This window comes from Lygodium microphyllum, chromosome 30, assembly GCF_053477565.2.
Source record: "Lygodium microphyllum isolate KBCC chromosome 30, Lygodium_microphyllum_v1.1.10, whole genome shotgun sequence".
In the NCBI taxonomy this organism is placed as follows: domain Eukaryota; kingdom Viridiplantae; phylum Streptophyta; class Polypodiopsida; order Schizaeales; family Lygodiaceae; genus Lygodium; species Lygodium microphyllum.
In genome coordinates this window covers 59,604,523-59,882,057 of record NC_141164.1, presented here as the reverse complement: position 1 = coordinate 59,882,057, position 277,535 = coordinate 59,604,523, and the positions used below count along the sequence as shown (strand labels likewise).

The 277,535-nt window shown below is 41.5% G+C and overlaps 3 protein-coding genes and 3 pseudogenes across 5 annotated transcripts; 3 read left to right on the top strand and 3 right to left on the bottom strand.

Annotated features, from left to right (window-relative positions):
• Nucleotides 1-22,537: 22,537 nt before the first annotated feature.
• Nucleotides 22,538-30,259, bottom strand: LOC148009898 (uncharacterized). The gene is made up of 3 exons (XM_087672842.1): nt 30,125-30,259; nt 27,500-27,551; nt 22,538-22,999 (listed from the first exon to the last, which is right to left on the bottom strand). Exons 1-3 carry the CDS (start codon nt 30,257-30,259, stop codon nt 22,854-22,856), a joined length of 333 nt encoding a protein of 110 aa, XP_087528968.1. The 3' UTR covers nt 22,538-22,853.
• Nucleotides 30,260-45,301: 15,042 nt separating this feature from the next.
• CPI1 (cyclopropyl isomerase) lies at nt 45,302-205,254 on the top strand. 2 transcript variants are annotated; one of them, XM_087672765.1, is made up of 10 exons: nt 45,302-45,459; nt 90,948-91,081; nt 91,166-91,249; nt 94,635-94,676; nt 94,763-94,873; nt 109,245-109,439; nt 153,403-153,500; nt 163,079-163,394; nt 163,575-163,748; nt 205,117-205,254. In XM_087672765.1, exons 1-10 carry the CDS (start codon nt 45,366-45,368, stop codon nt 205,123-205,125), a joined length of 1,257 nt encoding a protein of 418 aa, XP_087528891.1. In that variant the 5' UTR covers nt 45,302-45,365; the 3' UTR covers nt 205,126-205,254. The 2 variants fall into 2 exon arrangements, with proteins under 2 accessions (XP_087528891.1, XP_087528893.1); XM_087672767.1 differs by lacking the exon at nt 109,245-109,439.
• LOC148009897 (uncharacterized) lies at nt 51,091-67,794 on the top strand (annotated as a pseudogene).
• Nucleotides 68,045-68,812, bottom strand: LOC148009896 (uncharacterized; annotated as a pseudogene).
• On the top strand, nt 159,037-162,578 carry LOC148009895 (uncharacterized; annotated as a pseudogene).
• Nucleotides 205,255-237,543: 32,289 nt separating the features above from the next.
• LOC148009893 (protein RETICULATA-RELATED 1, chloroplastic-like) lies at nt 237,544-257,224 on the bottom strand. 2 transcript variants are annotated; one of them, XM_087672440.1, is made up of 7 exons: nt 255,937-256,028; nt 255,834-255,850; nt 255,630-255,738; nt 248,287-248,356; nt 240,361-240,440; nt 240,169-240,236; nt 237,544-238,480 (listed from the first exon to the last, which is right to left on the bottom strand). In XM_087672440.1, the coding sequence occupies exons 1-7, from the start codon at nt 256,011-256,013 to the stop codon at nt 238,287-238,289; spliced, it is 615 nt and encodes a 204-aa protein (XP_087528566.1). In that variant the 5' UTR covers nt 256,014-256,028; the 3' UTR covers nt 237,544-238,286. The 2 variants fall into 2 exon arrangements, with proteins under 2 accessions (XP_087528566.1, XP_087528564.1); XM_087672438.1 differs by lacking the exon at nt 255,937-256,028 and adding exons at nt 256,031-256,129; nt 256,337-257,224 and having other exon boundaries at nt 237,553-238,480; nt 255,630-255,850.
• Nucleotides 257,225-277,535: the final 20,311 nt, after the last annotated feature.

Sequence of the window (277,535 nt, the reverse complement as noted above, 5' to 3'; positions counted from 1 at the left end):
TATACCTCTTTGCAAGAAAATGTGGATTTCTTAATGACTAGTCAAATGAGTAAAGCTGAGGATTTAGCATTAGAAAAAGGCACTCGTGATCTTCACAAAGAGATGACCAAAGCAACGAATTTGTTAGAAGGCCAAAAAGAAGCCATTTCTTTGATGATAGATAAGTTAGTTGCTACTAAAGATGTTCAAGCCTCCTTGGCACACACGAGCGTGATTCTGCCCTATCTAAGATGGTGGTTTTAGCTTTTAAGCTAGGTACTTATGAGGGTGAGTTATAGCACTCCAAAGAAATTGGTATAGCACAATAGAAATGTAAAGTAATTGAATTCTTTGTTCCTCCCTCTGCTCTTGTAGTCTCATCTATTCAATCTTCCACATAGGAACTAGAAAGCCTAATGCAGCAAGCCAACTTAAGTTATGCTCTTTCTACTAAGGTGGACCATATTCAGCAGTAGCATATTGATTATTTGCATCAAGACTTCCTTCACTTTGTTGATCTTGTATCACCTCCCCCTACCTTTTGGATTAAATACCAATAGTAGAAGTTTGCCATGTATATGTCTCTTAGCACTATAGCACTAGAAGAGGGGTGGCATAACCTTTGGTCTACTAATTTACTAAAATCAGTATTTGATCATGCTATTGATGATCTAGTTTGCCATGAGACACAATTATTGTCATTCATGTATATCACAAGAGACTTAGAGCTTCCTAGTGAGGAGGATAGCAATCTTTATGTGGGGGATGCTATCCTACAAGCAACCATGTATGTTCATTCAGTGGAGCTTACACTACAAGATATAGACCTTATAGCGACGTTTAAAGCGACGAAAATTCAAACAACAAAATTTGCCCCCGTCGTCGCAAAAAGCGTCGTTATTGACGACGCCATAGAATCGTCGCTATAACCGTCGCTATATGCGTCGCTACGCATATAGCGACGGTTACAGAGAATTTGCGACGCTGATAGCGACGGCAATAGCGACGCATACAGTAAATTTGCGACGCAAATAGCGACGGTAACAGAGAAAAAAAAAATTGTGGCAGGGCAGCAAGCTGCCCTGCCACATATAGCACTGTGTGCTGTATGAGAGCCATACAAAATAGTTTCTGCACTGCTTCATACAAAGCGTTTGCAAACAAAAAGAATGTATACTGAAATCATAAAACTGATGGATGAAATAAATACATGATATCGCATAAAATGCGATTGGTACAATCATAAAACAATATCACTAATACATAGAAAATGTCTACATAGATCGGGCGACTAAAAACTAAAGGTATGTGAGCTCTAAGGATCCAAGGGCGAGCTACAAATCGTCGTCCCCCGAAAGCTCTTCCCGCTGTAAAGGAGCATCAAACGGATTCTGCAGAAAAAGAAACAACATATCAATCCACCATACAATAATGCATTCAAATATCTCATGGTAACTACGGACAAGAAAGATGAGTGACTTACTGGGCCGCCGCGTCTATACAATCGGTCGATCAATGATCTGAGACCGTGCCTCTCCGCATATCAAGTCTCAAGGCCTTGCGGATAGCGATTTGTAATGGAGTGCTGCAAAGAAAACAAAATGCTAACTGTTAGAAACATGATTGTCAGTACAAAGAATATCTCAAAAAAACAAATAAGCAAAACAAAAGAGAATCTTACAAAGTCCTCCAAATATGTCCTGTGGCCGCCACTCCCAAGATGATGTATCGATCCGGCCTCGATTCGTGCCCTCGCCGCCTCCCGCTGCTGACTCCAACGTCCTGGCAAATTTGTAGCCTCCTCCCTCAGTTGGTGCCAGTCGTCTGCATCTAACCACTTGGGCTTTGGAGCCCCACTCTTGATTGCCTTGCGTGCGTCGGATCGTCTATGTGACATATATGCACGCATGCAATCCATCATCCAGCCCGTAGAGAATCTATCCACTGCGGCTGGCACCGGGAACTCCTCGTGCAAGGATGCTACTATGTACTCCTTGCTCCCCTCCGGTATGTTCCTCCAATGATCCAGGACGTTGTGCCGAAAAACTTGTTGGCACAACTCCCTCATGCGAGCCATCACCCTCCTCCCCTCATCATTCATGATGATGGCTCCTGACCTGCCATCCACTAGGTATCCATAATCCCTAGGAGTGTGCCTTGTATGGGCCCTTTCCCATCTCCGTCCACGCTCCTGGGCATATCCAGGAGATCCCTGAACATCCGGTGTACCGACGGGGATACCCTCTCTCGGAGTGCCACACAAAGGGGTGCCGCCAGAGGGTGTGCCACCAAAAGGAGTGCCACCAGAGGGGGTGCCACCAAAAGGAGTGCCACCAAAAGGCGTGACATCTGCCGACGGCTGCGCAAAAGCCGGAGTAACTGGAGTGGACGTCCCCACAGGTGTGACAAATCCTGGCGGTGACCGAGCTCCAGCTGAACGACGAGACGGAGACACCGCGTCCGTGTCTCCACAGCAGCACCCCCCTGATCCTCCTGCAGTCGCAATCCCTCCCTCTGGCCCAAGTCGCGAGCGTCGAGATCGTCTACTTGAAGCTGAAGCATCTGATCGCGCCGAAGCTGATCTAGCAGAGCGTCCTAACGAAGAACGAGACAGCTCCTGATCTGCTATCTCTCTGAATCTCGCGAGCTGATCTGGAGACATACGTGCCATCATCTCCTGAAACTCCTCATCGCTCATCCCTCGACTCATCCTGAAAATGTCGATACCTGCACAGATAAAAAATAATGTTAGAATAATCAATTTAAACTATACAAAGCACATTAATAAAATCATTTTTGAAAAATCCCTCTTAAAATGCATATCTTATCTACCTTTATGGAAGATCTAAACAACGAATTGGATAATACAATTCTCCAAGAATGAAGAACCTATGGTCCCATGTTAATCTCCTGACACAACTCTGCATACGCTGGAAGGTCGATAGACATGTCACCACAAAACAACGAGTCTGTCTCGTTCTCAAAAAATTCTACGACTTCTGTATTTCCATCATTGTTAGCCGATGCAGGCTCCAAGCTTGCGGTGGCCTCCACCCCTTGTAATTTCGATCCCTCTATTTGCATATTTTCTTCATCTATGCCTGGAACATCGCTTTGATCGTATACTCTCGCACCTCGAGGAGTTGAAGGTATAACATACCACCATCGAGGTTGTCGGGGATTTGGATAGAAGATTACATGTTCACAAACACTTACAAACCGTCTTCAAACCATTGTGGCATAAACCATGTCGTATTACAATTAGCAAGCAAATGCCTAGTTGCACCTGTTCACAATGGGCCGGCAACACAAAGGTGTCGCGCAAATCCATCCATTTTTTTTCGGAATCTATTTCGAGAAATCCAGATGGACCTCGTCGAACTGTTGCGCCAGCTCCTCCAAGTACCACTTTGAACCACTGCACGTCGAATATTATCATGGAGAAGCTACGGTAATCCACCGTAATAATACTTTGCAAATTCCCAAAATACTCCATCTCATCCACAACCGTGTTCGGATCCATTGCTCGTCGCCGGCTCTCTTGCTCAAACCTTGCCATGACACCACAGTCCATTGTGGAGCGCATTTTGTCAATACGCTCCACCTGAAAATGCCGTCCGCGCGACCACGCTGCACTATATATTTTGTACTGCACATTGAAACACTCAAATTAGATGTAGCAAGAAAATTTAGATACGACACATTCTAAACCCCTCATTACCTTTGGACTACATCCCCTCGAGAACTCCCACTCCTCCATTGAGACCTCTGTCCCTTCACTGGATGTTGCGGTCAAGGCTCCATGCAACCATCGTGTTGACATAAACCGCGGCATCTCCTCCATGCCTTCGGGATATCGAATCGGTCGGTGACACGTACTACGTCGGAATTCGGCTCGTGCTTCCTCTCGATCTTGCCTTGCAATCTGGTACTTGGCGAGCCACGTCTCCATGGAGGCATGGTGCAACATACAAAAGCGATTCACCTTCTCTTCCATTGAGGCATCCATTCTTTTTTCTACCCCATTTCCAACCACCACATCTCCAGTCAGCCTGTCATCGTCCTTCAACGTCCATAGCATTTCATTGTCTGGTTCCACCGTTGGTAGCCATTGTGAGATATGCACTAACGCCTCTGACACCAACCAACCTTCCGCCATGCTACCTTCCGGACGAGCTCGTTGTCGCACAAAGCCTTTCAGGGCTTTCATGAAGCGCTCCAGGAAGAACATCCATCGCGTATGGACAGGTCCAGCAATCTCCACTTCATCCACAAGATGCACAAGAAGGTGAACTTGTATCGTGAGCATGCTAGTGGGAAGGTATTTCTCAAAGAGATAGACCGTCTCAACTGCTCCCCGCCTTGCGGATTCAATAGAGGACGTCTTAATCTCTTTCTGTGAGATCCATTGCACCAAAGTCGATAGCTTGTAAATGGCCCCGCGAATTTCTGGAGTTAGGCATCCCGCGATCGCGATCGGTAGGACAAACTGCCAAAAATGAGAAAGCATTAAGAATAATGGTCACTTTTCAAATTTCAAAATGTCCACGCTAATTAAAATCCATTATGTTCACAAACCTGACATATCTTATGCCAATCATGGGATTTTAGCCCAGAAATCTAGTCATCTTTAGAAAATGCGGACCTGAGAGAACGCATCATACCCGTCGGAGTGCGGATAGACTTGATTACTTGCTTCACAATGCGCTCTTCTTTGGTAGACAAAACCCAGGGAGCGCGAGGAAGCTGCACTCCCCCTTCAGCACTCGACTGCGGCCAAAGCGCCTCCATCTTACCTACCTCCTTTAAATCCATTCATGCCCCTATAGTGTCTCTCTTTCCTGTGATGTGGTCCCATAGCAAGCTGCCCACATTTTTGAAAATATGCATGGGATCCAACAAGTGGTTGACCTGTAAGTGGGTCCAATATGGCAACTCGTAGAAAACTGAGAACCGCCGCATTCCATTTGGATGTGAATCTGGGTTTACCATTTTCAGCTCGTACCAGCTTGCAGCGTTCATACGTGCTGGAGGTCGTCCAAGAAAACCTTCCCTGAGTTCATGATCCTCCGGCAAGAAAGCGGCGTGTCCTTGATATACCATCTTCTTCATGGTTCGTGACCTTCGAGAGTCTAACTGTGGCCCACACAATGGACATGCATGATAACCTGAGGTAACGAGACCTGCAAGGCGATCCACGACCTAGTGAATACTTGATTGAATGAAATAAAATATAGATATTACCGGCGAGAACAAAGGTCTGCTCACCTGAGCACTCTCCCAATCCCGGAAAGTCATGCATCGTCCACATGAGAATGGCTCGAATGTTGGCTGATCGCCGACCATCGCGTCTGCTCATATCTTGCACCGTGACCCCCTCCTCCCACAAAATCTTAAGCTCATCGACTAATGGACGAAGATACACGTCCATATTTTTTACTTTGTAGCGGCCCGGGATGAGCAAGCTAAGGATGAGATGTCCTTTCTTCGTAGAAAGCCATGGAGGAATGTTGTAGTTGACAAGCACTATAGGCCACACACTGTAAGAAGTCGAGCGCAGACCGAATGGGTTCACACCATCCATGGCGAGACCGAGCCGAAGATTCCTTGGCTCTCGCGCAAAGCCTGGGAAGGTAGAGTCAATGTGGCTCCATGCGCGCGAATCTGCTGATATTCGTTGAACTCCATCCGTGGACCTATTCTGCAAATGCCACGTTGTCAAGCTTGCCATGGCAGACGTGCGAAACATGTGGTTTATGCGGGGGATGAGCGGAAAGTGTCTGAGGACTTTTTGAGGGATGGTTTGCCCTTGCAAGTCCTGTCGATACCTGTGAGCACCACACTTTGGGCATGTCTCCATACTCTCATATTCATCTCGAAACAATATGCAGTCGTTGATACATGCATGGATGTTATTGTAGTCCATGCCAAGCTTCCGTAAAACATGTCGCGCATCATCACGAGACTCAGGCATGGTGTTTGCAGGTGGCAATATATGATATTTCAATAACCTGAAAAAATCATAAAACACCTTGAAAAATCTATCCATGTTTGCAATAATACTGTTTTTTAAAAAAAACAATGAAGTCTGTGTGCAAGGTACCTGAATAACTCAGTCACACTCGTATCGCTCCAACCGTATTTTGCTTGCACACTTAAGAGTGCAAGCAATGTCTTCAACCGAGATACTCGGCACCCATCATATAATGGTATGGATGCTTCCTCTCTGAGCGGGTCAGATGTCTCAACATCCATGGGAATCAATGCATCGATCATTGCCTCCATCTCAGGCTCCAAGATTGTAGGCAAGTCGGGAAGGTTGTCTGTCTCCTCTGGCATTGACGGTATAGATGGGCCTTGCGAGTGGTCGATTGGCTCCTGCAATCCATCCATCGCACGTCCACGAACTCTTCTAATTGGCCGCAAAGGGTGCACTCCCCCTTGGGTCGAGACATCACCCCCCTGGATACAAAATTTACCAACAAGACCCAATCTTATTGTGTATGGTTTTCAATTAGCTTGAGAGTACAATGTATGAAAAATGCTAACTTCAAATTACCGTTTGCTGAAAGTCTGCAATCGCCTGATCAATGATCTCAGATTGAAACTCGCCAAATCGTCGTACGTGTTCTATAGACAATCGGCGTTTTCGTCTAATTGCCAACTTGCATTGAGAGCAAGGACATGGGACACGCTGATTAAGATACGACTCGCGGTCTTGAACAATAGGACCTTCTTCGTTTGCCATCTTATCTACATTACAGCAAACAAGGCTTAAATGGATAGCTTTATGGAGATGTACGTCAAGTTGCAAGTTGACCATAAACCTTGCATTGTATATAGTAGTCGAGAGATTTTCCGATGTTATATCTCGGCCTTGTATCATGCTCAACGATTTGTTTGTCCCGGTAGATAATTTTTTGTTATATCTCGGCTTTGAGTATAAGTAATCCATTTTAAAATTAATGCGTGCCATCTATGAAATTTTATAACTATAGTAATAAAATTTATTTCAATCAATTCTACTCATAGTCATAAGACCTTAGAGAAATTATCCTATACTCAATTTAAGGGTTTCTTTTTCTATAACAATAATTTTGGGTTCATTTTGATGAAGTACGTGGCCGTATGCAAAGCACATTGCATACCATTATCAATACGTATATTATCTTAAATTTTCTTCCCTTCCCTCTCCCTCTCTTTCTCTCCCTCTCCCTCTCTTCCTCTCTTTCTCTCACCCTCACCCTCTCCCTCTCCCTCTCGTTCTCTTTCTCTCCCTCTCTCATTTCCTCCCTCCCCCTCCCTCTCCCTCTCCCTCCCTCTTTCTCCCTCTCCCTCTCCCTCTCCCTCTCCCTCTCCCTCCCTCATTTCCTTCCCCTCCCCCTCTCTCTCCCTCTTCCTCTCCCTCTCCCTCTCCTTCTCATTTTTTCCCTCTCCCTCTCTATCTCTCTTTCTCTCTCATTTCCTAAACAAGCAAAAAATAAAGTGATTTAAACATCCTCCAAGCAAAAGGGAGAGGGAGAGATACAATGCACTCTCCCTCTCTTTCTCTTTCTATCCCTCTCTCATTTCCTTTCCCTTCCTCTCCCTCTCACTCTCTTTCTCTCTCATTTCCTCTCCTAAACAAGTAAAAAATAAAGTGATTCAAACATTAAACAAGCAAAAGGGAGAGGGAGGGAGAGAGAGAATGCACTCTCCCTCCTTCTCCCTCTCTTTCTCTTTCTCTCCCTCTCCTATTTCCTCCCCCTCCCTCTCCCTCTCCCTCTATTTCTCTTTCTCTTTCTTTCCCTCTCCCTCTCCCTCTCCCTCTCCCTCTCCCTCTCTCTTACTCTCTCGTTTCCTCTCCTAAACAAGCAAAGAAGAAAGTAATTTAAACATTAAACAAGCAAAAGGGAGAGAGAGAGAATGCACTCTCCCTCTCTTTCTCTCCCTCTCCCTCTCTTTCTCTCCCTCTCTCTCCCTCTCCCTCTCCTTCTCTTTCATTTCCTCTCCTAAACAAACAAAAGAGAACGATTTAAACCTTCAACAAGTAAAAGAAAGAGAGAGGGAGACTCACCAATGAGATATGGCGAGCGTGGGCGGCTTCTCTTTGCAATGAGGGCTCCTCCTCTCCTTCACGAACAACGACGGTGGCGGTGGCGGCGGCGGCGACGGCGGCAAGTCTCTTCCTCCTCTTCTCCCACAAAGCCTTGGCTCTCTCCCTCGCTCTCTCCCTCGCTCTCGCTCTCAAAAGGCGAAGAAAACAAAATGAAAACGGCGCTCTGGTTTCGGCCGCGCTTTTTTTCCATGTGGCGTCGCAATTGGCGTCGCTATATGCGTCGCTATTTGCGACGCAAATAGCGACGCATAAAATGCGACGCAAATAGCGACACATATAGCGACGCCTATAGCGACGCCGACATCCGCCGTCGCTAATCGGCGTCGCTATTGCCCCATTCCCTTGTAGTGTTAGCCTTTCACATGGATTGTAGACCTATGTCCAGAAGACTTCATGGTGTAAAGGTTATGCTTGGCATCCACCTTTTAGAGGAGGATATGCTGGTTCACCATCAAAGGGGTAGAGTAAAATTTTTAAATTAGATTTCCAACCCTTACACTCACAAGCCCTTTCTTACATTACAAAACATCTTTTATTCACAAATATTTTCTTTCAAGCCTTTATCTATCGATCTCTATATTTATTCGATTGAATCGGTTGATCTCCTTTCTTATCTGAAGATTGCTCAATGCCTTCTTGTTTATATCTCCCTTCTTAATACTAATCCTAATTTCATTCCTATGCTTACTTTTCACCATGCATTCTCTCCTTATATCCCTATATTTACCCCTTGCCCATTTATCACTAAACCTACTGTTACGCCTATTCCTTCTAATCCTCCTATTGCTCAGCCTATTCCATCTAGTTTTTCTATCAAATCTCTTCAAAAAAAAATCTTTTCCTCATTTTCTGGCATCGTTATCGCTTAATATTTTCACTTTCTATGATTTATCATATCTCCATCTCCATTGTTTGATTGTGATTTCCTTATCTCGGCCTTCTAATTATATAAACCTTCATCCACCATCAGCCATGGATAAACAGAGGATTTGGCATTGTATACTCCGTCATCGATAGTGGACTTTACAAGATTCTTTAACTGGACCTATTTTTAATTGGCATGTTATTTTAGGATTATGGGAGACTTCTTATGCATGTTCACATTCCTATCTTTTGTCTACTCAACTCAAAAGATATTTATGTGAGGTTGGTTGTTCACTTTTGTTGGTATTTAGCTTTTATGCATTAGTAGTCGCACCTAAATACAAGGAAGTCTATCCCTCCTCTTCTCATCAATCTTGATGAGGATGTATGAGGAGCTAAGGTGGATGTGTTGTACTATTTTGCTTAAGCTTTTCTTACTAGGTTTGTTGTCTTAGCAGAAAGGATGTGCTTTCTCCAATTTCTTCATAATGTTCCTATCTATTTTGTGGATGAGAGTAGATCATTGGAGAGATTAAAGCTTAATATGCAATTTAAAAAGAAATATATTCATCCTCACAAGCAAGTGGATTAGCTTTCTGATGTAACTTCATTTTTAATGAAAACCTTCTTTTTGCTCTCCATTTTTGGGGGCATATGCAATTTAGACTATATTATCTCGTGAATGTGAGTTCAATGTTTTGTGGATGTTTTGTCTATGCAAACTATGTATGCATATGTGAGTTATCATTATCATGAGGAGATGAAGTTAGAGTTGAAGATGATCAAAGGTGAATGTTGATTGAAGATAAAGCTATGGATTTGGTGTGCAGTTGAGAAAGAAAAGCTATTATATCCTTTAATAGTTTGTTGAATTATCTTTTACTAAGTTAACGGATTGGTTAATATTGGGTTATGTTATTCCTTTCTTCACATATTTGTTCAATCTCAAGTTAAATTGTAGCTTGGATGGAACTAGAGCTTATGGATTGAAGTCGATGACTGGAGTGATTGGTTTTTTAAAGGTTTTATTCTTCTAGTTTCAAGATTGGGAGGATTCTCCCTTAGTGAATCATGGGGATATGTTTGAGTGTTGAAATGATTATATTTTTAGCTATCTTTTCTTGGATTTAGTTGATTTTTATTTAGATTTAAGATATGAATGATTGATTTTTGGATATTTTGAAAGTGTTTTGGAGTGTGTTGGATATTTTGAGTAGGTTTGAGAAACTCGTGATGGTTCTTGATTGACTTATGATGTACTGTTTGGTTCTATGGTATGTCTATTTGGTTTTCATGGGCCTGTTTTGATCTGTTTTCTTTTTGTTTGAGAGGTTATGATTGTGAATGAGTAGTTTGGAGAATGATGGGGAATGAGTTGGATGGTTTTAGTTTAAACTGAATGATTTTTGTACTTCCTGTTGAGCTTCTGCAGATCTTCTGTATGCTTCTGTGAGTGTTCTGTTTGATGAATGTTTAGCTTGGGGGAGTTTTCTAATTTTAAAAGTGGAATAATATTAACTCAAAAGAGTTTGAAGAAGCAAAGAAAGTAGATATTGAAGACTTGAAGTGAAGATTGAAGTAATAGTGACAGCAGTGAGCCTTGAGAGGTTACTACAATGTCCCTAGTGTCTCTTCATATCAAATATACCTCTTGGGAGATGTATCCACGACCAAGACAAGGGAGATGTATCCACGACCGAGACAGGGATTCTTGAGTGTGGTTCTTTTTTATTCTCATATACTATCAAGAGAGAGCATGTGTGTGAGAGATAGTGTATGAGAGATAGTCAATGTCTATTGAAGAAACATTGTATCTACATGAGATTGAGAGAAAGACTATGAAGATGATGAAATATGAATACTATGTGATGAATTCCATTCAAAGTTGATCATGTCTATGTGTTCCTTTAGTTCTTTGATGGTTTCTATGATGAATATGTTAAATTTTTTTTGTGATAAATCTGTGGGAGGCTTATTATATGATGCTTTGTACAAAGTTCATTTGTTCCTAGTGTTCTTTTTTCTTCTTGTGGTTTCTAGAGAATAAACGATATGCTTGTTTATGGGATAAGATAGATTTTCTTACAGTAGTTTTTCTGTTTTCTTGGTGTTTCTCTTGGGGCTCCACTCAGTGTTGGCTTCTTGATTTTGGTACTTCCTTTCATATTTCCTTGCATTGCCATTTGTTTCATAACTACCATCCTATTATGGGTCACTTAGATAGGGAAATGACACTGCATTAGACATAGTTGGAATAGGTGATGTTAGTACTGGTGTGTTGTTTGTGATTCATGACGTATGCCATGTCCTAGCTTTGACAAAAAGTCTTATTTAAAATGCACAATTGGATGATGATAGGTACCATGTATCCTTTGGTAATTCCTCATGGAAGATCATGTGTGGTAGCCTTGTTGTTGTTAGAGGTGCAAAGGCTAGTAGCCTTTACCCTTTGCTTGTTTTTGGGTCTATTGACCATGTAGTGGCCTTGAGTCATCTTTTGCATGTATCTTTTTGTCATCCTCGCCTTGGGGACATGTCTTTGAAATGAATAAAAGTAATGGCCCATTTGCTGCCCTTGGATTATTCTTGTTTCAATTCATGTGATCGTTATCTTTATGGTAGGCAAACTCATAATTCACATTAGAAGTTTGGTTCTATGTGTGTGGGTGAGCCTTTGGCTCTTGTGCATTCAGATGTTTGTGGCCCTATGCCATATTAGTCCTTGGATAGCATGTTCATTGATGATTTTTTGCATAAGGTTTAGGCATGTCCTATTATGTAGAAATCATATGTTTTTCCTACATTTCAATGCTTTCTTGCTATGGTCGAGAGCCAGTTTGAGTATAGGCTGAAATGCTTATAGTCTGACAATGGGGATGATTATGTCTCGAAGGTTTTTGAGTAGCAATGTAATGAGAGGGGTACTAAGTGCCAATTGACTGCCCCATACACCCCACCCCAAAATGGTATTGCAAAGAACATAAATAGGGCTCATGATAGTCTCTATAGTATGCTTAGTCAGGTAGGTTTATCGTAACATTTTTGCACTGAGGCAGTTACTATTGCTCTCATCAATAGATTCCTATGCACTACTCTTGGTGGTATAGTTTCAGAGGAGGTATGGTTTGGTTAAACTCTCTCATATGCACACTTGTGAGTCTTTGGATGTGAGCCTTTTTGCCATATTTCCAAAGACAAGCACAATAAATTAGATCCAACGTCCGTCAAATATATCTTACTTGGATATGGGGACACAAGTGAGACAAGCTATTGTCTTTGGGATCTACAAGCTTAGAAGATTATTAGTAGTCTCATGATATTATCTTTCATGAGGATAGGATGCATATGAGACCAAAGTAAGTGATAGAGATATGCAAGGTAATATTTCAAGGGGGAGCCTTCGATCATAGTACAACTAGCCCAATGAGACAATATGCTACAATTGTTGATGATGTAGTAGCCTTAGATTTGCCTATTGTGCAAGATCATGATGTTTGATAGAAAGGGCATGCCATATAAGCCCTCAAGAAAATTTCAGGCGCTCTGCTAGAGCTTCACATCCTCATGATCGCTATGAGCTATCTATGGATTATGTCATTGTGACAAACTCTACCGAGCCACATACCTATGAGGAGGCTATGTACAAAGGTGATTCTTACTATTGGAAGAAGGATATGTTGTTTGAGTTTGATTCACTATAGAAGAACAGTACTGAGACTTGACTTCCTTGCTTGATGGAAAGCATGCATTGCATTGCGATTGAATGTACAAGTTGAAGAGTACCTTGGACACCCTAAGCTAGCATATAAGGCCATATTGGATGTTAAGGGCTTTAAGCAAGAAAAGGGAATTGATTTTGATGAGATCTTATCTCATGATGTTAAGATGGATATCCTATGTTTGGTCTTAGTCTTGGTTGCTCAATTGGATTTGGATCTTTATTATATGGATGTTAAGACAACTTTCTTATATGGGGACCTGTATGAGGACATTTATATGCAATAGTCTAAGGGTTGGAGAAAGGCAAGGAATACCTAGTGTAAAAATTGAAGAAGAGTCTTTATGGACTTAAGCATGCTCCTAAGGAGTGGTACCATAAGTTTGATACTTTCATGCATCCGTAAGGGTGTTCCCACAGTGATATGAATTTGTATTTATACATGAAGAAGGGATATGATGCTAGCCTTATTATTTTGGTGCTTCATGTTGATGATATGCTTATAGTTGGAAGTGCTCGTTGCTAAACCGAATGCCTTAAAGACTCAACTCAAGAAGAGCTTTGAGATTAATGACATGGGACAAGCTTCACACATACTTGGTATACGCATTACGCGCAATCGCTCTAAGGGACTTCTCTACTTATCCTAGAAGAAGTACATATGCAAAGCACTAAAGCAATTTCATATGCAGGATGGTAAGCCTATTAGATGTTCTTTACCTTCTCATGTAAAGGTTAGTTAGGCTAATAGTTTACAATTAGATTATGAGAGGATTGAGGTGGCCAAGGTTCCGTATGCACCTAGAATGGGCAGTTTGATGTATGCCATGATAGCCATTCGTCCTGACATTACATTTGCAATGGGAGTTGTGGCATGCTATATGGCTACACCTGGAAGGTAGCATTCGAACACCATGAAGGGTATTATGAGATACCTTAAAGGCACTATAGATATATGCATTTGCTATGGTAGCCAAGATATAGGAGTCATGGGTTACACTGACTCAGATTATGTAGGACATGGCAAGAAGTTTATATTTGGGTATGTCTTTACCTATGCTCGAGATACTATCTCTTGTATACCTAGGGTATAGAAATGCAGGGCCTTATCTACTACCAAGGTTAAGTACATTGTAGCCATTGAGGCTTGCAAGGAGGCTCTATGGTTAGGCCATCTGATTGCAGCTCTTGGTATGACTATGATTCCTACACTGTATTAAGATTCATTGAGTACCATTAAGTTGGCATGTAATCATTGATCCCTTATAAGAAGACAAAGCACATCAAGGTGCACTATCATGTCATCAAAGAGGTGGTAGAGGACAAGTTCATTGAGCTTGTCAAGATCCTTATGGATACGAATCCCAGAGATCTACTTAGTAAGAGTCTCCCAATGGAACGATATGCCTTCCTTAGGAGATTGATGGGCATAGGATGAGATAATGTCTTTCCTCATCTGTTGTACTCTACATACATGATGTGCTTTTCTCTTTTTATTTTACTCCTCAAGGGACATTTTCCCTTTAAGTGGAAGGTTATTGGGGATCAAAGGATGCATGTGCCTAGCTGCCTAAATTTACTTGTACACATACCCAGACGCTTGTACACTATAGGTAGCAGACACCCATCACTATCACTTTTAGTGACAAGTAGAATAAGGAAATGCAAGCCACACATTGTGACTACTAGAGTTCCCACACACTGATCTCTCTCCTCTCGCTTGAACCGCCATAGCTCTTGCTCTCTTCTTGGTTCCACCTTTTGTTCACCTTTTAGGGTAGCCCATTTCATGTAGTGCTTCATATAGTGCCCCACCTAGACCACCCAATGGACCTCTTGATGGCCCTCACAAGCTCTACTATGCTAGGTGAAGCACCTCTTCCACCTCCACCTCCCACTAGTCAATATAAATGACTACCTACCTTGCCAACTAATTATAAAACAAATATCCACTATGCTGACCAATCAAAATTAACCACATCACTAATACACCCTTAAATGTAAATATATACCTTCTCTATCTAATAAATGTGGTTAATTATTACCAACTTCCCTTCCTACTAAGTCCATCTCCTCTGTAGACGGATGGTTTCCACTCATCCTGCCTATTCTAACATAGGGAATGAGATATTTGCATGTGGAGTTCGTATTGTGAGGTACTAGAGTTGTAACCCTCAATGGCATAATATCCCTATAAAGGTAGATAAATGCCATGTTCCAATGGTGAGATCCTTTTCTCCTTAATAACATTATAAACTAAGTAGAGCATTTACTACTTACCATTTGTAGTGTTGTAATCTCCTACTCATGACAATGTAAGATTGTGCTACACACACACACACACATGCATGCATGCATATATAGAGAGAGAGAGAGAGATCAAGACAAATTGGGATCTTTATCTGCTCCACCATAATATCCCCCGTCTTCCTCCTCTTCCCCATTCTCCATACCTTTTGCTATTAGAACATTGCTCCCTCAACAAAATTTCAAGAATGATCTTTGTATCTTTCAAATTGGATCATGTTTAATTCATTAGCGGCATAAAAAAGGAGCATTGATGTGCTAGCACATGGTGGCCAAGGAAATAATAAGGACATTGCTTTGGGAAAGTGTCTTTATTTTCGAATGAGTATGCTTTTGTATATCTTTTATTTTATATTATGGACAAATGGAAATTACATTTGGGATGACACATAAGAAACCTATAAGCTATTCATCCTAGCTACTATTCATTAGTGTGAATTTCCGATTATGTAGAAAAGATGGGATTTTAGTCTCAAATATGTTGATAAGGGTATTAGTTTGCATATTGATTTAATAAATGCAAGCTATTTGAATACATTTTCCATAATTTTGGACCTTTCTTACAATTGGATTGTATTAATCACCAGATTTAAATGTTTTTATGGGTATGATGATACATCCTTATGATAAGATCAACCATCATTATCATAATGATGCTTTTTTTTCTAAAGAGTAGCCTTGTATGTACAAGTTTTGATTGAAATCAAAGTTGTAGTATAATACAGAGTCAAAACTCTGAATATGTTTAAATGATGTACCTCCAAGTGTGGAAACAATATACTTGAAGGGAAGCATCTTTATGCTCACATGGGAAAATAAATTGAGATGTCTATGATAATAATAGGAAGTTACAAACATCTAAATTGTGTCACTTTCAAAACCTTTTAGACATACAAATTGATACTTTTGCAAACTTCATGTAATAGTATGGTTTATGGCTCCTTGTAGTTTCTACTTTTCCTAAGGTTAAGTTTGTGATGATTTTGAATTACATATCCTTTGTAACATATTTGAGTGCTACGATGTCATTTGGGTGTTTAGATTGAGTTATGTATATTTTGCAAATTTCAACCATCCCTTTTTGTCGTGCGCATGCAAAATTGGATATCCTTTGTGACATGTTTGAGTGTCATGATGTCATCTAGGTATTTACATCAAGCTATGTATGTTTTGCAAATTGCAAGCATCCTTTATATGATTTTATATAAAGTTATAAACATGCATGTGTGTATATAAAGTCTTAATGGTTCAAAATATCATGTGCGCTTAGTATTGTAATATTATGCATCATGTGTTTATATTCATCAAAACCAATATCTTCAACCCTTGTTATGGCTTTAAAATAAAGGCTAAATGTATGTTAAATTTTCATTTGCAAAAGTTGATCGTATATGTAAGTAAACAAACTTTCTAGCTAAAAAAGGCCTCCCTCATTGTGTGTCTATGTGCATGGGTGTGTGTACATACACATGCAAACTCCAAAATGTAACTATCTTAAATAGTGAAACATTATGGCTATATAACACATGTATGCAAACATGTTGAGCACATGGATCTAATGAATTCAAATTACATGTTCTTGACCCCATGCATACTTCACACCACAAATAATCTGATACTAGTGTTCCATGCATGCTTCACACGTGTGGAACGCTAGGCCGCTTCGCACGCAAAGCGGTGAGTGAAGTTTCCATGCTATCGCATGACAATTTCACTCAATATTCCATTTTTCCTCTTTCTCTCTCCTCTTTCCCCTCCCCATTTCCAAGATGTTTTATTTCTCTCTCTCTCTCTCTCTCTCTCTCTCTCTCTCTCTCTCTCTCTCTCTCTCTCTCTCTCTCTCTCTCATTATAAAATAGAGAATGCTAGATATACATACAATCTGACCTATACACAACCATAAGAAGACGTGCTTGCGTCTCTCTCTCTCTCTCTCTCTCTCTCTCTCTCTCTCTCTCTCTCTCTCTCTCTCTCTCTCTCTCTCTCTCTCTCTCTCTCTCTCTCTCTCTCTCTCTCTCATTATAAAATAGAGAATGCTAGATATACCTACAATCTAACCTATACACAACCGTAAGAAGACATGTGCTTGCGCTCTCTCTCTCTCTCTCTCTCTCTCTCTCTCTCTCTCTCTCTCTCTCTCTCTCTCTCTCTCTCTCTCTCTCCCCCCTAGTTCTCTCTATAAATCCTCTTTCTCTCTCTCTCTCCATCTCTGCCTTTTGTTTTATTTTAGTTTCCCTCCTCTCTCTCTCTCTCTCTCTCTCTCTCTCACATCAAACTCAAATCTAAAAGTAGTTTATAAAATTTGAAATACAGAATGCTAGTCATAGAAACAATCTCTTCTATGCACCGCACTTACAAACTTTCCTCTCTACACAAATGTAAGAAATCACATGCTTTCTTCACACGATATTTAGAAACAACAATGTTATACTGAAATGGGTCATAATTGAAACAAAGACCAAGCACCACAAAAAGAATTTCAACAATGGACAGAGTATGTCCCTGTGACTTATTGATTGTCATAGCGAATGCTAACCAAATGGGAAACTGCCTCCATTTCATAGTAAATGGCAATTATGTATCATTGGAAATAAAAGTAATCTGGGAAATAAAAACTTATTCACCCACACTTGCCCCTATTATTATCTTAGCGTCTATCACTTTCCTATTGAAAGCCCTACATATCAACCGCATACCATTACACATATCCCTTCCTGGGTTTAGGTTTCTAAGAAGAATAATAGGTGCATTTATCTTCAACAATAATAAATGAGGAGGAAATCCACCTCCAAGGTCTAATGTATTTAAATACTCAATAGAATACGAAAATGACTCATCCGTCTCTGCAACTCCCTTGCATTACTTGCAATCATGATCATTCAAAGTAGCCACCTCTATATAATGAGGCAAGTATAGCCCACTCACTAAAATACATTGTGTAGTCACCCACATTGGATACGTTACTGTAGACACTACCAATCAAGGTTTCAATAGACTGCTCTTTCAACGGCATGCTAGGAAAAACACACAACTTATCACAGTTTTTAGTAATACCCACTCCATCCCCTATTCCTTGAATCCAACAAATGGATCCATTGTCCACCACACTACTAGTTGTCAACACTCACATATTCCCAGATAGCCTTAGTAACCCTTATGTGATGCCACAAATGAGAGTAACACAATGTAACATTAATAATATCCTCACGTGTTCCCTTTACTACAATTAGCAAGACCTACCTAAAATCCCCTCCAAATAAAACAACCTTTCCACCAAATGGCTTATCACAACTCACAACATCTCTCAAAGTTCTATCAACCACTTCAAAGCCATATTGATGGGTCATAGGAGCCTCATCCCGTAAAATAAGGCTCGACTATCTCAATAACTGAGCAAGGTCACTTTGAACATGAATATTACAGGTGGATCGATTGTTTAATTCTACTAAGATTTTAAACCATGAGTTGTATGACTACCTAGTAGAAGCAAGGCAGCAATGCCACATGATACTGTTGCCAGTGCTATACGGCCACCATTGTGCACCTTTGCAACATGAAAGTCTTCCCAAATCCACGAAGACCATCCAATAAGAATATATCCCCACTATTTGAGTCAACAATATCCATAACTACATGAAAGGCAATTCCTTGTCTCTCATTCGACATTCCCTCCATGGATTTAAAACCCCTACATTGTTCCAATGTGTTGTATGCATATTCATCTTGCAAAAAGGGGTTAGCATGCATTTGAGAGTTTGGTTAATGAGGTTCAAGAAACCCATCAAAATTAGAGAGGCTTTGTCCTATATGGTGTAAAAGATCTTATATATGTAACAAAGCCATGTTAGATGCCTCATGATGTAGAACACCAAGAGAGGCATGCATGTGTTGTAGCTACAATCTATACATGATATCCTCTATCATTGGTACCAAAAATCTTTCCCATAGATCTCCAGGTCGAGCTGGCTCAGAGAAGACCAAAATTGCAATAAAAAAAGTACGGAGTTGAGCACCATCTTGCACACAAGCAGCTTCTTCCAAGCACACAATATATTCATCATCACTCTCCAAAATACCCATTGCAATGCAATCATACCTAAAAGTATCATAGATCACATTATCAATAGTATGTAGATCTTCAAAAGAAGTATAACCCCAACACTCTGTTAAAAGCATCGGCAAATAGTAGAGCTCACCACAAGTAGGCACCACAAAATGCATCCGACCACATGTATTCCCATGCTTCCTCTTAATCCACATCTTATGTTATGCATTCCACACTTAGTATACCAGAAAGTCCTGATAGTGAATAGTCCTAGCCTCTAGATGAATGTGATTGCACACAAACCATTCAGTAAAAGTAGTTTTTTGGAGAGCTTCATTTTGCACAATATTCGATATACTATCTATATCTCGAAACACCACATAATTCTCACCAGACAAGTGCATTTGCAAACGTTGTATATCAAGCTTTTCATCGTGTTATGTATAATCATAGATCTACCAACATACCTCAGAGGTAGAAACATATCGTGCATCCAAATAACTTTGAATCTCGTCCACCTCATGAACATTGCCATCATTCCGTGCTCAATCAACCCCAACAGAAAATTTGACGATTGCACAGCCATGCCCCTTATACACATACTTATACAAATACTTAACAACCGCTACCGTCAAGCACACATCCACATTTACGTGTGCATTGTATTTCTTACTCAAGTAAGGATTATATGGAATAACCCATCGATTATCAATAACATTATCATTTATGATCACAGAGTTTCCATCGTCTCATCTTCAATAGATGGAATAGCTAGAACTGTCAACTGTTGTCATGCCCACCAATTTTCTTGGGTAGTATTTTTTACATCTAACATTTTCCATGCATGGACTCTTGGGGTTCAACCCTCGCAAGGGCCATGAATGTTGCATTTTGAAATTGTCTCAAATGAGGCTGGAAACTTAACTCTATTTAGCAACTCAGCACAAACCAATCTATCATAGTGACATGCTTCAGAAGGTTTAAAAGACCGCTCTAAATTTAGCAAAGTATGAGAATGCCGCAGCCCTCTCTTTTGGAATTCAATCACAGTAATGTAGCTCGCAACCTTTCCAAAGAGGTTCTTCTGCAACAATGTGTATATTAAATCAACATGCTTTTTATGAAACACGTGAGAAAAAACAAATCCGAACAGTCATAAGCACTCTGTCCAAGCAACAAAGCATTAGTTATGTCCAACCACTTTGGATTGCATGTCATTGTTATAAAAAGATCAAGTTTTCCCTTGCATTGCACTATAGCCATGGCATTCGGATATAGTGGATACATGTGTCTTGGCCCACCTGTGAATGTCGACAATAAAACTATCCTCTTGCCAACAAAGGCACCAATAATCTGCACTAGCCCATTATCGTTTGCCCCCACCATGTCTGCCAAGCCTTTGTAGGCCTCCGATTGCAACACTGACTGATTTTGGTGACACCAAGTTAACATGAACTGCTCTACACTACAATAAGCATCAACAATAAACGGTTGCAATAGTCAACCACTGCACACCATGCACATCTCAGTATCCTCGTGCACCTAAAGACGAAATGCATAAAATTGTGTTTGGGTAACACAATTATTATTGGACAATTCATATATATTAACAAGAACACTGACATTATTATAGGGAACCTTTATATGCCAACCATCATCTCTCATATGAAAAAGGGGGACATATTGATAGCCTCCAATTTTGCCACCAAAAAGGCTAAAAGGATGTGGCTTGACATCGACAAATCTTTCATGCTATCCAAAATTATATACTATACGCATGTTCATTGTACTCTATTGTCGCACACATTTATGTTTGTAAATGCTTGGTTTGAAGCTATAAAAGCCATTGCATATGTCTTCTATATTTAAAAACCTTAGGCAATTTGCCCAAAAATGCATACAACACATAAGGCCTTCAACCTTTGCTTTTGTATGGTCAAATATTTTATTTAATAAAGGTTCAAAAGGGTGCAACAGGGGTTCTTGGGAAAAAGTGGTTGGGGAGATTGGATCACGGCAGATTGTGGTGTCTCTTTAACTTCCTTCTTCTCCTCTTTTCCAAACTCTCTTTGTCCATCCTCCTTATTGTTCTACCTTTATGTAGAAAACTATGGATCTTGTGTATGTAGAGGAAGAGGAGAAGCCACATGATCTCATCTCTTGATCAGTGTGGGATTGTCTTGAGTCTTTTGTGTGTGTGTATTTTCAGTGTAAGAGGGGTGTGTTTGCAGGTTTCATGGTGAGGAGTAAAGCTCCTAGCATATACTTAGATGCTCGGTACCCTAGTTTTGTGCTTCTTGGTATGTTGGGTGAGAGTCAATTACATATCACATTAGCATATATGCTCTATGCAAGTTTGAAATAGCAACACATCGCCCACCCCGAGTGTAAACATGAATATCCCGACGATCAAGAGTATTCTTGCCACCCTACCTTGGCATGATATCTACAACCTCAGTTGCTGCAGGAAAAAAGCATTGTTTGTCGATTCTTTGAACACCAAAAATGCTCATTCTTAGTTCTTGCATGGGATTATTTTACAGCTGCATACCCACAAACCTAAAAGCTTGTGCATATATGTTGTGTCAATGCATCATACACTGAAGCTCCCCTAGTAAATCTGGTAATAAATCACGCATAACCCCCAACCAATTAAACAACTCATGCTCGATATCATAAACATAGAGTTGTGCAAATCTTGGCCTTTCTTGACATTGCATGTCAGGAATTAGAGTACCTATATGGTGATGAATAGAGCCATACGCTCTAAAGGTATAACCATTCCCGATAATAGGCAACTCATCAACATTAGCTCTGAGTAATATAAACACAAGAGCACTATTATATGCATGTATATTATTTTTAAATATCCTACTTCGAGGGTGTATATCATGCAACAAATCGTGCAATGGCTATGGTGGACATTACAATGGTGACAACATTACTTTTCCATTTCGACAACAATGCTTTCTAAACAAAATCGACCCTTGCACCCAAGTCTTACACATCTACAACTTAACAAAATACCTCTCACATAGTTTAAAAAGACTCCCCATGGAATGCACATCCAACTCTTGAAATAGCAATACAATTGTTGCTAGACGAACATCTGTTTGCAGGCAAAGTATGTACAATGGAGCACAATCCACCATTTTGGGGATAAAAAATAGCAATATTATGAACACATGACTTGTTAAAACTATGGAATTTTCCACATTGTGGTGATTCCCAATGTCACAACCATTTGTTAATATTAAAATATTAGTCATAACACGATCAACATGCATCATAGCCAAATCTATATCAACATGATATTCAACTAGCTCATTATCCCCATTTACAATTTTAACATGGCAAGACACACTCTCAGAAACCATTTCACTATGATTTTTCCCATTTTTGTAGTTAGACATCGAAACATTATTAACATGTGACTCAATAATCACATGATTAAGGCCATTGCAACCATTTGTTGATGGCAAAGCATTCATCAAATCCACGCCAAACTATTGTTGAGCTAGTTCATTGTCACCACTTGAAATCTCAATGTGAAAATGCATACTCTGAACATTATGCATCCTTCAGTGGCATTCCCTAATGGTTCTATCGTGACTTGAAATCCCTCTCTAAGAGTTAAATGTCAAAACATTATTAACACATGACTCACCAATCGCATGATTCTCTACATCCATGTGATGTCGGGTACTGCAACCAACCGATGATGGAAAAGCATTAGCCCAGGTCTATACCAAATTGTTATTGGCCTAGTTCATGACAACCACTTGGAATCTCTTGATGAAAAGGTAGGTTTTCAACATCCCTATGAATGGGTCTGCCATGATCTAAAATCCCTTTCCAAGCCTTGAGCCTAGCAATCTATCATCGCTCATACCTTGTGGAGGTAAGCACACCCCTACAAACACGCAACACATAGTCTTTGCCAGTTGCTCAATGAGAGTATCCCATATTGATTGGATGGCCATAAAATCTGTTATCAACACATTCCATCGAAGGAATGGCTTAACATATACATACATGCACATTAAATATTAAATATTAAATATCAAGATACACAATACCAAGTCAATGTGTTTGAGTTAATTCTTGCAACCCAATCAATGTATCTAACTATAAAGATGTTGAGCTCACCCATGAGAGAGAGAGAGAGAGAGAGAGAGAGAAAGAAAGAGAGAGAGCCTTTTTTGTGAGATAGAGAATTTAGTTATAAACACATGCACAATTGATCTATTCCAAGTAACAAGCAAAACAAAGTAAACATACAACCACAGAAACTATTATCAACACATTTTGTCAAAGGCATGGTTTGATTTCAAAGTCAAATGTATTGCATATATTCGAATATCAAATATAGAATATCAAATGTAAATATATGAACCATCATTGGATTATCAAAATCAATCCATGCAAACCTAAAGAAAGAGACATCACATTGTACATAATCAATATATTTTACTCAAATATGCTTTGTCATATCAAAAGCATTGCACATCTTAGCACATTCCATGTAGGCTTCGCAAAAAAGAAGCATATATTATCGCAAAAAGTACTAGCTCAAGGACCTTAAAATATGCAAGAAAATTCGAACTTATAAGTTCCACCCTAAGCAATTCCTTCTCCTTAGTTGCGACCATTCATCTAATGACTCAATTGTTGCAGCAAGGCATTAAACCTACTAATATTCATTTGAAACAACAAGAACGGCAACCGATGACCACTCTGGCAAATCATAGGCTCGCGGTCATCTCAAGCCCCCAAAACGATGCCCATATATCATTCACTAGTAGATTCATTAACCTACTTGTCTCAGAAATAATTGTCGAAAGTGCCCTTACTTCACCACCCAAATCAGTTGACACTTGCTGAAGAGCAGTCTGTGTGTACTTTGTCTCACACACAGCACCATACAAACCTTTAGCATGTTCGTTTACTCCATTGAGTACATGGCAAGTGCATGATTAACACATGCACATAAACCTGTATACATTTCCATCAACTCATTCATCTTGGCCTCAAGATTTTTAAAGTCTAAAGAACTTGAAGTAGTCCTCGCATTTCTTCAAATCTTTATGGTTCTTCTACATTTAGCAACATGCATTCCTTGTTCCCTTGCCACCTCTTTCATTTTTTGCACGTTCATTCCATTAGAGCCCATATGTTGGCTACAATGAAATATATGAATGATCATAAAAAATACACATAGCACTTTGATGTAAGCACAATTAAAGCAACTATCTTCCATATCCATGCGAATAACTCCGTGTTTAATTCTACTAAATCCATTACATTCAATGGAGTTGAAAGCACTATGTCGGGAATATCTCCCATGCTTTGCTTTGTTCCATGACTACACCAAACTTTAAAGAGAATATAAGAGTCACACAACAAAATCTCAAAGCTATTCAAGACATAAGCAACAGACACATTTGCAACCACAAACCCTAAATGCATAAAAGAATGCACATATGGCTATGCACGAGTGCCACGCACACATGGCACCCACTAAAGGCCAGCCAAACATTGCCTAAAGGCCCTGTCAATGGATGTTCATTCATCTACATTTACACATTCTTGAGAGAAAAGAATGTTTTCTATACAGAAAGGTGTCTCAAGTCTCAAAATACTTATTGGTGCCAATCCCATAGGTCTTACAATAACTTACAAACTCACAATAATGAAGACAGAACCTACTAACCTAACTACCCAATCAACCAAATGCACATATGGCTATGCACGAGTGCCATACACACATAGCACCCACTAAAGGCCAATCAAACATTGCCTAAAAAGACCCTGACAGTGGGTGTTCATTCATCTACATTTGCATATTCATAAGAGAAAAGAACGTTTCCTATGCGAAAAGGTGCCTTGAGTCTCAAAGTACTTATTGGTGCCAATCCCACATGTCTTACAATAACTTACCAACTTACAATAATGAAGACAAAACCTGCTAACCTAACTACCCAATCAACCAGTCCACTAACTAACCAACCAACTGAGAGAGAGAAAGAGAGAGAGAGAGAGAGAGAAGAAAAAGAAGAAAAACACAGAGAAGAATGAGAGAGAGAGAGTGTGTGTGTGTGTGTGTGAGAGAGAGAAGAATAATAATAATGAGAGAGAGTGTGTGTATGTGTGTCTAAGCTTCAACCATTCTATGTATCTAATCTAATCTAAGTTACGAAAGCATTTTAGCAAAATTGTATAGTAATTGAGAGAGAGGCAGAGAGAAATAGGGACTATTAAAATGGTTTTAAAATAGCTTTATAATTGCAAGAGACAGATAATGTATTTTAAAATGGAGATTTCCATCAAACAACTCATTTAAGAAGTCTTGTAGGGATTACATGTACCAAGTAAACCATGGCAAAGAAGCATGGATTAACATTGCCAAAAACCTATTATGATAAACTTTCAAAAAAGCAAGCCGCATATCAAGGGCAATGTTCTTCAATTTAAGAAGATGAGCCTGCACGATGATTCATCTGCGTCAACATTGCTGAAAATCTATTATGATAAACTTTCAAAGAAGTAAATTGCACATCAAGAGCAATATTCTCCGGTGCAACCAAGCTCTTGTTCCTGTGAGCAATTAACTCACATACTCCATCCTCTATACGACCCGCCCTATTAAGAAGGTCTTTAAACTTCTCTTCTTGATCATCCAAAGATCTAGCGTACGGCCACCAATTTTTCTGTATATGTTCATAAATGTCACTTATATAACCTCTAATCTCTTGTAACTTGCCCTGTATCATTACTTTATCGGCAAGGTGCCCTTCGTATTTCTCTTTCAACATTCTCTCAATCCATTGTAGATGGTCACCAATGTTCTCACAAAGAGAAATCAAAGTTTTTTTATGCCGAAACAATGACTTCACTTGCTTTTCAATCCCATCTAAGTGACGAATGAACCTTAAGAAACCAACGAAACCATCATGCCTTCCAACATGCTTGAGTGCACGACAAATCTCCTTCTTTCTTGTGACCTCCTTCATTTTATGTACATTCATTTGCATGTTAGGAGTGCAGTGTGCAATATCTTCTGCAGATATATTCTTATTTGCTACAGAAGCCTCCATATTGAACAAAAAGCATGCATTAACCTTGAGGGATATATAAAATATTCTCAATTTTTAGAAATAGTGAAAATTCCTAGATCTAATATCAGCAAAGTTCAACTAACCCTCTCTCTCTCTCTCTCTCTCTCTACACCTAACCAACCTACTCTCTCTCTCTCCCTCTCTACCTAACTAACCAACTAATGTAACTAACATAACTAATCTACTTTGTCTCTCTTCCTCACTACCTAACTAACCAACTAATGTAACCAACATAACTAATCTACTTTGTCTCTCTCTAACCAACTAATCAACATAACCAACCTACTCTCCCTCTCTCTCTCTAACTAACTAACTAGCTAACTAATGCAACCAACATAAGTAACCTACTCTCTCTCTCTCTCTCTCTCTCTCTCTCTCTCTCTCTCTCTCTCTCTCTAACTAACTAACTTACAAAGAAGAATGAGAGAGAGATGCATACAACAAAGGAGAGAGAGAAAGAGGGAGGGAGAGAGCGGAGAGAGAGAGAAGAAGAGAGAGGGCGATGAGAGAGAGAGAGAGAGAGAGAGAGAGAGAAGAGAAAACCTACTAATAGCTAACCAACTAACTAATATCATATCTCTCTCTCTCTCAAATAACCACCTAACTAACTAACCTACCAACCAATAAACACAAACTAACATCATAAAACCAACCAACTAATAACTAACTAACCCATGAACTAACTAACTAACCAACTAAGACAAAGAAAGAGAGAGAGAGAAACACAGCGAGGGATAGAGAGAGAGAGAGAGAGAAGAAGAACCTAACTATCCAACCAACCAACCTACTAACTAACTAACCAACCGAGAGAGAGAGAGAGAGAGAGAGAGAGAGAAGAAGATGAAGAAAAAGAGAGAGGGTGGGAGAGAGAGAGAAACCTATTTACAATATTGACACTAACATAAAAATAACTTATTAACTTACAATAACTTACCAACTAACTAACTAAGAAAAAGAAAGAGAGAGAGAGAGAGAAAGATAGAAGAAGAAGAACACAAAGAAGGATGAGAAAGATAGAGAGAGACGACTGGGGAGAGAGAGAGAGAGAGAAGAGAAAACGTACTAATAGCTAACCAACTAACTAATATCATATATATATATATATATATATATATATATATATATATCAATAACCACCTCACTAACTAACCTACAAACTAACTAACTAACCAACTAAGAGAGAGAGAGAGAGAGAGAGAGAGAAGAAGAAGAAGAAGAAGAATGAGAGAGAGAAACACGATGGGGGACAGAGAGAGAGAAGAGAGAATCTAACTATCCAACCAACCACTAACCTACCGACTAAGTAACCAACACAGAGAGAGAAGAATAAAAAAAGAAGGATGAGAGAGAGAGAGAGAGAGATCACCAACCCGAATAATAGTCGTAAAAATTTGGCCAAGCAACCAATCTTCGCAAACAAAACTGCACAAAGCAAACCAGAATACCAATAAATTAAACTACACCAAGCAAAACAACCTATACAAACTTCCTAACTTACTAACATAAGAAACAAATAACTACTAACCAAACAAACTAAAATAGACAAACAATAAATTAGAATAAATAAACTATCTAATCAACCAATAAACTAAAATAAAAAATTAAACTAACTCTAAACGTCTATATCTTACTAACTAATAACATAGGAAACCTACTAACCTACAAACTTAAGTAATTTAAAATAAACCATATAATCAATAATCTATCAATTAATAAACTACAATAAAAATTTTAAATAACCCTAAACTATATCTATAAATAAAAATTTCAAATAACTAATACCATAAAAAACTTACTAACTGTAAATAATTGAAGTAAAAAAGCAATTTAAATAATACAAACCTACTAACTTTCTAACATACGAAACAAACAACTAAAATAACACATGCTCTCTCTCTCTCTCTCTCTCTCTCTCTCTCTCTCTCTCTCTCTCTCTCTCTCTCTCTCTCTCTCTCTCTCTCTAAACAATAAATTAAAATAAGTAAACTATCTAATCAATCAACAAACTAAAATAAAAAATTAAACTAACCCTAAACAATATCTTACCAACTAATAACATAGGAAACTTACTAACCTACTAAATTACTAATCAATCCTCAATCAATAAACTAAAATAAATTAAAATAGATAAATTATCTAATCAATAATCTAACAATCAATAAACTACAACAAAAAATTAAACTAAAGTAAAAAATAATAAATTAAAATATCTAAAAAATGATATAATCGATCAATAAATTAAAATAAAAAAATTTAAGTAACCCTAAATGTCTATATCTTACTAACTAATAACATAAGAAACTTACTAACCTACTAACTTAAATAATTTAAAATAAGCTTACTAACCTATTATCTAATCAATAATCTATCAATCAATAAACTACAACTAAAAATTATAATAAAGTAGACAAATAATAAATTAAAATAAGTAAATTATCTAATCAATCAATAAACTAAAATAAAAAATTAAACTAACCCTATACGTCTATATCTTACTAACTAATAACATAGGAACCTATTAACTTAAATAATTTAAAATAAACTATCTAATTAATAATCTATCAATAAATAAACTATAAAAAAATGTTAAACTAACCCTAAAGTATATCTATAAATCTATAAATAAAAAATAAAATAACTAATAACATAAGAAACTAACTAAGTGCAAATAATTAATGTAAAAGAACAATTTAAATAATACAAATCTACTAACTTAGTAACATAAGAAACAAACAACTAAAGAATACATGCGTGTCTCTCTCTCTCTCTCTCTCTCTCTCTCTCTCTCTCTCTCTCTCTCTCTCAATAATAAATTAAAATAAATAAACTATCTAATCAATAATCTATCAATCAATAAAATACAATAAAATTTTAAAATAACTAATAACATAATCGACTAACTTAATAACATAACATAGGAAATCGACTAACTTACTAACATAAGAAATAGACAACTAAAATAACACATGCTCTCTCTCTCTCTCTCTCTCTCTCTCTCTCTCTCTCTCTCTCTCTCTCTCGTAAAATAATAAGTAAGTAACTAAACTATCTAACTAACTAACTAAACAAACTAAAGTAAACAATCTTACTAATCAATTGATAAAATTAAAAATTAAAATAACTAATAACATAAGAAACTTACTTTAGTTAGATAGTAACATAAAAAACTGACTAACTTACATAACATAGGAAATCAAATAACTTACTAACATAAGAAACAAACAACTAAAATAACACATGCTCTCTCTCTCTTTGTATCTATCTATCTAAAGTAAAATAATAAGTAAGTAACTAAACCAACTAATTAAACAAACATAATCTTACTAACCAATTGATAAAAAATCAAACTAACCAATTGATAAAAACACACAAAATTAACAATACAAAAAAGAAATCGAAGATTTAAAAGGGTTCAACAACCTATTTTTTAAATCCGTTCCTATGAGAGAAAGAGACACCATCATCGTAGGACCAAGCGAACCTCCCTCAACCCCCTCCACCATCCTTCTCTGAAATAGAGAGAGAGAGAGAGAGAGAGAGAGAGAGAGAGAGGGCCTCTCTGAGAGAAATGACTATAGTTTATGACGTCACAAGGAGGAGAGAGATGATGACTTCAGAGAGGAGAGACATAGGTAGGTACGAACATAGGCAAAGAGTGATGCAGGCAGAGGGAGATGCCGTGCGACACGCAATCAGAGAGGGAGACGATTGACGCATCAAGAGGGAGATGCCGTGTGACACACAGGCATAGAGGGATTGTTGCACACATAGGCAAGGAGGGAGACCTGCGACATTACGCAAGTAGACAGAGGGACACCGTGTGACATTGCGGAGTGTCTCTGTGACCTACAGAGAGGGAGCGACCGGCAAAAAGGGAGACAACCTGCGACCAATGACATAAGCAGACGACTTACAGAGAGGGAGTGAGGCGACCTGTAGGCAAGTACACATGGAGAGAGGGAGACAACCTGCGACCTAGAGAGAGAGAAACTCACTTGTTGCTGCTTGGGAGCGATGAAAAGATTGCTGCTATTGCCTGGAGTTGAGCTGCCTCTAAGTGGGAGCAGCAAAGTGAGAGAGAGAGAGAGAGAGAGAGAGAAAGAGAGGAGGAGGAGGAGGAAAGAGACCATGTATAGAAGCACAACTTTCTAATCAACCCAATCATGAGCAATCAAAGTGAGAGAGAGAGAGACTCGAGAGCAAGATGAGGAAAGAGATCAAGTACAAAAGCACAACCTTCCAATCATAGGCACAACTTCCCAATTGAGCAATCAATGAGCTCCTTCCTTTGGTTTAGGAGATAGGTTCGGGAGCTCCTTGGTGTTTCAACACCTCCCGAACTCGCAACTCACATAATAAAGTAGTATAGATGTGTAGGTATTATACATGCACAAATCACAAATCTCTTCTTTGAAAACTTCATAAGGACAACCAAGAATAAACAAACATGTGCATGAATCTACCAAATTTAAGTATCTAATCAATATGGCAAATCAATAAGAAGAAATGCTTCATTTGTCCGTTATGTCTATAATTCACAGATTTGGACAATGATTCCAATCGTGCAAAGTGCGATTAGCGAGCTTGGCTGGGGTTAGGCGAGGACCTAGTGTTCACTATAAGGGTGGTTACACACCTAAGTGCGGCCGCCCAAGCTATCAAGATCCGGCCAATAAGAAGGCCGGATCTTCGAACATGGGCGCCCCCCTCATACACACTAGGGGCGCCCGGCATCTCCCCCGAAAGGGGGTCTTCAATGCTCCCCCCGTCCCCTTTCAGCGTTCCGCAGGGCGGGGGAGCTCCCCTGTCTGGTTTTGTCCTGTGGACTCGACAGGCTCTCTGATTAGCTCCTCTGTTTGTTGATATGTGGGCTCCAGGACAGAGGGCTTCCCTATGTACATGCCCGTTGCTACAGAGGCCAATAGAAAGGCATGCAGGATGCTTCTACCTCTTCTATTGCCCATTTCTCCACCTCCTGTGAAGCATCTCTGGCCGCCAGGCTCTCTCTCTATTTTCTGCCCACATGAGTGGGCTCCAGGTAGGATGCTTCTCTCTGTGGCCGTTGCTACACAGGGAGCCGTTGCTACACAGGATGCTTCCCTGTGTTGCCCATTTCTCCACATGTATAAATGTCATGCCAGGGGTTGCCATGCATTCGTGTTCATCTCTCTGTGTTCTTCTGGATTCATCATCCCTCTCTTCGCATGAAAATATACACATCGTGAAGGCGGGAAGGCATCTTTGATGATCATGCATCCAGCCAGGTCTCTCTCTGTTCCAGAAACCGGTTTAGGGTTTAATCATGGCCAATTGGTTGCATGTAATTTGCAGGCTTCACAGGTGATTCGCAAGCTTCAATGGAGGTCTTTATCAGAGCCCTGAATCGGAGGCGGAGGTCTTTATCAAAGCTGTGAATCGCAGGCTTCACAAGTATGCTCTCTCTCTCTCTCTCTCTCTCTCTCTTTGATTGATCTAGTAATGTTTTATAAACCATCGAATGTTGGGGAATTGTATCAAGAGAGTGATTTTGTTCTTTCTCAAAAGCTTCATACAACTTGTAAATGACCTCTCTCTCTCTCTCTCTCTCTCTCTCTCTCTCTCTCTCTCTCTCTCTCTCTCTCTCTCTCTCTCTCTCTCTCTCTCTCTCTCTCTCTCTCTCTCTCTCTCTCTCTCTCTCTCTTTGATTGACCTAGTAATGTTTTATAAACCATCGAATGTTGAGGAATTGTATCAAGAGAGTGATTTTGTTCTTTCTCAAAAGCTTCATACAGCTTGTAAATGACCTCTCTCTCTCTCTCTCTCTCTCTCTCTCTCTCTCTCTCTCTCTCTCTCTCTCTCTCTCTCTCTCTCTCTCTCTCTCTCTCTCTCTCTCTCTCTCTCTCTCTCTCTCTCTCTCTCTCTCTCTCTCTCTCTCTCTCGTGTAGGAAATAGAATATACACAACATAAATTTGGATCTTGTAGTTGTTTGAAAATAATGGTATGCTAGTGTGGGTTCCTGCCATTACCTGTAATTATTGAATCCTGTGTGTGCACAAGTGCTGGAATCTGAATCTCTAAAATGCATCAACAAGTGATTTATGTGAACTATTATGGAATCTCTATGATTGACAAACATCATACTTATCACCATCAAGTATAGGAGAATCATGCGATCTTAGATATAAATACAACATTGAGACATAGAAATCATTCCAATGCTGAAGCAAAAGGAAAAAATTACAACTGACTAGGGGGACTACTGAGTTAATGAGAGAGGTATAGATGGCATGCACACTATAACATGAGATAGCAATGTAGAGGTCCCAATTTCTGATGCATATGAGTGAGCTATTCATCTCAAGCATGAAGCACAATTGTCTAATTCAAAGAGTATGAGATTGCATAATTTATGAGGAAAGAACCAGACTAGCTGCTAAAGCAAATCATTGCAGGAATAAGAAGTCAAGCTCTGAAAAGATAGTGCCATTCAGCTGGATACAATAAGTGATTCTATTGATTATGATTGACTGGTGTGATTGTACCTTGTGTGTGCCCCAAGTGTGTTCCTAAGTGTGCACTTGTGTGGTGGTCTCCATCATGTTTGCTGTCCCAACTCATGGCCCCGCTGATCACTGCAATCTTTGCCCAGTTTTTGACCTTAACTGATCAGTTTGCAGCAAGTGTTGATCAGTCAAAAACATTAATTGGGCTGTGTTTTGATATCGTTTCTTGCATGTTGTGCATGCATAGTGCTACATTTCTGGGTCTGGTTAGTTCATGCAAGTCATTTTTCCATCATTTGCATGCCTAGCTGCCTGTGTTTCAAGCCTGCAACATTTCAGAATGGAGTGGAAGTGCTTGTAAAAAGTGACCTAGAGATTGTCACAAAATTTCTTCACATTTTTCTAGCTCTCAAAACAGTCCCAAAAAGAACTATTTCAATAAAAATGATATTCCGAAACTTTGGTAGTAAAATTGGCTCTGAAGGTTCTATAAACTGCAATCATTGTCATTGCCACTTTCATCCCTTATAATTTCCACATTAGTGTCAACTCTCCATCACCAACCCTATCAGTTGCTGTCACTGTCATATAATGCTGTGTTTTCATCTCCTACAGTCATCTACATCTGTGATTTCAACTGACTAGGGGGACTACTGAGTTAATGAGAGAGGTATAGATGGCCTGCACACTATAACATGAGATAGCAATGTAGAGGTCCCAAATTCTGATACATATGAGTGAGCTATTCATCTCAAGCATGAAGCACAATTGTCTAATTCAAAGAGTACGAGATTGTGTAATTTATGTAGAGTTTGACCAATCTTTCAGCACCAACGTCTTTGGAACACCACAAAATCTTGAAATTTTTTGAGTGGACCCTCATTACAACTGTTGTTCTACCAATTAATTTATTTAATTGTATTTGTAGGAATGTATTATTGTAAATTTTGAGTATGCTAAACTCTTGCTAGGTGGTCTAGTTTCAATGACTTAGATTTTATTGGAGGGTTTTTGTTTGCTTAACGGTGTTTCATCGTTGCAGTGAATCCTTTCTTAGTTCCTCTATATATGTTTGGGATCTATTACAGGTTGACAATGGCTAAAACTTCTTGTCTATACATACATTCCATCGTTTTGTTTGAATCAATGTATCTGTATAACATTTCCTTATCTTTATTGTTCTTTAACCATATTGTTTTCTAATTGTAAGATAAATTGCAATGTAATTGGAGTTATCCTATGGTTGTCACCTTACTATCAATTATTGATATGTAAATAATAAAAATGGATCAATTATGTAAAGAACAATAAACCTATTTGTCCATTCACATATTGCAAATGATGGATCAATTTTCATGCGTAAGGTGGAGCTCGATGGATTCTCAAGAGAGCACTCCCATGGAGGAGTTTCATCAGTTCGTGTCTCAAATGAGCCAAGATGCAATATGCAATAATGACTTCATGTACTTTTCGAGCCAAAATGTGGGTGTTCTAAACCACATGCCAAGCCACACTGCCGTTGGCAATATCCCTGTAAATGTGTTTCCAAACCGTCCTCCTTTGATTAATCCCCGTCCTCCTCAATTTGTACCGTTCCAACGATCAAGACAATTAAGTATAGAGAGACCCACAATAGTACACAATAATGTAATTCTTCGTCCAGTTGCACATAGTCCTCAACATGGTCCCTTGGCACCACGACAACAAGAACCACGAGCAATAAGTTATTGTGATGCCAACCAGGACACGTGTGAAGAGGTTGACTTGGTTTAGGCTCAAGAACCAATAGTGCCATATTCCGAGAATGCCAACAAACAACATCCACGACAAACATCATCGGAGTTTGATGCTCCTAAACCTCCTAAACCAAAGAGGGTGCGGAAAGGAAAGAATCAGAATGATGGTCCTGAGACACAAGATCATTCAATAGCCACAAAAAAACTGTTTGCGCAATGGAAGGATGCATGGACAGTACAACTCATTCACATCCGAGGATCCATGAGTGTGAAGTTCTCAAAGCCACTGAAGCAAGGAGTGGATATATGGTCCAAGGTTGCCACCCAGCTAGCATCGCTATTTCCAGAGTTCGACAAAGATGGTGAGGCATGCAGAAAACGTTGGGGATGCGTTTATGAGTCATATAGAAAGGATAAGGCCCACAATGCCATATCAGGTAATGATCGCAGGATCATTTGTCAGTGGTATGATATTGTGGATGAATATATGTGGAATCGTGCCAATGTTGTTAGCGATGCACATGCCTCGTCTGTTGGTGGGTTGTCTTCATCAGAAGACAACAATACATCAGTCTCCAATGATCAGGGTGACCACACCCAAGAAGACATTGGCTCCAATGAGCCTTCGAAGATCATGCATGATCAAACAACCAACCAAGGAGCACGCAATAAAAAGGGTAGAAAGATAGAGGAGTCTCTCAGTGACATGGCTAGCACCGCCCTGTTAGCCAACCAAAAATCAAACCTAGAGGAAAAAAAAACATTTGAAGGGCGCAAGCTCGTTATCATGGATGCACTTGCCTCCTCAGTGTCTGGTCTATTAGATGTAATCAAAAGTCTTAAAAAGGAATGATGAATTCAAATGTAGATGAATTTGGAACTTAAAAAAAAATAAGTTTTTTATTCTACCTTTACATCTCTCTTCAATTGTCTCATAAAGTTTGGTCAAATCTTTTGATAGGTGAATGGACAACGAAAGTCTTTTGATAATGTGTGTCATCGGTGTTATAGTCGCTGTCATAAACATTTCAACTATTGTTGAGTGATTTGGATGACGAGGACGATGACAGCATGCTATTGCATACTTTGATGGAGTGCATGGCTCGAGGTTACGTTGCACGTCGAGCCAGGATAGGTCAGCGAAGGCATGATCGACAGTCATGTTGGGCCTATCCAAAACCACAAACTTTTATGGAGCAGGGTGATGCCAGGAGGCATATTCCACGGTGGATTCCGTGAGGTTTTACGGTGGATTCCGTAAACTTAGATGACCAGGGCTCATACACAAAGAGGATTCTTTGTGCGAGAAGTTAATGGGGACGCCTGTCCTTTTCGGGCGTTTCATTAATTTAGTGTATACATGGTTGATTCCATAGCGGGTGATTCCGCAAAATGCATATTAAATTAATAAACGTTTATGAGTTTAGAGTGCGCACTCGTAATAAATTAAGGTTAGGATTTATTTCTAACCAGTTGATTTATTTATGTAGCTGAAGACTGCTAGGTATTCACTTTTGTCGGTTTAATTGTATTATTTTACTAACGATTGTGAATGCTTTAGTTGATGTGTAGAGATAGCAGTAGTGGCGGAGGAAAGCATTGGAGTCTAGCGAGTATTCGACCTTTGGATTATATTTTGATAGGCGCCACGCCTATATTTTGTTATGTCTATTGAGACATTGATTATTGATTATTATTTTGTATTTGCCTATGCGCACGGATATGTTATTTCTATTTGGACATTGAGATTGGGCATGCCAGACTCTATGGGCACCGTCCATTAGCTTTATTTCCTATTTTTGTAGAAAGCAAACTCAAAAGCTAAAAGCTTGTCATATTTTTGTAAATTGGGCTATTATTGAGCATGAAGATGGAAATATACATAAAATACATGCTTTGTGAAGCGCTCACACAAGGCATGGGGGAGATTGAACCCAATTTGTCTCTTGCTTCTTGTCGTTCATACTTTTACATTGTTTTTTGTGCAAAAAGGTAGAGTTCATTGTTCTTGGGGACCTTCCGGGATTCACCACGTGAGCATTCTGCGTCCGATTTGCGCACCAGTGGTATCAGAGCGGAGCTGAGATCAAGAGCTTCCAATCGCTACCAATCTCGGGCGAAGGTGGAGCTCCAGGAACAAACGGGCTCTACAGTCAATTTCATCGCGAACCATCGATACAAACAGACTTCTGGCGATCAAGAACCCCTGTTTCTATTGTCAGATCGTGAAGGACCAGGCTCTGCAGGCAGAGGACCACGCATTCATCTCCTTCATCAAGTCGTTGAACAACAGAGATAAGCTTTCTTCATATTCAAGTAAATTACTTCATCAAGGCTTAATCTTAAGCTTAGAAGCTTTAAAACAAGCTTGAAGCTCCATAAATTTTAATCGAGATATCAGAAGATGCTTTCGAAATTTTCGCGCGGCCAAAAAACGCCCCCTCCCCCCCGAAAATCAGACACCATCTACTTCATTTAGCTTACTAAGCTTAAGCTTAATCTCCTTAAGTCAAAGCTAAATCATTGCAGTCACACAGGGCAAACAAGTCCATAAACTTCAGGTCCTGCACCTCAGAAGTCAAGTTCAGCAAGTCAATTGGAATCAAGTTCTGTAAGTTTTGCAAGTCTGCAACTCTGTAAGTCAGCTAAGTCTGCAACTCTGCAAGTCAGACTCGTCAACTGGAGTCAGAACTGACTAGTGCTTAAAACTCCTAGAAGACTTGTTCCTATGCAAAAACTCTGAACTGGAAAGTTATTCGTGGCAAGGTGTTCTACCTATCTATAGGTCCGCTGAAGTATTTTCAGCAAACGAAGACAAAAATATTGCAGATTTTTTGAAAATAGACAAAGAAACATTCAAAAATACATAGCCTTGTAACCCCGAATTTGAGCTATGCTCATCCCGCTAACCTGATTTTGAGTGAGAAAGGTTTATTGGATTTTACAGGATGACGACCCCACATATGGATGATCCTATGACTGAAGACGACCTACCTGAGCCTACCATGGAACAAAAGCTGGATCTAATCATGCTACAATTGGAAGAAGAGCGAAGGGCTAGGCAAGCATTGCAAGCGCAATTAACAAAACTACAAAGAGCGTCCACCGACAAAGAAGAACCACAAGCTGAAGATTTGATTCGACGTATCATCGACGCCACTCTTGAAGCACAAACCATTCTCAAGGAATCCAAGATAAGTAAACGAAGTTTCAAATTTCGCACTTTCAATGGCATACGAGAAGGAAAGATTGTTTTATCATTCATTAGCCAGTTTGATGACTATTTCCATGAGGAAACTTATCCAGAAAAAGATAAAATCAAGTGTGTTACTAATCATCTGATAGACAGAGCATCACTATGGTGGACTGTAGTACGCAAGAGCATAGAGTGTCCTGCTACTTGGGAAGATTTCAAGAAGAAGTTCATGCAGAATTTCCTTCCACCGCAATTTCATGAGAAGGCTATCAAGCAATGGGATTTACTTCAACAACGCGATCGTGAGCCTATTCCATAGTATACATAGCGTTTTTGGAATGCACTCCTACAGCTACGCATGCTTGAAGACGTACCAGAGACGACACATAAGCGGAAGTATATGTCTGGACTTCTTGGACATTACTACGCTGAAGTGAACATGTTCAAGCATGCTACCCTTGAAGACGCCATCTCACTAGCTCACGACACTGAAGATAAGCTACGCGGAAGAGACCGATGACCACAGCAATTCCAAGCCAATGGTAATTATGGATCTAAACAATTCAATTCCAATTTTAGAAGGTTTAATCCAGGTCGTTTCTCATCACCATCTTTCCGCAAGAATTGGGCTAAACCACCTGCATTACCATCCACTGTCAATCCAAATCCTAAGCCTATCCCACAAGCAAATCCAAATGTACCCAGACTTCCAGCCATTGCAAATAATGTAACCAAAGCAAAGCCAATAGTATGCTATAAGTGTCACCAGCCAGGGCATCTCGCAGCAAATTGTCATTCAAAGAAGCCACCAGCACATATCAACTATCTTGGAGCCATGGACGAAGACGAGCATGAGGATATGCCAGATTTTACTGAAGATGAGGATGATCCTACTACTACTTCCGACACTTTACCAGGTATGCCTACTCCACATTCATTGTTGACTATGAAATGTATGGTACATGGAAAGGAAAGAACTATCTTGCATGATGACGGTAGTATCATGACTTTATTTCAGCAAAATTGGTAAAGGAATTGAAATTGCATACAGTACCTACGCATTATCGCATAAAAGCTGCATTTTTAGGCACTAGGTATAATGGCACACAAGAAGTACAAGATTTAGAAATTCAAATTGGTTCATATATTGAAAGAAGAAATTTCTTAGTTGTTCCATTACAATCAAGCGACATTATTTTAGGAATGCCTTGAAGACACCAGCATAATCCAAATATAGATTATTCCACACACACAATGAATATTAATTTTCAAGGAAAATCTATTACATTATATGGTATGCATGCATCTAGTATTTTTCCACTGCTTTCGCATACTCAAGCAAAACGTGCACTACGCAAGAATACTAAATCATATCTCATTTGGGTGAATGAATTGCACGCAAAGGAAAATCATATGCACCCTAGGCATAAGGAATTTCTTGCATATTTTAAGGACTGTTTTGTAGAAGACCTACCACCAGGTTTACCACCTTCACGTCTAGAAGACCATAAGATTGATTTAATTCCTGGCACATAACCACCTTGTAAAGCACCATATAGACACAATCAAATAGAGCAAAAAGAAATCCAAAGTCAAGTTGAAGAATTACTAAATAGAGGCTTAATTCGACCTAGCAGTTGTCCATTCAGTGCACCTGTACTCTTAGTCAAGAAAAAGAATAATACCTATCGTATGTGTATTGACTACCGAGCATTAAATAAGATCACTGTAAAGAATAGGTATCCTATACCTAGAGTTGATGACCTTATGGACAAACTGCAAGGATCTTCTATATTTAGTAAAATTGACCTTAAGTCTGGATATCATCAGGTGAGGCTAGATAGATCCGACATATTTAAGACCGCATTCAGGACACAGTTTGGCCATTACGAATTCTTAGTCATGCCATTCGGATTAACTAATGCACCTGCTACTTTCAGTAGAATGATGAACAGTATCTTTCTGAAATATCAGTATTGTGTGATTGTTTTCTTTGATGATATTTTGGTGTTTAGTCAAAGTGAAAAAGAGCATTATGAGCATTTATCATTAGTTTTTCAATTACTGAAAGAAAATCAATTGTTTGCAAATCCTGAAAAGAGTGAATTCTTTAAGACAGAAATAGAATATTTAGGTCATATTGTATCAAAAGAAGGAATTAAAGTTGATCCTAAGAGAATTGATGCAATATTGCATTGGCCTGTTCCTAAAAATGTGCATGAATTACGCTCATTCCTTGGTCTTGCTAGTTTTTATAGGAAGTTTGTACGTAATTTTTCATTACTTGCTTTACCATTAACAAAACTTCTTAAGAAAGGAATTGTTTATCAATGGACTGAAAATCAGCAGAAATCCTTTGATTTACTGAAACGTGCATTAACTAATGCCCCTGTTCTACAATTGCCTGACTTTAATAGACTATTCTTTCTAGTTGTGACCGATGCTAGCGAATCAGGAATAGGAGCCGTACTAATGCAAGACAATCATCCAATAGCATATTCTAGTTCTAAGCTGAAACCCTCTAAGCTCAAATATTCCCCTTATGATAAAGAACTATTAGCAGTTGTACAAGCATTAAAACAGTGGAAGCACTATTTAATGGGTTCAGAATTCATGATAAAGACTGACCAGCAAAGCATTAGACATCTACTTAGCCAACCCCAAATTTCTGACCGTCATATCAAATGGGCTTCATTCATTCAAAGTTTTCATCTTATCGTTCAATACCAACCTGGAAAAGAAAATGTAGTTGCTGATGCATTGAGTAGAAGACCTGCAATTCATAATATTTCCATCATATCTTTTGATTCTTTGATTGCTATGAAAGATACATATCACCAGGATATTACTTTTCATTCTGATTGGCAAAAATTAGTTCAAAATAATTTCATTCCTGTTGATTCATTGTCATATAATGATGGATTTATGTTTTTTGAAAAGAAACTGTGTGTTACTATTCCATTCCGATCTTTTGTTTTGAATGAAATTCATTGTCCCCCATATCAAGGTCATAGAGGTATCATATCTACATTACGCATGTTAACTGAAGATTTTTATTGGCTGCATATGGATGCAGATGTATCTAATTTCGTTTCTGAATGTTTGAATTATCAAAGAATAAAGAGACATCATGGTAAACAGTATGGATTATTAATGCCTTTGTCTATTCCATCTAAACCTTGGGAACATATTTCTATGGATTTCATTATTGGTTTACCAAATACTAAATCTAATCATGACATGATTTGGACAATTGTAGATAGATTTAGTAAGCAAGCATATTTCATTGCATGTAAGAAAACTTTAACAACATCACAAGCAGCACAATTATTTTTGAAAACTGTTTTTACTAACCATGGATTGCCAAAAGTAATTATTTCCGATTGAAGTTTCTAGATTTTGTAATAATTTTTGGATTACACTGTTTGCAAATCTAGGCACAAAGATTGATTTCTCATCTGCATTTCATCCAGAAACAAATGGACAAACAGAAGCCACAAATAGCACCATTCTAGATCTTTTTCGTGCATATACTATCTCTAAACCTCAGACATGGGATACTCATTTGCATTTATTACAGTTTGCATATAATAATACACCGCACACATCTACAAAGAAATCACATTTTGAAGTCATTTATGGATATAGATTATCTACACCTGTTGCATCTTTGTCTAATAGAATTCAGAGTGCTGATGATATTGCTACTATGCATAATAGTATTTTTGATGAGGTTAAGGATATGATTGCTAAAGCCCAACAATCATATACCAAACAAGCCAACAAGAAAAGACAAGCTATGAATTTCAAAGTTGATGATTATGTTTGGCTTAGAATAGAAAAGCGTAGACTACAAAGTGTAGATAGACACCCAGTTGTCAATTTAGCTCCTAGATTCTATGGACCATTTAGAATCATTCATAAGATTAATGATAATGCATTCAAGTTAGAATTACCATCTCATTGGAAAATTCACAATACATTCCACATTAGTTTATTACGACCATTTAGAGGCCAATTACTTATCCACCCTGTTTATGAAAACCCACCTTTATTAGAGGAAGAGACTGAAATACTTGAACCAGAAGCCATCATAGACACTGACTACATGACCACTAGAACTGGCCGAAGGTATTCTAGATATCTAGTAAAATTTAAGAACCATCCTGTAGAAGAAGCACAATGGATGCACGCTAGAGACTTAAATGCTTTCCCCACTTTGTTAGCTCCACATTGAGCTAATAGCAATTGAGGTCAATTGCTATCCCACCCCGGGGGTATGATGCCAGGAGGCATATTCTACGGTGGATTCCGTGAGGTTTTACGGTGGATTCCGTAAACTTAGATGACCAGGGCTCATACACAAAGAGGATTCTTTGTGCGAGAAGTTAATGGGGACGCCTGTCCTTTTCGGGCGTTTCATTAATTTAGTGTGTACATGGGTGATTCCATAGCGGGTGATTCCGCAAAATGCATATTAAATTAATAAACGTTTATGAGTTTAGAGTGCGCACTCGTAATAAATTAAGGTTAGGATTTATTTCTAACCAGTTGATTTATTTATGTAGCTGAAGACAGCTAGGTATTCACTTTTGTCGGTTTAATTGTATTATTTTACTAACGATTGTGAATGCTTCAGTTGATGTGTAGAGATAGCAGTAGTGGCGGAGGAAAGCATTGGAGTCTAGCGAGTATTCGACCTTTGGATTATATTTTGATAGGCACCACGCCTATATTTTGTTATGTCTATTGAGACATTGATTATTGATTATTATTTTGTATGCGCCTATGCGTACGGATATGTTATTTCTATTTGGACATTGAGATTGGGCGTGCTAGACTCTATGGGCACCGTCCATTAGCTTTATTTCCTATTTTTGTAGAAAGCAAACTCAAAAGCTAAAAGCTTATCATATTTTTGTAAATTGGGCTATTATTGAGCATGAAGATGGAAATATACATAAAATACATGCTTTGTGAAGCGCTCACACAAGGCATGGGGGAGATTGAACCCAATTTGTCTTTTGCTTCTTGTCGTTCATACTTTTACATTGTTTTTTGTGCAAAAAGGTAGAGTTCATTGTTCTTGAGGACCTTCCGGGATTCACCACGTGAGCATTCTGCGTTCGATCTGCGCACCACAGGGGCTTCTGGGGAGTTATACAAACCGAATGTTTAAAAGCAGGTTACGAGTTAGCAGGAGTACATTTGAATATCTCATCGCGAAATTAACACCACAAATGCGATGCAAGAATACGAACTATAGAAGGGCAGTACCTGTGGAGAAGCAGGTATGTGTGGCTCTGCATCGCTTGGTGAGCGGCTCAAGTTTGGGACTAATAGCCGATTTGTACGGAGTCTCAACTTTGTTTACACAGCTGGCTGTTTTGGACTTTTGCGATGCACTGGGTGCTTTTGGATTGCATGGTATGTATGTAAAGTGACCAATGCCACAACAAATGCAAAAATATGCTGTGTATTTCAAGCCCTTCACGGCATACCGTATGTTATTGGTGTAGTAGATGGTAGTCATATACCCATCATTGCCCCAAGGGAGAACCACGAAGATTATTTTAATAGGAAGGGCTTTCACTCTATTATTCTACAAATAAGCGTGGCAGCCAATTGTGTTGTTTGGGACTATGACGTTGGTTGGGCAGGTTCTATGCACGATTGGAATGTTTTTCAATGTTCAAACTTAGGAAAACGATGCACAAACAAAGCTCTGGGACAATACTGTCTACTAGGCGATTGTGCTTATCCTGCACGCTTTTGGATGCTTCCTCATTTCAAGGGCAGTAAGGATGGGCTATCTTCGGAACGTTATTATTGGAATTACATACAATCAAGTACTCGTATACCAGTTGAAAGGGCATTTGGCATCCTTAAAGCGCGATTTCATATATTGTTAAAGAGATGTGACATGCTTTTATAAAATGTCCCAAAGATGGTGGCAACATGCATTGTTCTACATAATATATGCATTGTGCATGGATATGGTTTTAATGATGCATAGATACATGAAGCGACTGCAGAACTTGATAGAGAAAGTAGTGCGGCTCATCAAGACATGGACCAACAAAATAGTTTGAGGAATGGATTAGCAAAGGTTGCTATGCTAACTAACACAGGTACCACACAAGCAATACAAAGAGCTCAAGCAGCGGAGCCAATACAAGAGGCAATCCATCTTGGGGGGGGGGGGTATCTCGAAGAGACAACATTGCTCGAGCCATGTATCGAGAGAGGGAGAGCGCAAATGTGAGAACGATCTTTGGTGATTCTGACTCTGCGGAGGAGATGGATGACGAAGACAACGGTGAGTAAACACATTCTGACTCTGCCTATTGTTTAGCCCATACTGTTAAGCACAATCACATCCAAGTAAGTAATTTTCAGTCATCCTTGCATCTGCAGCGCAGGTGGAAAGGTGGAAAGAGAGGTGGTGTGCTAAAAAGAATTCCCTCTTTCCACCTTTCTGCAAAGAGCTCGGTAGAGCCATGCCTCAACAACATGGTGAAGGGGTTCAACTTCCCTGCTCTCTTGGAAGTGAACGAGCTTCTAAAAAGCAAAATTTGGTCAACAGCAATTAGAGGAGGTGGAGCTAGGTGTTTCCCCTTCTATGTAATTTTACATCCATTGCATTGGATGTTATTCGAAGGAGCACAAAGCTTTCATTATAATTTGAGAAGCAAAAGTAAAGCTCTCACCTCACTCTGATTCAAGATGTTATCTGAAGGAGCACAAAGCTACAATATGTCAAGGCACACAATTTTCTGGTTTATGGTTTGTAATTTGTGATATATCTGCTATAAGGACAGTTGATGCACATCTATTGTTGATAATCGCCCGGTAATGTAAATTTAATGTTGTGTTGTCCCCAACTAGTATGCTTGATTTCATTTTTCTGGTACTCAAAGATAAATGATTTATTGTGTTTTGGTATCTGTCAACTATTGTGGCCTCACATCTAGTGTGTGCCAGGAAATCACAGAAATTGCAGCAACAGCAACTCTCTTTGCAACAACAGCAACTTTGTTTGCAACAAAATACTCCATCACTGCTTCAACATTAAGCGCAATCACATCCAAGTAAGTAATTTTTAGTCATCATTGCATGATTTTTCTAAGTTTTCAGTCATCCTTGCATCTGCAGCGCAGGTGGAAAGGTGGAAAGAGGGGTGGCGTGCTAAATTTTTTTTCTCTCTTTCCACCTTTTCGCATAGAGCTCGGTAGAGCCATGCCTCAACAACATGGTGAAGGGGTTCAACTCCCCTGCTCTCTTGGAAGTGAATGAGCTTCCAAAAACATGCATAGTAGTCACCATAGAAACAAATATATTGGCACAAAAAGCAACGAGGCAATAAGGTCATATTCTTGGAGTTCTTTGGTAGGAAAAACTTTAGATTCATGCTTTTAGTTTTATTGGTGACTTTTTTTAAAGGTTTATTAGTTGATTTAAAGTGTTTAATCAAGTATTCTAAAAATAATTATTATGAGAATGGTGATCAACATCCGTAACGTCCCTTCATTTACATGCGATTTAGGAAGTATCCGATACGTAGATGGTCGTTGGTGTGTAAACGATTGTGGACGGAAGATAGACAGACATTTATTGATAATAAAAAGTGTTCACTGCCCAGTGTGTAAGCAGGTGGCGGACAAGTGACCACCCAAGTCAACTTTTTCTGTGCCCACAAACTGGGCACAGATTGGGCGAGCAATGGCGGTGCGTAACCACCCTAAGTTTTTGACATTGTGGCCCTTCTAACCTAGCAATGTCCATTATAATGCATCGATGAGCCTATGATTGCGAGGTGCAATGGCTAATCAAGCCCCCATTCAGAACCATTACCTCAGGAGACGAAAGGCTTCGTCTTCTTTGTCGTACTCCGCCAAGACAAACAAATCTACTGGTACTTCTCTTTCTCCATCGCCTTCGCTCTGAATCTTTTGAACGATCTCATTCGTTCCTGCACGCCTGGGCTTCATCCCCCGGGGCCTTTCCAGATCTCTACCTTCATTTTGCGATTCTTTCTTCTTTATCGTTGCCTCATCTTAATTGCATCTCCGTTTCTATCACTTCCTTCAGCTGTGTCTGTACAGCAGGCCCGCGCAAAGGTCTAATTAAGGTAGCTGTTCGTAAATGTCTATTTTCAGCAAAGCCAATCCCAAGCACCCCATGAGATTAGCTCCATTTTGCAGCTTGTGTAAGACACTTCAGTTCTTTGCTTACAGATTTGCATTTTCAGCATTTGGTTGGCACTGTGGCCTTCCTGTCTGTCCCCGCCCCAACATCAAGCGGACAAACGACAACTTGGAGATTTGAAAGGGATTCATCAAACTAGTCTTGATGGTTGATGATCAATGGCAAGATTCACGTCCCATGCAAAAAAATCTCGATAACTTGTGTACCACAACCTTGCGGTAAATCAAGCTGTCGGATGAACGTGCAGCAAGGAAGCAAAGAGATGAAACTGTTGTATTCATAGAGAACTGAACAGAAGCTGTTGGGTGACTGTAGCTTGGTGGCTGTAGTTAATGCAGCCGCATGCACAAAAAGTTGATCGCTAGTTCCTCCTAGTGTGGGCGTAGCTTGGGCATGATAAAAAGCTGAAATGCACTAAACTAGATAGCTGGCAGCTAGTGTGAAGACACACAAAAATTGACAATTGAAATGCAGACTAATGCAAGGGCTGGAAACAGTGAGAGCTCTACCACCTCTATCAAGCTCATAACCAAGAGACAATCAACATGAAGTAATATAGGCTAATATTTCCTCTCAAATCTTGGGGAGTGTTTAAAGGCCCAACAACCTCTCGTGATATAGCATAGTGTTGAGCTAAAAATGCATTAGCTTTACTTAAACAACCCTAAAATATTTTTAATTAAGTAAGAAACTTTGTTTATTTAAAAATAAACGTGTTCCTAGAGAGTGTTTGTATCCCATAAGCACAAACCTACTTGGGAGGGCCCAAACTTTCTACAAATAGAGATGCTGCCCTCCAGTCAACCTTAATCTCGTTTTCGCAGAGTTCAAGTATCTTAGCTTGCTGCCTACACCTTGGATACGGAGAACATTGTAGTTCAAGCTAGCCATTGCTGTCTACAATAGTTTGGTGCCTATTTTCAACCTACCATATACTGTTTGGAGCTGATTACAATATATTGATTGCTACTGCCGGTTTTTCTTGCGTTATCTTTCTCTCTCTTGCAGCTTGCATTTGCTGATTTCTCTCTCTTGCAGCCAACACTTTTGGTCTTTCTTTCTTCTCACTTGTATTTTTAATCACTCTTTTCACTTGCGTTTTTATTATTTCTCTCTCTTGCATTGTCGTCTGTATCAGATCCAGCTTTCCTTGGCTATGTTTATTGGAGTTCGACATTCGGAGGCTGCTTTGTTGCAATTCAGGATTTGTTCAAAGTACAATATACTCTCCAGCTCATTACCCTTGTCCTAATCCTTGAGATATAAGAGTTTGAGGTACAATATTCATTCACTGCATAGAGTATTTGTTGCATGAGCATTGCATATTTAATAATCATATTACTGCATTCATTCTCTATGTTCATTGTCTTTGAGTTGCTCTAATCCTAACTGTGCTTTTCTATCAGTCTATGCTTTGTCGTTTTGTATTATTTGTGTTTCTATGTTAGGATATGTTTTCACAATGTATCAAAGCAGAGATCTTTGAGAGAAACCTAGGCCTTGATTTGAAAGCTCTATACAAGAAGTAGGAACCATAGAAGGGTAGATGACTTCGAACACTACTTCTGTATCACTTCTCCATCTGAGCTAAATCCATTGAGGAATGAGTCGGAGTGGATCTCACAACTTGCTTCATAAGCTCCCGACATGGCTGAACAGACATTGGACTACCATGGAGTTCCACGACCTTACGAGATCACTACAGTGAAGTACAACTTTATTTTAATGTATAGAGCTTAGCAGCAGATAGAATGTAAGTTTGAATTTTACCCTTCAGATTTGGTGCACCGATTTACTGGCCATGTAAGAAGGGTGGAATCTCCACTTAGGACTGACCATCCGCAAGTGGAAACTAGCATAGAGTACACTCCATTGCCTTCATACTTATCCTCTCTGATGCCGAGTATGTCTACCATTTTAAATTCTGTTAATGATGATTTCCCTTCTCCTATTGATACAAATAGATTTCATGATGGACGTATCTTTGGTATATGAGTAATGAGAAAGACATATATTTTTTTATGAACTCAAGACTAGGTAAGCAGTTGTGAATACTCCTTTCCCTTAATTTCCCTCAAATAATTTTATTTTCAAATGTTAAAATGAAGTAGGTGCATCTTTATTACAATCATTTCAATTTAATGCATTTAATGGACAAAAGGAATCCACATTATTTTCCATATCTACACCTATCATAAATCCATTTAATCTCCCTCCCATCCCACTCTCTTATTCCGTTGCCACATTCTTTCAGCTTCCATTAAGTGCACCGCATGTTGCATCTTATGTAGGATCGCACGTGTTTTCATTCACCACACCGGGGGGTATTCAAACTTAGGCATAGTTGTTAGGACCTTATCTCTTCCTTAGTTGGATGATACGATACCTGTCTTGCTATAGACATCTTATGCATATTGCGTAGCATGTGTAAATTGGAGTGACAATAAATTAGTCGCTCCAATTGTCATGTGCTAAGCTTATTATGAATTTTGGTGTGCACGAGGGAATAGACAGACCAATTCCTCTCACATACATTCGACGAATAATTCTAAATTATGTGAAGAAAATGTAAGTTTAAACTTTAAACTTGTAAGTTGTAGGTTGTGACTAGAATTAAATGAAAAAAGAGGAGATTTTCAAACTTGTGTAAGAATACGTAAGGCCACTCTTTGGAGGCGGGACAATTGGTAGCGAAATGCTCCCACAAAAAAAAGGGCTTTACCAACGATTCTCACTTCCAACATATGGTAGTTGCGAAAGCGGTGCCTCTTTGATCGTTATAATTGATGAGTTCTTGGAGAAAGGCACCATGGTGCTTTTTTGCTAAAGCCTTTGGAAGAAATGCATCACCATTGGCAAGGACATTGGTATCCATGAAGAGAGAGTTTTTTGAAGGCGGAATGCAAGAGTGCCGCAAATCCATGTATAGGTCGATTCATCCACTCTCATATTTTCTTTGTTAAAAAGAAAATATCATCTCTTTTAGGGGTGGTATCCAAGATATCACTACAATAGGTGTAAGATGATGGAGATTTAGAGGTGAAATTTAAAAGGAAAGAGAGTGAGACAATATGAATTTTAGAGTTTAAAACTAAAAAGAAGCATGAATCATTAAAAAAAAAGAAATAAAAACAATACCATGAAGAAAAAGCCTTCCCATCCAAGATGGTCGATAATTGTATTTCCTCCATTGCATTCGCCATAAGATGATAGAGGAGGCCAATAGTAGCCATTTCCATGTCTATCATGTGAAAACACCTTGTAGATGGGAGTGACGGGACAATGACAATGTCTCTCACATCTATCCAAAATTCCTCCTTTAAGCAAAGCCTTTGAATGGCCTTTACTTTCACTTGGCTTGATGTGGATTCTCTTTCAAGCCACTCCTTAAACTCATCTGACACTATCGTTTTTTATAGCTTATTACGAATGTCATAGAGACACTCGAGGAGAAGCCACATGACCGCAAATCGAGTCTTTGAGGGCTTATTCAACTCGAAGTCCGAGTATGAGCGATAAATCGCAAGAAGTTAGACCTTGGAGTTGACAAAGCCAACGATTGTGCAACCATCATTAACAATTCTCACCACCAACTTCATCTTGTCTATATCTTCCATAAGAAGATCTAGATAATGTGTAGCGCATGGTGCTCATACTATGGATGGAAACTCGGTCTCAAGTTTTCGCCCCATAGATGCACAATTCGAGGTGTTGTCCATGACAACTTGCACCACATTTTGTGGCTCAACATACAAGATTATACGCGATGAAATTAAAATAAATTTAGGAGGTTAAAAGAAAAGAGAGATTACAAAATAATGGATTCAAAAGCATTACCTCAATGATGGCTTGTTGTATGTGTCGATACATGGACGAGCCTTTGGTTTTCCTTTTCCTTGTTCCTGCATCCACCGCTCGTAGGAAGTACGTGCCAAGTGGACAAGAGACGAGGATGTTGATGATCCCCTTTTTTTTGCGGTCACTCCATCCATTGGATAGGATAGACCATCCATACTTTGCCCAACTAGCATGCACAGGCTCAAGGGGCTTGTCAATCCTCTCTCTCTCATTGAGTTTCTTGGTACGCATGTCATTGTATGTGACACTGTACCATTCCTTGCATGGACCAATGGCGGCAATGGCTTTCACCATCTGGTTCCATCGATCCACTTTGAGAATATGGAAAGAGAGATTGCACTCAATTATGGTGTGAGCAATCTCTATTTCCGCTTGCCTTTGCCTCTTCTTGAGAAAGAAGAGAGGACCGGAAACTTGTCCCGTTGCTTGGGCAAGAGTGGCTTGTCTCTTGGGCATAGGTGCACTACTTGAATGTCTTTTTCTAGATGGGATAGAAGAGGCTCCTCCAACGGAGGAAATCGAGACAATTAGAGAGGGATGGTCTTCCGCATCCAAGACCTCGTGATCGGGAGAGATCACCTCCTCACTTACCCTTGAAAGGCCTTTGCGTTGCTTCAATGGCAAGTATTTCCGATGACGAGCTTCATAGACATCATTGGGAGTATTAGGGCATGGTGTGGCCTCCACTTCTAATTTGCAAAGGTGGATGAGAAGGTGAGTGACGGATGAGATTTGGAGCTTTGGGCAATACTTACATTGCTACTTGTAAGTGTTGGATTTCTCCTTTACTAGTTCGAAGTGGGCACAATGCAAGCGAAAGGCCTTATGGAGGGGGGGGTGCCATTGATGATGTATAGAGAGAGCCTAGAGGGTCATGGGTGGAGGGTGAGATGATTGGAGTGGAAAGGATAGAGAGCTTGAGGGAGTAGAGAGAGGCTAGAGCTTGATGGAGGAGGAGGTTGTAAGGGTTGAGAGGTTAAGGGAGGAGAGAGCTTGAGAGAGTAGGATGGATGGAGAGCTTGAAAGGAGTAGGAGGGGTGGAGAACTTGAAAGGATGAATGAGATGGTGAGGAGAGGGGAGATTTTTATAGAAAGGGAGAGTGCTTTGGGGTTTAGGGTTGTGGAGAGAGAGAGAGAGAGAGAGAGAGAGAGAGAGAGAGAGAGAGATTTTCAAATTCTGAAATTTGAATGGTGGCCCATCATCCATGGGAGAGGATGATTGCATTGTGCCATTGTGTGTATATGAGAGAGAGATGGATGAAATTTGAATCATGAGAGGGAGGGAAGGAGAGAGAGTTTTTAAATTTGTTAGTTTAAAACTTTAATATTTAATCTTTTCTCTTGAGTCTTTGTGTGAGAGAAAAAAAAGTGACCGTTTGTTGGCCGCAAGCGTACGGGTAACGGTCGACCGTCGAACAGGGTGCGGTCGGTCGACTCGTGTGGAGAACAGACCAGACGGGTCCATCGGACGGGACCGGACATGACAGATGAGGCTGGATGGTTCGGACGAGTTGACCCAACAGTCGAATGTGGACAACCTTGCCTATGGGGTTTTGTTGGCTGCAAGCGTACAGGTAATGGTCGATTGTTGAATAGGGTGCAGTCGGGCGACTCGGGTGGGGAAGAGACTAGATGGGTCCGGATGGGACCAGACATGACAGACGAGATTGGACGACTCGGATGAGTTGACCCATCAGTTGAACGTGGATAACCCTGCCTATGGGGTTTTGTGCAGGGGTTGGAACACCCAATCCTGTATTTGTTCCATACAAGGTCATCCACTCATGGAAGGCTAGGAATGCCTCTGCGATTGTTGAACTGATGTAGGGCTTATTGCCTGAGTTTCATTCTCAGCTTCAACATTTTGACTTAGTGTCAGAGTGATGGGCACACTTGACTAGCCGCTATATGGCTCGGGATAGGACCCGTCGAATAAGTCTTGATCATAAGCTTCAGAACTTCAAAAACTCTGGCCGAGATAACTTTAAAGTCAAGTTGGCTGAGTATCGGCATCTCCTTGCCGAATTATCCATTACAAGGACTCCTAAGTTCTCTGACAATTAGATCACATTGTTTGTTAACAAGCTGCCGTGTAAATACTTCAATTTTGTGGAGCAAGCGTTTTCTCTGTCCAATTTATCCACATTCTATGAATTTGAGTGTCAGCTATTGCATTATGCACCGTTGTTCGATTGGTTTCATATGAATAATTCCTCAAAGAGGGCTCTTGTTGCTCATTCTCAGAAGGAGCACCAAGGGAAGGGTAAATAAAATCAAACTTCAAATCAAAATCAAAATCAAAATAAAAAACAAAATCAAGCAAGGGAATCACAAGGAAACTCCTAGTCTCAACTTAAACCCAGGTGGTAGAATGTACCTACGAAGAATAGGTATTGTCAACATTGCAAAAGGTTGGCTATTTTAACGACGAGTATTGATCAATGGTATAAGACACATCACCAAAATCCAAGTTACAGACCCTTGCCTCTCAATCAGGCAACCCCCATCAGGGGAGGTAGGGTGATGGCAAGGGGCAGTGGAAAGGTCAAATACACAATGCCACCTCTCAGCTATCTTAGTCAACAATGTTCTTAACTTCAGAGGGCTTGCTTGACTGGTTTATAGAGGCCCACATCATCTTTGTAGAGACATCCGTTGCAAGTCTCATCCACATTTGTGAGTTGCCTCTCCCAACGTGGTTACTGCAGAGGCCTACTTGTCACAGCCGAGCACATTAGTACCTGTTTGGATTGTGGACAGTGGAGCTATATATCACACGACTTCTATAGAGGACATATTCCATACCTGAGCCCTTGCAGTAGGGCGGATCCGCATAGGAAACAACTCCTCGATTAAGATCTAGGCTCAAGGTTGCGTCAGTTTTGCCTTTAATAAGGGTCCGGATCTAGCTTCATTGGACAATGTATACTATGTTCCTGAGCTTGGGATGAACTTTTTATCTGTTCAGTAGCTTTGCTGGTTGGGGCGAGCAATTATTTTTACGGCCCTCACAATCGAGGTCCTTGACTCTCAGATTGGTTTAGTGATTGCTCACGGTGAGGCATAGCCTTATGGCCTATACCGCATGACTCATTTTCTTACCTAACTGATAGCCAACATAGCTTCTAGGCATTAGTCACATCTCGAGAGCCTATGAACAATGAGCGTCTTTGGCATTTTTGCCTAGGGTATTTTGGCTATGACTCTCTTTATTAGTTTTCTTGCTGCGAGATGGTTGAGGGCCTTCCTTGCTTGAAGCTAGCTCGAGATGTTTGTAAAGCATATCAGCTCGGGAAGCTGCACTGTACCTCGTTTCCTCAGCAATCTACACATAGAGATAAGGCACCTCTTAGATTGATTCACGTCGATCTTTGTGGGCCAACATCCATTGCTGCCTTGAACGGTGCGTTGTACTTACTTTTGATAGTGGATAATCATTCGAGATACATGTGGGTGTCATGAGGACGTGAAAATTTGATGCTTTGCTTATGTTTAATTGACATTTGATTAAAGGATTAATCAAATGTGCAATTAAAAGATGCACATGTGTTGCACATGTGAGGTGCAAGCTACTTTCTCACAGTTGAAGACCGAAGGACCATGTGAAAAAGATGGGTGTTAAAGGCAAAAGTTGTAACAAGTTACACTTGTTAGATTCTAGGTGAATTTTGGTGTCAGTTTGCTCCTAGGATCATTAATTGGCCATTAAGTGTCAGTGGTGACACTAGGGACTAGGCATTAATTAATGGATTAATGCTTGTCCAAGGGTCAATTAATGCATGGGATCACTTTGGGTTGCAAATGGCCTAGCCAATTAATTTTTGGATGGGCAAGGTCAATCTTCTAGGCATGGATTAAGGGCTGAATTAATTTTCAGAATTAATTAATTCTGAAAATTAATTAAATGGCTGGAAATTGCTGAAAATGGATTAAGAAAGCTGCCACTTAGCAAAACTTTTCCATGCAAGTGGGGGAAAGGCTAAATAGGGCTGAAGGGAGAGGGAAATCTCGTTTTTTCATTTTGGAGCTGTTGGAAAGAGGTGTTGGACTGTTGCTGCCAGCTTTTGGGGCCAATTCCCAGCCATTGGAGACCATTTTGGTGATGGAGATTGCATATTCTTGACCTTGGGAAGTTGACAATTGCTACTGATGCACTTTCTCCTGAAGATCACAGTCTCTGATGCTCCTATTGTTTCTCTCATCTCCTTCAACCTATGCTTAGCCATTCTCAGCAATTCTCAGCCATTCGGAGGAGATCTCAGCCATTTTTGGTGGGCTGATCTGTAATTTCTGCAGTAAACCCTAATTCACAGCAGAAATTAGGGTTTAGCAGCCACCTTGGGATCCGTGCCAGAGATTGAAGGCTCAAGGGATTGAAATTAGCAGTTGATAATTGAAGGTTATCAAGGGATTTCAAGAGCCAGCCCATTCCGAATTGATTTGGGGCAGCATTTGGCCAGCCAAGGGTCAAATTGGAGAAGAAGTCCTGGGTGAAACAAGGGGCAAATGACCTAAAAGGCTTGCTGAACATTTATGACAGCAAGAGCAATTGGTTAGCAGGAGGAGATTGAAGAATCTCAAGTTGTACTCCTTCCAATTGAATGAAAGCTAAAGAAATACCGCAAGGGACGCCAATTTTGGGGCCAACAGGGTGTCTACTGTCCAAGAATGTTATGGTAAAGTGTGTATTTCATTTTATGTGCATTTATTTATTGTTGTAATTAGCTCTTAAATCAGGTTATCACCACCCATTCCAAGAAGGAAGGCTGGTTTCATGGTTCCATTGCTGGGATACTTCAAATCTCTTGATTTGGTGGGCCCGAGGCACCTGATTGCAAGCCAAAGCTTTGTGCTAGTGCTAATTTTTGTGCTCAGCTGAGAAATTACAGCAACATGTCTTCATACAGTGAGATGGAATCAAGCAGAGTGATGATGCCTCTCAGTATAGACATTCTCATGGGAATGAAGAAAATGAAATGCCTAATCTTAGATAAGGCTCTCATGATGGACAACAAGTTGAAAATGTTGCTGTTGGGCAAGATACAGGGCCTTCAAGCCGTCATGAGGTAGATGACCAGCAAAGTGAAGAGGAATTTGATGACCAGTTCAAGAATTGGATGAGGACAGCAGCAAATCTCTTTGCTGAATTGGCAAAGGATTCTCAGTTCACCCGATTTTTGAATGCTTTGAAGAAGGATAGCAAGGGCAAGGAGATTCTCAGTTCACCTAATACTCTAAGATTCGAAAGGCAACCACTTTCTTGAAGGGGAATGCATTGCAGTGGTGATCCACGCTCTTGATGCAAGGTAGAGCACTGTCAACATGGGTACAATTCAAGCAAATGTTTGCATTGAATTGGTTGACTAGTACCCTTGAGGTGGATATCATGACAGCTTGGAACAAGCTTGATGCTATGGAATGCAAGAATTTAGAGCAATACAATAATAAGTTTTGGGATGCATTGCTGCTCATCACTTCTTATCGTGCCATACCCCTTCATGAGCAGGTGGAAAAATATGTATGTGGGTTGCCCAAAGGAATCAGGGATTTTAACATAAAATCCACCGTGTCTAGCATGTCTCAGCTCATAGAGACTGCTGCTACAGCCGATGCTTTGCTGCGTGGAAAGGATTCGGGCTTCCAAGAGAGCGGGGAGAAGTCGAATAAAAAGTTGTTTAAGGCTGAGAAAAGGGGCATATCTGAAAACCAGCTTGAAAAGAGGCCAAAACAGCAAAGAAAGGGCTCGAAAACATTGGCATAACGTAGGGAATTGATGGCTGCAAATAAATGCTTTGTTTGTGAACAAGAGGGTCATATTGCAAAGAACTGTCCCAATAGGCAGCAAGCTGTAAAATCAGAAATCAGGGAGATCCTAAGGGTAAAAGGCCCAAAACATCAGTGGGATTGGTGCCCGATGTTGTTAGTGATCAACCCAATGATGATGCTACTGAGTTGTGCAGAGCATGGGGCAAAATTAGGGATCAACATGCATTGATTTTCTTTGATAATGGTGCACGAGCCAACTTCATCTCTACTGACATGGCAGCCCGTCTAGGCATCAAAGTTGATGAGATGGGAGCCATGGGGGAAGTTGGAATGGTATGTAAGGGTCATACAGAACCTGTCATACCACTCATTGGAAAGCTTCGGTTGCACATACAGGGATATGTGGACAGTGAAGAGTTTTACATTGCTCCACTTGAGGGTTGTGATGTGTTGCTTGGTATGCCATGGTGCCACCGTATGCATGTAGTGATTGATTCATATGCAAAAGAGATCACTATTCAACACAAGGGAAAGACACTCACACTTGATGTAAAGTTGAAAGGGGAATCTGTCCCTGTTGTATCTGCAGCTGCTATTTCTAAGGTAATGAAAAATCATCTTTCAGCGTATTTAGTTTTTGCTAAGGATAAGGATGATAGTGAGAATGTTGGGAATATGTCTAAATTAGAGAATGATCGCATGTCATTTCTGAAAATGTATGCTGATTGCTTCCCTCAGTCACTTCCAGGGCAGCTACCACCTGAAAAGCCCGAAGATCATGGCATAGACCTTATCCCTGGAAGTAGCCCTCCTAATAAGCCACCCTATAGAGTCAGTGCAGCCCAATAGGAGGAGATTATGAGTCAGGTAAATGAGCTGTTAGAAAAAGGGCTGATTCAGCCCAGCTCATCTTCTTTTTGTTCTCTAGTGCCTTTGGTGTAGAAAAAGGATGGTTCATGGCGTATGTGCATTGACTATCGTGCTTTGAACAAGATCACGATAAAGAACCGCTTTCCGATCCCTTGGATCGATGATGTTATGGATAGATTGCAAGGAGTAGCAATATTCAGCCGTATAGATTTGAAAAGTGGGTATCATCAGATACGCATTAGATCGGAGGATGTGCCTAAGACAGCTTTTAGGACATCTTTTGGGTTATATGAATTTCTTGTCATGCCTTTTGGACTTACGAATGCTCTTGCCACTTTTAATCGGATGATGGATCGCATCTTTTGGCCACATAGAGCATTTGTGGGTACTTTCTTTGATGACATGATTGTCTATTCAAAGAATGAGACGGAGCATAGAAAGCACTTGGACATTGTTTTCAATGAGCTACGAAAGCATGGATTGGTTATCAATGACAAGAAGAGTGAATTCTTTTTGCATGAAATCCACTTCTTAGGAAAGTTTTGCCACCTCAGAGTGGATTAAGAATGGCTGAGATCTCAAAATTTTCTCTCTCTACAGCATTCTCTCATCTCCTTCCACCTATGCTCAGCCATTCTCAGCAATTCTCAACCATTCGGAGGAGATCTCAGCCATTTTTGGTGGGCTGATCTGTAATTTCTGTAGTAAACTCTAATTCACAGCAAAAATTAGGGTTTAGCAGCCACCTTGGGATCTGTGCCAGAGATTGAAGGCTCAAGGGATTGAAATCAGCAGCTGATAATTGAACTCTACAGCATTCTCTCATCTCCTTCAGCCTATGCTGAGCCATTCTCAGCAATTCTCAACCATTCAGAGGAGATCTCAGCCATTTTTGGTGGGCTGATCTGTAATTTCTGCAGTAAATCCTAATTCACAGCAAAAATTAGGGTTTAGCAAGCCACCTTGGGATCTGTGCCAGAGATTGAAGGCTCAAGGGACTGAAATCAGCAGCTGATAATTGAAGGTTATCAAGGGATTTTAGGAGCCAGCCCATCCCGAATCGATTTGGGGCAGCATTTGGCCAGCCAAGGGTCAAATTGGAGAAGAAGTCCTGGGTGAAACAAGGGGCAAATGACCTAAAAGGCTTGCTGGACATTTATGACAGCAAGAGCAATTGGTTAGCAGGAGGAGATTAAAGAATCTCAAGTTGTACTCTTCCAATTGAATGAAAGCTAAAGAAATACTGCAAGGGGTGCCAATTTTGGGGCCAACAGGGTGTCTACTGTCCAAGAATGTTATGGTAAAGTGCGTATTTCATTTTATGTGCATTTATTTATTGTTGTAATTAACTCTTAAATCAGGTTATCACCACCCATTTCAAGAAGGAAGGCTGGTTTCAGTGGGTGTACTTCCTCAAGCATAAGTCGGATGCTTTCACATATTTCTTTTCTTGGGTGTTTTTGGTTCATGACCAGACAAGTCGTCGTGTTGGTTGCATGAGGAGTGATAGCGGTGGTGAATTCATCTCTTACGAGTTTTCTGAGTTTTTACAGCAATATGGCATCTCTCGCCAGCTCATCTCTATCAACTCTCCCTCTCCGAATGGAGTCGTAGAGTGTAGAAACCGGACAATCATTAGAATGGCATGCTCTATATTGTTCACAATAGAGCTCCCTCAACGCCTTTGGGTTAAGATTGTTAATACTGCGGTGTATATTCTCAACTAGTGCTCGATTGTGGCTCTTCCTCTTTAAAAGACCTCATATGAGGCATTCTTTGGCTCTAGGCCTGTCATATCCCACCTCAGAGTCTATGAGTGTCATGCATATAGACACACTTGATGATAAAATAGGGAAACTTCTTTGGTTAATTCATACTAGGCCTAACTTAGCTTATTCAGTTAGCATTGTTAGTCAGTATTTCACAGTACCTAGGATGTCACATTGGATTGCCTGTCTTCGTGTGTTGCGGTATGTACGGTGTACTTATTCTTATAGCCTCACTTACGGTTTTGGTTTATGTTTATAGGGATACACTGATTTTGATTGGGTAGGAGATTCTGACACTCGGCGTTTTCATAGCGGCTATCTCTTCACCTTGGGCATGGCTCTCATTTCTTGGTCTAGCCATAAGCAAGAGATAGTGGCGGCTTCTACGACCAAGACTGAGTATAGGGCTCTCTTCGATGGCACCATTGAGACCATCTACCTGAGAAGCTTACCGAGAGCGCTTCACTTCCCTTGTGACTCTCCCACCGTTGTCTACTGCGACAACTAGAGTGCCATTGTTCTTGCAAACAATCTGATCATCACACCACGGACATGGCATGTGGGAGTCCACTTCCAGTTTTTCAGAGAGTAGGTTAAGCTAGACACTATTTACGTAGCGTTCGTGCCTTCATTAGACAAATTTGCGTACATTTTGACCAAAGCGATTAATCAGATGGTTCTTCAGTACCTTCTACCTAGGATTAGCTTGGATACACTCTTCCCTACTTTTTTAGATTGACGGGGAGATGGTGCTTCCCTCTTGCTTTTCCTTCCGGTTTGAGAGGGGGCGGCTACTTCTCTTGATAGTGACAATAATGATGCTTATATTTTTTAGACATTCATTCATTCATTTATTTTTTTGTATTGTACTTATAGACATTTGTAACTTCATCTGCACTGCTAGGATGACATGATTGTAAAAAGACACTTGGATAAGTGAACAATTTCCTTGCAAGGACACTATCCAAGTGCCATCGTTACATTTCATTTTGCGTAAGCATGACATCTTGCATCTCCCTTTGCATTATCCCATGTATTGGCATTCTGTTCATGTAAACATACATCTGCGCGTATTTATCCATTTTCAGTCTTTTGGAGTGGTCGACTCTGGATCCACCATATTCGTGGCATTGCACATGGCAGTCTTCGAGGCAGTTTTCGCTAGCTTGCTTGCTTGCTTTGCTTTGCTTGCTTTACATATTTGCTATATTTGTGTCACCCATACCTCAGTTATTTTTCTTCTTCACCAACACCTAGTAATGGTAGGGATAGTATGCTTGTTTTGTGAAGGTCTTGGGTTTGACCATCCCTTGTCACTCTTCCATTTGGGGCATGATACTAATAGGACGAACCCTGATTTGAAATCCTCAATGTTAAATCTATCAAAATTACAAAGCCCTAAAAAAGAAAAGTCCATAGTTGATTCCATCTGTCTTTGTAGGACTTGGTAGGCCACTGGGCAGCCGACATGCATCCTTTGACTGATGCCCTGGCCTCTCTAGGGTGATTAATTGGGCTCCCTTGGTAAGATTACCATCGCCTTTGTAGTCTTAGTAGGCCATTGGGCAGCTGATGTGCTCTCTTTGTTCAATGCTCTAGCTACTTTGGGGTGAGATGCCTTGGGATAAAAGATAAAGAAAAAAACGCTTGGTTGGCCTACTTCTCATGGCACCGTTGTTGTGCTTGAGAGGGGGTGTTGAGTTAAAAATGCATTAGCTTCACTTACATAGTCTCAAATTATGCTTAATTAAGGAATAAACCTATTTATTTAAAAAGGAATACTTTCCTAGAGAGTGTATATATCCTAAGAGTATAAATTCACTTGGGAGGGCCTAGACTTTCTATAAATAGGTATGTTGCCCTCCATTCAGCCTGAATCTAGTTTTTGCAAATTTTAGGTATTTCAGCTTGCTGCTCACACCCTGAACATGGAGAATATTGCGGTCCAAGCTGGCCATTGCTGTCTATAACAATCTAGGGCCTGTTTCTAGCCTACCACACACTGTTCGGAGCTGATTTTAGCATGCTGACTGCTGTTGCTCGTTTTTCTGCGTTTTTAGTCTTTCTCTATCCTGCAGCAGCCAATGTTTTTAGTATTTTTCTCTCCTTGCGTTTTTGGTCTTTCTCTCTCATACAGTGTCGTTTGCATCAGATCTAGCCTTCCTTGACTGCGTTTGTTGGTGTTCGACATTTGGAGGCTGTCTTGCTGTGATTTGGGATCCGTTCGGAGTACGACACACTCTCCAACTCATTGCCCTTGCCCTAATCCTAGAGATACAGGGGTTCGAGGTACAATATTCATTCATTGCATAGTGTGTTTGCTGCATGAACATTGTATATTCAATAATCATATCACTTCATTCATTGTCTATGAGTTATCCTAACCCTAACTGTGTTTTTTTATTAGTCTATGCTTTGTCGTACAGTGTTATTTGTGTTTGTGTGTTAGGGTATTTCTTCACACATAGATGCTTGAGACAAAGGCTTGGTAAAGAGATTTGTTGCATTATTGTCCGCAAAATAGTAGACCATTGCGAACTCGAAATCCACAATCTACTATTGAACATAATGGTGCTAGACCTCTATGTATTTTGTACAAGAATGAAACACTGGGTTCTTCACCAAAGCTAGGGCACTCTTATTATCCAGTATGCTCTATGGATCTTGCTTGGGGAAAGCCAATCTGCACCAACCTTTGGTGGAGCTAACTTGTCTCTAGAGCAGGAGAGCAAAGGGCACAATACTTAAGCCTTTGTAGAAGATAGAAGATCTTTCCAAGGTACATTGCTTCTTGTTGCCGCATAAGATAGCTTTTAATCCAATGGAGAAAGCAAAGTGTATAGTGGAGCATTGAGTGCCAATATCTCTAGTCCAATTTGAGTCACTCCAACGTGCTAGAGTGGCTTCCTTTGTGTATATGATGCTATAGGATCTCGTCCCTTGTAAATAGTGCAAGATGTGCAAAGAGGCCCTCTAGTGAGCCTACAAAGAGGGCGTCATGTAAGAAGACCAAAGTGCCATCATAGAGAAGATATTCGACCTTGTGTAAATGAGCCAAATCAATAAGCCAACAAGGTGTGTGTAATGAGTGGTATCTGAAAGGGGACCACTTGCAATAGATGACTTGGAATCTTGGTCCATGGAGCATGAAATGGGCTTACATTGATCCATATCAAATTCCAAGAGAATCTTGGAGATGTACTTGTCCTAAGATATGAAAGTGTAGAAGATTGTTGTAATAGATTTCACAACACAAGAGAAAAGAGGAAATAGAAGAAAACAAAAGAAGACTAGAAGGGGAGAATGGAGAGATGTACTCATGAAATGGAAACCATATGCCAAACATGAGACGGTCGCATACAATAGTGAGATATTGGTTGCGTAGGCATTGCCGTTGGCTCCCTCTCTCCAATAAGACCTGCATTGGGAATTTGCAAGTGATGAATGACTTGAGGAGGGAGCTCCAAATAAAAATGCTTAAAATAATGTTATAAAATGATTAGGTCCAAACTAGCATCATGCATAACTCGGCCAACAAAATAAATGGCCAAAACCATTATAAAAATGACAATAAAAAATACCTAAATGATCTACATTGCCAAGCCCACTAAACCACATCCATAGACTCACTCATGAGTTGATTAATCGGCTAACACCCTCTCTTAGATCATGGGCGATCTGATATGATACAATGATACAATGATAATGAGTCATCATAGTCCACACAACAAAGACCACTAAAATGAACCATGGATACCTAAGCAATGGTTGATCAAGCCACCATTGAGGTGCCTCGGAGAGAACCCTAATGTCAATGTCTATTGTACTAGGCCTTTAAAATAGAGAAGAATCATAACAGCTCTTTATGTTTGTCAAACAATGACTCATAGTAGCATGTGTGATCATCCTGTCAAAAATGCCTATGCGCATACGCGACCATGAATTCCCCACCTTTGGCCAGATTGCCAAAGTATCCCCTCATGTGAGCTCGGATGAGGAGCTAATTCCATTCTATGTTAAGTAACAACCCATTATGAATCTTGAAGTTAATCCCAACTCCAAGATTTCAAAACTTGCAAGACTATAGTCAACGAGGAAGGAAAGCCCTCTCTGGATCCTTTGCACCTCTATACTTGTTTTGATGAGGCTCTCGTGCCCCACCTCACCACCTTCTCACACTCCCTCTCTGGCACTAGAGGCGTGAGGGATGTTAGCTTCATTTGTACTGGAATGCAATAGAAGAAGAGGCGGTCAAGCCCTTTCCCCCCATATGAAGAAGAGGATCCCTTCCGCGCCTTAGCCTTCGTCTTGGCTCGGAGGATCTGAGTCAAAGTTGGAGTTGGAGGATGACTCGACAAAGGAGTCCATATCTTGCTTCTTCTTCTTCTTCTTCTTCCTCAGACCTGATAACTCCTTACAATCCTTGTGCAAATGTCACTTTTGACCATAGTGATAGCACTAGGCCTTTGACTTCGTCTTGTGACCCCTCTCAAAAGTTGCAAATGTCTCATTAGAGCCATCATATTGAGATGGAGGCCTCCCTTGTAACCTCAATGATGCCTTGTTCTCAAGTAGCATTGAGGACATATGGGTAAAGCTCATTGGCATCGATGATCTCTGGGCTTGGAAAGCATTGGCCACTCCATCAGAGCCTTTGGAAGTGCAGACTGCAGATACTGAAGCTGATCCTATACTTGTGTAACACGAAGTAAGAAAACTAAATAGCATCCTTCAGCTCGAATTTCATCTGCTAGAGCTGCCCATAGAGGGTAATTGTATGCATGGTTGAGCGAGCTTCATACGACATCTGAAGCTTCTCCCATATCACTAAAACTGTCCTCCAAGGGGTGACTATTGGTAGAACCTCTTTAGAGATATGTTGGAGAAGAGCAAAATACGCATAGGCATCATCAGAATCCCATGTAAGCATAGCTTCCTCATGGTTGATAAGGTCCCAATCATCTGGAAGAGGAATGGGACGTTGAGGTCACTCAATAGCTCTAGAAACTATGTACCATAATGGCTTCTGCACAAACCATGCTTTCATAACAGCATTCCATGTAAGACAGTCAAGTCCATGAAGTTTATCATTTGTAGAAAAGCAGGGAGGTGCCATTTGGAGAGGATTGGAAGAGAATATAAAGAATAGAGAGGGAGACTACAACCAAACACAACACGAACTGCATAGATGTTGAGTTTACACAAGTGTTAATAGAAGCTGATCATTAAATGACTGCAAAATCTGAGATAATTAGGGTGAAAACAGTCAAAAAGCACTGTCAGAAGGCTGAAATCATTGTTGCCCAGCCTGCACAAGCATTAATTTCACAAAACACAGCAGCTGTAGACCAAATCTAGACAGACACAGCATTAAATGCAGTCATCAGCATTAAGTTAATGCAAAAAAAAAACATAGGCAGCTGTAATAAAATGTAGGCATCAAGGGCTGTAAATCAGGCTGATTTGCAGCAGCGACAGGTTGTCTGGGCTGCAGCAGGCAGTAGGAGCTGATCAGTTGCAAAACAGTGTGAGGGCATGTGATCATGGATTCCATGCCTTCGGTCAGACTACTGAAGTGTCCCCTCACGTGAACTTAGACTAGGAGCCAAGCTTGCTCTATATCAAACAGCCCATCATGAACTTGGATATCAATCCCAACTCTAGGATTTTCAAAACATGTTAGGCTTCAATACATGTGAAAAGCCACACTCTTCATCCAGTGCACCTGCATATCAATGAGACTAAGATACCCCATCACCACCACCCTTATGCTCTCTCTCTTTGGCACTAGAGAGTTGTGAGGGATGAAAGGATTACTAGGGCTAGAAGGTGGAAGAGGAGGCCTTTATAGCGTTTCTCTTCATTGCAGAAGAGGAGCCCTTCATAGCTTGGCTTGTGCCTTGGCCGACGGGTCAAAGTCGGAATATGAATTTGGAGATTATGATGACTCGTCAAAAGACTCCTTAACCTTCTTCTTCTTCTTCTCCCGCTCCTTTGGTAGTGCTGCTAGTTCCTTGTGATCCTTTCAGAGATGGTTTCTTGCCACAATGATAATATTTTGCCTTTGTCTTCTTTTGCTTGTCACATCTCTTTGAGAGTGTGCAAAGGAAGAAGAACATGAACACAAAGAGAGAAGGGAAGAGAAAGATAGTGAAAGAAGAAAATGAAATTGATAAATCTGAACTGAACTTGAAAAGAAAGTTGAATACAATGTGGGTTGATGAGTGCACAGAGAGAGAAGGGAAGAGAAAGACAACGAAAGAAGAAAATGAAAATGATAAATCTGAACTGAACTCGAAAAGAAAGTTGAATACAATGTCAGTTGATGAGTGCATGCACGCAGCCCAAAGCATTAGTGAGGGCACTGGATTAGATGGCAGCATCGAAAGATGGAGGATAGTCTTGAATGTTGGAGTGTGATATAAACTTGAAAAGTTGAATGTTGGCCAACCAGTGGGAGATGGCTATACATAGCCATAGCTTGCCAAAACTAGTTGGCTGCTGATTAGGCATGAACATAGCCATAACTTGCCAAAACTAGTTGGCTGCTGATTAGGCATGCCAAAAACTTGGCTAATCTACCATAAAATAATGAAATAATGCAATTGCCATCACAGAATGCTGGTTGCCTAAAAAAATAAGGTGTGGATGCACCCTCTAGCCATGGAAAAGGAAATGCAAGGCTGGAAATAAACCTCAGACATGTTGGAAATGGAGAGAGAGAGAGAGAGAGAGAGAGAGAGAGAGAGAGAGAGAGAGAGAGAGAGAAAAGAAAAGAAAAGAAAAGAAAGAAAGAAAGAAAGAAATATTAACGTCTACATAAGGCCAATGTGCCCTATGAGACAAAATCCAGAGTACATCCATGTCTAATGTCATCTCATCAGTTAGGTAAAGATAACATTACAAATAAGTGGGTGGCCTATGGAACAATACTGAAAATAACTATACGATGGGACTATACTAGGGTTGAACCATGTGTAGTGTTGTTCCATCGATAGAAAAGAAAAGGAAAGGAAAGGAGAACGAGATCTGATAGAACCATGTACAAAAGTGTGGTGGAGACTATGGTTGTAGCTGATCTCAAGATCTGCACATGATCTTAGCTATAATGCGGTCCCTAGCTGCTGCTTCACTGATATGCTTGGTGGTGAGTCTTCGGTGTGTCGTGATAATTGCTCTAATCCGATTGTGGTGTGGCCTCCTCGGACTTGGTCCTGGTAGATGGGGTCGTTGTGCTCGACGAAGGGAAATGGCTCTATCCAATGTGACTCCAGGGTGTGGCCTGTAAGGTGTCTCGCGGGGTGGCTCTGTCTCTACTAGGCTGGTAGTGTCAGTAGGGTCGGCTCTGTAGAAGAAGTCTATCATTGCTCTTTGTGTGTGTCCCTCTGGGACTTGGGTGAGCTGGCCTCCTGTCTTGTAGTAGTGTAGTTTAGCGGCTCTCGAGTTCGAGGAGAAAAAGACCTAGGCATCTCTGGTCCTTGTACTCCATGATGGGACGAAGGGGTCTAAATCCATCATGAAAGAGGTAGTGGTACCGTCCTCGTATGTCATTTGCCCATTTGCTTGTCTCCATTTGAAGCCTATGTGAGGAGGTGACTATGCTAGGTTATTTGTCCATTTGCTTGTCTCCATTTGAAGCCTATGTGAGGAGGTGTGAATCTGTCCGATAGCAACCCGTACGCTATGGGAGAGATGGGTGTCCATATATGCTGGCCGAATAGTGAAAACGTGATCAGAGAGACACAATAAATGACTCCTGTAGAACTCCATCCTCGATCCTAGAGAGAGTGGTGGATGGATCCATATCCTTGCAATCTCAATTCTCAAGATATTAGCTCTGATCACTTGGTTCAACTCTGATCGACTGAGAGAAAGTGTAGGGCAGTCAAGGCTATAATCCAAAGGTGGAAGATGGCGGTCAATATCCAAACCATATAGGCTCATCCAAATAGCCATATGTGAAAACCAACAGTTCTTCTCGCCTCCTTTTGCTAGTTGTCTAGACGAGGTTAGTGCTAATCTAGAGTATCTATAGCGTGGAAGTTTCCATAGTTTGTGTCAAAAGGTCACTGCCCTGAAGAGTGCATTCGTAACTATAGGTGTTGCCCCTAGCTCTGCTCTGACAATGGGATGTGGGGTGAAGGGCTTACTCCTAATCATGTGTGCTATCATCATGATCAATGGCCTTTCCATACTATCCCAACCATCATAATAATCCCTCTCCACTTCAATCTGATTAGTGAGTGGGTTAAGACGCTTGTGGTACAAGCTTCAACCCCATACCTCTGCTCCATATAGTAATGTAGGTGTGACTAGGGTGTCAAACAACCAGAGAGAGAGAGAGAGAGAGAGAGAGAGAGAGAGAGAGAGAGAGAGAGAGTCCCCGTGCTTGGAATGAGAAGATTGACTCCTTTCTCTAGGAGCAATTGGGGTATTGGTGTTCCACAATTGACCCCCAGCTTTATGTTTATGCCTCAGGTGGAGGTCGTGTGTTGTTTGTCCTTTATGTGGACGACTTGATTGTGATAGGTGGCCATACTTAGATGGTTGAGCAGATGAAGGCAGCACTTCATGAGAAGTTTAAGATGACGGATATGGGACTTCTTCACTTCTTTCTAGGTTATGAGATCTATCAGACTCCGAGGGGGATCTTTATTTCCCAGCAGTGGTATGTACAGGAGCTCTTGACTCCGTGTGAGATGGAGGGATACAAGTCTCTTATGACTCCTATGGACCCAAATTGGAAGGCTACGGCTCATTCCGGTTCTCATTTGGCGGATGCTATCCGTTATAAGACATTGGTTGGCTCCTTGATCTGGCTTCTTGATACTCGTGTTGACCTATGCTATGCTGAAGGTGTGCTGGACGGGTTCATGAGTGAATCCAAGATGGTGCAGTGGCAGGTTGCTCAGAGGACTTTGCTGTTCCTACGGGGGACTTTTGATATTGGGATCTATTATCTAGTTGGTACAGGTGCTATAGACTTGGTCCTTATTGGATGGAGTGATTCAGATTGGATTGGCGATGTGGATCATTGGAGGTCCACGACAGGTTATTGCTTTACCTTGGGTGATGGTGCTATTTCATGGAGCAGCAAGAAGCAACCCACGGTTGCCCTATCTTTGATTGAGGTGGAGTATCGGGATGTGTCTTCTACTACATGTGAGATAGTGTGCTTCTTTGTAGGCTCTTGGAGGAGCCTAGCTGTCCATAGAGAGGTTCTACTGTTCTACAGTGCGACAATGAGAGTTGCATTGCCTTGGCTAGGAATCTTGTGTTTCATGCTCAGATAAAGCATATTGAGATTTAGTACAATTTCATTCTGGAGAAGATTCTAGATGAGACTGTTTCCGTGGTCTATTGCAAGACAGAGGACAATCTTGTAGACTTGTTTACCAAGGTGCTTCCTTAGGCTTTACTTTGATAGCACTCTAGATCCCTTAGCCTTCTACCGTGTCCAGGATCTGAGAGGGGGTATTAGAGCTGGACATTCCTCGGGGCCCGGACAAGTAGTAAGCACAACAGGTATCCCGGGCAGCGATTGGTTCAGGAGTGCCATGTGGCAGTTGCCACGTGTCAGGCAGATTGCAGATTGCAGATTGCAGGTTGGACAGCTGGTCGGCCAGTTTGCTAACTAGTCGGCTGTAGCCGACCTACTATTTCTGGGTCTTTTTGGCTGGCCTGTTTATTGGCCTCGGTTTTTGCAATCTTCTTCAGTTGTGCTCCTAGTTTTCAGGCGGGAGATTGTGGAGACTGCCGTTGGGGCTGATGGAGATTGAGATCTTCGAGGTGGAGACATACGCATACATTCTTTCTACACCCATGTATATTTCTGCATCCCTATACAACATTCTTCACTGCCTATTTTTTGTGTTTCACTCTCTTTCTCTCTCTCTCTTCTCTCTCTGTTCACTCTTTGTCTTGATCATTTGCTTCCGCATTGCTTCACTTTGACACTGTGTGTGTGGTCACTATCTAGAAGAAATCGGTTAGTTGTGACTGACGGCCCCCTCTCTATGTAGTGTCAGCCTATAGTAGTGATGTGTGGAGCCTCTGAATCTCGACTAGCAACTGGCCCAGGTGGTGCCAGTGTGGGGACTTCGTGACTAGTTTAAGGGAGGTGTCTCTTGCAAATAGTAGGGGGTACCTAGCTTGGATTGTACTATAGGGTCTACATCTGCAAATTTAGTGCTCCTCCCTTTCCACCTCCTCTTGGCATAGTTTGCAAATCCACTCAACTTGGGCAATGTGGGCTGCCCTTCCAATCTCAATGTCAAGCTAGTGAGAGGATACCCTGATTTGGCCAATGGCTACTCGTCTCTCATGTGGCATGTATACATCTAGGTATCTAGGTCTCTTAATGAAGCCATCTGCTGTAGTCTTCATGAAGTGGCCTTTGTAGTATGACATCTTTGGGGAAAGGGATTGCTTGGGTGAAGTCCATGTATGCTGTATGTACAATTGGTAAAGGTCTTGCTGCATGACCAAGTTCCTCTTTGTATGGGAGAGGTGTATGAAGGGGGAGTTAGGGTCATATTGAAAGGGGGGGAGATGGTCCATGTGGATCCCATATCTTGTAAGCCGCTGAATGACTTGTGCATACCATGAAGTCTCCTGTCTTGCCTTAGCTAGTTGCCTAGAGACCTTGAAGGCTCTCCTAGGTAGCCTATTTGGGTGCATGTTACGTACTCTGTGTATGAAGCGGATAGCATGAAAAAGGGACTCCATCATCATGGGGGGTACAACAAACTTGACTTTGATAATCTCATGTGGTACCGATGGTTTGCGATGGATCATCCGTAATAGCATGATGATTTGTGGTCTCTTGATTTGTATCCATAGGTATGTAGCCAGGATAGGGGTCCAAATAGGTGCACTATACATCATGGTTGGTGTGACTAGTGTGTCAAATAGCCACCTTTGTATGTGAGGCTCCTAGAAGTGTGTAGTGGCAATGTCTCTCCATCGTGGCCAATGCTACGCATCCTTGTGTGAATTGGTCTCTACTCTGCTGCTCTCTCTCACTCTCTCTGTCTCTCTGTGCATAACGAACACTGACTATCTCGATCTTCGTGCCTCCTGATCATTACAAACTGGTATCAAAGCGGGCAAGAGACAACTTAGGTGTTGTAGGACTCCTAGGTGGACTTGACGAGTAGCACTCGACAGTCAACAAGCGAGCAGGAGTTGTCACAGGCGAGCAGGAGTTGTCACAGGCGAGTAGGAGTTGTCACAGGTGAGCAGGTTGTGAGGCATCGTGGACAGTTGTAGGCATCGTGGATAGTCGATAGGTGCCATGTGAGGCTCCAGCAAGGAGATGGGACTAGCGGGGCATTGATCACGTAACGGGACTGGAGGCGAGCTGATGGACAGCACCTGCAAGGCAGTTGACTTGTGCAGAAACGTGAGGGGCAGCAGCTGACGGGTGAGCGAGCTAATGGATGGCGCTTATAAGGTAGTTGATGTCAAAAGATGACGTACCAGCGAGAATAGGGTTTGCGGGGAGGAACACGGAGTGAACTCGGCAAACATGGAGAAGAGAAGAGAAGAGAAAAGAAACTCTGATGAATGGAAGGATAAAGTTCTGAATCATGGAGTGAATGTGATACAAGGGAACAAGGGTGCCGTAGCACAAGGAAGATGATGATGACAGCCATAAACCACAAACCGCAATGTTCTCTTAAAGGGGTGTGAGGGTAGTGGAGAGGCTGGAGAGAAGAGGTGATGGAATGAATGAATTAGCCGTGAGGAATGAATGAGAGAGTGGCCTATAAATAGGCATAGTCAGTCTAGGATGGCGCCCGTTTTTGGGGCTGCAAACCCTAAACGCAAAACGCAGAAACGTAAAAAATGCAAACTGCAGGTGAAGGGTGAAGGGTTTCTCAACACCCCCTCTCAGGCCAAAAAAGGGGAACAAGAGAAGAGAGATGGAGATGCAATGCGTATGCAGCAGGTGCCACTTGGACAGTGTCCCTTGTGGGGAAATTGTTCACTTGCCCAAGTGCCCTAGTACAAAGATGAGGAAAACATGCAATGCATAGGAGGAATGTCGGACTTTGTGTGGTATTGAGAACCATGAGATGCTCGTACTCGATCTTGGGAGGTGGCTCTATGATGACCAAGTGACCAAGGCAAGAAGAGAAGAGGAGGAAGAAGATGTAGAGGATCCCTAAGATCCAAGATTTCCACCGGAAAGGGGAACCTGTAGTAAAGACCAGTAGATAGAGTGAAATGGAGAACCCGAAACACAACCTTGGGAGAGAAGCTACTAGCTCCGTGCATCCATGCTGGAAGGAATACGAAGGCCTCGTCACCAAGTTGCAGCTGAACCTCCGAGGTCTCGATCTAGGTGGTACCTGAAGATCCTGGGTATCAGTAGAAGAGATGACTGGTCGAAGACAGCCACCCCAAGAAAGTAGAGGATGGGTGAAGAACTTCATGTGGAGTAGGTTCCCCCTCTGAGGTGGAAGGTGGAGGGGCCTCCCGTTGAAGTCGAAGAAGTAGATGCCCCCTCTGAGGGCAAAGAAATAACATCCTCCTCTGAAGTAGATAGGGAATCCAAAAACTCATGGATCACGGACTTTGAAATGTCTGATGACGAACGAAGTGCCACTGGTCGTGCCAAAGAAGGTATCTGGGGTGCCAAAGAGCTCCTAGAGGTAGCCTCTCGAACCTAAGTAGTTAAGGGTAGGGAAGGGTGGGGCTCAGAATGAGCAAGAGGTGGGCAACAGTCGCCGTCTCTTAGTGGAGCAGACTGGGTAGTTGAAGAAGAGGAAGGAGTCGAGCAGTCACTGTCTCTCGAAGGAGCGGACTGATGAGGAGACGGTATCAAACAATCACTGTCTCTCGATGGATTGGACTGTAGAACCGCGGGCCGTGGTAGCCACTGTACCTGAAAATAGGTGGGAGAAGACTGCTGCGGGTATTGCGATGATCTCCAGGAGGTCATAGCGCCAATTGATCCTCCATGTGCTCGAAAGGACTTAGTGCGCATCGGATGCGTCTTATTGCCTTGAGCATAGGACTCTGATAGCCAATGTAAAACGATCTCTGTGGCCCAGAAAGGAGAGGTGGCACAAGGAGTGCCTGGTGGAAGACGCATGTACTCTGGGGGGTGGGGAGCAAGGGTTGAAGTCAGCAAGCATTGGTGGTGTGTCCGGTGATGCCACAGTAGGAGCACCCAGTAGTTTGGTCATCTATTGGTAAAGAAGCCATGGATACCAGTGTGCCTTGCTGAAGAAGGAAAAGGTTAGCCACCATCAACCACGAACCGCAATGTTCGCCTCAAGGGGTGTGAGGGCAGTGTGAAGCACGAACCGCAATGCCTGCCTTAAGGGGTGGGAGGGTTGGAAGTGAGCTACTAGTGGGAGGAGGATGTGACCAGTAGTAAGAGGTTGCAACCAGTAGAAAAACACAGGTGAGGAGAGAGAAAGACTAAAAACGCAGGCAGGACAACGTGCAGGGAGAGAGAAAGACTAAAAATGTAGGCAGTAGGTGAGAGAAAGACTATAAATGCATTCTTTCTAAAAACGCAGGCAGGACAGCTTGTAGGATAGAGAAAGACTAAAAACGCAGGCAGGACAGTCTGCAGGAGAGAGAAAGACTAAAAATGCAAGCAGTAGGACTGTGATGACGTGGCAGGCTGTACGGCAGCAGGTCTGCATAGGAACAACAGTTGCCTGGCTGGAATTAGCTCCAAACTGCGTGAAGAGGGCTGGAAATCAGGCGCCAACTGATGGAGACAGTAATGGACAGCTTTGGCTGAGATGTCCTCCGCGAACCGGATGTGGGTAGCAAGCTAAAACACCTGAAATCTGCAAAAATGAGATTTTGATGCAACGGAAGAAGAAGAGAAGTGGATGCCGAACCCACCACCGGTCTTTGCCTTCACTGGAGTGGAGGATCTTCGCTGCTAGGTGAGTAGATTCAGCTCTGATACTATGTCAAAAGATGACGTACCAGCGAGACAGTAGGGTTTGTGGGGAGGAACACGGAGTGAACTCGGCAAACATGCACAAGAGAAGAGAAGAGAGAAGAAACTCTGATGAATGGAAGGATGAAGTTCTGAATCATGGAGTGAATGTGATACAAGAGAACAAGGGTGCCGTAGCACAAGGAAGATGATGCTGATAGCCACGAACCACGAACCGCAATGTCCTCCTGAAGGGGTGTGAGGGTAGTGGAGAGGCTGGCGAGAAGAGGTGACAGACTGAATGAATCAGCCATGAGGAATGAATGAGAGAGTGGCCTATAAATAGGCATAGTCAGTCTAGGATGGCGCCCCTTTTTGGGGCTGCAAACCCTAAACGTAAAACGTAGAAACGTAAAAAATGCAAACTGCAGGTGAAGGGTTTCTCGACAGTTGACTTGTGCAGAAACGTGACGGACGGTGCTTGCAAGGCAGTTGACTTGTGCAGAAACGTGATTGGCAGGAGCTGATGGGTGAGTGAGCTGACGGACGGCGCTTGCAAGGCAATTGACTTGTGCAAAAACGTGACGGGCAGCAACTGACGGGTGACCAGCGAACAGGACGACTTCAGCAGGCGACTAGCGGGCGGCAGTTTGGCAGGCGTGACAGGTCATGGACCTAAATGGCCATTGACCCGAAATTCTTCTCCTTTTTTTTTCCAAAAATTTTGAGTTTGCTTTTATCTCCTCTCCTCCGGGTGTTCGCGCGCGTAAGCATAGTGTGCAAATCTGTGCAGGTTTAGCCTAGAAACTTGGGGCTTTTCTCGGATTTGCGGACCTTAATGTAGAACTAGACAATTTGACTCAGAAATTGCAAAGTTGGTGCACATTTGCTAGGGAATTTTGGGGCTTTTCACATTTTAGTGAAATTCTTTCGATTTCATTGAAATTAGTGCACATAGGACTTGGAAAATTTGGGGATTTATCTAGATTTGGTGCGAGCAAGACACAATAGTGACATCTGTCTTAGAAATTGCAGGAATTTGTGACATTTTGTCCCCGACATTTGGGGCTTTTCATGTACATGCAAAATTGGGCTGAAATTTACTCAATTTCTTGACATTGATGCACATTGGACCTCGTGCAATTTGGGGCTTTTGCAGTTTGGGCAAAAATTTGTGCACCATTTGGTCATTTTATGTACTTGCAGGGCTCAATTCCATGCAATTTGGACATCCAACACTTGGAAAGTTTAGGGGTTTTGCTGAAATTACTCTATTTTGGCAAAATTGGCCTGTTCTATGCATGACAGCGAAAATGCAGATGTGTGGTTGATGCTTTGAGCACAAAAATTTTGCAGTTTTTTTTTGACCGTGCGTGTCAAATTTTATGCCAGTGGGTACATGTACAACAGAAATTGCAGCTAAATTTTGGGATTTCTCATGTAATGTGATGTATATGCCCTTGGAACAGCTGTAATCAGTTGTGGAATGCTATAGCACATGGTTTGGTGCTTCTGAAAATTTAATTACAGATCTGAAATCTCTGCTTCTACGTGGTCATTTATTGCTGGTTGGTACTTGTTTGTACCTTGGTCACTTGTGTGACAGTTTGGGCCTGCATTCGCTGAATTTTTGGTCACATTTGGGTTGAAAATCATGGCTGGCAGCAATGACAGCAGTAATCTCATGCACATAAAGAAGCTTGAAGGAGCACATAACTTTGCAATTTGGCAAAACCAGTGCTACAATATCCTGTTGCAAAAGAAGCAAGCAAAGCCGATTAAAACCAAAGGAACAAAGCCCACAGACATGGAATAGGAAGATTGGGATGGGTTAAATGAGCTTGCATGCTCAACCATTGAGCTATCGATCTCTGATGCCTTGTTGTTTAATATTGAAGGTTTGGATTTTGCATATGCTATGTGGACTCAACTGGAAGAACTGTATGCACAGAAAAGTGCCGCAAGCAAAGTGTATTGGTTGAAAAAGCTTATGGATTTGCGTATGAAAGAGGGTACAACAATGTCTACTCACTTGAGTGAGTTTAACTCCATTTTCAGCCAGCTGGTTGCCTTGAAGTTTTTGATTGATGAAGAATTTAAGGCTACGTTCTTGCTTTGCACTCTTCGAGAGAGTTGGGATACATTTAGGACTGCTATGAGCAATTTCAATGCGATTCTTTTGTATGCTGATGTAGAGAGTGCTCTACTCATGGAACAAATGAATCGGCAGAACTTAGGAGATCGTCCAGGGCTACTAGACAACTTGATAGATTTGTTCTTGGTGCAAACAATGTGGCTGATTATGTCATGTTGATAGACTGTGGTGAATCGTCTTGCTTCAAGGAAGCAATGGATAGACAGGACGGCAAGAAATGATATAAAGCCATGTTGTCAGAGATGGAATTTCTTGAGAAAAATGGCACTTGGGACTTGGTGCAGTTGCCTAAAGAGCAAAAAACACTTCCATGTAAATGGGTTTACAAGATGCAGGTCACTTTTGGTTCCTCACCAAAGTACAAAGCAAGAATAGTTGCGAAGGGGTACAAGCAGGAACATGGAATTGACTTTGATGAGATTTTCTCTCCTGTAGTCAAGATGACTACATTGAGAATCATTTTGGGCTTAGATGTAGCTAAAGATATGGAGCTCATATAGATGGATGTAAAGACTGCATTCTTACATTGTGATCTGCATGAAGACATATATATGCATCAACTTCAAGGTTTTGTGGAAAAAGGGAAAGAGAAGATGATATATAAACTCAAAAGGAGCTTGTATGGACTGAAACAAGCACCAAGAGAATGGTATCATAAGTTTGATACATTCATGCAATCTCAAGGTTTCCATAGAAGTCAAGTGGATCACTACTTGTACACTAAGAAGGCAGGAGATGGCAGCCTGATTATCTTGGTTTTGTATGTTGATGACATGCTGATTGCTGGCAGGGACTCATGCCTTAAACTCACTGAATCAAAGTCTTCATAGCAGCTTTGACATGAAGGATCTTGGTGATGCAAATCACATTCTTGGCATGCGAATACTCAGAGATAGATCAAAAGGATTGCTCTATCTATCTCAACAACAGTATACCTCCAAGATTTTGCAGCATTTCAATAAAACAATTGGTGTTCCATTACCTTCATATGTGAAACTCAGTGCAGAGGACATCTCTACATCTGATGATGAGAAGGCTGAAATGGCCAAGATACCATATGCTTTAGTTGTTGGCAGTTTGATGTATGCTATGGTTGCTACACATCCTGACATTGCCTTTGTAGTGGGAGTGGTTAGCAGATACATGGTAAACCCTGGAAAAAAGCATTGGGAAGCAGTGAAAGGCATTATGAGATACCTCAAAGGCACAAAGGAGTTGTGCATCTGCTTTGGAAAGCATAGGTATCTGTTGTTGGCTTTACGGATGCAGACTATGTTGGTCATGCGGATTGTAGAAAGTCCACTTCTGGGTATGTGTTTACTTTCACAGGAGGAGCTGTCTCTTGGATCTCCAGACTACAAAAGTGTGTTGCATTGTCTACTACAAAGGCAGAGTATGTGGCTGCCACTGAGGCATGCAAGGAGGCTTTATGGCTTTCACGTTTGGTGGGAGAGCTTGGCATTACAGAGTTACTTGTTCTCCATTGTGATAGTCAGAGTGCTATCATGCTAGCACGGAATCCCGTCTTTCATGCGAAGACGAAGCAGGTGAAGTACTACTTCATTAGAGATATACTTGACAACAAGAGCATTGAGCTTGTCAAAGTGCATACAGATGATAATCTTGCAGACCTTCTCATGAAGGGTTTTCTAGTAGAGCGGTTTGCTTATTGCCAACAGATGATGGGAGTTGGATAGATATATGTAATTCAGCTTTGTACATACCTAGACTTAGCTGGTTCTTTTCTCCTCTTAAGGCACATTGCCTTTAGGTGGGAGGTTGTTGGGAATAAAGGCCCTCGTGCCTTTTAATGTGCTCGGGTGTGAACACACCCTTAGCACTTGTACTTACATATATATATATCTATCTAAAAACCTAAAGAGGTACACTTGTCATTGCATCCAAAAATCGTACACACTCTCTACTTTGCTCTCTCTTACTCTCTCTATCTCTCTGTGGGTAACGAACAATGACTGTCTCGATCTTCGTGCCTCTTGGTCACTATACCAATGAGATCTCTAGTGTCTACAGCCTTTGCAGTAGCCTATCTCATGGAATTGTATCAAAGGCTTTACGAAAATCCACAAACTAGTAGTAAAGTCTCTTTTTTCTCATTTGCACTTGCTCAATCATGCTCCTCAAGGTGAAAATGTGGTCTTGTGTAGAGAATCCTTGTTTGAAGCCAGCCAGTCCTATTGCTCTCAATCTCCCTCTCGTTGCATATGCAGTGAGCTTTGCCTCAATTGCTACTTCCTATATCCTTGTCAATGTGTTGCCCATGATGGTTCTGTAGTTATTAGGATTTAGGGAGGTCTCCAGAATTGTGGGTGGACATGATGGTATTCATAGTCCACTCATTTGGGAAGACTTCTGCTAGGGCCCTATTGAACATAAAAGTAAGGAGAGCCAAAATGTCAATTGCATAAATAGAGTGCTCATCTTGTATATGTGTGGGATCGGTTGATTGTCCATGCTATAGGCATTCTATTGTTCTCCTCACCATATCATGTGTGAAGGTGGATGTGGTGTGGTGAGGCACCGGTGGGTGAGGAATCAGTGGTTGGTGTGGTACATTGTATAGTCCCTCTGCATATAAGTGCCATGTCTTTGGGTCATTGATGGATGTGGGGTGGCGTGGCTCTCATAACTTGCGCTATGCTGTGGTTACATCTTTGCTTATGAACAAATGGTATAGATCCCAATATTATGCCTTCTCATATGCTCGTCAGTTATGACGAGTCAAGATCTGCATCTACTTGTGGGCCACACACACACACACACACACACACACACACACACACACAGAAGGTGAGAGAGTGTGCAATGGAGTGCGAGATCGAGGCGCGAGCTGCAGAGCTGAGAGTTAGAGAAAGTGAACGCAGAGATAGGTGTACCAGATCGTGATGGTACACAAAGAATAAAAGAATGTATTTATATGTTAGGGTACAATAAGGATGTGTTCACACCCGTATGACTATATATACATGGAGTCAAAGGGACTTTATATGTATTTATATGTTAGGGTACAATAAGGGTGTGTTCACACCCGTATGACTATATATACATGGAGTCAAAGGGACTTTACACCCAACAACCTCCCACTTAACGGCTCGAAGTGGTACCTTTAAGCTAAACAACTTTCACTAAACGAATGCAATGCTCATGTTGAGCCTTTACAAGACACTTAGTGAGAACATTTGCAAGGTTGTCTTGGGTTTTGACCTTAGTCAGTGTGACAAGACCATCATCCAAGACCTGTCGAATGAAGTGATACCGAATATCTATGTGTTTGGTACGTGTATGGAACATGGCATTCTTAGCTAGACATACTGCACTCTGGCTATCACAACCAAGCATTGGAGTATGTGAAGAAAGACCAAATCCTTGACCAGATGGACAAGCCAAATAGCTTCCTTAGAAGCTTCAGTGGCTGAAATATATTCAGCTTTTGTAGTACTCAGTGCCACAATTTTCTACAATCTCGAACCCCAAGAGATAGCCCCACCAGCCAAAGTAACAACATACGCACTGGTAGCTTTCCTAGTATCAAGATCTCCTGCCATGTCCGAATCACAAAATCCCTGTAACTCTAGTGTACCCTTTCCATAGCATATACACTTTTCTTGTGTACCTTTCAAGTATCTGAAGATACATTTCACTGCTTCCCAATGTGGCTTGCTAGGGTTAGACATGAATCTACTAACAACTCCCACTGTATGAGCAATGTCAGGGCGAGTTGCAACCATGGCATACATCAAAGATCCATAAGCTGATGCATAAGGTATACCCTTCATGGCACTAGTAGTTGCATCATCCTTAGGGCAATCAGATTTGGTAAGCTTTGTATGTGGCGGTAAAGGCACATCAAGAGGCTTAGCATCAGCCATATTAAACCTGTCAAGTACTTTGCTGATGTACTTGTCCTGTGAGAGAAATAACAAACGCTGACCTGTGTCTCTTTTAATGCACATGTCCAAAATGTGTTCAGTTGCTCCCAAATCTTTCATGGAGAAGGCTGAACTCAGTTGCCTTTTAAGAGCATTTGAAGTACTCTTATGCTGTCCTGCAATCAACATGTCATCCACATATAAAACCAGCACAATAAGGCTTCCATCATCAGCCTTTTTAGTGTATAAGCAGTGATTTGCATGACTGCGTTTAAATCCATGGCTGAACATAAAGGTATCAAATTTTTTGTACCATTGTCTAGGGGCTTGTTTCAGCCCATATAAGTTGCGTTTCAGCTTACAAACCAAATGCTCTTTCTTAGAATAACAAATCCTTCTGGCTGCTTCATGTACAACTCTTCATCCAAGTCACCATGAAGAAAAGCAATCTTTACATCCATTTGATCCAACTCTAAATCCAAGAATGCAGTGAGAGCAAACAAAACATGGAGCGTAGTCATCTTCACCAATGGTGAAAAGACCTCCTGGAAGTCTATGCCTTCCTTCTGTGTATAGCCCTTAGCAACCAACCATGCTTTGTACTTGGGCTTCCCATCAATACATTTCACTTTGTAAACCCATTTATTAGGAATAGCTTTCCTATCCTTGGGCAAAGGTACAAGCTCCCATGTGTTATTTGCATATAGAGATTTCATCTCTTCCTGCATAGCAAGTACCCACTTTCTCTTGTTTTCACATGACTATGCCTCTTTAAATGTTAGAGGCTCACTCTCATCAGTCAACAAAATGCAATCCAAATATGGCTGAAACCTCTGTGGCTGCCTTCTGACACGTGTAGACCTTCTTATCCAATGATTTGTATTATCAGGTAGTGGGCTTACATCCTGAGGAATTTGCACACCATCACCAGGTGGCTGATTTTCAGCATTTTCTTGCTGCTGTAATCTGTTTTCAACATATTCTTCTTGCTGTTCTATTTCATCTTTTGCATCTATTTGCTGTCCATGATCTTCTGGGTGTAGCACAATAGGTTGCTGCTCATTTTCAGCATCAAAAGGGATAGAACTTTCAGCCAATGGCTACTGAATGGGTGGCTGTTCATGCTGAAATTTGACCTTGTTTTTGTCCATATCACCATGTGTAGCATTTTTCAGCAACTTTGCCTCATTAAATACGTCTCGGTTGCATACTATCTTCCTGCCTTGAGGAAGCCAAACTCTATAACCCATCTCTTCCTCATCTTCATATCCCATGAAGATGCCCTTGATGGATTTCATGTCTAGTTTGGTCCTCTATTCTACAGATACATGCACAAAGGCATCACAACCAAAGATACGCAAATGGTCAGATGAAGCAGGTTTGCTAGACCAAGCCTCTTCAGGAATGCCATTTTCCAATGCACGATTGGGAGAGCGATTGCATACATGAACTACAGTTTTAAGAGCCTCTCCCCAAAGCTGCTGCGGGAGTTTAGCTGTTGATAGCATGTATCTGACTCTCTCACAAAGTGTGCGATTATATCTTTTAGCCATGCCGTTTAATGTAGGATTTTAAGGGGCTGTCAACTCTCTCTTAATGCCATGCATCTCACAAAACTTGTTAAATTCATTTGAGACATACTTACCCCTATTATTTGTTTTTATGGCTTTCGACTTAAGCCCTTTCTGTGTGGTAACAAATGCATGAAACTTTTTAAAAGCATCCAATACTTCCTTTTTGCTCTTAAGTATATAGACCCATGACTTTCTATTGAAATCATCAATGAAAGTAACAAAGTACCGTGCATCCCCATACGAATTAACAGGTATAGTGCACACATCAAAGTGTACCAAGTCAAGAGCATTAGACTTCTTAATGACACTAGAGTAATAAGGAGGCTTCACATGTTTTCCATGTAAGCAATCATTACAAAATTCAAGGCCAGAGCCGTTTACATCAAATCTTCCTAAAGAGGAGAGAACCTGAAGGCCTTTTTGGCTCATATGACTAAGTCTTTTATGCCAAAGCTCCATCTGTGAATGGACTTCAGCAACAGCCAAGAACTTGCCATGTAATGCTTTACAATGCAAGTAATATAAAGTTCCCCTTTTGCTGCCTTTAACAATCAACATAGAGCCCTTATGGACCTTCCAAGATCCACTACCAAAGGTAGTAAAATACCCTTTAGCATCAAGCTACCCAATTGCTAGCAGACTTTTCTTTATGCCAGGTACAAATTTGACATTCTGCAAAATCAACTCTTGGCCATTTTCAAGGGCCAAGTGAATGGCGCCAACACCCTCTATCTCATATGTATAGTTATTACCCAAGTAAACCTTGCCTAGGCAACCTGTAGTGTATTCAAAAAATGACCCCAAAGAGGGGGTAACATGAAAAGAGGCACCACTGTCCACTATCCATGATTATGAGACAGCCCATCATGAGCTGAAAGTAAGGCATCAATTACCTTCTTTTTGGTGATGTGCATATCACCTGCTGCTACCATAATATTTGCATCATTACATGAGGCTACAACAAGTATTTCTTCAGTGTTAGGAAGCTCTTCAATGACCACACTAGATGTAATATTTGCCTTTGCAACTTCTTTTGAGGAAGAGCTGTCATCATATTTCTTATCATCCTTATTTTTCTTACCATGCTGTTTCTCTCTTTCTTGCTCTTTCTTGAAGTACCGACAATCAGGCTTTTTATGCTCTTTACGCCCACACTGATAGCATGTGACATCCTACTGTTTGCCCTTACTTTTGCTTTTGCTTTTCCCTTTACTGGTTGCGTTACTCCTCTTTTCAGATCTGCCTCTTACATGGTAAGCCGAGTCACTGCTTTCACTACTAGACTTTCTTCTAATTTTTTCATTTAGGATTGAACCTCTAACACCATCAAAAGTCAAAGCGGGGTTGTTGCTAAGTGATACAACCAAAGATTCCCAGCTGTCAGGCAAAGTCATCAATAAGAAAATAACTTTCAATTTATCATCGAAAGCTGCCAAACTAGAGTCCTGCAACTAACTCAAAACCCCTGTGAAAGCACTCAAATGCTCAGATGCTGACTTAGACTCATCCAACTCCATGCTCACAAGTTTACGCATAAGATGCACTTGATTCACATGAGTTGTATGAAACAGGAGTTGTATTTTCATAAGTGTCATTAAGCTTTTTCCATATAGCATAACTTGTATCAAGACGCTTGATGCTTGTAAGTACATCATCAGACACTGCCATCTTAATGTGTGCAATGGCCTTCTTGTTAAGTCTTGCCCAATCCACATCTATCATAGCTGCAAGCTTAGTCTTCAAGAGAGCATCTTCACAGTCCTTGAGAAACAAAATGCCTTGCATCCTATCCTTCCACAAGTCAAAGCCAGTGCCATCAAACCTCTTGATTTCAATGAGGGATTTAGTGGCACTGCTGCTAGAAGCATTTGCAGCCATTTTTCAGCAATACACCAGAAATTCTATGCTGCAATTTATGACAGCAAAAATGAGCTGAATATTCAGCTGATTTCAGCCCAAATTTTCAGCAAATAATAGCAAGATTCAGTCCAGGTATATGTACAGCAGTAGAACGAATGACTTTCAGCAGCATGACTGCAATTTCAGCATACATTAAATGCATACATCACTTCCAGGTAACTCCCACTTCAGCAATATCACCAAAAATACATTTGCAACAATCCCAAATCTGCAAATGATCACTAAGACTGTTGCAACATGAATAATCAGCAATACATCAACTCAATGGGAGTATACCTATGTGCTTGTATCAACTTCTAATACACAAAACACCAAGAAATCTTAGCAATTTCTCCAAAATCACACAAGTGGGAGATAAAAATGCTCAAATCACTCTGCTTATGGCAGCAAGATTGCTTCGGCAATATTCCCAAAGTGCATTTTACGCATCAACTTTGCCAAAATCCACAGATTTCAGCAAAAGCCCCAAAATTTCACTATCAAATCTGCCCCAATTGCATTAACACATGTTTCTGAGAGCATAAAACAGACAAATTTAGCAAAATTCCACAAAATTTTACAAAAGCCCCAAAATTTCCGGGTCCAAGTGTGCACAAATGTCAGCCAATCTAACTCAACTGAACAAAATTTCACCAATAGAGCAAACGTCCCAAATTTTATGGGTCCAATGTTGAGAGATTTCACTCAAATGAGCAAAATTTCAAATCCCCAATTCAAACGTCACAATGTTTGCAATTTTTGACGTAGATGCCTCAATTATGCATGAACAACACTCAATCTGAAAAGCCCCAAATTTTCGGACCTAAATCTGTACAAATTTGTGCACTATGCTTGTGTGTGTGAACACCCGGAAGAGAGCAAATGAAATAACCTAAAATTTCTGATAAAAAAATGGGGTCGTTGACTTGCCCGGCCGTCCAGCCCCGCGTGCCAAACGTGCGACTCGTCAATTGCGTGGCCTAGAACCCCACCGACGCTTGTTGCCCGTTTGTCGACTAGGCTTGTTTCCTGTCGATTGTCACGAAGCTGTCGCTGGTCACTCAGCAATCTCGTCGACTACCTGCGTCACGACTATCTGCTCTTGCCTGTGTTGGTTGTTAGTCCACCCTTGCTTGGTCGCCCAACTGCTCGCTCAACCTGCACGCCATACGTTTTGCTGCGTTTGCCTGTTGCCCAATGGTCACACACTCAGCAGCTTGCCAATCACCCTGACTGGTGCTTGACTGACCTTCTGCTTCCTCAAGTTGTTCACGAGCTGCCTTTGATCTCGGGAAGCGTGCACTCTGTCCTTTGATACCACTTTGAAGGGGACAGAGTGCACAATGGAGTGCGAGATCAGGGCGCAAGCAGCAGAGCTGAGAGTTAGAGAAAGTGAACACAGAGATAGGTGTACCAGATGGTGATGGTACACAAAGAATAAAATAATGTATTTATATGTTAGGGTACAGTAAGGGTGTGTTCACACCCGTATGACTATATATACACGGAGACGAAGGGACTTTACACCCAAGACACACATACAGAGAACGAACACAAGACAATGAGTCGGAGTGGGCAGCAGTCCCACACTCAAAAGATGCAAGTATCCTAATGATAGTGTGACGAGGATGTGAAATTCTATTGCTTTGCTTAGCATTTGATTAAAAGTTAATCAAATGTGCAAATGTGACTTGCACATGTAAGGTGCACGTCAATTATTTCATAGTGTGGGACCTAGGACCCCAAGACCTAGTTAGTGGCAAAGGCAAAAGTTGCAATAAGTCATGCGTGATAGGTACTAGGTGGTACTTGGTGTTAGATTTGGGCCTAGACCAATTTATTGGCCACTAATATGAGTGGTGAAAATTTAGGCATAAGACCCTGTATCAACTCAACTATGGCAATGGTGTTTTTGCTCTCTAAGAGCAAATTGTCTCTCATATGAGAACTAACGGGGGTAAGGTTGGGGTTGCTGCCCCTAAACAAGTTCCCGAAAGCTTTGGGAAAGCTTATCACATAACCAAGTGTTAAGGTTAAACCCATTGACATGAGTCTTATCCATAAATGCATGGTTGGTTGATGCAAATGGATGGATGGCCTGTGAAATCAGCTTGCCTTCTTGGTAAGGGTGTTGATTGACCTGATTTAAATCAAATTACAGCAAGCATAAAATATACCAAATTGGAAATGCACACTTTACCATTTAATCTTTGGTAGCTGACACCCAATTGGCTCTAACAACTGGCACTTCTTGCAGTATTTCTTTATCTCTTCCCCCTACTATTTAGGCGATTTGTCGTTGGTGGCTTTCAGCTTGTGTGTACTCGATTGCTGCCTGCGTTTTCAAACAAGCAACCTGCGCCTAGATTCCAGCTTGCAACTGTCAGTTTGCTGCATTAAATGCTCAACCAGCCTGCATGTTTGGTTTTCTGTCCCTAACCATGGCTAGCGATTGCCGATTTTTTGTACAGGCCGTTTTTACGGTTTTTGGCAGTATTGCCCTTTGTTTCTGATCAGATTTTTGGTTGCACTACATGTGAACTCTCATCTTGTGAAGTCTTTGCTATTGGTTTGGTTGCATTTCCTCTCTGTATATTCTCTATCCTCTCTCTTCTCTTCTTTTCCTCTTCTAATGGCTTCTCTGCGCACTTCTATAGATGATAAGTTACATGGACCTGGATATCTTACAAGAAGTGTTGTGATGAAAGCATGGTTTGTGCAAAAGCAGATTTGGTACATTGTGAGGAAAGCCTGGTTTGTGCAAAAGCAGATTTGGTACATTGTATGTGGAGCTATTCCTTGGCCTCAGTGTCCTTTTCCTCTTCCTGAACATTTTGAAGAGGACAATCATGAGGAAGCTTTGCTTACATGGGATTCGGACAAGACACATGCCTGTTCTGCACTGCTTCAGTGTATTTTTAAAGTTCTACCAATAGTTACCTCTTGTAGGACATAATCTCGAAGTATGGTCAAAGCTTCAGATGTTGTATGAGGCACCTTTTCCCATGCATGCTGTGATCCTTTATGGATAGCTTTAGTAGATGACTTTTGAGCCGAAGGAAACCATTTAGTCTTTTTTGCTCCGTGTTACACAGGTACAGGACTATCTTCGACACATGTAATTTGCCCTTCTAGAGGCATATCTAGTGTGAATGATACTTTACAAGTTTCCCCCAGAGTTTAACAGCTTCGGAGAGGGGTGACAGGAAGAAGTTGAAGGCCCAGTGTTATCATTGTGGTAAGAAGGGACTGCAAGGAGTTAGCAACCTCATAGAAGAAGAAGGAGAAGAATAATAAGTAGGATGTGGACTCCTCTTATGAGTCCTCTTCCTTAATCTTTGACTCCTATCCTTTAGCCAAGGGAAAGTCCAAGGTGAGGTAGGGATCCACTTCTCCAGACTGAGAGAAGGGCTTGATTGCCCCTTCCTTTACTGCTTTCTAGTCTACGAGATGTGGTCATCCCTCACGACTCTCTAGTGCTAGAGAGGGAGTGTGAGAGGGTGATGAGATGGGGCAATTGAGCCTCATCTATATAGGTATATAAGTGCATAGGTTCCAGAGAGGGGCGTCCTTGACACATTGACCCAAGTTTGGCAGGATCAAATTTTGGAGCTGGGATTGATATCTAGGTTCATGATGAGCTGGTTATTTAATAGAGAATAAATTGGCTCCTGGTCCGCCAAGCTCACACATTGGCCGTCTTGGTCAAAGGCGGGGAATCCATGGTCACATATGTCTAGAGGCATTTTTGATAGGATGGTCTTATATGCTACAGGCAAGACATTGTTGGCGGATGGAAAGATCTGGTATGACTTTTCTCCATTTTAGGAGTTCGTACGATTGACATCTACATCATGTTCTCTCCACACCTTGTTGGTGGGTTGATCACCTAGTACTTGGGTATCCATGGTTCTACTCTGGTGGTTCTTTGTTGTTTGGACTATGATTAGCCTTTATCGTTGTATCATTGTATTGTATCAGATCACCCATAATCCGAGAGAGGGTGTTAGCAGTCCGGACAGCGTATGTGTGAGTTTGCCGGGCATGACTGTGTTATTTAGGCATTTTATTATGGTTATTATGATGCTTATTTGGGGCATTTTATGCTGGCTGGTTGGCTGGCCAGACTGCCCCTATTTGGGCATTATATTCTTCTTTATATGCCCAGCTCCCTCCTCATTGAGTCACATCATCACCTACAGGTTCTGTGGAGAGAGGGAGCCAGAGCCAGTGCCTTGGAGCAAGAAACTCACTATTGTAAGACGATACTTTGAACTTAACCAACTCGATCAATTATCACCATGAGAGAGAGAGAGAGAGAGAGAGAGAGAGAGAGAGAGAGAGAGAGGAGTTGGCACCATATTGAGAGGAAATCGGCCCCTTCCACTTTACAGGAATTTATTGAAACATACCATAGGCACCGAGTGCTTGAACCATATACAAAAGGGCTAATATGTTGCAATTCTGAAAATTAGGGTTTTGAAATCCTAATTTCTGCAAACTTCCAATAATAAGTTGATTTTCTTTTTTAGTGTTTGGTTTAGACTAAGTCGAAAGTATTTTTTGGATGATAGATAAATAAGAGAAAACAAAGCATGTGGTTGAAATTCTAGTATGAGAGCTTATTTCAAATGAAGAGAGAGACCTCCAATATATAGATATGGGCTTAGGTGCTCAAAAATGAAAAGTAGAGGTTATAAATGACAAGTGTAGGAAAATTTGTTTCATCAAAATGACATGCTCTATTCTGGATGCTATATGTCACTTTCTAGAGAAAAAAGCTTCTAAACCTTCTACTCAAAATATCTCAAATGGTTAAGAATTAGAGATAGTTGCTAAAGACAAAGTTGTTCTTTGCAAAATTTCGGAGCCTTTAATGCGAGCAAAATTTCCATTTTAGTAACTTCCAAAATTAGTAACCTTCTAAATTTTAGGAGTCATCAAATTTGGATTCTGGAGAGCTTAATTATATAGGTTTATTGGTTCATGGTTTGTTTCTTGGCTTCTAGTCAATGTGACTATCTGAATGTAAAAGTTTTAGTCATCTAAGATTTTTGGTCAATTTGATTGCTCAACTAAATTTTTAATTTCTCTTGGGCATCTTGTTAATGATGACCCAAGTATAATTATAGGGCATTCTAGCCATTGGCCACTCTTAAATAGAACGATGAACATTTAATCATATTTTGAAACACTCAAATAATGCAAGTTGCCTTTCAAAACACTTGAGCATCAAATTAATTTGAATCATTGAGCCAATATGTCTTGGTAGCAATTGATATACAAAAGGTCAGTTACAATTGGGGTTACTAAGGTCTCACTGTCTGGGAAAATAAGGTGGGGCTTGAGACGTGTGGATGGGATACCTGTGCGTACAAGTCCCTATGGATGGTTGGGTTAGGGGGATAAATCCCCATCATTCGTGCATCTCCACCACCTAGATGTACAAAAGTAGAGGATCTAAAGGGATAAGATGTATCTATATTTGAAGCTCCCCCTAGTGTGGTGTGTGGTTGGGCGGGACTAGAAATTGTGGTGTAAATGGAAGTTTATTTTTAGGATATTGAAAATTTGATGATGATGTTTGAAATGATGATGCACCAACTTTATTTTCACTTTAAGAATAAAATTTGGAGGAGGAAAATTTAAGTTTTTCTGATTCGCACCTCCTTTTGTGTTTATAAAAAAGTATTTGTCCTCTTTAAGCCTTAGACTACTATGAATTGAGTAAAGAGTATCTTCTTGAATATCACCATTAACTTGCAAGGAAGTAGAAACATAAGCAATGGAAATAAAAGTAAACACTTGTGAATAAAGGTTTGTACTTTATGTTTGTCTTTGCAATAGGGCAAGTCACATCTGGAGTTTTTGTCCTTACTATGGAATCGGTAGATCTGTTTGCAGAATCTAAAGGTGAATAAATAATGTTATCTTCCAGTTGTTGACTTGATGCACGAGAATCAAATCATACTCGGTCCATGAGATCTCATATTGTTTGTCAAAATATGCGATGATGCAGAGAGATAGTAGGGTTTGTGGGGAGAAACATAGTGTATATGGCAAACACTGAGAGAGAAGAGAAACTTAGAAACACGAGAACAAGATGATGAAGCATTGAATCATACTATGAGAAGGAAAGTTGATACAATAGAGCTGAAGCTTAAAAGATCATTGCATTGTTCTATCTGAATCAGGCGGTAGCACTTGTGGGGAAGTTTGCATAGTGAAGGGAGCGAAATGCAATCCTTTGGGCAGTGGGCTATTGAAGTAACCACTGGAAGGTGAAGGACAGCCGTGGAGGGAGCGAAGCTCAATCCTTTGATGCCATCAGGATGATGACCGAAACAAAAAATAATTAAAGAGACCTAAACATGATTAAAGCGTTCGGACCTTAAACGCCATTAATTATGTTGATTATTTACTTGAATATTATCGTGAATATAATGACTTTAAGCATCAAAGTTTATGTGGCAGCCCCTTTTTCAACATACAATGAGTCATTTCCATGAGAGTGCGATTCTTCCTTTCAGCAACTCCATTTTGCTCAAGAGTCATTCTAACAGTGGCTTGATGCATAATGCCATGATCTAACGAATATGTCTCAAATGCACAAGACATGTATTTCCCCTCCTCTATCTGTGCGACATGTCTATACTTTCAAACCATTTTCAACCTTAAGATTTGCGTCCAGATTTTTACAATGCATGAATACATCAGATTTAACCTTTAGCCCATACACCCATGTATACCTAGAGTAGTCATCAATAAATGTAACAAAGGAAAGATGATCCCAAGCTTATGTGTCCTCATGGAATCACAAACATCAAAGTGAAAAAGCTGCTCTTTTCAAACAGCATGAACAGCATCAAAGGACTGCGGTTTGCTCCCTTGACAGCTGGCTTTCACCTTCCAATGATTACTTCGATAACCCATTGCTCAGAGGATTGCATTTCACTCCCTTTGCTGTGCAGATTTCCCATAGGTGCTGCAGCTTGATTCATATAGGACAGTGTAGTTATCTTTTGAGCTTCGACTCTGTTGTATTAGCTTTTCTTCTCAAAGCATGATTTAGTGCATCATTACCACATTCTTCTTGTGTTTTTGAGTTTCTCTTCTCTCTTAGTATTTGTTATACACACACTGTTTTTCTCCCTGCAAACCCGATTGTCTCTCTACATTGTCACTGATTTTGATAGGGTATCAGAGTATACCTGCTATTTTTGACATGGTATCAGAGTGCAGGAACTTAGAGAGCTAAAGACTCTGTTCATTAGAGAAAGCAAAGATAGGTTGTGGGTTCAATATCATCTACTAATTTTCCCCTTCATTTCCACTGGATCACCATAGCTAAAGACCCTGTTCATTAGAGAACACAAAGATAGGTTGCGGGTTCAATATCATCTACTAATTTTCCCCTTCATTTCCGTTGGATCACCAAAAGAGAGAGATACCTTTCTCTTCCTCTCCCACCCCTCCTCCCTTTTATAGGTTGACATTCCGATGCTATGGCTTCTCCACAGGTAGATGGATAGGACCACTGGGTGCTCCTCTTCCGGCATCACTAGCACCCCACGAATGCTTGCTGCAATGGACCTTTGCTCCCTATCCCATTGGAGTATATGCGTCTACCCTTAGGCACTCGTACTCTTTATAGAGGATTTGCATGGAAGTTGAAGCCATTGTTAGCCAAAACACATGCTATAATAATGATTGAAAAATTCTTTTCTGCAATTGGTTTGATGGTAATGTTGTTATTGAACCAGATCTTCAAAAGTCTAAGGATGGCAATTGTGTCCCCAAAAAGCCATCTATTGGGAGTGAAGGCTAGAAGGTTCCTAGGCTTTCATGGGAGACTTGATAAGATAAACTCTAGGAATGGTGGCTCAACTATTAGATATAATCAATGAAGGTCTCTACATAACACACTTAAAAATCATGTTGATAATGAACAAGCTTGGAATAGAAAAGCCAATGTTTGGGAAACACTAGATAAACTAGATAAAGTATTCTTCTATTGTGATAAAACTAAATGGAATGATTCTTACAACTCTGTTCAGTCATTCTTCACCACCTTCTTTAGTCACCACCACCACTTTCCTTCTCTCACCAGCCCCTTCCCCTGCTTCCATACCCCTTTAGAAGGACATTGCAGCTCATGGCTTGTGGCTGCCTTCACCCTTTCTCTTTTGCTTCAGGCTCCTTGTTCCATCATCAGGCCTTGTGTTTGGAGCATTTTCCACTTGACCTCACCATCCTTTCCTTGGTGTCAACACCCTTCTCCTTCGAGCTCCACCTTCACTTGCATTTTTTAGTTAGGAGGTCTTCTCCTTGCTTGGCATCATCATCTCCATCTTGGCTTCAGCATCCTAGCCTTTAGCAACAGCCTACATCATTGAGCGTTAGTGATTTCATCACTCATCTATCACAGGGGCTGTTGGGACTTGTGTTTTTGTAGCCTCGCTCCTCCTCCATCACTTCACTCATTTGTCACACAAGCTGCTGGGACTTGCATTTTGGCAGCCTGGCTCATCCTCCATCATCTGGTGTCATCATTATCCACTTGGTGTTAGCATTTGGGCTGCTCTCTCTGCGTTTGAAAGCTCCGATACACTGGGATTTGCATTTTGCTGCCCATGTCACTCCCTAACATTAGAGGACTGCGGTTTGCTCCCTCGAGAGTTGGTGATCATCTTCCAAATCTCCGACAACATCAAAGGACTGTGGTCCATTGCTCCCTTGGACAGCTGTCTTTCACCTTCCAGTGATTACTTCGATAGCCCACTACCCGGAGGACTGTGTTTTGCTCCCTTCACTGTGCAGATTTCCCATAGGTGCTGCAGCCTGATTCATATAGGACAGTGCAGTTATCTTTTGAGCTTCGGCTCTATTGTATCAGCTTTTCTTCTCATAGCATGATTCATGCATCGTCACCGTGTTCTTCTTGTGTTTCTGAGTTTCTCTTCTCTCTCAGTGTTTGCCGTACACACTCAATGTTTCTCGCTGCAAACCCTACTGTCTCTTTGCATTGTTAGTGATTTTGGCATGGTATGAGAGCATACCTATTATTTTTGACAGTGAGGCTATAGGGTCGGAACATATCTCTACTTCAAAGATGCAGACAGAGTTCATTCACACACTCAGATGTGGATGGGAGAGATTGCATGAGCAAGAGGTTAGAGGCCTGTCTATATACCTGGAGTATAGCAAAAGTTTTCATATAGGGAGTCTATGTGCTTTAGGAGTTTAGCACCTCTTTTCATTGAGGGACTCCTCTTAGGAATTTGGCATTATAGGCCACTAGAGTGGACTAATCGTAACCACACACCCCCATCCCCCACCACCCAACAAACTTTTAAATTTTATGTACATTGCACTTTTTAGATTTTATTGATAATTTTCATAGAGGTGCCTTTTAAAATGGGTTATCTTCTCAGTTTAAAAAAGTAATTCTCTTTATTTGTGAAGTCTGAATCTTCACCTACTAATCACCTATGCTTTACTGCAGCATCAGAAATAAAAGAGAGTTTATGGCTTGCTCCAACTTTAAGCAAGAGATGGGGGGAACTGTTTTTCCTGGCATACACTCCCTTTTGGCTAACATTATGCCTTGGCATTGTTGTACCATACCGCCTATATGAGGTTTGCAACATTCTTCTTGCTTTTAATCATTTTTGTCCTGAATTAGAATGAGGCGTTGATCTACAATTTATTTGTGCAATCTAGAGGTTTGCAGAGCTGGAATACTTGATCATTGGCCTTATCTCAGCATTACCTTCATTTATTTTACCATTTTTCTTAGTTGGAAAGGTATGTAAACATAAAACTTCTATTCACCCTTTTAGTATGTGACATTAGTCATTCACTGAGCACAATATGATTGTTTTTATACCCAATGACCCATGTTTTTTGTTATATTTGTTAGTTTAGCAACTTATCATAACAGGATATTGTCTCTCCCATTAGACTTGATAATGCATATTTGCTTTTGGTCTTTGTTTTTACCCATCACAATGTGATGCATAACTAGGATAAATATCACATACTTTCTCAGATGTCAAGTTCAGGTCATGCATGAGTTGCTACAACACATGGCTGGTTGAAATATGATAGACCCACTTAAAGCTGACCAACTATCAGTGTAGGTGAGGTACTGAGCTTGCCCATGTGCTCAATTAATCCACAGTATAGCACAGCTGAACATGTTACATTTCTGCATAAGACTGTTGGATCCAAGAGATGACAAAAAAAAATAAATGCTAGAAGGGTTTGAGTCTTGAAGGATGGAGAAAGACAGGTGCATACTTTTTTGATAATGTGGAGAAAGGAGAATGACTGTATACTAGGCCCTTGTTTATAAGGCCAAGATCATAACTATTAGCTTGAGGTTTATTTAATGCACCAAACTGTCCTCGTATTGTTTCAGATATAGTCCAAGAATGGTGCGAGATATAGTCCACGGCTATAAGGGGGCTGTTTCAGGTATAGTCCAAGGCCATAAGGCGCCCACTCACACACAAATAATAAACATGGGGAGAGATGAATATGTACAATGCAACTGATCAACTTGTAGTACAATTGATGTGTGTGTACAAGGCAATGATGTAACATTGCTTGAGGTGCATCAAATGTTTAATGCACCAAAATGTGTTTGTATTATGTAAGATAGTCCAAGTACTGTGTGAGATACTGTCTGAGGCTATAAGGTGTCCACTCACAGTCTACTTACACTTCAAATCAGGAGAGAAACGAATGTGAGCAATGAAGTGCACAACTGACTGACTGATAGTACAATTGATATGTGTGACACAAGTGATTGATATAAGTAGGTAATGGCGAAAAGCTGCTTGAGGTGCATCAAACGTGCATGAAAGTGTGTAAAGCTGTGGTGTACTTAGGACAAAAGATGGGCATGCCCAAAATGGAGCTGGACACAATCTCAGCACCCCCTGACAATGACATTTTGGGAACAAAACGAAGATGGGCCAATTCAAATGAAGCTATAGGGATACGTCTGAGAGTATAAAAAGGAATGAGGTGTAAGGAACAGCCTCCTCTAGTATGAGAATTGTTCACTGAAGAATGCAGCACAAAAGGAGAGAGGATAAGCACCCCCTTTCAAAAGGTGTGGTAGGTGTGTGCAATGTCAAATTGACATTGAAGAAACTCAAAGCTGGTCCTCAAATCTGGAAACTGAAAACGTAGCTCTATATTGATCTGGATCTTCAACTCTCCTTAACTTTGGTAACTTTGTCAGAAAGGAAAAGTAGTGGCCCTCTATAATGTCTGGAAAATCAAGCTTGGCTATGTTTGGAAATTCTACAGAATGATTGGAAAATAATGCGCCAAAACCGTGGTACCACTGTATGGGACTCAGATGGCCTTCTTATGGACTTGGAAGCAGACGGCTCCTTTGAGAAGTGCCCTTTTGGATGGAAATGACCTCTTTTGGAGGTGCGAATGTCTCCTTGTGAGATCAAATTGCCGTCTTGACAAACCATCCTTTTGAAATCCTATAAACTTGTAGTATCATCTGAGCGCCCTATGAAAATCTCCCTGCTGTGAATCTCCCTCCTGTGAGACTGCAGTATCCCCTCAAAGTACTAATCCTTCAATCTCTGCAGTCTTTGAACCAAGAAATACATTCTCCATACCTTGCAGGAGGTGGTCAGAATGAGGCAACACAGAAGTGAAGGAACAAGATTGATGAGCATAGAGACAAAACATCAACATGAAGTATAAGTGCAAATAACACAAGGTACACGAACTGGAATCGATTAGTGTGCAACCTAACAAAGAGACAATAGCCATAGTGAAGAGGAGCAACAAGTGTAGCCTCCAATCCATGCTAAGGACAACAGCTCTCGTGTTCAAGGTCTTCACAATTAAGAGCCAAAATACAAGTGTAGAAGCGTGGAGCCAGGGATAGGTTTATAGAGGCCAAGCTCAAGTGAGCACTTGAGGAGGGCCTAGGATAGGTTTATTTAGGCAAAATTCAAGTGAGCACCAATTTGAACACAGAGGAGGGGCTAACAAGGCTCCGAACACACTCTCTAAACTCAAAGATGATCAGCAATGGGAAAGATAGGAAACAAGATGCACCATGGCGCATGGCTGGAAGGTCTGCTGCCATGGCACCTTGGTGGCTTGTGGCTTGACATTGCAAAATCACAGCCTTTCTAAGATCTAATAATAGCACAGGCAGAGATTGTTGGGTGCTGATTGCTGTCCTGTTGCCCTGGCTCTCCATTCTAGAAGATAACATTGGAAAACTGGTAAATGCTAAGGTTGCAGCAGGTTTGATGTTGAAAACTGCTCTGATACCAAGGGTCACCTGCTGCCCACATGAGCATGCCATGAACTGGTTGAGATGACTTAGTGGTTGCATGGCAAGGGAAGAGGCTAAGAGAGTGGAAAGAAAAGGTTGATGGCCAAATTTATTGATATTGATCTGGAACCACTCACATGTGCAACTATGTAAGTGCCTGATATAGGTGACTAAATTATTGATTTTGAGAACTCATTGACCGACCGAGGACCAAGAGTAGTAATGCTCTTGAGAGTTTTTGTATTTAACACCTTGTAAGACAAAGGATTGAAGTAGTTTTACAAGTTTCCCAAATCCTTATAACCAACATTTTGATTTAAAATCACTGTCTACAGCCATTTGGATGTCCAAAACTTTGAAGTTTGGCCAAACCAATAGTCCATGAACCTTTCTTACGAGACTTTTGCTCCTGTGATTGTTGGAACTGTTTGGTGATGATAATGAGAAGAAGATGATAAAGATGAAGAGGAAAAATAAGAAAAATGGGCTGGAAAAGGAAGAATGAAGAAGTCAAAGGAGAAGGGGGAGGGCGAGGAGTAGGAGTACATATGCACCATGTGTGGATGTCATGAATCAGCAGTCCCTTTTACCTATACAAGACACAGATGTATGACTTTTTGGCCAGTCATTGTGCAGACGTAGTCAGCCTAATAAGCTGCGTTATTTTGTGCAACCAGTTTCTCAGCTTGCAATGAAACTAAGATGCCTAGCCTCAGAATTGGGCTTCTTCATGATAACCCTTTGCAACTTCCTCTCATTTCCTGTTTCCACCTCATTTACTTCTTATGTTTATTGCTTCCTCAAGTCTGTAAATTTGTCCCTGTTTCTTCTATACTTTAACTCTGACTTCTGGCTCTTCATTTCCAGGGGGATGTTGGCAAGCAATGGTGGAAACGTTATTGGTTAAAAGTAAGCAATTGAAAACCCAAAACTTGTATACACTTGAGCAATACATTGGATGTCTTAACCTTGACTATGAGTATTGTGTGTGACAGGCCTCATTGTGGATCATTATATTTAGTTATGTGGGAAACTTCTTCTGGACACACTACTTTTTCACTGTCCTGGGAGCCAACTACACTTTTCCATCTTACAAGTTCAACAATGTACCAATTCTAAGCATTAATATTTACTCTTTTTTTCTAGATGCTGTTGTTATGTACTAGTTATTAGTTTTCCCATTTCTTGAGTAGCAAGTCCATACAATGCAACAAACAATCTATTGCTGTAAACATGCTATGTGCTTTCTCTCAAGTAGTCTCATGGGTAACTCTACTTATTCGAAGTAGATTTTTTCTACCATATTTTTTCTACCATGTGAGGATACCTGAAACCAGCCTTCCTTCAAGGAGGGGTGGTAATAACCTGATTATAACTTAATTACAGCAAGCAATAATTAATGAAATGCTGAAACACAAACATTTACCAATCAATCTTGGACATTGGACACCCTGTTGGCCCCCAAAATTGGCACCCCTTTTTGTATGTATTTTTCTTTAGTTGCAATTGAATTCGAGTATAATGGGATTCCTTCAATCCCCTTTGCAAGCCAAAAGCCCCTTCCTGCCAATAATGATGAGCAAGTCTTCAAATTGATTTGCCCCTTGATTTGCTAGGGAAATTGGCCTTCACCAACTCCTTGGAAAATGAAATTTGCCCTAGATTTGAATGTTGACTGGTTCCTTACTTGAATCTTGCTGAGAATTAATTCTCAGACTTGAAAACTCAAGTCTTGAGGCTCCAATCTCTTGGCACACTTGCCAAGGTTGTTGTCAAACCCTAATTTTTATTGTAAATTAGGGTTTACAATATAGAAAAATATAATTTCTCAGCCTCCAGGGATTAGAATGTTGAGATTTTGGAGCAAGGTTGGAAAATGCCTGGAGAATGAGAGAGAAGGCTAAATAGAGAGAAAATTTAGACTTCCATCTCGTGAGAAAATGAAAAAAATCAGATGTTGCCTTGCCTAGACAACCATGAAAGCTGTCTTCATTGATGGAACACATCAAATATGATGTTTGTTTGGTTGAAATAGCCCTCAAACTGCTGTCATCTATTGCTGTAGTCTCTTCAAGGCATGTTACCAACTCCCGGAGGGTCTCTTGCTGGCTAGAAATGACTTGTCAATTGTTGTAGTATCTATGGCGGCCTTCTCTCTATTTCTCTCAGCTTGCACAAGGCTGGAATGAAACCCCCCTCCCTCCCCCTCCCCTCTCTCTCCTTAAAATTTTTGGAAATTAATATAATAATTATTTTAGTGCTAAAGAAATTAGTTTGACTAGCTAAAATTAAATTGACTAGGCCAATTCATCTCCCAAGTATTCTTGAGTTTTCTTTAGCCCTTGGATTCGCATTAAGTACCATTAAATGCCAAATCCCTAGTATCACCAACCAAATGAGACTTATGGCTAATAAAATATCTTAGGCCAATCTCTGGTACCAGATACTAACCTAGTATCTATGTAACATTACTTAAGAAAACTTTTGCCTTTGACATCCATTGATTTCCTCGGGTTCTTGGCTTAGGATATGAAATAATCTCTATTGCACTTCACATATGTAATACATATTTAAATATTTGATTAAAAATTAATCCAAATGTTAAGTAAAGTAAACAAAATTTCATGTCCTTGTGACAATTCCATAGAGTGTTAAACTTAGGGTAAAGTTTTCTCATGCAAAAAATGGGATTGCCTAACTATGTAGATGTGTTGACTTTGTTGTTGTGCTTATGCTAACTGCTTGAATCAGCTCAAGATCATGCATGCTATAGTGGGTTAACCATGCATAGTTTGTTGCATTCCTAAAAAATTCCAAGGCAAATTGGGTTTCAGGCTCTGCACATTGTGGTATTTGCCTTGAATATCTTAATATATTGTACATTAACAGACGTAATGCTCCTTTGTCTTTGTCTCTCTATCACAAAGTCTGCACATGTGGTCCTTTGCCTCCATACCCTCCCATGTAACTATTTAAATCCTTAGATGATGCATTGAGATATGAATTTGTCCAATAGCTGTATGTAACTTGTGTGGCAATTGAGTGTCCATATAGCTTGATTGGATGATGAAACCATCCTTAGAGAGTTGAAGGAAATGGCTCTAGTAGTATGCTATCCTTGTGCCATGTGGTGAAAGGGGTCTAATCCAAGTTCCCTCTATATGTAGTCTCAATATCTTTGCTTTGATCACATGGTTGAGCTCTAACTGGCTAAGCTTGACTATAGGGCAGTCCAAGTTATAATCATAGGGGGGTAATTTGTCAATATGCAAACCATGCAAACTCATCAATATACCCATTTGATTATACCAACAACGTCTATCATCCTTTGTCAAGAGGTGTGAAGATTAAGCAAATGCTAGCCGTGGGTATCTATTTTGAGGGAGCTTCCATAATTTATATAAAAAAGTCACTACTTGGAATAGGGCTCAACCACCATAGGTACTGCTCCTCCTCCTCCCCCCCCTCCCCCCCAAATCTCTGCTTTGATGACCTTGTGTGGGATTGAGCTCTTGGCTTGTATCATTTGTGATATCATCACGACTAGCGGTTACTCCATATATTTCCATCCATCATAAAACTCCCTCTTTGGTCCATCATAATTTGTCAAAATTTATCAGTGGTTGTGTCCTTGCATGATAGATGCTTGGGTTCCAAATGGCTACCCGATAGAGGGGTGTGGATATAAGGAATGTATCAAAGAGCCACAATTTGGTGCATTTTTCATGGAACTGCATATGTGCACATTGTCTCTCCAATGCACCCCATCATGCATATGCTTGTGCTAGTCAAGCCTTTGATAACTCTCTCCAATAAAATTATGGCTCTTTGAAAGCAGCTTCTAGGTATATATACTATTTGACAAACTCCACTAGCTCTCCATAAAAATTAACTAATACTCGGATCTTGTCACCCAAGTGGTTGAGGTGTTGAATGCCGTAACCTTGGTTTTCTCAAAGGTTCACCCTAAGGTCTCTATCTTTGCATAAAGCTAATAATGCATCTAAATGTCTATGTAGTCTAGCCTAGCTAAATTCGCTTCAACCCCTCCCTCTCTATCAATATAATCTGGGATCTCATCTATATAGAGCCCAAACAAGGTGGGTGAGGTTGGGCATCCTTGTTTCACTATGATAATGTTGCTGGCTGAATTTGAGAGAACTGCTAGGGCCCCTACTTTGCTTATCACTGTCTTGTATAAAGCATAGATTGTCCATCGTAGCTTCTTGGGGACACCAATATGTTGTACCCTCCTCATGAGTTTTGCTCAAGGCACCATATCAAATGCCTCACAGAAATTCACAGAATAATAGTATATTTTTTCTTACGTGCTCGGCCTTTCTAAAAAATGGTCCTTAGTGTGAAAATATGGTTTAGTGAGGTGTATCCATGCTTGAAACTAGCTGGACTTGCCATTCTTAATGCCATGTATCTCACCCTAGTTGCTCACGGCTTGCTCCACAATAGATCCATATATTTTAGCTAGCATGTGGCCAATCATAATGGTCTTGTAATTACTAGGTACCATAGGGTCTTTGCTCTTAAAGAGTGGTACCATTGTATGGCTTGATTGGTTAGTTGAAAATCCCTTAACAAATTGCTCTATTGAAAATATGAGTCAACCTTGTTGCTAGGATATCGCAAGCATGTTCAAAGTGCTTTGCAACTAAACCAACACGATCATGAGCCGTCGCATTCTTTAATCTCCATTTAGCATGTTTCACTCTAGTTGCTCAAGGCTTGCTCCACAATAGATCCATACGTTTAGCTAGCATGTGGCCAATCATAATGGTCATATAATTACTAGGTACCATAGGATCTCAGCCCTTAAAGAGCAGTACAATTGTATGGATTGACTAGCTAGTTGAAAATCCCTTAACAAATTGCTCTATTGAAAATATGAGCCAACCTTGTTGCTAGTATATCACAAGCATGTGCAAAGTGCTTTGCGAATAAACCAACACAACTATGAGTTGTCCCATTCTTTAATCTCCATTTAGCATGTTTCACTCTCTTTTCTATGAGAGAGAGAGAGAGAGAGAGAGAGAGAGAGAGTATATTAACGTCTCTGAAAGGCCAATGTGGCCTATGAGACCAAAGCAGTACATACAATGATGGTGTGTTTCTTATCTAGAACGAGAAAAAAGATGAAAAACATGCCTATAAGACTGAAAAGGAAATGAAATATGAAATGAAATGAAATAGTGTCCCATAAAAGGGAAACATGTCAGTGATCTGAAAGTGAGAGTAGAGAAAGGAAAACTCTCCATCAATGATATGTCTGTTCTCTAGGGAGGTGTATCTCTACATAGCTGAGGCGTCTTGGCATCTGTCTCCTGTGGCGCTCAATGATGGCTTTAATTTGTCTGTGGTGTGGATGTCTAGGCCTTTGTCCGGGTGGACGTGGGCGCCTAGACCGGCTAAGTGCCACTGCTCTATCCAAAGGGACACCTACAGAAGATGAGGTCCAATGATGATATACTCCTGTAGGCTGTGTGGCAGTAGTAGTGGTATCTGCCATACTCTGTCGTGTATCCATGAAAAAGTCAGTGACTGCTCTCTGTCTATGTGAGCCGAGCTGTGGGTGCCTCCTACTCCGTAGAATTGTTGCTCTGTGCCTCTGGAGCTCCAAGAGGAAAAATCCCAAGCATCTCTGATCCTCATACTGCATGATCCGTCTCAGGGGTCCAAAACCCTCTCGAAACAGACAGTGGTATCTATCTCGTGTGTCGTAATATACAGTGCATCGGCAGATGTAGTGTTCCTCTGTCTCTGGCTCTCTGTCGCATAGTGGGCATATGCGTTCTTCTGTCTGTATACCCTCCCATCTGCCTGTCTCAATCCTCAGGTGGTGGGATGAGGTGCGGATCTGACCAATAACTGTGCGTAGTCCATGAGGCAGCTGTGTGTCCATGTAATTGGGTCGGGTGATGAAACCATCCTCAGATACCTGGAGGAAGTGGGTCTGGTAGTGTGTCATCCTCGTGCCATGGGGCGAGGGGGGTCGGATCCAGGTCTTCTCCGTATCTAACTTCAGTATGTCTGCTCTGATCACATGGTTTAGCTCTGATCGGCTTAGGTCAAGTGTAGGGCAATCCAGGCTATAGTCAAAGGGGGGTAGTCTGTCAATCTGCAGACCATGTAGACACATCCATGTACTCATCTGAGCATACCAACAGTGTCTGTCACCGTCTGCTGCTAGTTGTCTAGAAGAGGCCAGGGCTAGCCGTGGGTATCTATCTTGGGGGAGCTCCCATAGTCTATGTATGAAAGTCACTGCCTGAACCAAGGCCTCAGCCACCATGGGTGATGCCCCCAACTCAGCTCTGATAATCTCATGTGGGGTCGAGCTCTTCGCTCGTATCATGCGTGAGATCATCATGACCAGTGGTCTTTCCATGTGCTCCCATCCATCATAGTATTCCTTCTCTGGTCCATCCTGGTCTCCCAAAGGCTGTCTCCTCGTGTGAAACAGACTCGGACCCCAAATAGCTGCCCCATATAGGAGTGTGGGTGTAACCAAGGTGTCAAAAAGCCACAGCTTGGTGCGCGGCTCATGAAATTGTATGTGAGCACATTGCCTCTCCAATGCCCCTAAGGCTGCATATACTTTTGCCAAACGAGCCTTTGATGTCTCTCTCCAAGAGAACTGTGGTCCCTTCAATGTGACCCCCAAATAAACATACTGCCTAACCATCTCCACTGGCTCTCCGTCAAAAGTAAACTGGTGCTCAGCTCTTGTCACCCAAGCAGGTGAAGTGTTAAATACCATAACTTAAGTTTTCCCAAGGTTCACCTTAAGATCTCTATCTCTGCAAAAAGCTGATAATGCATCCAAGTGTCTATTTAGTCCCTCAGGTGAGTCAGATATAAGTACAATATCATCGGCATAAAGCAGTAATGGTATCAGCACTCCAGCTAGGCTGGCTCCGGCCCCACCCGTCCTATCCACATATTCTGAAATTTCATCTATATACAGCCCAAAAAGTGTCGGTGAAAGTGGACAGCCTTGTTTCACCCCAATGGTGCTATTGACTGTATCTGAGATGCCCTCAGGTGTTCGTACTTTGCCTGTCACTGTCTCATATAGGGCATAGATACTCCACTGTATCTCTACGGGCACATCAATGTTTTGCATTCTTTTCATGAGTCTAGCACGTGGCACTGTGTCAAAGGCCTTGCGAAAGTCCACAAAACAGCAATAGATCTTTTTCTTGAATGCCTTGCCTTCCTCAATGATTGCCCTCAACGTAAAGATATGGTCTAGAGTTGTATATCCCCTCCTGAAGCCAGCCTGGCCTTTTGACCTCAGGCCATGCATCTCGGCCCATTCACTCAACGCTTGTTCCACGATAGAGCCATATATCTTGGCCAGCATGTGTCCAATCATGATAGTTCGGTAGTTACTAGGTAGCGCGGGGCTCCACTCTTAAAGAGTGGCACAATAATATGGTCTGACCAACAGGTTGGAAATCCCTCACAAACTGCCCTATTAAAGATGTGAGCCAGCGTTGGTGCCAGAATATCACAGGCATGCGTGAAGTGTTCAGCCACTAAACCCTCATGGTCTTGGGCTCTTCCATTTTTCAGCTTCCATATGGCATTCCTCACTTTTTTTTCTGTGAAAAATCTGCAATTTGCTGGTCTTGAGGTTGAGGGGAGTGGCATAGGCTCTTGGCGAGGGATATCATAGAGTGTGCAAGCATATCCATGCCAATCATCCGGTCTAGTAATTTGTAGGGGTGGCTGGCTCTCATGCATCTTTTTCCATGCTCTCTTGCTGTCCTGCCCCAAGAACATGGAATACATTTCTGTTTCTAGTCTGCTCAGGTATTCCTGTTTCTTTTTGCGTACCAACCGTCTGAAGAGTGTTCGAGCATGCTTATGGGTGCATATACCAAGTGCCAGCTCTCGCTGAAAACGTGCTCGTGTCTCTCTGCACTCATCATCATACCAGCCATTCTGTGGAGCATTACCTCGTGGAGGTTTATCTGACGGTGTAGTGTGTGGGAAAGTGTATGCTGCTGAAGTGTGTATTATCTCGGCCAACTGTCTTGTAAACTCATCCAGAGAGGCCTGTGTGTCTAGCTCCCTCAATGCATCTCGCACAGTAATGCTGTATATGTGTGAGGTCGCTTCCACAAAATCATAGCGTGGTAATTTTGGTATATGTGACTGTGCTTCATGTATATGCCCATATTGCATTGTGAAGGCTAGAATAGCATGGTCTGCTACTAATCCAATTGGTCTGTCTGAGATTTCAAAACTTTTTATGTCAGGTAGCAAGTTGGGTGATCCAATCAAATAGTCCACTGTGCTTGACTCCTTGTTATTCCAACATGTGAAGCCATTAGATCTTGGCCACTGTGGTAGCCCGTTAAGGATGGCCAAACCATGTGCACTTCCCAGTGCCAGTAGGTGTGTTCCATATTCTGTTCTCTCTCTATCTTGGGCTGATCTAACTAATCCCACTTCATCTAATGCAATATCTCTGAACATCTCATCACTAGTGTCAAAGAAAGCAGATTGGTTGTTTCTTGTGTGTGCATTAAAGTCTCCTGCTAGTAGAACATCCCCAATTCTCATGTATCCCATTATGTCCTCATATAGTGGTGTATACGGGGATGCCTCTTTAGGGGCAAACTTAGAGTACGCAGGGGGAAAATAGCATATGGCAATATACATGTCGCGAGTTCTGCTTGTACGTAACCTGATCCACATGTATCTTGCCTCTACATCTCTATGTACCACTTGGACTGTATCTCGGAGCTCTTCTCTAAATAGAATTGCCACACCTCCTGATCCCCTCGTCCCTCCAGGCCGTCTAGGCTGAGGGCGATATACACTTTCCCATCTATACCCATATACATCAGGTAAACGACTGTCTTTACATTAATGTGTCTCAGTATACATAGCAATGTCTATACCTTTAAAAGTATCCTCAAAATAACCTACATCTGTCTTAAGGGAGCCATTGCAATTCCACAGTGTGAACTTCAGGGTCTCATAGGCCGCGCACCGTCATGCCGTCCTTTTCTCTGTGATGATGACTCTTCCATCTCTGTATACAGCCCATTTACCTGCTTTCCGTGCCTCTAGAACATGTGGCATATTTTCCCTCCTGTGGGCTAACTGGGCTGGGGTGAGGTCTTTATCTAGGTAGATCTTTTCTCCTTTGAGAGCGATCCTCTTAGAGAGGAAGGCTCTCTTCTTTTCCAGGTCTCCAAACTTCAAGATGAGGACTTTTGTTTTTGTGTCAGCCTTCCCGACTCGCCAAGCCCCAATGATGGGTACATTTGTAGCTCCAATTTTGGTGGCAAGAGCTGCAGCATCTTCAATTGGGGAGCTTTTCTCATCTAGTCCAACCACTCTTACGTGGAGTGCGCGTACCCGCCTTTTTGCCTCTTCTTCCAAGGTGGCATTCATGACTTCCACTTTGTTGCCATGCATTCCTTTGTTCTTTTTTGCCACATCTATCCATTCTGCATTTTCTTTGACGGTATTCTCAACATTCTCCATTTTCTTTTGGGTGCCTTCCACCACACTTGCATAGGTGTGCATGTCCTTTTTTAAAATATCCATTTCTTTTTGTAGTTCCGGTGTGGTTTGTGGTTCCTTTTGTGTGTCCAGTTTCTTTTTGCATTCGTCTAGTTCTTCTTGTAGATTAGAGATCAATGAGTCTTTCTCTGCCATGCGTGCATCCAAAGTTTGTTGCATCTCCTTTTTTAGTTCTTCCATCATTTCAGCTCGAACCTGCTCTTGTATGTCCTTTTCCATTTCCTTCCTCATGGTACATATTTCAGCACGGAGTATGGTCAGCATCTCCTCATATAGTGTTTCATTAATTTTGCGGGAAAATGTCTTCCCATATCTACTCGACCCTGGAGAGACATTCCAATCTTGGGTTTTACGCCCATAGGTTTTGTATCTCGTGTTCTTTGGCGGTGTATGAAACATTGTCTCCATGGTTGGTTTTGTGATTCCTTCATTGTCAGTTTCTTCCATTGTAATTATAGTATGCGCTATAGCATAAAACTGTTTACAGTCTGGGTAGAGTAGTAAACCAGTGACATAAACTATCACTCTAGCATGAACTAGAGACAGTATATCATAGACTGTCAATGTGACTGCATCATAAGATATGACTGTAGCATGAGATGTTAATGTGCGTCAGTCTGAGATTACGCAGGTTTCCAGTCCACACAGCATGCAAGGTTCACATCAGTCTGAGTACATTTGCAATCTCAGTGCATTCACAGCGTCTGCATTCATGTCAGTCTAAGAGAGTGTCTGCAATCTGGGAGAGTGTATGCATACGTCACTGCTGCCACGATACATTCACAGTGTCTGCATTCATGTCAGTTTGCATTCATGTCAGTCTGAGAGAGTGTCTGCATTCGTCACTGCTGCCACAGTACATTCACCCAGGACACAGCAGACAAGCCAGCATTCATGTCATTCTAAGTACATTCGTGTCCTGCAGGACAGTGGTTGTCTCCCTGTGTAGAGACGTGACCTTGCAGAGCAGCTCCTTCGGGTCAGCACTCACGACAGTCCTGCCAAACTATTGTCACGACAGTCCCGCTAGACGTGACCTTGCAGAGCAGCTCCTTCGGGTCAGCACTCACGACACGTCCGTCACGCTAGGCACGACTCTTCACGCCAGCATCCCGTCGATCACGCCAGCATCTCGTCACGCCAGCATCCCGTCGTCACACCAGCATTCCGTCACACCAGAGAGCCACTAGAGAGAGAGAGAGAGAGAAAGCTCTTTTACGAAAAAAAAGAGAGAGAGAAAGCCACAGTGCAGGAATTATTTTCGGGATCTTCTTGGTTCTTCTTCGTCGCCTTCTGACCAGGTTACGTATGCACGTTTAGTTTTCTATGATCTGGTCCGCCATCAGGTTTCACTTGATATGCGAGCTACCTTGGAGGCAGATATTTGTGAGGAGGAGGTTGTGGATGTTTTGTTACATCTGCCCAAGGATAAAAGCCCTGGCTGGGATGGCCTCACCAATGAATTCTTTGAGTGCTCGGCTACGCAACTGGTGAAGCCATTGGTGGCTATGTTTCAGCAGGTCTGGGAAACAGGGGTCATGCCTTCCTCATGGAAAGAAGGCCTTATCAAATTGCTTCCAAAGGTTCCTTCGCCGTCAATATTGCAACAGTGGAGACCAATTTCATTGATGGGCTCGATGTATAAAATCTTTTCCAAAGTCCTGGCGAATAGGCTCCACAAGCACCTTCCAGCTATTGTGCATCCTCTTCAATATGGTTTCATTAAGGGACGCAACATTCTGGATAATATTTTAAATGTGCAAATGGCCATTGACTATGCAAGGCACTCTAGCCAGGAAGTGGTATTGATTCAGTTGGATCTGGAAAAGGCCTTTGACTATTTAGATTGGTCTTTCATTGCTGAACTTATGTCCGCTATGGGTTTTGGGGCGTGGATGTCCCGATTGATCTACACAATTAGTGCTGAGGCTTCTTCGCGTGTTATGCTCAATGGTGGGGTTACAGAGCCATTTCTCCTTGCACGTGCAGTGAGACAGGGTTGCCCTTTGAGTCCTCTCTTCTTTGCCTTGGCGACTCACCCGGTTCTTTCAATGTTATCTTCAATGGCAGTTTCTGATCAGTTGGCCGGTTTGTCTCTTCCTATGGGGCAGCAATTCATTAGCCAATCTTTGGCTGATGATAGCTTTATGATTTTGCGTGCAGACAAGGACAACATTCGCAAGGCATTAGATGTTTGGACACTCTTTGGTCATGCTTCGGGTCTTCGCATCAATGCCTTCAAATCAGCCATTCTCAGCTGCACGGAGTCGGATTTACAGTCCTTGGGTTGGCAGGGTCAGGTTGTTCCCCGTGGCTCTATTGTCAGGCATCTCGGGTACCCGTTGGGGGTTGATGTTCGGCCAAAGCAGCTACTGGAGTGGATTTCACAGAAACTGGCCACTAAGTTTCTGTATTGGAAGTCTCAAGCGTGGCCCTTTCATGTCCGCCTCAAAGTGGCGCAAACAATTATGCTGCCAATGCTCACATATTTCTTACCCTTGCTACCTTGGACTCCTACTACTTTGAAGGCTCTCACGCGCCCTATTTGTTTCATGTTATGGAAGAAGGATTCCTTGCATGCAGGTATCTCCTGGATTTCGTGGTTGCATACATGTACCCCCAAACGCTTGGGTGGTGGGGCTATTTTGGATGCTGAAACTCATATGCTGGCCCTTCGTTGGTCACTTTTTCATGCTATGTGCGTGGATCATCACCCGTGGACCATTATAGCCCATCATTTTCTGGAGGACAGCGGGCTTTGACATGGCAATACACAAATTCGGGCCTCCTGGTGGCATGTCCTTAATGCAGACTCTAGGTTTTCCAGCCCCGCCTCCTCTCTATTATTACATTTGTTCGGCTCCTGGAAAGCGGTGCTCCAAGAGGCGAGCTGGTATCCAGCGGAGGACCGCTTGCATGCTAACTCCTTTCAACTGGAATTGTTGGCAGTATCAAGATTACTTTCGTGGGAAGACAAACATGAGCTTCGACCAAAATTTAACCGCATGGCCCGTCTGGGGGTGACTTCCGTTGCGGACGCCACCCTTGCCAGTCGTAATGTCTTCGCATCGTTTCGTACGGCCAGGAGACTTTTCAGAATCCCGTGTGGCTACCATGACTTATGGGAGCAGCTTTTGCTGGTACTTCAGGTCAGGCAACCTTTTCCTGCCCTTGAGGTGGATTGTCCTTGGCAGGACTGGGACCTTGCCGGCCGGTTGAGTCTGGAAAAGGCCTCTGCTAATCAGGTGTATCATCTTTTGATGAAAGATCATCAATGGCTGGCTGTTAAAGCTAATTCTGTATGGGGTTTGCGGAAATCTCAGTCATGGTGGAAGGCAACGGTGATGGAGAGCTGGTTGAATAAGACATCGTTTAAATGCAAGGTCTTTCTTTGGCGGGTGATGATTGGTGGTCTTCCTCTTGCCTCAGCCCTCTCCAAGCGTCGAATCTCGAATGGAAATTGCTTCTTCTGTACTACTACTGTGGAATCGGCCTGGCATCGATTTATTTCTTGCCCGCTAGCCAAGAGGATCTGGTCGCTCTTGTCACAGGTTTGGCGTATAGGGGTGGGGTCCTCGCTCACCCCGTTCGATTGGGTTTTTGTGCGACCAAAATACCCCACACGGCCACAGTTGCATATGAAGATCTTGTTTCACTTCTTCAGATTCTAGGGATGCTGGCACAATTGGACCACTCGGAATGCCTTTCTTTTTGATTCCGCCTCTAATGTTCTGAAATACATTGCCCGGCTTAAAGTTCTCTTGCATTGGCAGATAGATCTCATTCGACACTCAGACTTGCTCCCTCGGGAGGACTTGCTTACTTGGCATATGGCAATTTCCTCTGCGTCTTTGCCATCGCTTGTGTAACTTTTGTGTGGCTTAGTACAGGGATCTTACACATCGGCTTAGAGCCCTCGTGTATCTTGTAATCATGAAAACTTGTACTCTTTTTTCGTAATTAATACAATTACCTTTTACGAAAAAAAAAAGAGAGAGAGAGAGCCATATCCTGCACCTATTCCTGATCGTCCTTGGCACAATTGGGATCTTGTTGGCCATCTTAACCTTCAAAAGGCTTCAGCCAATCAGGTACCATCTCATGATTAAGGATCATCATTGGTTGGTCACTGAAGCCAATGCGATTTGGGGCATGCATAAATCTAAGGCTTGGTTGAAGATGGCTGTGATGGAGGGATTGTTGAACAAGACACCTTTTAAATGCAAGGTTTTTCTTTGGCAAGTGACCATTGGTGGATTGCCCCTTGCTTCGGCTCTTTCAAAGTGCCGAATATCATATGGTTACTGCTTTTTCTTAAGACTAATGTGGAGTCCTCATGTCATAGATTTATTTCTTGCCATTTAGCAGGGAAATCTGGACTCCCTTGTCAGATATTTGGAGATTGTGGCTGGCCCATTGTTGCACCCCTTTGGGATTTTTGCCAGGCCAAAATATTCCACCTTGGTGTAGCCGCATATGGAGATTATGTTTCACTTTCTCAGATTTTGGGGTTGTTGGCATGATTAGGTCACCCGGAATGCTTTCGTCTTTGATTATATTGCGGGTGTCCAAGGATATATTGCCGGAATCAAGGGTCTTCAGTGTGGGCAGTTAGATCTACATGCTAATCTTTTCTCTAGGGAGGATTTTGTTCCTTGACATATTGCAATCTCTTTTGCTTCTTTGCTGTGAATTTATACCTCTTCCACAATTTGACTTTTGTACTCATTGTGTGACTTGATATAATGTAACTACTCATTACGGAGAGAGAGAGAGAGAGAGAGAGAGAGAGAGAGAGAGAGAGAGGGCTCTTGCATTGGCAGCTAGATCTCATCAGGCACTCTGACTTGCTCCCTCGGGAGGATTTGTATTCCTGGCATTTGGCAATTGCCTCTGGGTCCTTGCCATGATTGGTGTAACCTTTTAGTACCCTAGTCCGGGGATTTCCCACACGTTGGCCTACGGCCCTCGTGTCTCTTGTACTCGTGTAATCATGTAATCTTGTACTTTTTTCGTAATTAATACAATTACCTTTTACGAAAAAAAAAAAAAAGAGAGAGAGAGAGGGGATCCTCATGCTTTGCATGGATGGATGTCTTCCCACATACATGATAAATTTATGTATTGGAAGTATCAAGGTTGGCCTCTGCCTGTGCCATTAAAAGTTGCCCGAACAATCATGATCAGCATGGTTTCATGTTTTTTTTACAATTTCTTCCATGGATCCAAAAGTCCTTGCATGAGCTGGTGTAGCCTATCTGCTGCTTGCTATGGAAAAGACAAGCAACCCGAATGGGCCAAGTGTGGGTATTGTGGCAACATGTAATTACACCAAAACCGTTGGGACACACACATTTTATTATTATGTGGGAAATCCCAAGTGGCATGAAAAGCTACTGTTAAATACAGAGGTAGAAAAAGTACAAAATTTACTTACTTCAGTTACCAAGGCTTAACATGTAAAAACCAAAGCACACTTTTAATCTATCTGTAACAGTAGGCAAAAAGTTGTCTCTATGATATGATGCGTTCACATAAGACTGACTTTAGAGGTAAATAGACCATATAAGTCAGAGCAGCCAACCAGGGGTCATTAAATTTAGTTCTTGATTTTGTCCTCTTTTAAAATTTTGTTAGATAAATAATGGATGGGGGTTCAAATTTTTTTCCACTATTGCTCTTTATGTATGATATTGTAAATAAATTGTTAATCTTGGATTTGAGAAGAGCAGGAAGATGCCGTTCTCAATAAACCTGTTCTTCCTCAGGTGCAAAAATAGCGCATAATTTGGTTGAATAGAATCCATAATAGTGCAGCTAGCAGAAACAGAGTATCTTATGAGTTTGACTGGTTTTGGGGTGAAAGTGCCCATAGAAGTGCATTTGCTTCTTTGATATGTTTATTCAATGGAAATTCAGGTACCATGGACCACTTTTTTGCTCACACATTCTTGTTTCCTCTTCTATCACATGGTATCTAATATTATGACAAGGCGGCTAAGACATGCACTAGATAATGTCCCGTACAAGATAGTCCGATTCAGTGTGGAAGCGTTGTTTGTGCTTGCTCTATCATATGTGACTGCATTGTCTGAAGCATGGGCTATATCCGAGGTAAGGCCTGTTCCTTATTTTGACAGAGGTGCATGTTTTATGCGCATGTTTGCTGCAGTAACAGTCTTTTATTTTTAACTACAGAACGATCTAGTTTGTAGAAGTGAGCACTTGATTGTCAATGTATTAGTCCATTCTGTGCTTTTTTGTTTCAGAGTAATGTGCTTACACCATCCTTCACTAGCTTTAGGAAATATTGTTTTGTGGATGCATGTCTTTATTACTTCCAAGCAATTTAGTCCTGTGGACTCGCAGTTTACCTTTTCTTTGTGTCTGTTTTGTTGTGTAATACAGAAAACTTGTTCATAATCATGTTTTAAGTCTTGCAAACTTGAAGTTGGGTTTTTTATATAGTTTAAGAAAAATGTTTAGTTCATTGACTTCATATCCGTGGAGGTCTGCGGATTGCCTTGCCAACAGTCAGTTCTGAGTGTTATTTCATGAGCTAATGATAACTTGGACTATCACGAGTCAAAGGTGCCTCTCTCTCTTTTTGACAGAAACTTTACAAAGACGACATTCATATTTCCTTTACATAGAGCACACTAAATATAGCAATGGCTAGATTGGGCAATAACAAGGTGTCATGCTGGCATTTTTCCATGAGGGTGAACTCGATAAACCTGAAAAAAACCTTCAAAACATGAGCTTTAGTTTTAGAGAATTCAAAAGATACAACTCATTCATTGAATTAACAAGTTGGCATATTTTCTGTTGGCAAGAAAAAGACCGACCAATTATTTTACTCAAGAAATAAGCGACACTACAAGGGCTTGATACCATTGCTAGAGCTAAACATGACAAAATAAAAGGCTCAACAATGGTGGGACAAAATGCTAATGGTTATAGAGTCTACATCCAACATTATTTTGTTTGATAACATGATTGAAGCTACTTTGCCACCAGTCAGCATGTTTTCGCGTGCATCCTACCACCCCCGCTTCCCTTGCAATACTGCTGCTCCTTCCCCACCTATATTTCTATCCATTTGACTTTTCCCCACACTTTGCTGGCTGCACACTATTGTGCTGTCTACATTCCTTACCTCATTACTCCTTGCTAGCCCCCTCTCTTGCTCTTGCAGTTCTTTACTTCTCTTCCAAGGTTCGTCTTGTTCCAAGGTTGCATTGTGTGTGTGTATAGAAAAGATCATACCATGCATTCATTTTGTACAATTACGTACGAAAATTTCAGGTGATCTTTAAATTTTGGAAGGTCCCTAAATTTTAGGAGCCTTAGATTGGCCTAGAAATGCTAGCTCTAAAAACTAGGGACGACAGTCGAAAAATAGTATGTTTTGTGTTCTAGTAGTACTTACTAGATTTGGCTATTTCTATTCTCAAGATTCTTGAGCCCAAAGAGGAAGGTCATGGAGAAGAGATAGTGTTAGGAAACTTGTCATAGAAACTTCTAAGTTTGCTACCACTTGTCACATCTCATGACATGTGGTTGAAGACTTGACTTTTCCTTTTTGCACTCTCTCTCTCCTTTCTCTTATAAAGAGAGCTCGTTTTTTCTCATTCTACATTAGTTTTCTTGGCTGTAAATTGTTTTACAGTAGTTGACGGTAGTCTAAAGTTGGTCCCATCTATCTACATCATCATTCTCTTCTCCACTATTGAATACCCCTATATTCGCTCTTCTTTTGTTAGTGTTTTATACGACAACAAACTTGTAAATTCATTACAACTTCTCTTTCTCAAGCTTTGTTTTCATCTCAAGAAAAGGAAGCAAGACATATCGATGTATTACTGATCAACAATGGTAAAAGGTTGATTTTTCCTCTTTCTACTCTTGTCTTGTAAAGAAATCAGTTATTTTATTGCATGGTAAACGATGCATATGTATATGTATAGCTTTACATAATCTTGTGAGAGTGAGAATTACTTTTCCTCATTCTCAGGTTGATTGTAATTGAGCTATTTCCTAGAGACTTGGATTGGGCAGAAATACATTCCTTCGAAGGGGGTGCCCATCTTCAAGCCTCAATCTTGTCTCCATTACTTTTACATTTTCATGGTTGTAAGTTTTTAAATAATTGTTATATTCAACATTAAGTATTTATTTTTTTCATTTTTTGAAATATCAAGCCTTGAAAACAAATGAATATTATAATTATTGAGCATAATGTATTGCTCGAGACCTTTATAAAAGTGGATACTTTTGAAACTCCTAGTCCATTGGCCTCAACTACCTCGGGCTCAATCATGACTATTGGAAGCAAAAGGTCGAAGAGGCAAGCTTGTTCACAAGAAGCTACAAGTGATATCTCCAATCCTTTGTCTTTCCTTGAAGAAAGGTAAAGAAATGCAGAGATAACGATTGTACACACTATCACTGAGTGCAATCTCCTATTTCATTTTTTTTGCGCAAATCAGTGGAAAAGAATGGTCAAAGCTTGATGAGAAGAGGGAGGGAATCAAGAAATCTAGCTTTTTCACAAGCTGTATATGGTACCTTTGGTCCTTTGTCTTTCCTTGAAGAGAGGCAAGGAAATGTAGAGATAGAGATTATATGCACCATCATTAAGTGCAATCTCCTATTTCATTTTCTTTGCGTAGATCTATGGAAAAGAATGGTCAAAGCTATTGTCCTAGTTGATCCATGTGAGGGGTGATACACGGTCCATGCAATGGGTAGTGTTGAGCTAAAACGCGCTTTTTAGTTGATTAGCATTCTTAAACAACCCCAAAACACACTTAATTAATGAAAAACCCTAAAAAGGGGAGCAGTTCGAGAGAGTTTCAGTGGTTCCCTAGAAACCCTAATTCTTTGGGGCACCCCTCAACATTTATAAATAGACAGGCTGCCTCCATTCAGCCCATCTCGTTTTTGTAGATTGCAATCATTAGCACACATCACACGTGGCGGTCCAACCCTTCCACTGCTGCCTCTCTCTCTCCATCAGCCCTTGCAGTGCCCTGGCGCCTTCCTCCAAGTTGTTGCCCACTATCTGGTACCCTCCTACCTACTGCATTTGGCCCTATTCCTCATTGCTAGCACCTCCACCTTCATCTGCACCCTGCGTTTGCACCTTTTGGCTGTAGGCGAAAGTTGGCAGTTGCCCTCCTCCATTAGGTGACCTTGTGCTGTTGGTTTGGAGCTCTCCATCACCTGGCGGCAACTAGAAACCATCTTTCTCCACCTGGTAGCTGCGTTTATAGCCTTCTACTGGCGTTTTCATAATTAGGCATCATCCTCTGCAGTTGCCTACACTTTGGTGATCAGCATTTGGTGTTCTTCCTCTCTGTTCACAGTTTGACTGGTGGTCACAGGCTCCGGATCCATCTACGGTGGATGTCACTCTCCGACACACTACTCTGCCCATGAGTATCTGTATACTCATTCATTCATTTGCAGTATTCATTCGCTTCAGAGTCGTGTTTCTCTCTCCCTTCTTCTGTTTGTGTTTGAATTTTGAGTTTTGCATTTAGGGTTCGAGTCTTGCTTTATGTGTCTATGTTTGTCTCTTTGTGTTTCTGTCGTGGTCGTACACTCTGTGTTTCCTTAGTGAAAACCCTAGCAGTTTTCTTTACATGGTATCGGAGCTGGTGCTCTTGTAAAGAGCATCTTGCGGATATTATGGAGAGTTAGTCTTTGTGCGAGGCACACAATATGACTCGTAACCGAATTACAATGTCTCAGACACCTTCTTCTCCAGATCCTACGATGTCCTATCAGGCTTCTCCATCAATGGAGGCCCTGAGATGGCATTATAGACTGGGTGAGGAGGACGACACTCCACTTTCATCTTCACCTTCTATTTCTACTCCTATTCTAGATTTCACTAACATGATAGAGGAGGACTTTGAGGAGTACTATCGCAATAAGTACGGTAATGTTTACACCCTTTCTACTAGTTTTACTACCACCTTTGGACCGGTTGGTGAGGCTGGCCACCTCTTCGATCATGGAGGATATACGGGATTCAAAACATTTGGCTATCCATCTTCATCATCTCAGCCAGGTCCAATGTGAGGTTTGTACAATCCTTTTGAGTTGTATGAATCAAAACCCTTGCCTATTTCTTCTTTTGAGATGCATGATCCAGATGGCTTTGCGTATGTGAACTTCAATAGAGGGGGCTCACAAAGCAGATGGAATTCAGCTACATCTATGACTTCTGTTTCATTTGACCATGTAATACATACTTCTCACTTCCCTCCCATCCCACCTTCTTCTATATCACACCTTGATCATCTCTCATCATCTTTCCAAGATCTCGGATTACACTCCACATCTGCTTCACACACACTAGGGGTTGGATCATCCATCTCCATTCCTAGCACCTTTTCATTCTCTACCCCATTGTCTACCTCTTTGCACCATGGTACTTCGTTAGGGGGAATGCTATCCTTTAACACAGTGCCTCTCACCTTTCCGCAAATGAGCACATCCATAGCACTTGGGATGACTGTGATGGGCATTCCCCTCACTATCCCTAGATTCACATCTCACATGACCACTCAGATACATGGGTTTCCACTCTCCTTGGGTTACACCTACGCAAGGTTTTCCATCTTCTGCTCCACATGTTTCCATCCCACCTTCACCATGGGGTACTCATACGACTACCATGCCCATGTCTAGTTAGCCCATCCCTACCTATGGATCCACCTTGCACACTACCCACATGCTTGGTGGGCACTTTGGGGCCCATTCCCAAGTGCAATCCACTCTCCCATCTTAACCCCATTACACTTTTTTACACTACCCATCTCTGAGCACTGCCACTCCTATTGCAACAGCCAAGAATGCCTTCACAGATAAAACTCGTTTTAACGGGACGAATTTCACCATTTGGTCGATTTTCATGCAGCAAGTGCTCGAGTCTCAGGGTCTTTGGAACCTCGTCATTGGTCTAGAGCCTATGCCGCTAGCTCACCTTGACTACATCCGTCAATGGAGAGCCTGCAATGCCACCGTCAATGTTGAGCTGATGTAGGGATTGCTTCCCGAGTTTCACTCTCAGTTACAGTACTTTCCGCTCGCGTTAGAGCATTGGAGTCACCTTCTCGATCCCTATACGGCCCGAGATCGTACTCCACGCATAAATCTCAACTTTGAGCTTCAACAGTTCTCTATTAAGGAAGGGGATGATTTGAAAGTTGAGCTGGCTAAATATAGGCGGTTACTCGTTGAGTTTGTCGCTACTGGCTCCCCAAAGTTAGACGACGATTAGGTTACGTTCTTCTTGAAAAGTTGCCTGAAAAGTACTTCAGTTTCATTCAACACATCATCTCACAGTCTCGATTGCTAACCTTCTACGAGTTTGAGTGTCAGTTCTTGCGTTACCCGAGGTTGTATGATCAAGTCCACAAGAAATCCTCATCACAGCCTTATTTAGAGGAGAGGGGGTTGGTTGCCTCTTCTTTAGGAGGGAAAACGAACAGTGGCAAGAACTCGCAAGATGTGAAGGCAAGCCAATCAAAGGGTGACTCTTCTTCCTCGGATAGACCAAAGAATCTAGACCTATTTGGTAGCAACTCCCTAAGAAAAACCGGTTTTGTACACACTGCTAGAGAGTAAGCCATGTGGATGAGGAGTGTCGCTCCAAGGCCCAAGGTCTTCCGCCTAAAAAGCCTCAGCAGATTGTTGCGACTGCATAGTCCAATGGGGCTACGCCTTCCGCTCTTGCTTCATCTACTCCTTCAGCACCCGTTGTTGTTGCTGGACATGTGACTTGAGCATGTCCTCAGCAGATAGTCTCTTTCACTACCCTTGAGGGACTGGCTGATTGGTCTGCAGGTTCCGATCACGTTGCACTTCATGCATCCATCTCACCTTCCTCTCCACCTCATCAGGCGTTCCCTTGGTAGAGCCTTGCTACTGGACGTACTCGATGGTGGACACCTTCTCAAACTAGCATGTCTCTAGGTCCTTTAGGATACCCTAGGTAAGTCTAGCATCCATTTTTCGCACTCTTAGAGTCAGGACCATAGGATTCATAGTCCTTAACTTTTCCATTCTTAAGACTTCCACTGCATTTCCTCATACACATACACATTCATTGCATTGTCTTTTCAATTAGATTTTCTCTCTGTTATGTTTTCCTTTGGAGCATCTCACCACTGACCTTTGTGTTTGCAGATTTTCATCTCTTTTGCAGGGTTTTGTCTTTCCGTGTCGAGCTTGCAGATTGCTTTGTCCTACCTGGGCTAGAGACGAGGGGATACGCACTGTTCCTTTCATGGTTTCATCATCCTAGGAGTGCTTGTTCTTCTTCCAGGATGAAGGTTTCCCCTCTCGAGGCGGATCATGCAACATCTCTCTTGATGCTATCATAGTGGCGACTTTTACCTTGCTTTTCCAATGGGGTGCTTCATCCACTTCATCTTCTTCCATTTCTTATGGTTCATCGGTACCCCACGAAGATATGAGGCTTCTCTTCCTTCTTTGGTATCTACATCTAGGTTGAGAGGGGCTTCCTACCCTTCTTTGTATTCTATAGGCTTTAGCACTTTGTCTTCGACATCAGCTTCTCCCCTTGTTGTACCTTTCCCTTTGCATTGCATGATCTCATCTCATCATCTTTGTACTAGGGCTCTTGAGCAAGTGAACAATTTTCCCATGAGGGACACTGTCCAAGTGGCACCTGCTACATGAGCATTCTTCAGCATGTACCATACTTTGCATCTCATTGTGCAGAGCACCACTTAAGGGGAATCGGGATCCTAAGCTATTTTCATTAGTGGCTGTTGACACCACACCTGTCAGAGTGCAGCGGTGCGGAAGTGTAGGATTGAGAGAGAGAGAACGCAGAGAGAGAAGAGAGAGAAAGAGACAGTGGAAGATGAAGATCTGCTGTATAAAGTGTGCTGAATACAAAGATATGCAGATATATACACGGGCGTAGTGCGCTGGACTGCGTGTCTCCACCTCAATGATGCAACCTGCTGTTCACCTCGAAGTCCGCTGCAGTCTGCACTGTCTCCTGTCTGAAATCTGCGAACAGAGACGGAATCTGCGCGTGTCACCGGTCTGTAATCTGCGAGCAGAGAAGTGTAGGAGACTGCTGGGAATGTCGGCTATTTATAGCCAGAAACTGCCAGGAAATAGGGCGCTAGAAATGCCCAGTCGGCTGCATTAAATGCAGCCGACTGCCTGCAGTGGGTCGGACTGCCACGTGGCAGTCCGACTGTGCAGTCCGATTGCACACTGTCCGACTGCACCAGGCTGTGATCTCTAACACCCCCTCTCAGAGCCTGGACAGGGCAGAAGCCTGAGGGATCTGGAATGTCTCCGAAGTAGAGCCTGGGGAAGTGCCTTCGTAAACAAATCCGCAAGATTGTCCTCTGTCTTGCAGTACTCCATAGTGATGGTCTCATCCAGAAGCTTTTCTCGGATGAAGTGGTACTGGATCTCTATGTGCTTCATCCGGGCATGAAAAACAGGGTTCCGTGCCAAGGCAATGCAACTCTCATTGTCACATTGCAGCAAAGTAGGACGAGTCTGGAGGCACCCAAGCTCCTCCAATAATCTCCAAAGCCACACAGCCTCACATGTGGTGCAAGACGCGGCCCGATACTCCGCCTCAGTAGACGAAAGGGCTACTGTGGGCTGCTTCTTGCTACTCCATGAGATAACACCTGTACCCAAGGTAAAACAGTAACCTGTAGTAGACCGCCTGTGGTCCACAACACCGGCCCAATCCGAGTCGCTCCAACCTGCAAGTACAATATCTGAACCATTTGTCCCTGCGGGGTAATGAATCCCTAAATCAGACGTCCCCCTCAAATACCGAAGTATCCTCTGAGCAGCCTGCCAATGCACCGTCTTAGGTTCACTCATGAACCCTGCCAAGAGCCCAACAACAAAACATAGATTAACCCTCGTGTTAAGAAGCCAAATCAAGGACCCAATCAACTGACGATAGCGGGAAGCATCCGCCAAAGGAGAAGCTGAATGGGAAGTGGCCTGCCAGTTCGGATCCATAGGAGTAGAAAGGGCCCGACAATCCTCCATCTCAAAAGGCACCAAGAGCTCCTGTACATATCTCTGTTGAGAGATAAAGATCCCCCTCTGAGACTGATAAATCTCATGGCCCAAAAAGAAATGGAGTAGACCAAGTCCGTCATCTCGAACGTCCGATGTAAAGCTGACTTCGTCTCTTGGACCTGCTGTGCATCATCACCTGTGACAATCAAATCATCAACATATAAGACAAAAAGCACACAACCATCCTCGGAAGTGTGAACATAAAGCTGCGGATCGGCCTTGGAACGCCGATATCCCAACTGAGATTGGAGGAACGAATCAATCTTCTCGTGCCATGCACGCGGAGCCTGCTTGAGGCCATACAAGGCCTTCTTCAACCTGTAGACTTTTCCATCTGAAGATCCAAAACCAGGAGGCTGCTCAACATAGATCTCCTTCTTTAAATCACCATTGAGGAAGGCCGACTTCACATCCAACTGGTAAACAGGCCATCTCCTATGACCAGCCAAAGCAAGAACAACTCTAATGGTCGCCATACGAGCTGTGGGGGCAAAAGTATCATGACAGTCAATCCCTGGGCGCTGTGCAAAACCTTTAACAACAAGGCGAGCCTTGTGCTTATTCAAAGAACCGTCGCTAAGGTATTTGGTCTTGAAGACCCACTTGACGCCAATCACCTTCTTATTCGGGGGGCGGGGCACAAGTGACCAAGTGTCATTCCTCTCAATAGCCTCCAACTCGGCTTCCATAGCTTTCTTCCATGGTGCGGACTGTAAAGCCTCCTTCACGGAGGTGGGCTCTCGATCCTGTATAACATGGGTCATCAAACAATAGTTGGAGCAAACAAGCTCCGTAGAATGTGCCTGGTGCCTCCGTGACCGCCGCGGACCATCCTGTGGTCCCCACTCCTCAGGAACCCCCTCGATCCCTGAATCATGGAGTGTGTCACGGGCCCAATGAGGAGGGGGCCGAACCTCCCCTCGTCTGTCTCCATCAGCAGAAGACTCTGGAATATCCATCGGTGGTAACTCCTCTGAGGTGATCGGTGGTGCAGTAGACTCTGTGTCAGAAACAGAATCATAATCAAAAGGCACGGGCTCCAGTGGAACTGTAGAAGGAGCCCAACTCTCCCCTGGATCTCCAAGAACAGGATGCTTCTCACCAGTTGATGTAGCCGGAACCTCCACAAACCGCACATCACGGCTAGTGTGCACATCCCGCTTGACGGGATCATACAGTCAGTAGCCTTGGGACTAGGAGCTGTAGCCAACAAATACCTATTTTCTGGAAGTTGCTGCAAATTTATCACGATGAGTCTTGGGAATGTGAACATAGGCATCACACCCAAAGACCCGAAAGTAAGAAACATCTGGCTTCGTCCCAAAATAAGCCTCAAACGGGGTCATCCCTTCCACGGCCGAAGTAGGGGATCGATTAAGGATGTGGACTGCAGTAGCCACAGCCTCGGCCCACAGATGCTGAGGGGTCTGTCGGTGCTCCATCATGGTGCGCACCATCTCGATCACACTGCGGTTCTTCCGTTCAAGAATGCCATTTTCTTGAGGAGTATTGGTATTGGCAAACTCCTGGTGAATTCCTTTATCTGCACAAAACCGAGCAAACTCATTAGAAACAAATTCACCGCCCTTGTCGGATCGCAAGGTCTTCAACTTCCGGCCCGATCGGTTCTCCTCAAAGAGAAGCCAATCCTTGAAGTGTGAGAAAGCTTTTGACTTTAATGCCAAAAAATAGGTCCATGTCATCCTGCTGTAGTCATCCACGATGAGCATGAAGTACGAGCTACCACGCAAGGACTCATTTCTCATAGGGCCACATAGATCCGTAGATACAAGCTCCATCGGTGAAGTAGACCGCCGCGAAGCTGTGTGGGGAATGGCATCCCTATGCTGTTTCCCCCGAATGCAGGAGACACATGGCTGCTGGCTCACTACTATATCGGGCAATCCTCGAACAAGCTGTCCACGTGACACCCTCTGAAGATAATCATAGTTCAGGTGACCAAACCGAGCATGCCATAACTCTGACTGTGACTGAGAGGTAAGAAGAAGAGTAGAGAGGGCGGTGGAAGACTTCAGTTTGTAAATGCCGTTCTCCTCATATCCGTATGAGAGAACCTTCCTTGATCCACGATCAAGGACTCGCACCGTAGTATTGTCAAACTCCACCAAAAGGCCAAGGGAGCAAATCTTATGAACTGAAAGGAGATGGTATCCTAAGCCTGGTACATGCAAAACCTCTGAGGTATGGGTACCACCTCGTCCATTGGGAATAAGCTGCATCTTACCCCGACCTGCAATTGATACTGAAGAGCTGTCTCCAATGAGAATCTGCCCAAGCGAGGGTCGCAATTGGGCAACACCATCTGATGAAGGAGTCATGTGCCGTGAGGCACCACTATCAACGATCCACTCTCGAGCCTGGGGAGCTGTCGTCGCAGCATCAGAAGCATTCGGTGAAGCGTCCTCAATGACAGCTAGATGAAGAAATGCAACTGATGAGGGTGCAACCACTGCTCCAGAATCCTTGGTGTCCTTCTTGTCTTTGTCAGGGCAATCCTTCTTCCAATGGCCAGTCTTTCCACAAATATGGCATGTGGAGTCTTTGTCCTTGTCCTTCTCCTTGTCCTTCTTGGACTTGTTATCCCCCTTTTTCTTCTTTTGGTCCTTCCCCTTCTTCTGAGAGGCTTGACCTGTCAGCGCCTCCGACTTGGAAGCATTCTATCCCTTTAACTGTTCCTCTTGGTCCAAGATCATAGGAACCAACTCTTCCCACCGAAGAGTAGACTCTCGCCCCGAAGCAATAAGGGCAGAGTAAAATGTACCGAATCGTGGCGGCAACTGGGACAAAAGTGTGATCGCTATGTCTTCGGAGGAAATCGGCTTCCCCGCATTCTGAACCTGCATCTGAAGCTGCCTTAGCTTGTTAATGTGCTCCCGCAGCGAAGAAGACTTATTTACGGACAAGGTCCACATCTGTACCTCCAAAGAAACCCGCTTCATAAGGGTCATCCGATTGTACATCTGATCAAGCTCCAGCCATATCTCCCGAGCCACCATCAAGTGCTCGATGTGAGCAATCACGGCGGTTGTAGTACATGATAGAAAGAGAAAGGAAGGAATCCTGGCATTTAGTTTGTCCCAATGAGATTGGGCCTTGGCCAGCTCCGCACGAGCATCGGAAGAGAGTTTGGACTCATCTCTTACCGAGGGCCGGTCGATCTCCTCCTGGACAAGCTCCGCCAAATCATAGGACTCAAGGATGGCCAACATCATGACGTGCCAAATGCGGTAGTTGTTGCCGTCGAGCTTCTGATCTGCAGGAAGAGCCGGTAAGACAGGCACCTTCCGGTCCATAATCGACTGGAACTCCAAGTCAATCTCTGTAGACATCTTCACCTGTAATGCCTTCACAAACACAAAAGTAGCCCCCTCTGACTGGGAAAACTCAGCCTGGAAAGGCTCTTCCGCATCCTGAATTTTCTTCACCCGCCGGAGGCGATGAAAAAGCAAAACCTGCACTTGTAGGCTGAAAACTCAAACTTCCTCCGCGTCAAACAGCAGTAAACAGTAGCAAATCCACCACTTAGACTCCTTTCCTGCGCACCCACACTCGTTTCAGCCTTGTTCCAAGGCGCAGCCCTCCTGTCTGCCCTTAAACGCAAAAAACTCAAATTTGTGTCGCGATGGAAACTCCTCTTCAGGTTGATTCTGCGCTCAGTCAGCCCTCTAACACTGCTCTGATACCATGTCAGAGTGCAGCGGTGCGGAAGCGTAGGACTGAGAGAGAGAGAACGCAGAGAGAGAAGAGAGAGAAAGAGGCAGTGGAAGATGAAGATCTGCTGTATAAAGTGTGCTGAATACAAAGATATGCAGATATATACACGGGCACAGTGTGCTGGACTGCGTGTCTCCACCTCAACGATGCAACCTGTTGTTCACCTCGAAGTCCGCTGGAGTTTGCACTGTCTCCTGTCTGAAATCTGCGAACAGAGATGGAATTTGCGCGTCACCGGTCTGTAATCTGCGAGCAGAGAAGTGTAGGAGACTGCTGGGAATGTCGGCTATTTATAGCCAGAAACTGCTAGGAAATAGGGCGCTAGAAATGCCCAAATGCAGCCGACTGCCTGCAGTGGGTTGGACTGCCACGTGGCAGTCCGACTGTGCAATCCGACTGCACACTGTCCGACTGCACCAGGCTGTGATCTCTAACAACACCATCATACTTCATCACATGGATACCTCATCATTTTTTCTCCTTGTCATCGACACCCTCGAGTGGATGGGTAAGCTTGTACTACACTTTTCAGCTGATTAGCATTTTTAAGCAACCCCAAAACACACATAATTAATGAAAAACCCTAAAAAGAGAAGCAGTCCAAGAGAGTTTCAGTGGTTCCCTAAAAACCCTAATTCTTTGGGGTACCCTTCAACATCTATAAATAGACATGCTGCCCCCGTCTAGCCCTTCTTGTTTTGCAAATTGTAGCCATCAGCACACACACACGTGGCGGTCCAGCCCTTCCACTACTGCCTCTCTCTCTCCATCAGCCCTTGCAGTTCCCTGGCGCTTTCCTCCAAGCTGTTGCCCACTGTTTGGCGCCCTCCTACCTACTGCGTTTGGCCCTATTCCTCATCGCCAGCACCTGGACCTTCATTTGCACCCTGTGTTTGCAGCTTTTGGCTATAGGCGACAGTTGGCAACCCTCCTCCTCCATTCAATGCTGTATACATACTTCTTGATTATGTATTGAGCTTTGTTTCTCTTTGCTCAATCAGTTGTGTATTTGATAGATTATTTTACTTGAACTTGAGATCTCTTATATACACGATGTCTATGCCTATGAGATGTATCGGTTATTGACTTCCTTGAGTTTATGACAAACTTTAGTACCGGTTGTATACCTATTCACTACTAGTTGCTTTTACATGTTCTGGTTGTTACCTGGATATTCTTGGTAGTAGGAGCTTCATCTTTTGTGATTATTTGCTCACAATGGTCTTGGTCATATTGCTGCATTTATATTAGTAGTGCTGTAATTACAATTTTCAGCATTGTCTTGGAGAGCAGACATTGTACTTTGGCAGATTATTTCTTGTACTTGGTGGACAACTCTTTACTTTGGTTTTCCCTCTTGTTTTGGCCTTGTTTTGGTTTTGTTTTGGGGCTGATTTGCAGTCATTCATAGTAGCTCATTCTCTTGGATTTTGCACTAGTATAATGTCATTTTGGTTGGGTCTTCGAACAATACTACTATTTTCAATAGTGAAAAGCTTAATGACACTAATCTTTCCTATTGGAAGATATAAGTATGGAAGATATTGGTCCAAAAGAAGTAGGTTAGGCCGTTGAAAACCAAGAGTGTAAAGCTCGAAGGCATAGACCAGGATGATTGGGGATGAGTTGAACGAGCTATGTAAATCCACCCTTATATTGTCATTGTCTAAACATGTTAATTTTAATGTTGTGGCACTTCAGGATAATGCTTGGCAGTTGTGGGAAAAGACACAATCTTTATGACAAGCAAAGTCCTTTTTCATAGATGTATTGATTGAAACAACTTATGGATCTTGGTATGAAGGAAGGGACTAGTGTGTCCGTCCATTTGAATGAATTTCATTCGATTTTTAGCTAGTTAACCTCGTAGGGCATTGACTTTAAGGATAATCTTCCTCCCTTGTTCTTGCTTGTGATACTTCTCGAGTCATGGGACACTTTTTGTACTGCTATGTGTACTAATATGTCTAAGGATGGCTTAAAACTCGAGGATGTTGAGGATATTTTACTCACAGAGGAAGTAAATAGAAAGAATGTGGATGCAGCTCCTAATTCTCATGCATTGACTATTAGGGGTAGAGATGATGGTAAGAGTGGTAATGATCGCCGTGGTAGAGACTCACAAAAGTTTCAGTCTCGAGGACAGTCTCGCAATAAGTCCCATGGTTGTAAGGCTTCTTTAACATGTCATTATTGTGGATAGCAAGGTCATATTCGGTCGTAGTGCCATAAGATACGCGATGATAAGCGCAAAGAGAATGGCAAAGATAAAGTGCAGAAAAAGTCTGATGAAGGCACCATCGTCCCTAGTAAGTCCATTGTGAAGATTAAAGAGATAAATGTAGTGCAGTCTGAGTCAAATGATGAGTATATCTTAGCAGCTTCCTCTCTTGATGCTTTTCAGTTGACAGATGCTTCGTCTACATATTCTCAGTAATGGTTGCTTGATTTAGGGGCTTCTTTTCATGTTATCTCCCCATAGGGATTGGTTTTAGTCATGTCGCAAAATGACAGGTTCTATTAGACTGGCATTGGATATTATAGGCATTGGGGATGTATGGCTGCAATTTTCTTCTAGTAGCTCTTTACTTTGCATAATATACATCAAGTACTAGCTTTGCTAAAAGCCTTCCATTTACTGGACAATTGGATAATGTAGGCTATTATGTATTTTTTGGTAATTCCATATGGAAAACTAGTTGTGGGAATCTTACTTTTGTTGAAGTTGCTAAGGCTAGCGGCCTCTATCCTTTACTTGTATTTGAATCCCTTGACCATGTTTTGACTATGACTTACATACTACATGTATCTTCATGTCATCATTGCCTTAGACACTTGTTCTTACAGAAAATGACAATACTTATCGTTTGCAGTATCTTTTGTATCTTGAAAACAAATGTTTTGATTCTTGCTACCATTGTCTTTATGGCAAGCAGACACGTAGTCCTCATAAGAATTCTGACATAATGTGCATTGGTGAGCCTTTGGTTCTTGTGCGTTCTGATGTATGTGGTCCCATGCCCTGTGAGTCATTGGGTGGTACAAATTACTTTGTTACGTTATGGATGATTATTTGCATAAGATATGGACATATCCTATTAAGCAAAAATCGGGTATCTTATCTATCTTTGAGCATGACTCGCTCTTGTTGAGAACTAGTCTGGGTATAGGCTGAAATGTGTAAGGTCTGACAATGGGGGTAAATGTCTCTAAGGCATTCGAGCAATTTTGCGCTGAGAGGAATATGAAGTGTCAGTTGATTACCCCCCCTATATCCCACCCCATAATGGTATTGTTGAGTGCATGAATAAGACTATTCAAGAAAGAGTCCGAAGTATGCTTAGTTAGGCAGGCTTACCAAACATGTTTGGGTTGAGATAGTTACTACCAAAGTATATTTGATAAATAGATCCCCATGCATTGCTATTGGTTGTCAAGTTACAGAAGAGTTATGCTCTAATAAACCTCCCTTATATGTGCATCTTAGAGTCTTTGGATGTGAGGCTTTTTGCCATATACCCAACGACAAATACAATAAGCTGGATCCTAAGTCTGTGAAATGCATCTTTCTTGGTTATGGTGATGTAGGTGAGATGGGCTATCGCCTATGGGATCTGTAGGCTTGGAAGGTCATTCGAAGCCATGATATAGTTTTCTATGAGGAAAACATACATAAACAGCCTGAGTAGGGTAGTTAAGGTATACATGGTGATTTTTCATTAGAAGCCTCTTATTACCGTACAGCCAATTAGACAACTTGTAGATGATGTTTTAGTGGCACATGATCATGATTTTGGACAAGATGTATAGGCCACACAACCTGTTACTAGAGATAGACATTAATCTGATAAGTTTACACCATCTAGGGACTATGTTATGGTGATATAGCTGGTGAGTCTCTTATTTATGAGGAGGCCATGCATAGAGGTAATAGCCATTCTTGGGAAAGGACCATGCAATTTGAGTTTAATTCACTGCAAAAAAACCATATATGGGATTTGATTCCTTTGCCTTGTGGAAAGTATGCATTGCCATGCAAGTGGGTGTACAAGTTGAAGAGTATCCTTGGACGCTCCAAGCCAACATACAAGGCTAGCTTGGTTGCTAAGGTTTTTCAATAGGAGCATGGTGTTGACTTTGATGAAGTCTTTTCTTCTGTAGTTAAGATGATTATTGTATGATTGATTTGGCCTTGGTTGCGTAGTTAGATTTGGACCTTTATCAGATGGATGTGAAATTGGCTTTTTTGCATGGGGACTTGCATGAGGATATCTATATATAGTAGCTTAAGGGCTTTATGGAAAAGAGTAGGGAACACCTAGTGTGCAAGTGAAGAAAGAGCCTTTATGGCCTTGAGTAGACATCTAGGGAATGGTACCATAAGTTCGATGATTTTATGCATTCACAGGAATATTCTTGTAGTGATATGGATCCATGTTTATACACGAAGAAGGCTTGTGATGGTAGTCTTATTATCTTGGTTCTTTATATTGATGATATATTGTTTGCTAGGAGAGCTCGTGATGAATTGGATACTCTAAAGAGTGAGCTTAAGAACTTTGAGATGAGGATATGGGGAGGCCTCATATATTCTTGCTATACGCATTACGCGTAATCCCTGTAAGGGTCTTCTTTACTTGTCATAAAAAGCGTATATATAGAAGGTGCTTGAGTGATTTCATATATAGGATGTTAAGCCTAGTGAGTGTCCTTGACCTTTCCAAGTGAAGGTCAGTCAAGCTGATTGTCCCTAGTGAGATGAGTAGAAGGCTAAGATGGTCAAGTTTCCTTATACATCCACAATGGGCAGTTTGATGTATACCATGATAGCCACTCGCCTTGACATAGCATTTGCAGTGGGAGTTGTGGTATGCAATATGTTTACACTTGGCCAGTGACATTGGGATGCCATGAAGGGTATCATGAGGTACCTGAAAGTTACTATAAATATATGTATTTGCTATGGTGGCTAGAATACTATAGTCGTGGGTTACAATAACTTCAACTATGAAGGACATGTAGATAGTAGATAGTCCACCTCTGGATATATATTTACGTTTGTTGGAGGTGCTGTTTCTTGGATGTCCAGGTGCAAAAATACACAGTCTTATCTATTATTGAGGTATAATATATTGCAGCCACTAAGGTCTGCAAGGAGGCCCTATGGTTAGGTCGTCTGGTGGTAGACCTTGATATTATTGTTACTCCTACACTGCATTCGGATTTTATAACTACTATTCAATTGGCCAAGAATCCAATCTTCCATGTGAAGATAAAGCACATTGAGGTGGGCTATCACTTCATCCGAGAGGTGGTAGAAGACAAGTCTGTTGAGCTTTTCAAGATCTCAACCAATGCGAATCTTACAGATTTTCTCACGAAAAGTCTCTCAACGGAACATTTTGCCTTCCTTAGGAATATAATGGGCATAGGATGAGATGACGTCTATTCCTCATTCTATTGTACTTTATGTATATTTATAATTGTCACTTTTTGTTGTTCTCTCCTCACTAGAGGCACATTTGCCTTTACGTGGAAGGTGGTTGGGGGTAAATGTGCTTGTGTCTACCTTGCCTTGTATTTACAAAACCCCCCCCCCCCGTGACCACATATCTGTACACTATAGGTGGCAGGCACCCATCATTATCACTTTATTCATTATTCTTTCACCGACCATTGAACAAGGGAAGGCTAGTCACACATAGTGATTATTGGAATTCCCATATCTTGAGTCTCTGTCTCTTGCTCTCTTGCTCCATCCTCCATAGCTCGCATCTCTCTTGCTTCTGCTTGCTGGTTCTTCCACTTGGGCATCAACATCCTTATTCACATTATATAGCTAGTTCAATCTCCTCCTTTGGCAATGATAATATGAGAAGAGAGGACCATAGCTCCTCTTTTTCCTATAGCATCAACATGATGGTGAGAGGGGATGCTTTCTCGTGTTTACATTGAGGGTATTGGTTTTGTCTTCTATTGTCTTTGACATTGAGATGCTTTTCTATTGCACTATTTATTGTAAAATGGTGCTCGGGCAAGTGGGATTGCCTTGTGTAGGCATTGCTCAAGTGAAACCTTGTGCGAGAGTGCACAATGAAAGCTGAAGCATAAACCAAAGCAAATGAACACTGAAAAGATTGAACAATGAAAGAAAAAATTAGAGAACTCAGAGATGAGAAGAATGACAATGGAATCCATCATATAAGGCATGAGAAGAGAGTACAATACCTATCAATACACATCCTTCAATGACAAGGAGAGTGTTTCGTGTCTCTCCCTCCAATCTCTATGAAGGATGGTGATGAGTGATAGCTAATTTAAGGCTATGCATAGGCAAGGAGTGGAGCCATAAATGAGCAGGTCGGCGAGCAGTACGTTGTACCTGTATAACAAGGCATTTGGGATTGAAATTGCCACGCTTGTGAGAAATACGCTGCCAAAACTAAGCCAGCTGCCCAGGAAATACATTGCCCAAGACAACCATCCATACAATTACATCATCAATCTAATAATATGTACAAAGTAACAACCTCTCTCAAATCATAGGTAATAAACACAATAACATATGCAATGATTACAAGACCATAATACATACAATAATAATGACAATAGATAAACTATGGATACCCTAGCCTCGAGTGATTAGGCCATTGCTTAGAGGTGCCTTAGAGAAGACACTAGCATCGATATTGGTTATATATGAACCCTAGTCAAAGTTTCGAAATAATGATGTCTCTTTGCATGTTACATATCCATGGATTCCTCGATTTCAACCATCCTACTAAAGGGATTCCCCATGTGAGAATTGAGTAGGAGCAAAAGCCACCTTGTTGTTGAACAATCCCATCATGAATTGGACATGTCAACTTTAGGACTTGAAACTTGCTAGATAAGTGATACATATAGAAAGCCAAGGTTAGGGAACCATCGCATCGTAGATGCGAGTGAGGCATGGATGCTCCACTACTATCACCCTCTTAGGCATCCTCTCTACTCTAGGGAATGTAAAGAAACGGTAGGGTTTGGAAGGAGATGCACAGAGTGTACAACAAACAATGTGACAAAGAAACTCACAAACACAGAAGAAGAAGAAGAGTAAAGAATGATAATCATGGAATTGTGCTGAATGAATCAAGTTGATACAATGGATTAAAGCTGAGAGATGACCATGCTTTTGTGGTTGATTTGGCTGATCGGGCAGCAATATGTGGAAGGAATTTGCACTATGAAGGAAGCGAAAGGCAGTCCTTTGGGCAGAGAAGTGATGAAGGACAACAGCAAAGGGAGTGAAATGTAGTGCTTAGGTGCTATTTGTAGCAAAGGCAAGACTTCAAGATGAAGGTGAGGCTCTTTAGAAGGTGGTTGTGAGCTGGGCCGCTACTAGAGGCAGCAAATGCAGGGTGCTGACGATAAGACATGGCAAATCTGCAGCAAATGCAGCCAGTTCTAGGGTGACCAAGTGGCTAGAAGCAGAGAAATCAGGTGGCCAAGTTGAGGCTGTAATCGATAGGGAACGGATAGCCGATGGTGAGGAAAATGCAAGTAGGCAGCAACCTCTAACAAGGCGGCAAGGTGGGGGGTAGCCAACTAACTTGGCAACACCTTCAAATGGTGTGGGTAGCAACAAACAACTCCAAAAGGCAGCACGAGCCTCTCTTGCTGTCGTGAGGATATGTATTTTTGAAACCTCACTTAACATGTGGATTTATTTTTAATCACATGGTTAAGTAAATGTTGCAGATATGAGGTGTAATTGGGGTTAGAGTAAATTTACGATCCTAGGACCCTAGAAATCACGGGGTGTCAAAGACAAAGGTTGCTATAAGTTATGTTGCACAGGTACTTGGTGGTATCTGGTGCTAGTTGTTGGCCTAGGTCATTCATTTGGCCATAAGTTGTTAGTTGGTGACACTAGAGAAGTGGCGTTCAATGATACTTGAGACCAATTTGATGGTCAAATATGGCATAGAGATACCCGAGAATGGAAGTTGCCTAGCCAATTTAATTATTGGCCAGTCAGATTATTTTTCAAGGCATCGAAATAATTATTAGATTAGTTTTTAGTATTTAAAGATTGAAAACTAATATTTCATTATGGACAATGCTAAAAGACCTTTTGGAAAGGTTGCCACTTATCAAAAATGCCCATGCAAGATTGAAAAACGTCTTTAGAGGCTGGAGAGGGGCACTTTAGTATATTCAGCCTATAAGAGAGAGGGAGGAGATGCCGCTGGTCTGATTTGCAGTCATTGGAGGACCTTTTGAGGGAGCTAGGGGCAGGAGAAGACCAATCAATAGTAGGTGATAGCATCTATAGGGTGTTGAGACAGGGCAGTAACACTAAATGACTAATTTTCTTAAGTTCTTTGCATTTACAAGCTATTGAGACAGGGTAGCAACAGTAGATGAGCGATTTTCTTCAATTCTTTTGCAAAGAAAGTTTGAATTTTCTCTCTCCTGGCATTCTCTCTCATCTCCTGGCCTTTCTACAGCCTTGCTCTAAAGATTACAGCATTGATATCACCAAAGGCTAAGAAATTTCAGATTTCTTTAAACCCTAATTCACAACAGAAATCAGGGTTTAGCAGTAACCTCGGGAAGCATGTCAGAAATTGGAAGCTCCAAGACTTGGATTCAACAGGGATGCAGCTGTTTTCAGTCAAATTCAAGTGGAGAGACCAGTGATTCGGTGAATTTAAGGCATTTTCCATCTCCATCAAAGCGGGTGAAGGCCAATTGATTGCTCGAATCAAGGGGAAAATCAGATTGAAGACTTGCTAGTCATTTTAGACAGTAAGGGGAGTTGGAATATTGAAAGGAATTGGGAGAATCCTATTGTACGTCATCCTTTTGTTCAATTAAGTTAAAGAGATACTGAAAGGAATGCCGGTTTTGGAGCCAATAGGATGTCCATTGTCCAAGATTGTAAGTTATTTTGCATTTCTTAGTTTTGTAATAGACGTTACTATTGTAACTAAGTTGTAATTAGGGAATTACCACCCATCCACAGAAGGAAGGTTGGTTTCACCCGCTGGGAGTATCTACCTAGGCGTTGGAGAGGTATAGGAGATCAACAATCTATGATGAGGGAGATTGGTTGAAGAATGAGGTCTAGAGTAATGAATGCCCATGCCCTATTTATAGACACATGAGTCACTAAAGTGCTTAGGGTTGTGCCCAAGTACTGATAAATGATAGAAATAAAGCCATTTTGGGGTTGTAAATGGAAATCTAATTAGGAATTAATAAAGTTAATGGCTTGGATTTCTCAACAACCTCCTTTTAGGCCCAAAAAGGTTTCCTAGGAGGAGTGAGAGAGAGATTTGCTACTCATTAATCGAAGTATTTCTCCTAAAGAAAATCTATAAAGAAGAATAATAGACATGATGAGCTTCTGGTGTCCAAACAGTAGACACGATGATCTTGGGAGAGAAGCCACTAGCTTTGTGTCTCCATACTGGTAAGAATATGAAGGCTTAACCACCAAGTCATGTTTGAAACATTCAAGGCCTCGAATTAGGTAGAACACGTAGATCTCAGGTATCAATAGGCGAGATGGCAATGGGAGACTAGTTAAAGAATGAGGTCTAGAGTGATGAATGCCTATATCCTATTTATGGGCCCATGAATCATTGAAGTGTCTAGGGTGTCGCCTTGACTCTCTCGGGTGGCGCCTAGACACTAATAAATGATACAAGTGAAGCCTTTTTGGGGCTGTAAATGGAAACCTACATAGAAATTAATAAAAGTTAATGACTTAGATTTCTCAACAGGAAACACATGAGGGGTCATAGGGCACTAGTGCAAGAAAATGAATTTTGTGGTTACAACAACCTTAATTGCCAAATCAGAATAGCATTCAAAGTTAGATGAGGATGAAGGATTAAAGCCACCCTTGCGCTTTGCCTCATTGTACTTGAAAGTCTCTAGTTTAATGCAATCCTTCCAAAGAGGCCTCTTCTTATGATGAAGGTAGCACTTCCCCTTCTTGTCTCCTCTCTCTCTAGCTGTAAATAATATCAAATAGCTAGCATGAGATGGCAATCTTCTTGAAATCTAAGAGTAGACTCATGCTTTAGCAACATGAATAGCAATCACACATCTAATGGTAGTCATCTTGGATGTAGGAGCAAATGTCTCCTCATAGTCAATGCCCTTTTTATGAGCATGTTCCTTTGCAACCAGCCTTGCCTTGTATCTATCAATAGACCCATAAGATTTCCTTTTCAGCTTGTAAACCCAATGCGTGCCAATAGCCTTTTTACCAGAAGTCAAGTCAACAAGACTCCAAGTGCTATTTTGCTCAATAGAGTGCATCCATCACTCATGGCTTGCACCCAATGCATATCCTATTGTGCATCCTCAAAACATGTAGGCTCATCTTCATCCAAAAGAGTACTAGCAAAAGCATATGCTTCCTCATAATCAATAAGATGGCCTGTATCAACAAAATGTGCCCCTCCTACATTTCTAGCATTGGAACGTGTATGTTGAGGCAAAGGAGCATCCATACGACTCTTTTTAAGAGTTTGTAACAACCACCTAGGGACTGTTTTGACTGTATGTATAGCAGCCCTTTTTTGCACAATTGTGTCATCCACTACCCTAGGAGAAATTGGATCAGCTAGAGGCTGATTTTGGGTGAGTTGGCATTTCAAATTGATCATGGAAATAGGTTGCATTTTTGCAAAAATGACATCTCTACTGACAAAAACTTTTTTTGTGTATGGATCATACAACCGATAGCCTTTGCTTTCCAAACTGTAGCCAATAAAAAGGCATTTTATGGCCTTGTCATCTAGCTTGCCACGAAGCTCCTTCGGCAGGTGCATAGGTTATGCATCCAAACACCCAAAAGTTGTCAACCTTTGGTTTCTTTCGATGGCAAGCCTTAAAAGATGTTATAGTCTTTAGTGCCTTTGTTGGTGCATGATTCAAGACATGATTAGCATACTGAAGTCTCTCTAGCCAAAACTTACGTTGTAGTCGTTTGCTCTTAAGCATACATCTAGTCATTTCCATGAGGGTCCAATTCTTTCTTTTAGCAATGCCATTCTATTGAGGGGTCATCCTCATAGTGGCCTAATGTGTGATACTTATTTCAAGTAGAAAACCAATTTTTGCCTCAAGCTTAGCAACCAAATGTTTATGCATGAGCACATCAGATTTTTCTTTCAGCCCATACACCCAAGTATACCGTGAGTAGTCATCATTAGAAGTGACAAAATAGAGATAACCCTCCACGTGCTCGTGTCCTCATGGGACCAAATACATCAGAGCGTATCAATTGCAATTTTCGGACAGCATGTATGGCACCATCCTTTTTGAAAGCTAACCTATGCATTTTACCCAAGATACATTCTTCAGATGCATGAGGAGGTGGGGTCTCCATAGGAGGTAAGACATCCACTATTTGACAATGCTGAAGAGTTGTTAGATTGCCAAAACTCATATGATCGAATCGCGTATGCCATAGGTCCGCATTCTGCATAGCGGACATAAGAGTGCTCACTGCTAGAGCATCATGAGAACTCGTCTCATATGAGTCCAACAAGAAAGGGCCCTTATACAAGGTGCTTGACAATCTTAGAAAGTAATCAAGCTCTCTGTGTCTTATAATATCCTTGTTATCTTCAAAGATGACCTAAAATCCATGCTTGTTGAAAGTTGAAATGGACAAGAGATTCTTTGTGATATGAGGCACAAATGAGACATCTAGAAGCATACAATTTGACCCATCATAACTGTTGTTATTAGCATATGTAACACGCTTCCTTGTAGGGGATGAATGCAAAGATGTGAACAAACACTTCCATGAAGTGATGTGCTTGGATGCCCCACTTTAAAAATACCAAGTATGTTGTGCTTCAACAGTATTAAATGCAGAATCAGCCATGGAAGTTATTGAGAAATCACTTTTTCAGTTTACATTCTTCATTTAGGGTTTTGCACTGACAGCCCCAAAAAGAGCTGATGTCCACATTTTGGTCACTTTTTCAGTGGATGCCCACACAGTGGTGCTCCACCCTAGACAACTTATGCCTATAAATACGCAATTACTTCATTCATTCACGTCCACCTTCTTCCATCACCACCACCACTTTAGTCATTCTCCACTCCTATTTTTTCGTCACTTTGACACTCTTCCCACACCGTTGTTGCCTACACGCCTTGTAGATGATATCGTAGTTCGTGCCCTTCTTTCAGTTGGCATTAATCTCCACCGATTGGTGTCATCTTCTTCTCTGCGTTTGCTGCATCTAGAGTGTCTCCACCAGCCTGGCGTCAACTCCCATCAGCTTGGCAACTAGCTGGCATTTGTGTTAAGTATTTGGAGGCCTTCTCTCTACTAGGCGTCAACGTCCTATACCTCGTGACAACATTTTGCTACTGATGAGTGCCTTCTTACTCCCTGACCTATTCTGACTCACCCTAGTTATTTGCATTTTGCAACTTGGGGGCTTTATCTACATCCGGTGTCATCACTTGGTTCTTGGCATTAGCATCTAGGCTGCTCTCCTTGCATTTGACAGCTCCAACACTCTAGGATTTGTCTTTTGCTGCCAAGGTCACTCCTTGGCATCAGAGGATTACAGTTCACTCTCTCGATAGCTGGTGATCATCTTCCACATCTCCGATGGCATCAGAGGATTGTAGTTCGCCCCTTCGAGAGCGGTCCTTCAGTTTCTAGTGATTACTTTGATAGCCCATTGCGTGGAGGACTACGTTTCGCTCTCTTCACTGTGCAGATTCCCCATAGGTGCTAACGCTTGATTTAGATAGGACAGTGTAGTTATCTCCTGAGCTTTGGCTCCGTTGTATCAGCTTTTCTTCTCATAGTATGATTGAGTGCATCATCACTGTGTTCTTGTGTTTTTGAGTTTCTCTTCTCTCTCATTGTTTGTCGTACACACATTGTGTTTCTCCTCACAAACCCTACTATCTCTTTGCATTGTCGCACATTTTGATGGAAGTGTCATAACTGCATGTCAAGAATGCATACTCCTCCTCTTCAAAATTGACTATACCATCCCCATCTGAAGACTGAGTGGCTAATGTCTCCTGGATAGCAAAATTGGAGTCTTTCTTCTTCTCTTTGGCCAACCTTTTCTTGCATTCATCAATGTAATGTCCAGGTTTCTTATAGTAGTGGCATTTTCTCTTTTTCTTTGTCTTTTTTGTTTCTTAGACAGCCTTGTTGGATGGCTGCTCCATTTAAGCCATCCAACTATTGGAAATGGAGGGGGGGGGGGGTTTGTGGATGGAGAGAGAGAAATGGAATGATATATTAACGTCTACAAAAGGCCAAAATGACCTATGAGACCATGAGTTACAATCATGTGTATGATGGTACAATTGTCTAGGCAAAATATGTAGCACAAAGCAAAATAAGAAAGGAAACTGACTATGGCTATGTGTAAAACATAGAGCTCTATCTAGTAACAATGAGCTCCAAATGGTACAATCTTATGTGGGTATGGAGGGCCTAGCTCTAGCCCGAGCAATAATCCCCTATATCCGCCTATGAAGTGTTGTTGGTGTTTGTGTCGAGGCCTAGGATGTCAGGATCGGCTAAGCTGAACGGCTCGATCAGTCAGTACTCCTTGTCTGTGTGTGGAGTGTGGCAGTGAGAGAGGCTCTTGTGTGGATTGTGGCTTGAGAATGCAAGATTTAGCCAGGGTGAATCAACTGTAAGAGCTTTCCCACAATGGAGCTAGAGGTCTGCATCAAAAGATTGTGCATAAGGATCCCACAAAAGCTTCATAGTGGGATCTAAAGGTGTTACTATAGGCCATGTCTCATGTGAGCAATACTGATTCACTGACTAAAGGGCCTAGGATACAAAGATCCCATCTCCATGTCTCACCCCTCCATGCCAAAGAAATAAGATCGGTAACCAAGATCGCTCGCTTTAAATGTGAAGTAGAGCTGTACCTTTATATTTGCTAGAGCGGCAGAATCTAAGCTGTGATCAAAAGATCTAATGTAAAAGAATATAGTTGACCCCCTCTAAGTGGTTTTGCCTTGCTTTTGTCAAAGACCTTGTATCTCAAGCTGAGCCTTGTATTTGTCCAAGGTTCCATTAACTATTAATTTAGTTGTAAAGATCCATTTAATCTCCATGGCCTCTCACCATTGAGAAAAGTTAGAGCCTTTTGCCAATTGCTTGGCACAAAGTGCACTATATAATCTATCACGAAGATCGATGCAAATAACAAGTTGTGGAATACGAATTCACCACCATTGTCGCTCCTTAGTGCCCCAATATGGACATCCATCTGATTTTGCACACTAATCACACCTATGTAGAGAAATATGAGAAGGCTTCAGATTAGTCCTTTAGGAAATATGACCACAAATATGATTGAAAAGGCATTCACTTGTAATAAAAACTATAGTGCTCTATTTAAGGCGGTAATGGATATCGGCCCAGAAATGCCAATGTGAATCAACCAAAGAGGTACCTTAGCTGTATGTGTCGATGGTTAAGGGTATGGTGTATGATATTTTTTCCCCAACTGACATGCGTTATAGCCATCCTTGAATAATTTTAGGCATGGAAGTCCCTCAACCATTTGATGGCATGACAACTCATAAAGAGAGTTATACCCAAGATGTTCAAAGCAAAATTGCCAAAGGTACTCCTCATCCATAGGATTCCTAGCTGTAGTGAGGTAATGTGTTTTATCATTTATGGAATTTGGAGCCTTTTGAGAGAGAAACAATGACATTAGATATAGGCCATTAGGCTATACCTCACTTGGTTCAAGCGATTGGTGGCAGTGTGAGGGACAAGCACAGACTTGTTTTTATCTTTTATTTTTTCCAATTTTTTAATTTTGTAAAAGTTAGCAAACTTATAGGTTAAGCGCCTTTTGACATCAATAGATTTGATGGCCGTACGCAAGTTAGTCGACAACAGACAGGCTGATGTTGACTGGTGTAATATGATAGGCACATGGGTCTAGATGATGCAACATGCACATGGTGCACAGTACATCTTGTTGGTGGCACGTTTGTAGGTGAAGCCATGTCAAATTTACAGGGCAGCAGAATGCGATAGTTTGGAAGTAAAACCTTCTAGGGTGGCGCTCAGGCTATTTGTAGCAATGGTCTTCTTCTTCTTCCTCCTCTTCTTCAGCTTCTTCTTGTTTTTCTTCTGCTACAGGGGTATTGCTGATGATGGGTAGCTGGGACAATGCACAAGTAGTAGCAGAGGTGAGATGGACTCGATGGTGGTGAGATGTGGCCCTGATACCATTGTTAGGTATGGAGCTTACATGTGTGGCCAATAGGCTATGGAGGGTGAAGCTCCATGATGGAGAGAGAATAGAAGAAAGAGAGAGAGTGGTGTGTGCATGGTCACCATGAAATGTGTTTTGCTAGCGTTGATATGCAAAACACCTAAAACAGCTGAAATGTTTCATTAAAATGTGAAATGCCCCGAGTGAAATTGTTGATAGAAACATGACTTTAAAATGGAAAATGTGGTTGTTTCTTGCGTTCTGGAGGATTTTCACACACTCATTGTTTAAATATGTGACACTAGATCCTTGGATGATGTTTATCACTTGAGGATTTTTAAATGCAAAAACTCATTGTGTATAACGAAACCTATGATACCTATATCATTCAACTGTTTCACTCAGCGTTTCCCTTGGAACTTTCCTAGAGGTGAAATGTTTTGGGGTGAAATGCCAGGTTTCAGTGGTGAAACATTTCGCGGTTGCCTTGTGTGTGTGTGTGTGTGTGAACTCTTGCAGGTACACAATGAGCTGAATAGCTTGATGTGATAGATGATGAGAGTACAATGCTTAAGGCCTCATTATATGGGCCTAGGGTTTCCCCCAAACTTTTAACCCTTATCTTATGTTGGGAGGTGTAAAAGGTGTTTACACCTTTAACACATACTCTTACACACCTAAGGTATGTTCACACACAGGGTTGTGTCTAAAACTAACAAACATAAACGTGATGTGGTTGAGGAGTTATTATTGTATGTGACATTCCCCACCGTCGATCCGGAGGAGATGAAGAGGTCCTCTAGCAAAGTCATGACTCGCATGATGTGGGGCTTCACTGTGGACTATCCAAATAGCCTAATAGTCATGAAGAAGGATTGGGTGGATAGGCAATTCGTGGATGTAGACCAAGCTCTCAACCTCCTATGTTTGTATAGAGACGAAGGTCGACATGAGGACTGAAGTCCATTGCCAACAAACTAGTTTGATATGCCCTTGGGAGTCGAGAAAGGTGTAAACTATGATGGGTGATTGGTAGCAATGTGATTGTGAGATCTCCAATATCCTTGACCCTTTTAGTTGCCACCATCTTGCCTCCACTAAGTAGGGTCACCTTGTGACTGTGGGTGGGGGATTGAGTTGGGGGTTTCTTAGGTTGGGTACTTTTTGCCTTTGTATGACACTCCTCATCAAAATGGCTAGCCTTTTCATGGTGTTGGCAATGAACATTTTCCTTGAATATATTTTGCTATCCCAATTTTAGTTGTGGCAGGATATTCCCTTATGGCTCACTCATATTTTCTTGTTGAGTTTAGTTGTTCTTTCCCTTGCTTCCCCTTCCGAGAAGTGGACACAAGGACCCCCTTTGTAGGTGTGAGAGGAGCTTTCTCATGGAATTGGTTAAACCATCCTAATCTACGATTTTGAACTCCTGAAGCTCATGATCAAGGTTGATACGATGGGTCCTATCATGAGCCACATAGCAATTAGTCAAGTGTTCCCATCACTTAGACGCTAGGTCAAAGTGTTGTAGTTGTGAGTTGAGGTTTTAGCCCCTAAATAAGGTCACATAAGTTCTGTGAATCTAATGCATACCTTAGTAACTTAGACCAAGTGGTATAGTTAGACCCATTAAAATGAGTCTTATCAATGAATGCATTCTTGGTAGAGGCTGAAATGATGTGTGAACTTGGTGACATATTAAGGGAGATATGATGGATAGGGAGAGATAGAGTCCCATATAGTGTGTTGCCAAAGGAAGAGACTACGAAACCCATGGCCCTTACTTAAATACAGGTTGACCATTGAGGTATTGGAAAATAAGTAAATGGTCCACTAGGTGGTACCACCTGGGCAACATTAGGGGGTTGGTATGCTTGGTCAAGTAACCCTTGTGAATAGATTCCTAAAGGTGCGTGGTTCAGGGGGTCGACCCCTGGTACCGATGCACCTCCACCAGCTGGTTGTGCATAAGCAGAATGCCTAGAGTGATAAGTGTCTAAGGATGGTGTTCCCCTTGGTTTGGTGAATGATGCTGAGGGTGGTTGCATGAACAAGGTGCAACGCAAGGAAATGGTGGGATTTGAATGAGAGAGGATGGAACTGATGCATATGTTGTGGAAAGATTTCTGAAAAAGTGGAATTGGTGGAAATAGGAACTATGAAGTTAGATTTTTTGGTTGCGTTGATGAAGCAGCAAAAGCAAATCGATGGGAAAAAGCATGCGATAAAGAAGGTTTGCCTTAGTTTTTTTAATGATTACCTCTTTTGGGTTTACATATGGGGAGGATCTTCATGATGACTTACACCCATATCCTATGTTACAGGAGTGATAGATGTACTAGAAAATGAAACTTGTATACCTTTCAACTTGAGATGAAGTTGGATTGAAGAATGGTATGTATTGGGTGTGTCCTCCAATTGGGATCCACACGAACATGAGGCTTTAGCTTACTGAGTCTCCATAGAGATAGAAGTAGAATCTAAAGCAGACAAAGGTAATAATGCAGAAGAAGTTTATGAAAGCAAGCTAGAAGGATCTATCCTACTCATAGAAGGCGAAGATAAGGAAGAAGTCCTTGAAGTTTCTAAAGCCTCAAAAGTAGAATATTCATTTCTTATTGAAAAAATGATTATGGTATCCTTTGGACTGATCAATGAATCATGTCATGAGCAAAGCCTTTACAAAAAATGGATTAAGAAGAATAGACATTCCTTCAACAGTGGCTCTTGTTTCCTTAAAGAATATGTCTTGCAACAGTGGCTCTTGTTTCCTTAAAGAATAGACATTCCTTTCCTTAAAGAATATGATGATGATGAACCTTACCAACAATCCCCAGCCTTGCAGTTTAAACAAAACCTAGAAAGGATTTGAGCTTTCTCCAAGGGAAAACCTCATCTAGTACATAAGAACCATGCCGTGTTCTAATGACATCATGAATGGAAAATTGCAACAAGGGAATTATGCATGTTCTAGTAGACAGGGTGATGACAAAAATGAGCATTTGTTTATGGTGCAGCACATGAACAATTCTGTGACAAGTGCAGAAGAAAGCAACGAAGTGTGGTATGTTGACTCAGGTGCATCAAACCACATGACAGGTCATGCAGAATGGATGCAGAATGCAAGGAAAATGGAAAAACCAGGATTTGTGGAGACTGGTGATGATACTGCACATCCTATTGTGCAGATTGGAAAAATTCATTTGTCTATGCAGGATGGGAAAAAGAAATACCTATCGGATGTATTTCATGTCCCGAATATCACCAAGAACCTGGTTTCTGTGGCTAGGCTTTTAGATTAAGGCTTAGATATCTTCAAAGTGTGCCTAGCTTTGATACCATGTAAAGAAATACTTGAACGAAGAAGATAAAGTCGAAGTGTACAACAAGAATCCTGTGAACAGAGTACAACTCAAAGGTGAAGAGTACTCAAAATGAATGAATAAAGAGACAATGCTGATATGAATACAATGATCCTCAGACCTCTGTCTCTGGTGGACCGGGGAACAGATGAGGTGGAAGAGGACTCTATGATAGGTATGTCGGATGCAGCTTTCTATATGATTGAATAGAACAGTCTCTTAATGTGATGAGCAGCAGTAAACAAAGATCAGAGTGCAAAGTGAGAAGCCTCCCCAGACTAGGCTGATCCCAGAGGGTGACCTGCTGATCAGCAAAAATGCAGGGTAGCAGCTCCAAAAACACAGGATGTAGTGCAAACGCAGGCATGACAGGTTGGATGACTGCTTCAGAATGGCGCACAAGTGCTGTGCGGCAGCTGTAGTCAGCAGTTTGCTGATGTGGCAGGTGGCTGCAGCTCCGGACACCAGGCTGGGTGGCAACTACTTAGTACAAATGCAGATGCCAATGATGATTAGCAGCTGCAAAATGTAGCCAGGGCAGTGGGTGACAATCGTCAACAGGGCACCTAAACTAAAGATGGCTGAACAACAATCTACAAATTGAGATATTCGCCATTAGGGGTGTGGACAGTAGTGGGATGTAGACACCAGCTGATGGATGATTATAGACTGATGAGAGACGCAAGTGACTATGCAACCCATCTACTAATAGATGAGAAACCAAAGTTTGTGGGTTCGATTATGGGTCAGAGCAACCTTATAGCGTTTTGAGTTTCAGGGCTATCCAAATTGAGGTAATGAATGTATTAATGTTAATGCACCTTTTTTGGCTTAACAAAAAGAACTGTTGGGTTTCTCCAAAGGTACCACTTTTGTGATCCTTGTAGGCTCTCCAGTTGTCCTTCATGACACCCTTGCTTTGGTGCCTTGGGATTGCATTTTGGGTGTGAGAGGATGTTATAAGCAACATTATTTCTTAGCCCAAAGGTAATTTCAACTATGGGCCAATTTCTTTCGGCTCTCATAGGGGGGGCCCAAACAAACCTTTTAGATTTAAGATGAAGCTTGAGAGTTTAGTAGGCCAATTGGCTCTTAACATTCTATAAAAGGGGATCATGGACAAGACCATTCTTTCATCCCTCTTTTTGACATCTTCACCAGTTGCCATCCCTTCCACTATATGATGATGAAGGTGGCCATCATTCCATGCTATCATCAACTTGCCATGTTTTGTTGTCGAGCCTCATTAGTGCTAGGCTTGCCTTGTGTGCAATCATGTATTGCTTGGCCATCTGGTGTTGTGCAAATGTATAGTTTTAGAGCCTAGACACAAACCATATGCATTTGCATAACAACTCACAATTACTAGAGTGATCCCAATGGTGGAAATATTGTTAGCATATAGTACCCTGGATGTGGGAGTGGACATGCAACTTCCCCTTGAGTAGTAGGCAGTACTTCAGACCTTCTATGCTCTGTTGACCCTAATTGAGCCAATTCCAAAGTCAGTTCTGACTAAAACGCATCAAGTGCAACATTGAGGATGATCTCCCACGTCACACTCCTCCATCCATTTGCATCCATCATATGTGAAACAATATTGAAACTTTATCCAAAAGCACATGGAACCTTTACCTCTAGCTCCTCATGCCCCAAAACTCTTGCACTAGGTTCTAGGCATTTTCCCCTTTGGAGTGTGGGAATCTTTTGTACTTTTACATTGCTGTAATTCTATCTTAACCATCATGAAACCTCGCATCTAGTTGACTAGACCCTCATGTATACTTGACATGCAAGGAGCATGAGATGCAATAGGAAACATTCCTGTTTGCATACTTTGGACCATTGCAATGTCATTGTGTATAGAAATTTGCATACTACCAGTCATACCAAGATTCATTTTCCCATACATTGCATGCATTACTAAGTTATATTTTCCCTGGTGACTAGCACTATGTAGAGCATTTGTATGACTAACATTAATACCAAGGGTCCCATGTGAAGATATGCTAGGGTTTGCACTAAGGAAACATAGAAACTACGGCCACAACTGAAACACAAAACTTAGACCAGTGATGTGCAAAACTCCCCCTAAACACAAAACTCAAAAGTCAAATATAGAAACAAACACAAACAGAGAGAGATGAAATGAAATGATATATTAACGTCTACAAAAGGCCATAATGGCCTATGAGACCATGAGTTACAATCATGTGTATGATGGTACAATTGTTTGAGCAAAATATGTAGTACAAAGCAAAATAAGAAAGGAAACTATCCATGGCTATGTGTAAAACATAGAGCTCTATCTAGTAATAATGAGCTCCAGATGGTAGAATCTCATGTGGGTATGGAGGGCCTAGCTCTAGCTCGAGCAATAATCCCCTATCTCTGCCTATGAAGGTGTCATCGGTGTTTGTGTCGAGGCCTAGGACGTTTGGATTGGCTAAGCTAAATGGCCCAATCAATCAATACTCCTTGTTTGTGTGTGGATTGTGGCGGTGAGAGAGTCTCTTGTGTGGACCAAGGCTGTAACTGTACTGAAATCTCCTAAGTCTCCTTTGCAAAGAAGTCTTTGAGCTGCCTCTATAAAGGGCCTTGGTGTCCTGGAGCAGCTGTACTCCTGAGGCGCATGTCACAAAGCCATTGTATCTGAAGGAGAAAGAGGCCAAGGTTAGTAAAATCCATGACTTTGGATAGCGGTCCAAATCCGTCTCTAAAGAGACAGTGGAAATGACCACAAATCTCATAATACGCTAGGTAGTGGCATATATAATTCTCCTTTGTCTCTGGCTCTAACTAATATATCTAGCATATGCGCTCCTTTGGTGGATGGATCTATATATGCCAATCTCAATCTCTTATTGATGTGAAGAGGTGCACAACTGGACAGTAATACATTTGATCCCATGGGAAAGGTGGGTGTCCATGTATTTCGGGCGAACAATAAATCCGTCGTTTGTAGTACGAAGGAAATGCTCATGGTAGAAAGAGATCTTTATCCCTAGCTCTTGTCCTGGCATCAACCATGTCCGCCTGATATCCAATTGGGTAAGACCCATCCTGATGATCCTACGAATCTCTAACCTACTCAAATCAAGAGACGGTGTATCAAGGGAGTATTGGAAGGGGGGTAAATTGTCCATGCTAAAGCCATGTAGCTGAAGCTAGGTCGACATTTGTGCATACCAACATGAAGTATCACCCTCTCTAGCAAGCTACGTGGAGGACTCAAGAGCCAACCGTGCATATATGTGTCTGGATAAGTCCAATAGGCTATGTATGTATGCGACCGATTGAATGAGGTCCTTTGCTACAATTGGTGTAGCTGCTAGCTCAACTATGATGATCTCATGTGGAATTGAGGCCTTACATCTGATGATCTTGGATATCATGGACACTAGGGGTTTCTCCATCGACCTCCGTCCATCATAAGTGCACCCTGATCCACTACGGTGGTCAAGACTGGGCCCCCATATCTGTACTCCATAGAGTAGTGTGGATGTGACTAGTGTATCAAGAAAGAAAGAAAGATATATTAACGTCTACATTGGCCTATGAGACAAAATCAAGAGTACATCCATGTCTAATGTCATCTCATCAATAAGGTAAAGATAACATTACAAATAAGTGGGTGGCGTATGAAACAATACTGAAAATAACTGAATGATGGGACTATACTAGGGTTGAACCATGTGTAGTGTTGTTCCATCGATAGAAAAGAAAAGGAAAGGAAAGGAGAACGAGATCTAATAGAACCATGTATAAAAGTGTGGTGGAGACTATGGGCTGTAACTGATCTCAGGATTTGCACATGATCTCAGATATGATGTAGTCCCTAGCTGCTTCACTGATATGCCTGGTGGTGAGTCTTCGGTGTCTTGTGATAATGGCTCTAATCCGACTGTGGTGTGGCCTCCTCGGATGTGGTCTTGGTAGACGGGGTCGTCGTGCTTGACAAAGGGAAATGGCTCTATCCAATGTGACTTCATGGTGTGACCTATAAGGTGTCTGGCGGGCTGGCTCTCTCTGCTAGGTTGGTAGTGTCAGTAGGATTGGCTTTGTAGAAGAAGCCTGTCACTACTCTTTGTGTGTGTCCCTCTAGGTGAGCTGGCCTCCTGTCTGGTAGTAGTGCAGTTCGGCGCCTCTCGAGCTCTAGGAGGAAAAGACCTAGTCATCTCTGGTCCTCGTACTCCATGACGTGACGAAGGGGTCCAAATCCATCACAGAAGAGGCAGTGGTACTATCCTTGTATGTCATAGTATACTATGCATCTGCATATGTAGTGCTCCTCTGTCTCAGGCTCTTGACCACAAAGCTGGCAAATCCTATCCTCTACCAGGGTATTTGTCCATCTGCCTGTCTCCATCTGAAGCCTATGTGAGGAGGTGCGAATATGTCCGATAGCAATCTGTACGCTATGGGAGAGATGGGTGTCCATATATGTTGGCCAAATAGTGAAACCATCATTAGAGAGACACAAGAAACGACTCCTGTTAGAACTCCATCCTCGATCCTAGAGGGAGTGGTGGATGGATCCATGTCCTTGCTGTCTCAATCCTCAAGATATTAGCTTTGATCACTTGGTTTCAACTCTGATCGGCTGAGAGAAAGTGTAGGGCAGTCAAGGCTATAATCCAAAGGTGGAAGACGGTTAATATCCAAACCATGTAGGCTCATCCAAATAGCCATCTGTGAAAACCAACAGCTCTTCTTGTCTCTTGCTGCTAGTTGTCTAGATGAGGTTAGTGCCAATCTCTAGAGTATCTATGGCATGGAAGTTCCCACAGTCTGTGCCAAAAGGTCACTGCCCTGAAGAGTACCTCCGTAACTATAGGTGTTGCCCCTAGCTCTGCTCTGACAATGGGATGTGGGGTGGAGGGCTTACTCCTAATCATGTGTGCTATCATCATGATCAATGGCCTTTCCATGCTATCCCAACCATCATAATAATCCCTCTCTACTTCAATCTAATCAGTGAGTGGGCTAAGACGCCTGTGGTACAAGCTGCAACCCCATACCTCTGCTCCATATAGTAATGTAGGTGTGACTAGGGTGTCAAACAACCACAATTTGGTACGGGGCTCCTGGAACTATATGTGAGCACATTGACTCTCGAGTGCCCCTAGTGCTGTGTATCCACGTGCGAGACGTGCCTTTGATGCCCCTCTCAATGAAAAACGTGGGCAGGAGAAGGTGATTCCCAAATAGACATATTCCCTCACATGCTCTAGTATGTCTCCCCCAAATGTGAATTGGTATATAGATCTAGTCACCCATGATGTTGAAGTATTGAAAACCATGATTTTGGTCTTTCCAAGGTTCACTGTGAGGTCTTTATCTCTACAGAAGATGTGCAAACCATCTAGATGGCATTGCAATCCCTCCGGTGAATTTGAAATGAGAACAATATCATCTGCATACAATAGTATCGGTATTAGCACCCCTGCCAGGCTGGCTCTAGCTCCTTCTCCTCGGTCTATGTAATCAGACACTTCATCCATGTATAGACCAAACAAAGTGGGTGAAAGTGGACATCCTTGTTTCACTCCTATGGTACTATCAATCCTCTCTGATAGCCCCCTAGGTGCTCGTACATGACCTGTCAATGCCTCATATAATGTATAGACACCCCATCGTATACGCTCTGATACTCCAATGTCCTGTAATCTCTGCATGATGCATGTACGAGGCACTGTATCAAAAGCTTTGCGAAACTAATATGTCACAAGCATGTGAGAAATGTTCTGCTACTAGTCCATCCTCATCCTGTGCCCTCCCATTTTGTAATCTATAAATTGCATCCCTAACCATTTTCCATGTGAAGAAAGACCATTGTGTTGGCCTACAAGCTTGTGGGGGCTGCATAGGTGGCTGTTCTGGTAGGTCATACAGTTGTCTCCCATAGTCAAGCCAAGCATCTAGTGATGTATTCTATATGGGGGGATTGTCTTTCATGAAACATCTTCCATGCGCTCTTGCTATTCCGCCCCAAAAATAGTTGATATATCTCTGCTTCTGCTTTTGCTAAGTAGTCTTGTTTCTTCTTCCGCACAAGGCGTTTGAAGAACGCCTTTGCTTGGCGATGTGTCTGAGTGCCTAGCTCCACTTCTCTTTGTAAGCGAGCTCGGGTGACTCTACACTCATCATCATACCAGCTATTTTGGGGAGCAGTAGATCGTGTGGGTCTACATCAGGGCAAGGTGTGCGGGAATGCATACATGGCTGATCCATGTATGGCCTTTGCTAAATCCCTTGTACATTCTTCCAACGATCTACTCAAGTTTCTTTGATGACCTGATGGTCTGATGTAACAGAGAGAGAATGCTTACCTGATGGTGTGATATAAATATTTACTACTTAATTCAATTATCTTCACGAAAAGAGAGAGAGAGAGGGGGGGGGGGGGGAGTGTAGAGAACTCTAAAGTGAATAAGTATTGTAAATAAACATAAGAATATACAGAATGCTCAAGAGCAGAGTTGAAGAGTGTTGGATGTGATGTCCACCACAAAATGTTGATCATCGAGTTAGTAGGAGACCCAATCGACATTAGAGGAAGTGGAGGATAATGCAGGTGGCCACACCAGCTGCAAAACGCAAGGTAGGAAGTAGTCACCAGGTGATGGAGTCTATCACTAGGATGCAGATGATGCAAACATAAGTTGTTTGGGCATGGAAGATGTTGGTGACAGCTAGAAACACCAAATGTAGTAGTGTAGAGCTCCCAAGGCAGCAGAAGCGATAGTAGGATCGAGATGCTAGGTGATGGAGAGGTTGATGACGTGGCAGCAATTGCGTGGGTTGGATAGCCATTGAGTGGAAGGTTGATGGCTGAAATCTACTCACAGGAGTGAGAAACTTGGTCACAAGGTTAAGGATGAATGGTGGGCAGCTCATATATTTATATATGCATAAGGATCCTCTCAAATCAGGGTTTTGCATGTGGGACACAAACTCACTATTTTGGGGGTGTTTTAAAGAGCCAGTCAATATGTAATGAATTTTTGGCTCAACACCCCCTCTCAAGCCCAAAACCAGAAGCAAGAAGGGACTAGAAAAAAATCTCAAGTCCAGTTTTACCCCAAGGCATCTCATTCCAAAGCAGTTGTATCGAACAAAGGGTGCATCTTGGCTACCTAGTGGTCTTCCAAGACTACAAAAGTGATGGTTATCTTACCAATGGAGTCCAAGTGATTACCCTAGAGAGGCCATGGTATCGGACAAAGGATGCTCATCGGTTGCCTAATGGCCTACTAAAAGTTGTGAAGGCTGATGGAACCACATTGAACCCTTTTTTTAAAAATTTGGTGGAGAATAGATACGGTTGGTGGCCTTTCAAGTAACAGTGCCCCGTGGGGAGAATGAAAAGGGATGGTTAGATCCAACATATCTCAAAACAAACAAGATAACCCATCCACTTGAGGGTATTGATGTCGAAGGAAAGGGTGATGAAGTATGGTGAGGTGGTGGTAATGCAAGGATAGAAACCCCCTCTCAACCTTGGACAAGGCCGAAGGAGAAAGAGAAGTTTGATATTGGTCTTCGTGTAGAGCAAGAACCATGATGATAGATAAAGATGAGAATAAATTGCCCCAACTAGAAGAGCTATGTAGAAGTCATTGCCATGCAGCATAAAGAGAGATGTTGCATGACCTGTTGTGAAAGGGGAAGTCTCCATGCTAGTAGAAGAGCAAATCTTCTAGGAAGATGAAACCGTGAAAGGAACAATGCATGTCCCATCTCTAGCCTAAGAAGGACCAATGGAAACCTGCATGTTAGCCCTAGACTAAATTTCAAAACCTTGTAAAAGAGATTAGAATTTGCAAAACATAGGTCAGTAGTGAGATGCTCGAAAGCAAAACAAAACAAAAAATGACAACTAAATGAAGAAACAATGCAATGAGTGTATGTAGCAAAAGATCAAAGAAGGCAAAACTAAGGATGCGGCCAGCATTACATATGTCAAGTAGCAGATTGTTGCTAATGAAATGCCTGATGAGGTGGAGAAGTGGTCCTAGATGGGGGTGCAGAGGATGAGCTAGGAATGGATACAAAGAGTGCAATGGGTGAGGAAATGGCATACCAATTAGCTAATCCTTCAGGAGTATTGAAATATCTAGGCTATTGAGGTTGTTTGTGTGCCACATGTCCATCGGCCATTATAGGACACAAGGAGCAGAGCAGTAGTGGGAGGCAAATCCCATCTAGCAAGAGTGGAGGTATTCATAGCGGTCTGCTAAATTTTCTTAGGAGACAAACCTTAGGCCTTGGTGAGACTATTGTACATATGGCCCTTATCTTTGGTAGTATGTGAAAAACCTATTTTTCTCAGGGAGCTGTTGTCAGATGGGTTTTGTTTCTTTGCTTTAGTTGGAGAAAGGGGTGTCACCATTGTTTTGGCTTGCCTTTGCATCTTGTGAGTTCTTACCATGGTCAATTTTCCCTTGGGAATGAGAGGCAACTAAACCCCTCTTTGAATAAGAGTATTTGGGAAACAACTTTTGGACTTGATCATGTAGCCATGTTGTCTCAGTAACAAAAGAATTGACACTCCAAGTCATAGAAGCTTGGCAATTAGGGCAATAAGATGACATATTGGATGAAGTGGAAGTACTTTTTAGGTAGCTTATTCAAAAAGAACGTAAACTGATCGTTGTTTGACTTCAAAGAGCTAGTAGCTCCAAACTTAGCAAGAAATGGCCTATATTGGGGTCATCTTGATTTTTAGATCATCCCCTTTCTTAATGGAAAACTCTTGAATCTCAAAATGGAGATTGATAGGTTGAGTGAAGTATCTCATCGCATAGTGGTCAATGAGATGAATCCAATGCTTAGATGCGATGGGAAAATATTGTGATCGAGAGTGGAACTCGGGAAGCAACCCATGCATTAACTCAACATTGGTTGTGGCATTGTAGGCTCTCCATTGACGGATGTGCTTAGGATGAGTAGTCGAGGGTCTAGCATAGGCTCAAGACCAACTATTAGGTCTCAAAGTTCTTGAGATTCAAGTACTTGCTGCATGAAGTTCAGCCAAGTGGTAAAATTCGACCCGTTGAAATAAGTCTTATCTGTGAAGACATTTGGCTGTTGCACAAGAGTGGTAGTCCTGCAAGAAGGATAATGTGTGTAGAGGGTTTGGTGGTTGAGTGGAGTACACTTGGAGTTAATCCCAAATTGCCCACCATGCATGCAGGAAGTGTGCACAGTGGATCCAAATGTGGGCATAGATGAACTGGGCATGGGCATGGTGACCGCACGAGTAGCCCATGGAGTGGATAGGGACACATGGAGTAGAAGATGGAGATCCCTACATAAGAGTGACCCATGCAATGTATGATGATGTATCATAAAGTAGAGGACAGAAATTCTTGCGTCTGGAAGATCGATGAATGGGGATGTGAGTGACTAGGGGTAGTGAGGGGGATGCCCATCACAACCAACCTAGGATGAAAAGAACTGCTCACTTGTGGGTATGTGGAAGGCATAGTGTTAAAGGGTGGTATTCCCCTAATGATATACCAGGGTGCAAAATGGTAGTAAAGTGAGGATACGTAGAATATGATGTGAAGAAAGAGAAACTGCTAGGAGTGGCGATGGAGGATCCAACTCCCAATGTGTTGGATGTGGAAGTCCTGTGTCATGTGACAAAAATCGAAAATAGAAGAAAAAGAAGATGAAGGTGAGTTGTCATCTTCATCCCTGAGTCCGTAATGCCTCCTGAAGGCCTCCAAACAATCGTAGGAACTCGAGAAGGAGTCCGAGACATTATGAATCAGCAATGTGTCATTTGTGTATCTCACACCAAAACCAAGCCTTCAAAATATCCACAAGATACTCTTTACAAGAGCACTGGCTTTGATACCATGTGAAGATATGCTAGGGTTTGCATTGAGGAAACACAAAAAGTACAACCATGATTGAAACACAAAGATAGTGATATGCAAAACTTAAAATTCACACACACACACACACACTGTGAGGATTGTGGCATCCATTGAAGATGGATCCCAAGTGCTACAGTGTGTGTATGTGTATGTGCTGTAACCACCTGTCAGAGATGTTAGAGTACAAGAAAATGCAAAACGTTAATCACTAAGGTAGTAAGAGACCCAGACAACTGCAGAGGAAGTGAAGGATGATGTAGGTGGCTGCACCAACTGCAAAACACAAGGCAGGAAGCAGATGCTAGGTGGTGGAGCTTGTCGTGCCAAGATGGAGATGATGCAAATGCAAGCTATTTAGGTGTGGAAGATGCTGGTGATGGCTAGAAACACCAAACATAGCAGTGTAGAGCTTCCCGAGCAGCAATGTGATAGTAGAATGGAGACACTAGGTGGTGGAGAGGCTGATGATGATGTGGCAGCAGTCGCATGGGCTGGATTGCTACGAAGGGGAAGGTTGATGGCTGAAATCTGCACGTAGAGAGAAACCTACACAGAAGAATAAGGTTGAATGGTGGGCAACTTGTCTATTTATAGATGTGGAAGGATCCTCTCAAATTAGTGTTTTGCATGTGGGATACAAAAACTCTCTAGAATCGCTCCTTGGTTTAATGAAACTTCGGGTAATTTATTGTTTGGGGCTATTTTAAAGAGCTTATGAGCATATAATGAATTTTTAGCTCAACATGCCAAACATAGTGGGCTACATATATGTATTGCCAAACATGCTACCTTGTGCCCCAACATCATGCCAACATTGCTATGCATTGGGTTTTCCATTCCACTTGCCATAGCTAGATACTTTGAATGCCTTGCATGACATCCATTGATGGTTGTGCATTTGGTCCTTGCATCTCCATGGTTGAAGTGTTACCAACCATTGCTTGGAAAACCAAGCCACCACCAAAGTACCCTGGGTGACCCACATTAGTATGCATGCCTTGCTGTCCAAAAAGCATTGGATTGGCACTTCCAAGTTGGCCTTGCATATTCATCAACTGTCTTGTTGGCATCATTTGCTTATGCTCATTATCCACAATTGGAACAAAATGCTGCTACATTGGCTCTTTCCTTCAATGTATCTTTTTGTCTCAAAGATCTTGAAGACAAATTTCTCTTCTTGCCTTTGCTATCCTCCTTTGGGAAATTCAAAAAACGTATAAATCAAGGATCATTTGCCAATTGGACAAACATTTTAGGTGTTATCCTTAGTTGATCCTTCAATTGGTCATCAAATTCCTCTTCCTCTAGCTAGTCATTGGGCCTAGAAGGACCTGCTTTTTGGGTCTTAACCAACATTCATTGCTTACTGGCCCATGCTGAGTGTCCTGTCCAAGATTAGGCATTGCATTTCCCCTTCACCTTGTGAATTTTCAAACTAAGATGCATCATCACTACCTAATCCATCCCACTATATGAAGACATCCTTGTTGGAACACTCACTTGATTACAATTTCAGCACTAAAGCAATGCTTCTAACTTCCAATCAAGTACCATAGGCCAACCAAATCAAGGGAATTGATGATATCCCAGCAATCGAACCATGAAACTAGCCAATCCTTCTCCAAAATGGTGGTAAATAACGTGATTGAGCACTAATTATAGCAAGCATAATATTCACATAAACTGAAAATACAAATGTTCCCACTTAATCATTGACATTGGATACTCAGTTGGCCCCCAAAACTAGTGCCCCTTGCAGTATTTCTTTAGGTTCTACACTAAGATTTGGCTCCTCTCCTTGACTATGTAATGTCTCTTCTATCAAAAATGGCAAGCAAGCCTTCAATCTGATTTGCCCCTCGATCCAATAGGGGATTGGCCTCTAATTGACCCTTGGCTAGTCAAAATGAACCCCAAATCCAATTGGGATGGCTGGCTTTTTTAAATCTCTAGCAATTCCTTGAATTCAAAGTGCTAATTTCAAGTACCAGGCCTTCAACTTCTTGGAACAATACCCGAGGTGCTTGGTATACCCAACAAAAACACACCTACTCTCCGCTAGGGTGTGAAAATGGCTGAGATCTACTAAGGGATTTCTTGTAGAGGAGAGAGAAATCTTTGATCTCTATCGCAAGAAAGTGCTCAAATTTGTTGTTGCTCTACTAGAAATGGCTGAATGATTGTAGCCCACCACCAAAAAGACTCCCACATGTAGTCACTTGTCCTTGTGGACCCCAAATTTGTTATCCTTTGCTTGTAGATAGCCTATAGGTGGTGTCGTTTGCTTCCAATGGCCTCATGATCAGGTGGCAGTAGCTCTTTGATTGTCTCCAATGGCTGGGCTAATCACCAATCACTCTCTCCTCCTCTTCCAGCCTCCACAATGTTGGAATGATCTTCTAGTAGCCTCCAACAACCTTTCCCCTAGTTGCACGGGAAAGATTTGCCACTTGGCAGCCTTCTAAATGGATTTTTTAGCCGTTTAAATCCATTTTTGGAAATAATAATTCTAAAAATTAATTTGGCCCTTTGTCCTTGCTCAGAAAATTAGCAATGCTCATCCACATTTAAATTGGCTAGGCCATTTTGACTCCGAAGTAGTCCTATGCTTAAATTGATCCTTAAACTAGCATTAGTTCATTCATTAATGCCTAGTTCCTAGTGCCACCACTGACATTTATTGGTCAATTAAATTCCCTAGGTCAAAATTGATGCCAAGCACTACCTAGTACCTACCCAATATAACTTATTACAACTTTCGCCTTTGGCACCCACTAACATCTTGGAACACTTGTACCTCACATTTGCACATTTTATTAATAACTAAATCAAATGTTAAGCAAAGCATTAAAAATTCATGTCCCCCAATAGCACTAGTGGTCGATCACTGAGCAGTGGGCACTAGAGGCATTGGAGGAAGAGGGATCCACTATTGTCTTACAAATCAACTTTCTCCTTCATCTCGGGTCTCTTGAGTCTCTGATCTTTTGATGTCACTCGAGGGGGGGAAAAGATTTAGGATGAGACTGATGGCCACTGCACAGAAGAGGGCTGCCATTGCAGGGGGTGTGGCATCCATTGTGGGTGAAGGCAGAGCAAAAGGGGCTAGAGGGCTGGTGGGCAGCCCCTGGCAGAAAACCAAGCCAGGTGGCATTAGCTGGCCAGGAGGTGGGCACAAGGCAGTTGGGTACAGGGCATGGGTGACAGCTTGCTGGCAGTGGTAGCACTTTGAGGCAGGAGAGGCAGGGGCAGGAAGGCAGGACTTGCAGTTGGCAAGAGCAGCAGGCCTGGCAGGCAGTGGGCCAGGGGCCAAGAGAAACCATAGGTGGCAGGAGCAGCATGTCTGTTGGGCAGTGGGCAGGAGGTGGGAAAAAGGGCAGGTAGGGGGAGCAGCAGGACTGTCAAGAAGGTGAGCAAACGTTCCTAGAGATTGTGCAGCTAGCACAACGGCAGCAGGGTCAGTTTAGCAGTGTTTGGTTCTTAGAGGTGTGGTCGAACAAAGACAAAAAATGACAAGGTAAGACTGTCAATGCCCATCAAAACTAGCGCCATTACCTCTAAAGTAATTCCTGCAGAATGTGTTATGGGCTTGCTGTAGCAGTGTAGTCAAAGTTGTATAGTAATGATTTCACAATTCTCACATCTGACTTTCAGTGCGACATCTCTGATTTATCTCCTCCTTTCTTTCTTTTTTAGAGCTTTCTATCCTAACACCTCGTGTTTACTTGTGCAGTTCCCATATTACAATTTTGTTGATAGAGAAGCCATGTATAAAGTGGGATCTTTATTCTATGGAATCTATTTTATTGTGAGCTATCCAATGTTTTTCAGGTGTGTGCTCTTTTACATGTAAATTTTATGTGATTATGATGAAGTTTTAACACATAGTCAGTGACTATTGTGATCATGTTCTAATGTTTGACACTAAATACAAAAAGTAGCTTAATACAAATACTGAGTAGATGCTTTTAGTTGACCATGCAAGCATAAAATTTCAGTAAAAGAATTCTGACCAAATCAAAAGATATTAAGAAATGAGGTTTCAGGTCTTAGAGACCATTGTATTGTATACAATGTCTAAGCTTGCAAGGGAGCATCCGTACAGTTTTTGTGCGAGCATAGACACTATTCTTTAATGCAAGGTTATGAAGGCAAGGTGCCACAACCAGCCACCTTACAACTGTGAACTCTCAATTGTTCTTTGGTTAACCTCAAGAAACAAGTGTTTCTTATGTGATCAATATGAAAGAAGCGTGGGAGCTTTGAGCAGAATATAAGGAGAAAAATCAACTAGGTCCTTGTTATATGTGCTCAATACCAAAAACATGTATCACAGTTTGAGATCTTGCAGTGAACATTCTAAAATGTGGCAAGAATCATCTCAACAATAGTGTGAGTGCAGCAAGACAACACGGAGGGAGGAGCTTGCAGGATGTTGGTCATGCTTCTCCCAAACCATGAAATTTGTCAATTGGTTTTTGTTGAAACTGGTGTGTCCCAGCTTTGTGCAGCCTTTGCTGACAATCAGAACACATAGGCAGTCCAACAAGCCTCTTGATCCTTGAAGGCCAGACATAGGGTGTGAACCTCCTTTTGAGTGCACCCAACAGAAGTGAAGGAACATGGAGGAAAACGAAGACAGATGAAATGCAAAAGAAATTGAAGGAAAACATTCTGGTCTGAACACAATAGAAGGCTGTGAACAGTCAGCCCTTGCACATTTCTGATTCACACAGTGAGGGCACCAAACTAATGGCAGAAGATGAGAATCTGTCTGAGGAAGATGATGGCAGAAACTTGCAACACACTCTGTAAAGTAGACTGTGCAGTGTGTACAGTTTGAAAATAGCAGTGTATAAAATAATCAGGGCCTAGAAATCCTAATCTTCACCTGGTGTACCTATAATGAAGGCATTTGACACACAAGAAAGACTGACAGACTACAATAGTGTCAGTGCTCCTAATGTCCTCGCCTGCCTGGGATTGAGGTTCACATGAATGAGATGTACATAGAACAAGACACAGAAGAATGCTTGCTAACACCCCCTTTCCAATATTGGGTGTGGCTGAAGAAACAAGAATCAGAGAATTCAATGGAAGATTTGAACATGCGAATGTTGATGAGATAACCAGCCAAGAAGCATGATCACCTCTCTAGATGAGAATCTACAGATAGGGGTCATGTTAGGCCTTGAATGAGTCAACACCGAATGTATCCAATTGAAAATGGAGAGCCAAGTCTTTTTGATTCAAGTAGAAGACGATAGCAAGGAGCTATCACAGGCGCAGAAAAGCTCTCCTGCCCAAGATAGATCTCAAAGACCAAAGGGCAAGGGATGGGCATGCTAGTAGCAAGGAAGGATGGCTCCAAGAAGAGGGAAAGTAGCCACTATGTAATGTAAAGGCCCTGTGAAGATGTGCATCTCTAAAAGAGTTCCCAACGATCCTAGGAATCCCCCTCTAAGATTAATAGAAGGTCCAAGGAATCCAAAGCAGCATCATTGATGTTGGTAACCCCTTTGAATGGAGTAGAGGGTCTGAGGGAATCACCGAATTAGATGGTAGGGGACAGGCATGAACCTATGGAAGAGAAGGTAGCTTGATGGGTGAGGCAATAGGGAAATTCTAGGCAGGACCCTAAACAAGACAAGGGGAACGGAGCCAATAAAGCTAACACTCCTAACAATTTGCCGAAAGAACAGCTCCTAAGGTAGCATCCTCTACAAAAACGACCTAGTCAATGAAGATAGTTTGAGTATGAACATGGGTAAGGTCATATAGACTGAGAGTAGATAGAATCCTGAATTTGGAACATGGAGGATCTTTGCTATATGAAATTCAAAGATGGACAGCTGGGTAGAATTGGCATGGTGCCCACACCAATGATAGGCACTAATGATATGTTACCTATGGTGATTGTATCCTCATGAGAATGGAGATCCTTGAGCCAATCACACATGTAAGTCATGTGACCTGAAGCACTGCTATCCACAAACCAGGGTCTCTTTGAATATGAGAAAACCAAGGGAGAGTCCTCCACTTGATGAGTGTGAAGGAAGACTAACTAAATCATAATGGTAGGAGCAATGTTGATGAAAAAGTAGGTCCCTTTACTCCATCCTTTGCATCAGGGCGAAGATGAAATCACTTTTTCCAATACTTCTACTCGAAATGCGAGGTCTTCCCACAATGTGAACACTTGGGAAATCCTTTTCGCTTGTTCTCTTTTTCAAAATCAAAGTTAGAAGAAGATTTTGATTTGATCTTATTCCCTCACTTATTCTTCATTTGTTAATCCTCTCATGATGTGCCAGTGGTTAAAGCACGGCTAGTGGATTCTATTCCTTCTAATATCTTGCATTTTGCTCAAGTGCCATAGTGACTAACTCCTCCCAAGTGATAGTGTTGTGAACACAAGATGTGAGGAGATTGGTGTAGAAGCTATCATACTTTGGGATCGTGGATGTGATAACAAAGTTGCAACCATGTCATCTGAGGCAACATGCTTTCCAAAGGATGCGAGGCCATCCCACGCACCCTCCATCTTTATTATGTGGATCCACAATCGTACAAGTAAGGTAGAGCAACAAAATCCCAAACCCCAGAGATGGAATGTGCCAAGAATACAGTCAACCTTGCACAACTAGGTGGCCCCATTTGAGCCATCAAGCTTGTCCCTATTCAGGAGATTGGGAAGGATGGGTACTTGAACAGGGGCCTGGGGGTGCCATGGCAGCCATCCATGGAATAGGGGACTTGGATGATGAAGGGGGATAGGAAATATGAAGAGATGGGGGATGGAGGGAGGTTGGTCACTCATGACTTGCATCTTGATACATGTCAGGAATGGTGGGGTCTTCATGTCCATTCACATGATCATCATTGCCTTTGCAATGATCCTTCAACGATCTTTATGGTCATGGTGCTCAGACTGGTGGTCCTCGTGGTCTCTATAATGTTGCTTGTCCATCCGATCTTGCTGATTATAGTGGTCTGCCATGTGTATCCTTGAAGAAACCTGCAAAAACAGGAAAATGGGTTGTATTTTGATGTGGATTGCTTCCTGGAGTTGAAAGCGATCTGTTTCTCGCTGTGTTTTGGATGAAGCTGCCTTCTAGAGATGAAAATAACCTGCTGTATGCTGCTTCAAGCTGCATTTTGATGATTGCTGCCTCTTGTGGATGAAGGCAACCTGCTGAATGTGGAAGCTGTCTGCTGCAAGGGCTGCTACAAGTTGCATCTCACCAATGGAGACCTGCTGTATGCTGCATTTTGGGATGAGGAACTGCTGATTGATGAAAATGACCTGCTGAATGCTGATGTTAGCTGTGGCGGGAGAGACAACTGCAAGGACTCCAATTTTAGGTTGCCTTGCTGCAGTAGATTAATCTGCAGCAGTCTGGGTTGAAACACAGCAGATTTGAGGGCTATCCATGACTTTGATGCCATATGAGTGTGCAACATAAGCAAGAGAACACAGAGGGAAGAGCAAATGAAACACAAAAGAAACTGATGGAGACTTGCTGTATCCTGTGTCTTGGGAGGATGACCTGCTGACTGACAAAAACAATGTGCTGAATGCTGACATCAGCTGTGGGAGGAGAGATGACAGTTGCAAGGACTTCAGTTTCAGGTCAAAATGCAGCAGATTTGAGGGCTATCTGTGACTACACTTGGCTCTGATATCACGTGAGAGTGCGCGATAGAAGCAAGGGAGCAGCGAGAGAAGAGGATAGAGGAGCGAATGAAACACAAATGAAACTGAAGAAAAGCACTTTGATCTGAACACTACAAGGCTGCAAATAGTCAGCCCCTACACGTTTGTGATCCACGTCAAGAGGGCGCTGGACTGATGGCAAAAGGAAAACCAAAAAGAGAGTTGTATTAATGTCTACAAAAGGCCAAATTGGCCTACGAGAAAAATATAGATACATCTGAAGTTTCCCAGGTAGAATAAAGAAACGGTAATCTAAAAGGAAACATCTAACTAAGAAACAACTACTGAAAATACCAAAAAAGCACCAGGGATCAAATCCAATGTAAAATTCACGTGGGGATCAAAATCATCCCAAGATATCTCTCATGGGTGTATCCAACATAGATAAGCTGAAGTGTCTAGATAGAGCTACTCGATCATGTGCCAATATCAATTGTAATTTACAGGAATGTGGACCAGCAGGCTGTGGACAGCATGCTCTATATCTGTAGGTGGCTTTAAGGTGACTTCCTGTAGTGGAACTAGGAGTTGTTCAAGGGTATGCTTTGAAGTTTTAGGTGTAGTCGCAAGTCTAAAAAAGTCAGTAAGGGTGCACTCTCGTGGATCTCCAAAGTATCTCTCTTAGGATTGTAAGAGGTGATCTTTATGTCAATGCAGGTCCAAAAGGAAGAGTCCAAGGCAATGCTGGTATGAGAAGTACATCACCCTTGGTAGTGATCCGAATCCCTCTCACAATGGACATTGGAGCATGCTCTATCTCATAGTACACAGAGCACCTACATATGTAGTGTTCCTCAATTTTCAACTCGAGCTAGAAAAGTTGGTAGATCCAGCCCTCGAGAGAAGGGAATCTGCTCCATAGCAACTGATCTCTTTTTGTAATTGGTGCAAGGATCAGCAAAGCTGACCAATAAATCCATGGTTCAAGTGTTTGTCCATGTATCTCGGCTGTATCACAAAACCATTGGGAGATACATATAGTATACGCTTCCGGTAGATAACCATCATCATCCACATATCTTAGGTAGGCGCCAACCAAGTCCTATTAGTGTGGAGTTGAAAATCTCCATCTTGATGACCTTGTTGAGCTCATCTTAGTTGATCTCTAAGAAAGGGGAATCCAAGATATACTATAGACGTGGAAGGTGATCCACATGTAGCCCATGTAGTTGCAACCATGTCTCTATCTAAGCATACCAACACTCAATTTCACCTTATAGTGTTGGCTATCTAGATGACTTTAGAGCAAGTCTAGAGTACCGTTGTCTTGATAGGCTCCAAAGCCTATGCATAAAAATGACTATCTCCAGAAAAGGTCCTTAGCCACATAGGTGGTGCTTCCATCTCTACTTTGACGATCTCATGTCGAACTAAGGACTTACTCTTGATCATCTAAGAGATTGTCATCGGAAGGTGTTGGGTTTTACTCACGCTTACGCTCACATAGGAGTGTTAGTGATCCTCCTGTAGGACATTGGGGCACTTTTTACTCTCTGTAAGAGAGGTTTTTTCGCCCTAGTCGCTAACACTCTTGTGTGAGCGTACTGCATATTTGTCGCCAAGGAAGAGCTTTGGTGAAGATGTCAGTCACATTCTTGTCGGTAGGACAATAGACAATGCTGCTATCCCCTGTATGTAACCTCTCTCTGACAAAGTGATATTATATCTCAATGTGTTTGGTGCGTGCATAAAACATTGGGTTCCATGCCACTACAATGGTACTCTAATTGTCAATAAACAAAGGAGTAGGCCCTATGATAGATACATCAAGATCAGCCAACAAACGTCTCAGCCGTACACCGTCAATTGTAGTAGTAAAAGCTACCTTGGACTTAGCTTTACAAGACGATGTGGCAATAGTGGATTGTTCCTTGCTAAGCCAAGAAATGCAAGAAGAGCCAAGAAACAAAAAATTGCCACTCGTAGAGTGACAAGAATCAAAATCACCAGCCCAATTTGAATCACTGTAAGCATGTAATTGCAACAGCCTCCCCTTGGCATAAAGCAACCCAACACTCATGGTGCCCTGCAAATAATGGAAAACACGCTTCACAGCTTGCCAATGTGACGTGTGGGTTGTGCATATATCTGCTCAAGGTTGAAACTGCAAACTAAATATCTGGCCTTGTGTTGCATAAATAAATGAGGCAGCTAACTGTTGAGGCATATGTATGGATATCAAACATATCATTCTCATCGTGCAAAGATGGCTCAAGACCAATCTCCATCAATGTGCTTGCTGGATTGCAATCTTGGAAGCCAAATCTCTCAAGGAGTTTACCAATATATCTGGACTCTGACAATCCAATGCCTCTAGCATCGTAAACAAACTTAATACCCAAATAGTAATGCAAAGGTCATCACAAATATAGAATCCATAGGATTGTTGGAACGACGCTCCTGCCATCGCGTTACTGTGCTACGCTACACCCCCACCCATCGCCTGTGTTTCCCCTCGCCAACTGTCCATGGCTGCCCCAGTGCTCCCCCCCGGTGACACAGCAACGAGATTGGTAGATCCTTAGCAGGAATTCACAATTGAAACCTCTGATCAAATGCTAGTGCATTCTACGAGTGTCCTCCATTCAAACACCTTGCGTGTCGTCCTATTTGAGGAACAGCACTTACCCATCCGCGCCACAGAGCTGGAGCTTAAAGAAACAACAATCTTTGGTTAGGTAGTAGGACATTCCCTATCCAAGGCCCAGCTTCGGGATCGGCTTCACTCCACGTTACGCATCGGCATAGCGCAGATAGCGAAGGCAATTCTAATGGATCAAGGGATCTTCATGGTACGACTTACCTCAGCGGACGCAACACGTGAGCTACTGGCTAGCTCACCCTATGCCTCCATGAGGGGGGTCATACATATGGTCCCCTAGTACAGTGGCTTCACAGTGGAGGCATTCGCACTCCACAACAGCTTCCTCAGACACTCGGTCACCCTACTATTCCCCGGACTGGCGATAGAGTATCGCCAGCTTGTGGAAGACTTCGGGTGGCTCTTCGGCACGGTCCTTCCTGCCTCTTTCGCAGACACACTGACAACTGAAGGAGTCCCAAAGATAGAGGTGGCAGTGAAAGAAACAAAGAATATACCACAGTTTCTAGAGATTGAGGCAGACGGACGCTCCTTCAGGCAAGAGTTGCAGCCTCCCCTTGCTGGACGGATCGACATCCTACTTCTACAAGAGAACAAGCTCACTCCCACCCAGGCCCAGCGGGTAGGGAAGGTACTCCTGGGCAGCTCACACACTTACTGGGAGCACGCCATCAGTGCCCATGGTAGGAGTGGGGGTGTTTGCACCTCTATTGGCCCGAGTCTCACGACTTGTGCAGGAGACCAAGGGACGATAATGGCAGGGAGGGTTCTATGGATCAGATTGGATATTGGGAACTCGTGCCTGGGAGTCCTCAATGTCTATGCCCCTACTGAAGTTAGGGCACACAACAGGTTTTGGGTGGAGATCGCAAAAGGACTCCCAGAGATGGACTCCTAGATTATTGGAGGAGACTTCAACAACCTGGAGGCTTTAGAGGATCAGCAAGGTAGAGGCAGAAATTACCAGGGCATGGCTGGGGAGGAGCAGGAGGCATGGGAGGTCTTTCTACTGGCAGTAGGAGCACGCGATGCTTGGAGAGACCTAGCCTTCCACAGGAGGGAGAGGTTGCTGAACTTCTCTAGGGGTTACAGGTGGCCATAGTACCCCGAAACGGCGCTTCGGCAGCACCGAAAGGGACCAACCATTTCGGACTGGGATGGAAACAAGAGACCGCCGTTTTGGGATCCTGCGGCCCGTTTTGTGTGGTTATCCAGCGCCTATCGTTCTCCTTCGCGACTTTGAACTCGCGCATGCGGCACACCATCAATTCTCGCCTCGGTCTTCCTCCTCCTCGAGCCTGCAGCTCCAGCTGCCACCACCGCCTCCTCCTCCTTCTTCTTCTTCTTCTTCTCCTTTAATCCATTACCTAGATCCTGACTTCTAAAGGCTAATCATATCATGGCGCCAGACCCATATTGGAGGCACATCACTCCAATCAAGGGATATGAGGGCTCCGGCGGACCAAAGAAGTGACGGTGCAACTATTGTGGATTGGAGAAATCGGGGAGTGTAACGCGCATGAAAGACCACTTGGCTTGCGTTCCCAACAAAGACATTGGGCCTTGTGCAAATGTGCCAACAGAAGTAATAGTAAGTCTCCATCTTTGGCGCCGAAAGCGTATGGATATTGAGCTAGAAGAGAACAAATCAACACCACATTGGGCCAATGAAACACAAGTGGGGCAAAGAGAGGCTAGTGGGCCTAGTGGAGCTAGCCAAATTGGAGGTGCCAGTGGCCCAGCAAAAAGAAGTGCATCCATATCCGTATCGGGTCCAAGCGCAAAAAGAACCCCGTTGCCATCTTCTAGTGGTGGTAGGCAAAAGGGCTCCTTGCATGGTGCAAGTATCCATGCAGAACTTCAGAGGCAAGCAATTGTGGAGGCAACTAGGAAACTCACACGATTATTTATTCCGTGTGCTATCCCTTTCAATGTGGCCACTACACATCAATGGAAGAAGACAATTAGGGCAGTAAGTTGCATAGGATGTGAGTGGAAAGTGTGAGTGAAAAGGTCCATCCCCAGATGCATTATATACACAGGAGCTTCGAAAGGAGAAAGCATCCATAGAGGGTCAATGGAAGCCCTTGAAGGAGACATGGGTGAAATACGGATGCACAATATTATGCGATGGATGGTCAGATATGCACCGAAGGAATGTTTACAATGTTTTAGTGTCTTCATATAAAGGCACCATGTTCATTAAGGCCATCGATGCCTTTGCCTCAGGTCTTACAATATTATGCGATGGATGGTCAGATATGCACCGAAGAAATGTTTACAATGTTTTGGTGTCTTCATGTAAAGGCACCATGTTCATTAAGGCCATCAATGCCTCTGCCTCAGGTCTTACCATCATAGGAGCTTTCATTTGGAAGCACATGTGACAGGTCATCATGGACATAGAAGTCCAAAATGTGGTGCAGGTGGTGACAGATAATGGAAGCAATTGTGTGTTTATGGGATGTATGCTTGAGGAGGAGTTTTCTAGCATAGTATAGACTCCATGTGCATCCCATCGCCTTGACTTGCTTATTGAAGATGTTGGGCAAATATCTTGGGTGGATGACATTTTCAAGACGGCAACAAGCATGGTAAGATTTGTGAAGATAAGGCCATCTGTCACAAACATGTTTCGAGCCAATAGCACACTTGAGCTATTGAAGCCCTCCACCACTAGATTTGGTTATATGTTTATTGTCTTAGAGAGGTTAATACAAATCCATCTAAATTTGATACGGACCATTGCATGCCAGGAATGGCTCACATGGAGTGAGAGAGAGTCTCCAAAGGCTCTTGCTTTTAGACAATATTTTAAATGAGAGTTGGTGGGTCGAAGCAGAGGCATTGGTGAAAAATCTCACTCCTACTTACACTGTATTGCGCATCATTGATATGGAGGGGAGTACTTTGGGGCTTCTATATAAGTATATGGATAAAATTGGCGAGACCTTGCCTCGCAATAGCTTTTTACCCTAAGACAAGTAAGTTTTTGTTTAACTTTTACACATGTAATTATTTGGTATTAACGGCTTCTTTATAATTGATCATTATTCTAACTTCTAAGTTTTTAACTTATTTTATCTATAGGGTTGATGAGATTCGTGCAGTATGGAATGCACGATGGGATTGGTTCCATAAACCAATCCATGCTGTCGCACATATCTTACATCCCCTTTGGCGTAGCAAGGAGCAGTACACTAGCGAGGAGTTAGAGGAGGGCTTTATGGAGTATATGAGGCATCTCACAAGGGATGATATAGATATGATGAGAAGAGTAGAGGATGATTTGCTAGCATTCCGCAATCATTCTCTTCATTTTGACTGGCCCACAGCTAGGCTTCGAGAGACACAGCTTCAGCCTATCTCTTGGTGGGAGAAATACGGCAATTGTGCTCCTACTTTGGTATGTGACTGGTGACTTTTATATTTTGAATCTTGATTATCTAATGCATTATACAACATAGGTAACAAGTTTTGTAATCTATTGCCCACTCAAATGTTGATTTTGCGGCATGCATATTAGCAAGTGCCAATTACTTAACCTCAATCTCTTAAATTTGAATAGAAACGCATTGCCATTCAGGTCCTCTCGCAAGATTGTAGTTCAAGGCCTCTTGAGAGGAACTGGAGCACGTGGACCCTCTTCCATACCAAAAAGAGAAACAAGCTCACAACTGCCCAGTTGGAGCGTTTAGTGTTTTGCCATTGCAATCTCCAGCTTCTTGAGAGAACCGCTCTATCCCCTAATCCTTCACAGGTAAATTGGTCTTGATTAGTATTATGTATAATTAACTTTTGAAGTTTTAACCTGAGTCCTTGACATTGCTAATTTGCTTGGAAGTTGGATTGTAAATTGTGATATGCAGGGTTATCTCCGTACGTAGTACGGACTGATCCGTACTGTACAATCCGTACGGTACGTATCCGTACGATTTAGTACGAAAAAATGGGCACTTTTTTACCACTCTACTTTAAGTCTCCAACTTTTTTTTTTCTTTTTTTCTTTTTTTTTTCCTTCTTTCTTTCTTATTTTGCTCCCAACTCTCTCTCTCTCTCTCTCTCTCTCTCTCTCTCAGCCTCTTCCTCTCTCTAGTTGCACTAGTACCACGTATGCCATACTTTAGGTACCGTACCTTATGTATTAGTACCATAAGGTACCAACTTAATGGATGCATCTTTTCCATTCGAACTGCACTTTGGGACGAGCTAAATGCTCCTTATATTAATATGATTCTCCCATGAGATTAGATTATTTGAGATTCAAACAATTTCTCTCAACCTTCTCTCTCTCAAGCCCACACTTCTCTTATTTGTATGATCATGCATGTATTATGTATTCACTCCTATCTATGTAGTTATAAGTTGTAGGTAGCAGTAGCGCATGTTGCGCATTCCGCATTAGGTTTTGGGCCTTGGCATGTTATCCTCAAGTACTCATCTTATATACTCTAATAGCATTGCTATTTAGACTTGAAATATCTATTCTATCATCTTTTGTCCAAAATAATCAAGTCATTTTTTTGTCGTATTAATATCGTACCGTACCTTATAAAATCTTAAGGTACCATTTAGTATCGTATTTTATCGTGTCGTACCATATTTTACCTTTCATACCTGATAACTATGCTGATTTGTATGAACATTGAACATATTGAATCTCCTCTTATATGATATATCTTTGTCTCGTTTACCTTTACAGGTGAATGACAAGACTGATATAGAGAAGGTATCTGACATTCTGCAGATACCACAAGACGAGCGAGATATTTACTCTATGCTCTATGAGGAGCTATCAGCACCAGTGCATGAGACTAATGCACAAAGGAGGGTTAGAGTGAGGACCACACATAGTCGTGCATCACAAGCAGAGTTAGAGCCAGAGTCTGAGTCAACTTATCAGGGTCCTCGGAGTCAGACGAGGAGATGGTGCAGAGATCCTCAAAGTCCGGATGACTAGTGATATACAGGAGTCAGTTTAGCAGTGCAGAGTCCAGACTAGAGTTGTCGGTTGTTCATTGATGTTGATACTTATAGCCTCACTGGACTTTGGAGTTTTGATAGATTATTCACATGACATAGTTACTATCATTGTATCTTGATCCCACTTATTATGCATCTTGATTCTTGTTCCACTGTTTTTACTGTCAGTCTTCACTTCTCTTTAGATCATAGATTATTCATGAGCCATAAATTCTAATTCATTTTGTTGCCTTATGTTTTGAAAATTCAATTTTAATTGTGTTAAGCTATCTTAAGTCTTAACCATTGAGTCCTCAGTCTTGACTCCTCAATCTTCACTCATGACTCGTGAAATGTGTAATGAATCATGATTTCAATCATATGACATGAATACTCAAAGTTTTGTATGAAATTTGAATATATATTGTTGTAGGCATTGATATATTTACATAGCCATATATTACTGTATTTTTTTTAGTGTACAATCCGAAACGCCATTTCCCTATTTCCAAAATTTGACCGAAACTCCGGTTTTTCCTGTTTGCATTTCCCGCAATTCTGAAACTCCCCCATACTATGCAAGCGGCTAGACGGAGTCCTGCTAGAGTAGTTAGATAGGTTCTATGTAGGAGAGTGGGGATACTCTTGTGGAGGCTAGGTTGGGTAGTTGGCAGGAACTACGTTGTCCGATCATTGCCATGTTCTCCTGACACTTGATCCCCCAGCATCTGCCCTAGATACACGATCCTATCGAATCCTTGATGTGATCTACAGGAGGGAGGAGGTGAAGAGTCAAATTGAGCAAATCTGGACCACGGAGTGAGGTAGAAGGGACCAAATCGCAAAGGAGGTGATAGACGTCCTAGCCGTATCGAGCAACATCTGCTTGGAGGTAGCTCTATAGGCCAGGCAACAGTGCTAGAAGGAGAGAGCACTGCGGCCAAACCTAGCAGCCACGCAGAGATTGTTACAGGAGACACCAAGGGATCCCATCCTCCACGCACAGGAGGTGCGTGCACGAGCAGCCATCGCCGGTCTAGAGGATAGACGCTTGGAGTTCTCATTCCGCACCTCAGCAGCCTTCTAGGTGCCGATGTGGAAGGAGTCCTTTCAGGCACACCAAGCCCGCACCTCAGGAGAGCAGATACGCACGCAGTCTTCGGAATCAGTATGGAAGGATTCACTCTAGCCTACATGAGGTGATGGAGATTGCCACCGACTATTACTATAGTCGCCTACAGGAGACAGCCTTAACCAGAGGACAGCGTTGCAGACAGCAGGTCTTGGATCACATCCCGTTTCTCGTCACAGAGGAGATGGGTCACTCCCTCCTAGCCCCCTTCACAAAGAAGGAATTAGAGGAGGCTTTCCATACGCAGGACGGGCAAAAATGCTCGGGAGAGGATGGCTTCTCTAAGGCCTTCTTTACTGCCTATTGGGAGGTAGTGAAGGAGCCCCTACTAATGGCCTTCCAAGAGATTTTCACTTCAGGATAGATGCAAGTCTCTCGGCAGGCCTTATCAATCTTCTCCCCAAAGGGGGAGACCGGTTGAAGCTCTCTGAGTAGAGACCGGTTGGAGCTCTCTGAGTGGAGACCAATCACCTTATTGTCAGTGACTTACAGGGCACTAGCAAAGATGATTGGTAGGCGACTACACCCTATGCTTCTAGAGTCCAGACATCATTCATGATACACAAACAGGCTTTGTCTAGGATAGAAGCATCCTAGACAATGTATTCATCTTCTTTGAGGCGACAAAGTGGGCTCAGCACAGTGGGCGTACTACTCTTGGATTTCGAGAAAGCTTATGACACGGTGGATTGGGATTTCCTAGAGGGCACCATGGTGAGATTGGGTCTCCCCCAGACTTGGATTCGCGGGGTCTCCGCACTTTATAGATTGGTCACCAGTAGGGTTTTCATAGGCGGTAGGCAAGGGGAGGAGTTTTGACTGGAGAGATCAGTCCGGTAGAGCTGTCCCCTAGCGTGGTACCCATTCCTACTCTTTGTAGAGGTGATGTCTCACTTCCTCAGGTCAAGTGTGAGCAGATTACACGGCCTCTGACTTCTAGTGAAAGAGGAGACTGAGTTGCTATACTCAGAGTATACAGATGATACAACACTCTACATAGAGGATGATGAGTTGATGCTAGAGAGAGTGAGGCTCGCTCTTGAGGTGTTCTGCTCTATAGCGGAAGCGAAAATCAACTGGCGAAAGTCGGTTGATTTTCTCACAGACCCAAACTCTAGCACGGAGTGGGGCATCCATCTAGGATTTAGATGGCTGAGCAGAGGGCAGACCGTCCGTTACCTAGGGTTCCAAGTGGAACTCGACATCACTCCCGCCCAACAGTTTTTTCCAGTCCTTGATTCTATTCGGAGGAAGCTAACCTACTGGAGCATAGCCTGCCTCTCACTAGTAGACCGAGCCCTGGTAGTTAACCAGGTCCTCCTAGCGACGGCTTGGTACATCGCTTCGTATTGGTGCTTCTCCTCATCCTATGTAGTGTAGCTCCGCTGCCTAGTGCGGAATTTTCTTTGGTCTGGGTTAGATGGCTCTAGGGATTCTAGGGCCAAGGTGGCATGGGCAACCATCATACGGCATTGGTCAGAGGGAGAGCTGGGGATCATAGACCCAAAGTATCAGAGTATGGCCCTCTTGGTCAAGCTAGTTGTCCGCGGCCTCACACAGGGAGGATAGACCTGGAAGGTCCTATTGCAGGAGGGTCTTCAAGATTGTAGAGCAAGGCTTGGTGATGAGTGGAGGCCACGTCACCCCAGATTACCCTTTCTATGCAGTTTCCTCAGCATGTGGCAGGAACTCCGTAAGGCCCTAATCCAGAGCCCCCTAGGCTGCCAAGAGGAGATAGACCTGTCAGCCAGTGGTCTGGAACCCCTAGGTCAAAGATCGAGAAGGGGCACAGATTCGCGAACGCCCCCACATCTAGTGGGCTGGCTGGGAGGCCGGCCCGGCTCATGTTATCAAGACATGGCGGGAGATGTACAGAATGGTGGACGAGAAGGTGTTGCACGGAGTATCAGACTGCTAGAGAGAAGTGGAGTTGAGAAGGGAGATAAACACAACAATACCTCAGGAATGGCTTGCTCCCCCAATAAGAGAGCCGATAGAGCTCGGGGAGGTATGGGCCACTAGGTTTTCGCCAGCAGGCATCCCCATATAGGTGGCAGGTAGAGTGGGCGGCGCTTCACTGGGGACTTTCTTCACCGTACAGGAGGGGGGGCGTCTGGCTCTTGACAGAGGACAGCAGGATAAGGGGATAGTTGTCCTTTCATGGAGAAGGATCCGGGTGATTGGCCTGCAGGGGAAGACGTGGCGGTTGGACCCTTTTGTCTTCTGGACGGAACTCAGGGAATGGCGCCTCTGGATCTAGGAGGGCAAGCCACTTGATGAGTTGGAGTGGGATCCAGGAGAGTGTCTATGGCTGGCCACTGCGGTCGCCAAGAAGCCACCGAGGTTCCTCGAGTACACTGCTAGGATTTGTAGACACATATTGATGCAGGAGGATATGGATTGGGTGCCGTCATGTAGCAAGCACTGGGCGGAGCACAGTATCACGAGCCTTTCCGAGGAACCTTTTGGTGCTGCCTATGGGATAACTGCAAACTGACGAGGGTATCGTATTTATTATGGCTGGTGGCACATGGAGGCTTGGCGGTGGGAAGTTGGCTTTCCTATATGCAGAAGGAGGGAGGTTGTAAGCGCTACGCACAGCAATCTCTAGAAACCCCAAAGCACTGCCTTTGGTCGTGTGAGACAGCGTAGCTCGTGTGGAGAGGAGCATACATCATCCTTCGCCGTATAGCACCCAACCTTGAATGTATCTCATGGGGAGCTTTCTGTTGGCAGGTAGTCAACCAGGGCCATCACCTTTTGTATGAGGCTGAGATGCAGGACACGATATTCATTATTGAGGCAGGGTCATGCGCAGTGGTCGATTTGGAGGCTCTTCCTATCTGCCAAATACTAGAGCCCACAGCAGACCGCTCTGAGATATGGGAGATCTTAGGGAGTCTTACTGGTTGGCATATCTGGAAGGCGCAGTGTCAGGAGGCTTTCAGCGGAGAGAGACTTTCAATATAGGCGACCTTAGCAGAGCTCTAGACCTCCATTATCCACTCCCTCCGCGGGCGATGGGATCAAGTGCAGAGCGAGTCCAGGGCTCGTTAGGAGCTCTGATGTCATTCCATGCGCACTTGGGGTAGTCAGGACCTTTTTTTCGTGATGCAGGCAAGCAGCCCCAGATGGCAATACACCCCCCCTCCATGGCTTCTTACCCCCATCTCCTCTAAACCACCCTGAGAGGCTTGTACTTGATATATCTGTGACTCTGATTACCTCCAGCTAGTCTGTTGAGCATGAACACTTCCTTGTACTCGGGTTTTTTCTAAAGTAATATAATTAGCCACACTTTATTTGCATTTTAAAAAAAGTAATGCAAAGGTCCCAAATCTGACATATCAAAACTATATTGCAATTTTTTTTGAAATACTGAAATTAAATTAGCATGTGTCCTTGTGAGCAGAAGATCGTCCATATAAAGGCTGACAACCAGCAAGGATTCCCCTCTTTGCATACGTAAAGAGTAGACTCTGATGGGCTGTTCATGAACCTTTGGTTGAGTAAGAAGGCATCAATTTTTGCATACTAAGCTCGTAGAGCTTGTTTCAAACTATACAAGGCCTTTTTCAGCTTGCATACCAAGTGTTCGGATCCTTTAACTGCAAAACCAATGGGCTTCTCTACATACACTTCTTCCTGAAGTTCCCCATGTAAAAATGCAGTTTTAATGTCAAGGTGGTGCATAATCCAATCATAATAGACTGGCAATGCAAACATACACCTAATCGTACTCATACGAGATGTAGGAGCAAATGTTTACTCATAATCAATGCCTTTCTTTTGCGCATAGCCTTTTGTTAAAATATTGAGAATGCATGCTATGGAGGATCACTGATGAGCAAATAAACAATCATAACGAGGCAAAAGCATTGACAAGGAAGAACAACTAATATTATCCAAGCATAATGCAAGTACAATTGATTGATAATGATTGATTGTTTGAGTGTGGGGATGACTGCCTTTTATAGGCTTACAGTAGGTGGTATTGGTAGGTGGAGATAGGTGGAAAGGGACCATGGTATTCAACAACTGTGGTTTTAATAAACCGTGCATACATGACCTAGTCTAAGGCTTTATTTGCTATATGTTTCTTTGCCTTGTTTGTCCCATACAAAGAGGCTATGGTGGATGTGATTGCACATTTCTCAACACCTTTTGCCACAAGCCTGGTTTTGTACTTTTCAATGGATCCATCTGCTTTCCGTTTTAGCTTATAAACCCACTTAGTACCAATGGCTTTGATTCTTCATGATAGAATCATATTCAACTTGCATTGCTGCCATCCAATGCACCTCCCATGTTTGATTCTTCATGATAGAATCATATTCAGCCTGCATTGCTGCCATCCAAAGCACACTGTGTTGTGTATCCTCAAAAGAATCAAGCTCATCATCATCATGTATGTTTGCAAATGACTATCTTGCATAGTTTGCAAATACCATCTAGGTATTTGCCTAGCTTCCTAATTATGTACATGCTCTTGTTGAGCCTATTGTTCAACATCTTGCTGAATATTCTGATCAGCCATAGGCTGAATTTCTGCATTATTTAATGGAGCAGCTGACTGAATATTTTGTTCATTTAATGGAGCTCCAACTGTACTATCAAGAGAAATGGAGAGCAGCCCTTTAAACACATCTTTTACACCCTGATATGTCTCATAACCAACAAGAGATAATTTTGATTTTTCATCGAAAATCACATCTCTCCTGATAAAAACTTTCTTGGAAACAAGATCATACAATCTGTATCATTTTCTTTCACTAATATACCCCACAAATATACATTTAACAGCCTTATTGTCCAACTTTTTTCTCAACGCTTTGGGAATATGAGCGTATGCAAGACACCCAAACATAGGAAAGTAACCAATTAAAGGTTTATGGTTGTTTCAAGCCTCAAAAGGCATAATATTTTTTAATGCTTTGGTAGGGCACCTATTCAAAACGCGACAAGCACACATAACTGCTTCCATCCAAAAAGCATATGGCAATTTCTTAGCTTTCAGCATACATCTGGCCATCTCCATGAGTGACCAAATCTTCCTTTCTGCAACCCTATTCTGCTATGGAGTATATGTAGTAGTAAACTGATATGCAATACCTTTTTGCTTTAGAAAGGAATTCAACAATGAAGACATATATCCCCCCCCCCCCGGGTCCAAACAGAGAGTCTTAATCTTACAACCAAATTGATTTTCCACAAGTGCAGTAAAAGCCAAAAATGCATCACACACTTCTGACTTTTTAATCAATGAAAAAACCCAACAAAAACGTGTAAAGTCATCAATGAAGGTAACAAAGTAAAAACATCCACTCAATGACTTTGTCTAAATGGATCCACATATATCTAAATGCACAATCTACAACCTGGCCTTAGCTTTGAAAGCAACATCACAAGACAAAGAAAACCTTTGCATTTTGATATCCCTCACAAATGTGGTAAGCCTTCCAACACCTGAGTACGTTGCATAAGCATCAAACTACCATAATTCACATACCCCATACGAGCATGCCATAACTCTATCTCTGATATAGCAAGAATAAGAGTCAATGTCAAATTAACTAACTGATTAACAAAGTGAGCATCTAACTCATAAAGTCCACGACATAATGTGCCAATGAGCACCGAAGTCAAGAATTTTTTATCCTTGACCGTGCATTTGTTATCATCAAAGTGACTTTCATTCCACATTTTGCTAAAGAAGAAATGGACAATAAATTCTTCTTTATTCTTGACGCATATAAAGCATTGTGGAAATAGAGAGTAGAGCCATCAATGGCTTTTAAAACAATCTCTCCAACGCCTCTAACAGGATAAGATGCATTGTTGGCACATTGTACTAATTTGCCAACAGGAGTTGCAACAACAGAAGTAAACAAATCCCTACAGGATATAATGTGCTTAGAAGCACCACTGTCAAAAAAGGAGTACTAGCATCCTCGGTAGGGCTGAATGCTCTATCTGCCCAAGAAGAATCATAACTACAAGTATAAAAACAATAGTCACGGTCAATGGCAAAAGACGTGGATTTTGTGTGGTAATAGAAGATGCATCTGAAACTGACATCCCAGACTCCTCCTTTTTCTCCTTGGCAATGTGTTTCCTACATGCGATTACAAAAGTCGACTGACCTAGAAATCTTCAAATTCCCAGAAATTACAACAACTGCGAAGCAGTAATCAACCAAATTTAGTCAAAAGAACCACCAAATCATGTCACCCTTAACCAATACTGTGTCAATGTGCTGAAATTTTCCAGATTTCAGCAAACAATACGCTGTCCAAGGCAATAAGAGTGCTCAACAACATTAAAAACACAAAAGCCCCAAAATTTGATTGTCCAATGTGCGTAGTTTTAGTCAACTTCAGACTAAAAACACATTACATGTGCCAACGTCTACCGAATCTACAAAAACCCTAAATTTTCTAACCCAAATATCTACGAAATTCTTCAATCCGTGCCCTGAAGCACTTGTTGAAGAAAAAATTGACCTGTTCCTACAAAAGCCCTTTTCTTTGGCTCTGAAATTTTGATTAAAATAATAAAATATACCTGTACCAGCTGTGCAGATCCGCAACTATGCTGATGTGGCAATTTGAAAGCAAGCAGAACCAGTTCTGAGCTGTGGGGCCACTGACGTGGCAGGCTGGAGCAGATCTGGAGCAGTTTTGGACTGCGAAGGTGCTGATGTGGCAGTTTTGGACTGCGCCTGCAGAATTAGGGCTTCCTGGACTGTGCCTGTAAAATTAGGGCTTTTTGGACTGTCTATGAAATTAGGGTTTTTCTGGACTGCACCTGTGAAATTAGGGTTTTTGACTGTTCTAAACACCCAGTAGAATAGAGAAGGCGCATTAGAAACACAAGTAGCCACAGGTAGGAGTGACACATGGCCTGAGCTGAGAGTGAAGAGAGCAAAGACACAGCTGGCTGAACAGCTCTGATACCAAATGTAAGATTGAAGTACAGCAATGCAGAAGAAAGAAGTGTACACGACCGATAGAGAGAGGGAGTGGTCACAGTATGAATGTTTGCATAATAGAAATGCGAAGTGCAAAGTACAAAATACAACCTTTAGACTTTAGGGTTGTGAAAGTGACTTAAAGTGCGTTCACACACAAATGTATATATTGTGCAGTAAGTAATCAAAATGTGTAATGTAAATACACGGATGAAAATAAAAGACATTGGGGCAATTTTAACTCTCCGTAAGAGAGGTTTTTTCTCCTAGTCACTTTTATTTTCATCTATGTATTTACATTACACATTTTGGTCACTTATTGCACAATACACACATTTGTGTGTGAATGCACTTTGTCACTTTCACGATCCTAAAGTCTAAGGGTTGTATTTTGTACTTTGCACTTCACATTTCTATTATGCAAATAGTCGTGCTATGACCACTCCCTCTCTCTATTAGTTGTGTACACTTCTTTCTACTTTGGAGAGAAGGCTGTCCAAGCACTTGTAGAGTGGCATAGCATATGTGTGCCATGTCTCTAGGGAGGTTATAGGGGTATAGACTCTGTGCTGCTGAAATGTCTTCCACCCCACCTTGCTGTCCTGCCCCGAGAATAGTGGATGAAACCCATGCTCTAACTTGGCCAAGTATGCTCTCTTTTTCTTCCACATTGGACATCAAAAGATTGTGCTTGCCTACCATGTGTATATGCCCCTTGTCCTTCCTCTTGTTGGAGGCGAGCACTAGTTCCCCCAACATTCTTCATCATGTCAGCCATTCTATGGGACATTCTTGCTTGGAGGGGTGAGAGGAGGGCGAGTGTAAGGGAAACATGGTAGCTAAGGTTTTGAGTGTGGAAGCAAGCTATGACATGAATTCCTCAAAGTGTATGTATGGTTCCATGTCCTTCAAGGCTCAATAGTAAATACAAGTGGTTGGAATAAGCACTTGCCATCTCTCTGCTAATATTATATGTGGGGAATCGTTCAGCCACCCATGCAGCCACATGGCTAAAATCTGCAATGCACTTCATAAAGTAGGGCTTGTACAATGTGAACAGGCTGAGAATAGGAGTGGATACAATGATCATGGCATAGAAACCCTCCACGTGATGTGGTTGTGTTGAAGGCATCTGACACACAAGGAAGATTGACAAATTATGACAATGTCAAAGCTTCCAATGCTCATAAGCAGAGAGATTCACAGAAGAAGACATAGAATAACAAGTCTACCAACACTCTTCCCCATTAAGATTACTTATTGTCTAAATACCAAAGACCAAGGTAGTTGTATCATGATCTCGTTGAAATCATGTGCACTAAAAGGCATGAAGATTTTTCTCTATTACTAAATCAAATATGCAGTTGTCTTTATAACCTTAATATAACCAGGTATTTACTAGAAAAGTGGTCAATGCAACATTTCTAGAAATTGTGTCTATCAATGGAACAAGTAGTGAGGTAGAACAGCCAATCCTGAAAAAAATAGTGTGATCCATTTGTTGATACAATATGGTAGATGATGTTGGGGAGGTGAGTTGTTCCCTTTTTGTCAGCCTCAAAGCTGCTGTCAAAAATGCGAGTGGAAGCAGGACTGAAAACTTTAGAGAAGCCACGAGGTACAGAAGGGAGCCCTTGAGATAATATTTCACAATACAACAAAGACAATGATAGTGACATGAAAACTGAAGAAAAGTCTTTAATCTTCATAGCAATAGCTTCTTCCATTGGATCTCACATGGATGGTGGCTGCCTCACATAGTAGTATCACTGAAAACTGAAGGAAAGTCTTTAATCTTTGTAGCAATAGCTCCTTCTATGGCTCCTCACATGGAAGAGGGCCCCTCACAATGGGCTTCATCAACGATGCTATGCTCTGATGATACGTGTCTTGATTTGGGATGAATGATGACATGCCCAACTACCTTTGCCTTCACATGGCTTCCATCTCCACCTAACAAAAAGCTCCTAATGAGGCATTTCACCTAGCCAATGTATTACCTAGAGAAGGCCCAACAAGAAGTGATATACCATATGGTTGCAAAGGCTTGGTGAGCCATTACCACCTCGCTGCCAATGAAAGTATCATTGTGTTTCAATACAGGATTTCTGTCTAATGCTTAAGAGCAAGGGTGCCAACCCTACTACTTTGAGGTAATATCTATGCCTGAATGATCTTATTGAGGTTCCACAAGAATGTCCTCATGTAGCCTCTAGACCAGCTATTCAGTACCCAAGATTGAAAGGATTTGTGCCTAATGTTGAGAGTTACTAAGGCTCTATCTTTATTGTTGTTATAAAGACCTTGTAGTTATTTTTGCCCCCATCTAAGTAAAATATAATTTGCAAACTTCACATCTAGAAGCTCCTCATACTTCAGGATGGGGAATCTAATGCAACGGATGTTAGTGCAAAGGGAGAGTAGAGAGAGAATAAAAAGGGAATGCACAAGGTTAGACACGAGATTGTAAGCACAGCACGCCCCTGTTAGATAGTGGTCCTTATAATAAAGGAGAGCCTCCCTTTACATGAGTGAAAAGTATGCTATAAACACACCTTGCTGTGTCACAAATACAAATACCAAGTGTACTCAGAGGTGTCACATTGTGGCTAGAATACATGCAAAGGAAGTTCACATACAAAAGGACTCTTTTACAATAGTAGTTATTCACATACCTAAAACCACTTTATTCCAAGGATAAAGTACACAGCCAGTTAAGCACATTTTATTTAGTTATAATTTCACAAATTATTACCACTTATTTAACAGTCCCCCCTTTGGTGGTAATTTGTGGAATTTTTAGAATCCCCACTCCTCATGGACTAAATTTGCTTCTTGCTCCCTAGGATCCTTGGAATAAGATTTGATGGTAACAATGTTAGCTTGTCCTTTCTTGACCGCTCTTTTTTCATTCTTTAATTTTGCAAGTCTTTTTTAACACTCCTCAATGTGGTGCCTAGGTTATGGCAATAGAGATGCTTCCTTTTTCCTTTTTAGTGTCCCTTTGTGACAAGCCCATTTTATCTTTTATAATCTGTCAATGTTACTTTCTCCCTTCGAGCAATTTCTTCCTTGTGTGCTCTTCTTGTAGTAACAATCCCACAAGTTCTTCAAAAGACAAATGTCTTTTTATCACCTCTCATAGAAAGATCTAATGAGGTGTGAAAGCTTTGGTAAGGAGGAAGTGAGTTAAGGGTGGTAGAGATTAATTTCTTTTCATCAACAATGTTGTCAATGTTAAGAAGTTGCTCCTCTAGGTCTTTAATCCTAGTGAGATATTTGAAAATGTTGTCTCCCTCGTTCATGGTAAGAATAATCAAGCTCATGCATCAAATACATGACACTAGCTTCATTTTGAGTCTAGTACATCGACTTGAGTTTTTCATGCCAATTTGGAAGTGTGACATGAGGGGATATGAGGAATAATAGATTCCTTTACAGTCAAAGCAATAATTGGTATGGCTTGGGAGTACAGGAATCATATCGTTGCTGCTCTTCACTTGGAGGTAATGGTTGGGATGTCCATGCCAAAGTTCGTGCTATTACTTGGGTAGTCATACACCCACCTGAAGAGGATTATGATATCAATGTAGAAGAGATGGATGTAATTGCGGTTCTTGGATTAGGCTCTTTCCTTCTTGCAATTAACATATTTTTCAACATGAAGCTCCAAAGAGAATAGTTAGAACCATCAAGTCGGTCCTGAGCAGTAAGGTAGCCAAAGATATCTCCTTTGAATGTAGTCGAGAAAGATTGTGCTATCCCCACAAACTAGATTTTATTGTACAAACAAGTCCAAATTCAAATAGTTCCCCCTTCAGTGGGAACTAGGTACACTACCAAACTAGTAAAAGTATGAGATTTACAACGGTGTGTACACAAGACAGTGGGATAAGACAAGATGTAAGGTGTGATCGCCAAACTATATCAAGAGCAAGATATACACTTGAGTGAGCTTTACAATGGCTCTAAGATGTGTGCATGAATTACAAGAAATTTGGATTGTTAATCCACAAGACAATCTCTAGTTGAGAGCCTAACAAATTAAAACTTACCATTCACAAACATGCTAATGTGTGAATCAAGCTTTAATTCTTCCCATGACCACTTGCAAAGAGGCTGAAGATCAGATGTTCATGTTAGATGGAGATTCCAATAGCTAATGCTGCCTATTATAGCTTGGCACATACAACCCAATGAGGTGGCCTAGTCTATGCATTGAATTTGTCTGTCACATGGATTGATGCATGGTGGAGAGTTGAGGGGTTGCTGAATGCTGGTTGACGTTATGATCTAATGCATGCCATTCAATCAGCTGCCGATGAGATCAGCTTGTGCCACTTCATGCCAACTGTTGCGTTTGCAAGAGGCACCCTAGAGGTCTATAGTGCCAAATGATGTGAGACTCAAGGTAAAAGAAAGTGCCAAAATACCAAATCCTATCGAAAACATCTTCTCCTAGTCATAGTCTTTGAGTGACCTTGTATCCTCTCCTATCTCATACAGAGAGTACAAATAATCTCAAACCAACTATAAGGGTAAACCAAGCAATGATGCTACCTACCAACTGCCATTTGTGACAATGGCAAATACCCCTTAGTCCAATTTGTTTGCGAGAAATATGGGGTAGCTATCTTGCTCAAGAGCTGATAAAAAATGATATAGGAGTGACTCCCCTAACATCCTCATATACACAAGTCGAGCCTCAGTCCACGACCCAAGCCACAAACCACCAAATAAAAATCATAGATGTTGTGCCATGAAAGACTATACTAAGGTTTCTACTCCAAACCTCCTAAGCAACCCCTAGCGTAGTCCCATAAGTAGTGCCTTTGCCTTTCGTTGAATATCTAGCATAAGCAACAAGATCCTTGCCATAACCAAGCCAATTGCCCATTACCAACTACTAAGCTCTTGTGTGCCAATAACCATAGAAAGAGTGAAATCTTCATGGTTATAATGTTATCATCTAGTCTTTTCCATAAATCAATCAACAAAATCAACTTTATACATTTTTAACCTTGGGTCTCTCCATAGTGGGTCTCACTGTGATCTCTTAAGAGGCTCTTTCCGATATGCCCAAGACCTCCAACTATCCATCATGCACGTCACTAGGTTCAAGTCTAAGTACCATCTCCTGTCACAACCATAGCCACAAGTGATGCAAAATAGAATAGGGATAGGAACAAGGAGGAATTGCCATCAGTTGTGATTATATATATACTCACATGGGATGGCACATGGGATAGAGGAAAGCTATCATCCCCACAATCCTCAAGTCAAGACTGTCACTTGTGATTATGGTCACAATGAGCCATCACTCTAATCCTTTGGTGAGAGCATCCTATGAACTCAGACTAACTGAAGTCCTCTATCAAGATTTTCCATCTTGTATTAAAAAGGTAAAAACTCTCTCCATTGGTGTTAACAATGTAAGAATAACGTCTCCTATGGTAAAGAGATAGACCCATGTCTAAGATGTGTCTCCAGCAATTCTCCACCACTTCGACAATACTTTATAACAATGTTCATAATGGCCTTGTGTTTGCTAATACCGTGTAAACATAAAAATGAGAGCTTGATAAGCTCTCCCTGTGTCAGAAAATTTAAATCGCCCAATAGGTCATTAAAAAACTTAGCTCAAGCCATGGTTGTTAGGTACGAAAGATATGATACGGTATTGTACAATAAAATACAGTACTAAATGGTACCTTATGATTTTATATGGTACGGTACAATATTAGTACAAAAAATTTTACTTAATTTTTTTAAAAACTATAAATGATAAGACACATATTTAAAGTGAAAATACACTACAACAAAGCCATTACAAAATGAGATCAATGATCATACATGATACTGTATACATCAATGATCATGCAACTGTCATAGGAGTCAGGGCTTAAGAGTCAGGAGTGGAATTTGCCAATTTGGATACAATCATGAATCATCAATGCAATCACGATTCCACGGACTCTTTGCCAAAACTGCTCATTGAGGCACAAGTGTTGCATGGTTTTCACCTCCTTTGTCTCATGTTCATCCCACTCATTCCATACAGTGGACACCACTGTCACATGGCACCTCATAAAGGCGCTCCAATATCAACCACATATAAGCAAAGCGAGTTAAAGAAGGCTTCTTCAACTCAAGCATACTATGCTCACAATACATCGCAAGCACCTTCATCTTCACCGTGAAGAAGGTGACAACTGATGTAGCCTTATGCACCACCCATTTGACCTTCCCAATGTCCTCCATGAGCAAGTCCAAGCTATGACTTGCACATGGAGTCCACACTATTGAATGAAATTCGGCCTCAAGCAAACAGCCCATGCGCCAACAATTGGATACATTGTTGGTAACAACTTGCACCACATTTGACGGGCCCACCTATAACCATATCATACATGGCACAAATTCAAAATTATGATAAGGAAAGCTTCAAGGGGACATCAATTAAAAATTATAATAATGAAAGGAAGAACTTTAAAATTTAAAAATACAATCTATACCTCAATGATAGCTTGCCGAATGTGGCAGTAGATGAATGTACCGGTCGTTTTGTTTCCTTCTTGCTAGTGTCTGCAGCCCACAAAAAATATGTGCAGAGTGAACATGAAACAAGTATGTTGATGATGTCTCGTTTCCTATAGTCTCTCCATCTGTCGGTGAGAATGGAGCAACCATATTTTGTCCATGCGGCCCGAGTTGGATCAAGGGCTTTATCAATCCTCTCTTTCTCTTCATTAATCTTCTTCATCCTCATGTCATTGTATGTAGCACCTCTCCATCCTTCACATGGGCCCACATTGGCGATGGTTCTTACCATCTTTCTCCATTGATCATACTTTAGGATACTAAATTCAAGATTGCACTCGATTACCGTGCATGCAATCTCAATGTCCACTTGTCATTGCCTTTCTCTAAGAAAGGCAACCGATCCAAGCATTTGATCGGGAGATTGAGAGAGAGAAGATTGCCCCTTTGGTACTGCATGAGCCTCAAATCTTTCCCTTCGCCAATGTCGGAGCCAAAAGCGGATGTGGAGTTGGTACCACCAATGGTGGAGGCCTCACCCGCGTTAGTTGAAGATACGCCTATATTTGAGGCTTCCTTACAAGTAGACATAGGTGTGGGTGCCATCGTTGATGCGCCACTTCCTTCTCCTCTAGTGGATTTCCCCTCTCATCTTGGCAAGAATCTCCTGTGCAATGTGTTGAGGGATCATCTTGCATGCGGCAACTTGCCCCCCCCCCCCCCCCCCATCTTGGAAAGATGTTGAAGAAGCTCAGCCGCACCATTTGTATAGCGCTTCATGCAATACTTGCATGTCCAGTGGTGGGAGTTGTTCTTTGTGTCCTCCTCCACATGGATGGCATGCAAGTTGAAGGCCTCATGCTTCTCGTGTGTCATGATGCCAACCTCCAAGGTGTCAAGGCAAGGCCCGATGGCAAGAAGAGAGTCGAGACTTGTCACTCCGATTGGCTATCATGATGATGCTTGAAGAGGGAGGGGATGGGAGAAAGAGGAGAGAGTAAGAGCTTTAGAGGCTTGAAGACCCAAGAGGGATGGGGTGGGGAGATGATGCTTCAAGAGGGAGGGGATGGCAAAAAGAGGAGATGATGCTTGAAGAGGGAGGGGATGGGAGGTTGATGCTTGAAGACAAGAGGGTAGGGAGGTTGATGCTTGAAGACAAGTGAGTGGGGATGAGCCTTGAGAAGAGAGTGAGACTTGAGAGAGACCAGAGTATGCAAATGAGCCCCAAATTCACAACCTATCTCTTTTTGCCAAACGTTGCCTTGGGCCCTGCGAAAATGCGCCAAAATCGTGCTGCATAACCGGTTTTTGTCTACAGGATGGGTGGCAAAAATGCACCAAAAATATCATACAAATTCATACAGTACAAACCGTACGGTACGAACCTGTTCGTATGTTGTATGAAGGCAACTATGGCTCAAGCAAAGCAGTGCTTAATGGGAGGCAAAGGAAACTACAAGGCAAATAAAGTAACAAACTAAACTACAAGCGTAATCCCAAGGGTATGGATAAAAAGAAGTACCTTCAAGAATGTGGATAAAAGCGATGCATGGCATTGCATTGCTTAATAGTTTTAAGTTATCATTTAATGGATTTGTTGCGCAAAGAACACGTTATAACTTGTTAGCCTCAAGTTTAAGGCCTAAATATTATTAATGAACCTATGCATTCATGATGTGAAACATAAAAAGCATCACTACTAGATTGGCTAGGATTGCTAAAAGTGAAAGTGCTTAAGAGAGGCATGCCCTCTTTCCCCCAGTGTGGCATGTCCTTGTCATCAAGAGATGGTTGAAGAGAAGAGGCTACCTCATCTTCTTTTCCAATGGAATCTCACAAATGCCTTAAGATGCTAATTTCCAACCCCAAATAATGGCACCTGCAAATCTAACCTCAAAACTTCTCTCAAACTCTAGTTTTCATTTGGTTTAAAAAATCCAATGAGTGTTGGGCTGCCATAATCATCTATCATCAAGAGTAATTGTTTCTAGTCTCATAGCACTAGCTTCTTCCATGGCTCCCAACCTAGAAGAAGGCCCCTCACAATGAGTTTCACCAATAGCCCTCTACTTCGACAACATAAGTCTATGATCCCCAAAACCACCCCTAGACCTAGGCAAAGTGCACGTGCCCTAAAACTAGCACAAACATGTTTGAGCAAAAAATTGGAACATAGCAGTAGCTTCTTCCATGGTTCCAAACTAGGCAAACTGCACATGCCCTAAGACTAGCACAAATGTGTTCGAGAAAAAAATTAGAACATTGCTTCAAATTGGACAAAAGTGAACCAAGACCAAACTGCACATGATCAACCAAGATCAAACACCTCACTCACTTAGTGTAGGGTTCACAACCAATAGATGACCATGATAGCTAACATAACCATGAATGGCAAGAGTTTGCAACACCCAACCCATGTGTAACTCTGATGAGTTCTTGTGCATCGCCCTAGTGATTAGCCACAGTGAGAAAGTGTTTATGGTCTGCAACTCATGCACTAGAGCTAAGGTTGTGTTTAAGTAGAGAAAGCCAACCCAATTGATGTCCTAAAGAAGTGCAATCCTTTATACCTTAGTTGGTACAGGAATATGGAAGGCAAGGTTAAAGGTAATACTCGGAATGCCTTGGGAACTAGTGTGGCACACTTAGATGTCCTTCCATCTGCAAGACAATTGATGCTTCTACACAAATAGTGTTGTGCAGGCTGTTCATGAGCTGAGCTGAGAATGAAGGTGCAAAGAGTTGAGAGCAATAGAGTGAGAGAGTGAGCACGACACTTGATGTTTTGTACAAAGACTTGTATACCACATTTTAGGTTTTGAATATATATATAAAGTACAAAAGTGAAAGGGTCGTTCACACGTGAACACGGTAAAAGGCACGGTGAGCCTTTATTCCCAACGTTGTGTAGGTTGTTCATGAGCTGAGCTGAAAATGAAGGTGTAGAGAGTTGAGAGCAGTAGAGTGAGAGAGTGAGCACAAAAGTTGATGTTTGTAGAGGAAGCTCACGCTCAACCGTCAAGACCCATGGACCGCTTATTCCTTCAAGCTTTTCAAGCGAGCACCTATGGCTACCTCTCACCTAGCCAACGTGCCTTCGATCCTATCGGGGTGTAGTGAGCTTACCTTGATGCCCAAATGAGTTATCTCCTCTCTCAAGCACTCCAGTAGCTCCACGATTTGTGATGCAAGCTCAAGCATCCTCAAGCCTCCTCCTCCAAGCTCCACCCTCCATAGCCACGCACGAGACAAGAGAAGAGAAGAAGAGAGGAGATGATGGAGAGATTTACCTCCAGGATCCCTCACCCTCACACACACACTCCCTCACCCACTCACACTCCCTCCCTCAAGCACTCACAAGCAAGCAAAGAGAAGAGGAGGAGAGAAGAAGATGAGTCCACTTTTTCCACATACCAAAGAATGAGCTCTCGTTCACTTTTTGGACTTTATATACATGCCCTAAAATCCCTTGGCCATCCATCCCTTTTTTACATGACCGGCCATTGTGGCAAGGTCCGCTTTTCCATTTCCATTCTACTTGCCCTTCTTTCTTCGGATGTGTCTGCTTGTTGCTAGTCTTCCGGCTGTAGGCTAGCTCTTCTTCATGAGGCCCCATCTCAAAGTGTGTACCAACCTCATCTCCTTGGCGGGTTTCTTGTTGTACTCCTTCCGTGCACCCTACTGCATCTATTTCCTGTGCTATCAAGCCTGCCAACAATAGGTATCTTTGTTGCTCTTCAAGGATCAAGCTAACTCCCACAAGTTGCGGTGGCATTTACAGGCCTACTCTCAAAGCCCTGCATTCAATCCTCGGCTCTTCTTGATGGTTTCAACAACCTCCCCTTTCTCCGTCCGAGTGACATCAAGCAGTGTGTCGAGAAAGACACGTTGCTGGGTTTTGAAGCCCACTTGGGCAGCCTCTACTCGACTTTCAGCTAGTACTTTATCTTTTTCAATGTAAGCCAAAGGGCACACCAAGGTTTTGACTCTTCTTTTATTATGAGCTGCCCATTTGTTTGCTCTTTTCGTCATCTCCTCGAGGCTTTCCCCCTGCCTCTGAGCTAGTACTATTAGCCTCTGTTATTGGTCTTCCATTTCTCTTTTCAGTCTCTGATGCTCTTCCTGTTCTGAGGCTGCCTCTTTTTTCAATTTCTCCACTTCTTTTTCATATCTACGTGCTCTTTCCTCCCTCAATGCCTCTAGTTCCTCTATGGCTTTATTGATCTTCTCCATCTTCTCTACAAGTCTTCATAAAGCCCTACGATCTCGTCGTTGTGTCTTCATAGGCGCACTAGGGCTTCAATCTCTTCGTCCAATCTTACCCGCCAATCGGCTTATACATCCTCTTTAGCCTATAGTTGTTCCTTGAGCTCACTGATCTCCCTTTGGGCCGTGGCTATTTGGCGGGTTTTCTCCAACTAAAATACAACCATGGCCTCTTTTTCTGCTTCTAGCTGTGCCACTGCTATCTTTTTCTCTTCCTTGGCTTTCTCTAGTTGAGAGAGAAGCTCCTTGACATATTTATTGTACTCGACAAGTGGCATCTCTTTTGCAAGGATGGAGGTTGTAGAGATTGCCACCTTCTATTTCTTCAGGTCTTGTCTGGTCTCGGTATCTACTGTTGCCAGTCTTTTGGTTCCTGCCGCAAGGGTTCCTTCTCCTATTCCTTGGCTCATTTTCTTATTCACAAAGTATTGTACCTAGGCCATTAGGTTGTTGGTGTCCACCTTGGTCGTAGAGCTAGATGTGGATATGGTGGTGGTAGTGGTGGGTACCAAGAGAGTAGGAGTGGGGGTGATTGGGGCCTTGCCCTTGCCTTCTTGTACTGTAGGTAGTATGATTTCCAGCACATGGGCACTCGAACCAAGCCCTTCATCTCTAAGTGGGCTCATGGGCTCTAGCTCGTCTTGCTTGGACTCCTGCTCAATGGATCTGCACGTTGCAAGGGCTATATCTCCATCCTTCTTTCTTTTCAACTTCTCCTCCTCTTCATCCGTCTTTCTCTTTCTTTCCTCCTTGGCCTTCTTAGAATCCCTATGAACCTTTTGTAAGTTCTATTCTTCTTTGTCTTCTTAGCCTCTCCACGGCTAGACTACTTTTCCTATTCTCTTTCCTCTTCATCCTCACTCATCGTCCTTTCACTGGATTGTGTCTCTTGTTCATGGTGAGATGGCAACTTGCTCGGTGTTTCATCAACTCCTTCTCCTTCTCCCTGCCCTTGCCCCAAGGCTTCTCTGATAATGGCGCCCCAATGATTGAGGCCTTTGAAGATGAAGCTTTTCTTTTAGCCTTGGTGGCAAGGGACTCTCCTCCTGCGGGCTGTCCTCCTGTTGCCAGAGTCTTTGCGAAGGTCTCGATGGTCTTTCTCACAAAGCCATTGAGGTTCACCTCATCCAGTAATCGTACTATAATGCTCTCTAGCAAGGGGACATTAATGTGGCTCATGATTGTGTCATACATCTAACTAAAGAACAATGTGTGCACCATCTTGGCCTAGAGTTGGATTTTGGGATCCAGAATATTTACCAAGCTAATGTCATCGTTGGTGTGGACCTTCACCTTGTCCATCCCCAGCATGGCGTATACATCTCTCTTCGGCTTTCTCTCCACTTTGTTTGCCAGGTCCAATGCTCTTTCTACCAACTCTGGGGTCAATTCAATCTGCACCTGACGAGTTTCTTCTCCCTCCCACACGGTCATGGTACCGCGGTTCCTGTTAAAAGTTCATAAGAACTCCACACAATGGATGTTATCTACTTGGCCCACTGCTTCCATGTATTTCTGCAGATTGCACTACTCAATAATCTGTCTCATGGCCCGTTCTTCGATGGCTACATCTTCTAGGTTGAAGACATCCAAAATTTAAACTGATTGAAGGCCTCGTCTCCACCAAGAGGCCATATTTCACATGTCCTTCTTCTGAGAAAGGCAACTTGCCAATCTTTTCTTGGTCTACCATGATGGGTGCCTGTCATGAAGTCATATTTAACGATTAGTGCTTTTCAAAAGAATTACTCGTAGAAGGAAAGACTACATGCTTGTTGACTTGAAATGTTTAAGCACTGTAGTAGACTTTTCCTTCAAGCAATCAATTCATTTCCAAATTTTATGACATTTTTCCTCAATTCACAATTTAATTTTTCATCTATTTTGGACATTGATTGAGGCTTTTTAGTTTTCCTTGTGTGTTTTATTCACATTAATTACATGTGTGATTTCACCTTACCTCCTCCCCCCTTGAGAATGAGAATGATCCTTCCTAGGATTAGAGGTTAAAGAGTGAAGAGCCTTCAGTGCCTGTGCGTGGTTCTTCACATCTGCATGAGCCCAGCATAGAAGTTTGGATCATATTCCGTTTTAGCGTAGTGGTCCATGTCAATGGGTTGAATGCCTATGTGAGTGATGTAGGTAAGGACATTCATTAGGAAGTCACGGGAATCGATTCGGCTTAGCAATGTGTAACTCCTCAATTAGAATACGATTTAAAGACAAATAGTTTAGGAGGTGCTCTTCTAGGGTCTGTTACGAATTATTGTCAAAACCCTATAGGAGATTGGAGCTACATAAGTAGGGTCATACTTCGAGGTTTTGATAGTACGTCTTTATTTAGCATTAGTCATGATTTTGCTGCCCTCAAATTCCCATTAAAGTTGAAGAGCGTACGATTTCCTCAAGAAAGAAGAGTCATTGTCAGCAAGTTGCTTCAACTCTTCGATTTCTTGGTCAACGGCATAGGCAGTGCGCTTGTCATATGATGTGATGAGGCATCATTTCTGTGCTTGCTTGCGGGAAATCTCGGTGGCGATTAACTTCTCAGCTACTTCGGCAACCTTAACGAATACAAATTTGGATTCTTCACATGAGCAAGGTAGCATACGCACCTCCATTGCTAAAGGCTCTTCCAAAAGGTCTAAGTCCAAGCGGTCATAGCTTTTAGCAAGTGACAAGAAGGTGGTATCTAAGCGTCTAAGGCAAGCAACTAAGTCATCCCTTGTGTTCTCAACAAAGTCTGCGGCGGCCAAGGTTAGAATTGATCTCTGCTCATAAGAGGGTCTAAGGCCTACAGGTGGTTGTTGGGATTTGACTAAACTAGAGAGTTCAGAAGTTGATTGTTGCGGCTCTAATTGCTTCTGAGGTTGTGGCTTGGCCTCTTATTCAATGGGCTACAGCTGCTAGTGGTGCTTCTGAGGCCCACAGGAGCACTAGTAGACCCAGGTTGAGATAGTTTGTTAGCAGTGGGCTGCGGTTTTGGCCTATAGATTGGTTTAGATTTTGCGGGCCTAAACTTCGGAGGTTCTAGGGATTTAGCAGCCTGAGACTCTTGTAGCCTGAGTGCCTGATGTGTCTTGATGTTTCATGTGGTCAAGCTTGAGGGCGGCATTTGAGTAGGGCCTTTGGCCGTTATGGCTTTAGGTACCTAGATCCAGGTGTTACCCGCATAGTAGGCTTGCGCTTGCAATAAGGTCTCGGGGACCCATCGCGGCTTGACCGTACGTCAATATCTATAGTTTCGTCTTGGCCTCCTAGGTTTCGAGTGTCGGTCCTTAGCCTTGCAGGGCCGGGGATGTATACTTCTAGGTGGCAAGCCTTGATGTTTATGTATCCATTAAAGCCTTGGGTCAGGGGTCTTAGTTTTGGCATCAGCGGTTCGCAGGTCTTTAGGTTTGGCGGGTGGTGGTGAGTCACGACCTCCCTCCTTAGACTTGACGGTGGGTTTCTCTGCCAGTGGCTTTGCGGACTTTGAAGGAGTTGCGCAACCCTTGTTGAAAGCAGTGACTATACATATGTTGCCTATGGCGAGGTGAATATGCTGGGACTCATAGTCGACATTGCAATGAACTTGGTTTTTAAATGTGCGTCCTAATATCGATTCCGTACCTGCATCTTTGGTGTTTGGCAACACATTGAAGATCATTGAAATGTTTTTAGACTCCATAGAGATTGCAGCCTTACATTCCCAAGAGTGCATATGATTAGCCCCCAAAAGGTGTGTGTTTGCTTGGCAATGACCATTATGCTTAGGTAGGCTGGTTCTACTACTTCCTTATCCTCATCGTCAATCTCTATAATAGTGGCCACTCGCACTTTGATAGGGGATTCTAGCATTAACGGCTCATGCAGTGGATGCGTGGAAGGGTAGTACTTCTTTATGTGGCTACCATTGAAGAAGCCTATACCCTCACCCTCTAGGGTTTGGAGTTCTACATTGCCAGTTCCGACTGATGGTGCAAACTCTAAAAGGATCTATCTCTCTAAACTTCATCTTTTGCTTATGTCTCTTAACTGAGCACAATAGTACCAAGTCTCCCTATTCGAAATTGCACTACTTGACATGCTTGTCAAACTAGCTTTTGCATCTTGCCTTCTCGCATTTTAGCGTGCGTGAGTAGCTAGAAGTGAAGTTTCCAATATGCATTCTAGCTCAACTACGTACTTTGTCCATGCCTCCTTTCCATCCCATCTCTCTTAATGAGCAATTCTCAAGCTAGGAATGAAGAACTCTACATGTAAAATTGCTTCAGTCCCATAGGTCAACTTGAAGGGGGTCTGTCCCATAGCCGTTTTATAAGCTATGCAGTAGACCCATAAGGCTGCCATGAGTTTGTTATCCCAATTGCTGCACAAAGCAAAGACTATCTTGGTCAGGACGTTTACTAGAATTTTATTTGTAGACTTAGCCTAGCCATTAGCCTAAGGATAGTACAGTGAGGATTTGTGATGGATGATTAGAAAGGTGGATAGAAGATGAGTGATCACTTCATTGATGAAGTGTGCGTCTTGGTTGCTAACAAGTTCGACGAGACAGCCAAATCTTGAGATTACCTACTTCCAAAGGAACTTGGCAGTGGTCCTTGTGTTATTCTTTCTCATAGCTCGTGCTTCCGCTCACTTCATGAGATAGTCTGTGGCAACAATGATGTATTTCGCTTGTGAGTATTATGCTACGGGACTGATTGGCCCAATGAAGGCGATTTTCCATTTCTCGAATTGTTGCCTTGCAATGATTGGACTCAACTCCATTTTGTCCTTGCAAATTGCTACCTTATTCCTTTGGCACTCATCACAGTACTTTATGAATCATGCTGCATCTCGGAAAAGAGTAGGCCACCATAGCTGAGACTGCAGCACCTTATGGGCTGTTGTGTCTCCGCTGAAATACCCTCTTGCTATTCCGTTGTATGCCCTGTAAGTGCATCATGCATTTCATGCGCGCACACACATCTGTGTAGCAATCTGTCTTGACCTAGCCGATAGAGTTGACCTGCTATCAGCTGATAAGGTTGGACTTTGAGAATGAGTTGCCTAAGTCAAGCTTTTTCTATTGGTCGTTTAGGGAGTCCATGCTCAAGTACTTGGACTATGTCATCTACCCAATAGGGCGTCAAATCAGCTCTAAACAATAGGCTGAATAAATGGGCATCAAGTAGTTCGTTTGCAATGCCTTGTCTAGTGGCTTCTCCCATGGGGATGTGAGACATATGGTCAACTATATAATGATGCTTTCCTTTCCGTACAACCACGAAGAAGTCTAATTCTAAAAGTAAAAGTAACCATCGAGCTATACGTCCTGTAGTGCACGGTTTATTAACAAGGTAAAGCAAGGCTTGATGGTCAATAAAGGTAAAGGGCGTAGCCAAAAGATAATGCCAAAACTTCTTTACAGCAAACACCATGGCTAAACTCTCTCTCCGTTGTCGAGTAATTCATTTCTGTATTTGTGAGTTGTCTGCTAGCAAAGCTCACAGGATAGTCTAAGTTGTGTTCACTAGGCTGGCACAACAAAGCTCCTACAGTGAATTCAGAAGCGTCAATATGAATATGAAAAGTGATTGTCCAATCTGGGGCTCATAGAATCGGTCTAGTGGTTAGAGCTTCTTTCAACTCCTCATATGCGCATTGGCATTCCTTGGTCCACCGAATATAATCAGCAACTTGTATAGAGGTCTAGCAATCAATGCATAGTTCAACATAAATCGCCGATAATACCTTGTATGGCCTAGGAAGCACTACAATATACGGCAATGGATAATTCTCTCTCTTCTTAGTAGCGTTTACCTTTTTGTAGTTGACGCACACTCTAATCTTCCCGTTCTTCTTCAGTACGATGACTCTGGGTGAAACCCAGTTCGTGTGTTCAATCTCTCCTGCTCTCATTAGCTTATCAATTTCTTTCTTGACAGCGTGAACATGCTTTGGATTCATGGGATACGGTCGTTGCTTGGCCGGCGTTACATTGGGTGTCATGGGTATATTATGAGTCACTAAACTCGGATCTACCCCTTTGAGTTCTCCAAGGACCAAGCAAAGACGTCTATATACTCTCGCAAGAGAGCAATGAGACTTGCTTCCTCTTTCTCGGTCAGGTCATCGGCTATAAAGACAAGTCGGGGTATCTCCCCCTCCTTGGCTAAATTGACTTTCTTGACCTTGGCGGGTCCTTCTATTGGTTCGCTTGTTTGTCCTTGGCATTTGGCTCCCAGCAAGATCACTACCCTATCAGCATTTTTGAACTTAGTGAATCTCTTTGGTAGGTCCTACGGTGTTCTATGCTCCTCTGATTACGTGTCTCTAGGCTGTTTCCTTCTTTCCTCCTTTAATCTTCGGTGCCTTAGGTGAACAGGCAAGTCCCCTTTGGTGTGTCTAGTCTTAGAGACTCCAGGTATTTCGAGATCACTATCTGAGCTTACTTCCGATTTGGAATCAAACTCTCCGTCTTATCTAGAAGAGGGAGTCTCTCCCGGTGGTCGTAGCTCCAATAGTGAATCTGTCCTCAGCAATGGCCTGGTACTTGGTTGGGCTAGGCCTACTTGCTCAAAGTCTATTACACCTATTTACTCCAACCAGGTTCGATCGCAATCCATATGTATGACTCCTCTTTCGATTCTAAAGGCATTTCCCTTGCGTGGTTTGGAGTCTGCTGGTATTTTCTCTACCACCCGTCTTTCTTCAGCGTCACATTCTATCGTGTCAATTTTCCCTTCGCTCTCATCACTAAAGAAACAACAATCCTCATATTGGTCGTTAGAGCTATCTTCATCCGACGGCTCGTCATCTCCTAAATCTTGATATATCTTGTCCTTCTTGTCGGTGACTAAGGCCCAATTTTATATCAAGTTTAAGTCGTGCATTTTGGTCCATCGCCACTTACGTTTCTTCAAGAGATCTTCGAGTGGTTTAAGATTTGCTAATGGGTTACTAGCTAACTTGTCAATCAGGTGCTCCAAGATCTCATGGAGCTCTCGCTTGTTGTTCGATGTTTAGAATATAATAGGACTAGGTCTTCTCTGTGCGCTCCTAGCCATCATGCAGATTGGCACTAAGGGCTCTTCTCGGGTCTTGCCAACTACCTTAGTAGCTTGCTCGTATTCCTCGTTGTCTAAGAATTGCAGGTCGATTGTAGCAAGAACATACATCCAATCTGGCTCGTCCTCAAGACAAGGAATATACTTAGTCAGTGGCCCGTAAGATTTTCTATTTTGGCCGTTACCCTTCAGCATAGTGAAGATGGTATCTAGGTCGACTGGTGTGGTCTTCCAGGTTTCCATCTCTACTCTTACAACTTTCTTTCGATTGCCTAGGAAGATCAGACTGTTGCCTTAGTTTTCTATGGCTCTCGCATTGCGCATCCAGGGTTGGTGTCCTAGTAGGACATCATAGTCCACTCCCTTCATGACTAAAAAATCAATTGAGAATTGGACTCCTGTGATCTCGACTGGCCAATTCTTTAATATGCCAAATGGCTTCACTTTCATCCCGTTAGCGAGTGTGACGTTCAACCTAGCCGTCTTGATCTTTGGGTTACCCCAAGTCTAGAGCACTGCATGGCTCAGTATACTGAATCCCGCTCTCGTGTCTACAATTCCTTTCCTTGTGGTATCGCCTAGAGGTAAGACCGGGCAAGACAGCATGCATTCCAGTGCCCTTCCAAAAAGCATTGACATGTAAGGATTTTAGCACCGAGTGCAACGTGAGACTCAGTATCTGCGTTTCTGTGTCCTTTTCATACAAGTCAACGATAGCTTGCTCCATTGACCCTTCAACCCACTGCTTTAACTCTTGCCACAGTGTCGGATATTGCCTAAGTAGATCTCCGAGGCTGAGTCACTGGGGTGATCACTAGAGTGTTAAGGAGGTTGTTGGTTGCTTGCCGCTCTCCTATCCCTGCATTTCTTGGCCAATGGCCTTGACTGATTTGTTGGCCCATAACGTTTAGGCTTTGTCTAAGCGGCACTGATTGTGGTGCAGTCGCATCTCTTAATTTTGGCCATGGAGGCGACATTGGCGTGCTTATACTTGAGAGATCATCGATCTTGTCTTCCAATATGGGTTCAGTGTCTTTTAGGTATTCCTGGGCTTCTTTCACGCACTCCTTCACTTTTTCGATGGCTTCGAGTTGGCGCTTTGGAATGGGGTACTCCCCGACCTTCGCATTCCCTTCTCAGTCGTCCTTGGAGCTGATGTTTTTGCTTCTGTGTCTATTGCTTTCTTTCCAGCAGGCAATATTGTAGCACTCTCTGTTTTCAGCATGACCTTTGCATCTGGTTTCTTCTTCCTTCTCTTGTGGCTTTTCTTTTCGATTGAGGCTGTGTCTAAGTTGCTAGGCCCTAGCAATGATATGCTAGCCTGCTTTGTCTGTGCACGGGTCATGACATACAACGGGATAGGCGTGGCCTCCCCATCGAGTATCTCAACACCGAACAACCCCAATGGGACTGATGGCTCATTTGCCAAATTAGAGGATGGCTTCCATCCAAGGCAATCAACAAAGAGATATATGATTCCGCATTCAGTGCATCTCAGATCAGCCTTGTCTCGATTTGCGTGCTCTCTTTCGGGGCAGCACGAAGAGACATGTCCTAGGTGACTGCATGTCCAACATGTGATTGGCTCTTGGGTCTGTCCTCCTAAGCCTCTAATACCATCACCAGTACTGGTCAGTAGTCCATAAGAACTGCATTGCCCTCTTCCTCGTACGAGACATAAGGGTGTACGTAAGGATCTTCGTCGTTCAGTTCCTCCACGTAGTGGACTAGAGCGTCACTCGGTGGATGGGTCACGTAGGGTCCAAGTGATCTAGGTATGCCTCTAGGGTTTATCTCCATCCTAGGAATGGATGGCTTGGCGTCATTGGGTATCGGGAGAGCCAATGGGGCTCCCCTTCCGAAGAAGTTTGGTGGCCTATTCGCTAGGTAAGGTTAATTGTACGGTTGCAAGTATGGGAGTCTCCTTAGTAGTCTGCAATGCATGGCTTTGTGGCCAAACCTACCACAATTGGCACCAAGGTCGAGACCCAAGGTCTTGACACTCAACTGGCAAGTGGTTTCCGCCACAATACACGCATTGGACATGAGGGCGTGTTGGTCATCTCATCATCTCTTGTAATCTAGCTAGCTCCATCTTCATCTCCGCTAGCTCTTGGCTTGAGTCAGTGCCCTTTCCTTTATCCCGAGTACTTGGGCCTTATCTTTTGCTTGTCATTGAAACTCTCTCAGAATTCCAAGAGGTAGTCTCCTCTCGCTCCTGAAACTTCTCTCCTTGAGTTGGTCATCCACTCTAATAGCCTCAAAACCCTAGCCAACGCGTCTCGATATAAGCTCGAGTTGCATGCCAAGTCCTTGTAGTACTCTTCTCTTCATATTCCATTAATGAATACTGTGGACACCGCTCTTTTAGTTGGTCGCTCACCAATTGGGATTCTCTTAAAGAGACTCCTCACGTGGGTCACATAATCCTGAATATCTTCCTTATCCTTTTGCTTGACATTCATCAGCCGCACTAGCAAGTTATCGAAGCACCCTGGCTCAGAGAATCTCTTAATGAAGAGATTTTTAAGGCTATTGAAGTTAGCTTGCTCAGCAGTATATGGACTTGTGTACCAAGTCCCTTCCTTATCACCTAAGCATAGCCCGAATGCTTGCGAGCATTGAGTAAGGTTGGTGAGGCCGTTGGCCTCGCAATTTGCTCAAACTGCTCCACAAAGCTATACAGGTCGTCATTCGATTGGTATTTATCCAACTACTTTGTGACAACAGGGATTTTCGATTGGCTCTTGGAGCCCTGGTTAACTCCTAGTCCTGCAAGTAGTGACATTACTAGTGCCATAGCACTCTACTCTACTACCGTGTTATCTAGCAATCACTTCGCTCAATGTGAGGTCTCCTTCTAGCGCACTCTCTCTCTCTGTCTGTTGGTCCTGTCCCATTTTTGCTAGCTAGGGCTAGCACTCACTGGATCTCTCGCATTTCCGTGTTCTGGCGTAAGCTTCTAGTCTTTTGATCCTGGTTATAAGCCACTATGCCGTGCAAAGCCTTCCGTGCTAGCTTTCTTTTCTCTTCGAGATCTAGTATAACAACCTCCACAAGTTTGCCATGGTGGTCCAGCCGAGTTTGAGCATTATATTCGTTCACCATTTGTTGGATCTTCTTCGGGAAACCTCCCAGATCAAGCTCCTCGTTGCATCTGCGATCTGAACTAGTCTCTGCCATATTTGCGGTCTCGTACTCCACCAAGTTGTCGATGAGATTGATTAGATCGGGTAGATCCACTTCTCCGATGGAGTCCGTCCTTGCTGCGCTCGGCTTCTTTGTTGCGTTTTAAGCTTGGTCTTACGCTTGAGGTTTCAATCATCCAACTATATCTCAGGGTCTTCTTCTACTGGTAGGTTCCTTCAAGTTATTACGTCTGAGTAAGTTCCTTGTTAATTACAACAATTCTCAATTTACAGTCACTGTGTGTGTATGTGTGTGTGTGTGTGTGTGTACTCTTTTCTGTGCATTATGCACAATTAGGCTTTCAGCTTTTATTAAGTATACTTCAAGTGCTGGAAAACAGTGCGAGTATGAAGACAAGATGACTATTTAGTTTCTGCACTCCCACTTGCATTCATGGCCTGAAAGGGCTCTAAGCTTAGTTCTTGGCCTTTCTTCTGCTTGCTAGGATTTGTGCCATGTCGTTCAGTTTGTTCAGGGTCAATTTGGAGTTTGTTGGTCAGCCTACGACTCTAAGCGTGTCGAATTTGCTACTAAGTGCGTCAGCACTGTTCCTGGCCATTCAGCTACAATTTCTAGGTTTGGAATTGCCTGTAAGGCGTTAGGTAAATTCTCTTGGTGCGGGTCACGCTCTACGTCGTCCGAGATATATTAGATTCCCAAATTTGTCTGTCAGGGTGTGTCCTATTGTGCAAGGTCTGATTTTGAAAATCAGACATTCGATTTACTAGTGGTCGTATTTGGTCCGGTCCGATTCAAGTATGTCCAACTGTCACAATCAGGCAGGGTGTGTCCGATCGGACAGGGTGGATAGTTTGATTTGAATATGTCTGATTTTTGGGATTGGACAGGTCAATCGGCCAGACAATGGATCCAATTCTCACCTACTGTCCGATTCTCGAAATTGGATAGGACGAGACAATCCGAGTATAGTGATGTGGCAAAGTCCAATTCTAATCGTCCAATTTTCAAAATCGAACAAGGCATTTAATCTAAGTTTCCGATTTTCAAAATCGAACAAGGCATTTAGCCCGAGTGTCCGATTCCGCGGAATCAGACACTGATAAGCGTGTCCGATTCCAATGGCCAAAGCACACTTTCGACTATGATTTCATCCAAATCTAGATATTCGAGCTATGATAGCTAGCAAAACTTTCCAAGAATCAAATATGGATGTAAGGCAAGGGCCTCATATACTTGAATCTCACAAAAAACTTCGGCACGCTCTGATCTTCCAATCACTCCCCTTGCGATTCTAACACATCTAAGCACTCATTTTTTTCATGTTTATACCTTGTTTGGGCCTATTTTACAACAGCAAACCCTAAACTTTCCACTCCGATTTCTCGATCCTAACCTACTCTAAATGCAACAAAAATCAAAAGCAAAGTACTGAAATGATTTCTCCCACTCAACTTATCATTGAAAACCAAAAATACTTACTTGTAGCATAAATTAAAAACCCAAAATCTCATATCTAACTCAAGCTCCAGTTCAAGGATGAAACCCTTACTTTGATGCTCGATTTCAGGCACGCAAGTGCTCAAGCTTAAATCCGTTGGTTCCAACAATAGAACCAAAATGTAGAGGGAGCTCACACTCAACCATCAAGACCCACAGACCGCTTATTCCTTCAAGCGAGCATCTATGGCTATCTCTCACCCAGCCGACGCGCCTTTGATCCTACCGGGGTGTAGTGAGCTTACCTTGATGCCCAAATGAGTTGCCTCCTTCCTCAAGCACTTCGGTAGCTCCACGATTCGTGATGCAAGCTCAAGTATCCTCAAGCATTCTCCTCCAAGCTCCATCCTCCATAGCCACACGCAAGACGAGAGAAGAGAAGAAAAAGAAACACCTAAACACAGTAAAAGGCATGGTGAGCCTTTATTCCCAACAACCTCCCACCTAAAGGCAACGAGCCTGAAGGTAGAGGAAAGAATCAGCTAAGTGTATGTATATACAAAGCTGAAAGACACATATACTATCCAATCCCCATCATCTGGCAGCAATGAGTAAACCGCTCAGCTGGAAGACCCTTCGTAAGAAGATCTGCAAGATTATCATGTATATGTACCTTGACAAGCTCAATGCCTTTACTATCAAGTACATCCCTGATAAAGTGATACTTTCACCTATATGTGCTTTGTCTTTGCGTAAAAGACAAGATTCCGTACTAGCATGATAGTACTCTCTAACTGTCACAATGGAGGACTTTTGTAATCCCAAGCTCTGTGACCAAGCGTAAAAGCCATAAAGCTTCTTTGCATGCCTCTGTGGCAGCCACATGTTCTACCTCTGTAGTAGATAGTGTAACACACTTTTGCAGCCTAGACATCCAAGAGATTGCTCCTCCTGTGAACATAAACACATATCTTGAAGTAGACTTCCTGTAGCCAAGATGGCCAACATAGTCTGCATCCGTGAAACCGACAACAGATGACTTCTACTTACCAAAGCAATTTCACAAATCCTTTGTGCCCTTAAGGTATCTCATGATACCCTTTACTACTTCCCAATGCTTTTTGTCAGGATATGCCATGTATCTGCTAACCACTCCCACCGCAAATGCAATGTCAGGACATGTAGCAACCATAGGATACATTAAGCTACCAACAGCGGAAGCATAGGATACCTTGGTTATTTCAGCCTTCCCATCATCTGATCTGCACTAAGTTTCACGTATGGAGGCTATGGTACACTGATAGCTTTCACCCCCTCCATATTGAAACGTTGCAAAACTTTGGTAATATACTCCTGCTATGACAGATAAAGAAGACCCTTTGATCTTTCTCTGAGTATATGCATGTCAAGAATTTACCTCACCAAGATCTTTCATATCAAAGCTATTTTGTAGACTCTACTTCAAGGAGTCCAAGGCATGAACATCCTTGCCTGCAATTAGCATGTCATCCACATATAAAACCAAGAGAATAAGGCTACCATCTGCTGCCTTCTTGGTGTATAAGCAATGATTAACTTGAGAACGATGAAATCCTTGAGATTGCATAAATGTATCAAATTTGTGATACCATTCTCGTGGAGCCTGCCTCAGCCCATACAAACTCTTATGGAATTTACATACCATGTGCTCTTTTCCCTTTTCAACAAAACCATTAAGCTGCTGCATATAGATTTCCTCATGCAAATCACTATGTAAGAAGGCAATTTTTACATCCATCTATATGAGTTCCATGTCCTCAGATGCAACCAAGCCCAAGATGGTTCGCAAAGTCGAGAGAAAAGATTTCATCAAAATCAATTCCATATTCTTGCTTGTACCCTTAAGCAACCAAGTGTGCCTTGTACTTGGGCAAAGAACCAAAGGTGACTTCCATTTTGTAAACCCATTTGTAGGGTAGTACTTTTTGTCCTTTTGGCAAATGTACCAAATCCCAAGTGCCATTCTTCATGAGAGATTCCATCTCTGATAGCATTGCTTTTTTCCATTTCTTACTATCTTGTCTGTCCATTGCTTCCTGGAAGCATGACGGTTCACCACAATTTGTTAACATGACATAATCGGCCACATAGTTTACTCTAGGAACAAATCTATTTGGTTGTTTTTGCACTTTGGTCAACCTATAGACCCAGTGGTGAATATTTGTTGGTTGTTCAACAGCCTGTAAATTTGCATTAACAGCTTGTTGTATAACTGGTTCAGGTTGTTCCAGGTACACATGTTCTTGCTGAATTTGTGGGACATCATGGGCAAGGTCCTGCTGATCATTTACAACATCATTCCGTGCATTTTCAGGGACATTTTCAGCAGGTATTTACTGTTGTCTAATGGGCATTCTTTGTTGTCCTATCGGTACATCCTCCCGGAATACAATCCTTCGGACCTTCTCTGTTCTTTCGGGTTGTTTGTGCATGTGATCTTCCCGGAAGATGACATCATTGCTGTGTACTACTTTTCTTTTCTCAGGATCCCATAATCTATACCCCATTTGACCTTCATCACCATATCCTAGGAAAATGCATTTGCATAACTTTGGCTCAAGTTTGTTGCGTTCTTCCTTACGTATGTGCATAAATGTCTCGTAGCCAAACACTTTCAAGTGTGCATATGAAGGTGGCTTGCCCTAGCATGCTTCTTAGGGAACCCCCCCCCAAAGACTTGTTTGGTAACCGATTAATCAAGTGTACGGTTGTCATAGCAGCCTCTACCCAAAAACCATGGGTAAAGCAGCATGTGACAACATTGTACTGACCTTGTCTTGAATGGTCCTATTCATACCCTTTGCAATACCATTTTGGGACGGATTATGAGGAGCAATAAGCTCCCTTTTAATCCCTTTGCTGTCACAAAAGTCTTGAAAGGCTTTGGACATATATTCCCCGCCATTATCAGAGCGAAGACATTTTAACATCTTGTTGATCTGATTTTCAGCAAGGGCCATGAATTTTTTACATTTATCCAAGGCCTCGTTTTTACGACGGATTGGATAAACCCAAACTTTGCATGTGGCATCATCAACAAAGGTAATGAAATACTTCTTCCCCCCTAGAGATAATCCTAGCATTTGACATACATCTAAATGTACTAACTCTAAGGGTGAAGAGAAGACTTTAGAGAAAGAGATTTTTTGTGTGACGTTTGAGCATGTTTACCATAAAGACAATGATCACACTGTTCAAAATCAACATACCTAAAAGGCAGTAAATAACCCAAATGAGAGAGCACTTTCATTTCAGATTGACTCTTATCCCAACCGGCTATGCCATAAAGAAACACTTGGCTGCTTAGTTATGGTGACAATATGGTCATGCACACTAGATACATGCAAAGGATACAGAGTATCACTTTTGGACCCCTTGGCAACAATGTGGGAGCCCTTGCACATTTTCCATTTGTTGTCCCCAAAGGTAGTGTGATAGCCTTCATCATTTAGTTGCCTTGTGCTTATCATACTCTTCTTAAGCTAAGGTACATGTCTCACATTATGCAAAACAAACATAGAGCCATGCTGAAATTCCAATTTCACACTGCCAATGCTTGCAATTTTACATGCATAGTTATCCCCCAAGTGGACAACACCACGTATAGCACCATTGTAGTTAAAGAACCACTCATGATGTGGTGTGACATGAAAGGATGCACCTAAATCAAGTATCCAAGTGTGAATATCATCCTCATAATTTGCAATCAATGCATGTGCATCCAAAGAAGAAGCAAGAAGTACATCGCCATCATTGTCAGTATTATGAGTGACTACATTAACCTCTTGTATTTTGACAAGCTGGCTGTCCTTGTTTTCAACCTTGTTGGCTTCATTGTTTTTGCCCTTCTCTTTCTTCAATTGAAAGCAATCCCTTTTGTAGTGCCCTTTCTTACCACAATGATGGCACTTCATATTCTTTGCACAAGATTTTCTGCGTGCTCTGTTTTCATAACTGCTCTTATGCTGAAATCTACCTCTAGTGTGTAATGCATTTGAAAACTTGTTTGCTGAGTTATTTTACCTTTTGAGTTCTTCCATCAGCAAAGAACTCTCCACATCAGAGTATAACAGCTAAGCATTAGAATTACTCAAAGAACTCTCCACATCAGATAGAGTGCATAGCAAGAAGGTAGCTTTGAACTCTTCATCAATGTGAAAATCCAAAGCAATTAACTGACTGAAAATTGAGTTAAACTCATTCAAATGTATAGACATAGCGGTACCCTCTTTCATGCGAAAGTCCATCAAATTTTTCAGCCAATAATCCTTGCTGGCTACACTTTTCTAAGCATACAATTCTTTAAGCCTTTGCAACATTGCATATGCTGAATTCAGCTTCTCAATGTTGAAGAGCAAGTTGTCTGACACTGAGAGCTCAATGGTAGAGCGAGCAAGCTCGTCCAAGTCATCCCGCTCGTCTTGTTCCATGTCTGCTAGTTTGATTCTCTTTGTTTTGATGGGCTTTACGAGTTTCTTCTGCACCAAGACATTATAGCTTTGTTTCTGCTAGATTGCAAAATTATGGGCACCCTCAAGCTTCTTAATGTGCAAAAGATTACTGCTGTCACGGTTTCCAGCCATAATTTGCAGTCCCAAATTGACTAACCAATCACCAAAGGCAAGCCCAAATATGACACAAGTGACCACAGTGCACAAGAGTACCAACCAGCAATGAAAATCCCAAGATTGCAGAAATTTCAGATCTGCAAATGAATTTTCAGAATTTAAAATGTCATTTTCTGCACTCCTCAAGCAATTTCTGACACAATTAGAGACCAAGCCAACAATTACATGTGAAATCCCCAAAATTTCACTGCAATTTCTACTCCAAAGGCATTCCCGAGCACAAATTTGACAATTTTAGTCAAAAGCCCCAAATTTTTAGAGGATAATCCATTCAAATTGCATCAATTCAAGCACCCAAGTGCATATACTAGGCAATTCTTGCACAAATTGATGAAATTCTCCAATAGCCCCAAATATCTTGGGTTTGGTGTGCACAAATTTCACTAAAATTGAAGAAATTTCACTGAAATGTTAAAAGCCCCAAAATTTCACGGGTTTGCAATTTCTAAGTTAGATTGTCCACTTCTGCATTAAAGTCCCCAAATCCGAGAAAAGCCCCAATTTTCTTGGGGAGAATTTGGCTTTGTGCCTTGGCATGTGAACGCCCCCGATGAAGAAGAAAAGCAAAAGAAGGATATTTCTTTTCTTTTTTTAGTGTTTACCTCTGCCCCGCGTCGCACGGCCTCACATGCCATGTTCATGGCGATTGGTCCTTATCTCGTTGCCTGCCCATCGTCGCTTTGCGTGTTGCCTGCAGTGTGTCACCTACCGCCTAGTTGTGTATCGCCTGCAGCACATCGTCTACAGCCTGGTCGCTTGAGTCTGATCACGTGCCACCTACAGCGCTTGCAACCTGTTGTCGACAGATACCCGTCTAGTCCACCTGCAACACCTGTGACATCTGCAATACTGCTTGCTGGTCCGACTGCCTCCTTTGCACCTGCCGAACACGGATAACTGGTGCGTGAAGCTCTTGCTAGCCTATCACGCGGCCTAATGACCATCACTGGCTTTGGGAAGTGTGCACAACCTGTGCGCTCTATTACCAATTTGTTGTGCAGGCTATTCGTGAGCTGAGCTGAGGATGGTGTAGAGAGTTGAGAGCAGTAGAGTGAGAGAGTGAGCACGACACTTGATGTTTTGTACAAAGACTTGTATACCACATTCTAGGTTTTGAATATATATAAAGTACAAAAGTGAAAGGGTGTGTTCACGCCCGAACACGGTAAAAGGCACAGTGAGCCTTTATTCCCAACAAAGAGGATGTCTATCTAACCATCATTAGGTTGTATTGCATGAAATGTCCCCATAGATCTCCAACTTGCATAGATGACATGACACAAGCTATACAAGCATAGAAACAAAGATAAAGAGATGCATATTTGACTCAACTCCTAGCCATAGAACCGAATGGGCTCGTCACAAAGTCTAGGAAGAGCAGCGTTCCCATATGGGACCGAGCTCATGCTCCAAGGACTAACATCTGATACCATCAGCTTGTGGACACTAGATGGAGCTGCCTAGGGTCTAGAGTCCATGAGCGGATCTCACACATACTACAAGACTCCTAAGCCATCCTAGCTTTTTCAACACATTCACATCTAGTGACCAAGTGGTCATTTTTGTGAGACTGCACAATGGAAGCAGAAGCTACAAACATAAACATGAAACTCAAAACAAATGAATAGTGATTGACTAGAATAGAGAACTCATGAATGGGTCATGGAATCCATAAAGAAAGCACGAGAACAAGTACAATACCACCAAAGTAATCAGCACTATATTAACCAACAGCAATGCTCTCAAATCTCCACATTTGAATAATGAACAAAGAGGAGTAAGCTACAGATGGCCAGCCACTAAGCAACAAAATGACTAAGTCAGCCAGCCTCTAATGAGACCATAAAATCAGGTTGTCTAGATGAGATGCAGCTGCCCAAGTGCCCAACCCATGACATGTACAGAGCTAGGAGGGTCTCTCAGATATGGGTGATCATTACAATAAAATATAAAATGATGGTAGAGCATAGTGCATACAACAATGACAACGGGTAGAAATATAAATACCCAAGCCTTGGGGGATAAGGCCAAAGCTAGATGTGCCTCAAAGAAGACATTGATGTGGATATTGATCATACTTGAACTCTAAATCCTAGAAAATAGAAGTAGCCAGATCTCTTTGCTCATCACAAACAACCTTGCAAAAGCACATCATGACCATGGATTCCCTGCCTTACAAGGGTCCCCCATGTGAGAACCAACTAGAAGCAGAGCTAGCATGCTATTATACACATGCTTCAAGGTTTGAAAACCACTAGATAATTTGACACATGACATAGTTATCTGGCAGTTTGAAAACCTCCAGATAACATGACACATGCACAAAGCCACACTCAAGGAACCACTACATCATAGATATGAGTGATGCAAGGATGCCCCACTACCTCCACCCTATCACAGTCCCTCTTTGGTATGGAAAAACACAAGGGGTAACAGCATCACTAGGGCTAGAGAATAGATTCCTGCATTATAGAATCCTTAGCTAACTTCTTGGAACCGGAGTCAAAATTGATGATAATGACACTAGATCACCCTTGCCCTTGGCCTGCTGCTTCCTTCCTCAAAACCCATTTCTTGTAGTCTTTGTGGAGCTTCCCTTTCTTGCCACAAGAGTAGCACTTCCCTCCTTGTCTCCCCTTGCTCTAGCTGAGAGATAGCATGCACAAATTTAGGAATTAACTGGACACATGGTGTGCACATGTAAAAGAAACCTCCTTGAACATGTAATGGATTTTATCAATTTTGGTATTTCCAAAATTGCAAGTCTAATGGTACACGTCACCCAAAGCCTTACATCTTTGCATTTAAGAAACTAATGGTGATCTTTGTCTCTTGCAAAACTAATTATAGTGCAAGTGATTGCATACTATTGCAAGCTAGCGTGCTTGCGATTAGAGTCCCTTAAAGTGAGGACCTATTTCCAGTCCTTATGTGTAGTACTTCATTACCACATTTCTAACTTCGTGGTTTAGGTCTTTGCTTTTTAGTAGGAAGAGTGATGCATCATTGGCTCACACATTTTATGTGGTGGTGCAACTCATAATAAACAATTATACCACTTCTATGTATATAGTAAATATTGTAACTTGTCCAAAACCCACTTCATGCATGAGATGATAGTCAAGCAGATTCATGTTCCAACAACATAGAGGTCATATGCTGAAAACCAATTGGTGCAGATGAGGTCTGAGGCATCAAAGCATTTCCCAAACCATCATACTCAAAAGGAAGCTTGTAGAGAACAATCCCCACCAAGCATGCTTCTGGAAGAGCAACTCGCATGTTCCTAGGGTGATCCTATATAGTCATCACTCCCAAAAGAAACCTTGCGTTGATTCTTGAATCTTTTTCCTTGAACCAAATGGTCTAGAACTGACCTTAGAGTAATAGGGGTAACTGCCGATAGGACTTCTTTGGAGATGCAATAGCATCACATGTGCCAAATCATCATGGTCCCAAAGGAGCTAGTTCTCTTGAAAATCCTCATTGTTCCAATCATTATGTAGCACTAATGATCATTAAGTTCAGGGAGCTAATTGAGGATGATATACCAAACCCTTTTCTGCACAGACCAAGCCTTCATAACAGCGCTCCCAAGTGTGACAATAAGGACCTTGGATCTTATCATCTTTGTTAGAATGTGGAGAAGCCATAGAGAAAATTGGAGGTAGAAAGGAGGAATAGAGAGAGATGCCTAGAGGAACTGATGGTCAAAGACCCAAAACAAAACAGAAGGTTCAACAGTTCACAAATCACAATTTAAACACACAAACAAAACAGACATGTACTACAGAGTGGATAACAGCAAACAGAAGTCAAGTGTAAGCATACTGAATCAAGCACAAAGATCCTCTCTCAAGCACAAAAATGCAAATAGAGCATGAGAAAGTGTAAAGTGTAGTTACTAGCAGCAAAACGTAAGTTAAGTCACCCAAACAATACAAAGGTGGCAGTGGTTTAAGTAGGAAGGCATGTGCAAAATGCTATCATTGTCCTCTTAAAAACAGGCTGCCCAGGTTGAGAACGGGCTGTAATGATGCAGACAACGATAAGCAATCAGCAGCCACTCCAAAGCATGCAGATGCAGCTGTATATGACCTGCAATCAGCCAAAACACAAACAATGGAAGCATGAGGATCTAGAGGATTAGATGTCTAATACCATGTGAGAGTGCACGATGGAAGCAGAAGCAATAAATGCAAACATGAAAGTGGCACACGAACGGGCAAGGGAATCCATAAAAGAAAGCACATGAACAAGTAAAATTACCACAAGGTAACCAGCACTCTGATGACCAACAGCAGTGCTCTCAGATCTCCCTCCAAATCTCTATGATTGAAAAATGAGCAAGGGCAAGGAGTAGGCTATAAATAGCCATCCACTAAGCAACATAATGACCAGGTTGGCCAGATGAAGTGCAGCTGCCCAACTAACTAATGTGCTGCCCAGCTCAACAATGTGTGGCCCAGATAAAGTGAGCCCACCAACCCATGATATGTGCAAAGCGAATGCACTGGTCAATGGCCAATGCTGCAGGATATCTAAGGAGCTAACAGTGCAGATCTTGTCAAATGATGTGTATATCATCAGAGACATCTTGAGCTTCCAAGCTCATCAATATTTTGTGTGGCGAGATTCATGATTGACAGAATGAATGTAGCAGCACTGTACTGTGGGAATGTGAAAGCTGACTAAAGGCATCACACTCTTGATGCTTTGATACAACTTCACATATTCATTCCTGTGTCCCCACAACACATCAGCACTTCCATACTAATTTTACCATCCATTATAATGCTGGGAAATGTAATTGCAGATTCTTTCTGTTCTTGTTGATTAATTCTTTGATATTTTTCTTAGTTGATGTCTTATAAGGGCATCTTAAAAATAAAACTAAATACACAATGTAAACTCAATCAACCAAGAAATTGACTGGCTATATCTTTTTATTGTGGACATGGACATAGGCTCGATGAGAACCCCAAAGATCCATGGACATTGTCAAGGACAGCAGTCAACTCCTTGGCTGCTGCCATGTTGGTGACCATCATTCTGGATATATGGCGAAATATACTGGGGCCAATCGTGACAATACCTAATGTTCCTTCATACAAAGATTGTCTTAAGTATGGACTCCCTTGGATGTCATGACCAGGCAAGGTGCACTCCAACTTCAATTAGTGGGAGAAAAATAAAGGTCTGATCCATCTAAATGTGTGGCTTTGGGATATCTATAAGAAATTTTATTACCTGTTAACATTATGATCATTTTCCCTGGTTGTGGGTACATATCAAGAGATTTTACCTGTATGAGTTCAATGGACGTTGAGAGCAAAAGTGTGCTGCAAAATTTAAGCCCAGATCATTACCCCACAGTAGTTTACCATAAATTTCCTCTGTCTGTAGCATGTTTTGTTTTATATTTTTGCCTTTGCACCTAACCTTAGGACATACTAGTTTAGTTACCATGCATACGCAACTTTAGGGCACACTTCTGGCATACATGTATATGGTATTCAGGATGTACAACTTAGCATTTCTACCCTACATCAGTGTATTTTTCTACTACACATTTTCTCTATATGTAGCATGCTTTTGTTCATTGCCACTATTTTGTAGTTTAAGGTTTATCATGCATGTGAAATGAACTTAGCCTATCTTGAATTAAAATGCCAAGAAAATCAAGAAACAACATCTGAGTCAATTAGCCATAGCCATGCCATAGTTGAAACTTGTATTAAACTACAGCACAATGAGGCCATAGCTAGATTGAATCAAGAGACAAGGAGAATCATGATGAAGGCTGCTGCAGGAAATCCACTTCTTGCAATGGTGGGCATCAAATATCCACCCTCAATGTTAATGGGGAAGGTAAAGAACTTTCAAGCTCCAAGAAATGAAGAAATTTACAAATGTGCAAAAAGATCATTATATTGGCACACTTGCCTTTTATACTTCGGCCTAAAGTAAGCTAATTCTCTAAACTAAGGGTGTAAATTTTGTTTATTACAATGCATCCCTATCCCAAAAGTTTTATCCTCAAAACTTTGAAGATTGAAATGGTAAATGGATGGTATAATGAAGAAATGAAAGACCAATGGTGAAGTAGCCATAGAGAAGTATTATCAAGATTTGAACAATGGAAATCTAGCATGTTCTTCTTAACAAAGTAGCTGTGGAAAATGGCCCATAACTTTTGATAGGAATATCGAATTAACATATATGAGGTGTAGAAATGAAGTATGCTAAATAAGGTATCCGTTCATATCATCAAAAGTCAAATTTGATGGCAATAGACCAACTATTTTCAACACAAAATTTTAATATAGCAAGCTATCCAATGCACAATATACTAAGTATCTTCTTGAAGAAGCTATGAAAATTGTTTCAAATATGAAGCATGTTGCCATAAAGACTCTTCCATAGGCAAACCCTTTCACTTAACAAGATATTGCTTAACAGTAAAGTTCTTTAGAACCTTCTAATGCTTGCCAACAATCTTTTTTAACTCATAGATGATCAACATATCTTTATCAAGGGAAGTTAGTTTTTCAAGAACTTGGATGTTAGGATCAATGTACTTCTTGAGTTGAGAGACATGAAAAACATTGTGAATGCATGTGGTTAAAGGCAAATCAAGTTGGTAAGCAAGATCTCCAACTTTCCTTATGATTTGATATGGACTATGATAGCAATGAGCAAGCTTATTATATCCATCCTTAAGATATATATAACGAGGTTTAGGTATCTTTAAGAATGCAGATTCTTGTTTTTAAAAATCAATGTCTTCTTTTATTATTCATATAAGATTTCATAGTCTCATGTCTTTCAAATATTTTCCTTGCATTGCTTCATAAAGACTTTCCTCTTTTCTAACTCTTCAAGCAAGAGGATTTGCTTTATCATGAAACAATGTTGAAGATATTTGAATCTTGTAACCATACAATGCCTCAAATGGTAACATACTTGTACTCATGTGATATATATTATTGTAATCAAACTTCGCAAGATGAATCTAATGATCCCATGCATTTTATGTGTTGCGGCAAAAGTGTCTCAAATAGACTTTTAGCCATTTATTGACCGTTTGGTTTATCCATTTGTTTGTGGATGATGGGCTATGCTTGGAGTTAATTTGGTTCCCATGGAAATAGGCTTTTTAAAAATTTTCCATGAATTTTGTATTCCTATTAGAAACAATCTTCATGAAGTCTGAATATCCCTTATATGAACTAATTTGGTAGGTATAAAGTGGGCTAATTTGGTAAGATAATCGAACACAAAAAAAATACTATTCGAACCTTGCTTAGTGATAGTAATCCTATAATAAAATCCATGCTTATATCAATCCATTTACCATGTGGGATAGGTAATAGTTGAAGTAGACCACCAAGAAACAAATTGGAATTTTTATTCTATTCACATAGTAAGCATTGCATAACATAATCTTTGATATCCTTTCAAAGTCCTTTTCAATGAATGTATTTATGAATCTTATCGAAGGTTTTGAATAATCTAGATTGCCTTGTTAATGAGAAATTTATATATATGTTGCTTAAATAATGTTTAAGGAGTCAAATGCACTCTTCCTTTGAACCAAAGAAGTTCATTTTGTTGCTTGAAATTTGAAAATTCAAATTCATTGCCTTGTAATTTCTTCATTATGTTGGTAGTGTGCTTATCCAATAAATATTTGTCTTAAATGTCGTAGATCCAATCTTTACGAAGGGTATAAATAGTAGAAATGGAACATGTCCGCATCTTAGACAATGCCATATATCAATACATTATCTTTGCTTGTCATATAAGAAATCTCAAGGTCATAACCTTGTAAAGTAGCCAATCACTGTATTTACTTAGAAGAGAGATTAGGTTGTGAAAGAAAATGATTCAGCACTCAATGATCAATCTTGACTTTGAAATGGCTTTTATAAATATAGCGATATCACTTTTTAATGGCATAAAGTATGGCTAACATTTCTTATTCATAGATGTGAATTTTTCTTTCTTTATTATCTAGCTTCTTACTTTAATAATCAATAATACCATGATCTTGGCATAAAACAATCCTAATACCACGACCATTCGCATTGACATATATGGTAAACACATTAAAAAAGTTTGGACACACTAAAATAGGTGATGAAATAAGAAGACTTTTCAGCTCATTAAAGCTTTTCATGTCTGTAGCATCCCCAAAAAACGCTTCTTTCTTTAATCTATCAGTGAGAAGCTGCTAAATGGGTATAATTCTTTATGAATCTTCAATAGAAAGAGGATAGACTTGAAAATTCTTACAATGAACTAGAATTTTGTGGTATGGGTCAATCCTTGATGCATTGTACATTCTTTGGATTTACCATGATCTCTCTTACTCACAATGTGACCTAAATATTTTCTCTCACTGGCCATAAAAGTATACTTGCTTTCCTTTGTAAAAAGCTTATGTATTCTCAATGTGAGGACTTTACAGACATGTTGTAAATGATCCTCTCTATTTTTGTTATATATAAGGATATCATCGAAGAATACCAAGACAAATCTATTCAAGAATAGCTATAAGACTTTGTTCATGTGATCTTGAAAAGTAGTAGGTGCATTGGAAAGCCCAAATGGCATAACTAACGAATGATAGAGATCTCTTCTTGTCCTAAAAGTGGTCTTGTATTCATCATTTTTTTCATCATAATTTGGTGGTATCTTAAGCTCAAGTCAATCTTGATAAAAACATTTGCATCATCGAGTTTATCCATCAAATCATCAATGTGGAAAATTGGGTACCTTTTCTTTATTGTGCTCTTATCTAGATCTCTATAATCAATGCACATCCTATAGAATCCATCTTTCTTCTTGAGAAGTAATACGGAAGATACAAAATGTGATTGACTAGATTGAAAAGATCACAGTTTCAACAAGTCTTTAATGTATTTCTCTACTTCTCTTTCATACTTTAACAACCTATAAGGTAGTTTGTTGATAGGTTTAGTGTTAGGTGCCAAGTCAATAAGATGGTCTGCTTCTCTCTTAGGAGGTAATGATGTAGAAGATTGAAATATGTCCTTAAGCTCTTCCAAAAGTTTATATAAACATGGATCATGCTCCTTGGGTGAAGAAGATTATTGATTTTTATTCACCTTCAAAAGATAGTATGAAAATACAATATATAGCATTGATTTTCTTATTCATCTTCTTTGTGTTGATTTTCACTTGCTTCCTCTTTATATCATTAAGTGTTACTTATTTCCTATTCCAAGTAAACTCCATAAGCATACAATTGAGATCCAAGGAAAATTTACCAAGCTTCTTGAGCCAATCATATCTAGTAATGATGTCAATGGAACCCATATCTAGGACAATCAAGTCTATCATAATGATGCAAGATTGAGATAACTCAATGGAAGCTTGTAGGCATATCTCCTTGCTCAACTCTTGAGCTCCATTTACAACCTCTATCTTCAATGGAGAGTTTATTTCTTGAGGCAATAACTTCAGCTCACACAATGATTTGGCATTGACAACACTATGTATACTACACGTATCTATGAGAATATGAGCAACCTTAGAATTAATAGTGCCCTTGAGTCAAAGTGTATTCTCTCCTTTGCAACCCATTCAAGCATCTTGGAATATGGAACATAATATGAGTGAATAAGCAATAGTCGACCATCTGCAATCCACCTAGATCAAATGAATCACCTAGATCAAATGGAAACTTGTAATCTTATTTTGGGTTAAAAAGAATTTGGATCAAGACCAATAGCATACTTGTTCGATTTTGTTGAATCAGATATATCCTCAACATATATGGAAAAGGTTAAGAACTGGTTGGAATACTCTCGAATTGTAAAACCTATTTGCCTAAGATCATATCGTTTCCTTTCTAGTCTCTCTTTTTTCATTGGAGATACAAAAACTTGAGTCGTGGTTGATTTAAAGTCTTCTCAATTCTGAAAATTTTGCCTGATTTTTCTCATGTATCTCCTCCATGTGTATGCATAACCCTTTTAATATAGAGTTGTATAACATATCTTTGCTTCATTATTGCATGGATAGAAGGTAAAGTACATTTTCAGCTTGTTGATCCATTCTTCTAATTCCGTTGGTAAGAGGTTATCTCCTTTGAATTAAGGTATGCTAATCTTCTCCTTGTATTCTTTATCATAGTAATAATGATGTTCATTGTTGTTGGTTAGAACAATTGACTATTGTCTATGAGAGAAATTGCTAAATGTTTGTTGTCCATGGTTATTGTTAAAGGAAGTTGTTCATTTTTCTATTACCAAAAGAATAATGACCAAGTGAATTAGTCTCATACGAATGATGATTTTGATTGAACTGAAAATGTCGCATAATATCATCAAGGTCTTCATCATACTAAACTCTCTGATCTCTTATTAGTTCTTCATGAATATGTTGATCTTGTCCATTCCTTGTATTAGGTACTTAAGTATTTTATTAATAAAATTATTTGTAGAAGGAACATCCATGTATGTCATTATCTCTATCAACATGTTAAAATTCATCTTGTTGTCCATGATTCTTTAAAGAGTTAAAATTGGGTCTTCCTCTATTTTATGAATTGAAAGAGAGTTCAACTACTTTGACTTTTGAAGGGCTACAGTGCTCATAAATTAAGTGTACAAACTCATTGGATGCATTAGATTTCATATTATCATTTAGAAGCTATACACCATTGTCATTAGAAAGTTGATTACTTTATCATTTATTACCTAAGTTGTTGAGAATGGCAATCATTTTATCAAACTTTGTATGCAACACATGGTTGTGATACCCAAACTTCTCAAAGTGGATGATCATTTGATTGAACTTGTTATCTATCATATAATTCAATTGAATGATATCTTCATTCATGATGTCATTCCTTTGTGAGAGGAGTTGGTGCTCATTTGAATCATGTGATACATTTGCTTCAGTCATAACTTCCACATCATGAAGATCACTTGGCCAATGTGACTTATTATTTGTAATATTATTACCCATATTTTGCCCTTGATTTGTTGTCCTCATGGATGAGTTAATCTCTATATGATAATCAACCAAGTCCTCTTTCATATTCTTAAGCACTTGCTCTTTTTTATTGTTTCTAGCCATTGGAGTAGATGCAGTAGAAAAGGACTACTTGTCAATAAATGAATGATATCTTGAGTTGTACTCTTCCAATCCTTTTGGTTATTGGCTCTAAACAAAGTTATTATGTGGAGATAATGTAGATTTATTGAAATACCAAGTTGGGAATAGATAGGCGATAGATCCATGTCAAAACAATAAACCTTGTCTAGCTATCCAAGAGTTACCTACAATGACTGCATGTCAGTAAAATGGCCATATTTTTTTATTCATAACTCCCTTTGCTAAACTTTTTGGCTAGGATCAAAGCTAACTTTGTCCTCTTGGAATGGGATACGAGAAACCCCCATTAAAACCAAGATATCTAATTTTGTAATTAATTCTTTGTAAATGTCTTGAATGAGACAAAAACTTATATACACTTGTAATTGTACTTTTTAGGCCTTGTTTTGCCAAATATGACCATGGATCTTCATCATACACGTGGTTATTGAAAGAAATAATGTATATCTTGCAAATACCATTAAACGTATGAATCTTTACAATTCTTTATGTGCATTGTCCTATTTTACCCTATTCTAGTGTCAATAAACCCCAATGATCCTTGAGTCTTTTTCACTCTTTTACAAGTGATCTTCTATGGTCCATCACCTATGGTGAGGGATGAAATAATAGATGAGGCACTTAAATGGGCTCTGAAACTTCAAAAGGTATACAAAGTTTCTTCTGGGTCAAGTTATTATCCCTACAAAGTCCTAAATAGTAGGGAGAGTCACCTCTCTTTTGTCTTGCTATCTCATTCGACTTCAAGCTTTTTCCTTGGTCAATATGTATACGTGGCAATGCTAGTGTTTTAGAAAATGAGGATGATATGCATTACTAAAATAAAGCTTTGGACATTTAATGATATGCAAGAATTTGAAAGCTTAACAAATTCAAAGAGGGTTGAGAAAGATTTACCTTTAGTAATTAGTGACTCACTAAATTGCTTACCTCACCTTTTATAATTTCTTGGGTATTTCAATATATATGATCAACAAGATATCAAAATTTAGAGATTAGTCAATCATATAGGCAAGAAATCACTGAAAATTTTAGATAACAATGTACTTACATTCATGGATTATTCATGGGAAGTATCAATGAAAGAAAGCAAACAGATGGGTTGAATTATCAAGCTCTTAATGATAGAAATTCAATCTTCAATGCATGGACATTAAATTTTAGTCAACTAATGCTAAGAATTTCAATCAAGCAATGAGGGTGTACTCAGTTCAACCTCTCCTTCAACAATTGGCTAAGCTTCAACAAATCGAAATTGAGCAATTAAAAAAGAGTAAATGATGTACCTTGTTCAATGTTTGATGAAGAAGAATGTTGAGATTGATCAAACTCCATTATAATTGTTAATGGAAAATCCATATAAATCCTCCATTGATAGGAAATCCACTTGAAGTCTTCAAATAGCTATAAGAATGCCAATCTTGAACCAATGCCTTCAATAATGGTTGAAAATAAGTGCATACTCCATGAAAATATTTCATTCCTTGATTGGAATCAAGAACTCAAGAGATTTCAAGCATTCATGATTGTCCAAGCATTCAAGGATAAGAAAAATACCATGAATCTTATTAGGTTGCTTCAGTCTTGGTCAAATGTTCATAGTACCCTTGCTCTTGCTTCCTTAGAGTAGAATGCTTCATAATCCTCATGGTTTGAACTTAGATTGACCAAAAGTTTGAAGAAATTCATGGCTATCCTATTTTTTGTCAAATTGGAGAGGTAAAAGTATACCAAATCTTGCCAAAATTCTTCAAGCTTGCATCCTCAATGCATGCTGAAGAGATTAAGAATAGTATTCAAGAAGAAATTGAGCAAAATTCCCATTAAATTGTAAATATTTAAGCAAGATATTTCTTGTTGTCCATAAACTCTATAGCTAGGGTTTGAAAGAAGCTTCAAGAGTGAAGAATGAGTTTAATGTCTAATGATTGAGGTAAGAGAAGGCTTTTTGGAGCTCAAAAGAGTGAAAGCCCCATGAAATCTTAAAGAAATTTATAAAACTTCACTATTGTCTTGAGATTTCAACACAAGAAAGAGAGAAACCATCATAGCTCACCTCAAACCTTGAAGAAATTGTTCCAACTTAAAGAGAACTCACGAGGGGTTGCCAAGAGCCATGCTTGATGCATCAAAGAAGAGATTGATTATGGAAATCACTGCCAAATTGCTACTCACAATTTTTTGTGCAAAATGTGTTGGTCATTACTACATTGCCACATAGCTCATTTGTGCATGATGTTAATCACCATGGTGCTCCAAATACTCCTAGGAATGAGAGAAATAATGGTATACTCTCTGAAGAGGAAGATCCGGTCATAAGAAGATGGTTCAGGCCAAGAAATCAATCATGGAAGCTTAAAGAAAGCTGAGTGAAGAGAGAGAAACTTTGGATTAACGAAAAGTAACCCTTCTTAAGTATTTCCTAACTCCATTAACCCCATTTAGACCAAGAACCTCCAAAATGGACCTCATCTTAACCATGAACTGCTAAAATGTCCAAGATCCCACAATTTCTTCTTTAGATCTTCTTCAAGAAGCTCCAGAGAACCCTGACCTTTCATGGTTTGAGTTGTACCAAGTCCTGTAAAATCGAATCTTGTACTCTAGTTACATTGTATGATGCTAGTAGCCTTAACTAAGTTGAAAATAACCTTCCCAATGGATCAAAAACCATACTTTGATACCTTTGAAATGAACTTAGTCTATCTTGAATTAAAACGCCAAGAAAATCAAGAAACAATATATGAGTCAATTAGCTATAGCCATGCTATAGCTGAAACTTGTATTAAACTACACCACAATGAAGCCATAGCTAGATTGAATCAAGAGACAATGAGAATCATGATAAAAGTTGGTGAAAGAAATCCACCTCTTGTAATGGTGGGCATTGGGTATTCACTCTCAATATTGGTGGGGAAGGTAAGGAACCCTCAAGCTCCAAGAAATGGAGAAATTTACACGTGCAAAAAGATCCTTACATTGGCACTCTTGTTTTTTATACTTTAGCCTAAAGTAAGCTAATCCTCCAAGCTAAGGGTGTAAATTTTGTTTTATTACAACATGTGTGCACTTTGTGCCTAAGTTATGTACATATTTGTAAAGAAAAGTATTTACATAACAATCACACATGTGAAAAGCATAAGAAACAAACTATGTATAGAAGAAAGGCTACTCTCTTAGGTTGCTCCTCTCTGTTGTGTATTTCCAAGTAGAACCTTGCAGTATGTTGTGTATCAGAACTGTTTCAAAAGTAGTTGGTCGAAGGATGAGTTGGATATAGCTATTCTATGTACTAGATTTGATGGCAAAAATAGAGAGATGGATACAAACATCAGTGGAAATAATCAAAGTAGGGTGATAATCTAAGATGTTCATAAGGTCCAAAATCAGATATCAAAAGAGAACTTCCACAAAAGCAAAACAAAATAATTTCTAGAGAATGTTCCCTTGTGTTACTAGTTCAAGGCCAAAGTGAGACTATTGTTTAACAAGGGTTACCTCTTTTTTTGAGGGGTTTTGGGTGAGGGACCATTGTTTATTATGTTATCAGTTTACAATTTTCTTAAAAACAACTTCATGATGAAGTATTTTTCAAAAAATTCAAACCAAACAATTGGTAAAACATCTTCATTTCAAAGAGTTCCATACAACAGTAATCACCTAAATATTGCTAGAACGAGCAATGAAAATAGTTGTAGATTTGAAATAATTGAACACCCAAAATGCACACCAACGGAAGTAAAATATGTGTGTGGGAGCATAGACAGGTAAATGCAACACATCACAGATACGGCAATGCATGGTACGAGCCAAAGCCGGCATTCACCCAAGTACTTAAGAAGGTCGAATTACGCGAAAGCATGAAAATTTAATTTCAAAAATTTCAGCTATCAAATGAAGATGCTAGAAAATGAAAAATTGGGCAAAGTAAAAGTGAGAACATGATTGATAACCCGAACGAGGTATCTGGTGTCAAAAAGGGGTGTTCCCAAGGAAAATAGGCAAAAAATGCACATGTTCATCATGAAAAGGGTGGTTCACATGAAAAACATTAAAAAGTGCACACACACAAAAGGAATCAGAAATTGATTCGGGAGAATCCGTGAGTCAAAAGAGAATGTAGTGAAAAGAAAAGATGTCATGGTGGAAGTGCTTGACAAGGTTGTTGGATCAAAATGTGATTTTGATTGCCAAGAGGTGCAATCACATGGAAAAACAATGAAAATATGTAAGAAAACATAATCAAAAATTAATAACAATAAATTCATATGTGGGAATTGGGGTTGAGAAAAGAGGATATTCACATGAAAAAATAGTAAAAATACGCAAGAAAAAATCCGACAAACATGCAAAAAGTAATAAAAATCGATCCATGCATTAAAATGACGGACTATTAAAAGAAAAACTGTCCAAGGAAAGGGAAAGGTCAATGGTGTCATGTCAAAATCTCTCTTTAGATGAAAAAATGTGTGTTTGCATGGAAATGTGTCTTATTCAAGTAAAATCCTTCAAAAATGAATAACTTATGAATCATTTCTTAGAACAGAGAGATGTAGAAGGGAAAAATGGCCAAGTCAAGGGAACAAATAGGATTTTGACATTAGGTTTAAGTTCTGGTGAAGGTAAGGGCCATTCACCTAGGAAATATACAAAATAAGAAAATGGCAAAAGAAAAAGTAAAACCCTCAAGTGTGGGGTGTAATATCATGGGTTAGGGGGAGGGGAGTAGGGATCCCAACAAGGTTTAGAAAATAAACATTCACAATTGATCAAGTGGAAAGGATGTTAACATAGGTTTATACAAGATGGATGCACAGGGATGCATCCCCACACTTATGACCTTACCAAAATAGGTGAAAATGACCAATTGGCCCTATGCACAGATAAATAGTTGGACTATGACATCCCCATACTTAAGACATAATATACACATATATATGCAAAAGTAAGGTTACGAACACTTGGCTCATTTCACTAATTGTCAAAAACGATTATTAGTGTGCCATCAAAGGGTCGAAGTTGATGATATGAGGTACCACAGCTCGGCACAACATGCTCCAATCATGGTAGGAACCATGCAACAATATCCAAGGAAAAAGCATTGTCTATGAAGACCATTAGTTTATCATGGATGAAGAATATAGCACTCCGCTCAACAATAACTCAAATGTTGGAATGATAGATTAGTCTCTCGCCCCATGGCTCACATCTCTCTAAGAGAAGTTGAAAAACCCATAACATACACCTGATGATTTAGAAATAGAAAATATTGAGGAGCTCAAAGAGAGTATGCTAGCGTGTACAATTGATAGTGCATTCGTGCGGCCCAACTTGGCTGGCATAGGTGCGAGAAGGAAGGCCAATGAGCCTTATAGTGCAGTGCATAGAATAAAGTGTCATGTCCTGTTGTGCTAGCAAAGGCCCATTCAATATATGTAGAGAAAAACTTGAACATACCTAACCGCTAATTGTTGTAACGTCCCTTAATCCTCACCTCTATGTTAGTGGAAACATAAGGTCAGACGCTCACTCTACCCTCCCTCTATCTCACGCTCTGTTGATAGATACACAAAGGCAACCCAATTTTTGGTACCCTTTAATGTAATCATGATTGTTACTTGTGCGAAGGTTGTATGTCTTGTGCACAATTGATGGTGCAAAAGTGCATCTTGCCCTATGCCAACATACGGTGCAAGAATGAAGGCCATGGAGCCTTATGATGCCATATATAGAATAGATTATGCTTTGTGCATTGAGAGGTCCAACCCTTGCATGTAACACTCTATTCACACAACTCACCTCTCCTTTGAATTGAAGGAAAAAAGACTAGTCACTCATTTCACTATGTGTCTCATGCTCTGTTGATGAATATAAAAAGCAACCCATACTCACATTCCCATCATGTTGGAATGAAAGCTCATATCACTCTCAAAGATTGTCTATGAAGATTAGCTTTGGTTTGTAGAGGATGTCAAACATCTACTAAAGAAAAGGCATACCCAAGGAGGTAGCCAATAAATTTACATGGATTGTATGAAGATCTTTTATCTATTCTTGCAATCAGATGTCTATTGAAGTAACAGGGATACAACACACGAAGGGAGGTGGCTTCAGAATTATATTTAAGAAAGATCATCAAAAGAGATAAGGTATCTAGACTGTAGGGTGTTGCCACCTTTTTCACAACCATCTTCTCGCCCAAGGGTGTTTGGTGCCTTTGGTTGGAGCAAGGCTTGTATGACAAGTTCATTCTTTTCTCCCATAGCGATTTCTTTTTTTTTCCCCCTACTATCGAGAGTTTTTACCTTTTCTCAAAAAATAGGTCAACATGGCAAGGATCAAAGTCCTTTTCTTCCATAATCTATATTTGTTCTTTGTTTTGTTTTTCAAAGGCAAGAATACCAGTATTCAAGATCAGCCACGCTACATCTGTTAGAGTGGAAGAAAGGGGAGCAAAATAAGGCAAGAATACCAGTGTTCAAGATCAGCCACGCTACATCTGTTAGAGTGGAAGGAAGGGGTGCAAAATAGGGACAAGAGCTAGAATAGAGGGTACAAAATAAATCATTTGCTTCGTCAACAAAGTGTGGATGATAACTATTAGAAGTAGTATGAGAAGAATTAAGAAGCGACACCAAAGGGGAATAGGAGCTATTTGTTGTGATTGTCAAGATCCCCAAGGGAAAAAATATTTCTTCAAGCGATAGCCATTAATCAGGACGGGATCATCAGAGGCGTATATGACCTATATTTGCACAGAGCCATTAGGATTGATTGCAAGTACCTTGTAAGGGCCCCTCCAACATTGTTCAAGATTTCCAAGAAACTTGCCAAAGTGCAAGTTCTATGCAGGGACAAGGTCACCTTCTTTGAATTATTTTCATTTGATGAACTTTTCATGGTAAGCTCTTTGTCGAGCCTGTGCGGCTTTCATACACTATAAGGCCATCCATTAAGTCTCGTCCAGCAGACATTCTAAGTGCAAGAGATGGTACTATAGAGACTCAACATCTCCTAGGTGCTCTATGATGGCCACTCACAAAGAGGGAAATTTCAGCTCAACAGAAAAGATAGCTTTTGTACCATAGACTAACCGGAAAGGTGACTGTCTTGTTGTGGCCTTATGGGAGGTTATGTACGCCACCCAAAGGACTTCTTTAAATCGAACATCCCAATCACGGTGATGTGTGGCAATAGTCCTTATTAGGATCGAATAGAGGATGTGATTGGTGACTTCAACTTGGTCATTGGCTTTGGATAATAAGGTGTGGACTTATGATGGCAGATCTTATAGATCTCTGTTAGCTCCTCCATGATCTTGTTTAGAAAATGAGTACCTCTATCACTTACAAGCTCCAAAGGACTACCAAAGCCAGTGATAATATTCTCATATAGAAATAGAGCCACTCTATCATCACCATCATCATGTTTGAGAATTTTGACTTCACACCACTTCGTAACATAATTAGTACATACTAGAATGTATTTGTTCTACTTTCTTTTGTTTAGAGGGTCAATTGGGCCCATGAAGTCAATGCTCCATTTTCAAATGGCTTCAAGGGAAGGAAAGGCTATAATGGCATGGAACTAGTTTTTGTGGGCTTTTTCATTCGTTGACAGGTGTCACAATGCTTACAATAATCATAGGTATCTTTGTGGAGGGTTAGCCACCACCAATATCCTACAAGTAGAGATTTTCTAGTAGTTGCTTCTCCTACAAAGTATCTACCACATGGCTCATCATAGCATGCCTTTAGGATGATTCCACTCTCATCTCCTGCAACACATCTCCGCAATACTTTATCTTTACATTTTTTATATAGAGTGTTGCCTAGCAAGGTGTAGAGGGTTGATTCCAATAGAAGCTTCTTCTTCTCTCTACTAATGATACCAAGGGGATATTATTGCATGGCCAATAGGTTGGCAATGTCTACATACCATGGGGTCACAGTCCCCACTAGAAACAGAGTTGCATCAAGAAGGTTTAGATCATCTTGCTTCCCTTCATCACTTTAAGGGATTCACAATAGATGATCAGCCAAGATATGGAAAAGACCACATATAATAAAATCAAACTCTTGGAATAGAAGGAGTCATCTCATCATTCTGCCTTTAACATCTACCTTGTTCATTAGGAAGGATAGAGCCTCATGATCCACATAAAACTTGAAATGTGTTGACAGAAGGTAATGCTGAAACTTCTCCAAGGCGAATATCATTGCCAAGCACTCAAGCTTTGTCATTATATAGTTCTGACCTCTATTAGTGACTTTTCAGCTTACATAATAAATTGGTTGATCAAGCTTTGAGGAGCCTTTTTGACATATAACTATGCCTAGCTCTTCGACTAATGCATCAATGCGCACATGGGATTCCTTCACCCAATCAAGAGCTTGCAGGATGGGTGCTTTGATCAGACAGTGCTTCAAGGTTTCAAAGGCTTCTTCATAGTCATCTATCTAGTTAAACTCCACATATTTCCTCAAGAGCTTGTGCAAGGGGGCTACCTTTGTTGTGAAGTGTGCCATGAACCTCTTGTAGTAGCCCGCATGGACAATAAATTCTCTCAATAGATTTAGATTAGTTGGCGTGGTTAGGATTGCAATCTTCTTGATCTTAGCAAGGTCTATGGCTATTCCTTGTGCAGAGACAATGTGGCCCAATAGAATACTCGAAGAGACTCCAAAGATGCGTCTATCAGGGTTGAGGGAGATCCCATACTTTCGGCATTGATCAAAGCACTGCTACTTGAGGTATCCTTGATGCTTACAGAGTAGACTAAAGACACAAAAACCATCTAGATATAGCTCAATAAATCATGCAAGTGATTTTGGAATGTGTCCAACATGACTCATTGAAAGGTAGCAAGGGCATTGTAAACTCTAAATGGCATCACCTTGTAAGAGTAGGTTCTCCATTTTGTGGTGAAGGTTATTTGGGATTGGTACAATAAACTAAATATAGTAAGTGACAAGCCAATGGCCATGTGAGGATCATACTGACCACCAACGTGCCAAGTGTAGACATGCAAATCCATCTAGCTAGGCAGTCCATCATCAATGTCTGAACATGTTGAGCTTGCCATCTCAATACTTTTCGTACTAGTGAAATGCTACACATGTGAAAGTGGCGGCTGAATATCGCCAACCAATGCTTTGGGGTTTTGGTATTGTTGGCCATACATGCTATCATGAACTCAACTACATGAAGATCAAGGTCTTCATTGTATTCTCCCTTAAAGATTGACAATGTGATTACATTCACTGGCCTGTCATCCACATTTCTAAGATAGATCCAGCTTGGAAGGGGACCTGGGTTTCACCATTGGGACTTCTGTAAAGAGTGTTGCAAGGGCGTTGAAGGAGGCTTCCACTGCTAGCTTAATCTTGGCTTTGATTTTTTCCTTCTCTCTTCTCATGTATCTCTGGATTTATTCTAGTGCTTGCCTCTTTATCACATCATTCATCAAGGAGTTCGCTCCACCCAATTTGTTTATACTCAACAACATAAATGAATCTAAGGGGCTTCAATCTCTGGAGGATTCTCTTGCCAACATTTTGTCTACTTTTTTTCAACCTCTCTAAATTTTTATTTCATGCCACTACAAAGGGGAAAATATTCAGTTCTAAATGTACCAATTTTCATTCTTCTGAGGATTGCCATAATGCCATTATCCTGATAGTATTGACTTTGGAGGGTCTCAATGGTGTATATTGCAAAGAATATTGTGTCTACCAACTTCTTAAGGGTTTCCAATTGAACAAACAAAAGGTTATATATGCACCATGGTCCGACGTATCTTGTTGTTGTGCATCCACAAACAAATCCCAACTCTTTTCCTTCTTATTCTTGTGAACCTCCACTAACCACAACTCTTGAAGCTTCTTTGCAATCTCCCACTTGATGATATCTAGATATTCTTCAATGAATGGAAAATATTCTATTGATACTCATTCTATTCATTTTTGTATTCAATTTTGTGAAAAATAGTTGACTATAGTGATACAACTTTCAGTGGCTTTAGAAGACAATGGGATCAATCTATCACATCGAGTCCACATTAAGATAGTGACATGTTTTTGCCATTGAGAAATGCATTTTTTGTAGAAATTGGCTTTGGTAATAAAGATCTCCAATTCTTCAACAATAGCACGAATTCTAAAATCTTCCATTGCTTTTCTTCCTCTTCAACAATGCCACCTTTTCCGTTTTCAGCCTTTGTTGGTGCTTGTTAATGGTAGTTTTCCCCAACTACCTACCAAAAACAAGGAGACCAAGAGGAACACCAAAAAAATGGAAAACTATTATAAGAAAATCTATCTTGTCTCACCAAAAAGCATGTTCCTTATGCTCTAGAAACCACATGAAGGAAAAAAAACACCAAGAACAAAGGAACTTTGTATGCAACATCATATAATGAAACTGCCATAGATTTATCACAACAAGACTTCAACATACTCTTCATAGTCTTCATAAAAACCATCAAAGAACCAAGGGAACACAAAGAAATGATCAAATTTGAATGGAATTCATCACATAGTATTCATATTTCATCATCTTCATGGTCTTTCTCTCAATCTCTCTCATGTAGATACAATGTTTTTTCATAGAAATTGACTCTCTCATACACTATCTCTTTCACATATGCTCTCTCTCAGTAGTACATGAGAATAACACTCAAGAATCCCTCTCTTGGTCGTGGATACATCTCCCACAAGGTATATTTGATATAAAGAGACACCATAGACACTATAGTAACCTCTCAAGGCTCACTATTGTCACTATCACTTTAGTCTTCACTTCAACTCTTCAACAACTACTTTCTTTGCTTCTTTGAGCTCTTTGGAGATAATATTATTTTATTTTCAAAATGAGAAAACTCCCCCAAGCTAAACATCCTCAAATAAAACACTCACAAAAGCATATAGAAGATAATAGAAGATCCATAGAAGCTCAACAGAAGATCAACAAGAAATACAAAAACCATTCAGCTCAAACTAAAACCAATCCAAACCATCAAAAACCATTCAACTCACTCCCAATCATTCTTAAAACCACTCATTCACAATCATAACCTCTCAAACACAAAGAAAACAAAAGCAAAACAAACCCATCAAAACTAAACAGACACCACAAAACCAAACAGACACACCACAAAACTAAAAAGCACATCATAACTTAATCAAAAACCATCATGAGCTTCTCGAATCCACTAAATCTATTTCAACACACTCCAAAACACTTCCAAACTATCCAAAAACCAATCAATCATACCTCAAAAACAAACAAAAGTCACCCAAAATCTAACAAAAAATAGCTAAAAATATAGTCATTTTAGCACTCAACACTAAGAGTAAGCGAACGGTGCATCGATTAATTGAGTAGTATCAAAAGATCTATCTTCACATTGGACTTAGATACAATCTCAATGGACTTTGAATTTTCATGTAATTTTTCCATGTCTTTCTCATTACGCCTATGATTGTGCATTTTATGGCCTTGCGGCATATTGTGACCCTGTTGCCCACAATAATGACATGTCAAAGAGGACCTATAACTGTGATCCCACAAGATTGAGGCTTGTCCTTGTTGGGCTATGAGTCTCTACTATTGTTATTTCCATCATTTCCACCTCTAACAATCAATGCCTGCTTATAAGTATGGGTTGCATCAATATTCTTTCTATTTGCTTCTTTTGTTAGTAGAACACTCTCTACATCACTACATTTATCACCACCCTCAAGGGGATTAGCACTCATAGCAGTATGAAAAGTATCCTATGACTCAGGCAATGTGATAAGCAAGAACAAAGACTTTATGTTATTCTCAAATTTGATGAATTAGGAAATAAGATGGTTGAAAATGGAGTGGAATTCATTCAATTGAGGTGCAAGTGTCTTCTTGTCACATACAGATCAAGGATCTTCTTCCATAAATCATATGCACCACCCTTAGTAGTAGTGAGACAACATTGAAATACACCTACTTAGACAAGATAATATGATGGTGGACTTGTATAACTCATCAAGCTCATGCAAATCATCTCCATCCCAACCTTCTGGCTTTATGTCCTTTGTCTTCAATGGCCTAACTTGCCTCTTCTACACCAAGACCTACCATATATGCATCTTCCAATATTGGAAGTTATTGCCATCAAGCTTTTCAATGTTGAAAATAGCACTATCGACTAATACATGAGAAGCACCTATCATAATGACTACAAATGATAAGACTATGGGCATGATTACAACAAAATATCCCCAAAATAGATCCAAAAGGGCAAGCAAAAGGGTGGGAATAGAGGAGGGTATAGTTTTCCACAAACTACAATCAATAGAATGCCAAAGCAAAGTGATTGCTCTCCAACAACAATGCTCAAAACTCTAATTACATCAATTTTGTAATAAATGAAATAGTGTATGTCAATCCCATTGTGGGAAAATAGACAAGAAAACAAGCTTCCACTGTGAGGGACATCTGGGTAGCAATCGGGATATACAAAATGTAACTAGTAGTGAACAAGCATAGGCCATCAATACCAAAGACCATTCAAACTCAAAGTGTCAGTAAACCATACATCCAATAAGCATATACATTATGCATATAAAAGATCTCAAGAGAAACTATAGAGATATGCCAAATGCACAACAAACTAAGAAAAGAGCAATGATGCTTAGTACATAACCAATATTCATGTATACATCACCGACAAACTATTGACAAAGGTAAGTGTTAGTGTCCAATGCATAGAAATCAAATCAACTCACAAGTAGAAGTAATTGTGTCAAGTAGTATACATGAGAGCATAGACATGAATCAAGAGTATCCCACTGTCTCAAAGAACCAAGCTCTGCCAAGTAGATGCAAGCATATCTCACTAGAAGCAAATCTAGAATGCAAAGTGAGCAAGCAAAGCTCAATACATGTGCATCAAAGTATCTAGGAAGCCCAATTACATCAAAGATATATCCGAGAGCATAAATATCCAATGAATCTTCAAAGTTCGTAAGTGACTAATCATTGAATCTCAAACCAACTAGTTCAAGTACATCAAAAGTAGCTCAAATCCAAGTGCCAAGGTATGTCATAAGCATATTCAAGTGCATCAATATTAGACATCACCATAGACATTTAGCATACCCAAAATACCATATAAGCACAATAGGTATAAAACTTCTCAATGAAAAAGCTTACTCTCCACATTGTATCAGCAATGAAAAACCCCTATCAAATACAAGACAAGCAAGCTCAAAACATCCCAAATATCACCTCAATAGATCTTGAAATGATTCAACACCAAGACATGAGTAGAGAACATCAATGAAGCTCAAACAGTGCTAAGTAATTCTTTAAAACTCTCAAGAGTTTAACTTTTGCATTGTTGACTACAATCATATTAAAACTTTAACCTCAACAAATTCCCCACCTCAAGTATCGCGAAATTAATAATGCTAACACCTAGTCATGTGTCTAAGGCTCCAAGCTTGTAGCTAGGTGCTAGGTTTGTGATTATGATGTCATGTTGACATGCTTTTTATTTTTTTCTCAATTGTTGCTTCTTGTTGTTCATCCGTTAAGCTTTGAAGACTCTCCACAAAACTCGGTTTTTTAAATTAGCAATCCTAAGGGAATGATAATAGTAGTAGAGTCTAAGTTTGCTATCATGCTTGGATCTACATGTTTGTAGTTGTTCACTTTGCCTCTCTATGGTCTCTAACCTTATCCTTGAGATGACATAGGTTGAATTTCCTCTTCTTCAACTACTCGTGGGTTAAACTCAAGTCTCCCAAAGGTATTTGGGCCTATTAGGGTTAGTTTTAGAATTGTGCTTAATATGAGAAGTTGATTTTGTGGCTTTTAAACTACTTTTGAGCATCTTTAATGCCATCTTTCACTTTCTTGATTAGTTTCACTTATTTCTTGGGGTTGGGATACTCACCTACCCCTTGCATTCTCGAGTTTATTGAGGGGTTCGAGGTTAGTTTAGAGATTGAGGTTGGCACCTTTACATTTCTGATTGCTTGTCCTTAAGGGCAAAGTGGTTAAGCTTTCACTTTTGAGGTTTTCCTTGACTAACCTTTTTTGAGTCTTCCTTTTAAAATTTGTCTTCCTCCCTATATGGTATCCATCTGTAATAGATGGTCATGGAAGGCTAATTCCTTTTCTCTATGTTTCAGTTGTGGTCATGACAACAATTGGAATTGAAATAGGATATTTGTTCATGTAGTGTTCAACTCCAAAAAGACTCAAGCAGACAAAGTGTATGGTTACCTTGCTATTTGATGTCTTCCACTAAGGGAAATCTATAAAAATATGAGTAATGCCGCATTCAAGCCATGTGTGCTTTGCCTTGTTACCTCTATTTGAGTCTTGCCTTTATGGACATTTTGTTTCCAAGTGACGTGATTGTCCAAAGTTCCAACAATCCATCAAGTCTCTCTTTGAAGGCAACACTGATTTACCTTGTTACCTCTATTCGAGTCTAGCCTTTATAAGCATTGCATTTCCAAGTGACTTGGTTGTCCAAAGTTCCAGGATTCGATCAAGACTCTCTATTATTATATGCCTCATCTCAACAACCTCTTCCCAAGGCCATCACTCAAATTGGTCAAGAATCCAATAAGGACTATGTGTCCTCCTCATCATAAGTGACATGAGGGCATGTGTAGGTTTCATCCTCCACTCATTTTGTGACATAGGTTATGAGTACATCACTAGTAGTTGGATGGGTTACAATTGGGAGTGGTTGTTGTGGGGTTCTTGATGGGTTGATATCAGCTCTAGGAGTAACATATATACGTTCTAGAGGGGCTGATAGGGCCAAAGGGGTAGCTCTCCCATAGGAAAAACCACTATTGGCTTGCTAACGATTATTGGGATAAGCATAAGGTATAGAAGTCTTCTTTGTCAATGGCAAATGGCTGCATCATCACCATACCATTCATAATTGGAATATACTATAGGTCTAGATTTGAGACATTCCAATGATAAGTGATTGCCACCATAATGGATGCATTGGATACTACTTCTATAAGGTCCAGGACTTAGGTGGTTATTAGCTCTTGCAAGTTCTTGTCTTAATCAATCCACCTCTTGTAGTAGGAGATAGGCTTACTTCTCCCTACCCTTCTGATTGTGCACCATGATTACACATGATAGGTAAGCTCTTCCTTTGCTTCTCTCTTTCCTCATAGATTTATTCAATTCAAGTTTGAATTACAACTCCTCATTGTGGATTCCATGAATAAAGGATATTGAGACAACCTTTTGATTGGGTATGTTAGTTTCTAGGATTTTCTTATAAAGGCTTTACGCATTAGTGACATTGTCATGAATGGCTTCCCTCTCTCTTTTTGACTCACACTCATGAGCTTAACAATTTGAGTTTTTCTATATCCCACTGTAGAGAATCATTTGACTATCAAATCTTTGAGTGAATTGAAATCACTATTTTTAAGTGGTCTTAAGCTAACAAACCAAGTTTTACCCTTTTCTCTTAGGCATAGCCCAAAATCTTGTGCCTTCTTATCACTAGATTATTCGAGAGTATTGGCCTCACATTTGTTCAACCTGCCCCACAAAATTATAAGGGTCATCGCCTACCCTATACTTCTCCAATTTCCTATCCACACAAGTGGAACTTTGGTTTGCTCTTTCATTCTTGCACTTATGCCTAGGATGGTTAACAAGTTTGTTGCTAGGGTTGCATTGTTTTGCATTACTCTAGCCTAATCTATGAGTTTCTTGAGTAATATTTTACTAGTCACATCCCTAGATGTATCAATTATTCCAGACATGGCAAATATATTCCTAAAGATTTCTACCTTCTTCTCTAGCTGCTTCTTGGCCTTTTGTTGTTGGATGTTCCATACTATGATGCTTTCAATGTGTTTTTTGCTCAATCTATTAGCCTTCTTTGGTTTGCTCTTTCATTCTTGTAGCTATGCCTAGGATGGTCAAGAAGTTTGTTACTAGGGTTGCATTGTTTTGCATTACTCCAGTCTGATCTAGGAGTTTCTTGAGTAAGATTTGACAAGTCATATACCTAGATGTACCAATTATTCCAGCCATGGCAAATATATTCCTAAAGATTTCTACATTCTTCTCTAGCAGCTTCTTGGCCTTTTGTTGTTGGATGTTCCATACTATGATGATTTCAAGGTGTTTTTTACTCAATTTATTAGCCTTCTTAGTCTCTGGTATCACCTTGGGTCTCTTCCCGTGAGCACATCAGTAGCAATAAACTACCCATCAAATTTCTCTTTGAGGCCCTCTAGCAGTTTGTCTCTAAGGTTTGCCATCCTACTAGATTCTTCTTAGTCTATGAGATTTCTTATTAAATTGATCAAGGATGGGATGAGGTTAGTTACTTCATGGAAGATGTCCTCTTAGGATGACAATCTCACGCCTTATATCTTTATACGATCAAATTTAAGTTTGCTTTGGGTGAAAAAGGCATGCCTTCTTATCTCAAATGTTGATTTTAATCATGATAGTAAAGGCTTCAATAGGCCTTTGTTCTTTGCCTACAAGATTTGATCTTTTATATTGCTCTTGTTATAAGTTACTTGCGAGTGTGTCTTTTCTTCTTGAGAGAAATTGATGAAAGGAATTTTATTGCTTCTTAATAAGTTTCCAATTGACCTCTATATAAGTTGTTTGTGAAGTATCATTTATGAGTTCTATTAGTTGGCTGAAAGCTCTTCTCACCAATTGGATTTTATGTGCCTTGAGGGTCTTGCATCTTAAGATGTTTTCATGATGCTATGTTGTTCTTCAAAGAGACCACTCTTTCCTTGGTGTCTAACATCCTCCACTAGTCTCTTCAACACTAACTATGGATAGCTTGTTTTTAGATATTTCTATCAATGTGCCCTTAAACCCCTTTAAAACTTTTGATAGTGATGGAATTTTGCAATTTTACTCCATAAGGCTGCTTAGTTGCATCATTCTAATTGTTATCAGTACAAGAATGACCCTATTTTGAGTCTAGATGCAAAAGGTCTAGCTAAATGAAGCTACAAAAATTTTCCAAGCTATTTTGAGTAGGCAATCATGGTCAAGCATTCATGGACACCTATGGTTTTGTGTAGGGTGCCTTGTTTCAATTTATTAAGTGGATGGCCTCCTATATAATTTAGGGTATGATAGAGCTTTTACTCTTTAGTTAATGGTGTTGGGGATTGAAGGCCGCATGTACTTAGCCACCTACATTATTTTGTACACACACTGCCCGCACACTTGTACACTACATGTGGCAATTGCCCATCACTGTCACTTTATCTTTATTCTTTCTATGTTAATAGAATAAGGAAAGGCGCATCACACATTATGACTATTGGAGTTCCCACATATCATCTTGCTCTTTCTTGCTTGAACTTCCATACCTCTTGCTTCCTCTTGTTTCTGTGCTTGTGCTCTTACTCTTGCTCCACCTTGCAACTGGTATCAGAGCGATATTTGAGAAGCTTCACCAACATTCACTTCACCCTGGAAGAGAGCTTCATTCACAGTTTTCATGGTAGCCACTCATTAACGTATGCATCAATCCCATTGCTTCCCCAATCTCTTCTAGGCATGATGAAGACCTCCCTAACATTGCCTTGAGCCTTGTTAAGTGAGTTTTAAGCTCAATAGTAGCTTGCAATAGCCCTAGGACAACGTGTGGAGGATTGCAGCTGTTGTTCTAGCTATTTCTTTTCAGTTATCTCCAACGCTCGATGAAGTCCTAGACATTGCTCAAGCATTGGTCACTTACTTGTCATCATCTCAACATCAAAGGCTTCCATTTTGAGTATTCTTTAGAGTGTTTCAGGTTAGCCATTGACCTACTATTTCGGACCAAACTGTTAGATAATGTCTAAACATCATGTACTTGATCTTTCAATACTTTATTGATGATTATGGGCAAGTTTGTAATGCTTAGATGATGTATTCATACTCATGAAAGGATTTTGGACCTAGTAGACCTCGAATAGCTCCATCATTGAAGGGTTCTTCACTATTATACCCTATGGACAACAAGAATACACAACGAATGCTTATGTATTGAATGCCTATAGATGCTTTAGGAATGTTACATGGATGTATTGATGGTTGGTATTGATTGTTATACCCAAATATGCTTATATTGAACTCTAAGCTTTGGATTTGAGCTCCATTGCATAGATACTTGCAGTGGGGGCTATTTTCTTCAATGGTTTCCCATTTATGAGTTTGAAGGCTTATTGTGGATATATGCTCTTGGATGTATTGCAACATGTCTTTGGGCACTGTGTTGTTATGAGACATATGTATTGAACTTTGCTTTGCTTTTGGACATTGAGGATTTTCTTTCATGGGAGGAATTTGATATTTTTCATTGCAATGCTTGGTTTACTATTCGATACAATGGGAGCCATGCATATGTATATATGCTCCGTTGATTTTGGTATACACTATCCTTATAGACATTGATGATTGTGGGTTGATTTAGCTCTAGTTTATACACCCATTACTTTCTCCTATTAGATGGGTTGGTCAGCTTTGGATGCATGCTTGGTTATGTACTTGAGCCTCACTATTCATATGGAGTGAGTTCATTGTAGATTGGTGGATCTTTGTTGCTTTTGGATATCTCTTATGCACAATGGCTTATGTGCATGCTACTCCTTTGCTTGATATTGCATCTATGTATCTAACATCTTTGGGTCCTTGAATAGAATTTGGTACCTTAGTGGTTTGTGCTACTCTAGTTTGCACTACTAGTTGCATTTTATATCCCAATTGCTAACCCAATATCCTTGGCAGTGGGAACTTTGCATTTTGATCTATTGCCTACAATTATATAGTCATTACTATAGTTTTATGGGCAGCCATGCTAAAATTCAATTCTGAGTAGTTTTCTTGAGAGTAGACACTTATGTTGTGCACTTTGCTACTTCTTACTTGTGGACATCAGTGTATTGGCTTAGTCTTCATCCTATTGTATGCTTCTTGGCTCAGTTCTAGGGCTAGTTTATTATTATAACAAGTCATGCCTTATAGTTGTATCGGCTAAAGAAGCTTGTGGACCTTTGTATGAAGGAGGGCACTCCTATGTCCACTCATTTGAATGAATTGTGCTCCATTTTCATCGAGCTTATGTCATTGTGGATATTTGGTTTGAGGATGACACTAAGTCTTTGTTCTTGCTCCTCACACTACGTGAGTCTTCAAATGCATTATGTACTGCTATGAGTGCTAATCCTCAAATAATTTTTGTGTGAGTTACGAGTCTACTTGCCATATAAACAATGATCACATGAATCAAAACATGAGTAGTTAAGAGGCTATAAATACTGCAAACAAGTTAGAACTTTTATTCCTTTAAGGAACATATACCCAAGATAATGATGTCAAAGAGATACATGTGCAAGATCGACCATGGCCAAAATATGATCAATAGATCCATATACAAGTAGGGGGTATAGGCTAACAACCTTAGCATCCCTAGCAAAAATGAGGTTGTCACGTATTATCTTTCATGCAGAATCACCAAGAGATACATGATACCTATGATCATTAGTCAAATCTAGGACATGACATACATCATGTAACAGAAATGGAGTATTGGTACTAGAATGTAGTCTCACATCACCTGTGTCAAAACAAGATCGGACACGTGATCATCACCCAGTCTAATTGAACCTGTATCAATGCGGTGGGTATTTAAACAATGATAATACGGGGTCGCAAGAAAGGAAGCCCCCAAATCAAAAAGCTCGTATTAAAAGTAACCTAGATTGAATATCAATCAATTGAGTAGCATTGAGTGAAGAATCAACAACGATGTAATCATCTGAACTATACTCCAATGCATTTATATCTTCAATTTAATTGTGGACTTAGAAACAATGTGGTCATTAGAAGACTTGGAATTATCGTACACTTTCCCTTTGGCTTTGTCACACCTATCATTACACATTTTGTGGCATTATGGCCTTATGTGGCCCTATTGCTTGCAATAATGACAACTAAGAGAGGGCTTGGGACCATAGGATTTACTACATGACTTAGGCTTGCCCCTATTGGGCTGTGAGTCTCTACCACAATGATCATTATTCCCTTTATTGTCATATCTACCTAGAATTGTAAGTGCGTGACAAGTACATGTTGCATCAATGTTCTTAATTCACTTCTTTTGTCAGCAGTGTTCTCTCTACATTCTAGTTCTACGCACATGGGTGAGAAATTAGCTCTTGTGCATTTAGACATTTGTGGTCCCATGCCTAATCAGGCATTAGGTAGTGCAAGATATTTTGTTATATTCATTGATGATTACTCACATAACATATGGGCCTATCCCATAAAGCAAAAGTTAGAAATTTTGCCTATTGCTAGTGCTTTCTTGCTATGGTTGAGAACTAGCCAATGGGGGGTGAATGTCTCTAAGACATTTGAAAAGTTTTGTTATGGGAGGAATATTAAGCGTTAGTTGACTGCCCCTTACACCCCACCCCAGAATGGTATTAGAGAGTGCATGTATAAGACAATTCAAAAAAGTGTCCAAAGTATGCTTAGTCGAGCAAGCTTACCACATAATTTTTAGACTAAGGCAGTTACTACTACAATTCATTTGATTAATAGATCCCCATGCACTACTCTTGGTAGTGGAGTTGCATAGGAGGTGTAATCTAGTAGACCTCCCTTGTGTGCACACTTGCAAGTCTTTGGATGTGAGGTTTTCTACCACATTACAAGTTGGATTTGAAGTCTTGAAATGCATCTTTCTTGGATATGGTGATGCAAATGAGATGGGCTATCATCTTTGGGATCCATAGGCTCGGAAGGTTATCCGCAGCCACCATGATATTATATTCCATGAGGATAATATGCATAAGAGATCAAAGTAGGTGGTTGAGGTACACATGGTGATCTTCCAAGAGGAGCCTCTTATTACAGTACAGACAACCTACAGTTGATGATGATCTAGTGGCCCAGGATCAGCATGTTATACAAAATCATGATGTTAGATAGAGAGGACATGCAGTCTAGGCACCATAGCTAGTGGTGAGATGATCTCTTGGAGCCTCACGTCCTCTGATCATTTTGAATGTGAACTAGGTCTAAGAGAATGAATAGGCGTGTGAATGAATAGACATGTGGAGAAGTCCACTTTGATAATGTCTTCAATTTTGCTAGAGATGCTATGTCTTGGATGTGCGAGATGCAGAAATGCACGGCCTTGTCTACTATCGAGGCTAAATACATTGTAGCCATCTCACGAAGGCTTGCACAGAGGCCCTATGGTTAGGCTATTTGGTTGCATGCCTTGGTATGAGTATGACTCTCAAGTTGCATTTGGACTCTATGAGTGCCATCTATTTTACATGTAATCCGATCCTTAGCGAAGACCAAGAATATTGAGATGCATTATCACTTCTTCAAAAGACGTGATTAAGGACAAGAAGATAAAGCTTGTCAAGATCTCTACAAATAAGAATCCTGTAGATCTACTCAGTAAAACCCTCCCATTAGAATATTATGCCTTCCTTAGGAAGTTGATAGGCATAGGATGAGATTATGTCTATTCCTCATTTTATTGTACTTAAATATACTCATTGTCACTTTTTTCTTGTTCTCTCCTCACTCAAGCACATTCACCTTTAAGTGGCAAGTCGTTGGGGGTTAAAGGCTACCTATTCCTAGCTACCTACATTTAATTTTTATACTATGCGCACACACCTATACACTACATGTAGCAACTGCCCATCACTGTCACTTTATTGTTTATTCTTTCTATGACAATAGAATAAGGGAAGGCAAGTCACAAATTGGGACTGTTAGAGTTCCCACATATCATCTTGCTCTCTCTTGCTTGAACCTCCATAGTTCTTGCTTCCACTTATGCTTTCACTCATTCTCTAGCTTTCAAGTGGTTTGCTTTTGGCTACAACAAATGATTTCCTCTTCACTTCCTTGGCCTCAAATGTAGATATCTTCTTCTTCTTCTCTTCTCCTCTTGCATTTAGATAAAATCCTCCACTACCTCAACTCCTCTTGTCCTGTAATAATTACCTATCCTCTCAACCCCTCTTTCATCTACTCTCTATTTCTCTTAATATGTGCCTCCCCTATGGTTGGTAAATATGTTTGTCGCTCTTAAAATCTACTTCAAGAGTCTAAGAGGATGTCTTATTCTAATCTCCAGATGCATTCACCAATCAACATCATCCACAATTTGAAGCTTCATCAATTGACCTTTCACTTTCATCATCATATTCTCCTTGAAACAAGTGGGATGCCAGTCATTAGAAAGTAGTCTAAGTAGATAGGTAGGCTAGCATGTAAGTAGGCTAGATGGGATAGAAACTACACTACCTCCATCATGAACTAGAGTCTACTCAATTGTGGGCTAGTAGCAAGCAATCCTTGGCTAGAGTTTCATAGTCATGGGATAGAGTCTAGTCAATTATGGGCTAATGGCAAGTAATCATTGACTAGATTCTAATCAGTCATGGGCTACTGGGAAGAAATTGTCAACAGCATTCTACTCAATCATGGACTAGTATCAAGCAATCGCAAGCTATCTAGCTAGAGGCTTTCCAATCATGGACTACTTATCACTTTTGGGATATGTAGTTGAAGGCTGAGAAAGACTAGTTGTGGGTTAAGTAAGGAGTCATGGGCTAGGCAAAATGGGTCATGGGCTAGTAATTCATGGGATGTAGGACCATGGTGAGGTAGGGACTACATAAAGATACCACAATAGCATTTGATAATAAAGAAATTTTACATTTCTTCTTGTCCAATTGCTTAGTGGTATTGTGTAGATCCATTTGAGTACTTAATGACCATATTCAAAGTTTAGCTACAAAAGTTAGAGCTACATTAAACTACAAGAATTTCCTAGTCAATAGTCATGTGATAAACATTGTGATCAAGCATATTGACTCTCTATCTCACAATTGTGGGCTACAATAATAAGCTTATCCACCTCCACTAACTATATGAATTGTGAAGCACAACCAATCTAATGCAAAAAAGTAATGAAACTTCAAACACAATTGCTCACAAAAAATGAAGGGATATTTTTTAATGATTTTTCTAAGTTTTTTTCTCTATGGCTCCTAACCTACTACAACCAAATCTAATCTATTTCTATTTCCCAAATCTATTCATTACAAATTTGGCCACCTAACTAGCCTATTCTATCATATTCTAATCATATGTGCCTTTTTGTGAGGTCCTCTATTTATCCACTCCATAGCTCTTTGGTGAGCCCTCTATTCAAGAACCAATATGAATTTGAGAAAAGCTCAAGAGACTAGATTCTATGTGCATCCTAGCAATGGAACTAAAATGTTGCATTCTACAAGATCTCAACGGCAAGACATAGGCAATTAAATATTATTTCATGTGTCTTGTCTCTCTCTTGTTCAAGTTATCTCTCACCTTGTTGGCACATACTCTTGCTCTAGAGCAATTAGTTCTCTCCTTTCAACCCCATGAAAAAAGAGAAGCTAAATGATTATAGAATAGATACACTAAGCATTACTATAATTCTTCGTACTCATTGTAGTGTGTGATTCAATGTATGGTTTTCTAATAAGCTCCACTATTCAAGTATGGCTCCTTTCTCAAAAGTGTTGCCGCTCCCATCTTCAATCCTCATACTACTACCATTCCAATGCCAAGAAGACAATAGAGAAGGAGAAGAGGAGGATGGAATATGAAGCTTCTCCCAACCACTCCCTCACTCTCAATCTCTCTTGCTCTCTCCCTCACTCAATCCCTCAATTTCATGCTCTCACCTTATTATTGTTTTGATGATGATGATGATGATGATGAGTAGCTTCTCTTCATTGACCTTCACTCACTCCCTCACTCTCAAGCTATAAAGCAAGCGAGAAAATAGAGAAGATAGAGAAGAAGAGACTCTCAATACTTTCGACATGCAAGATGAGCTCTCTATTCACTTCTATATATTATCCATTTAGGTTGGGCATCCTCTGCCCCTTTTTCATTTGTGACTAGTCCTCCTCTTTTTGAAGTTCCACTTGCATCATGGACATAGTCTTGATGTAAAAGAAAATAGGGTTTCCCTCAACTTCCTCATCCCTTGTAGGTCTTCTAGTTTAACCTTAAGTAATATTACAACCTACATAAGAGTGAGCCCAACTCTCACTTTGTTTCTACAAAAGTATAAGAGTCACATAACCACAATCAATGGATGAAAATTTTACATATTCGACTTGCAAACTTATTTATCTATCTTGCTTTTAGACTCTTGCATTGCCATTTTTTCACATTGCTATTTTTGGAAGTTCTTGAATTAGGTTAATGGGTTAGTAGTGCTAAGCTCTACCTGAAACACATTAAACTCTAAGTCGATATAGAGTGTTATTCAGGAGAAGATCAAGCTATATGTTATAAAGAGGTAGAGAATAACAAGACCCTATCTACTCATGTGTCCTTAAAAAGAACATGATCAAAAATCACCTCAATAAGCATCTCATTCAATAAGAGCCTACCAAGAGTAGTTGCTTTGATAATATACTTCATAAAGTAGAGATCAAGGACCAAAAAATGGTGATTGCTCACAATTACACAAGCAAAACATTGTGAGAACCTACCTATAGGGAGATCTCTAGTAGAGAAAATGATGGCCTAATTACAATTGGAAGAAATTGCTAGTTTGGCATTGTGCTCAAAATGTTGATTGCTCTTATATGAGATGCCAAAACCTAGTGAAATTTAGTGCAAAAGAGGAGAGAAGTACTATGCACATGAGTTTTTAGGTCAATAAGTTCCCATGGGAAAGAAATTTGAAATTGAAAGGGAACCAAAAAAGAGGGAAAGTGGGGGAGAAAAATGCTCAAGATCTATGTTACAAAAAACATAATCAAATTCTATGCAAGATCTCAATCACTACTATTTGATGAAAATTTTCCCATTTACCTCTTCTTTCAATCAAAAGCATGAGATTTGCATGGAGAGATTCATTTGAGATAGATACTGCCATCTTACCTTCCTAGTGGACAATCCAAAAGGGCCATCTCTTATAACATAATTTTTTCTTAAGTGTCTAGCAATTGCTTGCCTCCAACCATAGGATATTCTTTAAAGGCCCTTTCAAAAGTCCCTTTTTTTGCCTACTACTTTTATGAAGGAACCATAGCACTAGGATCTAAACTTTAAATAGGCTTCAATTCTTAGAAAGCTTCATATTTATGGACACTCAAATTCAAATCAATGGGCCTAATCAATTTCTCATAAACCCACAAAGATATTATAAGTCAATGGAGAACAACGCTTTAGATTTATGTAAAGCTTATTGACTGTCAAAAGTTAGAAGATATGCACTAGAGATAAGTAGTAGATGCTCCTTGTGGTCATCTTTACTTAAAATGGATAACACTAGTACTCCCAAGAGGTTGGCCAAGCAACCAAAGCTCCCAATGTATAAAATCCTCTTTGATAAAAATAAAAGCATAACTCACAATCATCAAATATCATATATAAAATCAAATTCCTAACTAAGTTTGAGAATTCTAGGTGAGCCACTTGCATCAAAAAGATTGAATTTTGTGTATTATGATTCCCATTCCCCATTTGTCACATGGGGTGTTTCTAGAATTTTGAGGCACTTTTTAAACCTAGTCAACATATAATCATTTGGGACAGGTCTTGTGGTGAGCTTTCATGCCAAAATAGGTTATTAGACACCAATATCTAATTTTAAAGGGCCTCTTTGAGGCTGGGCAGCCAACAAGCTTGCCTAGAATGCTTACAATAGGTTAAATATTGGATACTTCCATAGCATGTTTCATTTAGACAATTGTCATGTCATTGATGTTGCATTGGCTACATTTTGAACATGTAAAGATACTTAGTTTAAGCCACATCAGCCACATTTTGCACACAATAAAGGTGTAATGTTAGAACATTGAATATCAATAAGATTTGAAGGTATTGTTCAGCACAAAATGGTATAACTTATCAAATGGAGACTCTTTTGAGCCCCTTTTATATTTCTTAGCACTCCACTTAGCACAACTACATGTCCCCTTCGATCTCTATTTCCCTTTCTATTAGTTTCATACTTAAGACTCTTGGGACAAGTTTTCAAATTTGGCAATGAAAAGGGCATAGGCACTCATAATGACCATATTGTAACTCGTAATCCTTTACCTTGCTCCATGTTTCTTTGTCATAGAAATACCACTTTGAGGTCTATTAAGTTTTAACAAAGGATACAACGGTGTGATTCACTACTCCACTATAATAGGGACTATAATAGGGATGCTCTTTTTTTTACTTGACAATGGTTTAGCACAACTTATTTCAGCACAATAGTTCATGTAGTTTCCCTTTCTCTACTTGCTATTGTCTTGGTTCTATGAAAAAAGCTTATAAACAAGATCCTGAGTAGAACCAAGCTTATAAAGAAGATCCTAGCACACAACTGAAACAAGCTTGAGATGTGCACACTAGAGCTGAAACAACTCATTTGAGTTGCGTTTCAGAATGCTCATAGGAGCCTCGAATTACTTCCACATTGGTATCTAATTAGGTGTAACAACAGTTTCCAATAACCAGTTCATTCTAGGATCCTCATAATGGGGATTAAATCAGTGTCTCCCTTTGCATAATTGGTGAGATCCGGATCTGTGTTGCATGGACCATATCGAGATATCCTAACAGCGCTTCTTATGTCCCCTCGACATGTCTAGTACAGCTTGATTGTACACACCTCTTGATGGAATTGCTAAAGAGCTCACTCTTGCAATTTCAATATACAGTTTACTTCCAAGAACAATCAATCTTCAACACATATTTCCTAGTTATCAATTCTTTCAAATAGGAATTGTTCTACATTTTCTAACATGAAGGTGAAGGTTTCTTGACAAAATTGGTTTGCTTCTGGACAAGTGAATACTCTCACTTAAAGCTGCTGCAGGAAAATCCCTTTCCAAAAATTGTATTCCTAATGCATCCAAACTAGGCAAACTTTGAATGGATCTTATTGAACCCCTGACCATCTTGCCCAGTCTACAAATTGCATCCCTCCATATGTGTTATTGGCAAACCTGATACAAACAGTGAATGCCATGGCAACAAGGGGTAACCTTTTAGCCACGGGAGACCCCTCCACAACCCTTTCTAATCCATTGACAATTTGGTATCTAGTGTTTGATGACACAGCAAGAAATACCCCTGTAAAGACAAGAAACAAAAAAGCTCAATTTTCAATCCTCAAAATAGATGTTTTCACCTACATTAAAACTGCCCATCTAGCTAGCATGTTAAGGGACTTCTTTCCTACAACACAAAACTAAGTGAACTAAAGAGGTCTGAACAAGTTTCAAGTGCTCGACAAAAGCACTACAAATCTTAAATATTGGACAAAAAACTACCAGATAAATCATTACCTCACATTTGCCTCCCTCCTCTCAAATGAAAAGAGGAAACATACAATATCTGCCCACAGTCCCACATTACCTTTCAGAAAGCCAGATTTTCACTAAGTACTGGCCTTATGCTTAATGTCAAACACACAGCCGAATAGGCTGGGCATCTTATTCTAAATGTTCCAAGAAATGTTCGTATCTACAAGGACAAGATGGGTTCAGTCCTCTCATAGCGATGTCTTCACCACACAGCCCATGGCCATACACATTATTGTGTGCCTCTTTCCAAATCTCTAAATTTTCCATAGATAAAGATTATAGAAGAGGATCGATTAGCAGGAGAAGATAGGAGGGACTACCATCACCATACAGTGCACAAGCTGATGAAATCACAGAGTATCTTACACTCAGATACAAGCAGTGCACTATGTTTTCTTTTGAGGACCCCATACAATTGCCTGTCATATTCCTCATCTATAACAGCGTGGCCAGTCAAGTGGACATACACACCTCACTTGGGAGTGGGAGTGGCGAGTGTCAAGTGGCAAGTGTACATGATAGGATCATTCATGGTCAGAAGTCACTATTCCCACAGACACTTGAGGTTTTATACCTCTTTGGCTAGAATTTCAGAACATTTATAGAAAGTCCCACCACTCTTCTTCATAAGGTTCACAAATGTGCTCACCCATAATCTAGCATTCCCACCTTCCCCAACAAAGCTTTCTGGGCCAATGCCTGGTTATAAGGTGACAAGTAATCCCTCAATACAGGAATCGTATCAAAGGTTTCTCTAATAAAGAGAATAGAATAGTAGAAATGCTTTATCAAACAGAATGTTGCTACTGCACACACCTAGCAAAACCCATTTCCCTGTGTCTAGTAGTCTGCTCAATCAAAGTATTAGGTCACTAAATTTCCTCATCTATAACAGCATGGCCAGTCAAGTGGACATACACACCTCACTTGGGAGTGGGAGTGGGAGTGGCAAGTGTCAAGTGGCGAGTGGACATGATAGAATCATTCATGTTCAGAAGTCACTATACCCACAGACACTTGAGGTTTTAAACCTCTTTGGCTAGAATTTCAGAACATTTATAGAAAGTCCCACCACTCTTCTTCGTAAGGTTCACAAATGTGCACACCCATAATCTAGCATTCCCACCTTCCCCAACAAAGCTTTCTGGGCCAATCCCCGGTTATAAGGTGAGAAGTGATCCCTCAATACAGCAATCATATCAAAGGTTTCTCTAATAAAGAGAATAGAATAGTAGAAGTGCTTTATCAAACAGAATGTTGCTACTGCAGAAACACCTAGCAAAACCCATTTCCCTATGTCTAGTAGTCTGCTCAATCAAAGTATTAGGTCAACTAAATTTCAGCTTAACAAGCAGCAAAATTTACATTTTCATGAGACATTTTGACTAGAACCTCCAATGTCCATGTTGTGTGTATCATCACAAAGCATATCAGAACATTGAGTTAAACACATACCCCAAAGAGCTGCACTTTTCACCAAAGGCGGTACAGGCACATCTTTTTTCTCAGACTTCTTCAGTTTCCTGAACAGCACAATTATGTACAAAAAGCCCAATCACAATTACTTAGAGAGCATCCAACACAACAGGACAAAAACAAGAGCAATCCCAGCAAGCAACACATTCATGCACTCCACACCATGCCTACCGCTTCAGCAGCATGATGGAGTTGGCAATTCCCTGACCAATTATACCACAGCTGAAGCCCACCGCTCCATATTGAAGACCCTGTCATCTCCCAGAAATGCTGAGTAAATACCACGGTAAAGACATTAAAATGCATTACAGACTGAAGTCTACCATCCCAAATTTTCACCTTATTCCAAAATGAAAGCTGCACCTGTGTACCACACTCTCATGTGCGAACAGTTCAAACTGTTGCACTTCAGGACTTTACTTGCAGCACTAGGAGTAACATGCATGATAAGCATCTGAGAATAAAAATGCAAAGCACCTTTTGTTGACTTGCACTTGACCTGTGTATGATCTACCTACCACAACATCATAAAAGGCAATTTTTGCTTTTACACTTGCCGTACAACTTGCCACAAGTAACAAACAGATTCGACACATTCAAACAACCAACTGCTTCTAATTATAAGTGCGCTTTTTGGGGGCATGCTCCTTTTTTTCTTTTTCTTTTTTAATCTTACTTCTTGTTGTTTGGTTGAGAGTGGGGGAGGTCAGGGGGAGCGCGCTGGGCTGGTTAGAAACTTATTTGCAAGCAAACGACAATCTTCTTCCTCAAGCACAAATGGAATCCACATGGCTGCAAGTAAACTTATTGCTGCAACCTAAACGGAAATTTACTCCCCGCCATCACGTCGCAAAGCTGCCCCCATTGTGAAGCGCCAATCCTCACCCCCCCCCCCCCCCCCGCCCTGTGGCTGCCTACCCACCCTGCACCCGCCGCCTACCTTGCAGCCGCCTGCCCTGCACCCCCCCAATGCCCAAGCGCTTGCGCCCCACCACCCTGGGCCCGCCTGCCTGTTCCCTTACCAACCCCCCACCCGTTATCCCCCCCCCCCCGGCACTGCCCCTGCCTCGAGGCCCGGCCAAGCGGTCACACCACCGATTTGAAAACAGCAATCCCCCCCCCCCCCCCGGGTCTAGGTGCTCCCTCCCCCTGTAACAACTCCCCCCTCAGTAGCACAGCAACATGATAGATAGGTTCCCAGCAGGGATGCGCAATGGAAACCTCTGGTCAAACGTTGGCGCATTCTGCAAGTGCCCCCAAGTCAAACACCTTGCACATCATCCTCTCTGAGGAACAGCTCTTAGTCATCCGTGCCACAGAGTTGGAGTTGAAAGAAATAGCGATCTTTGGTCAGGTCATTGGACACTCCCCATCGAGGGCCCAATTGCGGGATTGGCTCCACTCCACGCTGCGCATTGGCACAGCGCAGATCGTGGAGGCAATCCTCATGGGCTGAGGGATCTTCATGGTTCGACTCACCTTTGCAGACGCAACTCGTGAGTTAGTGGAGAACTCGCCCTATGCCTCCACGAAGGGGGTCATTTACATTGTTCCCTGGTATAGCGGCTTCACAGTGGAGGCATTTGTGCTCCACAACAGATTTCTAAGACATCCAGTCACCTTACTTTTCCCCGAACTGGCGGTAGAGTACCGCTAGTTAGTGGAGGACTTTGGATGGCTCTTCGGCACAGTTCTTCCTACCTCCTTCACGGATGCAATGACAGCTGCAGGAGTCCCAAAGGTACGAGTGGCAGTGAAAGACACAAAGAGTATACCCAAGTTCCTAGAGACTGAGGCAAGATGTCACTCCTTCAGGCAGCAAGTCATCGTGACTAGGCAACCAGGGCAATGTCTGAAGCTGCCGCGACTTTGGGCATCATGCAACAGATTGCACACGTTTCGGAGCCAAGGCAACTCCGCTGAAAAACCTGTAGGTGGACACTAACGGCTTCACACGGGTCTAGAGACGACAAAGAGGGAGACGGCAAGGGGGGCCACGGCCAGCTCTTGAGACACAACCTCGTCAGCAGGGATCAAGAGGGCGAGCGACGCCCCCCCCCCGCACAAAGCACTCCATAGCGCCCCTTGCCCGCCCCACCCGACAGGACCACAATCCCCCACATCCACCACCCGTGCCACAGACTACTTCACCTGAGATCCCACAGCCCCCACACCCAACCCCCCCTCCCATGGATCCCCCACTAACCCTGGCCCATAGCCCCCCCATTCCAGGGCCACTAACCCTCTCCCACACTTGCCACACGCCTCTAACCACCCCACCATCCCTTGATCCTCTTCCCCCCCACCACCTCCCCTGCCAAGCACCCCCCCTGATCCGCATCTGGTACAGGTGATTCCCCCCCAAACCCACCTCCCCCCCCTCCCACAGGAGGTGATGAGCCACACATGCCTACATCCTCCTCGCACCAGCAATCATGCCCCCCCCACATAACCACCAGCTCATCTGCCCCTGCCGCCCGTCACACTTTCCCGAGACAGGCGCAACTGCTACCACAGGAGTTCTTCCGCAGTGGCCCGTGATCTTACCTGAGAGTTGCAGAGTGCGGAGAGTTCCCACTACCTCTAGAGGTGGGGATCTTCATGGTGCGTAAGTCAAAGAGAGGCAAGGTCCATCTACTAGCACCACCGGACGGACCAAACTACACCTGTTTCCTTCAGTCCTCTCACTCAGGGGATTGGACGATGACACATATAGAGGAGGAGGTGAAGAGTCAGGTGGCGGATCACATCTCCTAGTGGATGGAAGATGAAGGACTAGCACTATTTGCACAACAGTGGCTAGATTGCATAATGGACATTAACTGCTCGGCTGGTGCCGAGATCCCGCACTTGAGCATTATCTTTTGTGCCCCTCCGCAGTGGAGAGCTCCGATGGACGTGATCGAGTGGCCCCTGGTACAAGCTGCCCATTTCTACTAATGTACAGAGTCACAACTCTCAACATGGTTGATGGATGCATTGGTAATACCACCTGGAGCATCTATCACCCCCATGGTCCACCCAAGGGCCACCATGGGGGACTGGAGTTCGCCGTCCAGGCCTGCGGCAAAGCATACTTGTATGCCCCATAGTTCTTCATCCTCATCAACAGCTTCTCCACATTGAACAGATGCATGTTCGGTCAGTCACAGGTTTCCCCATGAGCCTGCACCTAGCATCCTCGAATATGAATAGTCTCCACCACAGTGGGACACGTGGTTCCAAGAAGTTGATTGTTCGGCAGGAGTTGCAACCGGCCCTTGCGGGACGGATAGACATCTTGCTTCTGCAGGAGCACAAGCTTACCCCTGCCCAGACCCATCGGGTAGGGAAGGTTCTCCCAAGCAAGTCATACACCTACTAGAAATACACCATCGGTGCCCACGGCATGAGTGGAGACGTATGCACCTCTATTGGCCCGAGCCTTACCCCCTGCATATGAGATCATGGGGCGATTGTGGCAAGGATCTATGGGTCAGGTTGGATATTGGGGACTCGTGCATCGAAGTCCTCAATATCTATGCTCCCACTAAGGTCACGGCACGCAGCAAGTTCTGGGTGGAGATTGCAGCAGGACTCCCAGAGGTGGACTCTTGGATTGTTGGAGGAAACTTCAATAACCTGGAGGCCTTAGAGGACCAGCAGGGTAGAGGCGGAAACTACCAAGGCATGGCTGGGGAGGAGCAAGAGGCATGGAAGGTCTTTCTACTAGCAGTAGGAGCTCGCGATGCTTAGAGAGACCTAGCGTTCCACAGGAGGGAAAGGTTGTTGGACTTCTCATGGGGATACAGGCGGCTAGGAGGAGTCCCGCTAGAGTGGTTGGATAGGTTCTATGTGGGAGTGGAGCGATGCTCTCGCAGAGGTCAAATAGGGCAATTGGTTGGTGCCACTCTGTCCGATCACTGCCCAATTCTCCTGACACTTGATCCCCCAACATCTTTCCTAGATACACGATCCTGTCCGATCCCTGACTCGATCTACAGGAGAGAGAAGGTGAAGAGGTAGATTGAGCAGATTTGGATAAGGGAGTGGAGCAAAAGGGACGAGATCGCAGAGGAGGTTGCAGAGATCCTAGCTGCGTCGAGCAATATCTGCCAGGAGGTAGCCACACAGGCCAGGCAGCAGTGCTGGGAGGAGGAGAGAGCACTCCGGCCGGACCTAGCAACTACGTAGAGATTGCTAGAGGAGACACCAAGGGATCCCATCCTCCACGCACAAGAGGTGCGCACACGAGCAGCCATCGCCGGCCTAGAGGGCAGGCGCTCGGAGTTCTCATTCCGCACCTCAGTAACCTTCTGGGCGCAAAAAGGGGACACGATGTGCAAGGAGTTCTTTCAGGCACACCAGCCCCGCACCTGAGGAGAGCAGATATGCAGCCTTCAAGATCAATATGAAAGGATTCACTCTAGCCCAGACGAGGTGATGGAGATTGCCACACCGACTATTACAAACGCCTTTTCCAGCAGGAGACAGCCTCAGCTAGAGGACAGCGTTGCAGATAGTAGGTCTGGGATCACATCTCGTCCCTCATCACAAAGAAGATGGGGCGCTCCCTCCTAGCACCCTTAACAGAGAAGGAACTAGAGGAGGCTTTCCACACACAAGACGGGCAGAAATGCCCGGGAGAGGATGGTCTCTCTAAGGCCTCTTCACTACATACTGGGAGGTGGTGAAGGACCCCTTATTGATGGCCTTCTAGGAGATTTTCACCTTAGGGCAAATGCCAGGGAGTCTTTCGGCAGGCATTATTAGTCTTCTCCCCAAAGGGGGAGACTAGTTGGAGCTTTCCCAGTGGAGACCGATCACCTTATTGTCAATGGCCTATAAGGCACTGGCAAAGATGATCGGTAGGTGACTACGCCCCGTACTTCCAAGCATCATTCATGACACACAGGCAGGCTTTGTCCAGGATAGGAGCATCCTAGACAATGTATTCACCTTCTTTGAGGCGACAAAGTGGGCTTAGCATAGTGGGCAGAGACTGGTCACACTACTATTGGATTTCGAGAAAACTTATGACAAGGTGGACTGGGATTTCCTAGAGGGCACCATGGTGAGGTTGGGTTTCCCCCAGGCTTGGATTCAAAAGGTCTCCGCACTTTACAGATCAGCCACCAGCAAGGTTCTCATAGGCGAGGGGCGAGGGGAGGAATTTCGGCTGGAGAGATCGGTCCGGCAAGGCTACCCCCTCGCCCCGTACCTGTTCCTACTCCTTGCAGAGGTGATATCTCACTTCTTCAGGTCATGTGTGAGCGGACTACGCGGCCTCCGACTTCCAGTGAGAGGAGACTGGTTGCTAGACTCAGAGTATGCAGATGATACAACACTCTACATAGAGGACGATGAGTTGATGCTAGAGAGAGTGAGACTGGCTCTTGAGGTGTTCCGTTCTACAACGGGTGTGAAAATCAACTGGTGAAATTCGGTTGGTTTCCTCACAGACCCAAACTCTAGCATGGAGTGGGGCATCCACCTGGGATTTAGATGGGTGGAGCAAAGGACAGACCGTCCGTTACCTAGGATTCTAGGTGGGACTCGACATCACTCCCACCCAACAATTTCTTCCAGTCCTCGATTCTATTCGAAGGAAGCTGATCTTCTGGAGTACGGCTCGCCTCTCACTAGCAAGCTAAGCCCCGGTGGTTAACCAAGTCCTCCTAGCGACGGCCTAGTACATCGCCTCGTGTTGGTGTTTCTCCTCATCCTGCATAGTGCAACTTTGCCGCCTAATGCGGAATTACCTTTGGTCCAGGTCAGACGGTTCTAAGGATTCTAGGGCTAAGGTGAGCGACCATCATACGACATTGGTCAGAGGGAGGGCTTGGAATCATAGACCCAAAGTATCAAAGTATGGCCCTCTTGGGCAAGCTAGTTGTTCGCAGCCTCACACCAAGAGAGCAGACCTGAAAGGTCCTATTACAGGAGAGTCTTCAAAATTATAGACCGAGACTTGGAGGTGAGTGGAGGCCGTCCCTAAGATAAATCTTCATGTCAGCCCAGATCACCCCCCCCCCCCAAATCACCTTCTCTATGCAGCTTGCTTTGCGTGTAGCAGGCCCTCCGTAAGGCCCGAATCCAGAGCCCCCCAGGCTACCAGGAGAAGATAGACCATCGGCCAGTGATCTAAAACCCCTAGGTCAGAGATCGGGAAGGGGCACAAATTGGCAAGCGCCCCCACATTTAGTGGGCTGGTTGGACCCAGCTCGTACCATCGGGACATGGCAGGAGGTGTACAGGATGATAGACAAGGAGGTGTTGCAGCAAGTATCAGGCTGCCAGAGAGGAGTGGAGTTGAGGAGAAGGAAGATAGACGCAGCAATACCTCAGGAGTGGCTTGCTCCCCCGATACAAGAGCCGATAGAGCCCGGGGAGGTATGGGCCGCTAGATTTTCACTAATAGGCATCCCCCTACAGGTGACAGGTAGAGTGGGCGGCGCTCCACCTTGGACTTTCTTCACCGTACAAGAGGGGGGGCGTCTGGCTCTTAATAGAGGGCAACAGGATGAGGAGATAGCTATCTTTTCATGGAGGAGGATCCGGGTGATTGGCCTGCAAGGGAAGACATGGCGACTAGACCCTTTTGTTTTCTGGACGGAGCTCAAGTAGTGGCGCCTCTAGATCTGGGAGGGCAAACCGCTTGATGAGCTGGAGTGGGATCCGAGGGAGTGGCTATGGCCGGCCACTGCGGTCGCCAAGAAGCCACCGAGATTCTTGGAGTACACTGCCAAGATTGGCAAGCACGTACTAATGCAGGAGAATATGGATTGGGCGCCGTCACATAGCAGGCACTAGGCGGAGCACAGCATCACGGAGCCTTTCCGACCAAACCTTCTGACACCCCCTATGGGATAGCTGGAGGTCGAGGAGTATATTGTATTTCTTATGGCTGGTGGCACATGGAGACTTGGCAATGGGAAGTTGGCTTACCCAAATGCAAGAGGGAGGTTGTAAGCACTGCACACTGCAGCCTCTGAAAACCCCAAAGCACTGCCTTTGGTCGTGTGAGGTGGCGCAGCTCATGTGGAGAGGACCATGCCGTATCCTTCGCCGTATAGCACCCAGCCTTGGATGTATCTCATGGGGAGCTTTCTGCTTGCACGCAATCAGCCAAGGCTGTCATCTTTTATATGAGGCCAGGATGCAGGACACGATATTCATTATCGAGGTAGGGTCGTGAGCTGTGGTCGGTTTGGAGGCTCTACCCATCTGCCAAGTACTGGAGCCCACAGCAGACCGCTCTGAGGTATGGGAGATCATAGGGAGTCTTACTGGGTGGCACATCTAGGAAGTGCAGTGTCAAGAGGCTTTTGACGGAGAGAGACTTTCAGTGCAGGCGACCTTAGCAAAGCTCTAGACCTCCATCATCCACTCTCTCCGCAGCCAATGGGATCAGGTGTAGGGCAAATCCAAGGCTCGTCAGGAGCTTCGATGTCATTTCATGCACACTTCGGGCAGCCACGACCTATTTTTCGTGATACATGCAAGCAGCCTCAGATGGCGATACACCCCTCCTCCATGACTTCTTGCCCCCATCCCCCCCAGACCGCCTTGAGAGGCTTGTATACATGATGTATTTGTGACTTTCATCAACTCCAACTAGTCTGTCGAGCATGAGCACTCCTTTGTAGTCAGTTTTGTTGAGTAATATAATCAGCCACATTTTACTTGAAAAAAAAAACTAAAATTTACTATACTTTTTAAAATGATAAACAAAATGTCTGAAGTTTCCTAACAAGGCAAGAGTTCAAAGTCAACAACTGTGGTATAGCATTTCCCAATTATCAGTCTATTCTTGACAAAAGATGGTCTATTTCATGCAGTACAAAAATTCAAGTGAAATTAGAATTGAAAATCAAAATTGGGTGGTTACTATGATCCGGGTGAATATCCTATATAGATCATCACCTGACAACATCAAGTTAGAAGGACATGTCAAAGCATCAAAAAGCATCGCAAAAAGGAAACAATAGTCAGTTATAATTAATCCTTTATTATAGCACTTATAAATGTCTCAGAGATTTTTAAAAAATTGTTGACTAATCTATGGTATTAACACTTATAACCACAATATCAAAAAGAATTTCTACAATGAAAAACCTTGTAAAAGTATGACGCCACCCTCTGCTGAATTGAGAACCGCCTGCCTGGAGTTGCAGCCTCAAAGACACTGTCAACAAAACAGGCTGTCAGCAAAAAAGTAGAATCAAAATCTGCAGACAGAGAAACATCCCCATAACCAGGTTACAGATAAAGTTATTGAAAAGATACCAAGAGAACCAAGTGCAGTCAGAAAAATTATAAAGCAGCTTGAGATTCAAATGTAAAAAATTTCAAACTCTTACAATAAATAGATTGAACACTAGAATAAGAAAAATACATTGACTCAATGATCCCAAAAAACCCTTTTCTTAATGTGACCAAAACTGACCCAGAGCAGGACAAGATAAGCTAATGTTGAGCATAGTAAGAAGCACTCCAAATATAATGGCATGCACACATCTATTATTAGAACCTCTTGCTGACCCCAATGTAGATAGAGTAAGGCAAGAGCAAGATTGCCTTTGTTATTAGGCAGAAATAGAATAGCTTTCCATGTAAATGTGTTGTAGCTTGTCAGGCAAATGCGTTGAAGCTGAACATGCCCACACAGAATACATGAGAATGAAAGGAAAACAGATTGTATTGATTTCTCTAAAGAGGCTAGAGTGGCCTATGAGGCTCAACAAATACAATCCCATGATTTTAGTCTAGGCAACCAAAAAGCAAAATTACTTGAATAAGGGCAGAAACTGATAAAAGCATGCTAGACTATTCTCAATCTACAGTCGTGATATCCCGCAGCAAGGTTCACATCCTTACATCTCATAAGAGAGTACAAACAACGGTGAGAAGGGGAAACAAGACTTGTGTGGAGAAACTAGCTCAAGTGGAGAGTGTGACGTCTAAGGATGGCCCTCATAGTCACTAAAGCATGGCAAACATAATCTTTACTATATCATGAGTGGGGCAATTTCAGAAGCACACGAGGATGGCATGAGCCCATCCATGGTAGCAACCTCTATCCCACCTCCTAGGATGTGGAAAGCAAGCCCTGCTTGAAACCAGTCAATCCTTTCAGGAATTGGAGGTAATGACCTGATTTTAAACTAATTACAGCAAGCACAAAATTCACATAAAGTGAAATACAAACGTCACCAATCAATCTTGGACACTAGACTCCCAATTGGCCCCAAACTGGTGCCTCTTGCAGTATTTCTTTAGCTTCTATTAATATTGGATGAAGTACACAATAGCTCTTGCTGTTAAAACTGACCACCAAAGCCTTCAATCTGATTCGCCCCTTGATATAATAGGGGATTGGCCTTTAATTGACCCTTGGCTGGTCAACTCTAATCCAAATCAAGGTAGTCAAGTATAATCCATCCAATTTGTGGACTTCGTACGGTACCAAATGTACACAAAAAAATGTTGGATAAAATCTGGTGTTTCGTATGGTCTTTAAAAAATACATTGAAATTTAAGAGATAGTCTAGTAAATATTACTTGTTTTAACATGAGAGTCTTAGTTCTAACCTTTAAACATCACAAATGCACATGAGACTCAAGTTTCAAGTTTCAACAATACTTCATGAACATAACAAGTAGTTGAGACAAAATGTATACTCCAATACTCCAATTTCATTTATAAGACTAAAGACATGTATAATAGGTCAAAAAAGAGACTTGAGCAAGTTACAAGTGACAAGTACCATATGCCAAACTCAAGTACAAAAAAGCAAGAGATACAAATGTCAAGACTCAAAAAGCATCTAGATAGAAGAGGCTACCAAGGCTACTACTCAGATGAGTCCTCAAACCCGTCACTCAAATGACTCATGGTCATCACTAAATGAGTCTAGTGCATGTGGAACAAAATCCCCATCACTAAGAAGATTGCCCTACTCATCATACTCTAGCTCTCGAGTAGGAGTATCCTCTAAAACACAAGTAATTGGAGTAAAAGAGCTTCCAAAGCCACGCCTCACATAGGTTTTGACCGCTACTTGTGTACTACTACCAATTGCAACGCCTTGAGGAGTGGCTCGCCTTCCCCTACGAGAACGTGATACTCGATGGTCAATCTCCTCCAGCTCCATGTAGAGCTCTTTGAAGATGGTGTTCTACTCTCTCTCTCTCTCTCTCTCTCTCTCTCTCTCTCTCTCTCTCTCTCTCTTCAAACTTTTAAGTGTAGCCCTTGTTAACTTGAACTCATCTATATTCACCAAAATCGAAGTTGAGATATATAAATAATAAGATGACTTTATCTTCTTGAATTTAGAATAAGTATGGACTCAAGTTCAAAATTACCTACCGTGCCATCGGCATCTCATGCATGTCCCTAAGCATATGCAAGTTACAGCGACAATAGATAAGTTGTTCTAACTATCTCGTGCTAAGTTTGTTTCAAATCTTGGTGTGAATAAGAGAATAAGCTGACCTATTTCTCTCACACAAACCAAATGCATAATCCTATTCAAGTTAACAAAATGACTTCAACTTATTAAAAATAAAAATTAATAAAAAAAGTTAAAACCTTTACTAGAAACATAACATAAGATCTAAATTTTAATTACTTGAGTCAACATTCTTAAAGCCACCTTCCACACGTTGGATAGTTGATATCCAAAAGACTCCTACCAAAATAGTGGCTTGACTTACAAGGCCGTTTTCCAACATACGATACTAGCTCCTAAAAGAATGGACCATGCACATCCTCATGTAACAATTTGAAAGACAAGCATCCCTATCCGAGGCTAGCTTCTCGTCCATGAAGAGGAAAGGGCTCTTGTGAGCGAGACACGAGAGAGCTGCTAGGCCATGGATAGGCCTCTTTATCCATTTTTACCTATTTTCAACGAGATACAGGATATCATCCCGTCGCAGGAATATCATCCAAAAAATCAACAGTGGGTCCTAGGCATAAAATTAGTGAGATTCATGTTGCATATAAAAAATATTGAATTTGTATTTTTTTAAATCTAATTTTCAATTACTACCGTGGAACCGTCACGTCAAGAACGGTGAAAGCCCAAATCTCCTCCACGGCCCCTCTCATTAAATGAGTGAGGAGACCTATAGTGGCACCCTCCATATCCGTCATGCAAAAAAGCCTATACAACAATGTGATCACAATCACCACAGCTTGTACCTCCATCCAAAATTATTCTTTTAGGCATTCAATGGCTTTGCCTTTCTCAGTGTTGTCTACAAGCTCCTCATCCATCAATACTTTAAATTCCTCAAACACCATACACTTTTCAACGTATTTTGCACATCATAGAGTCACTCAAGGAGCAACTATGCGACAGCAAAGAGAGTTTTTTATGGCTTTTTTAATTCAACATCACTATACATACAAAAAATAGTAAGCACTTTTATATTTTTTGTGATAAAATTGACAATTGTATTTGCATTTGTCACAATTTTTTTCACCCACTCAAAGTTGCTTATGTCCTCCATGAGAAGGTCAAGGTGATATGTGACACAAGGTCACATTATAGAGGGAAATTCCTTCTCAAGCAATCGTCCCATCCTCTGACAATTTGCAACATCGTCGGTGACGACTTTGACAACATTGCATGGTCCCACCCAGACACACATAGAATATAGTATGGCTTAGAAGTGGGTAATCGAGTAATAGAGGTGGAGATATTCTAGAATCAAAATTCAAGAAGCATAAAGTTTAAACTTTAAAGCATAAATGATAAAAACATAAAGCACAAAAAATAATATTCAAGACGCATAAAACATAAAAGATAATTTATAAAACATAAAATATTCAAGAATGTAAACTCACCTCTATAATGGCTTGTTGGATGTGTTTGTAGATGAATTGGCCAATCGTCCTATTCTCCCAATGATCTCATCGACCACCACTTAAGGGATCTTCAAGCATGGACCACATTCTCCACCTATCTTGGACAAGTGGATGAGAAGCCATGTCACACTACTTGTTTGGACCTTGCCGCAATACTGGCAATTCCAACAATAAACTTGGTGCAATTCGTAGCTTTCTCAAGGTGTGAGGTATGAAGAGAAGAGGCTTCATGAAGGGCTTTTTTAGACATGGTGAAGAGATGAAGGTGGAGATAGAGGTGGTAAGAGAGGTCAAGGTGTAGATAGAGAAGGTGGTATGGAGTAACTTATAAGTCTAGCCTCTTGACTCTTAAGATTAAAGAGAGAAAGAGAAAAAGGAAGAGAAGGATGGAACTCGAAAGTTGGAAGCAAGAGAAAGAGGTGGAAAGAGAGGAAGAGAAAGAGAAGGTGGTAACTTGATAGAAAGGAAGAGAAAGAGAAAGGAAGAGGAAGAAGAAGAAAAAAGAGGAAGAGGTGGAGATTACTCGTGAGCTTGAGTCTTGAGCAAGAGATGGAGGCTTGAGGCTTGAGTGGAGAAGGCTTTAAAGTTGAGAGTGGAGATTGAGATGGAAGAGGGTTGTTTATAAACAGTCCCAATCCCACAAGAAAGGACTACATGCATTCTCAAAAGGCCCAAAAATATTTAAAAAGGGGCATAAAAACGGGTTTTTAAAAGTGTCATAAAACGGTCGAAAATCGGTTAAACTTTGACCCTAGAAAACTGCACGCAACGGTGACCTAGGTAAGCACAACCTATATCGGGAACGAATCCAATAGATACAATCGGACTAGACAGAACGGCCGGCATGGTTTCAACCAAAGATGGAATGCAACCCTGCCCCAAATTCAACTTGGGATGGCTGGGTTCTTGAAATCTCTAGTAATTCCTCAAATTCCAGCTGCTGATTTTAAGTACTAAGCCTTCAATTTCTTGATACGAGACTCGAGGTGGCTACTAAACCCTAATTCCTACTGCAAATTAGGATTTACAGCAGCAAACTCTTGAATTCAATACCTCCAATGGCTGTAATGGCTGAGATCTACTAAGGAATTTTTAAAAACGATTGGAAAATGAGAGAGAAATCTTTGATTTCTATCGTGAGAAAGTGCTCAAATTTGCTACTTCCCTACTGGAAATGGCTGAGTGACTCCAACCCACCATCAAGAAGAGCCCCACATACAGATGCTTGCCCCTATGGGCTCCAAAAATTGTTGTTACTTGCATATAGACAATCTACAAGGGCTATCACCTACCTCCAATGGCCTCTTAATCAACTTACAGTAGCTCTTTGCCAATCTCCAATGGCTAGCCTCATCACCAATGGCTAGAAAATTGCAGTAGCAACTCTCTTCTTCTTCCCCAACCTCCACAATGCTGGAATGAGGCTCCACAAGCCTCTAATAACTTTTCCCTCACTTGCATGGGCAAGTTTTGCCAAGTAGCAGCCTTGTGAATGAACTTTTAACCATTTAAATTAATTTTCATTATTAACCATTCTAAAAATTGATTTAGCCCTTTATTCCTACCCAAAAAAATAGCAATGCCCATCCACAATTAAATAAGCTAGGCTATTTTGACTCCCAAGCAATCTTGAGTATTAATTAGCCCTTGAACTAGCATTAATTAACTAATTAATACCTAGTTCCTAATGTTACCAATGACATTTAATGGCTAATTAAATACCCTAGGCCCAAACTAACACCAACCTCCACTGATACCATGCGAGAGTGTACAGTGAAAAGAAAAGAAAAAGCAAACACACAAAGAAGGAGACCAAATGAACACGAGAGAATGAACTAATTGATTGCACTAGCTATAAGATACAAGGCTGTAACAATCAGCCCCAACACATAGCACTAAGCATCAATATGGGTGTCAGACGATAGCAAGGGGATGAAAGAGAATGAGGCACAGTGACTAAATGAACACAGGTATGCAATGAATGAATGAAAGGGAAAGCCACCTACAAACCAAGGTCACAATTGGCCATGAGCAGAATGCTATGGCTAGGGGTCGAACAAGAATCTAGCTTGAATACCATGTAGGTGGATATAGTGGTCCATGCTATGGTTCTAGAGATGGCTCATCACCTGGAGCTCATCTTTTTGCTATGGAGCATGTAATTGGCAGTATAACACATCCTCCTAGAAAGCTTGACTAGTTTTTGGATTCAGGAGCTACAAACCATACGACATATCAATGACTAGGCCCATGAAGTGGGTGCCCAAGACAACCTGCAATGCCCCAAAAAAATGAAGTAATCTACCCACTATCTAAAGTGCCTAAAGTACATAGAATAATAGCTAGAGACAATGTAAGAGCTACTAATGTCCTTGCCTAACTCAAACTGAGGCTTGCAGCAAGAGATGACACTACAAGACACATATTTGCTAACAAATACATATCAGTACACTTTATGTTGTATGCTCTCAAGCTTCTTCTTCAAGCTTTGTGTGTATTCTTGCAACCCTTAATCCAACATGGAGAACATGAATCTCACCGAAAGGATTAGTTTGACACAAAGATGGCCTTTTATAAAAGACTTTCTTCTCTAACTTTTTAGGATGGCATTATCATCACACCAAGTTACACAAACAAGCATACATAAATGCATTGATTTGGCCCAACCAACAACAAATGGTGCATAGGATGATGTACAAAGAACACTCACATATTTCTTCAAGGCTCCTCCAACACCAACATAGGTTTACCATCAAAATTAGTGCCACCTATTCAAGGATTATTCGAGATGATCATGGACAAAGCGCCACAAGCATATCAAGATAGATGGGCCTGCCCCTAATCCCAAATGATATCCACAAAAGTATCTAAAACATGGACCATTTGTAGTCATCATATTGGTCTAACAAGTCACTTTGGCCTTTAGTAACTTGCCCTCACACCCATAGAAGATGCTATGGTTCTAACGCCCATTGCACTCCTTTCATACTTGATGTTAAATATAAGAGTACTACCTATTTGCCACCTAAAACACCATTGATATTAGACACACAAAGCAAAAAATCTCCAAATGCAGGTTTATGGTTAAATCCAGTTTGTCCACTTAAGCGAACAAGAATTTTATCTATAAAGAGAACACCAAGAAAATATGCTAACCTTGTTTAAGTCATGCATTTTATTGATGGTAAGAAAACTTGCAATTCCTGCTGATTTTTCAAGATATAAAAGTGTACAATTTTCTTTTCACTAAAAAACTATATTGAGTATTGATTACAGATTGTTTTATAGTTCAGCTGTGATTCACTCAGGTCAGCATATTGTATGTGGTCTCATGTATTATTGTTATTGTATCTTCACATTTGCTGTCCATCATGTTATACTTCATATGTGTTGAACAACCTGCCTTTCTTTCCTACCTTTCACCTAGCTCGTGACTATTTCTTGCTCTAGTGTCTAGTATTTATCACAAAATATCTGAAACAAGCTACCATGCCCTTTGTAATTTTTATATGCTTCCTATTCCCCTTATGCAACAAAATATTAGCATGCATCCACATGCAGTAAGACAAAACAAAGAATATACCTGCTGGGTAAAGCCTGGATTGACCGTGATAAATGCGCCATCATGCCTGTTGAGGGTGCTGCTCTCCGGAACTGCACAAATGGGGCTAGCATTCCAACCAGAGCAGCATCTACAACAACACCAACAATAAGATCAGCCATGTAAAGCTCAAATTCATCCCAAAAGTCATCACCCCTCTTTTTCACTTCAGCAAATGTTGCACACCCTGAATCAATTGCAATCTGCATAAAGAAGTGCAAGCAAAGGTTAGCAATTACATGTTTTGGCAAAACCAAATTAATATATTTACTTATGATAGATGCTGGACCTCAAAAGCATAGGCATAGCTTCTTCTTGTAGTAAGAAAGACAATTGATGCACAAATCCAGAATGTGCTAAGGTCATGTCTGCAAGAACATCACCTCTGTCAGTAGTTTAAATAGAAAACCTCGGTCTGCCAGCATGCGATTGCGTAGCATACCACTTGCACGAATAGCTGCTCCCAGGGGCCATCTGGAAGCCTGGAAGTGATTGTCAGTATCTCATAACCAAGACTCATAACTGCCTATCTTATCAGCTGTCTGTTACTTCTCCACAGTGACTCTTTCTTATTGAAAAAAAACCATAAAGAATCAAGCATGCACCTGCCTATCTTATCAGCTGTCTGTTACTTCTCCACAGTGACTCTTTCTTATTGGAAAAAAAACCATAAAGAATCAAGCATGCACCTGAAGGTCCATGAATCGATCAAGCACAAGACTTCGTATGCCAACAGTTTTAGCTGCCTCTGCCATGTCCATGGGGAGCGTAATGTTGCGTGCTTTGATTTGCCGGCTCACTTCTTCTGCATTCAAGAGGGAACCAAACTCTCTTTCCTCATTGTCATCATCATCATCATCACCATCATTGCTGCCTCCATTGCCATCTCCATCATCACCACCACCACCACCCCCCCCTCTACCAGCCCCAATTGTACCGTTGCCCTCTCCACCATCCCCCCCTGCCTCAGTGAGGCAATGCAATTTGAAATTGTCATCGGGCTCCGTTTTCAACGATGACACGGGCTGAGCTGATGCGGATTCCTCAGTCGCAGGCTCACCCGGAGCAATGCCAGACGAGCTTTTTGGATACTCGGGCCCATTCAAGGATGCAACACATGCTACATGGAGGGAGACAGACCGAGACTTGAGAGCTCCCTTGTCTGACCTTCTTTTAAGCGTAAAGCTCCCAAATTCAGCCCCTTTGCCATACCGAACAGATCGACATTCCAAAGGGAACCTGTGTTTATGAGCGTCGCCATCAAACAACTGGGAAGTGCAAGTCTCACTGCAACTGTTGGAGAAGCCATAGCTAAAAGTCGACTGAGTCGGATCACTTACTAGAGAAGAGTAGGAAGCGAGAGAAGCCATGCTCAGGCTAAGGAATCTCTCACTCCCTCTCTCTCTCTCTCTTTTTTTTTCGTAAACCCTCTCTCTCTCTCTGTCTCTCTCTCTCTCTCTCTCTCTCTCTCTCTCTCTCTGTACCTTCCTCTTCTGCTGTTCAGGAATCAGAATGTTCAAAAACTCCGTTTTGGGTAAAAGTTCTCGCATTCCCTCTCGGACATTTACATCATCGTTTTAGGCTAAATTTGAATGAAACGTGAAAAAAAACGTAAATTAGAAAGGATCTCCCTTTGAAAAATTTACTTGGTAAACCCTAATTATTGCGCTCTCGGGAAAACCTTTCTATTCCGCCTCTTTTAATGCGTGATCGAGAGAATATACTCTCATCAAAGAATGAGTTTGGATTCTTGAAAACCCAAAACCCTTCTTAGGGCGTGCCACGCCTAAGACGAAAGACTAAAGCAAGTAATAGTGAGAGTGACAACACCAAGGCCCCTTGCACATTGATGCCATGAGAATCATTTCAAAGCTACACCCACTTGGAGAAACAGCCTCGTCCAACGAAGGCTGTGAGTTTGATTCTGAGTCAAATATCAGCTCTGATAGTAATCTACAAATCCCATTGCTTCCTAATACTTGACGTACCAAAAGGGACCTCTTAGTCCCACCTGCGATGCAAGAGATTAAAGGAAGAGAGGAAAAAGAATATGAAAGACTTTGATGTCGAGAAGCAGAAGAAACCACACAATCTCCCAAAACACTTCACCAAATTTTAAAAATGAGTTCAAATAGTAATATTGACATGGGCTAAGCAACTAGTGACCCAATAGAAGGCACAATCAAAGTCAAGGAAGTTGACTTGGCCACAAAGGGCAAGAAACCCAAACCTATATTCATCACAAATGACCTCACTGAAGAAGAAAAGGCAAACCTAATCAGTCTCTTAAGAGAGTTTAGGAACATATTCACTTGGTCATTGGAAGAGCTAAGAGGAATAAACCCTAGCATCGTTACACATAAAAATTTTGTGGTACTAGATGCAATGCTAGTCAAACAACGACCATATGCCATGATAAAGCACATGGATTGGGTATCATCAATCGTGACAGTGCTAAAGAAAAATGAAAAATTTCAAGTGTGTGTGAATTACAAGAAAGTAAACACAACAACAAAGAGGGACAACTATCCATTTCCATATATTGACCACATGTTAGAGAGAGTGACAAAAAATGAAGCTTATAACTTCTTTGACTTATTGTCAGGCTATAATTAGATGTAAGTCTATCCAAATGATAGGCATAAAATGACATTCACTATTGAATGAGACGATCCATTTCCATATATTGACCACATGTTAGAGAGAGTCACAAAAAATGAAGCTTATAACTTCTTTGACTTATTGTCAGGCTATAATTAGATGTAAGTCTATCCAAATGATAGGGATAAAATGACATTCACTATTGAATGAGACGTATTTGCGTATATAGTAATGATGTTTGGACTAACAAATGTCCTTACCACTTTCCAAAAACTAATGTGCATGGTATTTAAAGGCATGCTCCATAAATGGTTGAAAGTGTTCGTAGATGATCTCTGTGTTCATACCAACTGGACTAAGCATCTCAAAAAACTTCGAGTGGTCTTCAAACATTGTATAGTACAGTCTCTCCTTGAACCCCTTAACATGCTAGTTTTAGGTAAAACATGGATGCATCTTAGGCCACATGGTTTTAAAGAATGGCATTGCTACTAACTTTTCCAAAGTCTGAGTCATTACCGATCCACCACCACTGACAAACTACAAGGAAGTTCAATGCTTCCTTGGCTACACATGATATTATTTGCAAATTGTATTGAACTCTGCACTCATTGAGTGGCCACTTTACAAATTGTTAATCATATTCGAGTGGACCGAGGAATGCCAAGGTACTTACAAAGAACTAAAAGGGCTCTAACTACGTACCAATCCTACAAGCCTTAGATTGGAGCATAACTATCTATGTGCACATTGGCACTTCAAAATTTTCTATGGGAGCAGTTTTATGCCAACTTGGAGAATATAATTTGGATTATTAAGTGAGTTTCACTAACCACCAACTCGGGGATACGGAAATGAATTATTCCACCACTAAGAGGAAAGGATTAGCTATGGTGTGTGTTGTAAAAAAATTTCAACACTATTTACTAGCAACTCCTTTTATTTTCTTTGTGGACCATCAAGCGCTCTTGTACCTTGCAAACAAACCTCGGACTACTGGGTGCATAGCTAGATGGTTATTACTTCTTCTTGAATTTGACTTCTCAGTGGTTGTGCGAAAGGAAAAATATCATTACATGGCTAATTATCTTTCTCACATCCCTAACAGGGAGTTGGCTAAAGAGGGCATTGTGAACAATCTATCAAACGCACATATGTTTGGGATTTTGAAAGATGAAGAGCTTTTTAAGGCCGATGTCACTCCTTACTGGGTTGATAACATTGTTGAGGTATTAGAAAAAGGAATACTAGATAGATCGATAGAAAAAGCTATACTTCATTGCCTCATGATCAAAGCATGGCTATAGTAGTCGATCACAAAACAATTGTATCACTTTGGCTAGGATGGGTTACTAAGATACTATATTTGCAAACATGAGATGTATGAAGTTTTAATAGAGGCACATGAAGGAATTGCGAAACGCCATTTTGATGGAGATTCCACTACTTGGAAAAAACTTGCAATCCCAATTGTGATGGCCTATCTTATTTCATGGCATTGGGGGAAGGGCAAGAAGTGAGCTTTTCAAGCGAGCTTTTTTGGGTAACCTCCATTTCTTGTTCCACATGTTCTACTTATTCCTCCTATTCTTTTGTGCACATAGCAAGCACCACTACCGTCGCCGCCACTACCACCACCACCACCTCTACCGCCACCTCCACTGCCGCTGTCATTACCACCTCCACCGCTTTCACCACTACCGTCCCCTCCCATGTTTCTCCCCCCATTAAGCTCTCTCTCTCTCTCTCTCTCTCTCTCTCTCTCTCTCTCTCTCTCTCTCTCTCTCTCTCTCTCTCTCTCTCTCTCTCTCTCTCTCTCTCTCTCTCTCTCTCTCTCTCTCTCAGCAACTTCTCGCTTCTCCCTCTCTTACACTCACCTTCTCTCTCGCTTGCTCTCGCTCTCCTTGTGTCGAGGGGGGAGATAGAGAGAAGTTGCTAATTTAGAGTGTGTATGAGAGAGAGGGGGAGAGAGAGAGGTTGCTATTTGAGAGAGAGAGAGAGAGAGAGAGAGAGAGAGAGAGTGTGTGTGTGTGTGTGTGTGTGTGTAATATAGTTGCTATATTTGAGAGAGAGAGAGAGAGAGAGAGAGAGAGAGAGAGATTACCTCATTGTTACTCAACCCACTGTGCACACATACATTCACATGCATGCATGTTTCTACACTCCACCCTTCCCTAGATATTTTGCACATGCTCTATTTACACATCTTGTAGTATTGTAATTGAGCAAATGCCTATACAGAATCTCCTTCACTTGCACATTCCTCTCTCTTTCTCCTTTCTCCTCTTCCCTCTCATCCTCGTTTTATTGCGCTTGTAAATAAAAAGAATCTTATAATTCTGAAAGTACATATTTATCATGCACATCAAATATCAATCAAGTTCCATTGTTGGGGGGTGGAATTGGTGATCCCCAACAAAGTCTAGGATTGAACCACGGAGGCACGCTAGCTCGGTCAAGTAGGGAAGCATGTACTCGAGAAGGATTGTGTCCATGGGGTTTCTCTCAAATGGGGGTGGGCATATAAAGGTGTTGGGTGGGTTCATCTGCATCTTCTCCATGCTATCATCCACAAATAGTGTTGTTGTTGGGTTGAAGTGCAGCCAATCAATGTCGTCAAAACATTTCATGAAAAGGGGGCTTGTGTAACTTTTTCTAGCAGAAGTTGTTGTGGGAGTTGCTCTGCACTTTCCTTGTCCATATTGGAATACAAAGGTTAGTGCTCGCTTTGATGACTTCACACATTCACTTCTAACCAATTGGAGCATCTCACTTAAGTTGTCTTCCTTCATGGAGCTCCAGATGGCAATGTCAAACAATGTAGATATTTCCTTCAAAAACCTGGTGAGCCCCGATCGCAAAATCGCCCAATACTTGCCCACTTCTAGGAGCTTCATTGGTAACGATCCCTTTTGCTTTGGCCGCCTATGTAGATGCACCCCATTCACATCGAACATGATTAATTTTCGAGTTGTGGGAGGTAGTTGTACATGCACGTGTGGAAGGTTGAGCACCCATGTATTGGTATGACGAAAAAAAACACTACATTCCAATTAGATATTGTTAAAGTTTACGTAAAAATGTTACCTTTGCTCTTAGATATCTTCCATCTTTGGTAAAGCAATATAGACATGCAATTACTCTATTGGAATTTAGCACTACCAATGCAAAGTCACCACATCCTGCATTGCAATCTAAAATGGTGTCCCCTTCTTTTGTGTACGTTTGCAAGAATGAGCTTCAAAAATCCCTACTACATTGCATGCCACCTACTGTATTTGGTAATCATATAGCGTATTAGAAATCTACTAAATGTTTACAAAACATATCAACAATAGTTTAACAACATTGGATCTCGTATTGACCTCTCATTGGGGATCATGATATATCTCTCACCCGCTCATTCACTATAATATCATTTTTTGTAAACTCTGGAGGGATGATTCCATTGTAAGCGATATTTGAACGCATGTACGCTAGAATATATAGCATATGTACCTGCATTTAAAGATTGAAATACTAATTTTACTAATTATACTCACTAAATGGAACCAACAAATGTGATACAAGCATGAGCATATCATGACTTTAAAACTCTCACCTCTCTACCTCTAATGACACATACAAGTGTCTTGCAATGAATAACTTGTGCCATGCATAAGGCCCAACACTTTTGCCCTGACTCCATCCGTTTGTGTCCATCCTCCATAACCTGCTCGATAAGCTCTACCATGGAGTATGTTGTGGCAAGGAATAGTAACATCCCTGCGTCCTTGAGAACACGATCAGCTGGATACATGGCATCGATTGACTTTGCCTCAGTATGGGAGTTCCATGACAGAATTCCATCCCCCAATCCATGCACATCACTATCTTCAGGGAGACAAACCACCATGATATTGCATGCTGTGTTGTGGTTTCTTCGTCAACCTCAACCATCTTGTTTTGGTTGACCTCCTCCAATGCCTCTACCAATCGAGAGAATGCCTCACTTGGCTGATCATTTTGCAATGCATGTCCGATCTCAAATGGGTCGCAGAGAACAATATGCCACTCCACCTTCTCCATCATACCGGCATGGGAGACAACGACTTGCAAGGGGTCTTCTATAGGGCTTTCAATGTTGTGGACCTCTACACATTGACTCCTTGATTAGTAACATATTCTTCTTATTGAATGTTAACGATAGGTAATATTATTCTTTCATGTTTGTTTACCTACATGTGTGGTTGGAACATCTTGCACCATTGTAGCTTCGTGGGAGACGATGTCTTGCAAGTGGAATTCCACGTGACTTTCAATATGGCCCTCTATATGATAAATTCATAATTAGCAATATATTTTTCGTTCAAAATGTTATTGTAGATAGTATTATTGAGACACGTTAGTTCAGCGTATTTGTGGCTGGCACATCCTCTAGCATTATAGATTGAAAGTAAAAAATTGTATCCCCCTCTACAAAAATACAGACCATTCTTATTGTCATTGTATTGTTGGAAAAAAACAACGAGTCATGCTTGTTTATCGGTAGCTACCACATCCCTTAGCATGGCTAGTCCATGCTCTTGCATTATTTCCTTCCCTACACAAGGACACACATCACTATTAACATCATATAATGATAGAATATTTTAAAGCTATGACATCATCCAATCATGACATGTGTGGAATTCACGAGCATTGTTTCTTTACCTCTCTGCACACACACCATGTCCAATGTGACCTCAAATCTAAGACACTCAATTCTTTTACCCTGTGCATGTTAAAAAATATTGTTGATGTTACTTTGGTGATGAACAAGAATTACGTGCCTTCACATCATGAGTTTTGTACAAAAGCAAGCTTACCATCTTGGTGCTCTATAATACATGTGTCAATTCCATGTGATGCCTCATTGCTTCTCGTCACTGTCGTGCATCTCTCTATAGCGTGTGTGTAAGGTAATACTCTTCACCGCAAGATCCGGAAGAACTTGTTGTATCCTTCTATCCATGCCAATGCCACGAACCTCCTCAATGATGGCTTCCATTGTGATCTGCTCTTCAGTGGTATCAACAAAGGGGCCTACATGGTTTGGTGGTTACAATTCATATTCAAGGAAATATTTTTACTAGAGGGACATGAGAGATGTCTTGGCTATAGTACTTCAAAACATCAAACCTTTTAGGTGTGGAGAAACCAATTTAATTAGTGATGAGGACCCGATCTTTACTTGGCCTCTCTTCAATGATATTGGATGTGCGCTTGCTCTTGTGTTTTCTTTTTATAGTAACCGCACTACTAGTATCAGCTTCCTGTGAACCCATCATAGTCTCTTCATTAGGAGACAACAAAGTGCAGTATACTCTTAAGAATGCAACTCATTTCACTTACCATGCCTCTGAATCCTTATGTTTATTGTGTTTGTTTTTTCCTTGAGTATTTTTGGTACAAACTTTTCTCGTTGGAGGGGTATTAACCTTTTGGATAGTTGAGGAAAATAGAACATCTTCGATATACCTCCTCATCCCACTATTGCTCTATCTGGTAATCTCATGCATGCAATGATCCTCATGCATGTTTGCCCAGTCCTCACACTCTCCTAGCAGAGTTTGTATAGCCCTCCTCTCCATCTGCCCGTACATGAACCTGACTTGCAAAGTCACCATTATAAATCTTGAATGGATTAGCAAGATAGCACTACAAACATGCTACTAAAGAAGGATATTGTGAACTACATGTACAGAATATGCTGCCAACTTCATTGACTTATGTGACTCTATATCTTCATCTGGCTTGAAATCATGGAAGACAGTGCAAAACATTTGCTCTCTATGCTTTCTCTTTATCTCCTGGGTGTATTGGAAGAACAAATTGTGTTTCACTTGAATGTTATAGTCGTCCTCCCAACTCAAAAGCAATCTCTTTCCACCATCTTGCAACATGGCCCAAAATGTCTCTTGTCTTACCCAGCTTTGAAATGGTGCATTTCCATCTACTCGAATCAAAGATATGTTGTTTTATACCAATTTGCCAAACTTATGATGCACATAATTAGATGAACAAGAATAACCTACGTTCAGGAATGCCCATCAACGTTCGAATTTTCCTCTCATAACTCTCTATGGCCTTCAATATCCTTACGTGATCTACCTCGTTTAGCTTTGAGGATGCCAATGTGTATACTCTCTCCTCGTTCAATACACCTCCGGTCTTGGAGCCCCACTCCAAGCATGAGACAGTTCTGCATTGAGAAAAACATTGTTACTTTGGACAAATGTAGCATAAGTACATATAGATGGCAGGTACAAAGAGGTAGCAACTTACTAATACCACTTCTCTCCAAGACTGGGGTCTGCAACTCTTAACAAACATCGAGTTTTCTTGACGAGCTTTTCATTGACACTATAGTATGCCTCACCCCACTTGGTTCTAAACTTAGAGTCGGAGAGTTGTGACAGTTTCTATTCGATCGGTCGCACTGCCATATCATACTCATCCTGCACTTGGTAATTAGGGACAACATCATTGCATTAGGAAAATATACATTAGGAAAAACATTGTTAAGATAGCTTGAAAAACTACCTATCTTCCACATAATGTGGGCCAGTGCAATCAATGGTGCCGTGTACCATGCGAGAATGGGCGTCGGCTTTCTATGCGCTTGCACCCATGCCTTTGCCTCATCAGTTAGCTTGTCAAAAATAGTTGCGTGGTCAACCTACCCTAGCATCCTTGCTTCACAAACAAGGTTTGGATACAAGGTATGGACAACCCCCTTTTGTGCCAGCCTGTGTACATTCTATATTAGGATCTCATGAATATGGTCCATTGCATACCTATTTATACAAGAAATAGCTAACAAAATCTCCCCCTCTACCACACTTGTCACTTTCACAAGGTGACAGTCAACGCGCACATGTTGCCTCACATTATCTGGAAAGGCTGTTGCAAACAGTCAATTATGTTAAGGATGATGTAAGAAACAAACACATTGTAGAATGTTAAGGTCTTATGGTTTAGGGGCACTCGCATATGCGTATCTCATTCATCCATGCTGTGAGACAATGGTTACCATCCCAAACATAAAACATACAATTTGACAAAAAGGCCCAATCGGTGACACTGATTTTTGCCTCGAAGTCCTCATGCTTCTTTAGCCAATGGGGATCCCACTCAGTTCTAGTTATATCATCAACCTCCTTGCACCGGTGTCTTGGAGTCTCTAATGACACTATGAATATACCCATCCCTCTAACATACCCATTGCTAAAAAAGATTTCTGAGAGTTGCTTGTACCTCGATGTGACTTGTCTAATTGTAAGCATGGAAACCAAACAACATAATGGGATGGGTGGCAAAGGGGTGGATGTTTGCATTTGAATGAGACAATGAAGTAATTAATGTCCAATCAACGTAAATAAATAAAAAGCATAATCTAAATCATGATGCCATCTCTTACAAGCGCTCACCGTCAATGTTTCCAACTGGTCTTCTATGCACACTTGCACAATAGGTTAATCGCAAATGACTGTGAGAGAAGTCTCGCCAATCGTTTCACTGGCATTTGTCATGCGCTTCTTTTCGGTTCTTTGTGTTTGATTCTTCTTGGGTTGCGTACTACCACGTCCTTGTTGTGCACTAAAGGACTCGATGCTTTGATGGTCATTGCTTTCCTCGTCAGTATTACTCTCTGATAGTATGAGCTTTCTCCTGCCCTTTCCTTGCCTGCATCATCGAAGCATGCCCACCTTCTCCTAATGTCACTCCTCCACATGCAATTGCAATGGTTTCTTGTAGCTCGATAGAAGTTAATGATCATGTTTGTGTTACTCTTCCTCTCACTCTTGGAGGGCGACTCCCCCCTTGTGATTGCATGTTGCCAGTGGCAATAGCCTATCATCCTGTTGTAGATCGTGGAGGCAAGTCAGAGTCCTCGGGATACTCGTCTAGTCATTGCTCTCTTTCCTGCAAACAATGATGCGAAATAGGATAAGCAGGGGAGATAGAGCAATCATTTCAAAAATCAAGAGAGGATCTGCTTACCGTCTGTTCAATTGGCCATTGTACAATTGAGTTTTCCTCAATGTTAATCTCAGTATTGCCTTTGACACGTGCCTTCACACCCCTCTGATGCACAATGGTGATAAGAACTCCCACTCATCCAGGAAGCAAGCTCGGTGAGGGGAACATTTGTCGGACTAAACCTTCTACAATCCTTTCATTGCCTTCATAAAGGGTGACATGATCTTGTCTTTTGAAATCAGATTTGGCCATGATAGAGGGGCTTAGGGTTACTTCTTATAGATATATTGCTTCCTCAATTTCCTACCAATGAAATACCAATTGAGAGAGAGAGAGAGAGAGAGAGAGAGAGAGAGAGAGAGAGAGAGAGAGAGAGAGAGAGAGAGAGAGAGAGAGAGAGAGAGAGAGAGAGAGAGAGAGAGAAGGGGGGAGAGAGAGATATATATAAGGGGGGAGAGAGAGAGAGAGAAAGAGGGGGGGAGGAAGAGATGACATTGGGATAAGAGAATGAGAGATAAAGAGAGAGAGTGTGAGAGGTAGATACAGGGAGAGAGAGCAAGAGCGAGGGAGAGGGAGAGAGACAGAGAGAGGAGGGAGGAAGGAGAAGATAGAGAGAGGAAGGTGGAGAGAGAGAGAGAGAGAGAGAGAGAGTCACATAGCGATTTGCAATGTGAAAAGGAGGGGATGGGTCCTTTTATAGGTGAAGGAGAGAGAAAATAGGGGGAGAGAGAAAGAGAGATAAAAGACAGGGGGAAAGAGGGAGAGCATGTGATATGTGTAAATTTTTCTCACTAGAAAAGGGTTGCCAGCAACCCCTTGTTGGACGATTTACTTTTTCAATGACCCATTCTTGGATAGTAAATTTTGGCCCAATAAGATTTGTGGTTTTTTTTTTCGCCCATCAAGGGGCTGCTGGGTGGTGACCCCTTTTTGGCAAAAAAACAAACCACAAATCCGAGAATATATAGCATGGGGAGAATAGGGACCAATAGGATATGGGTTTTTTCTACTCTTGGGTGAAAAAAAAAACATGTACCCTATTGGTCCCTATTCTCCTCATGTAGTATATTCTCGAATCTGTGGTTTGTTTTGGAGAATAGGTACCAATAGAGTACATGTTTTTTTTTCACTCGAGAGTGGGAAAAACCCATATCTATTAGTCCCTATTCTCCCCATGCAGTATATTCTCGAACTTGTGGTTTGTTTTTCCACTAAAAAGGAGTTGCCGGTAGCCCCTTATTAGGCGAAGAATACCCACAAATCCAGTTGGGTGAAAAGTTACTCTCACAAGGAATGAGTTACGATAAAAAAATTTCGTTCAATAAGGGGCTGCCGGTGATCCCTTTCCGATGAGAAAAATTTACACATATCACATGCCCTCTCTCTTATCACCCTTTCTATCTCTCCCCCCATTTTCTCAACTAATTAATAAGTATTTACTTAATTAACTTTACGAGTGAAAGAGATAGATCTTTACACTCTTAGAAGCATAATATGAGAGAGTCATACAAAGTAGAAGCTTATACACACTCGTTTAAACATTGCTTTATTCACGTTATCTCTCTCTTATCCCTCTCCCATCACTTTGTTACTCTCTCTTCCCTTGCCTAATTAGATTTGTGGTTTTTTTTTTCGTCCATTAAGGGGCTGTTAGCAACCCCTTTTTGGCGAAAAAACAAACCATAGATCTAAGAATATACAACGTGGGGAGAATAGGGACCAATAGGGTATGGGTTTTTTTTCCACTCTTAGGTGAAAAAAAAAACTCATATCCTATTGGTCCCTATTCTTGGATTTGTGGTTTGTTTTTTTGCCAAAAAGGGGTCACCGTCAACTCCTTATTAGGCGAAGAAAACCCACAAATCCAGTTAGGTGAAAAGTTACTCTCGCAAGGAATGGGTCGCCAGAAAATTTTTCGTTGGGTAAGGGGTTGTCAGCGACCCCTTTCTGGCAAGAAAAAATTACACACATCACATGCTCTCTCTCTCATCACCCTTTCTCTCTCTCCCCCCATTATCTCAACTAATTAACAAATATTTACCTAATTAACTTTATGAGTGAAAGAGAGAGATATAATTTTCTAAATAGTAGATATTTACACTCCTAGAAGCATCATATGAGATAGTCATACAAAGTAGAAGCTTATACAGACTTGTTCAAACTTTGCTTTATTAATATTATCTCTCTCTCACATCCCTCTCCCATCACTTTGTTACTCTCTCTTCCCCCATCACATTGTTACTCTTGCTTCCCTCGCCCAACTAGATTTGTGGTTTTTTTTTTTGCCCGTTAAGGGGCTACCGGGAACCCATTTTTGGTGAAAAAACTAACCACAGATCTGAGAATATACAACATGGGGAGACTAGAAAAAACCTACACCCTATTGGTCCCTATTCTCCCCATGTTGTATATTCTCGGATATGTGGTTAGTTTTCTCGCCTAAAAGGGTCACCAGCAACCCCTTATTAGGCGAAGAAAAGCTCGTACTATATTGGTCCCTATTCTCCCCATGTTGTATATTCTCGGATTTGTGATTTACTTTTTTGCCGAAAAGGAATCATCGACAGCCCCTTATTAGACGAAGAAAACCCACAAATCCAGTTGGGCAAAAAGTTTATCTCGCAAGGAATGGGTCCCCATTACTTAGTTTATTTTAATAAACAATGTGTGTATATATTCCAAAGAAAATTGATTTATGTTGCACATTTTTAAAAACTAGCTCTAATTATGAAACTTGCTCTACTTATGAAGATAATTGTTATTATTAATGAGGTATTAAATGCCAGCTCATGAAAGAAAGACTTGGGAAACCCTCCCAAGACTAGCTTATTAAAACTATGTTTGTAGTATAGAACAACAAAAAGAACTAGCCTAGTGGATAGTCACTTAGCAGTTAAGTGCACTTGGGTGATGACACTATCGGGATTGCTCCTAAATTGAGAAATTAATTAATTGATTAATCAATAGCTAGTTAATAATTAAATAACTAATTAACTATGAACTAATTAATAACTATAAACTAAAAAATAATTAGTAATAACCAATAATTAGTTGCTTTAAATTAATACATAATTTATTAAATTAATAACTAATAAATATTAATTTATTATTAATTAATTAGCAATGAATTATTTAAATATCTTTAATTAGTTATAAATTAGTTTTTAACAACCAGTAAATATATTTTATTCAAGTAGTAATTGCTAAGGGTAATATTATATATTTATTTTATTTAAAAATATTAAATAATTTTATCACATAGCTATTTAGTAATTAAAAATATTTATTACTCAATTAATTAATATTAATTTATTAATTAAAATTTTAGTGATTTAATATAAATTAAATAATATTTAACAAGATTATATCTGTTAGTTCATTGATTAGATATTTAGTGTATCAATAAAATTATATCAATTAAATTATTAATTAATTTCTTAATTCATAATAGTCAACTTGTTTTATAATTTGTGTATATCAACTAGCTTATTGATTAATTAGCTATTATAGTAATCAATTAGTATGAATGAACCATTGGTATATTAATATAACTTAACTTGTTTATTAATTTATATATTACTATTAATAATTTCATATAAATCAATGTATTGTAATAATAATACTAATAATCAGTTAGTATGACTATACATTAATACGTTAGTTGTATGGGATTTTTTTTGGAGGGAATGAAGAGAGAGTGTAAATGCATGTGGATTAGGATCGTTTTGCCCATCGAGAAAGGGGTCGTCGGCACGCTTGCATTATCTATCTTAGTTATTTTGGTTTAGGATCCAAGGTATGAGAGAAAGAGTGCGTGTGGGCTAGGATGACTGATGAGAGAGAGTGTATGTGGATTGGGATTATTTTGTCGCCAAAGAAGGGGTCGTCGGGGCAGCCTAATATTCGGTGTAGAAAAATACGCTAGCATCTCCCCTCCCGCCCTTTCTCACATCTCTCTCTTCATATGGCACATGTTTCCCAGTCTCCCTTTCTCCATCTCTCTCTCTCTCTCTGACATGCATTTAATATCCCACTATGTTAAAGTGGTTATATAAGGCTACACACCCCCTATGACACAACACCTCCCCCTTCCTCAAATTGTGAATTATTTTCTTAATCTCGTAGGTATGTACCTCCCTCCCTCCCTTCCTCCCCTCTCTCTCTCTCTCTCTCTCTCTCTCTCTCTCTCTCTCTCTCTCTCTCTCTCTCTCTCTCTCTCTCTCTCTCTGTGTCTCTCCTCCTCCTCCTCCCCCTCACTCTATCCATCACCCCAGATCTCTCTCCCAAGCTCCCTCTTGGTGCTCTCCAAACCCCCCCCCTCTCTCTCTCTCTCCATGGCACCCACATCCACTCACACACACACACTCTCTCTCTATCTCCCTCTTTTGCTCTCTCCCTCCCACTCAAATCTTTATATCCTCTCTCTCTCTGTGAGGTGCCCGCCCATCGGCGTTCCAGGCACTCTTTTAGCGGTCTATCGAGAAACAAATCTAAGCGTCGCTGCCCGGCACTCCCAAGGAATGTTCCGAGTTTTGTCGCCCAGGGTTTCCCGAATCCGCCTCGCAACGGAACGTTCACGGCCGAACCCACTAGGATCGACCTGAAATTTGGGTTCCTAGTTGTCAAGGTCTCCTATTAGCATTCTAGCATCGGATTTTGGACATCCTACTTTACGCAGAGATACCCAATCCGAAGCAGACCCATGCCGCACTTGGTTCAAAGAGAATGGGAAACGAGAGGGATGCGCTGCTCAACCTCTCTGCCCATAGGGCATAGTCCCATTCCGGTCCCCTAAAACGGCATGAATCGGGTTCTAACCTATCAATACCTAAAGGTCGAATGACGATAAAAAAAAACTTGTGAGAAGCCTCCCAGTTCTCTGGGACCACCCTGCCGTAGGACGGACCCGTTGGGGGTTCCGCCCACCCGCTTCCCTTAATAGCTTTAGTTTTCTAATTAGGTCCTACCACATTTATGTGTGACACTTAAAATCAGCTTCATTAATTAAGCCTTTTAGGGAACAAGGTTCGTTCGCGTAAATTATAGCACAGACACAAAAACAGAGCAAAGCAATCTATTGACAAACAAGATCAAACAAGTTCCTTAACTTATCTTCAAGTTAATCTTTGTCTCCCGCCCATACAGGAGAAATTATGTTTCGCTTCTGTCCAACAGAAGTATCCCTTCTGCCATGCAGAAGTAACTGGTCCAATTCACATGGCACCAAAACTCAATCCTTTATCTAGAATAGGATCTCCCAACATGCCCAGATGTTGGGGGCCACGGAGGTCTTCAACTCCATTCTTGACCTAGCAAGGGGTGTCCAGAGCTCCAACTGACCCACAAGCTGTCTAGGAGCGAAACATCATACCCGTGGTTGGCCTTTTCACCACTCGACCTTCGGCCGGTGAATCGAGCAGTGCCCTTTCGGGTTAATACGCGGTGCGACCATGGAGGTGATCCACCCGTACAATATATCCTTCCTTAATTAAATCCTTTAAGAATCAAGCACAAACAAGGCAATCAGCCTAATATCATTTTCCAAGAAAACATTCCTTTAATCCCATGGCGACTTTGTCATCACAGACCCTTGCCATGCATTTACCATAAATCACAAGCACTTGGAATAATCATCCAAACAATAACTAACAACCAATTGAATGTGAAAACATTTAGGATGTTGTTCGATCAATCAACAAAACCAATTGCATTCTTTCCAAACAATGCAAGAATGGACGATATAACATTTCCATCGTATATTTGCTCTCTCCCTTGGGATCTAAGAGCAATACCATGCAAACATGTTCTTAACACTTCCTTCCTTCGGCTAGGGCATATGTTAAGGGTTCAAACACTATTCATGATGTAAGTTCTATAGGTCACTTACCTTGATTGATAACCCATCCCTGAATTTGGATTAGCAAAAGTCATCGTTATCCGACGGATCTCAAGATATCTTAGTTTTAACCCTTATGATTAATTTCTTGTACTAGCTCTTAGTCAAGTCATGAGGCAAATAGAAATTTATCCTCATATATCAAATATGTTATAGGCATAACATATAAATACTTGATAAGATAAGTGTGAGATGATTTCAAGTAATTAGACTCCTAGGCTCTTAGGCTAAGTACTTTTTGAAGTATCTAAACTTTAAACTAGTACTTCTCTATTCATGATTCTTAATGTCATATTCTCTTAGCAATCATGCTAGTTATAACCCTTGACTATACTTTAATCTAGTGCTTGCATGCCCAATCTTTTAATGTCGTTCTTTTGACGACTATGCCATTCATAACGCTTGACTGATTCTTCCTTGTAAATGCCCTACTAGCAAATACGTCATATGTAACTAGGTGCAATTATCTTCCCTTGATATATGCACTTCGCAAACTCCATCTTCCGAATAGGTGAGATGAAATTTATCCTTTCCCATTACCTATACTCATGCAATAGTATGGGGCCTAACGTATCTCATACGAAAATCAAAGCAAGCATCAATCAATTTGAAAATACATTACTTACGACCGAAACCGCAGTTGGATTGACGGTGATGCCTTTGCCCAAAGCCTTGTTGTTGGTTGCGGGATTGTCATCCGCACGCGACATTCTTTGCTTGGAGGCCATCGTCCGCAGGTAGACTCAAGAGATTAAGAAGGTAGAATAGATTCAAGATGGAAGATGGTTAAGTCGAGGATCGAGATAGAGGGAATTGAGTTAATTCTCTTCCTTGCAGCCTCTCGGGGTGACTCTCTTCTCTCTCTCTCTCTCTCTCTCTCTCTCTCTCTCTCAGGCTCTCTTTCAAGCTCTTCCTCACAATCTCTTGGAGGGATATCCTTCTCTCTACCTCTCTCTCGCAGCCTCTCGGTGTCTCCTTATGCCTTCCTATGCCTCTCCCATGCCCCGTATTTATAGTGAATTAGAGAAGAGGGCTTGTGGTTGAGAAGTGGAGCTCTTTGTGGAGGGGGATCTTGGAAAGATCAGTGATCTGATGCTCAGATCATAAATCTGATGGTTCCATTGGCTCCGAAAGGGGGGTAAAACCCCAAGACACTTGGTTAGAAAGCTCTCAGTTCACTCCTTCTTCTTTTCTCTGTTCGAAGTGCTGTCTACTGCCTGTAAACTGCGATCGCGACCGCGCGCGATTTCGCCAGTCACTTCTCTTTATTTTTCTTTTTATAAAATCTTCAAACTAACTAAAATATCACTTGTCTTTTCTTTTAAATGACATCCAGTTCAAAAATCTCCATATCTTTTTCTTTTAGGATAATATCTAAAATATCTAAAATATACTAGTTTTGTCCAAATTCTAATGTTTTTGGACCTTCTAAACTATACACATGAACTTAGTGATTAATATAACTCATAAGTCTCGTTCACCTTGTAATTTACGTGAAGGGTAGCTACGGTCTTTGCCAATTCGAGAAAAATATCGAATTTACGACTCTTGATTTTTCTAAATAAAATATTTTAAATTAAATAAAAATGATCAATAATTAATGTTAGTTAGTTTTTACCTTAGTTAGTCTTTAGTTAGTAATCTTACTAACTTATTAATTGACTAACTAACTTACGAACCAACCAACTAACTTTTATTGTGCGGAGATATTACATCCTCCTCCCCTTAGAGAAATCGAGATGTCCTCATCTCGAGAGAAACAGGGGGTATCATATTGGAATATGTGGGTTATGGAACACCACGCTTCTGTTGCACTACTCTGATCTGTCACAAACATATGGTCTTTTGAAAAAAACAACCTATGGTATTTGATATATTTGAGTCCTTGGTTACAATAGAAAATTTATTGTAGTTACATCTCATGGATATCTTCTAGGTTTTTCCTAAGCACTTGATATATTCTAGATCATTGGAGCTTGTACGGCTTATTTCTTGTAAGCTCAAGTTCTCTTCGAGTTCCATTGGGACAATTGATATAGTTATGTCCAATGTTGTGGCACTCAGAGCATCGGTGTTTAGGGTGCTTTGGACATTCCCTTTTGAAATGACCTAACTCCCTGCAATAGAAACAGCGCGGAGCTTTATCACTTGTGGTCACAAGATTTTTGGTTGTCCTTAGTAAGATTTTCTTCTTTAGACCAAAGTGTTCTAGGATTCTTTTAGCAGATTGGAGTGATCCTTTATCTTGGAAACTATATTTCGAGATTGTCCTGCCCTTAGTTCGGGACTGAGCTCCATGGACGATTGGCTTTGCTTGTACTACTAAAGAATACTTCCAAGCTTCGACATTCTGGTAAGACCCAATCTATATTAGTTGAGAAGAAATGACTTAAGAGAAATTCATTGCACATTATGACTATCATTCCTTGTCAGAGTATCTCTAATCATTTGCAAGTTCTAGGCTCAAAATAGATGCAACTCATATTACTCAAGTTAACTGTAGTTACAAGAGTAAAGTTTATTCCAATACAAGTTGTATTTCATGTCGACAAAATTTCTAGGATTTCTAATAATCCTGAAGTGGTGTAGTAGGTTCTAAGCTTTTGTCTTCATCTGATTCCTCTATATATCCGAAGACTGCACTTGTGTAACTTCGTTTTCTTGGAGACTCCGTATCTTTTGGACTTAAGTCAGGGCAGTCTACTTGGACATGTCCTAGCTCATTGCAATGGAAACATTGACGGTAGGGACATCTCCTACGGATGTGCCCTATCTCTCCACATGTATGGCATCTCTTACCTTGATCTCGGGAGTCATCTTTACTAAAATTTTCCGATTTAAATTCTTGGGCGATTGGATTCGCTCGGAGTAATGCGTCTTGCAAGTCTGTTGGACGCATTGCTTCAAGGCGGTGGTTCAGAGGAGCGTTTAGGCCATGGCAAAACTTGGATACTTGCTGCGCAATATCCATAGGTGGTGCGTATTTTAGTAGGGTTACAAACTTTGAGTAGTAAGCTTCCAAAGTTAATTCTAGTTGCTTTAGCCTGAAGAATTCATTCATCTTCAAAGTCTGGTAGGTTGGCGGAAGGTATCGTCTGCGTACAGCATCTTTCAGCTGAACCCAAGTAACAGTGGCTTCAGAAACACCTTCATCTTTGCACCATTGCTTCCACCATAATCGAGCCTGGCCAACTAACTTAAGTTTGGCTATCATTGCTTGATTGGTAGAGGTAGTTCCCGAAGCAAAGAAATAGTCATCCATCGACTCAATCCATATCTCTGCCTCTGCTGCAATGTCTATCCCTTCTCCATCAAACTCGAGTACCTTAATTTGCTTGAGAAGGAATTTCTTCTCTTGCATGTCAACATTCGTGGGTACAGAAGGTGCCTAACAATCAAGCCATACTGCTTAGATTATTTTGTTTAGGATATGTCTACAAACCATACATTAATCAGTCATGTATCATTACAAAATTTCGATCTGATACCAACTGTGAGGTGCCCGCCCATCGGCGTTCCAGGCACTCTTTTAGCGGTCTATCGAGAAACAAATCTAAGCGTCGCTGCCCGGCACTCCCAAGGAATGTTCCGAGTTTTGTCGCCCAGGGTTTCCCGAATCCGCCTCGCAACGGAACGTTCACGGCCGAACCCACTAGGATCGACCTGAAATTTGGGTTCCTAGTTGTCAAGGTCTCCTATTAGCATTCTAGCATCGGATTTTGGACATCCTACTTTACGCAGAGATACCCAATCCGAAGCAGACCCATGCCGCACTTGGTTCAAAGAGAATGGGAAACGAGAGGGATGCGCTGCTCAACCTCTCTGCCCATAGGGCATAGTCCCATTCCGGTCCCCTAAAACGGCATGAATCGGGTTCTAACCTATCAATACCTAAAGGTCGAATGACGATAAAAAAAAACTTGTGAGAAGCCTCCCAGTTCTCTGGGACCACCCTGCCGTAGGACGGACCCGTTGGGGGTTCCGCCCACCCGCTTCCCTTAATAGCTTTAGTTTTCTAATTAGGTCCTACCACATTTATGTGTGACACTTAAAATCAGCTTCATTAATTAAGCCTTTTAGGGAACAAGGTTCGTTCGCGTAAATTATAGCACAGACACAAAAACAGAGCAAAGCAATCTATTGACAAACAAGATCAAACAAGTTCCTTAACTTATCTTCAAGTTAATCTTTGTCTCCCGCCCATACAGGAGAAATTATGTTTCGCTTCTGTCCAACAGAAGTATCCCTTCTGCCATGCAGAAGTAACTGGTCCAATTCACATGGCACCAAAACTCAATCCTTTATCTAGAATAGGATCTCCCAACATGCCCAGATGTTGGGGGCCACGGAGGTCTTCAACTCCATTCTTGACCTAGCAAGGGGTGTCCAGAGCTCCAACTGACCCACAAGCTGTCTAGGAGCGAAACATCATACCCGTGGTTGGCCTTTTCACCGCTCGACCTTCGGCCGGTGAATCGAGCAGTGCCCTTTCGGGTTAATACGCGGTGCGACCATGGAGGTGATCCACCCGTACAATATATCCTCCCTTAATTAAATCCTTTAAGAATCAAGCACAAACAAGGCAATCAGCCTAATATCATTTTCCAAGAAAACATTCCTTTAATCCCATGGCGACTTTGTCATCACAGACCCTTGCCATGCATTTACCATAAATCACAAGCACTTGGAATAATCATCCAAACAATAACTAACAACCAATTGAATGTGAAAACATTTAGGATGTTGTTCGATCAATCAACAAAACCAATTGCATTCTTTCCAAACAATGCAAGAATGGACGATATAACATTTCCATCGTATATTTGCTCTCTCCCTTGGGATCTAAGAGCAATACCATGCAAACATGTTCTTAACACTTCCTTCCTTCGGCTAGGGCATATGTTAAGGGTTCAAACACTATTCATGATGTAAGTTCTATAGGTCACTTACCTTGATTGATAACCCATCCCTGAATTTGGATTAGCAAAAGTCATCGTTATCCGACGGATCTCAAGATATCTTAGTTTTAACCCTTATGATTAATTTCTTGTACTAGCTCTTAGTCAAGTCATGAGGCAAATAGAAATTTATCCTCATATATCAAATATGTTATAGGCATAACATATAAATACTTGATAAGATAAGTGTGAGATGATTTCAAGTAATTAGACTCCTAGGCTCTTAGGCTAAGTACTTTTTGAAGTATCTAAACTTTAAACTAGTACTTCTCTATTCATGATTCTTAATGTCATATTCTCTTAGCAATCATGCTAGTTATAACCCTTGACTATACTTTAATCTAGTGCTTGCATGCCCAATCTTTTAATGTCGTTCTTTTGACGACTATGCCATTCATAACGCTTGACTGATTCTTCCTTGTAAATGCC

Excerpts from the sequence above, each read along its gene's own strand:
- LOC148009898 (XM_087672842.1), bottom strand. The coding sequence starts at position 30,259 with ATGGTCTCTTTCCTCCTCCTCCTCCTCTCTTTCTCTCTCTCTCTCTCT. Across the intron at positions 27,552-30,124 it reads TCGCTCCCAAGCAGCAACAA|TTTTGTTTGCGAAGATTGGT; the intron begins GTGAGTTTCTCT and ends TGCTTTGTGCAG. Across the intron at positions 23,000-27,499 it reads TTTTTACGACTATTATTCGG|ATTTTATGGCCATCCAATCA; the intron begins GTTGGTGATCTC and ends TGTTGATAACAG.
- CPI1 (XM_087672765.1), top strand. The coding sequence starts at position 45,366 with ATGGCTAATCAAGCCCCCATTCAGAACCATTACCTCAGGAGACGAAAG. Across the intron at positions 45,460-90,947 it reads CAAGACAAACAAATCTACTG|CATCAGAAATAAAAGAGAGT; the intron begins GTACTTCTCTTT and ends GCTTTACTGCAG. Across the intron at positions 109,440-153,402 it reads AAGCATGGGCTATATCCGAG|TTCCCATATTACAATTTTGT; the intron begins GTAAGGCCTGTT and ends TTACTTGTGCAG.
- LOC148009893 (XM_087672438.1), bottom strand. The coding sequence starts at position 257,197 with ATGCGAGAACTTTTACCCAAAACGGAGTTTTTGAACATTCTGATTCCT. Across the intron at positions 240,441-248,286 it reads TGGCGTCATACTTTTACAAG|GGTCTTCAATATGGAGCGGT; the intron begins GTTTTTCATTGT and ends GGGAGATGACAG. Across the intron at positions 238,481-240,168 it reads GAAAAGTGCAGCTCTTTGGG|GGGTATTTCTTGCTGTGTCA; the intron begins GTATGTGTTTAA and ends TTGTCTTTACAG.